At 41.0% G+C, this 231,981-nt stretch overlaps 1 protein-coding gene and 2 non-coding genes across 10 annotated transcripts; 2 read left to right on the top strand and 1 right to left on the bottom strand.

Moving 5' to 3' along the window:
• Window positions 1–22,636: 22,636 nt before the first annotated feature.
• Window positions 22,637–22,774, top strand: LOC114813383. The gene has a single exon (XR_003761104.1). It is a non-coding gene; the product is annotated as a small nucleolar RNA SNORA7 (small nucleolar RNA).
• Window positions 22,775–35,489: 12,715 nt separating this feature from the next.
• On the top strand, window positions 35,490–35,627 carry LOC114813559. The gene has a single exon (XR_003761276.1). It is a non-coding gene; the product is annotated as a small nucleolar RNA SNORA7 (small nucleolar RNA).
• A 29,314-nt stretch (window positions 35,628–64,941) lies between these two features.
• Window positions 64,942–218,374, bottom strand: TP63 (tumor protein p63). Of its 8 annotated transcripts, none has more exons than XM_029069535.2 (14): window positions 218,250–218,374; window positions 212,565–212,697; window positions 210,110–210,181; window positions 138,464–138,718; window positions 97,255–97,441; window positions 92,868–92,983; window positions 91,699–91,808; window positions 90,665–90,801; window positions 88,511–88,593; window positions 88,266–88,402; window positions 75,097–75,251; window positions 73,155–73,299; window positions 71,982–72,075; window positions 64,942–69,132 (listed from the first exon to the last, which is right to left on the bottom strand). In XM_029069535.2, the coding sequence occupies exons 1-14, from the start codon at window positions 218,321–218,323 to the stop codon at window positions 68,836–68,838; spliced, it is 1,995 nt and encodes a 664-aa protein (XP_028925368.1). In that variant the 5' UTR covers window positions 218,324–218,374; the 3' UTR covers window positions 64,942–68,835. The 8 variants fall into 8 exon arrangements, with proteins under 8 accessions (XP_028925368.1, XP_039768589.1, XP_039768590.1 ...); XM_039912655.1 differs by having other exon boundaries at window positions 90,677–90,801; XM_039912656.1 differs by lacking the exon at window positions 210,110–210,181.
• Window positions 218,375–231,981: the final 13,607 nt, after the last annotated feature.

Here is a 231,981-nt window from a genome sequence, read left to right as displayed (position 1 = left end):
TAATAATAATAAATGGTGTCATTTAAGTGCTTACTATGTGCCAAGCATGGTACTAATTGCTAGGGTAGATACAAGATAATCAGGTTGGACACAGCTCCAGTCCTACATGGGGTTCACAATCCAAGTAAAAGGGAGACCAGGTATTGAATCCCTAATTTTCAGATGAGGAAACTGAGGCACAGAGAAGCTAAATGACTTGCCCAAAATCATCCAGCAGGCAAGTAATCGAGCCAGGTCTATCATGTGATCTAGTGAATAAAGCATAGGTCTGGGCTGTAATCCAGACTCTAACATTACCTCCTTTGTGACTTTGGGCAAGACACTTCATTTCTCTGTGCCTCAGTTCCCTCATCTGAAAAATGTGGATTCAATACCTGTTCTCCCTCCTATTTCCAGTGTGAGCCCCACTGGGACAGGGATTGTGTCTGACCTGCTTAACTTGTGATCTACCCTAGCACTTTGAACAGTTCTTGACTTATAGTGCAGGCTTAAAAAATACCATTAAAAAAAGTCCTCTGACTCGTAGGCCTTTGCTTGTTCTACTAGGCCACACTGCTTCTCATTTGTAGGATAAAGGGCTTCCAGGTGCTAGCTCTGAACAGAACACAGAGTTCTCCCACCACGTCCTACTGAGAGGTAGGTTTAATCATCCCACTCTGGATGGGCCTGGCCCGCTGGGTTCTGGAGCTGGGACATGGTTTTCAATCACTCTCCTCTCAGGCGCTTAGGCCTGAGTGGGAGCCTTTTACACAAACCAACAGACAGTCAACATATCCTGTCTTTCGGTTCCTCTTTGTTCTCTGTCTCCCCAGCTTCTGTCTCTCCTCATTCTGTCTCCCATACACTGGAAATCCCATCCTACAGAAGTCCCCCATTCCCTCCAAACTCCACACCAAACATAGTCCCCACGCTCCGAATGGAAAAGTCGACAACCCGTACCAGCCTTATCTCAGTGATGAAATAGTCTGTCTCCTCACAAGAAGCTATTTCTAAAGCACCCTCCCTGTTCAACTGAAATCTGATAAGGGCAATTCTGGGTGGTAGTGCTTATTATGCTTTCAAACGTACACTTTAAATCGTAGTATTTTTTAATTCAAAAATCCCTTTAATGTTTCACCTTCTATGCTGTCTGTTTCACAACTTAATGTTCACTAGCCAGAGAGCCAACTGAACTGGTCAATGTCCCTCTTATTTGTGATCCAATCACCACTTCTGACCCATATTAGTTTCAACCGTACAGAAAATAACCTCGTGTCTTAAAACATGACTTGTGCTGACTTCTCTGCAGCCATATGAACATGTCTGCCTATTTATAAAACACTGAAAAAGAACTCCTGCCTAAATTTAGGGCCAATTTTTTTAAACACCCCTTTGAAGCACAGATAGATTACAATTTGTTTGCTCTTGTACTAGAAAATGTTTACTGATGCATTGATAGCTTGATGGGATCATTTACATCATTTTTGTGGCTTCTGGGGAAATGTCTGTTGTTGTTTTTTCTGTTTTATGACAAGAAGGAATCAGCCAAGAAACCAGACTTGAGCATCTACCCTGAACTTTCCCTATGGCTCAGGGAGGTGGAAGCCCAAGGTAAGTCTGTGACTTTTCACATGATTATTGCTATATTGCATGACAAAATGTGGGTGGAACCTAAGGGCCGTTTTATCAGACTCGTGAAACATCTCATGTCTGTTTACTTACCACATAGACTTGATATTCCTGTTTTCCAGGCAAGCAGCATACTGGAGTTGTTTCCCACTTGTGTCTTGTAGATTGAAGCTTGATTTCTGTTCCACTTCAGCACTGGTTTAATTGCTTTCAAAATTTTAGGAAAATTACCAAATGTATTTTTGTAATCACTCCCAGATACTGCTATTTCATCTGGGAACATCACTTTCTTTTAGGAATCATAAAGCAATTTGGAGAAATTCACTCTTCCCTGCATCCCTGAAAGTCATCTTGAATATATCTTATCCCTAATTTCATAGATGAGGAAACTAAAGCATAGAGATCTGAAGGACATTGCCAATGGCCCTCCAGGGTAGCAAAAAACATCAAAAAGGATCATTTAATTTTTCAAAGGTAGCCCAAATTTTAAAAGTTATTTTTTATCTAGTTGCTAACTCTCAATGGTTATTTTCCCTATGATTGCTTTATGCTCTTCTCCTTGCTGAAAAATGCACCTGAGAGGTAGGATTAGTCAGTCTGTAACCAGTTGTGTTCTTCTCCCCCACCCAGTATTCACAAAATATTAAGGAGAACCTGAAGTTATAAGTATGCAGAAGCCGTCATCAGGTGCCTGAAGGGATGAGTGAAGAGATCCCATTTAGAGGCCACAAGAATTATATTTCTGTGAAGTGGTCGAGAAAAAAAATAATGAGCACAGAGGTAACATTTCCTGAGCCTTTCCTGGCTGAGGAACAGCTATAAAAACGAGTCAAAGCAGCCTAATTCATACTCATGAATTTTAATTACAAATTCCAGATTAGTTCATTCATTCATACAATAGTATTTATTGAGCGCTTACTATGTGCAGAGCACTGTACTAAGCACTTGGAATGTACAAATCGGCAACAGATAGAAACAGTCCCTGCCCATTGACGGGCTTACATTAGTTCACCTGAGGGAGCCGTGGGCAATCAATCAGTAGTATTTATTGAGAACTTTCTATGTGCATAACACTGAACTAAGCATTTGGGAAAGTTCAATGCAACAGGTTAAGTAGGCACTTTTTTTAATGGTATATGCTAAGTGCTTACTATGTGCCAAGCACTATATAAAGTGCTCAGGTAGGTATAAGATAATCAGGTTAGATTCATTCTCTGTCCCACATGAGGCTCACAGTCTAAGTCATCTGGAGGAAGATTTAATCCCATTTTACAGATAACTGAGGCACTGAGAAGCTAAGTTGGTATTTGTATTTGTTTGTTAAGCGCTTACTATGTGCCGAGCACTGTTCTAAGCGCTGGGGTAGACATAGGGGAATCAGGTTGTCCCACGTGGGGCTCACAGTCTTAATCCCCATTTTACAGATGAGGGAACTGAGGCACAGAGAAGTTAAGTGACTTGCCCACAGTCACACAGCCGACAAGTGGCAGAGCTGGGATTCGAACTCATGAGCCCTCACTCCAAAGCCCATGCTCTTTCCACCGAGCCACGCTGCTTCTCCTAAGTGACTTACCCAAGATCACATGGCGGACAAGAGACTGAGTTGGGATTAGAACCCAGGTACTCTGACTCTCAGGCCCGTGCTCTTTCCACTAGGGCACACGGCTTCCCTGCCCACAAGGCACATTCCCTGCCTATAATGACCTTACAGTCCAGATACTGTCACGCCAGTGATTCCTTTACCAAAAGGAGATGGTATTGAAGGCCTCTTCAGGCCAATGCACACTGAATTATGTAGTCAGAGATGATGATGAAGCTGAGAAAGCATTTAACTCTTCAGGGAAATGCTATCTGCTTTGGAAGTCTTTCAGCTTCCATGTTGCATTTTGCCAACTGTTCCAATCTCTTACTTCTTCACCAGCCAGGTTGAGAACTGACCAGCTCCTGTCCCAATGGCCTAGAGTCATTGACTCACTTCAAATTCAAATTCATTTCAAATTTCCTATAAAATGCTTGAAAGAGTTTTGCCTTAGATGGAGCTAATTGCTTTAGAAATAATGATGTAATAACAGTATTCATAACTGTGGTATTTGTTAATAACGATGATTTTTTATTAAGCACTTACTGTGTACTGGGCACTGAACTAAGTGCTGGAGTGGATACAAGCAAATCAGGTTGGACATAGTCCCTTTCTCACGTGGGGCTCACAGTCTCAATCCCAATTTACAAATGAGGTAGCCCCAGAGAAGTGAAGTAACTTACCCAAGGTCACACAGCACACAAGTAACAGAGCCAGAATTAGAACCCATCACCTTCTGACTCTTAGGCCCATGTTCTATCTACTACACCATGCTGCTTAGCATTTACTCTGTGCCAAGTCCTGTACGCAGGGCATGAGTAGGACCTGACTTCTCCAAAGTGAGCACAACTTTCAGACCACAGTGAAAAGTCAGAGCAGTTGTTGTACACTCATTCCATTGTTTGGCAATGAGTCCTGTGTCCTGAGTTCTCTCTACTCCCAAATCTAACTATCCCCATCTCATTGTTTCCCCTAGAGTTAAAAAAGGTATCTAATCTCCACCTCTGCAGAGCTGGCTGGACACAAATTAATAATGAGAAAAGTGGCCTAATGAGTCACCTTTGAATTTAAGTGCCTTGTTAGAACATGAAATGGTCCTGGCCTTTGGTCTTCTGACATGTTGGAAGGAAATTCTGGGAAAAGGCGTTGCAATACCTCAGTTTAGCTCCTGAATAGTTTTACTGCAGCAGAAGCAGGGCCTAAAGTCCCCTGAATTAAATCCTGTGTAGCTATGTCCCTGTCAATGCTGAAACTAAGCCAGAACCTGCCTAGCCTTGGCTCCAGTATAAGAAAAAGGGCTGGAGCAGAGTTCTCAGGCAGCAGAACGGTGACAGAAGATGAGCAAGAATGTAAGCTCCTCTGGACAGGGATCTTGTCTACAAACTCTGTTGTATTGTACTCCCCCAAATGTTTAGTACAATGCTCTGCACACAGTAAGTGAAGAGAACATGTCTACTAAATCCGCTGTACTCTCCTTAGCACCTAGTACAGTGTTATGCACACAGTAAGCGCTTAATAAATGCCACTGATTGAATGGGGGACAGCAGGATGGTGACACGAGGGCAGAATCCTCCTGTCCTGTCCCTCCTCCCTGCTGTCTCTTTCGTCTCCAACAGCTGCAGAGCCACCTCTCCCATTTTACACCACCCCGAGTCAGTCATATTTATTGAGCACTTACTGCATGCAGAGCACCAAACTAAACACTTTGGAGAGTACAGTAAAACAGTCACCTTCCCTGATCACAGCTAGCTTACAGTCTAGAGGGGGAGACAGACATTAATATAAATAAAACTACAGCAATATAAATAAGTGCTGTGGGGCTGGAAGGAGGGATGAATAAAGGCTGTGGGCTGCATGTCTGAGGTCATCTTCAGTGGCTGGCAGCCCACAAATGACCCTGGAAAAATCACTTGCTCATGACCACAGCTACCATCCTGCTCCCCTACCGAAAGCCAGCTCACCACCAAGATGTCAGGAGTCCCAACTGTTTTGGTGAGAAATTATTTTTACTTTCAGCATTGCACAGCAACTGTGACACATTCCAGTTGTGAACCCTTTAAGGGCCAAACCTCCTGAGAAGAGACTACCCTCCTATTGTCTGGACTGGATGTGGGGAGTTGAAAATTTTCCAGTTCCCATGAGCCTCCTTGCAGCTCTTTCTCTTCCTCTCTTGTCTCCTCTGGTTACTGGTATTTCAGTATCTCAATGTTCCAGGCACAATTCCAGGACTTCGCTCCATGACCTCTGTCGGTTGTTTGATGAAATACCACTGAAAGGATATGCTTCAATCCAGGCTGTTTTAGCTCTGTGGATTCTTTGTCAAGAAGGTAAGTGAAGACAGGTTCTTAGAGTAATGGTGAAGGATTCTTGTGTGCTTACGAACCACCAGAGACTCCTGACTCATTTTATGATTTTCCATGGTTGACATAAGTTTTGTTTTCATGAAAAGAATGAATGAGAACAAGATACCCCATTAATTTTCATATGTTGAGCTGGAATTGGGAAATCGAAAGCAAGGAAACATACTGAGGCCATAGTAAAACAAAGATTTGGACAATGCTGCATTCCAGCTAAAAGCTTGGAGTCAGTTACTGAGGATAGACAGCAGGTTGTATGGCTATCAAGAAAGCAGAAGCTCTTTTTGAGCAAATAATCTGTAAAAAATGAGACAAAAAGGCAATCACTGCAAACATCAGAGAAGGCATCATAACAACCTTTGTGTTTGCATTATGTGGCCAGGGCTGCAGATCCCACGTTTGCTTTTTCAATCACGCAAGAACTTATGAGTGATTTTCACCCTTAGTGAGGTCTTCTTCAATTATGAGCAATACCTATGGGTGTATAATGAAGTTCTAGTCCATTAGATTGTAAACTCCTCAAGGGCAGGGACAGGGCATTTACTTTCATTAGTCTCTCCCAGGTGTCCAGTAAGAGCTTGCAGAGTATGCACTCCATAAATGCTAGTGAAGGAATGAGCAAACTGGGCTGAATTGGAGGTCCAAATCTCTAAATCTACACCTCTATCTCCTCACTGCTTCACCTGCAAAGCATCTTTTTCTTGCTGAATTCACATCTCTTTCCATTTTTAAATAACACCCCCATTGTTTCAAAACACCATAATAATGCACAGTATTTAAGGAGCACTTTATATTTTCAAAACCCTTCACAATCATCATGTGATACCCAACCAATACCCAAGAGAAACAGGTCAATATGATAATTTTACAAATAGTCAATAATATTTATTGAATGCTTACTGTGTGCATGAGCACTGTACTAAATGCTTGGGAGAGTACAATACACCACAGAACAGACACATTCCCTGCTCACAGTGAGCTTACAGTATAGATGAAGCCTCATTATCCTGGGCAAGAATTGTGAAATTTGATGATTTAAGAAAGATGATTTAGGTTTTGACTCTTTACTTCTCTTTTGTACCCAGGACATAATTTCATCATCATTATCACCACTGCCATTTATGAAATACTTATATGATGCCAAGGACTTTCCAAGTCCTGGTGAGATAAAAAGGAAAGTAATTAAGACAAAGCCCATAACCCTCAAGGGGTGGGCAACCTAAGTTAGAGGTGGACAAGAATAACCAAACAATTTCATCCAGACTAAGGTCCTATGCTTAGATTGGATCCTAGCTGTTCCCTTCTGCCCATGGTCACTTGTACCGATTTCTGTCCCCACAAATTCCCGGACTCAGTCAATTGTATTTATTGAGCGCTTACAGTGTGCAGAACACTCTACTAAGCACCTGGGAAAGTACCTTACAACAATAATGGAGACACATTCCCCTCCCCACAATGAGCTTACAGTCTAGACTCTGCAACCCTGAGTGCAGCAGCCCATGATCACGTATTTGGAGGCAGTTTGAATTTGTAAAGGAATTGCATTGGTCAGAAATAACTGCTTTTCTGGGATTTTGAAGCCCATTGACCTTAATTATTGGCCACTCATGATTACTTATGAAGCAGGGTAGATGGTCCACAGGCTAAAATAAGGGCCCACCCCTGATTTAGGCATTGAAGACTGCACAGATACTTTTTTTTTAACTGCAAATGCAAAAGTTCCAAATTCAAACTTTAAAAAGCAACCCTTTCAAATTTAACAGAAACTCCCTGTGGGCAGAGAACATGTCTACCAACTTTGTTACACTGTACTCTCCCAAGCACTTAGTACACAGTGCTCATTAAATACGATTGATTGAACCTCTCCAAAACTGTAAAAGTTGGAAAATGTACTGTTCATTGTTACCCTGATAATGGTGGATAAGGCAGTACCATGCACAATCTAAACAGGCAAATCTCTTACTAATTATGGCATTGAGTCCTTTACTAATGTGTTAAACATTGGAGTAGGTTAAATATGATCAAATCAGGAACTGAAAGTCACAAAATTATACAGTCATGCTGAACTCAGGGATTCAGACTCATGCTATTATAAAAATAATGGTAATTGTGGTATCCATTAAGTGATTATTATGTGCCAAGCACTGTACTAAATGTTGGAGTAGACACAGGTTAATCAGGTTAGACACATTCTAAGCGCAGAGAGAATGGTATGAATCTCCATTTTATAGAGGGGGGAATTGAGGCACAGAGAAGTTAAGTGAGTTGCCCAAGATCATACAGTAGGAAAGTGGTGGAGCCAGGTTTAGAACCCAGGTCTTCTGACTCCTGGGCCCATGGTCTTTCCTCTAGGCCATCCTCCTCTGTTCATATCTTTTCCTTGCCCAACTTGCCTAGCGTGACCTCTTTATTTGCTGTTTTAATTACCTTGTCTGGTAACAGGGGTAATCATGTTGGTATGACCCATAACAGTGTTGAGGAATAACTAGTAAAAGACACAGTAAAGTATATAATAAGAGATAAATACGTGTTCACCGATCTCTGCTCATCCAATACCCTTGCCTACTCATCGTAATAAGTGATAACTCAAAAATGATTAGAAGACTTCTCTCTTAATTCTTTGACTAATTGGCAAAGACTAAAGGAAAACTGAGAGTCACTGAGGGGAAAAAAATTAAACAAACTCACCTAAACAAACAGTCAGATAAGCCCTATCTCAGCAAAGGCAGAGAACCTCTGATGAATAGACATTTTTTTGAGTAGTAAACTAGGTTGAACTTGGTTGAGAACCTTCATATGTGAATTGGTCTCTTCTGAAGATAACTGTTAATTGTAGATGGAAGAGTCAGTGGTATTCTGGAAGGAACTGGAACAGATTTGGCTGGGAGACGGCTCTGCTAGGGGAAACTTTCAGACTTTTGAGAAGCATCATGGCCTAGTGGAAAGAGCACAGGCCTGGGAGTCAGAGGGCCTGGGTTCTAATCCTGAGTCTGTCAATTGCTTGTGGGACAGGGACTGTGTCCAGCCTAACTTGTATCTACCCTGGTGCTTAGAACAGTTTTTTGACTCATTGTGAGCACTTAACAAATATCATTTTAAAAAACAAAACTGAGGAAAGATGAGCAGATGGCTCATAAGAGCCCAGTGAGCAGTAGATTGCCCTGTTTCGTATTAGTTCCTTATTTGCTGAGCCTAATACTATTTTCAGGGCTTTCTCTTGGATACAGGTTCTATCCAGTCTCTAATGTGCTCTGCACATAGTAAGCGCTTAACAAATACCATCATTATTATTCCCCTGTGTCTACCCCAGTGCTTAGAACAGTGCTTGGCACATAGTAAGCGCTTAACAAATACCAACATTATTATTATTATTATTATTATTAATGGAAATGGGACACATAACTCATGTTTGTTAGTGACCCTTGTTTCCTAGATGGGAAATGAACAATGTGTAAAATCAATTCTGAAAAGAACCCCCTCATTTTCAGTATCCTGACATCAGATCAAAGAATAGTGAACCAGATTCTCCCCTACTGTAAAAGGCAGAAAGGATCCAGTCTCAGGCTCTGGGCAAAGGTGACATAAAACAGAAGAAAGAGGGTGAGTTACAATCCCTTTGCTCCGGGTAAGATGGCACAGGAAAGTAGTGTGGCTTAGTGGAGAGCACATGGGCCTGGGAGTCAGAAGGACCTGGGTTCTAATGCCACCATTGCCAGTTGCTTACTGTGTGACCTTAGGCAAGTCACTTAACTTCTCTGTGCCTCAGCTTCCTCAACTGTACAACGGGGATACCTGTTCTCTCTCCTACTTGTCCGACCTAATTGACAGGTACCTACCCCAGCACCTAAGTATATAGTGCTTAACAAATACCATAAAAACAAAAAAACTTGGCCCAGCTTTCAAATTGGGATGAATCAAATTCAACACATCTCAATACTTTTGCTCCTTGTAGGAGAATCTGCTGAAACTAGGTATCTCAGGAGGAAAAAAGTGATTCATTCCCCTGCTGAGATCACCTGCTGAAAGGCATCCAGATGCCATCCTGAAAAATAACCTCAGTCTTCATCAGATAGTTTTTCTCTAGTTTGTTCTTCTCTGTTTCTTCAATTTAAAGCAAAGCTGTCACTACTCTTGAAGTTGTGATCCAGCTGGGTGGCTCTGGTGCATTATAAATCATAAAGTCCTGAAATCTTTCAGCTGGAAGAGACTTCAAGAACGTTTCCAGGACTCCCACCTCCAGGCAGTGCTTCAAGTATCATTTGAAACAGATTGGAATTGATTTGCATTTCTAGAGAGATTCCACAGTCTCCTCTGCTAGCCTGTTCAAGCATTTTAACAATCCTTCCTGAAGAGAAGCTAGTTTGGGATTCAATTTGAAGTTTGTGCTCTCAGGGCTTGTCTTTTTCACAAGACAAACAGCATAGCCTAGTGGATAGAGCACAAGCCTGAGAGTCAGAAGGACCTGGGTTCTAGTCCTGGTTCTTCCACTTGTCTGCTATGTGACCTTGGGCAAATCACTTAACTTCTCTGTGCCTCAGTTACCTAATTTATATAACGGGGATTAAGACTGTAAACTCCATGTAGGACAGGGACTGTGCCTAACCTGATTACCTTGTTTCTACCCCAGTGGTTAAAACAGTACCTGGCACATAGTAAGCACTTAACAAATGGCATAAAAAAGACAGTGTGATCTGAAGTTAGTGCTTTAAAGTAAATTTCAATAACTAAAGAAACGGTACACTTTTTTGTTCAGTCTTCAACTCACAATGTAGGTGTGAAGAATCCCTTTGCCTGAAAAGACAGAGAACCATGTCATGAAGACATCTGATTTGTGGTGTGATTTTCCTGAGGAGTGAGTCATAAGGGCTAGGTTTAGACGGTAAGCAAGGTAAGAGATCACCTCAAGATGCCACACAGCAGGGGCAGCAGCACATTTTCTGACTCATTCTAGATGACTTCCTCTTGGGATATATAAAATGGCTCCCAATCTAGAGCCCTCTTCAAGATGGCATCCACCTATGTGCGGATTCCTCCCAGCCAATGCTTGTGTGTGGAAAGGAGCCATCTTTATTTCATTATTAAGCGATCTTCCTGCCTCACCCCTCCTGCTATCTCTTGGAATAAGTTTCGCTTTCTGTGTGTTAAATATACAGTATTTGATATTACATATTATTTGTTATATATATTGTTTTATATACATTTTAAATTTAGGTGCCTCAAGATCTGCAGTTGGGTCGGGGCAGAGGGAGTCATTAAATGGTGCTGGGATGGAAAGGTGGGCAGAGGCAGGTGGCAAAGGGGAGGGGCTCTGGGAGATGGACAGACAGGTGAGAGGTAGAGATAGAGGTGGGAAGGTGCAGCGTGGGAAGCTGGAGTCTGGCCCAGAGAGCCAGGCTTAAGGGATGTGCAGCCCTGTGGAGGCTCAGCTCCAGATCTAGCCATATGATGCATCCTGGGGACTGCTACTTGAGTTTGTGGAAAGTGACAGTTGGTCTCTTGCTTCCCCCAGCCCTGAAGTTGGGTCCTAGAGGAAGCACAGGGGAGCAACTACTGGCTGAGGGGACTCAGAGCTGCCATTCTCCTCAGCCTGGTATGTCCCTTCTCCCTGAGAGCTCTGTCCTGGTTCAATCCAGAAGAACACATGGTAAGTGGAGAAAAAGCTGCCTTTTGCTATTTAAAACAACCACTTCATTTAGTTCTGAACCATTCTGCCCTACCCCATTGAGCTAAAACATCGTTATTTCGTCAGGTGAAAAATGGGACATAAAGTCAAATGACTTGTTCAAGGTCACAAGGTGCATCCCCCAGAGAGCAGAACCTCGAACTCCAGGGCTCTGAGCTGAGAACTCATTTCCATTCTGTAACAAAAGGTTGAAATGAAAGCACTGCTTTTAGTCAGGTGGTTTCCTCCTAGCCTCAGTTCCCAAATGTCAATTGTGGTTAGGGCTCTAAATTCAGACACATTCTAGTTTTCCTCAAGATGACAAGGGCTCTTAAACGCTTTCTGAACCATCAGCCTGCAGGGCTGATCACAGAGGGTACAGATTTTTTTACTTCTTAGTGCATTTTGTCTTTGAGGGTAATAAAAAGTACATCAGATGCTGCTCCATGTACCATGAACATTTCTTTGAAGCATCAGTGAGCCGCTTCAAAGGTACCCCATTATGCTAACCTATGGCACATGGACTCAGAATATATCGAGATGCACCTATCCCCAGTTGAAGCTGTTGCCATCTAAACACCCGGTAGTAAAACGTATTAAATTCCTACGGATTGTTATTCTGGAACCTCAAAAGACTCGTGCTACTGTGATAAAACATAATACGCAATAGCACTTTGAACTCTATAGAAGAAATGTCATTTAAATGCAAACGGGTTTATAAATTAGGTTGGAGACATTTAAATGTCTAACTACAAGCTAAGTGCTTACTTGTTCTGGTAAACATTTAATTGACAAGAGCCAAAGGGCTGAGAGTCTGGGAGGAGAGAGACTTGTAAACAAAACCATGGTGTGGACTTCATCTGAGTCCCTCGACAAGTCAGTGGTATGTGTAAACTCGTTATGGGCAGGGAATGTGTCATGTGTCTGCTAATTGTGTTGTACTCTCCCAAACACCTTGTTACAGTGCTCTGTGAAATATGACTAAGTGCTGTGTACAGAGTACTATACTATGTGTCCGTGATACTGCAATCTCCCAAATGCATAGAACAGTGCTACACACACTATGTGCTCAGTAAATACATTTGATGGTCTGACTGACTGTACTAATTTCTTGGGAAAATACAATGCAATAGAACCAGTAGGCACAATCCCGGCCCTCAAGGAGCTTAATAATTTAGTGGAATGCCACTACATGAGACGTTTACTCATCTAAGTACAATTCCCCAGTGGGGGAATTGATGACGAATAAAGTAACCTTGTTATTATGAGACTAACCTTTGGCCTTTCCATGACCTCCCCCGTCTCCTTATTGCATGTCACTCTTTATGTCCAACGGGCCCCTTCACCGCTAAGCTTCAGCGGTGAAGATACAGGCTTCGTTTCTGGGTAATAATCTAAGTGTGCATAGAATAATTCTTACATATTCTTCTTACAATGTAAACTCAGTAACCCTTGCAACGTCACACTGAGTACTGGGTAAAGAAGAGGTTGAGAGCCAGGAGGAAGGTGGAAGATCGGATACTAGGCAGTAGAGGGCAGTGCTATTATATACACTTAACGATATGAAGCATCAGGGGACTTTTTTTTAATGGTATTGATTAACTGTATACTCTGTGTTAAGCACTGTACCACACTCTGAAGGAGAGACAAGGCAATCAGGTTGGACACAGTCCCTGTCCCACATGGGGGTTCACAGTCTAAGTAGAACTGCTGTATAGTCTGTTGTATATTGCTAGTAACTTTTCTAGCTTAATGAGCATATTGATTTTCTCCTGATTTGTTCTCACCCAACTTGAGATGAGAGAGCATATCTACTATACAGTTAGAGAAACTGAGATAGGTACTCTTAAAGTATCCTCTGCCATGAGTTGGAGAAACACTGTGGCCTAATGGATAGAGTACGGGCCCGGGAGTCAGAAGGCCTTAGGTTCTAATCCCGGCTCTCTCACTTGTCTACTGTGTGACCTTCGGCAAGTCACTTAATTTCTCTGTGCTTCAGTTATTTCATCTGGAAAATGGGGATTAAGACTGTAAGCCCCATATAGGACAGGAACTGTGCCCAACCTGATTAGCCGTATCTACCCCAGTGCTTACAACAGTGCCTGGCATATAGTAAGCGCTTAACAAATCCCACAATTACTACGAGTTAACCAGTAGGAAAGCTAAATTTAGAAAGTCCATCACCCTTAGACATAATTTCTAACCAGGTGAGCTCATTGTCAAACCCCCATTCTTTGCTGGGTCCCAGTTAGAAAGGGAAATCATAAACTGATTACAAAGGGAGTAGTATAGGTGGGGAGAAGAGGTTAGAAAAAATAGAGGATTATCTCATGTAATCGCTAGTGGAATCAAACAGGTTGGGCATACAAGGAGGAGTCGGGACTCCTGTAAGTAATGAGATGGAGTCCTAGAGAAGGTACATGGCTTGCCCGAGGTCATACAACAAATCTTTTTTGAGAGTTGGGATTCATTCTCAAAGTGTTGATAATTACAGGAGGAGCCTTAGTGCTAAAGAAATTGGTTGTGGGAAAAACAATTAGAAAATGATTATGAATTCTCTGGAGATATCATGTGTGATAAGTGCCTGGAAATCCTTCTATATAAGTACCGAAGTAGTTGGACCCAGGGTGCTGGCTGAAGGAAGATAAAGACAGAGGTGGAAAGAGATGTGTCACTCGGACTGGTTGATATTAACAATCATAATTGTCATTTGTTAAGTGCCTTTTACGTGCTAAGCACTGTATTAAGCCCTGAGGTAGATAAGACATAGACCTATGCATTAATAATAATGTTGGTATTTGTTAAGTGCTTACTATGTGCAGAGCACTGTTCTAAGCGCTGGGGTAGACACAGGGGAATCAGGTTGTCCCACGTGGGGCTCACAGTCTTAATCCCCATTTTACAGATGAGGTAACTGAGGCTCAGAGAAGTTAAGTGACTTGCCCACAGTCACACAGCTGACAAGTGGCAGAGCTGGGATTCGAACCCATGACCTCTGACTCCAAAGCCAGTGCTCTTTCCACTGTGCCACGGAACTTACCATTCCTCCAGAAAATGAAATTCCCTTATTGCTCACCTTTATGGAGAAAGGAATCAAAGCCACAAGTTATCTTGAAGAGGGAACAGGGAGAGGAGGGTGTGAATTGAACAGCTTGGGAGAGTGGAAAAGAAGACTGCCTCAGCCAAATTGCTCCAACTGCCACTCCCTGAATGGGAGGGACCGAGACCGGTTGGTTGGCTTTTAAATTATAGCTACTGTGGGGCTGTAATCTCCTCCTGCACAGTAAGGTCAGCCAGTTACTCTTGCAGTAACCAAATCCTTGGTGTTGCAGGCATTATCTGTGCAATCTCCTGAGCCGCTGTGGTTCAGTGGGCTTTGCTGTCGTCGCCTTGTTTGGTGACACTGTGAGCCAGTGTAATTGGACTGTTGTAGTGGGCTCTTGGCAACTGTCACCCTATATGTTTCTTACATCTGTACCATGTACCAAGCCAGATCAATCTTGAGAAACCATCTGGGATCCCAGAAGCGACAGAGGAGAGGGAGGCCTGTTTATTTGTATGCTTGCTGTTCCCAGGCCCCTCAGTTTATCGTTGCTAATAGACTGCAAAATCTGAGTCCCATCTGAACTCAGTTTGGTGTACGTCGTCAGGAATTCACATTCCCTTATGGCTCCTCTTCCAAGGTCCCCGGTGGCAGGAAGTGAGTCACTTTGTGCTTGTGCTTTTCCAAATGGTTAGCAGAATGTATTGCACCAATAGATTCATCAATCACCAATGGTATTTATTGAGCGCTTCCTATGTAGAGTGCACTATACTAAGTGCTCGGGAGAGTACAACAGAATTAGTGGATAGACTCCCTGCTCAAACCCTTGAGCAAAACAAAGGGGAAGATTTTTCTTCACATCATAGATATCTTTTTAAAGCACCTCTGCTCACAAAGACTCGCCTCAAAAAAATCCTGATCCCAGTCTGGGCTGGCCTGGATCCTCCCAGGGTGTTTGTGTTGCCATTAGGGTGACTAGGATGACACTAGCTGGAAGGAGTTGGGAATCCACCATCAGCTGGGATTTGGTGGTTCAAACTCCTGTCCGTTCTAATTTATCTACTGATCGTGCAACAAAACAAGGGAGAGTGGATGGGTCAGACAGCTTCTCCACTCCAAGGATTTATGCTGAGAACATCGTATGTGCTTTGATAATCTATCAACCCTATTGTAGTCTCCCAAGTCTTTCATTCATTCATTTAATCATATTTATTGAGCTCTTACTGTGTGCAAAGTGCTTGGAGAGTGCCTAGTACAAGCACTTAATAAATACTATTGATTGATTGTTATTGCCCAGAAATGTAGAGAAGGGTCTGAGTAAAGAGGTGGTATATCAGTCAATCAGTGGTATTTATTCTCATTGTGTGCTCAGATCCACAATACTTACGTACATAACTATAACATATAAATATCTGTCTCCCCCATTAGACTGTAAACTCATTCTGGGCAGGGAATGTTTCTACTACCCTTATATTGTAATAATAGTAGTAATAATAATAATAATGGTATTTGTTATGCGCTCACTATGTGCCGGGCACTGGGGTGGATACAAGCAATTTGGGTTGGACACAGTCCATGTCCCACGTGGGGCTCACAGTTTCAATTCTTATTTTACAGATGAGGTAACTGAGGCACAGAGAAGTTAAGTGACTTGCTGAAGATCACAAAACAGAGAAGTGGTGGAGTCAGGATTAGAACCTATGCCCTTCTAATTCCCAGGCCTGTGCTCTAACCATTATACCATGCTGCTTCTCATCTCCCAAGTGCTTGGTACAGTGCACTGCACACAGTAAGTGCTCAATAAATACAACTGATTGGTTGCAGAGTGCTGGACACTGTGCCTATGTTAAGAATGGGTAAAAATGGCACCCTTATTTGTATGCTTCATTTTCAGCCTCCCCACTGATAGGGCTCCTCCATTTGAACTGGAGGTGTAGGGAAGGAAGCTATTCCCCACTTCCGGCAGCATTCTGTGGCACTAACACTAACGTGATAATGCTCTGGTTCTGACTGCTCATGAGCTTCCTTTGAGTTCTGTAGAGTGAAATAGCTGAAAATCTTTATCTGCAGGCTGCTTGAAAATCTCACTGCCAATTCTCTTGCTTATCTTGGAGAAAAGAGGATTCTGGGAAGAGGAGAAGGAGGTCACCAACGAGACATGAAACCTTCCATTAATCCACCAGCTTTGCCCCAAGACCAGGGGGCATTTTCCAGACATGGGTGAAGCTGCAGCTGAGCCTTGCACAAACACTCCAGGTGGGCCATCTGATAATTGGGTTGATGTAATTAACCGTCTCTCTTAGATTGGGAAGCCATCCATGATTTCAGCATTATCAGCCCTGGATGGTGCCCTTCTGAAAGAGCAAAACCAATCTCAGTGAAGCTTGGAGTCCAAACAGGTTTGGAGACCACTTCAAAGAATACAAAGCTGGGGCTGGGAGACTGCCATGTTCCCGGGAAGGGCTGGCTTTGGAGGATATGGAAATGGTTTAGAACAAGTCTACTTTAATCAGGGTGACAGCACGTTGGTGCCACTTTTGTCTCTAAAGTTAATCTCTTTTACAAATAAAGGAGCGCTAGGAACTAAAGGGAGACCAGGGAACTCTGCCCTACCCTGCCCTTAAAAACCCAGGAAATAAACCACGAATGCATGTTTTTGAACCCTGCAACTGGATTCCCAGTTCTGGCTCGGTTGCTGTGACACTACCCTTCTCTAACTTCCCTTCAATGACATCTCATTAACAAATTTGTAGCTTCAGTATCTTAAGCAATTTAAGATGGCTAATCCTTCCCTCCAGGCCCCCAAGACTCTTCTCTGTCCGCCACTCTCTATTCCCTCCACATTTTCTAAGCTTATTTTCTGGCTGCCTCCCTGACATTCGGAGGTCAACTAGTCTTGTCTCAGCGCCTCTCTCTGAAACCATATGGGTAGAGCTGTGATGTGAAAACCACATTAGACCAGGGTAATGTTAAGATTCCGCCCTGTGAAGTTCAAAGTTCAGCTAGAAGCTTTAAAAAAAGAGAGAGCAGTTTTGCATTCCATTTGTCTTCAGGAAGGTCACCACCTAAAGGCATTTAAGCTAAGGCTAGCATGCCTGAATGCTTCATTTTTTATTGAGAGTAACGTGTCCCAAAATGCATTGCAAAAGCAACATTTTACATTCTAGAGATTTCTCTCAGCTTCCCAATTACCTGGAGTGTTGTGGGAGCTTTGAAAACTCATTGTGGGCAGGGAATGTGTCCGTTTATTGTTATAGTGTACTCTCCTAAGTCCTTAATACAGTGCTCCGCACACAGTAAGTGCTCAGTAAAAATGATTGAATGAATGAGTAGGTTACAGTGTACTCTAGATTAGGATAGAATGAGTTCCAGATAGAAAGTACTTTCATTCCAATCCTGGATACTGTTGTGTTAGAGGGCAGGGGCCAATTTTATTTGGTAAAGTAAATCACATAAGTGTTTTTTGTAATATTTTATGGAGCACCTTGCATATATTATTCACCTTTCTTCTTGGGAGCTTCAAACTTGTCATTCACACTGGGCTGTGAATTCTCACACTATCAACAGGAGGAAAAACAGAGGCTCAAAGGCCTTTAAAGTTAACCAAAGATCACACAGAAAATAGTGGCTGTCTAGTCCAGGTTTTTTGACTCAGTCAATTCATTCAGTTATTCAGTTGTATTTATTGAGTGCTTCACTGTGTGCAGAGCACTGTACTAAATACTTTAGAGAGTACAATACAACAATAAACAGTCATATTCCTCCCCATAAAGAGCTTATAGTCTGAGGGGGTTGGGGGAGACAGACATCAGTACAATTGAATAAAATAAAATTACAATTATGTACATAATTGCTGTGGGACTGGGAGAGGCGGGGAGCAAGTCAGGGCAATGCTGAAGGGAGTGGGAGGTGAGGAAAGTGGGACTTAGGCCCTTGAGTCTTCTACAATCCAAATCTACACATCTCCTCCAAGAGACCATCCCAGACTAACTCCTGCTGGCCACCTCTCAGCATTGATCGAGAGCCGACCCGATCAGCTTCTGTTTGGAGTTTAACTCCTAAGTCAAAGGGGGAATGGTGGCCGTAAGTTCCTGCTGGCAGAAGAGAGAAATGAGGCATAGATGAGAAAACGCATGTCCCAGGTTCCATGGGAGGGAAGGGACAGAGGTGGGATCAGAATCTGTGTCCTTTGACTTGACTGGTTATCCCCTTTCCATTAGGCCACATCCATCGACTGTCTATCTGGTAACTGAGGTGGGGTCTGATAATAATGATTATGGAACTTGCTAAACGCTTACTGCGAACCAAACTCTGGGGTAGATATGAGTTAATCAGGTTGGTAACAGTCCCCATCCAGCAAGAGGCTCATGGTCTTAATCCCCCTTTCGCAGATGAGGTCAGTGAGGCACTTAGGACAGTAGATAAATGGCAGAGCCGGGATTAGAACCTACATCCTTCCTGCTCCTGGCCCCGTGCTTTAACCACTAAGCCACGCTGCTTCTCCATCTGGTGCAAGGTAAGGACTTCAAGTAGGGAATTTCAGTAGATATGGCCGATAACCAAATAGAACATTATTTGGTGACTGGAGTCCGTTGAGAGTCTATGGAAGAATAACAGATGTTGTCCCAATCCCTTGAAGCAGTAGAGTAACGACTGGCATAATGTCAGAAAGGCATCCAGTGTTACATTAGGAGTTCTGTGGAAAAAAACAGTTTGTCATCAAGATCACTTGAATGTTATTTAGAAGATGGTGTGCACCTTTGAATTGTTTTGTTTTTTTTTCAGTTGCATTCAATTAGAGAGGTTTACGGGTGGTAGTGACTTTCAGTGATGAAGTGGAGTGGAGGTAAGTGCTCTCTCTCTCTATCCTGAGGTTGCTGGTTCAATGTTCGGGGGTGGAATGTAGTTGCAAATGTCTGTGGTGTGAGTGGAGTATGGAAAGAAAAATGCATGTGTCAAAAATGACACACATACCACATCTGACTGTAGCCGAAACTTGAACCTAAACCTCCAGCCTGTCAGGACTGTTACATTTCCTTGAGGCTACGTTAGGCCTCATGAGGGAACGTGCTTGTTCATCCTATTTCAAGTAGAGGAGAAAGCCAAGAAAAAAAAAAACTTCATCATACATGATTTCTCTTAGAAGGAGAGGGAAATGACCTTGGGCAAGTCACTTAATTTTTCTGTGTCTCATTCTCCTTGTGTCTAAAATTGGGATAAATCCTGTGAGTCCTATATGAGACATGGATGGAGTCCAAACTGATTTTCTGGTATCTATCCCAGTGCTTAGCAAATATTCCTATAAAAAAAGACATAATTCACACCCCTACTTTATTCTTTGAAAACACAAGTAATCTTACTTTTCCCCTCCCATACAGAGAATTTTAGTTAGTACTATTCCAACACAGATATACACTAATGTAACACATCACTTATGTCTATGCAGTTATACCTGTACACTTAGACAATATCTTATTTTACTTGATGCAGACACTCATAAACACAATCTTATTTCACTCTACATAGGCACAGTGACATTTACTCACCACATTACTTATTTCCATACAAAAGCACATACACATCGCATTTACAGATGGACAATCTCCAAAATCAGGGATGGAAGAATTAACTTTCCTCCAAGTGCTGCTTCACAGCTTCTGGCTGTGTCACTTCCCTCTTTAAGCTCTCCCTCTAAGAGAAAACATGTGGATGAAGGGTTTTTTAGTTCTTCTTTGACTTTCTCCTCTAATTGAAATAGGATGAATGAGCACCTTGCCTCATGAAGCCAGTGGTAGCCTGGAGGAAAGTTAACAGTTCTGAAAGTCTAGCAGGTCTGGGTTCTAGTACATGCTCTGGGATTAGGATTTTAAGAAGGTACTAATGTAAGGAGGCGGATGAGAACCCACAGTGTTGTGATGCTGAGGCGAAATCCTCTAATTGTGTAGAGTTTTATTTTTACTTTACTATATGAGGTAAAAAGGTTAAGTGAGAAAAGCTGAACTCAAGACTAATAGGACAGTAGGAGTAATTAAAGGAGTAATTAATGAGAAATTGTGTGGCTCTGGAAAGAGCACGGGCTTTGGGGTCAGCGGTTGTGGGTTCTAACTCTGACTCTGCCACTTGTCAGCAGTGTGACCTAGGGCAACTTACTTGACTTCTCTGTGCCTCAGTTACTTCATCTGTAAAATGGGGATTAAACCTGATTATCTTCCTCCCTTCCTTCCCTCCCTTCCTCCTTCCCATCATGTCCACCACAAATGATGGGGAATGGAAAACATATCAAAAAGGACATGTATCAGCTAGGTCATCTCTCACATGCGTGCCATTTGACACATGCACTGCACAATTTACAACATGCATGCAATATCTAATACTCATACAGTTTCTGACGGGTATGTCATTTCTGACACGTGTGTCACTTCTGAAACGTGCCATTTCAGACACAGGTGCCAAAAGAGCATCCAAGCCCGAGTGATGCCATTTCTAACACACATGTTTCTGGCACGTGCAATTTCTGACATGCATGCCATTTTGGACATGTGTGTCATTTCTGGCACAAGTGGCATGCAAGACCAAGTTATGTCATCTCTGGCATGTGTCAATTCGGACACACATATCATTTAAGACACAAATGACAAAATGGCATCCAAGCCAAGCTGCACCATTTGGGTCACACATGGTGTTTCTGGCACACATCATTTTCTGACATGCATTTCATTTCAGACATACATGCCATTTCTGACACACCAGAACTCGCACACATGCCCAAGCCATGTCATTTTTGGTACGAGTGCCATTTATGGCTTGCATGCCATCTCCGACTCGCCCACAGCCTCTAACAAGGATGACCACTCCATGCCATCTATGCCACACATGCTGCTTCTGGCACGTGTCATTTCCAACATGCATACCAGTCGTGATGTGTACCACTCCTGGTGTGTGTGACATTTGTGACACTTGCCATTTCTGGCATGCATGCCATCTCTGACAGTGCGTCATTTCTGGCCTGCCCAACATTTCCGGCATATGCGACACTTCTGACACACGTGCTATTTCTGACGTACATGCAATTTCTTACACGTGTGTCTTTTCTGACAGGTGTGCCATTTACATCACTCATGCCCAGGACATGTACTTCCCCCTCGCATGCTGTCTTTGGCACTTATGCCATTTCCGACACAGGTGCCATCCTCACACCCATGTCATTTCTGACATGTGTTGTTCCCTGCATATGCGCCATTCATAACTTGCATGTCATCTTGGCCATGTGTACCATTTTCAGCATGTGTACCATGCCATTTATGGCATGCTTGTCATTTCTGACACACATACCATTTCTGACTCACATGCCCGCACCATGCCACTTTCTAGAGCATGTGTGCCATTTCTGGCACACCTGTCACTTCTGACACGTGTGTCAGAAATGACACATTTCTTCTGGAAATCATGCCATAAAAGGCACACATGTTATTTCTGACATATGTGGCACTTTGACACATGCATGTAAGCCACTCTGTTTCCATCACACATGTGGTTTCTGGCATGTTTGTAATTTCTGGCTTGAATGCCCAAGCTAAACCTTTTCTGACAAGCAAGTTGTTGGCACGTGTCAGAAACAACATAAAGTTGCCATGTATTTGGCATATGTCATTTTTGACATGCATTTCAATTCTGCATATTTGTGGCACACATGACACCATGTCAAAGATGGCATGGGTGTCTGAAATGACGTGCACGTCATCTGGCATATGTGCATTTTGTGACATGTATGTCATTCCCAAACTATGTGTCATTTCTGACATATACGTACCTCCAATCTGGGGAAGGAAGGGAAGGAGGAAGGGAGCGAGGGAGGAAGGAAGGGGAAAAAAAGGAAAAGCTTCCTATCATTCTTAATTAGTCCTACTGTCCTATTAGTCTTCATTGATTTCAGCTTTTCTCACTTAACCTCTTTATCTCAAACGGTAGCATAAAAATAATACTTTACACAATTAGAGGATTTCACCACAGCATCAGAAGGTTGTGGGTTCTTATCCCCCTCAGGACTGTCAACCTTCCTCTGGGCTACCACAGGCTTCATGAGGCAAGGTGCTCATTCATCCTATTTCAATTAGAGGAGAAAGTTAAAGAAAAAAAAATGTTCTATACCATTTCCATATTCTTCCAAGCCAACCCCTCTCGGGAACATGGCAGTCTCCCAGCCAGAACTCTGCATTCTTTGAAGTGGTCTCCAAACCTGCTTGGCTCCCAAGCTTCTATGAGATCGGTTTTGCTCTTTCAGAAGGGCACCATCATGGTTGATAGTGCTGAAATCATGGATGGCTTTCCAATCTAAGAGAAACAGTTAATTACGTAAACCCAATTATTATTCAAGTACTCTCAATAGTACCCTCTCAGAGTTGCACCTGGAGAGTTTCTAGTACTCTACCAGTCTCGACTATGGGAGGGAGAGTCAAGCAGAGGCATACCCATTCCATTCTTAGCTTGGGCAGTGGCCACTGAGTGGAAGGCAATCTGCTACAAGTCAAAACTCACCCTTGTTGGGCAGCAGCGGCATGGGAGGGAGTCGTGGACAGATGCAAGTTTACTGCACGGGAGGAGTCAGTGGTAAATCACTTCCATATTTTTACTAAGAAAACTCTCTGGATACACTACCGGAACAATTGCAAATGGAGGTGGGGCATTCTGGGAGAGATGTGTCTGTGGTGTCGCTATGGGTCAGAGACAACTCAGTGGCTTAAGACAAGACTCTTAGTAGGGTTTAGATCCGAACCCTGCTCTTGAGATCTTACCTTCTCTCATGCTTTGACCATTCTACCGAGCAACGAGGAGAATACGCTACAATAGAGTGGGTAGATACTGCCTGATAGATAAGGTCCTGAGTTCCCTGTCTCTGAGGAGCTTATATTCTCTCATAATAATGTTGGTATTTGTTAAGTGCTTACTATGTGCAGAGCACTGTTCTAAGCACTGGGTTGATATAGGGTAATCAGGTTGTCCCACGTGAGGCTCACAGTTAATCCCCATTTTACAGATGAGGTAACTGAGGCACAGAGAAGTTAAGTGACTTGTCCACAGTCACACAGCTGACAAGTTACAGAGCCAGGATTCAAACCCATGACCTCTGACTTGCACTGGGCCACACTGCCTCTCATCTGCCGACCACTGTACTGAGCGATCAGGATGCATTCCTTGGCTCTTCCCATGCCTCGCTTTCCTTCTCAATGAAAGCTACTCTCGAACTCCACACTCCGAACTTCCGTGTCATTTCCACCAAATCTGATGCGGTTTCCCCAAATAGAGGTCCTGCCCCCTCTTTCCTTGTGCTCTCTACTCCTGGTGGGGATCTCACTTGAGAAGGGCACAATGATTAGCATAACCCTGGGTTTGTTAATCAGCATGCATACTCTGAGACCTTCTTTGTTGTGATCAAGCTCTCCTAGGCGGACCAGGAGCACGGCGGGTGTGAATCACCAATCATTCTGAAAGAACTCGGTGGTAAAACACACGTGCTTTCCTGCAACACAGAGTAATTATCTCTCTTTCCCATTGTCTTACTCGATGAAAAATCCGTTTTTACCTGATGGGAGAGCAGAGAACTGTAAATTAGCAGTTAAAAGGCAAAAAACAAAGAACGAAAACCCAAACATGAAATTTGAATGGCCTAGTCTCTCTCAATCAGTCATATTTATCGAGGTTTTAACGTGTGTAGGGCACTGAAGTAAGTGCTTGGAACAGTACAATATAACAGACTTGATAGGCACATTCCTTGCCCATATGAGCTTATGATCTAGAGGGGGTTTATAGTCTAGACAGACTATAAGTTCAGAGAAAGTAGCAGCATATCCTAGTGGCTAGAGCACTGGCCTGGGAATCAGAGGACCTGGGTTCTAATTCCCGGTTTGCAGGGAGTCCTGGAGTCTCAGAACCGGCATGACAAATGCGCCCATGGATGCACCCCCCAGAACTTGCCACCACAGCTGACTCCCTGGGGTCACAGAGCCTCCCACTTCACTGGGTAAAGAAGGAGAAGACGGAGCAGTTCTATGTGCCAACTGAGCTGAATAGGGTCGCTTCTCCCAAGTGCTGTGTACAGTACCCTGCACATAGTAAGCACTCAATAAACACCATTGGCTGATTGATCGACTCTAAAGATCTGGTGGACGTGATGGAAAGGATTTGGACCATCAGTACAATACCAAGCACTTAGTGCAGTACACTGTGCAAAGTAGGTGCTTAAAAAATTTAAATGAAATATTATTGAATGAAGAGTAAGCACTCAATAATTATGAATGAATGAATACTACAACTTATCGAGCCCTTGAGCACACAGAAAGTGCTCAAAAATATGATTGATTAATGACACAAATGAAATTCACTTTAAACTTATATTTTTCATGTCCTTAGGTCATTTGATTATTTGCAAGAAATGCCTGTCCCACCATCGACTCCTGGTCCACCTCCTACTACTGACCTGGAATGCCCTCCCTCCTCACATCTGCCAAACTAACTCTCTTCCCCACTTCAAAACCCTACTGAGAGCTCACCTCCTCCAGGAGGCCTTCCCAAACTGAGCCCTCCCTTTCCTTCTGCCCTCCTCCCTTCCCCATTGCCCCTACTGCCTCCCTCTGCTCTACCCACTTCCCTTCCCCACAGCACTTGTGTATATTTGTATATATTATTTATTACGCTATTAATGATATGTATATATCTATGATTCTATTCATCTTGATGGTATTGATGCCTGACTACTTGTTTCGTTTTATTGTCTGTCTCCCCCTTTTAGACTGTGAACCCATTGCTGGGCAGGGATTGTCTCTATCTGTTGCCGAATTGTACATTCCAAGAGCTTAGTAGAATGCTCTGCACACAGTAAGCACTCAATAAATATGATTGAATGAATGAATGAAATGGAAAAACAAGAACCATTACTATGTTGCAATACTGGGATTCAATTAATTTATCATTTCTGGATTTTCCATTAAAAAAATCGTATTGAGGGATTTCCCTTGCCCACTCACTACACAGAATTATCTTTCTCCAACTCCTTCACCTCTAGCCCATCGCCAGAACTCACCCTATGGTCAAAATTGAAACTATTTTTTTCCACATTTGTGTGGGGTTGGGGAGAAGTGATTCCATTTTCCAGCAAACAGTCAGGTTACATGTCAGCAATTCTGAGAGTTTAAATTGCCTCTGTCAGGGAAATTTGAATCCATTAGTGAAATTTCTGTGTCAGGGCTTTCTGAGGTGAAGTAATTATCCGTCACTGATGGGACAATGGAGGAGTGTGGCATGCTGTTGGGGGTGAGTTGGATGGGGAAGGAAGGGAAATAAAGGCAGTCAGTCAATAGTCTGCATCTAGACCAAGTTTTGGTCCACTTCTGCAGTCTGTTGAGCCAATCAACCCACTGATCAATTGATGATATTTATTGAGTGCTTTCTGTGTGCACAGCTCTGTAACAAACATTTTGGAGACTACATTGTAGATACAACTAGTACTCCCAGCCCACTGTCCTGCAGTTTCAGTGAGAGCCAAATCAGATCTTCTGCTTGGCTTCCCAATCAATCACTGGTATTTATTGAGCACTTACTGTGGGAAGAGGACTGTACTGAGAAGTTGGACGATCCCCACTCTCAAGGATGTGACAGTTGTCCATGCAGTCAGCATTGTATTGAAAGCTTGGTGGAGTACGGCAGGGTAAATACACCTAATCCCTGCTTTCAAGGTGTCCACAATCTAGTAGAATAATAATAATAATGTTATTTGTTAAGTGCTTATTATGTGCCAAGCACTGTTCTAAACACTAGGGTAGATACAAGGTATTCATTCATTCAATAGTATTTATTGAGCGCTTACTATGTGCAGAGCACTGTACTAAGCGCTTGGAATGTACAATTCAGCAACAGATAGAGACAATCCCTGCCCAGTGACAGGGTAATCAGGTTATCCCTTGTGGAGCTCACAGTCTTAATCCCCATTTTACAGATGAGGTAACTGAGGCACAGAGAAGTTAAGTGACTTGCCTAAGGTCTCATAACAGACAGATGCTGGAATCAGAATCAGAACGTGTGTCCTCTAACTCCCAAGACTGTGCTCTTTCTACTAAGCCAAGCTGCTTCTTACATTCCAAAAGAAAAAACTGTTTGACCCCCAAACCGTGCCTTGCCCACTAAGGGGAGCCCCCTTGACAATATATATTCACTCAGCTCACCCCATCTGCATTAGCTACTCAAACGCCGCCACCTCCAGAAGGCCTTCCCTGATTAATCCCAACACCAGCCGGTACAGTGCATGTTCGTATCAGTGCTCATGAGGCAGTTAGAAATTCATCTGCCCACGCCATTGCTGTTATTGCCTAATGTAGGTTTACTCTGCCTCCTGCTCCCACTGCATGTAATGATCATAAGAATAATAATTATAGTACTCGATAAGTGCTTAGTATGTGTCAAGCACTATTCTAAGCGTTGGGGTAGATCCAAGCTGATCAGACACAGTCCCTGTGCTATGTGAGGTTTACGGTCTAAGAGGGATGGAGAACAGGGATTGAATCCCCATTTTACAGTTGAAGAAACCGAGTCCCAGAGAAGTGAAGTGACTAGTCCAAGTTCTCAAAGCTGGCAGGTGGTGGGTGCTGTGTTCTTTCTACTGAGCCATGCTGCTTTACAATACTTCAAGGTGATGAGTTCAGACACTCCAGTACAGGGACTGCAGTCCAAGGGGGAGAGAGAATAGGGCTCAGATCCCCATTTTACAGAGGAGGAAACTGAGGCCCAAGGAATCTGAATGAAAGCCAAGGGGCAGAGCTGGAATTAGAACTCAGGTCCTCTGATTTCCCAGGCCTGTGCTCTTTCCGCTGGGCTTGACTGATCGATTAACCATTGTTAAGGAAGGAGAAATGTCAGAACATTGATTTAGTGAATCAGGGCATTGCATCTCCCAACTTGTGGAAGTGTTCGAGCCTATGGGACATAACTAACTAGAGGGAGCATGGCCCAGCAGAAAGACCCTGGGCCTGGGAATCAGAGGACCTGGGTTCTCACACTAGCTCTGCCAACTGCCTATTTTCCCTCCTCCTTAGACTGGGAGTTCCATGAGGAACAGGGACTGTGTCCAACCTAATTAACTTGTGCCTTGTACATTTGTTACATTTCCTCCAGGAGGCCATCCCCGACTAAGCATTCTTTTCCTTGTCTTCCACTACCTTCTCAGTCACCCTGACTTTTTCCCTTTATACAACCCCCCTCCCAGCCCTATATCACTTGGGGACATACTTCCTGCTTCAAAGCCTTAATGAAGACACATCTCCTCCAAGAGGCCTTTCCTCCTCTCACTCCCTTTTGCATCACCCTAACTTGCTCCATTTGTTCATCTCTCCTCCCAGTACCCCAGTACTTATGTCCATATCTATAATTATTCCTTTATATTAATGTTCATCTCCCCCTCTAGACTGTAAGCTCTTTGTGGGGAGGGAATGTGCCTTAGTGTTTTATTATTGTACTCTCCCAAGCACTTAGTATAGTTTTCTGCACACAGTAAGCACTCAATAAATGCCATTGACTAGCTGACCACCTACCTCAGCATTCAAACTTGATTGATACATAGTAAGCTCTTAACAAATACCATAAAAAACAAAACATCAACAACGAAAAAAACTAATCATCATGTTGGACGGATGGAAAGATCCTGGGATTTGACCGTGCAACACCCCACCCTCTAGGAATTTCTGGAACGCTAGCACCGGAATGCCAGTCTTCAGGCCGGGGAACACCAGTATATTGTTAGGGCTACAGAGGGGCTGTGCTCCAGGATGAGGGAGACCCGTCCTGGCAACTCACCAGTCGCAAAAGTGGGAATCCAACTCACCCGCTATAAAATTTTGACAGAAAGGATTACTCCCCTGGGAGACAAGCCAGAGCCATTTCTCAGGAAGGCCCTCTCCACCCAAACGCGATTGAGAATTTCATCTTCTAAATCGTCGCTATGGTGCAGTCCTGCCAAGGACAGCTCCCACTTGGCATAGAGAGAAAGTTTGGTCTGGAACATGAAATTAAAGGAAGTTAGAAAAGTGAGCAAGTCAGAGAGGGTTTTCCAAATGAATCACGCTTGACTATCTGGGCAAGAAGCGCCTCTCAGATCCAAATCTGTCTGATAAATGTATCATTTGCCCATTGCCCAAAATCTTGACTTTGCACCCACCAAAACCTTTCCAGGATGCATTTACGGCTGTGATTAACCTGTAGTTAAATTGTTCTTCATGTCTGTTTCCCTGTACAAGGCCACTGAAGGTAGGGATCTTGTCATGCTTTGACCAATGCTCTTCGCATGGTAGCACGCAAACCTCTTGAGGACAGGGATCATATCTACTAACTCTAGTGTGCTCTCCCAAGTGTTCAGTATGATCCTCTGCACCCAGTAAATTGTAAGTTCCCCTAGGGCAGGGATAAGTACTGTACTCTCTTAAGCACTCAATACAGTTTTCTGCACTCAGTAGACTGTAAGTCCCTTGAAGCCAGAGATCCTGTCTATTCATTTGACTATATTTATTGAGCACTTACTGTGTGCACAGCACTGTACTAAGTTCTTGGGCGAGTACAGTACAACAATAAGCACAGTACTGTACTAAGTGCTTGGGAGAGTAGAGTACAACAATAAGCACACATTCCCTGCCCACAACGAGTTTACAGTTTATTTATTGTACTCCCCCACATGCTCAGTACAGTGCTCTGCACACAGTAAACTGCAAGGCCGTCCAAGCTAGGGATCCTGTCTACTTATTCTATTTCTATTGTACTCCCCCAAGCGCTCAGTACAGCACTCTACTGACAGCAAGCATTCAATAAATGTCATTGTTTAACTGAGTTCATCACCACCTAAACAATCTCTTTCTGATATCCAATTGGCTCTGTCCATAGAATTCACCCAAAGTGCTCTTTTCATTTTTCATCCCCAATTTGTTTTTGAGAATTATTAACCTCCTTGAGGGCAGGGAAACATCTACCACCTCTCTCCCAAGGATTTAGTTCAGTGCTCTGATAGCAATAAATGCTCAGTTAATACCATGGATTGATTTATTGCTTGATTAGCGAGTGAAAGACTCAAAACCATGGACTGCCTCCCTTCAGTGTGCATGAACCTTCTGGTATCTCCCAGTGTGGGCTTAGCTGATTAGTTTCAGTTTTAACTTACTTTTTTAGTACTGCATGGTTTTTTAATAGTGCTTTTCTTCCCAAATCGCTCTCATATTACTTAGCTCACCCATGCCCTTGCAACAACCTCAGAATAAGGCAGGTAGAATTTGCCCCATCTAGCTGATGCGGAAACCGAGGCACAGAGAATGACTTGCCCAAGGTCACACAGCAGGCCGCTGGCTGAGCTCAGACCCAAAGCTGAGTCGTCAGATTAACCCGATGAATTGCATGGCCTGTGGCTTCTACCAGAGGTCTCGACACCCAGATAAATTTGTGCACCTATTTCTCACAAGCCAGTAACCAATAGGGCCTCTGTTTCCACATTCCCACCAGCACGGGTTGGATCTTACCAACACACACTTCATTTCATGCTCCTTTAAAACTGCTGACTTCTTTAATCTATCAACAAATCCTTCCGACTTTACTTGGTAACTGTTAAATTGCAAGATGCTTTCCAAAGAGAGAGAGAGGGAGTAAGGAGGTATTACTGGAAAATGGGTAAAGAGGGGATACGTTGATAGCCTGTATATAATTCCTGTTGTATTTCATTTATTTCTAACACTATGCTAAAGTGAAATACCAAATTTAATAACACAAGGATACACAACATTATCCAATATTAGGTTTCATTTTTTTTCCCCCGTGATCTAATTTCACTGAGTTTTGGATGACGAATTTTAAATGGATCAAAATAATGTTTCTGTGATATTTTTGGTCACTGATAGCTATATCATTTCAGGTTGATGATGCTTTTTCAACTTCACTGTATCACTCTATTAAGAACTATACTGATAGTCAATTGTTCTACATTTTCTTTGTCGTGATCTATTTTTAATATTTAAATACTGGTAATTACCTTGGAATCCACTGACAGCACCTTCCGTGTTGAAGAACATTTTCCACTTGCTCAATCACAACAAAAAACTACATACTCCTGAGGGGCTGATATTAAGCTTGGGAATGTTAAGGACAAAATAAGACTGTCATTTTTTTGTGGTATTTGTTAAGTACTTACTGTGTGCTAAGCACTGTTCTAAGTACCAGGTAGATACAATATAATAAATTTGGACACAATCCCTGTCCCACATGGGGCTCGCAGTTTTAATCCCCATTTTGTAAATGAGGTCACCAAGGCAGACCAGTGAAGTGACTTGCCCAAGGCCACACAGCAGACAAGTGGAAGAGGCAGGGATAGAATCCAAGCCCTTCTGAATCCCAGGCCTGTGCTCTATCCACTAGGCCATGCTGCTTCTCATTCCACTGACTATAGCTTGGTCCCATTGAAAATTCCAATATTCCATTCTCTGCTGGTCCCAGCCTCCCACTGAGAGGATTGAGGATAGATATTACACTGAGTGGTTAGGAGTGAAATAATGATCAATAATGATAGGAACAATAAGCACGATAGCCATTGTGATAGTTCTTAGGTGCTTAGTATATGCCAAGCACTGAAGTAAGCGCTGGGGTAGACACCAGGTAATCGGCTCGGTCGTCTGGTTGCTCAAAACGTCTATAAATGTTGAACACTGATTTTATCCCCGCGGGTCCCGGGTTTTGACCCTGGGAGGAGAGTGAGTGTGACCCTTACCTCACCTGCTACTCTCCTATTTCAACCGAGACCACACACTTCTCTCCTCTGCCAACCTTCTCGCTGAACCTCGATCTCATCGAACACAACACCGACCCCTCGCCCATTTGCTGCTTCTGTCCTGGAACACACTACCTCCTCACATTCCACAGATAATGACTCTCCCCCCTTTTCTAAGCCTTATTGAAAGCACATCTCCACCAAGAGGCCTTCCCTGACTAAGCCCTCAATTCCTCATTCCCCACTTCCATCTGCAATGCCCTGACTTGCTCCCTGTATTCATCCCCTCACTCCCAGCCCAATTATTCTCAGTGAATAGGAGGGCTCAATCAATCAATCAATCATATTTACTGAGCACCTACTGTGTGCAGAGCCCTGTACTAAGCACTGGGAGAATACAACATAACAGAGTTGGAAAACATGTTCCCTGCCCAAAACGACCTACTGAACCCCTCAATAGGCTGGCCCTCCTACTTTACCTTGCTAATCATCACCAATGGTATTTACTGAACACTGACTATGTCCTGAGCACTGTACTAAGCTCTTGGGAGAGTATAATACAATAGAGTTAGCAGACACAGTTCCTGACCATGCCAGGTCCCAAAGCCCCCCCTGCAATCAGCTCCTTGCCTCCCACCTTATTTCATTATTCATCATCAATGGTATTTTCTGAGAGTTTACTATGTGTGGAATGCTGTACTAAGCACTTGGAAGAGTACAATACAACAGAGTTAGCAGACACATTCCCTGCCCACTATGACAGTAATCGCCTTCAACAACCCAGTCTTCACACTTCAGCTCATCTAAGGCCAAACAACTCTTCATACTCCAAAAATAATGATGGTATTTGTTAAGCACTTACTATGTCCCAGACTCTATACTAAATGCTGGGTTGGATACAAGTAAAATCTCATCGCCCCCTCACCCATGCCCTCCCTCTGGTCTGGAAGCCCTTCATGTCTGACAGACCATTGCTTTCTCCTCCTTCAAAACCTCAGTGAAATCACAACTCCTCCAGGAACCCTTCCCTGACTAAACTCTCTTCTCTAGACTACAGCATCCTCTAGACTGAAAGCATTTTAGTCACTCATTCAGTCAATCATATTTATTGAGTGCTTACTGTGTGCAGAGCACTCTACTAAGTACTTAACTGGAAAAGCAGCATGGCTCAGTGGAAAAAGCCCAGGCTTGGGAGTCAGTTGTCATGGGTTCTAATCCCAACTCTGCCACTTGTCAGCTGTGTGACTTTGGGCAAGTCACTTCACTTCTCTGGGGCTCAGTTACCTCATATGTAAAATGGGGATTAAGACTGTGAGCCCCACGAGGGACAGCCTGATCACCTTGTATCCCCCCAGCACTTAGAACAGTGTTGCGCACATAGTAAGCGCTTAGCAAATACCATTATTATTATTATTATTACTTGGGAGAGTACAGTACAACAATGTAACAGATACTTTGTCCTCAACGAGCTAGGAGTCAAGAGGGAATGTGGACAGGGAGTGGGTCTTTCAACTCTATGCACTCTCCCAAGCGCTTACTGGTAAGTGCTCAAGAAATGCAACTGATTGATGGATTGATCTTTCCACCCTATAAGTTGTGTGCTTGGATCTGTACCTCCTAAGAATTTTAACACTCACTTCATCTCCACTCACACGGTTCTTGTGTACATAACCTTATACTCTGATGCTTCCCTTATAGGACATTCACTTTTTAAATGGTAATAATAATAATTATGGTGTTTGTTAAATACTATGTGCCAGGCCCTGTTCTAAGCACTGGGATAGATAAAAAGTCATCAGGCTGGACACAGTCCAAGTACCATATGGGGCTCACCTTCTTAATCCTATTTTAAAGATGAGGTAACTGAAGCCCAGAGAAGTGAAGTAACTTGCCCAAGTTCACCCAGAAGACAAGTGGCAGAGTTGGGATAAGAACCCAGGTCCTGGCTACCTGGCCCAGGTCTATCCCTTAGATCATGCTCTTTCTTTAAATGTCTGCCTCCCCGTTATCAATCAATGAGTCCTATTTATTGAGCACTTACTGTGTGCAGAGCAAAGTACTAAGCACTTGGGAGAGTCCAATACAACAGAGTTGGTAGACAAGTATTTGTTAAGCGCTTTCTGTATATTAGGCACTGCACTAACTGCTGGATTGGATGCAAGCAAATAGAGTTGGATATAGTTATGCTCGTGCTCTTAATCCCCATTTTACAGACTAGGTAATTGAGGCACGGAGATGTGAAGTGACTTGCCCAAAGTCACACTGTGGACAAGTGGCGGAGCTGAGATTAGAATAATATTAATAGTATTAATAATAATAGTATTAGTTAAATACTTACTATTTGTCAAGCACTGTTCTAAGCGCTAGAGTAGATACAAGGTATTCAGGTTGTCCCACTTGGGGCTCACAGTCCTAATCCCCCATTTACAGATGAGGTAAATGAGGCACAGAGAAGTTAAGTGACTTGCCCAAGGTCCCACAGCAGAGAAGTAGCAGAGCTGGGATTAGGACCTACGTCCTCTGACTCCTAAATCAATGCTCCTTCCACTAAGCCACGCTGCTTCAACCTAGGTCCTTCTTACTCCTAGGCCCATGCTCTATCCACTAGCCCACACTCCTTCTCAGCAAGCATAAACTCAGTGTGCGCAAGAATTGTGTCTAGCAGCTATTGAACTGTTCTCTCCCGAGTGCTTGTCACAGTGCTATGCACACAGTAAATGCTTAATATATGCCACTGATGCAGAATAATGGGCGGGAGCTACACAGTTGTGACACCTGGGAATAGAACCAGAAGGATGAGAGAGGACGTGAGTGGGTCTCTCTCACCAGCTCCTCAGAGACTCCTTCACTGCAGACCCTCAGCCAATCAATCAATGTTATTTACTGAGCACTTACTGTGTGCAGAACACTGTACTGAGTTCTTGGGGGCATCCCAAAGTCTACATGATGTGACTCGTCGTGACAGGACCGTCAATCACTCAATGCTAGTTCCTGAGTGCCTATACAGTGCAGAGCACTGTACTGAGTGACCTGCCCTCCGATCAAGCCAGTGGGCTGCTTGGGCAGTGTTTCCCAGATGTGGCTTTAACAGTGCTCCAAGGTTTGTTTATGCTTCTCTTAGACGAGACTCGAAACTTACATTTGGGCACTGTGAGAACCGGAGCTACTTTAGGTTGATAAATGCTTACTTAATAATTTCTCTTTTTTCGTTTCCACCCACAGCCCCCAACTCACTTAACTACTAAGGCCAAAGACAGGATGCTTCAACTTGGCTCCTTTGTTTCTGACCATTCTTGCTGATTAATTTGGAGCACTTGGCTGCCCCACAAAGTGATCAGGAAGAAATGATATAAACTGATATGATGAGTGGAACAGTTAACTTTGGGAGCAAATTGGCAGCTCTGTTTTAGACACTACCATGTTGATAAAATGTGCTATGTTCTCTCAGAAGATGTAGAATATTCTAGACCTCAGGCCCACATCCTGCCTCTGGCCTGGAATTCCCCCCACCCCCCCCTTTCATATCCAACAATTACTCTCTCCACCTTCAAAGACTTATTGAAGGCACATCTCCTTCAATAGGTTTTCCCCAAGTCCTCATTTCCTCTTTTCCACTCCTTTCTGCATGGCCCTAACTTAGTCCCTTTATTCATCACCAACCCCCAGCTCCATAGCAATTATCTACATATCTGTTATTTATTTATGTTCATGTTTGTCACCCCCTCTAGACTGTAAGCTCCTTGTGGGCAGGGAATGTGTCTAAGTGCTTAATACCCTGCCCTGCACACAGTAAGCACTCGATAAATATGATTGATTGATTGGTGATGCTGGTTACAGAGGAGATCTAGAATGATCTTCTCTTGCTCCATAGATCTAGAACAGGATTTAGGAACCCATGACTTCTGAGCCACACATGTTTCTTTTTGAACTCAAAATGGACTCTCAAGCACTAGACAACAGGAGAGAGGGGAGGTTTTCTTTGAAGAGGGATTTACCAGACAGGTACCCTCCATGTTAGAGGAAAACTGAATGTGGAAGCAGTGACTGGAAAACTAAATAAGAGAGAAAAAAATCTAGCCTGCCAATAGAACATTCCACTTTGAAAACTGTATACTTGTTTAATGCAGGTTACTGTATTGGTCAGGCTGTACAAAAATATGCTAATGAAAGCAGGGGCCAGTCTGTTTAACTTGCTTGGAGCACAGTCACAAATAAACACTTAATTGAGGATTTCAATGATGGTGCAGTGGTTTGTGGTTGGAAAACTTGTCCACAACTATGAGGACATTCTGGTTCTCCCATATACTTACAATTTATGAATGTTGTTCATTTTACAATTGAGAAACAAAGGGAATAGAAAACATGTAGTAATATGTTTACACATGCAATGTGAAGGTAAGTGAAAGCTCAAAATATTCAGATCATATGAGGGAAGTTTTTCAGACGGTTATACCCAGTTGACCCTCTCAGGGTCACACCTGAGGAGTTTCCAGTACTCTGGCAGGCTTGACTTTGAGAGGGAGAGTCAAGCAGAGGCCTATCCATTCCATTCCCAGCTTGGGCAGTGACTAGAAAGTGGAAGACAATCTGCTACAAGTCAAAACTGACCCATGCTGGGCAGTAGAGGCTTGGGAGAGAGTCGAGGGCAGAGACTCGAGTTTATTGCACTGAAGGCAGCAATGGTAAACTACTTCTGTATTTTTCCCAAGAAAACTCCATGGATACACTACCAAAATGATTGCAGATGGAGAGCGGGACGTTCTGGGAGAGATGTGTCAGTGGTGTCGCTGAGGGACAGAAACAACTCGACAGCATAAGACAGATAATACCCAGTTGAAAATAAATGCCTGAAATGAATGTCTTTTTAAATATGAAAAGGTTGTTGCCATTGAATAATAATGATAGTAATAATAATGATATGCACAAAGCTAAGTAGTAAAGTAGATGTAAGATAATCAGGTGAGAGTCTCTGTCCCACATGGAGTTTAGTCAAAGTAGGAAGGAGAACAAGCATCGAATCCTCATTTTATAGATGAAAAACCTGAGGCATTAAGAAGTTAAGTGACTTGCTCAAGGTCATGCAACTGGCAGGAGGCATTGCCATAATTAGAACCTGGTCCTCTGACTCCCTGATCCATACTCTTTCTTAGGCCACACTCCTTTATGCTTTAAAATGCTCATTGTTATTGTGGTGGTTTGACAGTGTGACTGTGACACCTCTGCCTAAAGCATGAAGGCTAACTCACATCTTCCTGTCACTTTTCCTGAATAGAATGATTGTCCTGGCTAGACAATTGTGCTAGACATGTGGATGTCATCATGGACTCATACAACTCTTAATCCTGATGAAATAATATTATGTCATAGAAAATACATCTATGGCATCCATATCCAATGTTGGTAGCTAAAGACAATGAGAAGCATTGACATTGGTTGAAAAATGTTCAGGGTTTGCTGGATATACTATGCCATGAATGTTGTGGATAATTGGAACTGTATTTGGCCCTTATAATGGCTCAGTGGGTGTGACTGCATGGAGTCAGATATACATTTTGAAAGAAATATTAAGTTAAAGTTCTCAAGAACTACCTTATGTAGACAATTCTGGTATTAATGGACTCACTTTGTTATTACCTCTCTATTCTTTTTGGTTGTTCGTTTATGCACTTGCCTATGTAGACAGGGCCTGAAAAAATATATTGTTTCCCATTAATCAAAGATAGATTCATTGGCCAACTGAATTTCCACAAAAATGATTCTTCCCTGAAGCTAAAAAATCATCTCTCATCTGTTTTGAAGTGAAAGGGTTCCCTGTGAAACTCATTATTCAGTAGGCTAAATAGTCCACAGAAATCCTGCTGTCCAAAATATTTCAAGCCAGAACTCTCTGTGTGCTCTACTACAATTGCCTGTGGTCCAGAAATGTTCCTTAGTTCGGTCTGACTGGTTTATCCTTCTGACTACCTTATAAGTATTTCTCTCTAGGAGACTTTGGGTGTGTTCAAGTACCTATGTCTCTCACAATGTTCTGAAGACAAGGTGACCCTGACTGAGTCAACCACAACTTTTGAATGCTTTAGTTTATAAAATGGCACTCCGTGAAAAGTGATGGATGACTTGAGTCACATTTTAAATCTTTGATACATTTTAAACCAGCCAGTCTCCCTGAAAAAAAAAAAGAAACACCAAGAAAGCCCCCCAACAGATTTGGTCTCTCTTCAAAATGACCTGCTCATCCTCAAAAGAGGAAACTGATCAAGAAAATAAACTTGTATCTACTCCAACTTAGAACAGTGCTTGGCACATAGTAAGCGCTTAATAAATACCATTTTTTAAAAAAGGAGTGAAATCAATACTCTTTACTGATTGGCCCATTATAAATTATTAGTCAGCAAGAGGTAGGGTAAATTAGCGATTTTAGAATGTGAGCCCCATGTAGGACAGGGACCATGTCGAACCTGATTATTTTATTTCCACCCAGCTCTTAGTACAGTGCTTGTCACATAGGAAGTACTTAACAAATACCATCATTAATTTGGGGCTTGAAGTGATCTCTGCCTGTGTATGGCTTTAGGCACATAACTGGGTTCTATTTGAATTATCTAAGGGAAAAGAAGGGAGCAAACGGTATCCGTAACTATGAGAAGGGTTTTGATAAAAATTTGCAGGCCATAGTTTTTTTAACCCATCTGTGGGGCAGAATTCTGGTAGAATGGTTTGCGACTTTACAGCCACCATGATGGGCCTGTGCCTATGCCAGGTACTTTCTGGTTCTACGCGTCTAGGTGGCCCCATACTGGCTCTTCTTTCCAGATAGAGTTGAAGATTATGGGTGTTATCTTCAGCACAACTCAACCATTGCCTCCTTCAAACTGAAATGAATCTTTTATGAGGCAAGGTCCTTATCTTGACTAGTGCCTGAATAATTAAATGGTTTGGATCTAATTGTACCCAGGGGCAAGTACAATGAACAAATTAAATGAGATAAGCTCTCCTTATCCCTATGCTAGTAAGCATATATTCTCCTCCGACGGTATTTTAGGGCTGTCATCTTCCTGGAAAAGTGATTCAGTCTCACCTAAAGGGAAATGAAGTCTAGTTTATGGTGAAGGCTGTCTTTGTGTCATAATAATGGTATGTGACTAAGCATTCCCAGAACTGGAATATTCATCTGTCCCCTTGGGCTAGGTGCAATAAGGTAGCTGTATTCCTGAGCTACCAATTCTATAATTCCAGACTACCACAGATCACAGAAAGGAAGACCATGTGGAGAGAAGGATAAAATGACTTCTTCAGTCAGTCTTATTTAGACTCACCATAAAGGATCTTGCCAGCTTAGGGGAGAGTCTAGTTTTGAAGGATGTATGAGCAACTCTCAAAATCAGCAATATGCTATGGATGGAATTGGCCCAAAACAGATTGAGATTATGAATAAGCTCACATCTGATGAATCCTATGTACATCCAAGCATCTCCACCGAAAACACAGAGGGCTGTGTTTTCCCATTCTGCTATTCAGGGAATACCCTGGATGATGATGTAAGAATAAACAAGGAGGAGGAAAAACAAATCAGAAGACAAGTAGTAATTTGGGGAGATTGACTGAAGGAGGGGGTCCTGACAGGATATTAAGCTGCAGACCACACTAAAGGTATTTGGAGCAGTTATAATGTCAACTTTCTTTACAACTGACAGATCTAACCCTAGCAGATCCACTACATTTGACTTGTAGAGGAGTTCCACCACTACCAACCATGGGTGACATTTCACATCAAGTGGCAAGGTAGGATTAGTGGAAAGAGCACAAGCTTGGGAATCAGAGGACATGGGTTCTAATCCCACCTCAGCCACTTGTCTGCCATGTGACCTTGGGCAAGCCACTTAATCTCTTCGTGCCTCAATTACCTCATCTGGAAAATGGTGACACGTGGGACAACTTTTTACCTTGTATCTACCCCAGTGCTTAGAACAGTGCTTGGCACTTTGTAAGCACTTTATAAATGTCATTATTATTATTAATAGGATCATAAACAATGAGATCCTGGAACACAGTTACACCACCAGCATTGAAATGATGTTCATCACATCACCCTATCACTAAACAGGAGAAGGGAAAGAAGCAGGACACCCAAACAACTGGTCTGTGTTGAGCTGATAGGTTTACTGTAAATGGGATGGGAAGAGATATACTCTAAAGTCACAACAAAGCAAAACCCATACCATGGGGCATGCAGTGGAAGTTGGAAGACAAAAGAAGACAGATCATCTTAAAGTGAAAATGATGAGGTCCCCCTTCAACAGGAATGAAAGGGTCTTGGTCTGGGACTTGAGTTCTGCCAAACTGCTTTCATAGTTTGTGCAGTACTATCTTCTCTCATCCCTGCCACTTGTTTCGCTGGGGCATGGAGTGGAAAAAGCAATAGAAGCCCAGATGCATGGCACGCTGAGAAGTGCTTGCAGTGTCTTTTTATATGTAGAACCCATTTGTGAGAGACGTGACTGCAGTAGAGTGCCACTGCTATGCCATGATGCCATAACCCAGAAGGGGGCTACCTCTGTAGCCACTAAAATCTTCCTTGCCCACATTAGCCAGCTATTTTTAAAGGGAAAGTGCATGGCTCTGGGAATCAAGAGACTTGGAATCAAGTCCCAAGTTTGCCAGTGAGAAGTGGTGTGGCCTAATAGATAGAGCACGGAGTTGGGAGTCAGGAGGACCTAGGTTCTAATCCTGCTTCCACTAAATGTCTGCTGTGTGTCCTTGGGAAAGTCACTTCTCTGTGCTTCTGTTACCTCATCTGTAAAATGGGGATTAAGACTGTAAGCCATGTGAGTAGGACATGGACTGTGTCCAACCTGATTAGTTTGTATCTACCCCAGGGATTAGTACATTGTCTGGCAACACAGTAAGCACTTCACAAATGTGGAAAAAAAATAGGAAAGTACTGCTCATATTTCTGACCAAAGAACGACCCAGGGCATTCCATGAGATGGGCAGGTCCAGCAGGAACCCTGAAGCCCGGCTCACAGGCAATCAGATGTGGAGTGACAGTTTTGGATCAGAAGCCATAGAAAAATCATGGCTCCAAGAGGGAGAAATGAAAAGAGCACAGGTTCCATGGGTAACAAATGCATAGTGTGGCATGAGGCAATCTGTTATGTGTGATTTGAATGAAATAGCAACATGGTACTGTTCAAGGGGGGGGCGGTTTATGAATTCATCTAGAGTTGAATATTTCAAATTTGGATGAACTTGTATTCAGTTCCTTTGGGCTTCAGTTAGAAGCACTGAGTAAACTGGAAACCAAAAACCCCCAAAATTGCCACTCCAGACCCCAAAACTCTTTTTTTCTCTGCCTCTTTCTCACTCTATTTTTATCTATTTCTCTCTTCCTCTCTTTCTCTCTCATAATCTTTCACTACAAGGAAGCAGCTGACCCCACAGTGCAGCTTTACCATAACCTCTCTTTCTTGTTCTAAGACACAAACCTCTGGCTTATAAGAACTGCCCAGTGGAAAAGAAGCTGTCTTGACACTGATTATCACCATAAAATTCTTATTGCATAGGCTCAGCTTTCAAAGGGAAGGGAAGACAAACTGACGGAAACGCAATATTGTGTAGCAGGAGGAAATCTAATTTGATTTAAGGGCAGAAGTGAGGAACAAAAATGACTATGAAACTATCATATACCAGCTCTCTCTGCCTAGATTTGAAGCATGTGGCTCCAGCCACAAGCACCATCCTAAAAGAAGAAAGCAAATTGCAAATGTTAATATAACAATGGTTATTTATCTAGCACTGGGTGAAGAGCACTGTACTAACTGCTTGGGAAAATACAATAAATAGACATGATTCTTCCAGAATGCCAGCATGACATTTGCCCCTCTTGTTCTTTTGGTGATGGATGTACCTTCCAAAATCCCTAATTTTCCCTCTACTTATCTAATTAATTTACCCACAAGTGATCTATAGTAGATTTCTCTTTTTTGAGATTTTAAACTCCATGAAGGCAGAGTTTATATCTACTAACTTTATTGAACTCTCCCAAGTACTTAGTCCACTGCTCTCTGCACACAGTAATACTTGATATACACCATCAGTTATTTGGCTTAATTGAAAGACTTCTCAAACCTACTGATGGTTTGGCTCGCATAACTTTCTATAGTAAGGAATTGAGTATGTTGGCCAGCTGTTGTCTGAAAAAGTGTTTCTGTTTATTTCACACCTAATTAAGTGGATGGTTTAATGGCTGTCTCTTCGGTCTGCTGTTATAGGATTTGGTAAACAACAACTCCATGCCACTCTGTCCACACTACTCATGATTTTGTAAATGTTGGTTTTGCATCCTCAAAACATTCATCTTTCCAGCTGAAGAGTTCTAATTCTTTTCCATTTATTTTCAAATGGGATTATCTCCATTCCCCAATCATCTTGGTTGATTCATTTATTCAATTGTATTTACTGAGCGCTACTGTGTGCAGAGTACTGTACTAAGCGCTTGAGAGAGTACAATATAGCAATAAACACACGTTCCCTGGTTATTCATCTCTGTTCCCTTTCCAGCTCTAGGTCTTTCTTAAATTGCAGTGACCAAATTTCACTCATTATTCCAAGGGAGAATGTTCTCCTGATTTCATATAATTGTTCAACTCCACTTTTAGTACTGGGATTTGAACAAAAGTTCGATAAAATAAATAGGGGCTTCCCACTAGTAGTTCGTAATCAAGAGACCTACCAATGTATGTGAGCCACTTGGAGTAATTGAACCATTTCTACAAGTACTGGTTACTTTATTAATAGAAAATTCATCTATCAGTGGTATTTGAGTGCTTACTATGTGCAGAGCATGGTACTGAGAACTTGAGCGAGTACAATAGGGCAAATTAACATGATCCTTGCACCCAGGGATCTTACACCCTAGCAATAGAAGGAGGCTATCCAAGTGCATAAATATTAGATAATCATCGTTAATATTCATGGTGTTCCACTGTATAGTCTATAAGCAAGCTAACAGCAAAGACAGATATCTAACACACATAAAGGCAAATGTCAATATGGCAAAGCATAATGTGTTGGCTTTATTTTCTTTAAAATAACTTAAGAAGTCATTGTTGCCAACAGAAATCAAACCCAATGGCCCTTTAAATCCTTAGTAATTTATTCCAAGGGGTTGTTGTGAACAAGCATCTAGTAGCTCCTCAAATTGGTCTGTGGAATTTCTAAAGAGTGACTTTGGCCCAGGAAAGAAATGGGACAAAATTTTTTTATCTCTTGAAATCCTGTGATTTCTGGCAAGGTCTTTAATTGCATCCCCCAAGCTGTGTCTGTGGGGAGCAGCTGCTGCCTTTGGGGTGGAAAACAACTCTGAAAAATTGCAACACACCTGCCTTTCAGGTCATCAAGCCTAATATTTTACTTTTCAGTCTCTTGCAGGGAGAAGCTGCTGGATGGAAGAGAATGCCATTGCCTCTTTTGGTGGGGAGAGGAGGGGGTGGGGGCTGTGATTCAGCCTGGTTATTAGTTTTGCAAAACTGACTGTGGGAGGTTTTGTTGTGTAATCAACTGCCTTAATCTTTCTTTCTTTAATGAAGTGCTTAGAATGTCTCCTTATTTGTGCTTGTTAGAAGTATCTTTTTAAGAGGACACAATTGTTTAAAGCACAGATTAAGGAATTCCAACCTAGGGCACAAATGGTTCCCTATGTTTTAGAAGTCAAAGTAATCCTTAAACTCAAATGCAGTTAGTTATCTGTACTGTTTGTCCCGTCCCTAAATCACATTTAGTCCCATATAGTGAAATGACATTGATGCTGTTTAAAATGTTTCATTTTTTTTTTTGATCAGTTATATGCTTTTGTGTGGTGTGGTTGGTATACGTACCTATATGTAGAAAATTTTTACATTAAAAAATTAAAATGTTTTACATTATAACAAGTTCATAGAAAGAAATGTTCCTTTTCATTTAATTATCTATTACATTTTTAGAAATGAGTTCCTCAGGATCTGAAAAGATCTCTCAATCTGAAGTTATATTTAAGGGATGATCTGGCTATATATAAAACCATGTTTATTCTCCCCTTTCATGTTTGCTAAATAATCACACTCAAAGTGAAAGTATCATGATTTCATTCCTATTATTCATCTTACATGAGAAAAATACTTTTGTAGGTCTGCGTAAAATAAATATTAAATGTTCTTTATAAATAGTTTCTAATTTATTTTAGCATTCAGTTCAAGTCCAAGTTTAAAGTGTTTGATGTGGTAGAGGTTTGTGCTAAGAACTGACATGAAAGGCTTTTAAATTTAGTTTCATTAAGTGTTAAATGAGTAAAGTGGAGAGAGGTAGGCTGAGCATTGCCCCTCCATTTCAAAGATGAATTATGGATATAGCTAACCTTCAGTTTTGAAGGTGGTATTACTCACAGAGAGAACATATTTGTGTGTGGGAGATTATGAACTCCTCGAGGGCAGGGAATTTGCATTTTTCTTCCATCCTACTCTAAGTGCTTAGTACAGTGCTGTGCAATCATTAAGTGCTCACTCAATATCATTGAATGATTGCAACTGACATGCCATTTCGCCTTGTGGGAATGCCCACACAGTCTTCGACCAAGGGAATGTGTGCATAATCCAGAGGGTCTTTAATTGCTTAGAGTCCGCCTCTGGGAGTCTGCCTGGTTTGGAGCTTCTCTGACCATCTGGAGCTGCCTGCTCCATTCCCACCCCAGAACCAAAAGCCTTTCAAAATCTGAGTTCTGATTCATTCATTCATTCAAATTTTTTTATTGAGAGCTTCCTGTTTGCAGATCACTGTACTAAGCTCTTAGGGGAGTACAAAATAACAATGAACAGACACATTCCCTGCCCAATGGTAGGGGTCCAGGTCAGGGTCTACCATCTCCCCTCTAAACAAATCTGAACCCATAGAGGGAACCAGGTTCAAATAAAGTCTCTAGAAGGCCTTCAGGGTTGGAGTCATTTTTGGAACAGAACTCGGTTTTCTTGAATGGTTCTATAGTTGAACAGACCTCTCATTTCTGTCTTAGGCACTATCACATCATCACCATCAATATTGATTGAGCACATACCATTTTCCGAACACTGTATTAGACACTTTGGGCTATATATAAACCTGGCACAGATTTGTTCCGTGGATAAGCTCTGGTATAGGATTCCAGCTATTTCAAACATATAGGGCACTGACCAGCTCCATTCCAGCTAGGTGCATTCCAGGCTGGAGTCTGACTTGCATATCTGTAATTTATTTATTATACCTGTAAGGATATCTGTAATTTATTTGTATTGATGTCTGTCTTCTCTCACTAGGCTATAAGCTCACTGTGGTCAGAGAATGTGTGTGTTTATTGTTCATTTATTCATTCAATTGTATTTATTGAGCGCTTACTGTATACAAAGCACTTTAACGAAGCACTTGGGAGAGTATAACAACAGACACATTCCTGCCCACATGAGCTCCCAGTCTGGGGGGGAGACATATTTAACATAAATAAATAGAAAAATAGATAAGTAACAGATATATAGAGAGATATATAGATATAGATATGTACTTTCCCAAGCTCTTGGTACAGTGCTCACCACACATTAAATACTCAATAAATATGATTGAATAAATGAAGGCCAGAGATTCTGGTGGTTTCTGTATGTCACAGAAGTCACCAAAATGAAATAATCAGTCCTTCTAGCATTCATTCTTGTAGAATGCTTCATTGCTTGTGTTGCAGGACTCACCTTATGGCCGTTGGCATCCAGTTGTGCGCAAGCATCATCCTGAATCCAGAGAGACATGTCTTGCCAGAATAACTTTCTCCATTTCCACCATCATCTTCTATCCAAAAGACGTAGTGAAATCACACTTTCTGGCAGAACTGAATGTACTTCTAAAGTTGAGGTCTATAATAAAAAAATATTAGTAATAATAACTGTGGTATTTGTTTAAGTGCTTACTATGTACCAGGCATTGTTCTGAATGCTGAGGTAGATACAAGGTAATCAGGTAGGACAAAGTCCCGGTCCCACATGGGGCTCACAGTCTTAATCCCCATTTTACAGATAACTGAAGCACAGTAAAGTTAAGTGACTTGACCAAGTGGCACGTGGCAGAGCAAGGACTAGAACCCAGGACCTTCTGACTCCCAGCCCTGTGCTATATCTGCTAGGGCATGCTGCTTCTCTAGGCTGCACTCTTCAAAGAAAGGGAAATTGAGGTTCTATACAGACACCTCACCAAGCAAAGAAATACCACATCCATTATATTCATTCTAGATTCCATGCTTCTAAAGGTTAGAAGAGCAAAGAGTCTACTTGTAAAGTGACAGCATGGGCTCAAAGTCTGCTATTTCCTCTTCCATTTTTCATGATGTAAATGATTTTAGCATTGGAGACCACTACCTTGCAGAAAACATAGCTGCAGATCTAGGATCCCAGTTAATTTAGCAATGATTTTACCCAAGACTTCTCAGTATAACTTTGTTAGCTGGAGAAGCCCATTCTAGTGTCTGGCTGCAGCAACTGACTTGTAGGTTTCAACCTGGCTTATAACATAAAGGTGAGAACAATTGACTGATGAGGCTGTTAATTCCTGAAGCCATTCTGGTTGGGTCAAACACAGTAGCCAATCCCAGTTCAATAGAATTACAGTTTGTATACTTCCTAAATCATCATGAATTTTAGAACAACTTTTCCCAAATTACCTTGGGTTGACGTCATAAAAATCATTTATTTGATGTAATTTGAAAACTGCAAACTCTGTATTGTGGAAAAAACTTTGGCCCTGATGCTGTAAATTTCAGGTGACACAGGCCCCTTTCCCTTCCCCCACCCCCCATTGCTACACTGGGGATTTGGTTTTGGAAGAAGACACAGAAGAAGCTATGCAAATAGTGACAAAATGCTTTGTGGAGTCAGCAAAATAAGGAAGCCTGAGGTTATGTATAGCTTACACCTGGTGATCCTGGTATGGTACCAAAGATTTTCATCAGTGATTCAGAGTTAAATGCTATAATTTAATTCTGCTAGGGAGGCAGTAAAATATACAGTAATGCATGGACAAAACAGGAGAACATTAAATAAAGAAAACTAGCCTATCCTTTGCAAGACTGACCAAGTGAGACACCATCTAGGTATCACTTTTCCAACATAATAATAATACAATTTTAATGATGATGATGATGATAACAATATTTTAAAGCATTTACCATGTCCAAAGTACCCAAAAGGAGTCCTAAAAGCTGACAGAACCACCACCCTTCTGTCTGGCTGTTGAGATCTGGCTTCATTAGTTGTTTCATCAGTGTCACTTAAGGGTCACTCTTAACAACACACAGTAATCAGGTTTATATACCATGAGGTTGGGGAATGTAGTCAGTCTACCAGCAGTAAAGAAATGCACAACATAACTCCAATGCCTACTACAATACCCTGCACACAGGTGATAATAAATACTGTTAATCTGGATTTGATGAGAACAATGACAGCACAATACCAAGAAGCTGTTGTGGAAGCGATGGATCCATAAGCAAAGGAAACAGAAGAATGATTTGAAAATTCAAGTTTAACTTCAGGCAATGCAGCATAGCTGAGGTCTGCAAGGAGAAAAGGGCAATATCCAGAACAGCCTGGCATGCCGTAATAATATTAATAATAATGGTACTTGTTAAGCGCTTACTATGTGTAAAGCACTGTTCAAAGTGCTGGGGTAGATACAAGCTAGGCAGGTTGGGCACAGTCCCTGTCCCATGTGGAGCTCACAGTCTTAATCCCTATTTTAGTGATGAGGCAACTGAAGCAAAGGGAAGTTAATTGACTTACCCAAGGTCATACAGCAGACAAGTGGCAGAACTGGAAGTAGAACCCAGGTTCTTCTGACTCACAGGCCCATGCTCTATTCATTAGACCACCCTGCTTCTCTAATCGGAGGACAATAATCAGAAATGGGATAGATCTCTTAGTGCAAAGCATGTTGGCCTGGGAGTTAGAGGACCTGGGTTCTAATGCTGGGTGTGACACTTGCCTGCTGTGTAACCTTGGACAAGTCACTTAACTTCTCTATGCTTCAATTTCCCCATCTCTAAAATGGAGATTAAATCCTACTCTCTCCTACTTAGACTGATCCTCATGTGGGACTGGGTCCGACCTGATAAACCTCTGTCCACCCCAGTGCTTAGAACAGTACATAACACATGGTAACTGCTTAAAAAATACCACTTGAAAGAAAAAACAAGTTGTAATGACAAGAGGCAACATTTAAAGCAACACCTGACACTGCTACTCTACAGTGTAGCCGCTTCCACAAGCCACAGTGGCTTGTGAAAGGTTTTCTTCTAGACGGTTAGACTGGGGTCCCAGTCTAAGGGGAAACCCCAAACACTCCACAGTACAATCCCTGTGCATACCAGCTGCTGCCAATCATGCTTTCCCCCAATAACCCCCTCCCTCCAATTTACTGAATGATCTCTCAGCAAGCTAGTAATCATGACAATAATAACAATGATAATAATGATGTTTGTTAAACATTTAGCATGTGACAAGCACTGTATTAAGCCCTGGAGTAGATACAAGTTAATCAGCTCAGAAACAGTCCCTGTCCCATGTGGAATTCACAGTCTAAGTAAGAGTGAAAACAAGTGTTGATTCCCCATTTTACAGATGAGGAAAGTGAGGCACTGAGATGTTTAGTGATTTGCCAAAGTTACGCAGCAAAGTGACCTTAAAGAGGGTAAGAGCTGGCTTACTGTTCCTTCACCTCCACTACAGCAGGTAGAAGAAACTCCAGCCTAGATCAGGGATGGTTAGTGAGGTAAGCAAGGCTTCCAAACACCTAGGGCAACATTGCTTCCCATTAGAAGATTTGGGAAGAGACTATCCCCAGTGATCTAGCCCTGTGCCGGGGCTGTGAGAGACTCCACCTGCTTTTCTACCCCTGTCTTCTCCCAGGCTGGAATTTCCACTTCACCTGCCTGGATTTTGGCCTCAGAAACAGCATCACCTTCCTGAAGAGTCTCCAAGCCGCACCACATGCGATGGCATGGCAACCAGTTCCATAAATAAGATGTCACATTCAGTAGTTCATCCCCAAACAGGAAGGTCATTTTCTGCATGTGTACATGAATACACACATCGGGATAAATTTGAACATCTATATATACGATTTTTTTTTCAGGGGTTAACGAACCAGATCAAAACAGGATCTATCAATGTTATATGCAAGTTTCACCTACAATAATTATACTCATCAAATAGTTGACAGGTGGCATGGCTTATTTGTGGGAAAAGCATGTGTCTGGGAGTCAGGAGACCTTGGTTCTATTCCCAGCACTATCACTTGCCAGACTTGTGATCTCCGGCAGTGAACTAGCTTCTCTGCCTCTGTTATGTCATCTGTACAATGGAGATAAAATACCCATTCTCCCTTCCTTTACTGAATGCGAACCCCGTTTGGGACAGGGACTAAATCCAATGTAATGATCTTGTATCCACTCCAAAATTTGTCACAGTGCTTAGCACATAGTCTTATTTACTGAGTATGTATTGTATGCAGAGCACTGTACTAAGCATTTGGGAGAGCACAATATAACAAAATACCAGGCACATTCCCTGCCTGCAACGATCTTACAGTCTAGAAGGGAAAAAGGAAGTCAAGTCAGCCAGGAGTCAAACCTGGAATCTTCTGAACCCAAGTCAGATGCTTTATCCACTGTGCCCTTATAAATGTCATTATAATGAGAAATTACAATTAGAATTTTGAGCACCATCAGTACTCAGTCATCCCAGTCTTTCTTAGTGTAGACAGGGAAGAGAGACTGCATAACTACATGAGAAGCACTGTGGCTTAGTGGATAGACCACGGGCCTGAGAGCCAGAAGGACCTGGGTTCTGATACCAGCTCTGCCACTTGTCTGCTGTGTGAACTAAGGCAAGTTACTTAACTTCTCTGTGCCTCAGTTATTTCATCTGAAAAATGGGGATTAAGACTGTGAGCCCCAAGTGGGACGGGGACTGCGTCCAACCTGAAAAGCTTGTATCTACCTCAGTGCTTAGAACAGTGTTTGGCAAGTAGTAAGCACCTAACAAATACTATTATTATTATTATTGTTAGGAGAGCAAAAAAGTTACTTCTTGGGGGTTGTGAGTTTCAGGGGCACCAGCTCCTGGGATGAAAAGGAGCATTAACCTCACAAGATTAAGACACCTGCCCTCCAGGAAGTAGAGGTCCAACCAGAAGCAAGGCTGGTCTTTGGGCTATAGCTCTTTCATATCCCCAGCCTCTGCAGGGCATGAAGGCTCCGGGTCCCAACTCAACAGAGAAAGGATCCCCAGCGCAAGGGCTATCCCCACTTTCAGGGCTGGAGGGGCTGCCTTCCAAGTCCTGACCACGTTCTCTCCTGTGTGCTTCAGTAGCTGTGTGTGTGTGTATGAGTGTATGTCTTTCCTCTTCCTTCCTGGCGTAGGTGTGCTTCTGTGTGCTCACCCTCATGCTCTAGGCCTGTGGGTCTGGGTGCCTGCCTTTCCTCCTCCACCCTGCCCTGTGTGTGTTTCCACCCCCACAGCCAAGGCCACGGTCTGTGTGTGTGTCGGCATTCCCACCTTGAGAGCTCAGTGCATTATGCCTCATTATTTTCTCAGCCACACCCCCTGGGAGCCTCATCCGGAGTTCACTCCCATGATGAAAAGGGAAAGTTGTCAGCCCAAGGGCTGTTTCAAGGCTGCATGAGCATAAAGCACTAGTCCATCAGCATCGACAGACAGGAGCTGTGGGCCACGGACAGGCTGCATTGGCATGGCATCATCAAAGCCGGGGTGGGTCAAAATACACAAAATAAGCGGCACTGACCTAGAGACCGAGAGGCAGGATTGCAGAGAGCAACGATACCTCGGGCTCTAACTGTTCTAGTTCTCGAAAAGACAGATTAGACATATGCTAGGTGTGGCAGGCACTCTGCCGGTCACACAGAGGTCTATTCAACCACTCTCATGTGCATGGGAAAAAATGTCATCAATAGTGTCGTCTCTGGATATGTAGGACAATTATACAACAAATCAATCATATTTTGACAATCACACATTATATATATACACACATATATATAAAACAACCCACAATATTTTTACTGACTTGGTTTTGGCTTCGTGAATAGAGTTCCTGAGGAATTTTGGCCTCCACTTGTTAGGCCCCTTGAAGCCCCCTTATTGTTTTTCTGCCAGAACATCCTAAAACTGAGCTGTGGCACCCCCCTTTCATCTGTTCCTGGATTTTCTCGATACCCAGATTGCTAAATAAGGGTAGCTTCCTGAAGTACACAGATGGGGCTAGAGAACATTATAGCCGTGGATCTTCCTTTCCATATGGGTTGTTGCTCAACCAACTTTCAATACAAACCTTTCCTACAGACTTACATTTTTCCTCCTCAAGATTGTCTTTACAAGCCTTAATAAAAGGTTGATTTTTGACTCTCCTGTAGCTGAAACACTAGATAGCTTTTCCTAAAAATAATAAAAATCAAAACAAATTTAATTCTTTCTAAGGTAGTTCAGTGGGCTTTGCTGTCTGATAATACTCCCACAACTCTCTGGTGATGTAGGCAGAACCAGGTAGAGAGTTTGGGGTGGGTGGGAGAGAGGGCAGATTTTCTATGACTGAACTCATTCATCAGCTTCTTGGCACAGGCTGTCTTGTTTAACAGATGGAATGTCAAATGGGATTAACTGCAAATGTAGCTGTAAAATAGTACTCTATCTCCCTTTGTAAAGCAGGCCATCCTTGGACTGCTTTTTGGGTAAGAGATCACTTGCTTTTGTGATGTTTTGTGAATGTAGGGCCTCGCAGGGGTTAATCACAGCTCTAACTGCAACAATGGAATCTGTCACATCCTTCAATGCAGAGGAAGGTGGGACACAAGGCCTTCCCCGAGGTGTGGGTGGTGCTCTGAAGCGCTGGGGCGGATCAGGGAAAAATACACTAGCCCTGTTACCGCAGAATTCTCGGGAGGGCAGCCAAGTTAGAGCACAAATGAAGTTAGGATGCTGGCCTCACCCAAATTCCCAGGGTGCAGTTGGCACAGCTAGGACTTCACTGTCCTGTCATGGTTCTTTTCAGATCCAGTGGAAAGAGCCCGGGCTTGGAAGTCAGAGGTCATGGGTTCGAATCCCGCCTCTGCCACTTGTCAGCTGGGTGACTGTGAGCAAATTGCTTAACTTCTCTGTGCCTCAGTTACCTCATCTGTAAAATGGTGATTAAGACTGTGAGCCTCATGTGGGACAACCTGACTACCTTGTATCTACCCCAGTGCTTAGAACAGTGCTCTACACATAGTAAACACTTAACAAATACCAACGTTATTATTATCCAACATGGCAAAGGACCTGCTAGAGGAATTTGGGACAATAGTTGGGCACTTAGAGCACAGTTTAAAAAAAACTGAATTCACTTGGAAATGCACAGTAAATGTGCTTTTCTTCAGCTCTGGTAAGGAATCCAGCCAGAGTGGTGTGTGGGGTGGTTTTTCCCAAGCTCCTTGTGGTCAGTTCAAAGTTCTGATTCTTCCTAAGAAAGATCCTAGGTGCTTGGTAAAATGTGTATGTACCACACTCTTTACACAGTGTGTGTGTCTGTGGGGTGTGTCCCTGATGGCAAGATGCAAAACATCAAATGGATCCCACAAGTTTCTCACAGTCCTAACATAACCAGTCTCATTTTGAAACTAACAAATGTGGTCAGGCAACTAGTTTTTTTTGTTGTTGCAATTAAACTCCATAGGGAAGCAGTGTGGCCTAGTGGAAAGAACACAGGCCAGGGAGCGAGAGGACCTGGGTTCTAATAATGGCTCTACCACTTGTCTGCCATGTGACCTTGAACACGTTACTGAACTTCTCTGTGCCTCAGTTTCTTCATCTGCAACATGGAGAATCCTGTCAACCCTGTGCTCTCTCCTACTTAGACTATGAGCTCCATATGGGACCTCGTATCTACCCCAGCACTTAGTACATTGCTTGGAATATAGTACAGTCCTCTAGACTGTAAACTCATTGTGGGCAGGGAATGTATCTGTTTATTGTTGTATTGTGCTCTTCCCAGTTCTTAGTACAGTGCTGTGCACACAGTAAGTGCTCAATAATTATGATTGACAGACTAGTAGGCACAACAAATATTATTATTATATTATTATTATCTTTGCTACTGGAAAATATGTGGTTAGACTGGTGCAGACAAAGGCGCCAGGTTTGCAATCTTGAACACTGACAGTTGCGGCCTGAGGGAAATGGCAGTTCTGTGCTTCCTCACCTCCCATTGTCAGACTAGGTGGACTCTGAGGACAGCCCTGGGTGGACTCAGAGGACAGCCGTGGGGTCAACCAGATTGGTGATTGTGAGCCACCAAAGGTGATGAGAAGGCTTAAATTGGTCTCTACCAATCGGGCAAATCAGATGATGTCAGACTTCCGGGTTCAGGATTAGAGGTGGGGTCCATGGACAAGGGAAGCACACATCTTCCCACTGTTTGTTTGGGGTTTACCTTTAATTTCTCACCTCAGGTAGGTAGGCTGGCCCTCTGCAGGACGGGGTAAAACAGTCATATCACCTTTGGAGTACATCTGCTGTGAAATGTTAAAAGAATATTGGAAACCAAGGGGTGCTAGGTCCACTAACACCTGAATCATACTTTCTGCAATACAGCTGAGCCACACTCATGCGGGTGATAGGAATACGCCTGAGGAAATGTGGAAGGACAAGTTGGAGTGGGGAAAATCCTAGCGTGATGGACAGAAAGACACAAAGAAGCATAAAAAATTCCTTGAGGGAAACAGTTTATGGTAGCCTTACCTTGAGCCATGGGGGAAGAGAAAGAGAGGGAAAAGGAAAGTGAGCTGGAGGAGAGAGACAAAATGAAGGAGAACAAAATGAAAGAAAACAAGCTGAGACTCCAAATTTAAAGCTGGTACTATTGATATTGAGATCACAACTATGTGTTGAGAAGCAGAGTGGCCTGACGTAAAGAGCACAGTACAGCAGTCAGGATACTTAAATTTTAATCTCAGCTCTGCTACTTGACTGCTTACACAAGTCCTTTAACTTCTCTGTGCCTCAGTTTCCTCACCTATAAAATGGGGATAAAATGTTTGCTTACCCTTCCCCTTAGACTGTGAGTCCCATGTGGGACAGAGACCATTATTATCTTGTATTTACTCCAGGGTTTAGTACAGTGTTTGGTAGATTAATGCTTAAAAGAGACCACATTATTATTATAATGATTATGTGGAGTTGTGTGAATGAAGGGCTCATCTAGGGAGAGCTGGGACACATCTAGAGTGTTCATTAATTCAATCATATTTATTGAGTGCTTAATATGTGCAGAGCACTGTACTAAGCACTTGGAAAATACATTCAACATTAAAGAGAGATAATCCCTACCTAAAATGGGTTTACAGTCTAGAGGATGGGCTTACAGTCCAGAGGAATAATAATAACTATGGTATTTGTTAAGCACTTACTATGTGCCAAGCACTGAGGTGGATACAAGCAAATCAGGTTAGACACAGTCTCTGTCCCATGTGTCCCATGTCCCACATTTTACAGATGATGTAACTGAGGCCCAAAGCCATAAAGTGGCTTGCCCAAGGTCACAGAGCAGACAAAATGTTTAAGCCTTGCATGCTCCACCTACTTAGATCCTGGGGAGAGAAAGAGTGCAAAGATAGCAAAATGGAGTCACAGAAAACTGGAATCTCAGCCAGTTAGGTGTTAGCTTGTCATTTCTCAAGATCAGGCCTGGGCTTGAACGGGGGAGAATCCTGGGCCTTCTTGAGAGTCCGAATGGCTGAGCATCCCTGAATTTGTGGAATGGTGACTGGAATTCACCCTCTTGCAACTGCTTCCTCTTCTCCAGATCCAAGGATGCCCTCCATGGCATCCACCCCTTCCCCATCCCTCATGGTTGCTATTGGAGACACAGACCAATTGCCTCTGCGAAAACACCATTGGCAAAGTCAAGAGTGGGAGTGGAGCACAATCTCAGTCCTGAATTCTCTGTGATTGGAATGGAACTCAACTGTCCTTTTTGGGCAGAGAGAATGTGTCTATCAACTCTGTTGTATTTTGTACTCTCCCAAGCCCTTAGTACAGTGGTCTGCACCCAGCAAGCCCTCAATAAATACAATTGATTGATTGACTGACAGGAGGCTATCTTCTTGCAAACTTTACATTTTCCATCTCAGTTTTCAACAGAAATATCTAATTCATTCAATCATATTTATTGAGCACTTACTATGTGCTGCGCACTGAACTAAGTGCTTGGGAGAGTATAATATAACAATAAACAGACACATTCCCTACCCACAATGAGTTTAGAGTCTATCCTTTAGTTTCTTCTCAAATCTATTCTCATAGATTGAAATGTTACAATTTCACTGATCATTTCAATTGCTTTCTTCAACCCTGCTCCAGCTCTGTGATATCCTCCTTAGGTATACTGCACTTGACTTTGTCTTCTATAAATGCCATTAACTATGACTAAGGGGCAACTGGAACTGCAAATGGTGCTTCGAGTACAACTGCACCATGGTTTTATAAACTTTTGTTTTGTTTTTTATAATTTTCATGTTATTACTCTGGATTTTGTGGACCCTTTTGGCTGTGCTTGCCCACTGAGTCAGTGGTTTCACAGGATTTACAATAGTGACTCCAAAGACCTCTTTCCTGAGCTTTATCACCAAAATGTTATAGTTTGGATCATTTTTCCTTCCATGTATTGTGTGGTACTTGCTGATCTGCCCACTTAGCTGTCAGATATTTTCCTGCCACAAATCTCCAACATCATCCCCGCATCCACCAGTTGGAAACTCTCAGTGTCCTCTGTAAAATGTTGTTGTGTTGTACTCTCCCAAATGCTTAGTACAGGGCTTTGCATACAGTAAATGCTCAATAAATTCAACTGAATGAATGAATAAAAACGGTGATTCCTTACACTTCCTCTTCCTGCTTTTCTCACCACTCAGACCTGATATCACAGCTCGGTCCATTGTTATTGGGTAACCACCGACAAATCAGTTAACTCTTTTGTGCCTCAGTTTCCTTATCTGTAAAATGGGCATTCAGTGCCTATTTTCCCTCCAACTTAGACTGTGAGCCACATGAAGGACAAGGACTGTATCCGAATTGATTAACTTGGATCTATCCCAGTGCTCGACACATAATAACCACTTAACGAGAACCATACTAGTACTAAATACCAACATTATTATTATTGATAATGATGATAACAATATTTCCTTTTAGAAAAGCAGACATTTATTTCTTCTGATTGTTTCCTTTTTGCCAGTTTTTGATCCATGAGGAAAGTTTCCATCCATTCTCAGAATTCAGGTATTTTTCCCCAAGCCTTTAGTGTTGAACCTTGTCAGAGACCTTTCAAAAATAGTAGCATGTCCATTTGATTCCCCTTTCATCACGTACTTGTTGACCTCCTCAAAGACCCCAGCAGATTAGTGAGGCCCAATTTCCCATGAAAGAAAACAACAAGCATTTCCACCAACAAACTGTTTTGTCTAAATGCTCACTGACTCTAAAGTTCATCATAGATCCTACCAATTTTCCAGGGAGAGGAGTGAGACTCACCAGCTCTTAATTCCAGGATTCCCTCTGGATCCTCTCTTAGAGATGGGAATTCCATTGGCGTTCCTCCAGACCTCTAGTACTGAGGTTCTCGGTAACTCTGTCTCGTCTGCAGTTCTGCAACTTCCCCTCCAAGTACCTTCAGACCTCTCAGGTGGATGCCATCCAGTCTTGATGATGTATTTCCATCTAGTTTATAAATTTGACCTCAGCATTTTAAAGGTTTACCACAATTTAATCCAGTACTATGACTTACCAGCTATGAAAAACCATTTTAGGCGTGGGAACCTACTTAGCTTCTTTCTCAGTACAGACCAAAATACAGAATTCTTTGAGCCCATCAGCTATCTTCCTTCTAATCCCCGAATGCACCTTCTATACCACAATCATCAACCAGTCTCACTGCTTCCTAAGATGATTTTTTCTTTTTACTTTTGTTATATTTGAAAAATCTTTGATTATTAGCTTTGGCATCCCCTGCAAGGAATTCTTTAACTAATCCTCCTTGACCTTTTTGGTTTCCTGTCTGGCGGTTAGGGACTGTGTAATGAGCCAGAGGGACAGGCTGGGTCACCCCAAATGAGCCCAAGTCATTCATGTTTCAATAAGTCTTTAGGCAAATTGAGGTTCAGGTGCTTTGGACCATTATATTTTCCTAAAACATTAGAACTGAGGCTGGGCTGGGGCTCTTTCCTGTAGAGCTGTAGGTCATACTGTGTTCTACCTTTTGACCCATCCAAAGCTGCTACATCAAGATGGACTCTGTACAGTGCTCTAACCATAGTATGCACTCAATAAATACCACTGATTGATTGATTCATTTATGTACCTCACTCTGACCTGCATAAAACCCAGGGTTATTCCTTAGGCCTTGAGTGGGGAAATCTTCCTGAGCTAGCAGGTGGCAGGGAGTGTGACACTCTTGTAACCCTGAAGCTTACCGCTGAGCTTTTATCTTTGGATGTATGTACATCCGACCTTGAAATAATGATGGTATTTGTTAAGGGTTCACCATGTCAGGCACTGTACTAAGCACTGGAGTGGATGCAAGCAAATTGAGCTGGACACAGTCCCTGTCCCATGAGGGGCTCACAGTCTCAATCCCCATTTTACAAATGAGGTAACTGAGGCACAGACAAGTGAAGCGACTTGCCCAAGGTCACACAGCAGACAAGTGGTAGAGCCAGGATTAGAACCCATGACCTTCTGACCCCCAAGCCTATGCTCTATCCACTATGCCCTGCTGTTCCTAGTTAAAAGGATCCCATTTGTTATATGAATTTCTGATGGTGTTATCCAGCCACCATTCCCCGAACAAAGTTCTTGGTCCAAAGTCTCTTTCTATGCCATGAGAGAAAGAGCAGCTCATTTTTTAAATGTCCTAAACAGGGACGAGAAGAAATATGCATCTCTGACCCCTTGGTGTTGGGGAGGGCAATAAGGTCTTCTCTGTTTCATTTGCTTCAGAAAAATAACGTACCCAAGTATAGGAGGGGATTCGAACCTCAACTCAAAGGTGAACTCTCAACCCTCAGACCCCAGTTCCTTAGTTAAGAAAGACTACCCTAAGGAATTTGTACTTTGAGGCCTTTTCTTAAGGGTGTCTTCATTTACATTTTTCATCAGAAATTGATTAGGCTCCATCAAGACCCTGCCTCGGGGGTTTGAGAAAAGGAGGGTGTGGAGAGGTGGAGAATGGGGAAGACCCCACACTTTCGGGAGTTCTAATCTAATAGGGAGTGAGATGAGCTTTGTCGTGTGACTGCTACAAAATGTCTGCTGTGTGATTTCTGCTGGCTTTTGTGCAAGAGCCCAAGGAAGAGTCCTGCTATTCTGTCAGTTTCATGACTAATAACATGAGAAAGTATCAAGGAAAAGAATACAGTAGTAAAAATCATCTGCAATCAGTGGTATTTATTGAATGATTACCATCTGCAGAATACTGTATGAAGTGCTGGAGAGAGTTTGATACAGTAATAGAGTTGGTAGACACCTGCCCTCAAGGAGCTTACTATCCCCTTTTTTAACAGTAATTGTTAAGCTCTTACTATGTGTCAAACACTGTTTTAAGCTCTGGGGTAGATACAACTTAATTAGGTTGGATGGACTCCTTCTTCCACATGGGGCTCACAGTCTAAGTAGGAGGGACAACAGGAGAATTGAGGCCCAGAGTAGTTAAGTGACTTTCCCAAGGTCACACAGCCAGCAATTGGCAGAGTTGGCAGAGGCAGATTAGAACCCAGGTCCTCTGACTCCCAAATCTGTGCTTTTTCTACTAGGTAATGCTACTTCTGGAGGATCCTGCATTCCCTTTCCCTTCTGCCCAAATTTCAGTGATTTGGGCACAGAGCAAAACCCATTTGGGGCTAGGATTCATTTGCCATAAAGTCATTTTTCGATCTGAATCCAAAAGAAACAAGAATGAGTTTAAACACCAAGCTAACATCAGCAGGAACCCCACCTAACCTCCCGCCTTCCCAGCCCACCCCCATGAATCAAAGTAGACTAATGTATCACTAATCCTGCCTCGAAGATTAGTGCCTCAAGGTAACAGCCACCAGTGGGGGTCCGTGCTCCCAGTAGGCTCTGTGCCTACTGGGCTGGGGATAAAAGTGCTCCTGCCGCACCCACAGCATGGGACCTCCACAAAACCCTGGGAAAACCAGTGGCTGTAGGTTTGCCTTGAACTCTGAGCCCCAAGGAGCCTGAAATTCTGCTCCTCTAGATGCAGCACTCTGCTGATTTTGTTTTTATTTTGTGTAGTGTTTCAGTGTGTCATCATTCCTGATGTGTCTGTCTCCGTCCCTTATCCCCACTTATATGCTTAGATCATTACCTCCTAACCCCACCGGCGAGCGACAGAGACCACGTCTAATTCCCATGTATTCTCTCCCAGGGCTTAATAAAGTACTCTGCACATAGTAAGCACTTAATTAATACTCTCTTGCCAATCCTGCCATTGAGTTAATTGATGTCCACTTCAGTAACACCATTTGGTAATTTCTTCTGCTGCTTTCGTTTTGGGGGGACTCTATTCCAGTCCCCAGAGTCCAAGCAGCTTGACAGCAGGGTGAGGAAGGGGAAAGGGCATCAACAGCGTGGCAGCAGCTAGACTAATCAGGAGAAGAGAACAGTACTCACTCTCAAGGTTGAAATCGCAGGTCTCCCAGACTTACACAGAAGTAGCGTGGCTTAGTGGATCAGGCACGGGCCTGGGAGTCAAAAGGTCATGGGTTCCTGGTTCCACGTCTGCTGTGTTACCTCGGACAAGTCACTTCACTTCTCTGGGCCTCAGTTCCCTCATCTGTAAAATGGGGATTAAGAGTGTAAGGCCTATATGGGACAGGGACTATGTCCTAACTGACTACCTTGCATTTACCCCAGCATTTAGAACACTGGTTGGCACATAGTATGTGCTTAAAAGAAATCATTATTGTTATTATTATTAACATATGAAATCCTTCAACCAATCCTGGAATATTGGGACAAAAAATGTTTGACACTTCCTTTTCAGTGGTTCTGTACATGTTAAGAAAGCTGGAGATTAATTTTGGAAACTAGCATTGCTTTTGATACTTGCTGATGGTCTGTGATTCCCATTGGCATCAATTAATCAGTTAATTGTTCTTATTGAGTGTCGACTGGGTGCAGAACACTGTACTAAGCTCTTGGGAGAGTACAATATAACAGCAAACAGATATGTTCCCCACGTCTGCCTTCTTGCAAGCCTACTTACCTTAATGGTTTCTTTTTCCTTCCAAATTATTGCCACTGTTGCTTCATTCATTCATTCTTTCACTCTTACTTATTAAGCACTTACTATGTACAGAACACTATACTAAGCACTTGGGAAAGTACAATACAACAATAAGGAGTAAACGATAAACAATCAATATTCCCTACCCATAATGCTTCTTTCCCCATTCAAAATTTCCCTCCTTTTCCATCATCCCTGTGTATTTTCTTACCCTCAGTGTCCCTGACCTGTTTCTATGAATTCAGTATGATACTTGGGAGGCAGCAGACTATTTATGTGGATAGATGCTAAGGTGGTCAGTGCCATATATCTTTGCTGTCCAAGAAGGCACTATGGCACACTCAGTTCTCCCAGAATGAGTGTTTTCATTAAGTAATTTGAATAAAATGCTGGAATTCTGACAACATGTGTCTATAAGACATGATGCAATGTGAAAGAAAAAACGTGCTCAAGGCACTGATCAAAGCTCACGAACTAAAGGTTGAGTTTTCCTAAATATGGGGGGAAGCAGCACGGCTTAGTGGAAAGAGCACGGGCTTGGGAGTCAGAGGTCATGGGTTCTAATTCCCCTCCACCACTTGTCTGCTATGTGACCTTGGGCAAGTCGCTTCACTTCTCTGTGCCTCAGTTACGTCACCTGTAAAAATGGAGATTTAAAAATGTGAGCCCCACGTGGGACACTCTGATTACCCTGTGTCTACCCCAGCGCTTAGAACAGTGCTCAGCACATAGTAAGTGCTTAACAAATACCATAATTTATTACTATTATTATAACTGCCTTGTTCTGTGAGAGTTGAGTATATCTGAAAGGAAACAAGAGGTTCCACTAACCTTTGGGCTTCTCTGGGTCTAGGATATTCAGCTGAAGAAACTGTGTCCAAAGGGCATTCAGTACGGGGCATAATGAAGACCATGGCTGTTAGGGTAAGGCAGAGGGTGACAGGAGGGTTACTCCTTCCTTTGAAGAACCTGACATCGGCCACTGTTGGCTACTGACTGATCCAGTCTGGCAGCTTTCGTGAAGCTGCTAAGCCTGTTCCATTTTAATACCATTTTAATGCGGTCAAACAGCCCATTTCAAATTCTCCAGTATTTGCAAAGAGGTTTTTACAAAGCTCTTTGCCCCAGACGTTTGCAGCCCAGGTGAATTTTACAACTAAGGACACTCACTTCGGCTGATCCAAGCTCCTAAAATCCCACTAGAGGGCACTAGGTCTTCAGACAGTAAAACGACCGGGCCAACACAGGTTTCGAGAATCAATAGTGTTCAGCAGAAACACATTTCGACAGTTTGAGACCAAGATGGGAAAAAGGAGGGGGATTTTCATTTTGGGGGTCGCTCTGTGTTTGGCCAGAAACATTTCAATTATATATGCCTTTCAGTATTAAAAAAAAGTGGGGAAGATATTACAGGTGGCAGAAGCACTATGAATTTAATGGCCTAGCACTCGGAAGATAGGATCTATAATCGGTTCTTACCACTTCTCTTCGTGACAATTCCAGTGGGAGGTTTGGCCATGGTTCCATGGCAAGACACCAGTTTTGAGGGTGGGTTAAAACAGTAAAACAAACAGATAAGGAGTTGCCTTATCCGACCAATAGCGTGTAATCTCTCTTAGCCAGATATTCAGCTCCTTTCAGGTGGGTACAATAGAGTAATCACAGGGCTTAGCATTGTTGGCATTCAATAAAACATAATAAAAATGATCACATTATGGCATGCAATATAGGACTCTTACAAGAAGGATATGCACTGATATGCATCGTGTATGTTAAAAGAAAACTGTGGAAAACTGACTAATGTACACATTTGGTAAGTCAGTTCACATGGCAGACTTAGCTGGTTTAAATAGGCTCCTGCCACAACAAGCCAAAAAAGCCAGCTCATGTCCAGAACAGCCTTCCAATGGTGTGGAAGGGAAACCACCATATTAGACCCATCTCCCTTTGTATAAAACGATCAGTTCAATTTGGTTACATTTGTCCACTTCTCACACATTAGCAAAGGTTAACTTCTCTTTCTTCACCGTGCACACACAGCCTGTCCAAGTTGTGGATGAGAAATAGGGTTTGCCTCAGGGTGCCATGGAAATAATTAGAGAGGAGTTCATAAGGAAAATAAAGTCATTTGGCCAAGAGACAGAAGAGCTACTTTCCCTGGGGGAGAAAACTTGCATTCTAATCATGGGAGAGAGGCGGGACACTCAATTCCTTAGTCCAACTCCCTAGCTAAAGAAGGTCAAAGTGTTTCAGCAGCCGTGATGATGAGCAAAGCATGATGGTATTGTAACCTTGAATAAAAAGGTAATGAGGCCAAGTTGATGAAAGATGGAGAGAGGAAAGAAAGTAATCAGGCTAGGTTCTCAGAGACTCTGTATTGTACAGAGGAAGAAAAGGGGTAGTATCCATTGAGCAGACGAGGCGTCTCCGATCACCTGCCAGCCACCAGCTGAATTCTTGCCAGGGTGGATAAGGTGTTGGTGTTATTGTACTCATTGCTTTCTCCTAATGAAGCACCACTGTTATTTTGACCTCTCACCTTTGTGTGGGAATATAGGAAAGTTTAGGATGACACCAGAGAACTTGAACACTGAGGATTCTGGCATGAAGTGAAGGTGATTTCCTAGAACTGACTGAGGTCTCAAGTGTTTAACAAGCCAGTGGTGTAAGAATTCATCTGATCCCATGGCAGCGGTAGAATATTGCTACAGAATGGCGACCAGATCCAGTTCCCTGATCAAAACGGTCTAGTTCCATCTGGAAGTTGGGACACCTCACAGGGAATGTATTTCCCAAAGCTCTCTTTTAAAATGTCCTCACTTCTGGGCCTTGATGTTGTGACTGGGTCTTGACCTAAATCAGGGAATGAATCTATATCTAGAAGTCATTCTGATTCAAGGAATAGAACCATTTAAGAAGGTCTTTAAATTTGAAATGCTGAACATTTCCAAAAGCTGTTGGCAGAAGGCCCTAGTGGATGAAATGGCAAAAATTTCTCCACTCATTCTACAACTCTTTGATCCTTCACTTTTCCCCTAGCTTTGTTGCATCCGGTAGGTGGTTTCATGGCAGAGGACTGAATTTTTCTAGGTCCTGATTTATAAACCAGAACCACAGTCTCTGCTTCAGCAATCTCTTCTTACTTTACAAGTTAAGGAATTAGAGTCATGAAGGGGACAAGTTCAAGAAAATTATAAAGTACACTGATGAGTTTGACAATGGGATTAGAGGAATCGGAACAAAAACTGTCAGGTGGTAGGGTGATTTGGTGGGAGCAGGAACATTGGTCTAGAAAGCAGGAATCCTGTGGCTCTCTTCATCCTGATGAATGCAAAGGCACAGATCATAACAACCCTGTGAGGTCAGTCAGCATTATTACCTTAATTTTCCAGATAAGGAACTTAAGGCACAGAAGGATTAGTTTTGTAACCTTTCTGATGTTAACTTAGCAGGTCAGGGGCTGAGCTCAAGAATTCCTGAGTTCTCAAGCTTATTGCTTTGGACACTAACTACCTCAGGCTACCTCAGCTTTAGATGTAGCCATCTCTTACAAGGACCACAGAGACTCTGCTGATCAGTTTCCCAGTAAAGGAAGTGTTGGGGAAATGTATCCTGCTGGGACTCGCATTCTGTTGGCAAATGGACAGATTCAGGATTAGTTTCTGTAGTTACTAATCTTTAAATTTAATAAAGACACACCCAAACACTGAAAGAATTGGAAAACATGAAGGATATGAACTGTAAAACTCGCCTTTGGAGAACAGATGGGGGTCCCAAAATATCAAGTGTTTTTAACAGGCATCCATATAACTAGGGTTATACAAGGCAGAATGATCCACCAAAATCACGAACCGCGTAAATGTTAGCCAGAGGGGTACCTTCATTTAGCCAACTGCCCTCTCCCAAGCTAATATTTATATACTTAAAATCCAACTGAATTGCCTGCTTTATTTTTTTTTTTAATGACATTTGTCAAGCTCTTACTATGTGCCAGGTACTGTATTAAGTTCTGGGGTAGAACCAAGCTAATCAGGTTGGACACAGTCTATATCCCAAGTGGGACTCACAATATTAATCCCCATTATACAGATTAGGTAACTGAGGCACAGATAAATTAAGTGGCTTACCCAAGGTCACATAGCTGACAAGTGGCAGAGCTCGGATTGGAACCCAGATCCTTCTGACTCCCAGGCTCATGCTCTATCCACTAGGCCATGCTGCACTGGAATTAATACTGAGGTTCCAACCTTGATTCTTCCAGAATAATACTGTCCCTCTGTCAGTGTTAAGGGAAAGTCTAGTAGAGTAGTGCTTCTCAGTGTTCAGGGGCCTGATAAATCTGTGGGTGAATCACCGTGCCAGGTGGACAGACCTCTGGAGCTTTACCCTAAGAATCAGTGTAATGGAGGACCTGGGAGGTATATCATCAGAGAGGTTGAATTGTAGCCACTCTCAGAACAGACTGACTGATATCCCACGAATGACGCAGACCACAGCCAATTTTCACTGAGGTGGAAAATAATCCCCTGGGAGTCCAGAGCCGGTGTCAGGGTGGAAAAACTAGAATGGGCCAATAACAGTCGTAATAGTAGTAGCTGTTAAGCACTTACTATGTGCCAAACACTGTACCGAGCACTGGGTTAAATATAAGATAATCAGTTAGGACAGTATCCCTGTCCCACCTTGGACTACCAATCTAAGAGGGAGGGGGACTAGATATTGAATCCCCATTTTAGAGATGAGGACCCTGAAGCACAAAGAAGTGATGTGCAAAACCATACAACAGGTAAGTGGAAGAGTGGGGATTAAGACTAAGGCCCTCTGACTCCCAGGCCCGTGTTCTTTCCAGTAGGCCACACTGCTATCTCAAAAGAGAAGACCTGTTATATAAAGCTCATTGTACTGTTTAAGACTGAACCCTTAAGCAGTGGGGCTTAGGTTAAATGTCCTGTTTAAGTGAGTTATTCCAGGTCTCACAAAATAAACTGCTCTCACTGTAGTAAGAATGGCTCCCACAAGAGAAAGCTAAAACGCTGGTGAAAGCTACGCGGAAGAACTTACCAGGCTGTTCCCCTGAAATCAGCGTGGCTTAGTGGAAAGAGCCCGGGCTTTGGAGTCAGAGGTCATGGGTTCGAATCCTGGCTCTTCCACTTGTCAGCTGTGTGACTGTGGGCAAGTCACTTAACTTCTCTGGTCCTCAGTTACCTCATCTGTAAAATGGGGATTAAGACTGTGAGCCCCACAAGGGACAACCTGATTCCCCTGTGTCTACCCCAGTGCTTAGAACAGTGCTCTGCACATAGTAAGCGCTTAACAAATACCAACATTATTATTATTAAATCGTGTGCCCATCAGAGGAGTGGCTGAAAGCTACAAGGGGGAACTTACCAGGCTGCTGCCCTGAATTCGTGTGACCATCAGCCTAGTTGCTGATAGGACTCAGGGAACTGAATTTTCTTCACAAGTCTTAAAGCCACCCACCCATCTTCAGCCTCATCCACAAGAAAGAAGTAATGGAGAAAACACAACTAGAAATCAATGATTCTCAATGCATTTTTTTTATTGCATGTCCTGATGAGCAGTGATAGCTTCTCAGACTAGCCTCTGCTCATGCTGAGAGTAAATAACGTACCAGAAGACCAGCATTTGTAGTAAAAAAAAAAGAGGCATTTATCTATGTATAGAAAGATTTTTTTTCAAAAAACATATTAAAAAGGCATATAAAAAGTTTTAGACATTCACTTGAAAAACATTTTTTTACAACAATGCTATCATAAAAATGCAAAAACAAAAAGTTCAGTAGTATCATTCCTGTTGATACAGTACAGTATTCTCTCTAGCATTCATTTACAGAATAGGTGCCCCACGCAGACATAAGCTGGATTTCAGAAGGTGAAAAAGAGAAACTGAAAGAAAAGTGAATATAACAAGTTTAGGTCAACACATGCCAACTCCCTCCAAAGAAAATCTTTGAAGCTTCCCCAAACCATGGCCAAAGCCATTTCAGATTCGGGGAGCATTGAACTTAATCAACAAGCACCCCACTGAAATCCTCTCTGTTGGAGGGTGCTGCCCACTCTCCTCCCAACCTTGTGGGGTTGAAAGAGGGAAGAAGAAGGACTCTCTAACTCCGACTCCGGAAATATTCTCCATTAAGTTTCATCAATCTGCATGGTATGTCCCTAATTAACAGAAAAGAGCCCTCCCTTTGCAAAGAATCAAAGACAGATTTGGAAGAAGGCCAGGGACTCAGAACAGACTTGCTCCTCTTCTCTTCCTCCCTTTCTTTACCAATCTCAGAATTGCCTTTTTTGGCAGCTAGAAGTCTATCATCCCCAGTTCTCGTATTCATAGATAGTAAGGGTTCTTGGATTTCTTGCTTCTTGAAGTAGCTGAAAATGCTAGATGTTCCTGATACCTAACAAACATGGCTTCAACTCTCAAGTAGAACCAGAGTGAAGCCAAAAGAAATACAAAATATCAGTGGCTTGAAAGTTTAATCAGCTTTATCCAACTTCAAAATAAAATCTCAAAATGGATTTAGGTGGGAAATTCAGTTGAGGAAGAAATAGTCTTATTTTCTCGAAATCAGCTGCCTCAAGCCTCTCTGATTTTGTAGCAATGAGAACAAGGAGAAAAGCTTTGGGATTTTTTCATTCTTTTCAGGATTCCCTTTCAATTAATTTTCCTTTCAAACCAATTATGTATGCTGAATCACCAGCTTTTCTTTTTGAACATCTAGAAGGATGCTTTTGTAACGTGAAGTTGAAGAGGAAAATAGACTAGAAACCACCAAGCTTTGGGGGAATTTGGATTAATCTTAGAATCATTCTGTATTCCAGTGGATACTAGGCTCTACTGAAACATAGGGTGTTATGAAAGAACAACAGGAAAACAAAAATGCCTAAATGTTATTGCAGGTAGAATGAGCACTGCTATAGAAATTGGTGGACTAGTCCTTGATTCAATGCCTATTCTTACCTTTGGATTACAAAGATGAAACACAAACCCTGTAGCCATATGAGTTGGCATACGAAGGTTTTGACCTTTCAGTATCCAAGCAAGGGTTGGACTATCATATGAGCAACATACATGCTTCCCCCAAAATACATAAGAAGGTTTTTCACAGCATATAACAGACTTGGAATGAGAAATGAAGTCCCACCACCATGGTGACAAGCCAATTGACTGATCCCAGTTTAGGATCCAGCCAACCTAGGCTTATAGAGACAGAGAATCTGGCTAGACTATATGAGTTGAAGACTTTTCAACCCCCACTTGCCCAGTTGACCAAGTTCAGTTGGGGGAGAGTGGCTGCAGCTTAGAAAAAAAAAGTATATCATGGATGCAAATAACTTAGATCAACTGAGGGTTCCAGCTAACTTCCCCAACTTCTCCAATCAAACACTTTCATTCTTTTCTCACCATGTTTCACGCTGCCTGCGTACAACAAAAATGAACATTGCTTATGAGTGGAACAATTGAAATTTTGAAATCTAGGACTCACTCTCCTCTTTGAAGTGTAAAGACAAACAAACAAACAACAACAACAAAAATGGTAGTCTGTTCCCCTGGCTCACCGACTGCATTAGGCGACACAGCAACATTAATAAGAAATCTGTATAACTCATTGTTTTTCAGCGCTAAGTAATTTTTTCCCATACAAAGAGTAATCATTAAACAAAATGTTTTAAAAATGATTTGAACTGTGGTTCTGGAAGACCCACTATCCCAAGAGGAAAAAATGATCAAAACACAAGGAACACAATTCTGCACATAAAAAATGTCTATACACTTTATACACAACAGACCTCTTCCATAGCATTTCAGAACCATGGCAGACCATTTGCACGTGCTTTTCAAATGGCAGCTTCATACTGTAAGCCCAGCATAGTGCACAACAGAAAGCAAATCAGAGCCCGAGATAAATATATAAAGATATTTTTCCTGTCTCTAAAGCGTGCTCTTTCGAAACTTCAATGCATTTGGCAGCAAGAGCCTTGACACCTCCATTCCTAAATGGTTCTTGAGACCACAGACTCTGAAAAAGAACGAACTCCAGGAATGATGACTAGGTGGGATTTTGATCCCCGACTAAGGCACATGAGTGCATTTGCAGTGCCCGACTTCTGCAGGAGAGGGCTGGTCATTTTTGCCATCGCTTTCCAAAGAGGAAAAACAAAAATATTGCTGTCAGAGGCCAAGTGAAAAAATACAAAAATACCACCAACAATAAGAGAAGCTAAATATAACTGAATGGCAAATCAACCAGGCCATCGAATGCATTTTTCTTAGCACAAAAAGGACCTGAGTGAATTTACACATTTAAATGTTTATTCCAAACAATCTGGGCAAATATTTGTCTCTATTATTGCTGAAAACCATCTGATTGTGTCCCTTAGTGGTTAAAGATATTGCTGTTTGACTCACTTTTGGGTTATCTTCTGCACTGCTTTCAAAAGGCATCCACCAATTCTTCATCATAAAGACTGTAATGAGTAAGTCACTGACATCAAGTGGTGGATCAAATGACTTAAGTCTGAATGGAATAACACATGAATGTGCTTTAACTACCAGACAACTAAGTGGCCTACTTTATTGTTAAACCTATGCAATATTGCCACATGCTTTCTCAATAAAAAAAGAAAACATGACACTCTTGTAAGTTTGCAATGTGGCCTTTTGGTTCTTGCAAACCAGTACAAAGGCTAGGTATTCAAACAAATTAGAGCTGGCTAAAACTTTGAAGTAGCATAATCTTATCATTAAAGAAAAATAAAAAAAAAGGTTACATATATCACAGTTGTCCACCTGCATCAATTCAGTTTAATCAACTACAGATGGCCCCATTTTGCTGGAGGAAGGGGACTAGGGAGCCAATAAAGTAAAAAAAAAAAGCAAAATGTCAATAAGTGCAACTCATTTTCTTTACCTTTAAATTATATTAAAAAAAATACACCTGAAGCTTCCTCTGCTGCCTCTGCTTCCTCCATTTCTCTTCCCTGCCCCCTCCACCCCACAAAAAAATTAAAAAATAAGCATATATGTATGTGTATAGTCTTGGATCAAAGACTCAATACCAACTATTCAAAGCTCCTAAAGCAAATATGGTTTCTGAAGAGAGTCAGTGGGGAATCTACTGAAGAGTGACAGTATTCTTCATCCCTTTATCCCCTCCCTCCCAGCCTTGCCAACATCTGTCATGGGCAAGGAGTAAAACAGGAAGTTTGAACCCGGAAACAGCCCGAAGCAGGGCAGAGATTACAAATTGCATTATAGATAGGAAAAGATGGCCCTCCCAACACTCCTCTCTTAATGGTACTGATTGAGAAAGGGAGGAGGGCAGGAGCTCATAGAAACGGTCTGGTGTATCAAATAGTGCACTGCAGAGGGATAGGCAGGAGGAAACAGGGGAGTGGGCAGTGAAACTCACTCCCCCTCTTCCTTAATGCGCTGCTGCTTATTGCGCCGGGCATCCATGTCAAAATTGAAATCATTCCACTCATCACGGGGTGGGAATGAGATGGTCTGGCGGAGGGTGAAGCGGACAGCATCTATGACCCGCTCTCCCCGTGTCTCGCTGGAACCCACGCTGACTGTAGAGGCTCCACTTGGGGTTCGCAGGAGGTGGGGTGGGGAAGAGAAGTCATGGAGTTGCCGGTGGTCGAGAATCCCTTTCCAGATGGCATGGCGGAACTGCTCGGGAATCTTCAGGCTTGCTAGATCCTGGGGGATGAGGAGAGGAAGGCATTAGGAGAAAGGGAAGATATGCAACCATTGCATTTCATCAGTCAATCGAATTTACTGAGTGCTTACTGTGGCAGAGCACTGTACTAAGCACTTGGGAGAGTACAATATAACATTAAACAGATATTTCCTTCCCACAATGAGTTTTTGGTCCAAAGGAAGAGACAGACATTAATATGAATAAATTACATATATGTACATAAGTGCTGTGGGGCTGGAATAGAGTCATCTATCATTCAGAGTGGTGTAGAGAGAGGGTGCGAGTGGTGAAGGCTAAGCATGATAGACCCAACCAGTCCCTGCTCTTTGTGCATCAGGAGTTACTGTTCCAATCAGCCATTTACTGTTCCCTGCTGGACACCGCAGCAGAATCTCTAGGCAAGGCTAGGATAAGGCATAGGCGAATCCATAGCCAAGAATGATGATGCCTCCCAGAAGCAGGTTACACCTGAAAAAGTGATGATTATTCCTTTCATGACAATCCAACATATCTCTGTACTTGGTTGAATTACCATATCTGGTGCACTAAGATGCTAGCTTGAGTTCATGATCATTGGAGGGCAAGAAAAATGAATTGATATCTCCCGTCCTTACGTGTCATCAGTGCCAAGCTAACTAGCCAGTCCCATGGGGAGATCCTTAAAACCAAAGCAATGAATAATACTCTTTGACCTAGTACTGTTTTTACAGAACTATACTAAGTGCTTGGGTGAGTACAAATGGATTAGTAGACATAAGCCTTGCTCTCAAGGAACTTTTACTCTAATAGGGGAGATGGCCACTAAATTAAAGATATGAGGTAGTAATAGAGTATAAAGATACGAATATAAAGTCCTTTATAGGGGTGAGAGTATCCAAGTACTTCAATGGTAAGTAAATGCTGATGTGGGAGTTAGAGGAATCAAGATGGGCAGATAAGAGATTAAGCAGGAAAGACTTCCTGGAAGGCAGAGAAGACTTCCTGGAAGCTATGTAATTTCTGAAGAGCTTTGAAGATGGGCAGACCAGTGGTCTTTTGGTTGTGAAGATGGGGAGAATTCCAGGCAGGAGGAAAAACAAGAATTTAGCAGTGGGAAAAACAGGAATAGTTATTAGGTTTGCTTGAGTTGAGTGAAGAGTGTGAGTTGGTGTGTAATGGGAGAAAATAATGAATATGTAGGAGGATAAAAGCTGAGTTGAGTACCTTAAAGCCAATGGTTGGGAGTTTTTGTTTGGTGCATTGAGGAATGGACAACCATTGGACGTTTTTGAGGAAAGGGCAGATGAGTGCAAACTGACATTTTATAAAAAATGATCTGGACAGCAGAGTGAAGTATGTACTGTTCTGGAGAACTGGAGGAAGACAGAGCACCAAGAAGAGTGATATGGTAGTAAAGCTAGAATATTGAAAGCACCTGGCCCAGTCTGTTATTCATTGGGATAGAGAGGAAAAGGCATATTCTGAGAATGTTAGGGATTGAGAACCAACAGAGAACCAACAGACTGGATATAAGAGTTGGGAAGAAGAAGTTGCAAAAACAATATCTGCAGGCAGGAAATTTATTTGGCTTAATGATGGAGAATGTAGAGGGAGTTTAAGAAGACATCTGATACAGGAACCCAAAAGAGAAAAAAAGTAGATTGGCTCAGAGGATTCAAAGATGCATGCACTGTAAACTAATCCCAGGGGGTCAGGAAGGTACAAGAACTCTGCAGCAATGATAAAAGACCAAGAATTAGTGAGTAACAAATCATGTGGAAGTGCCTGCTACACATAGCAGGAAAGCTGACTGAGGATGAGTAGAGAGGGAAGGACATAACGAAGGATCACATTTAACAATAGTCCATCAGAGAGGGTGTTTGCATGCCTGGACATTTGAGGGCTTCACAAGGCTTAGTATTAACCAAGAGGGAATTAGTTTGCTCCCCAAATTGGAGAAATGGTTCAAATGGTTAAAATTACATCTAATTTTAACTTCAGCAACCTCCCCTAAATTCTAATAAGCAGTCATAAAGGTCAATTTTGGGTCGGTGACAGTAATAATGCTGTATGAGCTGCTAACTCAGGGGCTTGATGATTCTCAGGTTAATGGGGTTATAACATCAATATTAAAGGGAGAAAAGCAGAAAAGCCTCCACTTCAAAAACATGAAGTGGAGAATATCCTGCCACAAGTCCTTTTTGACTCAAACAAGAGGGTAACTGGCTCTGCTGAGGATTTCTAAAGAGTAGAGGTATAGAAAAAAGCTACAAAGATGCAGTCCCAGGCAGAAGACCAGTAACCCAGTGAGCATAGCTTAGAGAAAGGATCAGAGAAAGAATGAAAACTCCCATTCTACCAACCCTTTTTTTAAAGTTGGTTTCTCCTGATTTATTTTAATTTTTTTTAGAGTGGAAGGAGAGTCATAGAGAATGGCATAAAGAGTTAACTAAGATCCCCCATATGAGGAACTAAAAATGAAAGTGGGAAAAGACAACACCTGATTTGGAGGAACACCTGTTGGAATTTAGATGGTGAGAGCATACTTAAAGTTGGGTGAGTAGGGTGAATGAATGAAGCAATGGTTGAATGTCAGAATGACAGCACCTATTGATTGGCTTCTGAGTATTCACTAGTGCTTCTGTACTTTTTGTAGAAACACTGGCCCAGACAGCTACATGGCTGATGCTGCCCCAGCAGGAAGGATACATGACTTTGGGGATGGGCTCAATGAGAACTGAGTTACAGTTGTCATTAAAGAAAAAAAAATGGGGTTTCCGACTAAGCAGCACTGAACCACAAAATAGATGTGCCAGAACAGAAATACATGAAAAAAAAAAGACAAGAGACAATTCTAATGGTTACTTACATCCATGGAGTAATGCTCAATCTGATAGATGGTGGTCAGCCCCTGGGTCGTGAAATAGTCCAGACATGATGAGCAGCCCAACCTCGCTAAAAAACTGCAGGGGAAGGAGGGGAAGGAAGAAACAGAAAAGAAAGTTCACCCTGACTGCGCTGGACAGTTGCAGAAAAAGCTAACACATTACCTTCACCTCTTAGAGACCAAAAAAAAAAAAAAAGACCTCATTCTGAAGTCAGAGTTGTCAGTGCCTCATCTGAATCCAGTTCAGGATGGAGGACAACTTTGTATAAATAAATCCCCTTATTTTTTATGGGGACCAGAGCAAAAGTTCTGGACACTGAAAACTACTTTTTCTCCTTTTAAGAAGTTGGTCTTTTAGTTTGGTGAATGGGACAAGGCCACTCGTTCTGGCAGTAAGAACCTGGGCAGGAAAGAAGAATCTTAAATTGCCACTATATATGCTTGACAGAGAAAAAGCAGTTTCTAGTCTCCAGAAGTTGTGGACTTAACAACTTAGTTATGACTAATGTGTAATAACTGACTTGTTTGTAAGGGAGAGGGTGGGAAGAAGCCTGCAAAGAACATTCATTCAGTGGAATCTACACTCACCGCCTTTCTGTTTCCTTCTGGTTGAGAGCTGTGAGCAGTGAGGCTTGGCAAGATAGAAAGGGAGCAAACTAGAGGGATTTAGCTGCCCTTACAGGAAACTCAGGTCAAAATAGTCTTTTATGTACTGGAGGGATGATGGGGGAATGGGAAGATAGCATAAACAGCATTCTGTCTACATATGTATATTCACCTCTCTTGGAATGTAATAATGATTTTTACTTTTTACTTTTGAGCTATCTTTTTCCAGATTTTGATCATCCTTAGTGACATTCACTTTAGAAGATTTAGAAAAATAGCTTGCAACACTAAATCGTAAAAGCAGAAGTAGCCCGGTGAAGTCACTTGATATTTCACCTTGCTTCCAAGCAGGACTACATAAACGAACATGATAACAGGTAAGGCAATGAAGAGCTATCACCAAATGAAGGCGGTATATTCTGCTGCCTTCTTTAAATATTTCAATCCTGACTTTGCCAGTATTTTCCCGAGTCTTTCCCCGACAACCATCACCAACACCCATGGAATACTTTGGAAGGAAAACTCAGAGCACTGGTTGTGCACACTCACCTGACAATGCTACAGTCGGTAGGGTATGGCGGTGGAGGAGTACAATGAGACGTGGATGGCATGGAGAGTGGAGGAGGAAGAGCCTGAGTTGGGCTAAGTCCATTCATATCTCCGGCCATTGGCATGTGTGTGCCCATCATTGGAACTAAGTAAAAATAGGAGAGAGTAGAGGGGTTACTGCTGTTTCCGACTAACAGAATTGTAATTGGCAAGACAGAGAAGTAGCGTGACTTAGTGGAAAGAACAAAGGCTTGGGAGTCAGAGGTCATGGGTTCTAATCCCGGCTCCACCTCCTGTCTGCTGTATGACCTTGGGTAAGTCACTTCACTTCTCTGTGCCTCAGTTTCCTCACCTGTAAAATGGATATTGAGACTGTGAGCCCCAGGTAGGCTAGGGACTGTGTTCAACCCAAGTTGCTTGTAACCACCCCAGTGCTTAGTATAGTGACTGGCATATAGTAGGGACTTCATAAATACCAAATTATTATTGTTGTTGTTAATAATAATTATTACTAATACTAGAGAGGCTTTGATTAATTAATTGAGAGACTGAATGCGGCACCAGAGGACTTTTCTGAATTATTCTGGACCCAGTGAGTAAACCACAGTTTAGCAAGAAGTGAGGTGAGAATGTTTTAAGTGGTGAAAGGCCCTTGGCATTTGTGCTACATTCTCATGGGAAAAATGTCTACGACTAACAAGTGAAAGAACAGGCTTACAATTTCAATCACTTATGGAAAAGCATGTTGATTCAGTTAAGATTAAGAACAGATTCACTCATCGGAAAGTAGCCTAAATAAAGAACTTCAGTTTTTGTGAACCCAAAGAACAGATCAAGGAGGACTTTGATGAAACAATGGAAGATAAATCACCTGTGCAGGAAGATGCTACTGTTTCTTTTAGGGAAGATAACTTAAGTCCAAAAAGACTTCGTGAGTTACTATTTGGCCAGACTTTTAGTCTAATAGTGAAACTACCATTAGTCAAACAGGCCAGTTGGGCAACATTCAGAACTCCATTTGTTCCCACATCAGAGGGATACATTAGCCCCACAAGCTCATCCCTTCTTCCTTCTGCCACAACATGCCAAAATATGCCACAATCTGGATTGGGATTTGTCTGTGCCCTTGTCCAAAAATCCCTTTAATCTTGTTGACTTTTGGAAGAGCTGAGTCTAGAATAGGACTTTTTTCCAAGGTCACCAATTCCTTTCTTGACAACATCCTGCCATTCTGAGGAAACAATGTTCAAACTCTTCCAATTAGGATTGGGGTGGGGTGGGGGTGTGGTCAACAGGCATAACTACTTATTAGAATAAGAAGCAGTAGTTTCTCACCTTAAATCACCCCTCTTGTCCCCCAACTTGGATGGATTTGGGGAAGCTTTGTTTCTGCAGCCCTTGTTCCTGCCAATTGGCCCTGGACCTCACAGTTGTTTTTTTAATGGTATTTATTAAGCATTTACTATCTGCCAGGCACTGTAAGTGCTGTGGTAGATACAAGGTAGTCAAAATGGACACAGTCCATGTCCCACATGAGGTTCACAGTCCCTTAACCACCATTTTACAGATGAGTAACCGAGGCCCAGAGAAGTTAAATGACTTGCCCCAAATCACACAGCAGACAGGGGGTGGAGCTGGGATTAGAACTCACCTCCTCTGATTCCGAGGCCTGTGCTCTTTCCACTAGGCCATACTGCTTCTCCCGCTCATTCCAGAAGGGACAGGGCCCTTACAGTGAGAGCTTCAATTGAGGGTTTCAATTTGCCCTACTCTAGGGATGGCCTTGCCCACATTCCAGGGATGTGTCACACTCCCAAACCATTAAACGCCTCTCTATTCTGATCCCACAATCTAACTTTTCACCCAACACTCCCGATCACTCTTTTGCTTCTGCTTCCCAGTGATTTATGCTCTGACCAGATTCAAGAGGGAAGATTCTTACTGTTTGCTCCCATGCCATCAGAAATGGCTGTCGGAGTGAGGGCATTTCGCTGCTGAGGGTTGATGAGCTGGCTGACAGAGGGCAGCTTATTCATGCTGTTCATTTTGTTCAGAGGTGGAGAGTTGCCCCCATAGGACTGGGACTGCATGGAAGACCTGAGAATACAAACACACACACACGCACACACACATAAGAACAGACATGTAACCTTTTGGGGTCATGTACGTCCAAAGTTAGATACTGACTGGGGCAATATTTTGGTCACAATATATGGGATGAAGAAAGGGGACATTTTTCCCCCTTTAGGCCTCCCAGCCCAATTAACTTACCAACATTGGATAATGTTCACCTGAACTGGAGTTTTTGACAGCTGTATGGAAGTGAGGGTTTCATCAAGACCCTGTTTTTGTCCTTCTCTCTCAGTGTTCCTTAAAGTTTCAGGATAAAGGGTCAAGGGAGCAGTTGCTAGTCATGTGAGGAGAAGGAAACATTACTCTAATTCCTTCTCCCTTCCTTCCCACTCCAATCCCTGATTGCAAACAAGACTGAAACCCAACAGGGGAGGAGACGAGTATACAGACCCAGTGGCTTATGAATGACCCTAAAATGCCAAGCTTGAGTTACAGCAATGGCATTCAATCTGGAGCTTCCTGTATCATTTGGAATATGCAGAAAATGATCATTAATGCCAAATCTAATAGGGCAGTTGGCAGCATGTTGCTCTGTCATGCAAAAGGCCCAACTTGGAAACACACTTCTCAGCTGATGTGCTCAGATCTCAGGAGAACACTCTGAAATTCCAAGACCTTCTCTCTGCAGGGCAGACTTAGAGCCTCAGCAAAATTGAGGATTGAGCTATTTCTCTTCTGACTGGCCATCAGGAAGCTCATGTTAGGTTTTTTTTTTGTGAACTTTTTTATCCTCTGAATTATGGCATAAAGAATTAAAATTTCTCTCTACCTTCCTAGAATCCCAGACTCTTCCTTCACCACATTTGGGCTTTATTTTGAACACATCCTAATCTGTGAAACTCCTTTTATGCAATTCAACTTGTTATGGGGAGGTAGTCAAAATCTTTCAGATTTCCACTTACTTCAAAACCTAAAAGTTAAATTTTCCCTCTTATCAATGAAGATTTACCTAAAATATGCCATGATCCAAATTAGTTATTCAATGAGTAACGTCTTAGGAAAAACAAGGAATAAGAAATTAGGTCTGACCCAATATACTCCAGCCAGAGGCAAATATTTTTTTTCTTTGAATTCTTTGAGCGATATTGTTATGCTTTGAGTTGCTGGTCTTTACTGACATCAAGAGAGACTGGTGAACATTTAGTGTGGCAATAAAATACATTTTCTGAATCTTTGCATAAAGCTAAGCAGAATCCACAAAATAATGACCTACAATACTAACTTCCCAAAGGCTGTATTCAAGTGTATGAAATACTTATACAGACCATACATTTGTTCACATAAAAATGGGTAATAAAACTTTTTTTGACTATGGGTTGGGTAGTCCATTCTTAGAAAATCATTAAATTGAAAATTTTTACTATCTTCAGATGACAACCTTAATTTTTCCCTGCACATCTTTTTAACCACTCTCTATCTGACCCAATCACCCACCAAAGAAGTCAGGGAGGAGGAAAGGGATGAACTAATAATAAAAATACTTAAACATTTACTAAGTGTCAAACACTGTTCTAAGCACTGGGGACAAGATAATTAGGTTGGACACAGTCCCTGTCTCACATGGGGCTCCCAGTCTAAGTAGAAGGGAGTAGGATATAATGAAGATGAAAAGACTAAAAAAAATGAAGATAAAAAATAAAGATGAAAAGAGCCAGAGCAAGGATAGCAGATAAGAGATACAAGACTGGGAGATAGAATCAACATCAAAGTAAGTATAAGGAGGGATGGAGAAAGGCAAAGCCAGATTGAGAGGTGCCAAAACAGAGACAGAGTGCAAAGAGGCAAAAAGAGAGTCCACATCATGCCTCACTTACAGGTCCAAAGGAGAGAACCTGGCCCAGACTTGTTGTGTGAAAAGGTTTATTCAGTTTCCTCAGGGTACACTTAGTAGAAGACTAAGGTGTCAAAAAATAAGGTGACTTGCTACCTTCTTCCTCTACAAGGAGCTATGGGAAATACCCACAGGACCCTATTACAGGAAACTCTAACAATTGCCTCATGAATATGCTAATACACTGTCCAGTCTTCTCAGATTTTTTTTTATTTCTTCTTTTGTTTGGTGGAGGCGGGGGCAACAAGAACCAACAACATTTACTAGGCTACAAATGGCTCACAGATTATGATCAAGGGTGCACGTGCCATCTCACCACAAAGAGTGGAGAAGTATAGGTCTGGAAGTGGGGAATGAATAGTGATAGACTTTAAATTTGGACACGGACTTTATTTTCTCAAGCATTTCCTTGTCAGTTATCTCACATTTAATCTTCACAACATCCCACCGAAGTGGACATGATTAGTCTGATTTTACAAATGAAGAACCTGAGGCACAGAGAAGTTAGGAGACCTGCCTGAGGATACGACTAGGTAGGGGAAAATCTGGAGATAAAATTCAGAGCTCCCTATCCCAGCTCTGTGATCTCTCCATTGGTTCATCCTGTGTCTCCTTTGGCTTCAGCTTCTTGTTATTGCATAAGCAACTAGGACCCCTTCAGAGTACTCAGTTAAGAGGGGCCACTAATCACAGATGCATAAATGAAAGGTCAAGGCTGGAGTTGCTTTGGCCCCTTGACATGCAATGCCTTCTCTGTCAGCAGGACCATGTTTAGGGGCCAAGAGAGAGTCCTGAAGAGAGAATGAATGGAGAAGAGAGAGAATGCTTGGAAGCTGACATATAATAAGGAGCAGCAAAAGTATTTAAAAGAGGCAGAGCGCAGCAGGAATTCTGAATGTGTCACCCTTAATATAGAAGAGAGAAGTTTAAGGCTGGAGGGAGGAAGGTTAGAGAGGTTCATTTATTATTGGCTTGTCCGTGCTAGAAATAGAAAGAGTATTTTCATTACTCTGCACATTTCAGGAAAATGAATTTGAGTGAATGAATATGTGATGTTATTGAAGCTGACCAAGCTAAAGTGCTGAGAATTCAGTCATATTTTTACTCCGCAGGGCTCAATGATTCAGCTTTTGGGATGGAGTCTCCCCTAAATTTGGGACGAAAGGGACACAGAAATGGGAATAGCAGAAGTAAGCTTCGGGGAGGAGGGATACACAATGAGCCTTCCTCCAAATATGTATGAAAGGAATGGGGAAAAAAAGAGTGAGATTTCAGCTTTTTTCAGTAAAGAATAGAGAAAGATACAATGTGGGACATTTTTTCAGCAATTCCCTCCATAACATGCCACTTTATAACCATGTTAAAATTACCAATTCAGAAGAGGAGCATAGGTGCATGAATTGGGCATTTTCAGTCTGGGTGTCAGCTGCCAACTGAAGACTAACTGTTGGGCTGACATACATGATTCCAAAAATCATTTAGTTGTTTAGTTCTAAGAATTGTTCTGCTACTGACTTTAGGCCCTTAATTTCTCTTCTGTTTATTGACAAAAGCCCAAATATTCTGATGAACTGTTGTTGCTGCTTTGGCCTTTATGGTTGAAATATTTTAAATTGTCTCAGTCATTTTAAAAGCTTTAAAAACTTCCAAAATCTTGGAGCAAAAAACACATTAAAAAAATAACACCTTGAATACATTCAATTCTTCCAGAATGCAGGATTTCTTACGGAACCTCACCTGTAGGAATCCTGCCCTGTGGTACTCACCATATCCGATGCTGTGCACATCCATTCTTTCCGACATCGCATCATGCTGTATTAAATAGAGTCATGCTGTCGGGAAGAACACTCCCTAATTTTGCTGCCATGCTCTCACCACAATGGGTAGTGAAAACCAGCGTTGTAGCTGAGCCAAGCTCCGGTAACAGTCAATGAAAAATTGGCAAAAATACTGACAAACTTCCCAGGAATGTTGTTCAGTCTTAGTTCTTAGGAACTCTACTTACTGCACTGCTTGTCACAATAATAATAATAGCACCTTCTTTTTTGAGTGCCCTTTTATCTGAACTATACTCCTGAACTATCCAGGAATTTGCTTTTGGTGCTATTAATCATCATCATCACGAATATTTACTGAACACTTGTTATACACAGAAGACTGTCCTAAGCATTTGGGGGAATACAAAAGAGTTAAAAGACACTATCTCAGCCTTGAGGGATCTTACAGTGTAAATATTGCAAGTCACTGTCAGAGGCTGGTGCTTTGAGGCTACAGCAAGAGTTTCACTTATGATCAAATGATTTAACATAGCTCCTATAAAAATGAACCTTTAAATAAGTGAGGCAGTAAGGCCTAGAGAAGAAACTCACTGAGGTGAGAGGTAGAATGTGGGGATTTCAGCCCTGGCTCTGGTTCTGAATAACTGGGGAGGTCCAGAGTGATCACTTACTTGTTGCTTCAGGCTCCCCCACTGTAAATTGGGAATTGTTAGAAAAAGATAGATGATAGCTGTGAAAAGGCTTAGAGTGCTCAGGAAAAAAATACTCCATAGAAACCCAGGGCTCTGTACATTTATTCGACAATGTTGAAAACTGTAAGTTCGTCCTCTCGACTGTAAGCTTGTTGTGGGCAGGGAACATGTTTACCAACTATTTTTTATCACTATATTGTACTCTCCCAAGCACTTAGTTTGATGCTCTGCACACACCAAGGGCTCAATAAATACAACTGATTAGGGTTAAAAATGTGAAATTATCAAACGTATTTTGAAGCCAATTTTTCTATATGTAGGGATGTATTGAGTAATGAAATGAGAAATATTTTATGTGAAAGGGACAATATGGGAAATTAAGAAAGAGAGACAGTCAAGAAAAATACCCCAAGAAAAACCAAGGTGCAAAAGTTTATTGAAAATTAACAGTCACACATCCATAAAGCAACAGCCTGATGAAAACAAGAAAATATTGCTCTGTACGTAACACACAGTAACTAGGTGGTTTTTTTATATAAATAGGATTGATATTTTTAAATCTTTAGGAATTATTACATTTTTAAAAAAATCCTCATGAGTGGGATCCCTGAAAATCTCATTTAGCTACGTTTAGAAGGGAAATTAACTTTTCTGGCTCCATAGCAAGGTTAATTTTAACAAGGAAAACCTTACTGCAATTACCCAACAGATTAAGCTTCCTGGGGATATCGATTGCAACCACACCAATAAACTGGAATTCTGGTATTTTTGCGGCAATGAGGATACACAATGCACATGCTAATAGGGGTGTTTAATGAGGTTATACCTGGCAAGAGTCAGAAAGGGGATCCTAACTCTTTCCCGACTTGAGACACTGTATAAGAGACCAGGTGCACTACTCTTGAGTGGATGGAGTCTTGTGGTAGGTATCAATTTAAAACCACTCACCAGTCCTGGACACTTAACAACAACAGTTCTTGGGGCAGTTGGGTGGAGATTTAAAGCACAGTTGCATTAGGCATTAGCCTCTATTGTAGTGTGCTGGAGGGAAGACCCTGCTGAGGCAGCACAGTAAATCCTGTACCTTCATTACAAGAGAAGTAATGATATAAAACAAATCCAAAGTGTGTGTGTGTGTAGGGAAGGGGTGAAGGGAATAGTTAAACTGAACTATATAACGTAGTTATCACCTTTACCTGCCCAGCAGCAGTGCATTAGACACATCAGTATCGACTTGCATTATTATTGCATGACCAGCATTAAAAGCCTTGACTGAACTGCTCAGCCACTGGTTATGTATTTACACACAGAACAGTGAGGACATCTTGAAAACATGGATTTATTTTCTTAAAAAGGCATTTTAAGATTGAGACCGGCTCAAACACATTCTTGTGGATTTCACAAACGGAAAGATAACGGAAAGAACATATGCAAAAGATCCCAGTCATGTACACTGTGGTTCCTGACCGCCCGATGCTCAAACTACTGCTACAAGATCTGCAGAAAATGTCCTTTCTTGCAAAGATTTGAGTCCCTTCATGAAATTGCTTTTGCTAGTGGCTTTAGGGTTCTGGGTTGTTTGAATAGGCCACAGCATTTTCAAGTCCTGTTTATGTGGGCCGGCCACACACACACACACACACACACACACACACTCTCTCTCACACACACACACACGCGTACACACACACACACACATACACATGCACACATGCACACAGAGCACAGAACAAGGGTTCTATGGGTAGACTGATCGGTTTGGGGGGTTGGAATGTTTAAAGAAGACGTCAGATTGTTTTGGAGCTTCTCTCCGTGGCTCAAGCTCATTCCTGAAGCAGGCTGAAAGGAGACTGCAAGAAGGAACCAGAGAAAAGAAAAGAATGAAGAAAAGGACTTTAAAAACCAGGTTGAAATAACAACAAAAGAGACACAATACTTCCAGCTTCATTATCGGTAATACAAAGAAAAAAATCCCAGAGACCCTTAGAGAAGGTGTAGGCATAAGCATTGAAAAAGCCCAAGTATTGCAGCTCAAGTGTGAAAGGCAATTGAGAAAGACTGGACAAGAGGTCTCAATCTAAATCTATGGAGAAATCCAGATCTTATCAGTTTGAAGGTTATGTCATCTTCCCGCTTATTATTAATGCGCATTTTGTGTGCCCAGGACATGGTGGAGAAACCTCTCAAAAACTATTAATCCTTCTAAAGTCACCAAGTGGGCTATGACAGACTGGATCACTCCCATAAAAACAAGAGAAGCAGCGTGGCTTAGTGGAAAGGGCACGGGCTTGGTAGTCATAGGTCATGAGTTTGAATCCCGACTCCACCACTTAGCTGTGTGACTGTGGGCAAGTCACCTAACTTCTCTGGGCCTCAGTTCCCTTATCTGTAAAATGGGGATGAAGACCATGAGCCCTGATAACCTGATCACCTTGTATCTACCCTAGCGCTTAGAACAGTGCTCGGGACATAGTAAGTGTTTAACAAATTTTAAAAAGTGTTGCATTATGAAGAAATCAAAAGAGCTTCAGAAATGTGCAAAGAACACCAAACTATGGTGTGCTAAAAAGTTGTGAAAGCCTAGGAGCTGTTCCAAAGTCCTATCTGGCAAGTCTGGCTTTTTCAATCACATCTGCTACTTTCCTGAAGAAACCCTAAATATTGTAAGATTGACTTTAGAACCAAGCCTACTCAATGAATAGAAGCCTGGCAGTTTGCATTATAACACCTAAAGCTGTATATCAGAATGCAAACATGGAAGTCATCAAGCAAATATGAAATCTAATGCCTCACCCTCAATAAACAGATCATTTAGGGCTTGGTTACTTCCCTAATGAGAAACTGAAATAGCTGGAACTTAAAACTCCATCACACAAGAACTTCATGAGGCTGTGTGTGATTCATTTGCTATTAGCATTTTCTCAAACTAAGAAATAGAAACATCATTGGCACATCGGTTTCTATTTCCATGATTTTGGGGTTTTGGTGCTGACTCTGGCACTGGATTCTCTCCAAGTACACTATGTGTTTCACGCAAGTCCGATACACTGCCTTGCTGACCATTCTTAAAGAGTGAATTCCAATAGGTCTGAATATGAAATATGGCTTCATAGGCTGAAAAGGGAGAGAAAGCACAAAAGCCAAAGAGCATAGCTTACTCTCACCATACTCACTGAGCTGGGAGAGTGATAAGTGCTAGCATTAGTCTTATTTAAGTAACTTCACTAAGGTTTAGGGAAAAGAGCAGACACCTCCCCATTACTAATTACTGCTCATGTTATCTTGAATTAAGATAGAAACATCAATTAGCTCAGTGGAGAGGAAAACAAATTTGAAGGGACTAACTCATGGTCAGAAATTAAAATGAAATTCCACCTACAAATTATGCAGAATTCAAAAATGCTCTCTACTAACACCTTTCTAGCCCTCAGTACAATGCTTTCCACATTGTAGACACTGTAAAAATTTAGCCAAAAATGATAAAAATGGAGGGAAAGTTAAAAATGATAAAGGAACAAAAGGAAAGAAATAACTATTTTAATTTTAGGCTAAAACCCCATAAGTTTTGTCAGTAACCGGTTAGTCAATCATATTTATTGAGCACTTACTGTGCAGAGTGCCTTGTACTAAGCAGTTGGGAGAGTAAAATATAACAATATAACAGAAAAATTTCCTGCCCACAGTGAGCTTGCAGTCTAGAATCAGTATTAAAAGAAGTGATATTAATTAAGCACTCAATTGGTGCCAGGCACTGCATTAAATGCTGGAGATAGTACCACACAAGTTCAAAGTTAAACAATAAATCCTGCTTTCATACTGATTTGGAGGGACCAAACTTTTGAATATCTGCAATTCTGACAGGGAAGAGCTTTAAAAATGGCCACAACGTTTAAAGAATGGACTGAAAAGAGTATGGGAACTAACTATGGAGAAGCAACATGGTCTAATGGATAGAGCATTGGCCTGGGAATCCGAAGGATCTGGGTTCTAATCTTAGATCTACCCCTGGTCTGTGTGACCTTGGACAAGTAGCTTAACTTGTTATACCTCAATTACCCCATCTGAAAAATGGGGATTAAGACTGTGAGCCCCATGTGGAACAAGAACTGTGTTCAACCTGATTAGCTTGTATCTATCTACCCCAGTCCAGTGCCTGGCACATGGTAAGTGCTTAACAAATACCATAAGGGAGGAAAAAAAAGTAAAAAAAAATAAATTGAAAAAACAGTGTGAAGTAAGCCTTAAATGCCAGTCAAAAGAAAGACGTTTTCCATGGCTCAAGAGTAGCTAAAGGGAACACTGATTAAGCACAGAGATGATCTAAGGCAGTGCTTGTGTATAATTAAGAACTGTAATAGGAAAATGTACAAATTAAAATTAACTAAAAACCAAGGAGTAAGGAATAATCTTTCGAGAAGAGAATTAACATCCATCTAAAATTTGATCAGCCAAACCTGTGAGGATGGACTGATCAGCTAGGTGCTATGTGATGAAGAACGATTTTTGGAAAGAATATGGTTGAGGTGACAGTTCTATCATTTTGCACACAAAATACGATGTGAACTAAACTGATTTAAAAAACAGCCTTTCAGATAAATGCAAACTGTTCACCGATCCTTGAAAGATTTGAGAATTTTGTAGCAGAGTTAGTTCCACTTAACAGCTCCCTTCTACCTTACCAGTACCACGCAGAGAGTTAAAAAAGTCAAAGGAATATTCTTCATACTGGCCGTGACAAACAGAAGCTGACTCCAATCACGCAAACAGCTAAGTGAAAGGTTGTTCCACTAGTCTAAATTAATACTCTATGAACAATGCATTGACTGAATTTGGCCCAGTTTGTCTTCTAATTTACTTGGTTTTCTAAAGTAGTAGAAATGGTACTTTTAGGTGATTACTTTGTATTTACCACAACATTCAGCCTGATGCTTTGCACAAAATAGCCAGATCAGAAGCAAACCTGGCAAAACCCTTTCCTTTATATTGATTCACCCAATTAGCCTAAAAATTCAAATTTCTTAGGGAGAGAGATATTCAGTGAACTTGCAACCCAGAGATTTAACTAAATGGTACAAAGGATAAAGTATATCATACTGGGGAAAAAAAGCAATGATCATGAAGGAATTACAGGGAAAATATAAAAGGAAATCATCTAAGAAACAGATAGAAAATAGTAGAGAGAAGCCTGGAGATGTAATGACATTGAAAATAATTTATTTCTACCTAGTAGGAAATACATGTCTTTCCCTGCTTCCTTAATTGAGACTGCTAAATTCTTCTTAACTACAGAGACCACAGAAAATTGTTTTCTTACCAGGCAAAAGGAATATTATTTTGTAGGGAAATCACAAACTATTTTAGTAAGTTTTACAAGCCAATGTATTATTTTCAAGCAATTGCCAAAAAATTCCATTTCCCCATTTTCTTTACCAGTTATTCCCAATACTCTCTATTTTGGATTTACATAAAAATTAAACATACACAAATACACACACACAAATTGCTTTACATAGGGCAATCAGAGGGTTTATACAGATTTATATTGGGCATCAGTGTCACATATTCCCATACATCATATAAAACTGTGTGTACACATCATAAACATATTATCGCTAAAATGGCAAAGATTTCATTCTGCATCCAAACTTTCATGCTCAAATGTGAGGACCTAAGACTGAGTGGTTAAACATGAATAAACAAATCTATAAAGAACTTGCTCAAAATATGTCAAATAACTGCATCTGAAGCCTACAGTTTTATATTAGTTGACTGGAGACCTTACCTGAAATATAATTCAGCCTATTCACCTGCCACTGGTACAATACAACCTCAGGTCACTGATTTTAAAATGAAATGTGGTTCTCCAGAGATATGCTATTCTCTCCCTGAAGTTGACCTTGGTCAGATTCAGATTCATGGGACTGACCTTGATATTTTGATCATTTTGTGTCAGGAAACTGATGAGCAGGCCTTGCTAGAGGCTGATTATTTTGACCTTTTTCCCCTGAAGACCTACCCTTTTCTTACTTACAAGTATTCCTGTAGGCTGTAAGATCATTGTGGGTTGGGAAAATGTCTATCAACTCGGCTGTACTGTACTCACCCAAGGGTTAATACAGTGCCCTGCACACAGTAAGTGCTCAATTAACTGCACTGAGGGTGATAAAGTTTTTCCCTTAATTGCTTTTTATGAGAAACCCTGGAAACTTAGTTATAATAGGAATGCTCCAAGGAACTCTTGAACCTTCAAGGCCTTTGAACTCATTTACAGGTTTTGGTGTGTATCCTTCTGGTTTAGACCAAGATGGTGACCACAAAGGTGGACTTAAAGAGGCTAAAACCTCTCAAACTCTTCTGTTTATATTTCTGGAAAGCATCCCTAATTCTCTAGGCAAAAATGGATCTCTATTTCAACCTGACTAGTTTGAATCTACCCCACCATTTAGTCCAGTGCCTGGCACATAGTAAGCACTTAAGCACCATAAGGGGGAAAAGAGAAAAAAGGAAAAAACAACAACTACTGAATGTGAAGTAACTCAAATGCTTTTAAGTACTTTTAAAGTACTACAGTACTTTTTGTATGTGCTGAACTATAACTCTGAAATCATTTAATTATTCTTAAAACCTCCAGTCCCAGTGAACACACCTTTTAATAGGAACTAATCAAGGCAAGACATGTAGAGAAGTTACAAGATAATTCCTTCATTTTTTCCCAAATTTCTGGACTCGATTTAAGTGTTCAATACAATGAAAGCAACCCAAGTATCAACTCAAACTGCCAGGAACCTTCTGCTAGTTAATAAGACTAAAAACAGTAATTCTTGGAAAGTGACTTGTCAGCGGGGTGGCTTTTGAGGCCATTTTGCTTATTCATATCAAAATGTTGGCACTTAGGGAATTCACCTTAGTACCACAATGAGGCACTTGTACTGCAACTCTATTTTATATGTGTGTTTCTCGCTCTCATCTTGACTGCTGGAGAGTAATAAAGAGTCAGCTTGGTTCAATAAACTGTGGGCAGGGCTTTGAGTTTGGACATTAGAATCTGTTATGGTGCTGTGCAATTTAATCGTTACTTAACCTCTTTGTGCCTCCTCTGCCTCACAGACAATATAAAATAACTTCAATTTATCTCAGAGAGATGTTTTAAGAATCGACAAATTAGGGAACACAGTTTTCTTTAATAATATATTAGTACCGAAAACAGTGAGCTTTTTGTAGGGTGAAAGACAGAAAAGAGAAACATTTATATCTGAATCTTGTCAGATAATAATAATAATAATGATGATGGTATTTGTTAAGCACTTACTATGTGCCAAGCACTGTTCTAAGTGCTTGGGGGGGATATAAGGTAATCAGGTTTTCCCACATGGGGCTCACAGTCTTAATCTCCATTTTACAGATGAGGTAACTGAGGCACAGAGAAGTTAAGTGATTTGCCCAAAGTCACATAGCTGGCAAATGGTGGATCTGGGCTCTGAGCCCATGACCTCTGACTTCCAAGCCACTGAGCCATGCTGCTTCTCTATATATTGTTTCTATATATTGTCAGGTATACAATATAAATTAATAAATTATAGTTATTCATAATTATAATTTATTTATAATAAATAAATTAATTACACTTCCAATGTACAGATATACCAATAGCCAAGCCTAGAGCCCCATGTGGGATGGGGACTGTATCCAGCCTGATTTGCTTGTATCCACCTCTGAGCTTAGTACAATGCCTTGCACGTAGTAAGCTCTTAGCAAGTACCACAGTTACTTTTGTGATATCACAAAAGTCCTGTGTGGGACCAGTGACAAAATATGCCATGGGATATGTAAAAGCTTGATGATATGTTAATGCATTATATGTATCTTTGTGGGGGTTTTATTCTAGTGGATTCAGACCTGTTTTAATGCTAACAAAGCCACTAAATAACTTTGTGATCCTCAGCATATCTCTCAACTCCTCTTTGCTTTAGCTTCTCCATAAACTCATAATCACAGCTACTCTACTTATATGGGAGTTCAACTCTCTAAAGAATGAAGTCTTTAGTGACTGCAAAATTGTATTATTAAAAATAGCATCAGTAGAACCAAGCAGTCAAAAGACCAGCCAGCTTTAATTACGGTATGTCAAAACTGACACAATTTGTGAAATGTTTCGTTAATTTTCTTGCACTTTTTTTAGCTTATTTTCTTTTAGCACCTATATTCCATTGGTATTAGTGTTTTGATTCCTTCTCTCCAGTCATTCTCTTAGGTCCACATTCCTTAACTCTCACTGCTCATATATGAATATATGGGACATGAATTTATCTTCTCTACACTCACCCTCTGCTTCTTGGCTGTTACATTGTTTGTAGAATACTTCAGTTTCTTGTGAAGTCCAAATGAATCTGTTTCCATTAAATTCAGAACTTCCAATGATAACTAACACCCTTTAAGAGTCTTGAAAACAGGGGGGGATCTCATTACGAAGTTTGTTAAAACTCCTAAAGTGGGGATAAGATAAAAAGCAATACATGGGCCCTGAATGAAATGCTAACTCAAAGCGATATGACTCCAGATTGGGTTCAGAGGTGATGCCATACACCGTGAAACTCATCACTGAGTTTATAGATTAAATGATTGGAAGCTCTCTCTTCCACGCTTTCTCTCCTAAAACATGCAGTCTTAATACACTCACTGTTTCTGGAGCAAGTGCTGGTGCTGTTGTTGTTGCTGTTGCCTGTAAGTCTCAATTGTATGCTGTGGAAGATACTGCATGAGTTCCAGGGACTCTTTGATCTTGAGCAACATCTCATAAGTCTCTCGCCCCCGTACCTGAGCAAAGTGGACAGAAGAAAGAAAAAAAATCACAATTATAAATCAACCATCCAAAATGACACAACCATTTGGCCAGAGGGAAGCACCAAACACAGGGGCTCTTACCGGTAAGTATAGCAACTCGTCATCTGGGGATCGCCGTTTCTTGATTGATGTCATCTGAATGCCATGTGTGCTCTGGCGAAAAGCTGTGGGAAACAAAAGTCTCTCACTGCAACATTTCCAAAACAGAAACTATAGCATCAGAGATGCCTGTCAATTTTGGGCTTTCTGTTTGAGTATCCATTTGGGTAACGAATTCTCAATTTAAAAAATCAAGCTACCAAAAAAGTTTTTGCTTAAGTGACATTTCTGGGAATTGATGTAATTTTTTTTTTTTTTTGGTGGGTAGAGAAGGAAGGAGGAGGGATCGCCGATCAATTGTTACCAGGAAAAGGAAGGCAAAGATCTTTTCATTCTGGTAATAATAACTTTAATTCATACAGAGTCTATTCTCCAAGGCTCACAAGCATTTCAAAGATAATAACCTTCAATCTCCCTGTAACGTGGGAAAGTGGGAATGCAGAAAATATGGGTGGTAACCCGGCTCAAGACAAAAGTCATGTCTGTGTTGAACCAAGAGGTAGTGTCAACCTCACAGGGGAACGTGACAATTCGGTTAGGAGGACAACGGGGAAACAGTGCAGAAACAAAACAGAAACATGCCTATACTCAAAGATAAATGACCCTGAACAGGCCCCACCCAGAATTGGAGAAAGAGTTGGTAAGCTTGGTGGCTCCATTGGAGGATTCACAGTCAGAATCTCTCTCATTTGACAAAGGGGCCCCATGTTGGTTAGTCACCCTTAACTGACAGGTGGAGGGAACACTGAACAATGCCAGCAGCTTTTATTTATTTGGAGCTTTGTCAAATCTAATCCTTATAATATCATGAGAGGGACAGTGGGCAAGTGGCATTCTTCCTGTTTCACAGATACAGAAGCTGAAGCACAGAAAGAGAAAAAGGGGTAGTTTAAACGAATAAGTCACTGCAGAGAAGGGAACAAGACTCAAGGAACTACCTCCTGGTCCAGTGATGGGAAACATGAGGAAAGACCATAAAATCCTAGTCACCCTGCTTTGCCATCTCTTCACAGATATAAAACCAGGAAAGTCAAGGAAAAAACATTATTTTTTAACCCAAGTAAAACATCACATATATTACTGTCAGTGGGTTTTAACTCTGCCCTGAGTTTAAAATGCTAGGTGGCTCATCTAAAAAGTACTTAAATGCAACCTTTCAAAGGTTTCAGGCCATAATTCCTCATCAGAGAAGCAGTGTGGCTTAGTGGCAAGAGCCTGGGTTTGGGAGTCAGAGGTAATGGGTTTGAATCCTGGCTATGCCGCCTGTCAGCTCTGTGACTTTGGGCAAGTCACTTAACTTCTCTGTGCCTCAGTTAGCTCATCTGTAAAATGGGGATGAAGACTGTGAGCCCTGCATGGGACAACCTGATTACCTTGTATCTCCCTCAGCGCTTAGGACAGTGCTGGGCACGTAGTAAGCGCTTAACAAATACCAACATTATTATTATTATCATCAGAGCTATTCCTTCCAGATTTCTCATCCTCCCTACAAAGTTTGGGTCATGCTCTGCCATTTCCCTCCCCATTCCACTCTGCTGCTGCCAGTCACAGGCTCAATGACGGCTGCCCAGAACAGAGCGCCCTGCATTTTGGCATACCTGGTTGTGCTGTCCTGGACAGGAGACACAAAGTGAAACTAAGCTTCAAATTCAATTACCAGAAACAATATGAACATCTGCAGCTTAGTTTTTCATACTGCCTTTGTCAGTGTAATTTGAAGTTAGACTGTAGAAGTTAGACCGATTAGACTGTAAGCCCGCTGACTAGACTGTAAGCCCGTCAAACGACAGGGACTGTCTCTATCTGTTGCCGACTTGTTCTTTCCAAGCACTTATTACAGTGCTCTGCACATAGTAAGCGCTCAATAAATACTATTGAAGTTACCTCCTCATGTCTTCCCTGTGGCACTGCTGTCCTGAGAAAAATCCAGAGACAATCCCCAGGAAGAAACCAACTTCACATAAGAGCCAGCAGGAAATCTCAGCGACATCCCTGACAGAGAGGTCACCAGTAACCTGGCTGACACCGGATCCACTGTCCCGTCCCAGGGAGCGAATCATTCCGGTCCCTCCCAACCCCAGCCCGGTTTACGGGAGTGCTCCATCCATGCCCTGTGCAACTGCTACAACTACTTACGGCGCTTCGTACCGTCACCGTTCTTTGTGCTGTCCGAAACTTGCTGCTTTCGGATGCTATCCTCATCGGCTTTCCTGTCTCTGCCTGGGCAAGCACAGATACGGGCCTCAAAACACCGACGGCCCAGGACTTGCCCGCTGGGAGTCAAGGAGGGGAAAGAGTTAAATTCCAAACTCAAAGGTTCCAGAGGAATTCTATGCCCCAGCCCCACCAATAAAACACATGTTGGCCCCAAGCAACAGGCTTTTAAAACCTTGCTAGCAGATGAGAAATCCAGGAGCTTTGAATGCTTATCCCAACTCTAGACTCTTAGTGTGACTCTGGACACAGTTTCCCTGACTCTGTTTGCAGGATTAGAGTACAACTTCACTGGCTGTTGTCAGGAAGAACCGAAATGGCGATAATCATTCAAATCAATCAACAATATTATTGAGCCTTTACTATGTGCAGGGCACTGTGCAAAGTGCTTGGGAGAGTGCAAAGAAGTTAGGACATGATCCCTGGCCTCAAGAAGCTTATAAGGCCCATAATGCAACAATGACAAACATTAAATGCAATACTAGCAAATCACACCCAGTATGCCCAGAGAACCATGGACCCATTAACTAAGCAGCTGTATTTAGCAACTATACAGTACACTCGCAAAGAAACTGAAGTTAAGGTAGTGGATGTTCCTGGATGAGATTCCCCTTAGGCAATACAAATTTGCTCAAACAAAGGTTAAATCCCTTGGGGCCAATATAGTTAATTGAGAAACCATTCTAGTCAAATGCAAAGAATTTTAAAATGAAGTGATTTTCCCCCTCCTCTTCTACCCCACCCTTACACAGTTTCTTAGGTCTTTGACAAAACTGTTTGCAACAGGGATTTACAACACAAAGGATTGAATCTAGGAAGAAGTCTTTCCAGTTAATGATAAAACACAGTTCTCCACCTTACCACCAGACTATGCTTTTTTGATAAATCTCTAATTACCTAAACTCCCCCACATTTTGACAGTTCCCTAACATGCTTTTTGACAATTCACTACTTACTCTCTGGTTTCCAGTGTTACAATGATCAAAATTGGACGGCGGTTCATCCCTCCAACACAACTGCTATTGCACATGAAATTATACAAGACTGTTGTGAATTCAGTGCCAACCTAGATACAAGGAGACAAGAATAAAATCAAGCTATTTATATTAACAGCTATTTGATGGTTAGTTTTCCTTTATTTCAGTTCCTTCACTCAATTTGATTGACAAGTAAGTTGTAAGACACAGAGTTCCTAATAAGAGAATAATTTTGTTCTTAGGTTTATATAAGAAAGTTTGAGTGATTTTGCAGTTAAGAATACTCAAATTTGAAACCAGATAGATGAGCTTATTCTTCTGCTGGTCCTCTCTTTTTGCTGTATATTCTGGAGTCAGCAATACACATGAGGAAGGAAACAGCCAGTTATAGCCTCATGTATCCTATATGCAAAGTGTGGATAATATCACCTGTCTTCCATACCGCCCAAGAATGCGAAGACTAATGAAATACTAAGTGTGTATTGTCTTATGAATGCTTAGGAATAACCAAGCTGCAAAACTAGTCATTTATCAGATGCAGTATCAAAAAGTACTTTTTTTAATCACACATTCCCCCCAAATCAAATCTCTATAATAGTGAGATTTTATATCTTAATGAGCAAATCATATTTACAAATAATGGTGCTATCTGCCACCTGTTACATCTGGCTTATGCCTGTCTGGCTACCTCATCATCCATCTGCAATTTCACAGCGATAATTCATATTAGACAACGGCATGAGTAAAGCTCTGATTTCTCCAGATGGAAGGTGTTATACAAAACCAAGATAGGCAGTCACTACCAACTATCAACAATGGTGATAACTTTCCTTCTAGCATGACATGTTTCATTTGGAAATGTCAAGGTCTATGACAATCACTTGAAAAATACTGTTGAAAGAGCCTAGTATTCCTAATTTTTTATTGATATTAGTTTTTAGTTTATTAGCACTAGTCATTCCTCTGGAAAAAATGAGTGCAGAAAGGTTAACAAGATTAACACTACCTGAACAAGGTGGGGAAAGAAGAGAGACAAGTATAACTAAAATTCACTTTAAAAGATTGCCAAAAATAGTTCCTCCCACTCAGATGTGCTAAAAGTACTCTCTCCAAAGGTCTACCCAGCACTCATTTCATTTATATTTTACCTGGGGTGGTTCATAAGGTACCAGTACACTCTGCCTTCCTGTGATGGGGTCTTCTACATATTGGGCGTGGCTGTTTCCTTCCACTCTGATCAAATGACTGGGAGGGGCAATCTGCCCTACAAAGCATGAAAATGACAAAAGGTAAATTACCATCAAATGCCCCCCAAACCAAAAAAACAAACAGTCACAGAGCTAATGGTGGTGGTTGCAAGGAACGTCACCTAAGGTGGAAATGCACACCGGAGCTCAAGACAATTGAGAGGAAAATGCATTTTTGAAAGCTTCTTGGTCAAGACGGGTAGGGCATATGAGAGAGGAGGAAGGAGGATCAAGGAGGAGGTGGAGGGGGGAAGAAAATAGATCAAGAAGAGGGAAAGAGAGTGTGGTGTCCCCAAGCCGTAATGGAGTCATGCCCTCCTGTGGTTAGGGAAACAGATCTATCTTTCACAGCCCAAGGATTAAGGACTTGAGATGTTACTGAATTCCATTCCTGGATCTCTGGCCCACAAGGCAGAAGGAAGGACAACAGCTGTTTCTTGGGTTAGTGAGAAGGAAAGGGACCCGGGAAGGAAAAAAAAAATCTGGTTTGAGCTAGTAGGATGCTGCTCAAGTCAGAAGCTGGCCCAAAGTCAATAAGTGGCAATAGTCTGCAAGGCTACGGATGTCCATAAGTCCTTGGAGTCAAAGGGTGGCCAAAGGGCTCCAATCAATGACCAGAGGGGTGATGAGGGAGAGAAACCATTTTGATGAGGGTAGAGACCACACTGAGGGCAAGTGAAGAGTATGGCACAGAGAAGCAGGTCGGGGGGACGGGACTAGAGGCGGAACGACCAAGTATGGATTAGATTGAGAAGATCTTCCATTCATTCATTCATTCATTCATTCAGTCATCCAATCATATTTATTGAATGCTTACTGTGTGCAGAGCACTGTACTAAGTGTTTGGAAAGTACAATTCAGCAACAGATAGAGTCAATCCCTACCCAACACCAGGCTCAAAGTCTAAAAGGGGAGACAGATAACAAAACAAAACAAGTAGACAGGCATCAATAACATCAAAATAGATAAAAAGAATTATAGATATATACACATCATTAAAATAAATAGAATAATGACTATGTACAAATATACACAAGTGCTGTGGGTCGGGGAAGGGGGTAGAGCAGATGGAGGGAGTAGGGGTGATGGGGGGGGGAGGAGGAGCAGAGGAAAAGGGGGGCTCTGTCTGGGAAGGCCTCCTGAAGAAAGTGAGCTCTCAGTAGGGCTTTGAAGGGGGGAAGAGAACTAGTTTTGCAGATGTGGGGGGGAGGGCATTACAGGCCAGAGGTAGGAGGTGGGTCAGGGGTCGACAGCGGGACAGGCGAGAACGAGGTACAGTGATGAGGTTAGCGACAGAGAAGCAGAGTGTGTAGGGTGGGCTGTGAAAGGAGAGAAGGGAGGTGAGGTAAGAGGGGTTAAGGTGATGGAGAGCTTTGAAGCCAATAGTGAGGAGTTTTTGCTTCATGCGAAGGTTGATAGACAACCACTGGAGATTTTTGAGGAGGGATGTGACATATCCAGAGCATTTCTGCAGAAAGATAATCCAGACAGCAGAGTGAAGTATAGACTGAAGCTGGGAGAGACAGGAGGATGGGAGATCAGAAAGGAGGCTGATATGGTAATACAGCTGGGATATGATGAGAGATTGTACCAACAAGGTAGCGGTTTGGATGGAGAGGAAAGGGCGGATTTGGCAATGTTGTGAAGGTGAGACTGGCAGGTTTTGGTGACGGATTGGATGTGTGGGGTGAATGAGAAAGTGGAGTCAAGAATAAAGTCCTCTTTTCTCCTACTCCCTGTCCCTTCTGCATCCGTACCCTTGATCTATACCCTTTAAGCCTTTTATGTTCATTGCACCCTTATCCACACAGCACTTAAATGCGTATCCATATTTTGTTTTTATGTCTATTTCCCCCTCTAGATTGTAAGCTCCTAAAGGGCAGGGAATGGGCAGAGTACTTAATATAGTGCTCTGCACATAGTAAGCATTCAGTGAATACCATTGATAGACTGAGACCCCGGCTCTTCATGGGCTTGATCTCTTCCAGGCACTCTTCCTCATGAGAAGCAGCATGCTCTCATGGAAAAAATTTGGGACTGGGGATCTCCTGACCCAGATCTCTGTTCCATTTCTGCCACTGGACTGTTTTGTGACCTTGGACAAGTCACTTGTCACTGGTTCCTCATCTGTAAAATGGGGATAGACTGTGAACCCAGTGTGGGACAGATACTACGACTGATGTGATTACGTTCTAACTACCCTAGCACTACATTTAACACATCGTTTGGCACACAGTCAGTGTAACAAATATGATAATGTTTACCAACTCTATTGTAATGTTCTTTAGCAAAGCTTTTTTTTTTTAAAAATGGTATTTGATAAGCATTTATTATATGCCAGGCACTGTACTAAGCACTGGGATAGATAGAAGTTAATCAGTTTGGACATAGTCCATGTCCCACATGGGCCCCACAGTCTTGATCCTCACTTTACAGATGAGGTATCTGGGGCACAGAGTAGTTTAGTGACATGTCCAAAGTCACACAGCAGACAATTGGTGAAGCCAGAATTAGAACCCAGGCGCTTCTGATGTCCAAGCCCATGCTCTATCCACTATACCACACAACTTCAACTGCTAAGGTCAGTACTCTGCACATGTTACATATTCAATAAATACCATTTTTTAATGGTACTTGTTAAGCACTTGCTATGTGCCAGGCATTGTACTACTAAGCGCTGGGGTGGATTCAATTTAATCAGGTTGGACACAGTCCCTGTCCTACATAGGGCTCATAGTCTTAATTCCCATTTTACAGATGAGGTAAATGAGGTACTGACAAGTTAAGTGACTGCCAAGGTGATTATTACTTCAGGGCCTTTCTTCACCACCCTTCATCCACTGGATGTTGATTGGCTAAAAACACCTGACACCTGTTAGGAATTTCTGATACAAATGCAACATTCTGGCTGTTCATATATTAGATACAGTCTTGTCTCCAGTGAAAGGAAGAGAATGAGAATCTTCCCAGACACTTTGACATTATTTGAATAGGGCTTGATTTTAGTACCAATGCGCCATGGAATTTAGAATGCTTACATGGCAATCATCTGAAACTCAACAGATCAAATCAAATAATCTGAAACATAAAATTGTCTAATTATCCAATGTTGCTGAAAAAGAAACTTAATAAAAATAAGCTTTTTCCATATTCTTCCATGACATTTTGAAAATGATAGGCTTTTTGTCATGCTCATCTGTATTTCTGTAACCCTCAAAATTTTAGTTCTTTGATCAATCAGTGGCATTTTTTGAGTGCTTACTCAGTTTAGAGCACTGTACTAAACACTTAGGAGAGTACAATCTAACTGAATCGATAGACATGTTTTCTGACAACAGTGAGCTTACAGTCTAGAGGATTATTGACTATTGTTTTTCTTGAAGACAGAGTAAAAAGGGCAACCTCACAAAAAGAGTTAAAGAAGGAGAGAGGGAGAGAGACAGGGAGGGAGGGAAGAAAGGAGAAGGGAATGAGGAAGTTAACAGAGTAGCTAGCACTTGGACTTTCTTAGCTGCTTGAGGGGACTTGCTAAAAATCAGAAGCAGTCACTGGTTTCAGAACTCAGTGACCTGAATGAGGCCAACTCAGTTTATTGTTGAAGCTCCTCTTACTAGACTGTAAGCTCCTTGAGACAGGGCATGTGTCAAACAACTCTACTGTTTTATACTCTCCCAAGCATTTAATAAGCTAAGGAATCCTAGGCTTGAATGAGTTTCAACCAGGGAATGTTTGGCTGGAAGCATGGGTGACTGTAAGCTCGTTGTGGGCAGGGAATGTGTCTGTTTATTGTTGTACTGTGCTCTCCCAAGCTCTTAGTACAGTGCTCCACACAGAGTGCTTAAAAAATACTATTGAATGAATGAAGTATGGCCTATAAATCATTTCCAGATAGATCATTTCTATCCTTTGAAACAAATGAGATTCAAACAGGAGAGAGGTAGAATAATAATGACAACGTTGGCATTTGTTAAGTGCTTACTATGTGCTGAGCACTGCTCTAAGTGTTGGGGTAGATACAGGATAATCAGGTTGTCCCACATGAGGCTCACAGTCTTAATCTCCATTTTACAGATAAGGTAACTGAGGCACCGGGAAATTAAGTGACTTGCCCAAAGTTACACAGCTGACAGGTGCCAGAGATGAGATTAGAACCCATGACCTTTGACTCTTAAGCCTGTGATCTTTCCACTGAGTCATGCTGCTTCTCTAAAATGGTATTTGTTAAGTGTTTACTATGTACCAAGCACTATTGTAAGTGCTGGTGGGGGCTGAGCATCGTCTACCTTACCCTCGTTGAACTCCCGGCTCAGTTCATGGTTGGGACAGCGTTTCACCACCTCGGTGACATGCTCTGCTTTCTTGTAGACTGGCATGGCCCGGATGACCGCGCCCTGTGGGGGTGGGGTCATCACTTTGATCTGGATAGGACAGGTCTTCGCAATCTGGCAGTAGAGTTTCTTCAGTTCGGTAGAATACTAAGAAAAGAGAGAAACAAGAATGACAGGAGTTAGTATTCTCCAAGTCAAAGAAAGGGAGACTACGTCATATGGGATACTGCATCCACTATGGCTTTTATAAGTACATGTTCACTGCAACAATGCCAAGGGATCCTTTAAGTCAAATGATTTAATTGTGAATTTCATGAACAGTAATTCATTATCAAAAGCAGAATATTAAAATGCTCTCATGTGCTTTGCTTTGCCTAAAATGGGAAAGGCCTGGATCTTGGCGCAAATGACTTTTATATAAAATCTATCTTCACAACATCCCAGAGATATTCTTTGGAAATTCATGTTCATACCCCCATTCCAAACCTGGGATCTGTGGTCCAGGGAGATGAAGGGGACTTGCCCAAGGTAACACAGGTTGTCTGTGGTATAGCAGGGTTGACCTGATGACCTTGCTGATCTTCTGGACTGTGAGCCCATTGTGGGGTAGGGACTGTCTCTATCTGTTGCCGAACTGTACTTTCCAAGCGCTGAGTACAGTGTTCTGCACACAGTAAGTGCTCAATAAATACGATTGAATAAATGAAGGACCCATAAGGCTTCTCAAACACTTATTTAAATGTGAGTTGTATGGTAGAAACCCCAAACCTTTAGGTTTGAAACCTTTAGGTTCCCTTTCATTGCCTTGCAGTTTAAAACCCTCAATCACTGCATCCTTCCTGGTTTCTAATACTGGCCAGTTACCAAACAGCCATTGATATTTACTGGACTGGTGCACCTAATAACATTTACTCAAACCAAGAGTAAACATGCACACACAAGTTGCAATCATAAATTGGCAGACACATCTGAAAAGGTGAAAAGACTGGCAAGCAAGCTATAAATGGAGAGGGGAAATGGATTAGTTATTGATATTTGCAAATCCAACGCCTAGCAAATAAATGGAGAGAGCTCCCCAAAAGTATATATTACTAAAGTGACCACTTCCCACTTCCTTTTGAACTGTAAGGATGGCTGTTTTTCAGAAGTGTTGTTGCTCCGGTGAAAATTGAAGTTTCAAAATTACTTAATGCTAGAAGTGCATTAGGCAATCAGTTTTACATGCCCACAGGCTAGGGATTAAGCACACAAAAAAGGTTTTCCACAGCCTGCGGAAAAAGAAGCCTTGCCAAAAAAAAAAAAAAATCAACAAAAAACCTGGTTGTGAAACCTTTAAATAATTCTAGAGAGTGATTTACCAAGAATGACTACTTTGATTACAACCAACTTTTTAAAAATCATCTGGAAATTAACATAAAATTAATATATATGATTCATTAATCTTTTACTCTCAAAATAGCCCTTCCCTTCTCCCCCATTTTCATTCCATCAGTTATCACCTTGTTTGAAAGAGCACCCTGTGCATGAAGTCATAGTCTGAATCCCTCCTTCTCAGTCACCCGCTTTCTGCCTGTTATTCATCAGGGAGTTGATAGCATAGTGGGGAAGGGGAAGAACAGTGCTCTGCACATAGTAAGCGCTTAACAAATACCAACATTATTATTATTATTATTAAGATGGGAGGAGGGGCAGGAAGAAGGGTTCCTTTGGGAGAACAAGCTTATTTTCCTGACTTCTTGATGATGATGATGATAGCATCACTCATAAGTACAGAGTGCCTACTTACTGTGTGACAAGTACTGTTCTGGACGCTTGGGACAGTTATCATAAAAGTAGAACACCCGACCCTGCTCTCAAGGAGTTTATTTAAATTAGGGAGGACATAAAAAGTCTTGCTAATTTGAGGCAGATGACACCTCCTCCCCTCAAACTAGCAGGCCTGTCCCTATCATAATAGAGATTAGCTTTATCCTTTACACTTTCTCTGTGAAGTTATGCTTTTTACCCAAGATTTTGTTCTCTTTACTGTGATTTCACAATGGTTTTGTGATTTCCCATACATACTTTCTTACTATTCCCATTAATGCAGGGGTTGTGCTCTTTGGGAATCCCACATGAAGGAAAACTCACATTGTGTACTCACTTTGTGTTCCGTCCTATGCCATACACGAACTATTTTTTTCCAACATTGTGATGTGCGGTGTGCTTAAAGACTCATGCTTTTGGAAAATGTTCTTTAAGCCTGCCATCAGACTTCACTAGGCCATGTTGGGGAAGCAGCAAAGCTTTAGTGGATAGAGCACGGGCCTGGGAGTCAGAAGGACCCCGGTTTTAATCCTGACTCTGGCACTTGTCTGCTGTGTGACCTTGGGCAACTCATTTAACTTCTCTGTGCCTCATGTGTAAAATGGGAATGAAGACTGTGAGCCCATGTGGAAAAAGGACTGTGTCCAACCTTATTACCTTGTATCTACCCAGTGCTTAAAACAGTGCTTGACACATACTAGGTGCTTAAAAATACCATCATCACAGTCTATCCAGAAACAAGCCATGAAAATACTACCCTCCAACAGAACTGAGTACATACAAATTTATTTTATAGATTAGGAGTTAGGATGTCTCTGAAGTGATTCTGGCCAACACTTTTAGTAACCTGAGATGGATGTCACCAGGGTTTGTTTTTAGATTAGATTTAGCCTAAAGTATTGCCCCTTTACTTTTGATTACGGCACACCCAACACATGAAGAGTTATCTATGGATATGTACGTGCATACAAACACAGACACACACCCAGATATACACACACGTTTATAAATACCTTCTTCACTCCTTGCCTTACTAGAAGTTCCTGATTAAGGACAATTTGACTGGCCATATGCAAGGATACTCTCAAGCAAACACACATTCATACTGTACTCAAAGATGTTAGCAACCCAAAATTATAAGGGAACACCATAGAGACTCCCAAATCATCACAGTGCTATGCCATACTGCTTTGGTTTCAGTGGCCTCATGAAATCTGGTCTCCTTTAATAATGTTGGCATTTGTTAAGCACTTACTATGTGCAGAGACTCTTCTAAGTGCTGGGGTAGATACAGGGTAATCAGGTTGTCCCACGTAAGGCTCACAGTCTTCATCCCCATTTTACAGATGAGGTAACTGAGGCACAGAGAAGTTAACTGACTTTCCCACAGTCACATAGCTGACTAGTGGCACAGCCAGGATTTGAACCCATTACCTCAGACTCCCAAGCCCGGGATCTTTCCACTGAGCCACTTTTGCAGGACAGTCTCTCATCTCTGACCAATCTCTCATCTCCCCATCCAATATCTGCCCTCAACTGCTACTTGAGTACTTCCACATCACTTAAGCACTTGGGTCTTTTCTGCCACTCCTAGGAATTGTCACACAGCACTTTTGTATTGATCTGTTCTTCCAAAAGCTTTCTATAATACTCTGCAGACTTAATAGATAGTACTGATCGACTGACTGAACACCGATCTAGACTATTTAGACAATTTCTCATGCAATTTTCCATAGCCCTAGAACTTTCCTAAGCAGCACGGCCCAGTGGAAAGAACACGGGCCTGGGAGTCAGAGGACTTGGGTTCTAATCCCAGCTCTGCCCCATGTCTGCTGTGTGACCTTGGGCAAGTGACTTAACTTCTCTGGGCCTCAGTTACTTCATCTGTAAATGGGTATTAAGACTGTGAGCTCCATGTGGGACAGGGACTGTGTCTAACCTGATTAGCTTGTAATAATAATAATAATAATGTTGGTATTTGTTAAGCGCTTACTATGTGCAGAGCACTGTTCTAAGCGCTGGGGTAGACACAGGGGAATCAGGTTGTCCCACGTGGGGCTCACAGTCTTCATGCTCATTTTACAGATGAGGTAACTGAGGCACAGAGAAGTTGAGTGACTTGCCCACAGTCACACAGTGCTACCTCAGTGCTTAGAAGAGTGATTGGCACACAGTAAGCACTTAAAATACCACAGTTATTAATTGCTATATCATTTTCCCCTCTCAATCTGTGTAATCCCTGCCCCCTTCTCACGTTTTCTAAAATTAAAAAAAAATATACTGATTCTCTATCATCTATTATCAATCTCTTCCTTGAATAGTGCTTGGCACATTGTAAGCGTTTAACAATACCATAATTATTATTGAATGAATTCAAAATATAATTCTCCTTCAACCTTCTTTTGTTAATGATATCCTTAATACTATTAGTATATTAGTATTTCTGTTATTTCCCTTCATGCTTATTGCAAATTGCATTTTATTTGGCTCTTGTCCCTTATCCCTTCCAAATGGTGCTATTTTCTTTTTTCTGCTTCTTAGTATTTATGGCTTGTTTTCTCTTTGTATGGGAAACAAAATAGTTTTCTATTCCTTCTATGATTCTTGGGTTATTCAAGTAGATTTCCTCCTTCCTTCCTACTTAATATATTAATGGAATGGTATTTTCTGATGATTTCTAAAGAACATCCACTTCTCTAAGATCCTTCTGTCCCTCAGGTCTCCTTAAATGTAGCCTTTACAACTGCTTCTAATCGACTGAAATTTTCTCTTCTCAATTTTCCCTTCTTGGTTTTTTTTTTCTGAAATCCTCCCTCCCACTCTATTTATGGCCATTTCTCCAGTACTGCCTTCTTCCTTTATGTTTATTACAAAATTATCAACATTTCAAGTCAATCAGTTTCCTCCATCTTCAGGACTAAAACATAGTTCCTAATGCATTCAACAACTCGTTTGACAGTTCTTGACTTGCTGTATTAGTTTTCTAGCAGATGTCTGGATAGTTATCAAGTACTTCAATTTCCCAGATGAAGGGCATACTATCAGGTAACATTATCTTTAAGTCTTCAATCATGTGTTATAATATGAAGCATGCCTCCCCTCAAAAATCATGAACAATCTATTAGAGCATGGTTTCCTCTTTCTTACTGCACTATCATTTATACATTATGAAGTATCACAGTGAATGCCGACACACTTGTAAAAACAGACTGAAAATCAATTTACCCATCTGAATAATTAAAAAAAATATATTGGGAAAACTGAGTCCAGTTATCGGAGCAGAATCTCAGTGAGGAAGAACAAAAACAGTTAGCTCTTGTCGCTGTTCCAATATTCTTTCTATTTATCCTTCATTTAATCAAAGGAATCATTTATGCATTATCAGAAAGAAAAGGATAATTAGTTATGCTCATGGCCAAAAGGGGACCAATCATTAAAATAAGATGACACTGGTGCTAATTGGCTTATTGTATTCTAATAGAAGCAAAGGTTCAAATCCCAGATATAAAAGCAATATGAAGCAGATCACCTCTTCTGAGACTTTTAACAAGAACACATACTCCCAATATACCTCAAACAGATGGGTCTGTATTGTTGCAATCATTGAAAAGCTTTACTCAAAAGTGCCCATGAAATACTAGTTGACAACTAATAAATAGAAGGCTTTTAGCTTTTTTTCCCGTCAAATCTTCAAGTTGAATTTTAATGGTCCATTTCTAACATACACCCTAAAATAATATTTGCCTAAGTGTCCCAACTCTGTTTGCCTGAGCCACAATGCTCTAGTAGATTAAGCGTGAAAAAGAGTGAATTTAGTCCTGATGAAAGTTGGCAATGTATAAGCTGTTGTAGAGAAAGAGGAGAAGGTACAGGGCCGGAGGGGAGGAGGGTGCAAGCAGGTTAATTTCAGTTTCTACATTTGAACCTGAGCTTCTCTCTAGTCTGTAAACATCTCTCATTTGGAAGCTCCTGTGGGCCGGGATCGTGTCTTCCTATCTCAATAATAATAATTATGGTATTTGTCAAGTGCTTACTATGTGCCAAGTGCTGTTCTAAGTGCTGGGGTGTATACAAGGTAATCAGGATGGACACAATTAATCCCCATTTTACAGATGATGTAAGTGAGACACAGAGATGTGAAATGACTTGCCTAAGGTCACACAGCAGACATGTGTGGAGCTGGGATTAGAACCCACGTCCTCTGACTCCCAGGCCTGAGCTCTTTCCACTAGGCCACACTACTTCATGCTGTTCTATTGTCTTATTCTCTTCCTAGCAGTTAATTAATGTACTCTGCACACAATAAGTGCTCAATAAGTACTACTGATAGATTGACTGGTCATTCGTGTGGGAACGTGTCAGTCCATATGTTTTTATGCCAAGGAATCAACTGCAGCCCCATTCTTCAAATGTGCATTTCAGCAGCTGTATCCAAAGCGTTCCTTTACTGTATTACTTAAAAAAAAACCCCAGAAACAGGCAAATTATTCACATAACTTTAACTTCAAGATTATATGGTCTCTAATAAGCGTGTACAGCTGTCACAGTGGACAAAAGGGGAAAGCAACCTTATCATAAGCATAGGAAATTTAATCTTGAAGATGGAGATAATGTAATTTCCCCCTAATTTTGGTTTACTAAATTGGACACGAAACTAGCCAGCTAAAGCATCTAATTTCTGAGATTCACAGTGATGGTGAACATACAAGAGCATGCAAATGATAATCACACTGAAATATAAATCTTCAGAGGAGCACTTGCCAAAGACCAATGTCAGCCCTAGCTAGCAAGAGAACACTTTTAGTGGATGATTTTTAGGTAGGCCTTAATCAGGTTTCCCTTAGTGCATGTGCATTTGTGGATATTCAGGCACCTATAGTCTTTTGATGAATGGAAAGGAACAGGGATGACCTAAATATGAATAAATGCACTGGGCTCTTTACAGCTACACATTCTCACCTCTGAAAAAGAAAAAAAAATACTATCCTTAGTCTTCTTTGTTGTCTTGGAAGGAAAGGAAGAATGCTGGGGAGAGTGGGGAAAGGGAGTGTTCACAGCTAGAGGTCAGGTTCAAATAAGCCAACTCCAGGGTATTTGAGAAAACAAGAGTAAATTCAGATCCTTTACTAATAATATGTTTTAAGGAAAAAGGAAGGAGGGGGAGGGAAAAAGCATTCCAATGACTCGAGCCCTACCCTCACCACCTGCCTGAATAGACATACTATATTACACACTTTTGGCATCCAGACTGGTAATTCGGTATCACAATGCTCACACATGCCAGCTAACATCAGCGGACACCTGCCTAATTTCTCAACAGCCCCCTCTCCTGAAGGAGTGTCAACAAAGTGTGTGGAGGCTTTTTTCTTTCTTAATATACCTTTCAGCTCTTAAAGGAAGACTTTACCCCCTTCAAAATCTCTAGGAGGAAAAGAGCACAGTTGCACAACTCTCAAGTCGCGTGGGTTCTTTGCTGTAAGATGTCCACCTGATCTTGCTGGAGAATCATGCAATCCAATATTCCCCTCAACTGTCCTCCCTATTATCTCTGTCCTTTTATACCCTTATCAAGCTAGGATGAATATCTTAGTACAGTGCCTGGCACATAGTAAGTTCTTAACAAATAACATATTCTTATTATATCTAATTCATCCTGACCCTGGCCACAACTGATATCTCCAACTACTCCCGAATAGTTGAAACTGTAGATACTTGTTATTATTCCAGCAGCAACTAGTTACATGACTATGTGTAAAAATTTTTCAAACTCTGATAATATGCTGTATAAATTACTGCCTCTTTACCCTCTTATCACTTAGAAGTCAAGCACAGGCTTCTCAACAGCACATTTAAATGTGCTGAGTGTCTTGGCTTGGCTTATGCTGCCGAGTTGTTTCCGACCCACAGCGACTCCATGGACACATCTCCTCCAGAACTCCTCACTCTCCATCTGCCATCGTTCTGCTAGTATATCCATAGAATTCTCTTGGTAAAAATACGCAAGTGGTTTACCACTGCCTTTTTCCGTGCAGTAACCTTGAGTCTCCGCCCTTGACTCTCTCTCATGCCGCTGCTGCCTAACACAGGTGAGTTTTGACTTGTGGCAGATTGCCTTCCACTCGCTAGCCACTGCTCAAGCTAGGAATGGAATGACTATGCCTCTGCTTGACTCTCCCTCCCTTAGTCAAGACTGTCCAAACTCTGCAGGTGCGATCCTGAAAGGGGGGCTGAGTGACTATCCAAACCTTATTCGTCGACTCCCAGTAAGTGAAACTTACGAAATACTATGGACCGACAAAGTCTTAGGAAACGATTCTGAATCCAAATTCCCAGAAGCCACAGGCACAAATTGTGATTGCTTAAATTTCCTTCGAGTCTCGGTATCCTGTCACGCTAAGGCTAACAAAATTACTAAGAGCACTCTTAAGAATATAATGCATTATCAATTTTCCAGAAATTGGATATTGGTATTCTCCACAGTTACGGCACACATTTGTATGCACATAAAAAATCCCTCTAGTACAGGTAAAGAGACTAAAGAATGCCTAGGGGCACACACAGTTTGTCCATTCCACTAATTCACAGAAGTATAATTGCCACGAAATGCAGAAACATTTTCACATAACTAAGGCCTTCATGAAAAAAATACACAAATCCAGGCTCTTAATCATTAAAGAATAATAAACTGCAGATCTTAGTTTTTTTTACATTTAGGTTTTAAAGTAATTTATATTTAAAGAAATTTAAAGTCCTTTGAGGCCATGCAAGTTTGAATTTTCACACAAATTCAAATTCAGAATTTTTAAACATTCTGGCACAAATTTTGCAGTAGCAAATCTGAAGGGAAGCTACTTTAGATACTGCATTTTTTAAGATCACCAATGGGATATGCTAACAATATGTCTACATAGCTAGTGTTCTACAAATGATATACAACATGATCACAATACATTTCAAATGAGGATGATGAACTTTAAAATGTGTTTGATAAAATTTCAACTCCTGAAAGTTGAAACAGTAAAATGAAGTGATGATTTATTAAACTCAGTCTGCAAAATTGGATGGTAAACTCGTTGAACCTGTGTGTTCCATACGGAGCTCTTGGGTTCCTGGGGAAAAGATGTGGCTGAGGATACAGATTGGGGTTTGGAAAACTGGATTTATTGGAAAACTAATAAAGTAGAGAGTAAAGGGAACATTTTGATAGCAAGAGAAGAAAGGACTAGTAATTACTAGTTACTGGAGAGGAAGGTAAGAATTTAAAATAATGCACAGGAAAAACAAAATGCCAGTGATGGGGGCCTCTAAAGGGGAAAACATGTTGAGCCCCTCAGAGGAGGTCCCACAAAATATTTACAGGTGCCTCTGTAAATGGAAGCCTAGGGGGGGAAAAAAATAAAAGCCCTTTGGAGGATCATTGCTTTAACGATACAATCATCTTATGCCAATGAACTGAATATGAGGTGAAATTTGGAAATGCCGCTCTGCCAAGAGACGAAATGAAAATTAAAAAAAACTTTACCGAACTAAACTTCAAATGATGTCTAGAAATAACTGTGAAAATGATTATTCAAAAGGACTTCGAGAGACAGACCTTAGGTCTAGATTCACTTACATGTGGCCTTTCTAAATGAATGCGAGAATGCTACAGTCTCACGGAGAGTCTAAAAATGACTGAACTGAAAGCCAGGTTTTCCGCAGTTAAAAATTGTACTCCCTGCTTGGCAGGCGGGGTCCTTCCGTCGGCGAGTCTGAGGTTGGTGACTCAGTTTCCCCAACGGTATGAATGGGGAACGCGGTTCACCTACGAGGCAGGGCCTGGTAGTTTTGACCAATTAACCCTCCCCCCTCAAAATAATAAGAAGTCTGAGCGTTTGGTTTGAGTGCAGGTACGCACCTTCAACCCCTTGCATTTCCCAGTTAGTGAATATACACCATCCCTTCGAGGCGAGGCTCTTTTCTGATTCTGTTCAATTTTTAACTCTATAGACGCTACCTTTCTCTCTCTCCTCTCCCCCCAGCCCTTGCTGCAGACGTCTAGCTGCCAGACATGGAAGAATAGTGCTGATGAGGTTAAAAGAGAAAAAGAAAAACCCTTCCTCCCAGCGCTTTTCCTGACAGGCCTAGCCAAAGGGCCGCCTGTTGCCACCTGTCAGTTGCGGGGATTAATGAGCTGAAGCGGGTGTGGGCGCGGCACATTCTTGCCTGGGCCTCGCCCACAGATGTTGCCATGGGGCAGGTGGGCTCCCTGTCTGCTCCACGCTTACACACCGTGAACGGCCAGGGCTCCACACGACGGGCAAGGGGGGGACGTTTACACTACAAACCGCACAAAGGGGACGGACCAGGAATGTGTCACACTCCTTCTGTGTTCCCTTAGGGCACAGCCACTGCTGGCTGGCTCAGCAGGCCGGACTCCACCGGGCAGCCCCTTCTACCCACTCCCCCTGACTGCTGTGTGATCCTAGGCGAGTCACTTCACTTCTCTGTACCTCAGTTATCTCTTCTGTACAGACAGGGGACTGGGCAGGAATGTGTCACACTCCTTCTGTGTTCCCTTAGGGCACAGCCACTGCTGGCTGGCTCAGCAAGCCCTACTCCACCGGGCAGCCCCTGCTACCCACTCCCCCTGCCTGCTGGGTGACCTTAGGCGAGTCACTTCACTTCTCTGTGCCTCAGTTATCTCTTCTATAAAGACAGGGGAAAGGGCAGGAATGGGTCACACTCCTGTGTTCCCTGTGGGCACAGCCACTGCTGGCTGGCTCAGCACGCCGGACTCCACCGGGCAGCCCCTGGGACCCACTCCCCCTGCCTGCCATGTGACCTTAGATGAGTCACTTCACTTCTCTGTGCCTTAGTTATAATAATGTTGGTATTTGTTAAGCACTTACTATGTGCAGAGCACTGTTCTAAGCGCTGGGGTAGACACAGGGGAATTAGGTTGTCCCACGTGGGCTCACAGTCTTAATCCCCATTTTACAGATGAGCTAACTGAGGCACAGAGAAGTTAAGTGACTTGCCCACAGTCACACAGCTGACAAGTGGAGGAGCTGGGATTTGAACCCATGATCTCTGACTCCAAAACCCGTGCTCTTTCCACTGAGCCATGGTGCTTCTCAATCTGTTCTGTAAAGACAGGGGACGAACCAGGATTGTGTCACAGTCCTTCTCTGTTCCCTGCGGGCACAGACACTGCTGGATGGTTTAGCATGCCGGATTCCTCCAGGCAGACGCTGACACCGTCCCCCAACACACACATCTGCTGTGTGACCTTAGGCGAGTCACTTCACTTCTCTGTGCCTCAGTAACCTCATCTGTAAACTGGAGATTAAGGCTGTGAGCCCCACGTGGGACAACCTAATTACCTTGCATCTACTCCAGCGTTTAGAAGAGTGTGTGGCACATAGTAAGGGCTTAACAAATACTATACATATAAATACATTAGAGAAGCAGCGTGGCTCAGTGGAAAAAGCACGGGCTTGGCACTCGTCGGTGATGGGTTCAAATCCCGGCTCTCCCACTTACCAGCTGTGTGACTTTGGCCAAGTCACTTAATTTCTCTGTGCCTCATTTCCCTCATTTGGAAAATGGGGATTACGATTGTGAGCCCCACGTGGGACAACCTGGTTACCTTGTACCTACCCAGCGCTTAGAACAGTGTTTGGCACATGGTAAGCGCTTAACAAATACCAAAATTATTATCATTATTATTATTCTTTGTGCCTCAGTTCCCTTATCTGTAAAATGGGCATTACGACTGTGAGCCCCACGTGGGACAACCTGATCACCTTGTATCCTCCCCAGCGCTTAGAACAGTGCTTTGCACATAGTAAGCGTTTAACAAATGCCATCATTATATATATATATATAAACAAACTGGTCCTGGTGAGGTCCGTGAGCGGGGCTGTGGTGGGAAGGAGGAGGAGGAGGAGGAGGAGGAGATGATGATGATGGAGGCAGGCCCCTGGGGCAGGAGTTTGGAAAGCAAGATCAAACTGACAGGTCCCAATCTGGGTTGCGGATCTGGATCTCCCCGCCCCCGGCCCGGGGCGAAGGCCGAGCCCTTCCTCGCCTATTTCCCCTGCCTGTCGACAGGACGGACGGCCCGACCGCAACGCTTCGCAGCCCCTTCCGAAGGCATCTCCAAAAGAGCACTCTCTGCGGGGTAGACAAGCCCCCCCCCCCCAAAAAAAAAACAAACAAAAACCAAAAAGAAAAAAACCCAAGCCCGAGTGTCATCTAGACGTCTTGGCTTTGGAGGAAAGTGCGGGGCTCCCGTACCTACCTTTAAATTATATTATAAATGACTTTATTCCCATTTAACGTCTGCCTCTCCCTCTAGACTGCAAACTCGTGATGGGCAGGGAACCTGTCTCCTAATTCTTGTGCTCTCCACATAAAAATAGTAATAATTCTGGTATTTGTTAAGCGCTTACTATGTGCCAAGCACTGTTCTAAGAACTGAGTTAGATAGAAGAGTCAGGTTGTCCCACACTGTGCTCACAGTCTTAATCCCCACTGTACAGATGAAGTACCTGAGGCCCAGAGAAGAGAAGTGACTTGCCCAAAGTCACACAGCAGACACGTGTCATTGACTGATTGATTCTGGGACGTGACCCGGGTGGCAGGAAACAGAGGAGAGCACGGCTGTCTCTGCTGGTCGTACCCACCCGAGGGGGGCTTACTGTGTGCAGGGCACTGTGCTAAACACTTGGGAAAGTACAATACAACAATAAACAATGTCAATCCCTGCCCACAATGAGCTCATAGTCTACAGGGAGCATACGTGTCTGCTGTGTGACCTTGGGCAAATCACTTCACTTCTCTGTGGCTCAGTTAACTCATCTGTAAAATGGTGAATGAGACTGTGAACCCCATGTAGGACAGGGACTGTGCCCAACCCGATTTGCTTGTAATAATAATAATAATGATAGTATTTGTTAAGGGCTTACTATGGGCCAACCACGGTTCTAAGCGCTGGGGTAGATACAGGGTAATCAGGGTGTCCTACATGGGGCTCACACGTTTAATCCCCATTTTATAGATGAGGTAACTGAGGCACAGAGAAGTTCAGTGACTTGCCCAAGGTCACACAGCAGACAAGTGGTGGAGCCGGGATTAGAACTCACATCCTCTGACTCCAAAGCCTGTGCTCTTTCCACTAAGCATGCTGCTTCTCTACCTACCCCAGGGCTTAGTACAGTGCCTGGCACATAGTAAGTGCATAACAAACATCATATATTATTATTATTACAGTACAGTGTTAAGCATTTAGTACAGAAAAGTAAGAAAAGCAGCAAGGCCTAGTGGCAAGAGCATGGGCTTGGGAGTCAGAGGACGTGCGTTCTAAAACCGGCTCCACCACTTGTCTGCTGTGTGACCTTGGGGAAGTCACTTCACTTCTCTGTGTCTCAATTACCTCATCTGTAAAATGGGGATTAAGACTGTGAGCCCCATGTGGGACAACCTGATTGCCTTGTATCTACTTCAGTGCTTAGAACAGTGCTTGGCACATAGTAAGCGCTTAACAAATACCATCATCATCATGAGAAGCAGCACGGCTCAGTGGAAAGAGCACGGCCTTGAGAGTCAGAGGTCATGGGTTCGAATCCCGGCTCCACCACTTGTCAGCTGTGAGACTGTGAGCAAATCACAACTTCTCTGTGCCTCAGTTACCTTATCTGTAAAATGGGGATTAAAACTGTGAGCCCCACATGGGACAACCTGATCACCCTGTATCTACCCTGGTGCTTAGTACTCTGCACAAGTAAGCGCTTAACAAATACCAACTTTATTATTATTTTTATTATTACAGTGCTTTGCGCACAGGAAGTGCTCAATTAATACGAATGAATGAACAATACACAGGCACATTCAGGGGGGAAGAGACAAACCCCGTCCAGCAACTGGGCAGGGGGCTGGTGGGGGGGGGGGGAACTGGAGAGCAGGGTGCAGGTGTAGCTCTTGAGGATGGTGAATGTGTGCCTTGCCTACCTCTCGGCCTCGGGCGCTGCTGTCTGGGCCTTCAGCCTCCAGGTTTCAGGCCACGTTCCAGACATTACTTTGGCCTTGGGTTGCTCAGCTCCCCTTACAGGGGAGAGATCCCCCTCCCTGCCACCTGCAATCTTCACCCCAAACCCTGCCGCTTCCCACCCGACCCTGCCTTCACCTGCCTACCCAGCCCGGGGGCACTTAGGAAGGTGCAATCTCAGCCAATCAATCAATGCATTCACTGAACCTAGCGATCGGGAGAGTGCAATAGACTAGAATTCGCAGACTCCTTCCCTGCCCAGATGAGTTTAAAGTCTAGAGGGGAAGACAGACATCAAACACTTACTGTCTGCCAGGCACTGAACTAAGCACTGGACTAAATACAAGATTACCAGGTTAGACACAGTCCCCATCCCACATGGGCCTTGCAGTCTAAGTGGGACGAAGAACAGGTACTGAACCTCTGTTTTACAGATGAGGTAACTGTGGCATCTAAAAGTGAAATGTCTTGCCCAAAGTCATAAAGCAGACAAGGGGCAGAGAAGTATTAGCAGCCAGGTCCTCTAATTCCCAAATCCATGCTATTTCCAGTGGGCCACGGCGATTTCCGTGCCCTCCTCCCTCCAGCCCACAGGGGCTCGTCCTCTTTGCCCACTTCCCTGCCCTCCAAATCACCCCTTTCTCTCTCCTACACCTGCTCCTTTCCTGTCAACATCTCTGCCCTTGTCCACTCCCCCTGGGTGCCAAGATGTCGACCCAAGACCCAGCCGTTGTGGCACAGGGAGGATACCCCTAAGTGAGGCACACGGCCAGCAGCTTTCCTGTGCAGTCCATTACACAGAAGGAATGTGTACTGTCTGCATCCCAAGCTAAATACAATCTCCTTCACCCCCTCCCCTCTCTAAGACCTCAGGCCATTGCTAAGCTTTCTGGAAGTCTTCCTCCTTTCACCCAAGCATAGCATAGTGGGCAAAGTCGAAAAGCAGTTTGTTGCAGTTATTTGTACACGTACCCACACTTCCTGAGCTTGGTTAATGTGGCATGGCATTTAGATTGTTTTCATCTCTGGCCACCGGACAGAATGGTCAAGTTAATGGTGCTCTGTGGAAAACACTTGGGGATGTTTTTATGTATTTATTCATTGAGTCTTTTTGCCATTGACACGATGGCATTCCCTCAAACCAGTTCCTTCTTAGATGAGCTTCAGTTTTATTTAACTTAGATTTTTGTTTTTTGGTCTCTTGAAAACAAATCTAATGTTGCTCAGTCATGACAATTTACTGGTTTCCCAGGAGATTTTCCCTCTGAGGTGAACATAAGGAAAAAAAGCAAAAGCCAATATGCCCTGAAAGTTCCCTCATTAGATGCACATTTTAAGCACCGCTTACCACCTTACCAACTCAGGGTGCAGAGATTGATGGGGGGAGCGACTTGGGGTACAAACAATTTAGGGCCAACTAGTTAATATGCTGAAAAACACAGCAACAGAGAGGTGACCCAACTATAGTCTAATTCTCTAATTCTTGTCTGTAAACTCTCTCCCAGTACTTTGTATAGTGCTCTGCACAGAGTAAGCACTTAATAAATACTATTACTCAGTATTTGCAACTACTAACCATATCATTTACTGAATATGTGCAAAGTCCTGTACTGAAATGCCAAGAAAAGTCACAAGAGAAACAACCAGATTTTACTTTCAAGAAGTTTTCAATATTCTTTCTCGGTTATCATTCCTTGTCCCTTCTCCTCTAGACTGTAAACTAATTGCGGGCAGGGAGTGCATCTAACAACTCTGTTATATTGTACTCTCCCAAGGGTTTGGTACAGTGCTCTGAACACAGAAAGTGCCCAATAAATACGATTGATGTATTTGAAAGTCTATCATACCCTTGTGAATGCCTACAAAATAAACTACCTTAGATTAAAGGGGAGAAAGGAGCAAGAAAACATATGTGTAGTTGGGACTAGGGGAAGGTTCTGCCTTTGTTTATCTCAGGCAGTTTGATCCAAAGATGCTGAAAAATTTGCTAGGGCTGTATTTCCATGAGGCAAGGCCCTCTTTTGAAGACAAAATTTTGGAAGAAAACTCTGGCTACAGTATGAATCTGTACAGAGAAGCACATCTATTAAGGGCCAAACTAATTTGAAGAGTGATCACACTATACACAATTAAGGTTTCCAAGGAACCGTTTACAGCTTGGTCTAGTGGAAAGAGAAGAGCACTGGAGTCAGAGGACCTGGGTTCTAATTCTGATTCTGCCACTTGTCTGCTATGTGACCTGCAAGTCACTTACTATCTCTGTACCTTCTTTTCCTCATCTGTAAAAAGGGGACTCAATACCTGTTCTCTCTTAGTCTGTGAGCCCCATGTAGGACAGGGATTGTGTCTGAGCTGATTATCTTGTATCTACACCAGCACTTAGTACGGGGCTTAAAAAAATTCTATTTAAAAAAAAATCACTACCATCTGGTCTCTGAGACTATACTTGATGCCAACACAGCCATCTGAGTGAAGGAGAACATATGAGACTTTTGGTTTTCCTTTCTTGACTCACCCCTGCCCACATCTCACCCCACTGCCTACCTGGGTGGCATCAAGGCAATCCCCAAAGTCCTGGAAGGCAGATAGCAGAGTGAGAGGAAAGTTCAGGGCCACCAGGACCACAGTAAAAGAGTTATCTGGTGAACGAAGCTCTTGGGCAATTTAGGAAGTCTAGTCAAGGTCAAAATTTCACAGCAAAAACACCCTGCTTACATCAAACTAATGATGTTCAGCTCCAAATCGTAATAAAAGTTTCTAGCAAAAAATCTGCCATGGTAAACTAACCAACAAATTGGGCACTGTAAAAACAGAAGGAATTCATGCCATTTTTTCAACCTTTTATTTGATTTATTTAGGCAGAATCTATCTGCCCTTGGAGATGAGACAGGTAATCATGTTATATTTTCAGTTCCCCAACTTCTGAAACCGAAAAACTATCGTCTATGCTAAGAACATTAAAGTCACTCAATGTTGACCTAAAAACATTACCGAAGTATTGTTTTTGTTGCCTTTGAAATACTATATGTTTCAGGGTCAAATGTAGCAGAATTTTAAAATGAAAAACGATCCTATAACTGCAAAATATAGCATGATCATTTCTGATCAAGTCCTATTTAAGAGTTTTTAAAAATTAATATATTTTGACCTATTTTAATGGCCACATAGGTACATTTGCAAGCACAGCAGAATGCAAAATACAGGGAATTCTCATCCAAGGGCAAGGATGTTACACCATCTACAGGCAAGCTGTAGCGTTTCTTTGTTTTACTGACCCAGAAATCTAGTGCCCTGAGTGATAGAGACCTTTAAAAAACCCCAGAAAGAAAACTGTCATTTATGGAAAATTAGAGTACATTTGTTTTTCAGTGCCTTTATTTCAGCCTTGATTATTTAACCCAGATTTGTATTATAAATCAAGTAATCCAAAAAAGTTCAATTGCATGATTGGCCCATAAAATCCTGGATTCAGTCTTAAGAAGAAAGAAAGGAGACAATTCTGCTTACCACTCTCAAAGACTAAATCTGGAGGAGGAAGTGTTGCTTCCTATTATTTTCAATTTATCTGTCTAAGGGACAGTGTCACAGCATGCTCCATCAAGCTACACTTTTTTGGAGTCCATATTCTAACCAGAACTGGGAAACAAACCTAGTCTTGATAATATGAAATGGAAGTGTAGGATAATAATTATGGTATTTGTTAAGCACTTCACTGTGCGCCAGGCACCAAAATAAGCAGATCGGGTTGGACACAGTTCCTGTCTCACATGGGACTCACAGTCTCAAATCCCCATTTTACAGATGAGGTAACTGAGGCCCAGAGAAGTGAAGTGACTTGCCTAAGGTCACACAGTAGACAAGTGGTGGAGCCGGGATTAGAATTCATGACCTTCTGACTCCCAGGCCCATGCTCTTGCATTAAAAGGTTTAAAAAATTAAAAATCAGTGGCTGTTAACAACAGCTGCCCACGCTGACAAATTCAAACAGCAATTTAAAGCAAATGTAAGAAAAAAATGGGAAGGGAAAAGTTAAGAATAGGAAAAGTTGGGTGGGGTGGGGTTCATATGATCAGTAGACAGACCAGCAAGGATTCAAACTCATCTTTAAATTCTTTTTGACACTTCTTGCTAACATGAACAATAGGGCCACAAGTATCCCGCTGTACCCTAAAAGACTCTCAATTTGCTAATTACAGTTCTTTTTAATTGAATGAATGCTATCATAACACATTCTTAATATGATCATCACGTTTCTAACTCACAGAAAGCTTTATTTGTGGACATCTAGTCCTACTTTAACCACCTAGAGTCAACTGAAAACAGAAATCTACTCTTTTAATTTGTGACTGCTTAATAATTCACACTGACACGAGTGATGCATCCTAACCAGGGAGCTAAGCAAAATGAATTTTTAAAATTGACACTTTCCTGACTTTATGAGGGGAAGCAGAAAACTGCAAAAATGTATAAAATGCATTTAGCAGCCAACAAATTTGTCCCTGATTAATCAAGCATGTCCCCCCTTGACCTAGAGGCTGGGTCACCTGACAAAACCTAACTTCTCTGTGCCTCAGTTACTTCATCTGTAAAATGGGGCTTACTCTGAGCCCCATGGGGGACACAGACTGTGTCCTACCAGATTAAGATGAACCTACCCCATTGTTTAGTACAGTGCCTGGCACATAGTAAGGGCATAACAAATAACGTTAAAAAAAACTGCTGGATTTCACTTTTTAATAAAACCTATCACACGGCAAAGTGACTCCCTGGTTGCCTGACTTGCAATAGACAATCTTCGCCCAAAATGAGAGTCCTTCCTGCCACAGAACCAGTAATCTCAAGGCATTTATTTTAAGGATGACCCAGCTGACAGTTATTTTTGACCTTCCGATGAACCTTTTCCCCAAACCCACCGCTGCTCTATTCGTATCAATCAGAACTTTGGAACTAGACTGTGCGTTAGCTCTAGGTAACACCTGGGGAAAGAACACTGACTTGTCACACAATAAAATCATATTTTAATTAATATTTGCAATGTTTTATTTGGGAAACCAGACTTTTAGAAAAGAAGAACCCAGAATCCATAAACGGCCACCAATTCCGTTCATTTTATGGGGGGAAAAAAGAAAACGATTATGAGATTCAATTTCATTAATATGCTCTAAAAAAGAACTAACAACTGGTAGAACCAACATCTTACAGTGCATGGTGGTGACCTTGTATTTTAATCACCATCAGGGTCCTTTGTTGATTAATTTTATTTTCCCACTTCTTTCCCACTCCTGTTTAAAGAAAAAATAATCAAACTACCCCACTGATTGCACCTTAAACTTCTGCAGTCAGTTAGACAGTGGTATTTACTGAGTGCTTACTATGTGCAGAGCACTATGCTAAGCACTTGGGAGAGTACAATACAATAACACAACAACAATATTCTCCAAAACAATATTGTTCTTATTTTACTGAGGACTCTATAAGCTTTTGGACGACTAGTCCTCCACATACACTAAACATTTGAAAAGGTTGATAATTAAGGTTTCTCCACACTGGGAACAGCTGTTCTGTTAATTTTAACAAAAAAGCCAAAAATGTGAATTAACATCTGATCGTCACATTCAAGAAGCATGCCAACAACTCTTTTTTGCTTTACCAAATTAGTTCTCTTTTTACCCTTCCCTTCTATACGTTAACAGACCCCAGACAACATACCGAGTTAGTGTTTTGGTCAGCCAAAATCAAAATTCTTAAATTACTTGTAGGCTTAAAGTTTTTATAGCTGCCCAGGAAGCAAAATAGAAGTGTGTACAATAACACAATCTTCACCTGATAACTTGAACTCAAAGTACAGCAGCAACACAACCGAGGTTATGGTAAACATCCTCGATAGAGAGCACTAGTAGTGAAGACAAAAAAGACTCTTCTTTTATTTTGTCAATATGAAGGATAAAATCCCTGATTGAAAATTCTTGCTTCTGAGTACGTTTGTGATTTTTAATAACCAATGTTTAAGCTCCACAAATCTCCCATCTTTTTTCCTGTCTGCGACTGGGTGAAGGAATCTTCCCAGTTCCATATCTATTCGCTCCAGTTCTCAAGCCCCCGCCAACCCCCTCAGAAAAAAAAAAAAAAAAGAATCTGTCAGGCTATCAAAGCATTGTCAGTGCCAGTAAAACACATCATTAAGGTGAGTAATTTTCCTGTTTACTTCAAACACTTTTTTTCCCAAACTCAGACCTGGGCAGGTCTGATCAGGTAAGGCTTTGGAACGAGTAGCAGCGTCCTCAATTTCTACATAAACGCTGCAGGCCCTGAGGCACAAGCAAGTCTCAACTGAGCACTCTACAGTAGTCAAGCTTCCCGGCGCCTCTGGTCTTGTCTTGCTCATACCTTACAAGTATCGTCATGTCTCCCGACTTCCAAAATCTGTTTCATCTGCAACACACACACACACACACACACACACTCACGTTCTTTTGCACTTAAAATGAAATCTGCTAAAAAGGAGAATATGTTTCCTTTCCCTCTTTCAAATGAATTGGGTCCAATTTGGATTTGTGAGATTTTTAAATTTTCAGAAAAGACAAATCTTGAATTTTGTTTAAAACATTTCTTCCAGTCTATAGAAAATTTAAGAACGCTCAGACTACTAGAATGAGCTGGCTTTCGAAATCAGAATAGCAAGAAGAGCATGATTTCTTTTCTACCTCATGAGAATGGAGGGTACCCAGCCCTTTTTCCTCATTGCTGTAATCATAGTTTGCCAAATTTCCAGGACTCTTATGCAAATATGTTCCCTGTATATGCTTGCATTATTCTTTCTGATGGAAATATTAAGGAGGAAAAAATCACTTTTCTATCCAGGGATTAAGATAATTTTCTCTCCGTGTGGTCTAATAGTTCTCAGCAGTCTTGGATTCAGAACTACTGGATTCTAGCCCTAGCTTTGGCTTGTTTTTGTGAACAAGGTCTGGTCATTTAACTTTTGCATCTACTTCACAGTGTATAAAATAGGATTTAGAAAAATACTTATATAATAGGCAAATTCTGAGACCTACCATTTGCAAAACAGGTTGGATAAGGAACAGTTACGTTTGTTATTAATGCTCTGCACTTATGTAACACCAATCATCTTAATAGTTCAGGCAGTTATGTGGCTAAAGACTCTTTCTTTTTAACACCAAAAATCAACCAATTGTTTCCTGGGGTATCAGTTCTTGTTGGATTACTTGTCTTTCTTTTATTCTTCTAAGGGAGAAGATGATCAGAAAGGGAATTTAGAGATCTATGTCAATCAATGGCATTTACTGAGCTCTTAATCTGTGTGCAGACCATTGCACTAGGCGCTTAAGAAAATACAGTATAATACAGTTGGTAAATATGTTCCCTGCCCTTTGGAAAATGAAGCCACAACTTCCCAGTTACTTGCCAATGGCTTCTTCACATAGGTGTCCATTCCACTGGGACACTGGGGATGATCTTCCCCACAGATTTCTGAACTAGACTCCCAGAAATGTTCACCCCACATCTCTAATAAGCATTCCCCATCAGGGCTGCAAGACCCAAACTGTTTGACTTTCATTCGAAGGTATTTATTGAGTGCCTGTGTGCAGAGCACTGTACTAAGCACTTGAGCCAGTACAGTACCAAAGAATTGGTGGGCGAGACCTCCACTACACAGACAATCAATTAATCACATTTACCGAGGGCTTACTGTTTGCAGAACACTTGGGAGAGTACAACACAACGATATAACAGACACATTCCCGACCCCCAGCTTACAGTCTTTAGGACCTTTGAAGTCATTCCCATTCTAAGATCTCTGCCACCTTCTCACCCCTGTGCTCAGATTTAAAACTTGGTGTTCTGGGTTCTTCATTCCCAAAGTATAAAAAGGTAGGATTTTAATTTGCAGAGCAATCAAACCATACTATCTATGTGCACAAGTTTCCTCTGAATCTTATCGCTACTTGTTATTTCTGGAAAAATGAAGTAGTCTTGTCCTCAGAAAAGGGATTCTTAACCCCTTAAGTAAATTATTTCATTTCATTGCAAGTTGGCAATATTGGCAAAGAGGGGGAAGACAACTATAACAACATGAATTAAGAGTTGCTCCACTGGATTGAAAAATCTGGTCCATCTAATCAGATGAACTGCCTCTAGCAAAAGCTGATATTTGAGCCTTAAGGGGTTTTTCCATTTCCCTAATAATACACTGGGGCAATTGTGCAATGTTTTTAGGTCTTATGCTGCTCAACATGATCATTTTAAGCTTGAATTACTCCAGATGTTATAAACAACTTTATCCAGATTTTAAAAATCTAGTCGTCATTCTGTCTTGATGGTTTTTAAGTTAAAAAATTTTAGTGCACAGCAAACATTGTTCCTAACCACACTTTGATAAAGGGCTAAAAGTCAGACCTACTGATAGAAAGAAAATTGAGGTAATGAGGTTAGATTTAACTTTGTACTCCTAAAGAGATCTGGAATAGAACAGCAATAGATTCAGGAATAGAACCAAAAGCCCAATTTGGTTACTGGCTTTATAAATTGGAACATACTCTCCAATTTGAAACACATTCTACAAAGACTGTTCTAATTGGCATCCAATGTAGCTCAATTAGGAGTTCCAGGTTTTCATTCCGTGGGAGAAATACATGCAAGCTAAGAAAGATAGAAAGAAAAAAGATATGCAAGTCACTTTTCAGGCTCCCTTCCCCTTTTCCATATTTGAGTTTGCCTCATCATGAGACGGAAGCATTTGGTTTGAAAAAGGAAAATAATGAGAGAAGGACATAAATGTGATTTTCAAGCTACAACTAGACTGTAATTGAAAAGCTTCTTTGAAAATGAGGTTCATTTCATCTCTAGCTAGATTCAACCGTCAAAGGTCTCTGTGGCTCTCTGACAGTTTTCTCCAAACCTCTGCTCATTTAATCCTTTAATTAACAAACAAAAATGCAACTTCAACTCTTCAAACATGGTAAGCTAATTTTTTGAACTAAATTTGCACTCATCCCAAAGGTACATCTCATTTGATATGCAGTAATCACTCCCCATGCATCCTTGAGAAATATTAATGCACAATTAAATATTAGCTTCACTATCAACATTCATTCACTCTGACTCTTCCATCATACCAGAAGTCTCTTCAAAAAGGCAAGTGGCTATTTAACATTATTAGGATAGGTTGCAAGGGCCCTTACTTGGAGTTAAATTAATTCCAGAATGATCTGAGATTAGTAATCCAGATTCAGACTAGTTGAACATGTACCTAAGTCATGGATGAAAGTATCCAATCAACTTCTAAGCAAAAACTTCCCTCACACACAGCAACTTTTCAAACCATTTAAAGCATTAGGTTAAACCTGGAAAAAGGAGAGCAGAGTGGATTAATGAATACAATAGAAAGTAAACTGGTCTTTATCAATAGATGTTTGCGTTGCTCTGTGCTAAGGGACTGTTTCATTCATTAGACACTACTGATTTACTGCAGTAGATAAAGAAACTGTTCTCTAGCAGTAGTTACTTCAAACTACTAAAGGATAAACTAACTTGAAGAGAGGAATATTTCCTGCACTTTCAATCGATCTTACATCCTGTGTCTAGGCGCATACATTCTCTTCGCTCGAAAAAGGATCCATATCAAAAATTCCTGGTTTCTCATCCTACAGTCTGTGCCCACTGTGACCAAGTGACAATTCCTCCCTGTCACTGGTACCAGCTGACAACTGGAAGCTGAGGCAGAGTACCTTCAGGAGTTACTTTTTGATTGTCTTTAGTATTCATGCTTCCCTTCAGGCCTAAGGAATCAGTAGGACAATTAGACAAGGTCTGGAAGGGGAAGTGGGAGGGTGGGAGGGCAAGGGCAATTAAGAGCAAGGACCAGAATGCACCATACTTTTAGAAAAAGGTGGAGCTGCCAGAATGTCTTGCTTAAGCAGTCCTGTAATGAAGTACCTCCAAACCAAACAACACAAGAAAACCCACGTTTTTGGAACTCTTCATGTACCCACCCAGGCGAGACAGGACTGTTGCTCAATGACCCATCACAGCAACCCAGTCCTACTGTACCCAAGTAATATTGCAACACAGAATGTGTGTGTGTGTGTTCATGTGCATATGAATGTGTATAAATACACGGGCAGAAATATACAAGGACAAATCATTCATTCAATAGCATTTATTAAGCGCTTACTATGTGCAGAGCACTGTACTAAGTGCTTGGAATGTACCTTTTGGCAACAAATAGAGACAATCCCTGCCCATTGACGGGCTTACAATGCAGAGTGACAGCCTACTTATGACACAAGTCTTACTGAAACATTGTACAATTGCTCTATACTTTGCCTCTAAGCAAAACCAAGTGAAGAAGAAATTCAAGAATAGTCTTTTTCTTGACTATATATTTATAGGGCGATTGATTCCGTCAGCTCTTTCATTACAACACGTCTGTATTTCAGGTTAACTACAAAGATGCCCTGTTATTACTCCATGCTGTCAGATTTCTAATTCTTCTAGCTCCTCGCTTTAATATTTTACCTTAACAGTGTGCAAATAACATTTCTGGGCTTACCTGAAAAGATATGCATTAAAATAAGAGAAAAATGTAGTTAAATGATGACATGTTTTTTCATTTTAGAAAGGCTGAGGATAGCACTTGTCTGCTTTGAAGAGCCTAGAGACACAGACTCTGGGGGCTATCAACGGTACAAAAAGAGGATGAAACTTGTTACCTGCATTAGTTTGTTTTATTTTTATTCGGTGACTCTCAAAAGCCTCAAGACCCATGTAATCGGAACATTGCTTCAAATGTTGGAAACACTTTCCTGTTCCCACTGTTTCCATTTCCTTTCTCCCTGAAGCTTAAACCCGGCTTGGCCAGGTAAAAAAAAAAGTTGTGGGAGTGTGCCAGGAGGAGGAGGAAAAAAAGACAACTTTTCATTTTAACTATGAACATTTGGTGCAGCTATAGCAGCATAGTCTAACCCTCTTCCTAAATGGTGTGATTGCTGGTGTGAAACAGATCACTGCCTAGAAACATGATGAAAGAAAATAAAATGACACACAATTAGCGTGGCAAAAACAAATTAGTGTCAATAACAACAAAGATAGATAGTCTTTTCTGAGGTGCTACTCAAATCAAGCGCACATATTGAAATTCAGAAGGAAGGAGAAAAATCTTCCTCTTTTATTGAGATGGAGCTTAATTTCTAACTGATTGCCTGAGATTTTCTAATTGGTTAGCTTTATGCCTGACCTCCTGTTTGGGCAGCAATGCTAATTTCTCTGTTTAGAAAGTCTTTTCCATGAGCAATTTAAATAATGGAATTCACCAACCCTTCCGCAGCTGGATTCACCAGTGGATTCCTTAACCACCTGCATGTTTGTGAGAGTCATTTCTCTACCTTCTTACTTGCTGGATGTGTGTCATACTCTTTTTAAGCAGATATTGATTAAAGAAAGATTCCTAGATTATGAATGTGCAAACATGGTTTAGGCAGAAATCATAGTTTTAAGGGGTGTCTCCCCCCAACAGCCTTTAGAAACTTGTTCTGGGCTTGACGTGTTTGAACAAGCAACAGGAGACAAACAAGTCTTGGCCCCATCTCCTGCAGAATGGGTTGGCTGCAGATGTTCTCCTACATGCTACATCTTGCCTCTTGCAAGAACATTCATCTCCAGAACACATCATTTTACTTACTTTGCCCGCAGCTAAAAAAAAAAATAAAATAAAATAAAAATCTCCCCCTCCCAAATCACAGATTGGATTTCTATTAACTCTTCAAAAACACCTACTCAAGACAGGTGAGAAATATGCAGCTATTTTAGACCTGAGTTCATGTGATTAACTGAGTTTAAAGAAGCCACTAGCTGGTGAAAGTCTGGATTTCTCAGGGTTAAAAACACCAATGCTTATAATTTAATCTGGGAGTGTAGTCTGCCTCTTGAGATTTTCCATCCATTTCACAAAATATATTCCATTCCTTCTCTGGGTCAGCAGTGACTCATACAATCAGAGACATTAGCTCACAGCAATGACTCAACAATGAAAGATTCCTGACAAGAGCCTCTCCCCTTATGTGCTTTGAGGGGAAGGCAAGCCTTACAAGATGCAGCTAATGATCATTGAGGAAAATGAACTGAACTAGTCCACTATGTAATAATCCTGTGTATTTGTTAAGCATTTACCAGGTGCCAGGCACTGTACTAAGTGCTGGAATAGATATAAAGTTATCAGGTTGAACCCAGTCCCTGGCCTACAAAGGGCTCACAGTCTTAATCCCCATTTTACAGATGAGGAAACAGAGAAGTTATGTGAGTTGTCCAAGGTCACACAGTAGACAAGTGGCAGAACTGGGATTAGAACCCAGGTCCTTCTGACTCCCAGGCCCATGTTCTATCACTAGACACACTGCTTTTCCTTTATAATCATACCTTCTATAGTCCATCTATCAGTGATACTATGTGGAGCACCTAAAAAGTATAAGGTATTATACTAAGCACTAGGGAGGCAAAGACAGAATTAATCAATCAATGGTATCTGAGTGCCTACTTCATGAGGCTCACCATAATGTGCACTTGGGAGAGTACACTACAAAAGAATTGATAGAAGCAAAAAAAAAAAATATTTGTTCCTCAGGGAGAAGAAATGAAATTAATCTATGGTAGGCATAGGGCAAACAGGGTGGTCTTGCAAATAGTCCTTAATCTAAAGCTGTCTGAGATGGGAGGAGTTAAAAAGGACTGCTGACTGTGTTTTACTTTTACCTCAGGGGAAACTCTAGGAAGGTTGCTGGGGTGATATACAATTTAAACAGACTAGTCAGTTTTTATATTAATTTTGCAAGCAAAGCAAGGCAGTTGTGAATGACTGTTCATAGGAAACACCACAAATTAAGGCTTCAGGAGAATAAAATGGTATGTTAATTTAACTTGTGCTCTTATTGTGTCTTCACAAAAAAACCAAAAGACATATTGCTTAAAAAAATGAGGACCGTTAATAATATTGCTCCTCTTCAACATAACCAGAGAGGTGAATGGCCAGTAATGCTTTCAAAGAACTTTCAAATTGACCCCCTAAAGGAAGGGTATTCATCCAGAAGGCGTCATGTTCACTTCAGAAATCTATCAAACATTTGCTGTTCAGTCATTCTGCGAAGGCACCCTTCAAGAATTCACTGACTTCACTTCAGACCCATGACTCAAACTTAGCAACTGGGATGTAACTTGTGGCAAAGAAGATGGAAACAAAGAGCAAACTCATCATAAAACAAAATCAACACCAGATGATTCATAATTTCATTATATGGCAGAAGCATCGGCCCTTAATGGTGAGAATTTCTATGACTATTGCCCTCCCTCTCCCCTCCATTTCCTGAAGAAGATGATGTTCTTCCCTGTCTTTATTTGAACAACACTCCCATGCAAGATAGGACGCAATGCACAAATGGTGAAGGAAAGCTTCACCCTAGAAGTCATTCCTAAACACCAAGAGGCAAGTGTGTTTTGGAGAAATACATTCTCTTTTGGAAATATCATTTTTACAATGGGAAAGCCCATGGTAAGCACTGACGACTAATAATAGTTTTAGAACTGTGTAGACAAAACAAACATTAGGGATACCCTAGACCACCCAAGGTGGTTGCAGGGTGTGGAGGGAGGCCAATGCTGAGAGTGTGGGAATGAAAAAAAAAAATACATTTTTTTTTTTGACAATTAGGTGGATAAACTAATCGAGGTTTCCAAGGAGGGCCTGGAGACAGATTAATGCTGCGTGCTTATAACTGGGTAAACTGACAGGGGAATTGAAGAAGAGGAGGGTAGAGCTGTCACAATCTCCCTGAGGGCAAGGATTGTGTCCACTGACTTTACTGTTCTCTCCCAAATGCTTAGTACAGTGTGCTCTTCACACAGTAAGTGCTCAACACACACCGTTGATGGACTGACTTGGGATGACTCCCACATCAAAAAAAAAAAAATAAGGTATGATACACTTTTTTCACAGGTTTGACCTGCCACTTTCCAGCACTATCATACTGAATTGTGATTAAAAAGTACTGGTTTACTAGTCTCTATGCTCCCCTCTAATTAGGTTGGGGGAGAGGGGGAATTGCTAACATTAATTTCATTAAACTGTCTTCTTTCAATCTACCATTCGATTTGCCCTAGCAGGGCATATTCACTGTTTGCACGGGGATTCTTGGCTGCTTTTTGAGATTGGGCAAATGTTCTTCTCACCTATTTTGCCACAAGCCTTGGAGAGTACAGTCCTGCAATGTACGGTCCACTGATCTTTCTCTCTCCAGTACCAGGCCAACTTTTAATATGGGACAAACACTAACGAGAACACTTACTAAGATTTGAAAGTGCAAGGTCTGGACTCGGGCAGCATGGCAGTAGGGCACAGTGGGATGGTTGCAAAAGTGATTGGCTTTAGGCTACACACAAGTTCATCATCACAGCAACGGACAATACGCAAGATGGGAGATGAGGAGACCTGACATAATTCAGTGATTTGTTATATAACCTTAGAGAACTTCATTTTTTTTTGTCCGTACCTCAATTTCTCTCCAATATTCATGTTCCTTCCCCAGAAGTGATAGGCTGAGGGTAGAGTAATAATGTGAATGCTTTTAAAAAAGTACAAATGTGAAATAATAATGATAATAATGATGATGGTAATTAAAAAAAATTGTCAAGCTCTTACTATCAGCCAAGTATTATACCAAGCACTGAGATGGATTTAGGCTCACCATCAATAATATTGATGACTTGGGATCATAAGGGCAGCACTCATCCAAGTTTTATATTTTTTTTACTTAGACAGTTTTTAAAAATACTACTCCAGTTTAATTGGAGGAAAACATTTTAAACCATATTACATATAGACCAGGACTTCTATCTGAAAACATTTTTAGCTCTCAAAATCAAAAAACCCAATTGAAGAGCAGTTTTTTTTTTAAGGTATTTGATAATTTTTACTATGTACACTTATATTGTACTAAGTGCTGGGGTAGATATAGGCTAATCGAGTTAGACACAATCCATTTACCAAGTGGCACTCACAGTCTTTCTCTCCATTTTACAGCTGAGATAACCGAGGCAAAAAAAAGCTAAGTGACTTGCCCAAAGTCACACAGCAGACATACAGAAGATTCAAAACTACATTCTCTGATTTCCAGGCCCATGTTTTTTTCTACTAGGCAGCATTGCATTGCATTTGTAAACTAAGGTCTATTAAATGAAATTGATTACATTTTGAAACTAAAGTCATAGCTATTTTTGATTACAGCTTTTACATATTTTTTTTTTTGTGCAGGTAAAGAAATCTGGCAGTTTTCAGTCTTGAGAAATATTGAAGACTTTTTGACTTTTCTGTTAATTCTAGGCCAGTGGCTACAGAAGGTTTTCTACAGCTGTCTATCTCAGTTCAACAACAACAAAAATCATCTGACTTTCTATTATACTGGTATCAAACCTACAATTCTTATTTCCTTAAACAGTGGCTCGCTGAGTAGAGGCTGAATGGAGGCCATCAGGCAGAAGCAGTACTGTATTAGTCTTTTGTGCTACCACCACAGTCTTTTTTTTTAAAAAAAGTTTTATAGCACTGTAAACCAAAGCTTACATGGAGAGAAAGGCATTTTACCTTCAAATATTCCTTGAACAAATAAGAGCATATTATAAATTTTCAGTTGGATCAGAATTGCAATCAATTCCCAAATTCCAAAATGTATTGTCCTATTTAGTCAGTGCTTACTGTAAAAGAATGGAGTTTTAGAGCAAAAACCCATTCCTTGGATCTTAAACTTTCAAAGGAAAATTTAACAAATTAAATTTCATTTTTAAAAATTTAAACACAAACTTGAATGAAGTTTCAAAGCCACCAAAGAAAATTAGCATTAACACAGAAATAATAATTTCTGCAGTATATTTCTTAATGGCAGGTAAAAATGCACAGTCCAACCATATGGACAAAGTTACTCTACGATGAGAAATGCCCTGACACCTTCCCTTCGTCTTAGAAAAGAAGTGGGACCTGGTGGAAAGTACATGGGACTGAGAGTAACAGGAACTGGGTTCTAATCTGCTTCTGCCAATTGTTTGCTGTGTGACCTTCGGCAAGTCTCAGTTTCTCTGTGCCTCATTTTCCTCAACCTGAAATAGGGATTAAATACCTGTTCTCCCTCCTACTTAGATGGTGAAGCCCATGAGAAACAGGGACTCTGACCTAATTAACTTATATCTACCCCAGTGCTTAGAACAGTGTTTTGACACACAGTGAGGGCTTAAAGACTATTAATGATGAAACACCAAAACAAAACAAAAAACAGAGGAGCACCACCCCAAGGAAGAGAGACCACAGTAGGATTTTTATGTGTCAGATATTTAGTCTCCTGAGGTAAATGGAGCTAGTAGAATATTGGCAGAAGTAAAATTAGAGGCTTGGACTAAGTACAATTATTCCACCTTTGATTGGCCTCGGCCAATTTTTCCCCCCGCCTCCCCATTCTAGTCTTGTAATTTTCTCCCTAGCTCTATTATTTTTATTGATATGGTTATTGATATGGTTCTTGCATGTTTTACATTTACATTTTTTAAATGCTTAAAACCTTAAGCTCAAGGAAAGGTACAACTAAGCATATTAAAGAAAACTTGGGACAGAACAATTTTTTAAAATGTACCAAATATACATTGTAAATTTTTTTTACAAAGTTATCAGGTGACTCAGACTCATGCATTAGCATACAAGACCGATCACAACTGCAACCTCTTGACTAAGGACTGGATTTAGCCTGGGAGCCAGAAATCTTGACCTCCCTTCACTTTTCCACCTCTAGGTCTCATTTTGTTTCAGTTCTTTTATTAGCCAATCGTCAACCTTAAAGCGATATTGCTGTAATGAGTTTGTAAATTATTCCAAGCTCTCCAGATAAGTGTGGCTAAATTTTTATGAAGTATTATGCATTCACCTGTCCACCAGTCACCAGAAATATGACTGATAGCCTTTTGGGGTGGCTGCTTGGAGACCAAATACTGTTGCTCAGGAACTACATTAAAACTGATAATAAAAGCTAATAAGACAGCATCACTGGCATTTTTCAAGTTGAATGTTTTCATTATTTTCAAGAAAGATAGACCATGACTATCTTATTGTCAATCAACTATATTTCTAAACTCAAAACTCTGTATTGGAGGTTCACAAAGGGATCATAATTATATTTATGCTTGTACTATTTGATTGCACTGAACAAAGAATTAATGAATACCAAGGATGAAACATTCTCCCTTGTGATGGGTGAAGCAGATCATGCAGCAGCAGCAGAATAGCAATGTACTCCTCTATGTCTTTCTCTATTATTGTAATATGAAAACTGTTTTCAGTTTGCCGTTTGATTTTTGGGAAGAAAAACTAAATTATGGGTTTTTTCTCAACTCTTCCCATTTGAAAAAAAAAAATTCATAGCCGTAGTCATCATTGTAGTAATAGTATTATTAATATTCCTTACTACTAATCATATTTATTGAGGTCTGAATGCAAAGCATGCCCCCCAAAATAAAAGCCCAAGGAAAGATTTTAAAATCTGAAAATGTCTCTCAAATAGATTGCAATTGCTATAAATTCATTCCTTGGAAATAAATCTAGAGGCACTGATGCATATTTGTGATTCTAATGTTAATTTACAATTTAAAGAAAAGATTTCTAATCCAGGCTTATAGTTACTTTATGTCTCTCATGAAATAGGATAGGGCTTTTGTTTGTTTTCTTTTGAACCAGTAGCAATTATATTTAATTATTACTTGTTCCTTATACTTTATATGAAGAGAATTCCCAATATAAGCCTCAAGGCACATCAGAAAATCAGAGCTGATAAGAATTTTCAGAATCCAATTAAAAAAAAGATTTTAAGATGGAGTCTTTCAAAAGACATTAGGTATGTGAATATAGCATTTCTTATTATAGTAGGTGGCATCTACGCTTGAAAATTAGATGATGTGGGACTCGTGCTTTAAAAATGTGAAAACACAAATCTAGGTTGGGATAATAATATATTTCACTTCTCTAGAACTTAATATCCCAGGCTCTCTGCACACTTCATAAACTTTAATTAAGCCTTGCAGGATCCCTGCAAGCTACTATAATACCCATTTAAGAGATGGGTAAAGTACGACACTTGCCCCAGGTCATGTAGCTAGAATCCAGGAGGTTCTAGGTCCCAGTCCTATGCTCTGATTAATGACATTCTTTTTCCTGAAGCTGTCAGATGTCTCTCTCAGTAGAAATGAGGACCCCCCAAGGTGCAAATAATCATTACGTTTCATAATTAATGCATCGTAGAAACCACCACTCTTACAAAAATAAATAGGCAAAACCCAAACCACAGTACTTAAGTCCTTTGAAATGGAACCTTGATTTATTGATTCAATTTTCCTAATTACTCTGAGCTGGTGATTGCGAGAAGTCAAAAGACAACTCTAAATCTCATTCTATTGCAATATCAAAAGGAAAACCAAACCAGAAAAATGGTATTCCATTATGTAGTTCTTTCTCAAATTACAAGCTGAGTCATTACTCATCCTTCTAGAAAATCCTAAAGTTTGCTTCCACTTCTAGGCTGTGAGCTCCTTTTGGGCAGGCAACATGTCTACCATCTCATGTTTTGGTTCTCTCCCATGCACCTATAAACTTTCTGGTCACACAGTAAGAGCTCAGTAAATTTCATGTTTGGGTGAATGAAGTCATAATAGCTCTTTTCTAAAGATGCATTCAATCTTTATGGTGAGTTTCAAATTTAAGTCTTCCTCTTCAGAAAACATTTTCAAAAAGGAAAAATCATACAATTTAAAGGCTGACAAACTGTTGGGTTTCACATCATACTCCTTCCATTATTAAATGCTCTGTTAAAGCAGGAGGTAGGCAATGTAAAATACATTTCATTCATTCATTTAATCGTACTTATCTAGCGCTTACTGTGTACAGAGCAGTGTACTAAGTGCTTGGAAAGTACAATATAGCAATAAAGAGAATTGGTTTCCTGAAAGGTGAGAGAGCTTATTGTTAGCTAAGAGCATGTACCATAAAGTATTTGAAAGTTTAATTAAAGGTGATGTTTTAACCACTTTGTGACTGCTTGTGTTGAGACCATTGTAGTTATATACATCTTTTGCATTTCAAAACAGTCTTACCACCAGTTCTGCATTCCACCACCAAATCCTTCCCCAATCTCCAGGTTGTATTTATCTTAGTTTTAATTTCAGTCACCCCGATATATCTCAGTTTTAATTTATCATCTTGACCTCAAGATTTTTTTTAATTCTAACTAATTGCTGTACTGTAATAGTGGAGCTTTATTTTACATACAACTGGTTAAACTCGTGACAGCTGATTGCTAAATACCTTTCATGAGAAAAATATGTCTACCCTTCTCTTTTGGTGTGGGTGGGAACAATTGCATATGCGTTGTTCCTTGTGCAGAAAACAATCCCAGGTGTAGCACTTTTGAAATGTCTTGTTTTCTTCAGCCCAAATGGGAGGAGATGGTGTGAACATGGTATATGGGAATTCACCAAGAGCAACTATCCCACAATAAATGACACATCATTCAGTGCTGATTACAAGTTCACCTTAATTTTAAGGGATCTCTGTTGGGTTTAATGATACACTCTATTTTCTTTGGCTCATTAAAAAAAAAATTCTTATGACATTATTCTCTATTTATACCTTACCTTTCAGCTGATTTTTCCTTTTAATTTGACCTCTATGTGCCAATTAAAAATAATCCATCACCTCATGATCTGAGAAAACTGATGTGAAACAGTTAGAATCTTGCAGCTGTTTTCTGATTATTGTTTTGGCCCATTTTAAGGTAGGTGATTCTTCTGCAAATTCTTGAATAATTAAATGCTAAAGTCATATACCATAAGCTGATTCTGAAGTACTATATTATAGCTATTATAAAGTCTTATTTACATTTCAGTTATGTGTGCTGCAGTAAGAGATAGCTCTTTGGGGGAAGGGATCATACCAACCAATTCTATTGTACTTTCCCAAATATTTAGTACAGTGTCCTGCATATAGTAAGCACTCCCATTGGTTGATTGATCTACATGATTCTGAAGGACCAAGAAAAGCTATTACTTTTGATTGAGATTCAGTCCATGGTAATGACTCTGCTCATGTTTCTGATTTAAACAACCTGAAGGACAAACGAGATTCTAGTCTTCTGAAATTTTAGGGTCCTTTTTATTTTTGGTAACTTTTCAAAATTTTTCTCCACTTGCTTACCAGCCCAGGCCTGATAATGAAGTAAAGAGTTATAATGGCCAAATAGCAAATCATCGAAAACCAAGCCCGAGAAGATCAATTGTCAGCACATCAAGGTTTCCTCATCTATAAATTGGGGGTGGGCACATTCTCTCTCTCTACTCTGAGCCCCAACTTGATTTTGTTGTATCTACCACAGCTCTTAGCACAAAACTTCTCACCAAGCAAGGGAATAAGGGTTTAATACATACTGTAGTGAACACTGAATAATAAATATATATTATTATTTATATTAATGCCTGTCTCCCCCTCTGGACTGTAATCTCATTGTGGGCAGGGAACATATCTACAAACTCTGTTGTATTGTACTCTCCCAAGTGCTTGGTACAATCAATCAATCATATTTATTGAGTTCTTACTATGTGCTAAAAGCTGTACTTTGAGTTTGGGAGAGTACAATACAACAGAATTAGCAGACACATTCCCTGCCCATAACGAGTTTACAGTTAGTGCTCTGTATACCATAAGCACTCAATAATCATTGACAAACTATATTATAAATATCAAAAAGTCATCAACCTCTTTTCTTAACCCAAACCTTAATCTTAGTCCTACAAATGTTTTTCAATGATCGAAGCGGCAGTGGCTGGTTTTGATTTTGGGAACTAATGAAAACTAAAGTAAGCAACTGGACTTTTGGGTAAATTGTTGCTTCCCCTAGATGAAAAGCAGATCTTGGCTGCTACTAAATTGGGTCTCCTGCAAAACTGGTTCATGCTGTCTATGGCATTTTTTGTGACCAGTGCTCACATTATGTTTGACACTAATTAGTAGTACTTGGAGTAGTCTACTAAGAGCAGCAGACAGGTGCAAAAGATGGAACTCCCTTGTGCCCTCTTGTGGGAGGAACTCAAGAGGTCTACTGGGGGGCAAGGAAGAGCAACTCAATTGTTTCAGCACTGAAAAAGGTGTTAGAAGACAAGGTTCTAATTCCTCACAATTGACAGATTTTAGGCAACCCCACTTAAATTCTTCATGACCAACTCACCATCATCTGTAAAATGGGCTAGGAACACTACTTTGAGAAATCGTGCAGCGGGAAAGAGCCGCGAACTTTCGTCAAAATATCATTATTATTTCTTCAGAAGCATTGAATCAGCCACTAATTGTTTTTAGATGAAATTAAGCATTTTTCTCACTCATTCACTGATAAAATAACGTTGGCAGATATCTGTAATGGACAGAGATTAGATTTTGTAAGGATGGCTCATTATATATTTTAAGAAACCAAGTGGGGCAAAACCACTGAAGACGAACCATTCAGCACTACAGGGTTCTGAGTGGACCCTGGAATTCTCATTCTCATGAGAGCTGGCATTCTCATTTTATTTTAATTTCAAAAAACAGAGGCCAGTTGAGTATGGCAATAAATAATATTCCTTGAGGGCAGGGATCGTGCATATCATTATACTGTGCTCTCCCTAGTGCTTAGTACAGTGCTCTGCACACAGTAAGTACTCAATAAATACGATTGACTGATATATTCATTTTATTGTACTATCCTAAGCACTCAGTATAGTGCTCTGCACTATACATAGTAGGTGCTCAATATTGGTTCAACCTAATTAAACAGCCTGCTTCACTGTGGATTTCCAAGCACACTGCAGATATTGTCACGGTCATCCTTGATATCCCTGGAAAGCAAACAATACCACCGCATGTGCCTTCTGTTTACTCTCAGAAGAGCAAAGGTAAATAGAGGTGACATGATTTATCTGAAGTCCGAAATGAGTCAATGGAAGTTGCCAGACTTGCTGATTTCTACTTCCATTCCAAGGCTGTTGATGGAGCACGGAGTCCTTTAATTTCTCATTTTCCTTTTTCTAATGTTTGTGCGTGAATCAAAGCACTTAGTATCTTGCTTTGCTTAGAGTAAGTGTTCAATAAATACCATTGATTGATTGGTTGAATGGGTTCAGGTTTAAGACTACACTGTCCACCGAGAATAAAACTTGGCTTTAAGAGTAAGTGTGGTAAAATGCTTGGAGTTAAAATCTTGTGTGAATGCCATTTCACAGCTTCCCTCTCATGAAAGGAAGTTGATAAATCACTTAGTCATTGATAATGTCCGTCGAACATCATGTCCTTTTGATGGGGCTAGTCCTGAGAGCCCCATGATTTTTCTAGTGCCCTGAAATGGGTGTGACTGCATTAGGTTTCAGAGGACTTGGCAACCATGCCTCAGCAGGTTTACATTACAGGTAATCCGATGAGAGAGGAGTGTACGCAAGCGCACATCTTATCCCTCTCTAAGGGTCAAAGGAGAACATGGGCTGACACACTCAGGGAATCAATGAAGCTCTCTTTAGAACAGTCTGTTCCCCTCTCAGAAACCATTCCCCAAATCATTCCACTGTGCTCACGCCTGACGCTTCGATGGTCTGAGCCCAGTGTGAATCTGGCACCAAAAGGAAAAGGCTTCAAAGAAAAAGAATGCTGTCCATGCATCAGGACAAGGAGCCTCACTGACAGTAAACAACTCAGGATAGCAGTGATGTGGCTTAGTTCAGGTCTGTCATTCCACCCACTTCAGTGATCTAACAGTCCCAAAGCAAATTCATTATAGCAGAAGACTGGGCTTTGAAGATCAGTCAAAATACAAAAACAACTTTTTGGGAATTGAGACTCTCCAACAACATGGGGTGAACACACACATGGGGTGAACACACAAACATACACATACACACACACACACAGCATGAACATTTCAATAGGTTGTGGCAGCATAAGAAGCTCTTCCAGTTAGGTAAGTTCCTAAAATATCAAAACCAGGAAAGGGCATGAGGATGACAGGTGATAATCAAAGTCTATGAAATAAGACCAGGCATAGGTCTGCTTAACATTAGAGTTAAGCACTAATGTTAAGCAGAGTTAAGCATCAGCTTAATGCTGCTTGAGAAGCACTGTGGCTTAGTGGAAAGAGCATGGGCTTGGGAGTCAGAGGTCATGGGTTCTAATCCTACCTCCACCACTTGTCAGCTGTGTGATTTTGGGCAAGTCACTTAACTTCTCTGTGCCTCAGTTACCTCATCTGTAAAATGGGGATTAAGACCTTGAGCCCCACATGGGACAATCTGATTATCTTGTATCTACCCTAGCATTTAGAACAGTCCTTGGCACATAGCAATCAGCATTCTTTTTCCTGTTTCTTAAATGATTTCCACACAAAGCATCCCTTTTTTCTCACTACCACAGATTCAGGGATCCATTAGTATCTGAAAATTGACTGGTCTCAGTTTGATCTTAGAGGCCGATATCCGCAGTGATACCAAAGTTATCATCCCAGGTGAAACCCACATCATCACTCTATGGTATGGTAATTAGACCCCTTCCAGCAGAGGGTCTGTTAATTAGGACAATCAATCAATGGTATTTGAGTCCTTACTGTGTGCAGAACACTGAGCTAAAGGCTTGGGAGAGTACAATATTACAGAGTTGGTAGACACGTTCCCTGCCCACAGTGAGCTTACAGTCTAGAGGAGGAAGGGAATGGATGTACAACCACTGCTTAAGCTGGGTTTTTAAGTCAGCTCCATCTTGCAAGGTTCTCCTCCTGAAAAGGAGACCTTTGCAGACCTTTTCATTTATTTGACCATTTTAAATCACCTTCATCATTAGAGTACCTACTTGCTCCATTAGTAATAGAAAGTATTACCCCAAAACCATAGAAGGAAGCAAATGAAATCCTCTTAACCCATTTTATGATTCTGTAAATGACCTTCTGAACAGGTGAATGTCTAGTATCAGTAAATGAAATGTTAATCACCAGGATATGAAATTATTTATTTGTTTATAGCACAGTGATTTATAGTTATTGTGTCAAACGAAGAAACCTCAGAGAGTGGTAAAGAGCAAGTCAAGAGTCTAGACCTCAAATATAAATCTCTTGATGTAATAAAGTTTTCTATGAAAATGTTTACAGGATTGCATTTCCTTAGAGCCACTTAAATGCTCACCAATAATGGCCAAAGATAGCAAATAGTCTGAGGCAGTGTTAAAAACTCAATCAAAATAGGAAGACAAAGGAAAGATTTCTTCTTTTGTGATTTACATACTGACAGTATCATTTAAAATAAGAGAAGCAATTTATAAAGGCAATCTATGCATAAAAAGACAAGGGAAAAAATGTCAAATTACTGGAGTGAATTTTAGTGAAGAATTTTAAAGATGCACTGCAAGAGAGTGGGGAACCCAACAGTATAATAAAGGAAACTCTTTAATTCCCTTTCTTCCTCGAGGAGATGTTTATATTTTGGGACTTTGTAAGAAGGCTGGGTGCCATGAAAATGGGCATCAAGAAAACATTTAAATAAATCCTGAATAGATTAAACTGACTTCTACAAAAATTAGTATTTAAATGTCCATCCATAGACTTTTCTAATTACTCTTGAAGCACAGTATACATGATTCACGTATGTCTTCCCAGGAGAACTGATTCACAATGCATCAAGCATTTCCCAAAATTACATTAACTTACTACATGAGGTTTCCTTGAGGAGTAATGCCAATTAGGACAGGCCCCAGAAATTAAGTTGAGCCTAAAGGACAACAGGCAGTGAAAGGAAGAACTTAATTTGAAATGGTTCCCTGCAACACCTAGCATGGGAATTGGACTTCTCCAGAATACTGACATATGAGTCCATCAGTGTGGGAGGAGTAATCCATTTGCAGTTTGATTGGTTAAAATGTAATTATTCCAATATGCATTTGGGAATCTTTTAGAAAATTAGAACTACCATGCACCTCTAAAAATGACATGCTTCTAAGGGCTAGATTTCTCACTGATTGGATATAGCCAGGTATGATTATTCAAACACAAAGAAAAAGAGCAACACAACGCTCACAAGGCTCACATCTCCTCTCATCAGTTCTGCTAAGCAATTTTTCTGGGTTAATTTTGACTTACATTTTCATTCTTTCTGACATCTCTTCCGATTCTGAATTTTTCCGAGCTGCTTCTGATTCTCCTCTTAATCCTCTAGTAATTCTTCTCTGAACTTTTTCTGAATCTCTTCTGATTCTCTTCTTAATTCTTTCTCATTCTCTTTCTCCAGTTTTCCTTTGCCTCCCATATCCAAACTGCAGTTGGCCCTCAAAGCTATTTTGTAGGTTCCCTTCCCTTCTCATTTAATCTCTCCACTGGGGAATTCATCTACTCCCTGTGACTCCAACTATGACGTTAATACTACAGACTCCTAAATCTATCCTTCTGGCTCCAACCTCTCTTCTTCTATGCTACCTTTCTTTTCCTCCTCCAAGGATGTCCTGCCAACGCCTCATAGGACTCTTCATTTTCCCTCCCCAATCATATACTTCTCCTAACTTTTCCATCATAGTTCACGACAGCAACAACCTTGGAATTTTCCTTTACACCTTACATCTTCTCAATATCTATATTCAGTCTATTGCTAAATCCCATGGTGTTCCTCAACAATATTTCAATGATTCTCCTCTTCATCTCCATCCAAAAGGCCACCATACTGGTTCAGTTACTTGTTCTATCTTAGCTTGACTACTGCATCAGTCACCTCATTTCTTCCTGCAATATCTCCACTCTCCAGTCCATAGTTCAACTGCCAGGATCATCTTTTTTAAAACAGCATTCTGAACATATCTCCCTTTTCCTCAGAAAAACTCAGATGCTTACTCATTCTGCCCCACCTCAACCAGAAACCCCTGAGCACCAGTTTAAGGAACTCAATCATGTCTCTTCCTTCTACCTACCACCCATCCCTCTCCTCCCACTACATCCCTGCTTGCTTTCTTCATTCCTCTCAAGCTAACCACTTATTCTGCCTCATTCTCATCTTTCTTGCCTAAGACCTATTGCTCATCCCTCCCCTAATTTCCTTCCCTCCAAATGCAACAGACCACAGCTTCCTTCTGAAATCACTCTGGTAGGAGACGTTTCTTGATTATCTCTCTCTCTTCTTCTTCTATTACCCCCAACTAGTACTTCTCAGCACTCATGTGCCCCTCTAGACTGGAAGCTCGTTGTGGGCAGGGTATGTGTCTGTTCATTGTTATACTTTATTCTCCCAAGCACTTAGTACAGTGAACTGCACACAGTAAGCACTCAATAAATACTGTTGAGTGAGCATTTATGTCCTCACAACCTTGCAGAGCATTTTTGCACATATCTTACATACTCAGTTACTTAAGCACTATCTCAAGTCCTTATCCTCTTCTCCTTCTTCCTCTTACTTATAACTGATTTTAGAGTTTGTCTCCTCCAAGAGACTTTAAGTTCTTGAGAGGAGGAATCATTCTTCTAAGTTTTATTGCACTGTTCCACACATTTTGTGTAATATATGGCAAACAGTAGGAGCCCCATAAATACTACTGATTGATTATATACATATTTTGACATCAATGTGTGTTTTATGTAAGGGGAGGAGAGAGGGAAACTTGAATAACGTACAGTTTTCCTTGCAAAAAGGAAAAGTCAGGCAGAAGAGATTTGTAAAGCAAAATGAGGGGATGTTGCCAATCAGGAAGAATTCATGAGGTCACGGGCCAAAATTTTAAATGGAATCATCCTACAAATTTTAATGTTCATTTGTTTAGTCTCAGTTGGCATTTGTCCTTATTCTTCACGATAATAATAATAATAATAATAATAATGTTGGTATTTGTTAAGCGCTTACTATGTGCCGAGCACTGTTCTAAGCACTGGGGTAGACACAGGGGAATCAGGTTGCTCCATGTGGGGCTCACAGTCTTAGTCCCCATTTTACAGATGAGGTAACTGAGGCACCGAGAAGTTAAGTGACTTGCCCAAAGTCACATAGCTGACCAGTGGCTGAGCCGGGATTTGAACCCATGACCTCTGACTCCAAAGCCCATGCTCTTTCCATTGAGCCACGTTAGGTCTTTTGACAGGTCTGTCATTTGACATTTTTTGTTATTATTTAAAAGTCCATTCTCTGAAAATATATGTCAGTGTAATCTCAAAGCAGTCCCTAGCTACTTCGGAGAAGAAGGATCCCCCCTTCAATAGTCTTACCGTCCATGTTGCTGACTTGGCAGTGCTAGACTGCTGAAATGATACATCAAAGCTGTGAGGTCCTGGGTAGTCTGTGTTGGAAGGGATGGCAGGAGAGGGCGAGAGGGCATCAAACGTAGAACTTGGCTGTGCATAGGGCGATGGTGCCGTGACACTGTTCTGAGCATGATCAGTGTTGTAAGGGCTGGTGGACGAGGAGCCATTTTGAATCTGCTGGTCCATACTGTTGAGGAGCCCCAGGTTTGTATACTGCGGCTAAAAGAAACAAATAAATCCAAATATGAATAGTAGTCCTGGAGGATTTGAAAATTTTATAATTACTTGTTAAGCATCAGAAGAATACTTGATGTTGCATAACATGAGCAGAGACATGATCTCTGTCCTCAGGGCTTCAAACCTGAATAACAAAATCACAATCTTTAGAAACACAGATGTCACCCAAAAGGGTTGGGATTTACTGTATATGTTTGTGTTGGAAGTTCATGCAGATCTGCCACACATCCCTCAGCTTTTATCCCCAGTGGTATTCCATTTCCTGCTGACAAAGCAGGCACAGTCTATGAGAAAACCACTCCCTCCAAATTCTCCACTTCACAGCATGATTTTCCAAGCATTTGCACCAGTAAGTTGCCACTTCCATTTCAGCATATTGTGGTTGAATGTGTTATTACTGATTGATTGGCATTATCTTCTCTGATCCTCAAAAATAAAGTTTATTCTCTTAGCAAGTTGGGTGGGATAATTGGACAACTCTAATCCAACTATTGGAAGGCAAAACTAGAATGAAACATTTCTTTTTCTTTAGAAGTGACCTCCTCTGAATGGTCTCTTTGGGTGTGTGTAACAATTTGGGGAATGGGAGTGGGAGACAGGAGTTCCTGTTTAGGCCTTTGGGAAAATCATTAACACAATCTGGCCTAATAAAAACAACAGTATTCTGTTAGACCCTCCCAATTGCTTAGATCACTGCTCTCCAGACAGTAAGTGCTCAATGAATACAATTGATTGATTAATGAAGGGCTTAATATGTGCCAAACACTGTATTAAACACTGGGATAGATATGGGATAATTAGGTTGGACCCAATACCTGTACCACATGGATCCACAGTCTAAGTAGGAGGGAGAACAGATACTGAATCCTCAATCCCTCATATGAGTAACCTGAATAATAGCATTGGTATTTATCAAGCCCTTACTATGTACCAAGCACTGTTCTAATCGCTGGGGTAGAAACAGGGTAATCAGGTTGTCCCACATGAGGCTCACAATCTTAATCCCCATTTTACAGATGAGGTAACTGTGGTACTGAGAAGTCAAGTGATTTGCCCAAAGTCACAAAGCTGACAGGTGGCAGAGCTGGGATAAGAAGCATACGGAAGTTAAGTGACTTGCCTATGGTTACACAGTGGACAAGTGGCAAAGCCAGGATGAGAACTCAGGTCCTCTAACTCCCAGCCCCGGGTTCTTTCCAGTAGGCTTCTTGCTTAATTTCCAGGTCCAAAGTCATTTTCCAAATGAAAACATTTGGTAATTGAGACAAAGGAACATGTCTCTCTGGCTTGTTCCCCTACCCAGCCGATGTAAAAAAAAAACAAGTAGACTCTCCCTGTCACTGAACACTTCAATTTTATGGTCACTACACCCTATTAGGGGAGACTGTGTCTATGGAGTGAATCCAGTGCCACCCCCCTGGAGCTATGAGAGTGTTGTGTAAGAGGTCTGGGAGAAATCTTGCACTCTTTGGCCTCCATGGAAAATCCTGGCTCCTACTTTTCACCACGTGGTACAACTCCCTAGGAGATATAAATGAATATTCATATCTTTATATTAATGTCCGTTTCCCTCTCTATACTGTAAACTCATTGTGGGCAGGGAATGTGTCTGTTTTTTGTTATAGTGTACTCTCCCAAGCACTTACTACAGTGCTTTGCACACAGTAAGTGCTCAATAAACATGAATGAATGAATGAATGAATGAATGAATGAATGAGAGAGAGAGAGAGAGAGAAAACTGAGCAGGGGGTTCCCAGTCATTTCAGAAAGGCTGCAGGCAGTAAAACATCCTTTGCGGGGAATCCCCATTTCATCCCAGGGAGCCTTCTGACACTATCCAGAATGGCAAACAATAGGGTTCATAATTTCTGATGCTCCTCTGTGGCTTGAAGGAGAAGGAGAATACCCATGGCAACCTGCTCAGGTGAATATTTATAAAACAACAAATTAAAGTGCTCGATGCTGCACACAGAAGAGCAGCCCATCAAATCTTGACCACCTTTTGTAGCATCACATACTTTTAGGGAAAGGAAAATTGTCAGAGCAACCACCCAAGAAAACATCATGGAGTTTGTGCCAACTATTCAGCTTTGAATGTAGTTTTGTGATTGGTTAGAAGACATACACCCATGTAGATGTTCATCATCAAAGTCTGGTTATTCAAATCCATCAAGAGTGCTTAGGTGTGCAGGACAATGAACTAATAGCTGGAGTGAGTGATGGGAGGGAGTTTCCTGTTTTGAGCAATGGATGATCCTGCGATTTCAGAATCACCAATTTCTGAAAAGGAATGAAGTGTTATCTCTAACAATCAGAATGTTTGAAGAGATGGATATGCAGATACTTAACTTTAAGCACCATGACAGCAGTGTGCCTAGTGGAAAGAGCATGGGCCTTTGAGTCAGAGGACCTGGGTTCTACTCTTGACTCTGCCACTTGTCTGCTGTATGACTTTGGATAAGTCACTTCACTTCTCTGTGCCTAAATTACCTCATCTGCAAAATGGGGGTTCAATACCTATTCTCCCTCCTACTTACTTTATGAGTTTCCCCATGTAGGACCTGATTATCTTGTATCTTTCCTAGCACATAGCACTTACTGTTATACTAACACTTCTTAAACACGTATTGTGTGAAAAGCACTGAACTAATGGCCAGGATAGCTAAACAAAATAAGTGCAAATGCAACCTCTGGCCCTCAAGAGGCTCACAGTGGGAGAGGGCAGACACATGGAGCAAGAAGAATATAATCCAGCCAAGAATAAAAGCATTTTGAAATTTAATAATGCAAAATTATCAATATGAAATAATACAGTGATGCAGTTCCCTTAATTTTTATATAGAAATGATTGAATGAATCAGCAAAAACAAGACCAAAGTCTTAATCAAAAATTAAATATACATTGATTTAATCTCATCAATTGCATTTATTGAGTACTTATTATGTGCAGAGCACTGTACTAAATACTTGGGAGAATACAAAACAATAGAATTAGCAGAAACAATCCCTGTCCATAACAAGTTTATAGTCCAGAGATAATCTCCTGTATGAATCTGAAAATGTCTTCAATTATTAACAGACCTTATTATTATTATTATTATTACTATTACAAATAATAATAATTGTATTTATTTAGTGATTACTTTTTGCCAAGTACTGTACTAAGCACTGGGGTACAATCACTATATAAACTAATCTGGTCAGATACAGTTTCTGTCCCATACAGAGCTAACAGTCTTTTTAGGAGGGAAAACAGGTATTGAGTCTCCTTTTACAGATGACATTTGAAGCACAGAGAAGTTAAATGACTTACACAAGGGCAAATTCCAGGGTTAAAATACAGGGCCCCTGACTCCCCAGGTACATGCTCTTTCCACTAGACCATGTTGTTTAATGCATCTCAGGATATCAAACAAAACCTACTCACAATCGGATTTAAAGCACTCCACCATCTTTCCCCCTCCTACCTCACCTCACTTCTCTCCTTCTACCACCCAGCCCTCACACCTTGCTCCTCTAGTGCTAACCTTCTCACTGTGCCTCGATCTCATCTGTGTCACTGCCAACTCCTAGCACATGTCCTGCCCCTGTCCTGGAATGCCCTCCCTCCTCAAATCCGCCAGACAACTACTCTCTCCCTCTTCAGAGCTTTATTGAAGGTACAGATGTACAGATCTCCTCCAAGAGGCCTTCCCAGACTAAATCCCATTTTTCCTCATCTCCCACTCCCTTCTGCATCACCCTGACTTGCTCCCTTTGCTCTTCACCTCCCCATCTCAGCCCCACAGCACTTATGTACATATCTGTTATTTTATTTATTTGTATTGAAGTCTGCTTCCCCCACTCTAGACTGTAAGCCCACTGTGGGCAGGGCATGTCACTGTTTATTATTGTACTGTACTTTCCCAAGCACTTAGTATAGTGCTGGGCACACTAAGTGCTTAATAAATATGATTAAATGCATGAATCTTAGATTTTTGTAGAAAGCAGGTTTTTTTGCTATTTTTGGTGGGGGGTTTTTGTGGTAAAATTTTTTCTAGTATGTGATCTCTTATTTTGGGGCTGCTTTTAGAAATCTTCAAACCTACTTTTAGAAATCACTGGGACACAGCTAGACCATTATCATTATTCTTGGTGTGAGACCTGTTCAGGAAAAAAAAACAAACCTCACCATTTCCTATTACCTTGCCTTTAGAATTTGCATGATTGTTTTCGAAGTCTGAAGGTATTGTGTTTTTGCTGACATCTTCCTCAGACCTCTCTCCCAGATCCTTTTCACTGGTAATTTCAAAAACAATCTAACAATGCTGTTGTTTCTCAGTTGAATCCTGTTCTCTCCTTCAAAGACCTCTTTTTATTTTTCAATAGCAGTGCATTTACCAGATTATCCATATTTCTATGATAAAGCTCTGGGCCTGTCCACTCTGACCAAGTCTCCTGCTGGGTTTTGGGCCAGAATTCTTCACTTCAGTCATTCATTCAATCATATTTATAGAGCACTTCCGGTGTGCAGAGCACTGTACTAAATGCTTGGGAGAGGACAATATAACAATAAACAGGTCCACTCCCTGTCCCACAATGAGCTTGCAGTCTAGACAGGAAGACAGTTCATCCCTGATGGCATAAACTACAGCAGGTAGAACTGGGAGTGGAATCGGGGTCTCCTGATTCCCAGAGCAGCATTCTTTCCACTGGCCCAAAAGCAGAGCTATTTGGTAGAATACAACTGAAGCTGAAGATGCAGGGTTGTGGCTATTATGTCAAATTTAATAATTTTCATGACAGGAAAAAGGAGGACTTGAGGCATTTCACAGTACACTCCATGACAACACCTAGCCTCCTTACAAGGATTGGTTTTGACAGAGACCCACCTATTTCCTAGAGTCAGAAAAGGAAATTAAAATAAAAGGGTAAAGAAACAACACTCACTAAGCAATTGGAAAATGAAAACAAAAACCTGAATGTGCTAGAAAATATTACCCCTTGAGCATTCCATGTGGCTGGTGAGCATTCTGGGAGTGAAGAAAAATCTGTTTCAAGGGCTCGTAAGGGTTTATGGATCCAGTTTGACAAAGTTTCTATTAGGATTTTACTAAACATTAAGGACCTTAATGGATATTTGGGGGTTGGGGAGTGAGAGGGGGAAGGAGGAATACAGGGGAGGGGTAGGGAGGGAAGATGGATCTTTGCCATTCCATTCAGTCCAAAGGACATCTGTCTAAATGTTAACAGTGGCATGCTCATTCCACTACATTTATACATTCACATTCCAAAGCCGAATGCCATGTCCCCATTTGCTCTTTAAATAACTATTAATCTCCTTACACTTATCCCCGTGTTGACAAGAGCAGCTGTTAGTCTCGCCTTCCCTCTTCTCTAACTTCTACCATCCTATCCCTCCTTACTCTTCCCCTCCTTACCTTTCTCTCCCAACAGATGTTGCAAAGCCCAGGTGATACAGAATTGAGGAGCATGCGAACGTGTACATACACACCCCCACACACAGACACACAGACATACACACGCTGAACTAAAGGTCTTAGGTATCCAGGCCTGAGGCAATGGCACAAGTAAGGAGTTTAAAAGATGCTATTTCTGTTCAAGTTAAGGGTCAGTATACAAGCCACTCATAAAACAGTTCTGCAGGAATCAGATAATGCTTCCAGAGGCACGCGCTTCCCCAGAGCAGAACAATTAGAGGGGCAATCAGCCCTGCCAGAAAGGACAAAAGAACTTTGCTGAGCGCCTTCTGAGCCGGTAATAAAATGCCTATCCCTCTTTCTTTCCCCTCCAGCTACACAGGATGGAACTTTAGCTAGACATAGATTTAGGAGAGAACAAAGGAACACAGGTTTTTTGAATTTTTTTTTTTTATACGCAGAGGGTGAGGTAACGTATGGGACGTCTTTAAAAATGAATGACTACACATAAAATCCCCCTCCCTGAAATGTATGAGAAATGGAGGACTCTAGTCTGCCTTTGATCTCAGCAAGGAAATCCCGTGAATGTCAGCCGTATTGGAACATGAGAATAGAAAGCAGGGTCACTTAAATTCAGAAAAAAAAAAAAGGTTGAGGGTATTGGTGGTGGGGGGGGGGGGGGGAGTGTATATTTTAAACAGAAAACAGTTTAGATCATCAAAACCAATAATCTGAAAAACAGAATTTACTTATCCAATATTTAGTGTTATATCAATATTTGTATTTCACACAACTGGAAGCACCATAAACCACTAAACATTTCAATTTTGATTTTTGTTTTTCTAGCTAATGGAAAAATGCTGCTGCTCAAGGCTTAGATCAGAGGAAAATTAAAAACTTGCCCAAGGTCACACAGCAGACAAGTGGTGGAACCGGGATAAGAACCCAGGTCCTTCTGACTCCCAGGCCCATGCTCTATCCACTAGACCATGCTAATTTTTAAGTTCCTTATCTGTATTAAAAAATCCAATGTCAGATTCAATAATATAAATTCATTTTAAAATTGCAATCTCTTCTCTCCTTGATTGCACAATGGCTCTGCAGATAATTTAACACTATACAGTCTTTAATAACCTATTCTTTAGACCCCATTACCTATTTGAAGCTAATTTTGTTGGATTTGTGACAACTGTTTAGGTCACAGTTTGTTTTATCTTTCAGTCCTATAAAAGTTCCAGGGAAGGGGACCCAGGTCTCCTATAATGCAGTGCTTGCATTCTTGCAAAATCCAACACTAAAAACAACTTGCTTACAGGACAGTCATCCATTATGATATTGTCAGCATGCACAAAATCCTGTCTTCTAACACTGCACTACTTATATCCAATGGTCATGCTGTTTGAATAACATTCGCTAATTGCCTAGCAGAGTTTTAGCCAAAATAATGGTGAAAAGACATATTTTGGCAGAACTGAGTTTAGGTAGATCACATATGCTCTTAATGTTATTATTCTAAAAGTTTACCTGTTTGAAGACAAGAAAATATAAATACTTCCACCATCTTTCCCTTTATCCACTAAATCATAATAATGACATTTTAAAAATTTCAATTCTCCTTACTGCTTATAGTAGTCGGTGGGTTGTTAATGAAATGTTAGTAATAGCTGCTCAAATTCATGGGCTGGATCAAAAAGGGATTAGTATTTTCCCTATTTTTTTATGGTATTTGTTAAGCACTTACTATATGACAAACACTGTTCTAAGTGCTGGGGTATGTACAAGTTAATTAGGTTGGATACAGTCCCAATCCCTTACAGCGTTCACAGTCTAAGTAGGAGAGAGAACCGGATTTTGATCCCCATTTTACAGTTGAGGAAACTGAGGCATAGAGAAGTTAAGTGACTTGCCCAAGGTCATGCTGCATGCAATCGTCAGAGCCAGCATTAGAACCCAAATCCTCCGCCTCCCAGGCCCATGCTCCTTAAAAGACATAAATATTTTCAATTTCATTTTAAGGAATACTCCAGAACCTGGGTGCAAGAGAGAAGGAGATAAAGAGGGAGGGGAGAGGAGGTGAAACTGTATTTAAAGGAAGGTCCAGGAAATAGGTGACCTACATTCTGGCCAGCTTCCGGTAACCACAGAACTGTCTTTGGAGTACATTCTTTGGCCTTTTGGGTGTGGAAATTCTTATTTGTCCAACTGTTAATTAAAACTACAGCATGAAAACTACTTCAAAATTCTGATATAACATCCAATTTTTTTGGTGGATTTATGAGGACAATTTTCCAAATTTGTGATTTTTTCAAAAGCAAGAAGTGTTATTCCCCCATCTTACACAAGTCCTCACCTCAATATTTCCTCAGGAATTTTAAATCCCCTACAAGAGAAAGAAAACAGTTTCTCTTTCATGGCTTTAGCTCAAGTTTGCAACACAGTTCATGCTTATTCAGTTTGGCTCCAAGCAGACAGCACCTCTCTCCCTCTCCCCTACCTGCCCCCAACCCAGCAGATGAAAAGTGTCTTCTCAATAAGTACACCCTAAGGGAGAAATACTTGTCATTTTTTGAACTTCCACCACCTGCCTCATGTTAAAAAAGGTGATGTGCTTTCTGCCAGAATTACTCACAAATAATATAAAATATGTTCCATGCCAGGGATGAAAACTTTTTGTGTTCCATATTAAACGTGATTATTTTCCATGAAAGCACTTATTGAGAACATAACATTGACAAGGAGATCAGTCAGCACTGTTTGGTTGCCATGATTTTTGACAATCACTCCTTTTAAAAACCCCATCTTATTTTTATTTCGTTCTACTAAAATGGAAAAAAAAATCAAAATTTGGAAAAAAAAACCCAATGTTCTTTCTTCACAAACCAAGCATGAAGCAAATCAAACGAGCAGTCCATCTAAGTGCAGATAAACTAAGGAGGGTAGGGAGTGGAAAAAACGTTTCAGTTCTGACACAAAGTGCTTAAAAATCTCCTGAGGTATCAAATTCCATAACTTTGGAAAAGGTTAACTAAAAGCCTCAATCCATTAGACTTCAGAAGAGACAATAAATATAAAGCTGGCTGGCATTCAGTGATCTCAGATTACCAGGTGGACAACAGTGTCAACAAATAACAAGGAAATAGAGAATTTGAGGGGCCAGAAAGCATGACATGCTTTAAGGTTAAAAATCATTGTAAATATAATTTTAAAAGATTAAAAATGCCACCCCAAAATAAAGCCATCAAAAAAAAAAACCCTGTAAAATCTGTAACTAAGATTTTTGGCTAGGCTTTTCCAGCCAGAAGACAATTACAAAGTTGGGCTTTTTATCTACAAACCAGAAATAAGTTGGTTACTTTTAACATATATTCAGTCCCGCCCTGGGATAAGGACAGTGTAGAATTCAAATGGGACTTAGCATTTGAAAGTAAAACATTTTAACAAAACTTAATTTAAGTGAATTAAATGTTAATGTGGGGGAACATATTCAGATCATATCCCATTCAAGTAGATGAAATGATTGAGCTTTGAGAAAAATGAAAGGAGAACATTTAAACTTTTCTAATTAAAAAAAAGGGGGCTACTTCATTTTCCTCCATTTTGACAATAGAATACTGAGTAATTAGAGGTTTTAAAAAAGAAGGATATTATTCAGTCATGACTAGGTGTTTGGAAATGTGACCCATATATGGAGGTAGCATGTGTTGCAATTTTCTCTTATATAAAATGACCAAATGCACACTTGCAAAGAAAACTGGGGATCAGTCATAAGAATACTTGGCATTGAAGGAAGTTCATTTCTACAACAGTTGGATTGGTCTGGCCTAGATTCAAAACCTTCATTTTTGAAATTAGAAGGAATTCAGTAAACATTTATTTAATGTTTAGGATAACAGTGATCACATCTAGACTGAGCAAAAAATGCACTGGTCTTACAAAGAAAATAAGGGCTGCTAGTAAATGAGCCAGAAAAGGTGTTAGTTGTTTGGGAGCATGATGCTCATCTTAGATGCATATACTTATTTAGGTGCTGGACAAGCAATTCCCACTCTTTTTAGTACATTAAACTCTGCTCATCTGAAAAGTTCACTAAAGGAAAATACACTTTGGCATCAGAGAAATGACTTTTCTGACAAGTAGATACTGAAAGTGCAATTTCTAATCTCACCATGCAGCCCTAGCGAGTGTTTTAATTCAAATTCACGGGAAAGAGCTAAACATACCTATCCCCTTACAATCAGTTGTGCAAATTTATAACTGAGAAATAAATATTAGCTTTGACTCCTCCCCAAAAATTAAATACACAAACTAGCCAACCAGCAAGAATCCGCCTCCTAAATTAGGTCAGCTTTCAAACAAATTACTCCTCTGACTGCAACAAAGTTCATTTAAGTGACCTTTATTTCTATTTTTTTGTTTTGCTTGCTATGTGGGAACTATGGCTTCAGCATTACTGTTTAAGGGAATGGATAGAAGAAGATTAGTCTGTCCTGTCATTCTCATGGAAGTGAGTAATGCCTTATAGATCACACCTAGCTCATACATTTATTAACGAATGTCTATTTCCTTGAAATAAAGTCTCTCCCTCAAACACACACACACGCGCGCGCGCATGCTTAATGATAGTCTATTGCTAAAATTCTGATTTTCACCTAAACTACTAGATTTTAAGGCCATGGACTATAATAAAAATCAAATGCCTTCCAAGTCTTTGTGGTCATATAATTGTGCACTACTTCCTATTGGCGGTTCTTCCTGTGACAGTTACAAAAAGGAATGGCTTTAGAAGAAACCACCAGGAAATACATTTATCAACAGATTTATTCCAAGACACTTTGTTTCATGGGTGATAGACAACATAATAGGCCTCTCTCTCTCCCTTTAATTTCCAGGATTTGCTGCCAAGTTAATAGTTTAGTTTTCCTCACTAAAATAATGCCAGGGAGCATTGCAGCAACCAATGGTGTATGAACTTGCTTATGTCTTTTAAGAAAGGGAAATTGGCTCTGGAGTTCTTTGGACTCAGGAATGCAATTTGAAGAACCATTTTAGGCAGGTGATGAGATCCAAATCCCAATTTTCACAGTTATCACTAATTAGGTAATCTTCCCAATTTAACCCTGGAGATAGGCTGGACACTCCCATCGACAAAATGGGAAATTTAGGTCCAAAGATAGGAAGTGATTTTTATTCATGGTTCTGAGAATCTGTGAGTTTCTCATACATTCACATGGGCATAGTGTTTACTGGTTCTAATTTGCATCTATCAGCCAGTTTCATCTTTGACTGCTAGAGTCTTCATTAATGGCAATTATTTTTTTCATCAGAATTTTTCATCAAAAAAAATCAGTTTAGTAACTGCACCATATTCTTACTGTATTATAAAAAACTAAAGTACAGCTAGGAAATTATGCTACAGAAATGAATGGCTTAAAGATGTGTCAGAAATCACTTAATACTAATAAATTAAGAAGTAATTAAAATGGAAAGTGTTTGCAAAACATCAGGTTTGTTCACCCAGAATGAGCACCCATATCTCTAATCACAACCAAGCTCATGTCACAAGAATCAAACTAAACTACATGAATCACCATGAAAAAGTATTTACAACATGAAATAAAGGAAATAATTGAAATAATTTTGAAGCCCATTAAATGAAAAATCTAAAATTGACCCAATTTTTTTAAATAAGCACAAATGCTACCCCACTGAATACATTTCTGTGAAGGGGGCATATTTTGGTAAATTCAACTTTTTAAGACGGTAGCCCTTAAGTTTATAAAAGCAATGGGTCATTGATTTTGTCGTATATCCTTGGAATGCAAATACACTGATGGACAAATTTATTTTAATATTTTATTGTCTGGGGGAGTAGTATATGGGATGCAATTTATGTCCTGTGCACTAGTATGCTAATTATGTGTATAAACATACATTTTTATGTTGGGCAGAGATGACCCAATTCGCAACCAAAAATCCCTGCATCAATCAATCAGTTGTATTTACTGAGCACTTTGTGCAGAGCACTGAACCGAGGTCTTGAGAGTCCAATGCATCTCTCCTTCCATTTATTTACACATGATATAATCCCTTAAAAAAGCATACCAGACAGCCCAATTTTCTTAGAAATCATTTACAACTTCCTTCACTGTGCTTCTAAGCACCTCCATGGACAAGGACATCTTATTACCATTTCCCCAAAGAAGGGCCACTATTGAACATATCTACCAAACCACAATTGTATCTCCATATGAATATACAAAACTTTTATTCTTCAGTCCTAGCGTGGAGAGATCACAAATGTTACCTTTTATTCTAATCAACCCACTATATAAACACCTAAGGTCACCCCTACTGAGAATAAGTTTTAATTTCATTTGTTTCAATGGTTTGACATTAATCCAGACTGATCTGAGTAAAGAAGGCATACTCTTTGTTTTTCTGCTCTGAGAGAATAATCTTGAAAAGGAACACAGTCTGGATTTGAATCACCTAGGTAGATTTGCACAAATTTAAATTGTGGAAGAAAGGGCCAACTCAGAGTTTGTCCAAGACAAATGGGTCTTGGGGTCCAGTAATGGTCATTCACAGATGAGGTATGTTTTGTTGCATCCGTTAGCAGAAAATTGGCCTTTGCAGTGCTTGTGCCCAAAATATCAAAAATGCTTCATAAATTTCCCACTCTGGCAACAAATCACTGCTTGAATCAAAATGATCTCATTTGGCATTTTATAATGGAATCTCTATTATTGTTTAAGCGATGTAGGCATAAGACTTTCAGATTACAATTTTTGCATAAACTATCCAGTTACACTCCCCAAAAAATCACAAGCATTCCATAAATACTTTATTCCTGTTTACTGTTTTCCCCATCTACACATGTGCAGTCTTAAAAATGGGCTTTTAAATGGATAAATGCACATAATTTAATTTACAACAGGAAAAAGTTCTAGAAAAAAAATGAATACAGATCTTGTCAACATAGAGAAGGTAAAGTGGAGAATTCAGCAACCTTCCTGGGAACTTAATCAAAATAGACCCACCAATCTGGGTCTCTCCCATTTATCCCCAAACTTCTTCCTCAGTGTTTCCTTTACTAGCAATGCATTTTAGCCTGAACCATTCACACATAATGGCCTTTTCTTTTTCTTGTAAGCCACTGACACACTCATTTTTCTTTGGACAACTAAATTAAATACTTAGTTCAGGGACCTTTAGTTTTCACTTTCCCTCTAGACTATTGCTCATTGTGTGTAGGGAATGTATCTACCAACTCGGTTGCATGCACTCTCCCAAGTGCTTAGCACAGTGCTCTACAGATAGTAAGCACCCAAGAAATACCATTGATTGAAATGGTATTTATTGGTTGATTGATTTCAGGAGAGACTGCAAAATACAAAAAAAACCCAGCAAGATATCACTAGGAATCATTGCACTATTTCATCTAATTTTGTCCAAGGAGATTGAAATCAAAGTCTATAGGTATTTTGGCTAGGAAACAGAACTGAACTAGCCAGGGGCTGGAAAAGACTCCAGTTCTAAAATGGCTTTGTAGACACACTTTATCTCCAATGATTGTATCAACATATGTTTCTTGACATAGGGTTGTACTGAATTGTGACATTTTGTACAGTAATTAACACTGTGAGAAAATCTCTAGTAGATTAAAAACAGGAAAGTTATGTTTCTTCTTTTGATAAAAAACTGTGTACTTCACTTTCTAACTCCATCTGCTGATGCTTTTGAGAGCAAAGAAAAAGGAAAAATGCATGTTTGTATATTGCTCCAGCATTAAAAAAAAATTAATTCAGGGGATTTATCATCCATCTTTCTAATCCAACTCTCTACTCCACTACCTTTTACATTGAGCCAGAGACTCACAATCAATCAATTACATTTATTGAGCACTTACTATGTGCAGAGAATCATACTAAGCACTTGGAAGAGTAGAGTATAAACAGTTGGTAGACATGTACCTTGCCCACTGTGGTATTTATTGAGTACTTTCTGTGTGCAGAATACTGTACTAAACACTTGGAAAAGTAAAATAACATAGAGTTGGTAGGCATGATCACTATCCACAAGGAATATAGCCTAGAGGAGTAGATGACATTGAAATAAATTACAGATAGGAGAAAAAGTAGAGTATAAGGATATTTAAGAGCATTAGTGCTGGGATATCAAAATACTTAAGGGGTACACAGCCAACTGCATATTAGACACAGAGGGAAGGATGGGTAGAAAAAATGAGGGTGCTTGGAAGAGATGTGATTTTAGGAGGGCTTTGAAATTATCAACTCAGACAACTTTGATATGAATTATCAGGGAGTCAGTAATGGGATTAGAATTTTCTGAATATAGTAACAGAAAGAGGTGAAAGACAGACTAGCAGCAGAGGAAAAAAAAGTCAATTGATCAATGGTGTAACATTTCCCAAGTGTGCCACTTTTAGTTTTCCTGGATTTACAGCAGCCACAATATTACTTTTAGAAGTAAAGTAGGAAATTATATGACAGAAAGTAATGCCTAAACCAAACTCAAAGATTCCATTCTACTCTCTGTGGAGCTCTAGTCCCAGAAACTCTGCAAATAGATTTGAACTGTCTTCTACAAGGATACCTGAGCTCTTGGGAGGGGAAAGACAGTCATAATTCCTTTAAATCTCTCATCGTCACATTTGGTTTTTGTGTTTGAATAATAATGACAAAGTTTTCACTTTCCTTTTTAGTGACCCTACAGAGTTTGGGATAAGGGCAAATGTGCAATTTCAAAGTTGATGGTTAGGAAGAAAGCTAACTCTTATTTCAGCATAATGTACCAATTGGTCAACAGTTTTTCCCTGGGTATGGGAAGAAAGTTATTTCCTGTCTCCTGCAGATAAGTCAACAAACATTTTTGAGAATGGCTTTCACAACACTGCAACCTGCTGAATGGGGAATTTAAGAACATAATAACAATAATGATAATAACAGTGGTATTTGTTATGTGCTTACTATGTTCCAGGCACTGTACTAAACGCTGGAGAGAATACAAGCTATTAGGGTGGGACACAGTCCCTGTCTCATATCGGGCTCACAGTCTCAATCCCCATTTTATAGATGAGGTAACTGAGGCACAGAGAAGTGAAATGACTTGCCCACAGTCACACAGCTGAAAAGTAGTGGAGCTGGGATTAGGACATGACATGTGACTTTCTGTTTTCCAGGCCCCTGCTTGATCCACTAGGCCATGCTGCTTGAAATTCCATTCCTAAGGCAGACCAATGGGGTATCTGGTCAAGTCTTCTGTCTGTGACCATATACCCTTCCGAACCTTTCCTCTAGTATCCCACTGTGTACTCTTCTTCCTCTTAAACATCCTCTACAACTTCCTGAGGTGACACATTCCTCATGGCTACCACCTAATGTGTGTCTCCTTTGATTTGAGTTTTCAGAACTAAGACAAAGACCTACCATGGCTGAGTTAAAACAACAGATCTTCACCACCCTTTTGTCAAGTGCTCTCTGTTTTGATTTATTGCTCCAAAGGTGTAAAATAATGATAATGATAATAATAATAATAATTGTGGTATTTGTTAAGTACTTAGTATGTGTCAAACACTGTACTATGTACTTGGGTAGATAAAGATAAACAGATCCCACATGGAGCTCACATTCTAAGTAGGAGGGAGGACAGGTTTTGAATCCCCATTTTGCAGATGAGGCACCTGAGGCATAGAGAAGTTAAGTGATTTGCTCAAGGTCATATAGAAGGTAAGTGGTGGAGCTGGGATTAAAACACAGGTCCTCTCACTCCCAGGCCTGTACTCGTTCCATGAGGCCATGTTGCTTCAAGATGTAGAAGTACACAACCATTGTGCTAAAGTAAAATGCTTGAATTTGGGGAAAAAAAACACCACACTCTGTCCACTTCCTTTCTCCTCTCACACAGGCAGGCACCAGGCTTGATGTGAAGCATGAGGCACTTATTCTCTGCATTGTAACAGGCAGAGAAAGGCAAGAGGAAATGAGTGAATAGCTCCCTTCCTTTGAAAACTGAGCACTTACCTTCTTGTCAGGGAGATGAGCCTCTGTTGGCTTGGGGCCAGGAAGCCAGAACCATGCTTTTCAGGTTGCAGACAAAGGAGTAGCTGAATGATTTTCCCTCTTTCCTCATTGAGGGATAAGAGACAGGAAAACAGAAGGGAATGCCATTTCCCTACTGGACAACCTGACTTTGGCCAAAGCCACTAATCCTTGCTTGACTCAGTTATCCTCATCAGTGATATGGGGACTTTTCAGGGGAATTATGAGGTTCAACTGGAACAGAATGTAGAACTTAAGACAAAAGGAGATACTGGGTATTGATGAACCAATTTGATGTTGAGGCCTCTCTTTATTTTGTTCTTATGTTCATTATGTATTTTTCAGAATTTTGGTAGGGTCATGAAGGATAATACAAAACCTCACTCTTGGATCTGCAGTTCGATTATAACCTTGGTTCAATGTCTAAAGTCAGAAACCTACAATCATGTTAATTACACTTTTGCTCCAAAAAGCAGTCCCTCCAGGACACTGGAGAAGAGCTGGCACCATCAGAACCAATGATAAAGCAGATGGCCTAAAACTTTATGCTTTCTGCAAAATTAACATCAAAAAATACTTAATAGAAAATTCCAAGTGAGAAGAGATGCTTCATTAATTAAAGTTTAAACAAAACACTGTCCTATCAATTTTTAATAGGAATTATAAAGAACAGAACTTCAGATATCTGGGCCAGTATTTTCTTCAATCCTACCAACTGATTTCCTGAAAATGATAGTAAGGTAAAATGGGGCAGGAGGATTCCAAGATATGTCAAACACTGTTCTTGGAATATCTTCATTCTCTCCATCTCCCTTTTCAATCTCTCTTTTATGGTAGAAACAAAATTTAAGGTTAGAACATGTTAACTGTCTTGGCCATTTCAGATCATAGCTGAATACGCTTATGTTCTCTCTCTGACTGGTGAGGGAAATCTGGAGACAAAGAAAAATGGGGTTTAAATAAGAAGAGAAACCAGGTGGTGGGTCCAGGTTCAAATCAACTAATCCAAAGGTCAACTTGTTAACTCTCAGAGATTCTCCATGTAAAAGAGAAAACATTTCGGTCTTAAGGAAAAGGCTTGACTTGGTAAGCCCAATGGTCAGGTCATTCAACTTGGCCTTTGGTGCACTGAGATCATTCCTCAGTTACTCTGGTCCTTTCAGAATGAAAGATACTCTGGAAATACATATATATACTGCAGCAAAGTTTTTTCAGAGCTATGGTGTAAGTGTATTTTTTTTGTATACACAGGCATCCTTAGAGCTCATTTCAATATTATTATTAGTAGTACTACTAGTAATAATGATAATGGTATTTAAGTGCTTTCTATGTGCCAAGCACTGTTCTAAGCATTGGGGTAGATACAAGGTAATCAGGTTGGACACAGTCGCTATCCCACATGGGGCTCAGTCTTAATCCTCATTTTACAGATGAGGTAATTGAGGCACAGAAAAGTGAAGTGACTTGCCCAAGGTCACACAGCAGACAAGTGGCAGAGCCTGGATCATTAGTACTTATATCACACATTATTCATTTGCATGAAAATATCCCAGTTTCACAAATTGTCCCCCTACATGAAGCAGATGCACTGACACAGCACCAGCAAAGAGGAAGGCATTTCCTCTGACCAAGAAAGACTAGGAATTTGATACAGGGTCTGGTTCAGGCCTCAGGGGAGGAGGGAAGCCTGTGCCATTGAACCAACCTAAGTGCGAGCTGACCCATAAAAAGTCAGCGTATCATCCTTCTCTGCCTGAATTATCTGAATCACATCAAATCTAACCTCTTACCACACTAAAAACATTAGTTCAATTCTGTTATTATTCAGCTCTACAAGGCTCTGCCTGAACATTAAAAGATCAGTCTTCTACAATAACAAGAAAAAAGCCCCAGCCTTTATACCAGACCAACATGAGAATTCTAAAAGGGAAAATGTATCTTTCCTGGCTCAGTCTCTAACAGATTTTTAAAATATTAACACAGACCACGTTCTGTTTACAACACCTCGCCTCTGCTTACTCTTATTCAAAGTTGCATGCATCCTTTCTTGCTGATTAATGAAGTTTTAGAAATTTTTCTGGTGGGGATTTTTAAGAGGTGGAGAAGGTAGGGCGAAGGGAGAGGAAAGAGAAGGAAGTCATCAGGAGCAAAAAAGTAAGGCTCAACAACTGTTAAACTTAAAAAAAAAAAAAATCTAAAATCTTTCTCTGCTGAATCATCATTCTTCACCTTTCCATACCATCCCTCTCAACTGATTCCAAAAGGTATTTTGAAACTAGTAACTGTGTCTCTGAATGCAGTAAGTTTCTGGAGGAAATTTTATGACCAAATGTCATTTCCAAGCCATTTCAAGTACCCAAATGAGGACTTTAGTTTTAGATTTTAGACATCGGATACATTTCGATACAGAGATCTCCATATTTCCACTTATGAAGAAACCTTCTACTGAACTCCAGGGTCTTGCATTTCAGCACGCTAGCAGCACTATGTGCAGTTTTTGAAGATGTCTTATGACAAGAAGACAGAAAACAAACACAGCCATTTTTTTTTTTTTACGGGCATGCTATGTACAATCCATTGACATACCCGTGAAAAGCACAATTTGAAATCCATTCTATGAACTCATCGCCATATAATGTTCCTTAAATGGGTGAATACTCAAAACAAAAATCAAAGATTTTCAAGAACAATGTTACACTCTCATTCCAATTTTAACTATGTTTTGTAACCATAAAAGGTAACATTCACTTTAGTTCTAAAGGACAAAGCACTGATGCATTCACAGTTTTCCCTTGTGAAATTAAGATATAACATAAAATGAGTCACTCAACTTTAAAGATACATATAACCTCAATCCCAAGTGATGCTTCCCACCCTCTCTCCCGCTTGCCCCACCACCATTTAGCGATAAGAAACATCTTTGAAAGTTGACAAATGCACCACTTTATAGTCAAACAAACACTCCTGGATCCAACACTTTAAAGTACAATCTGTTGATCCTCTCTATAAATAGTGAACGTTAAACAGTGCGTGAACAATAACACTACTATGTCCTTCTCTGGTCAGACAGTCTCAGCAAAGATAAGATAGACTTCTGTCTTCTACTGTTCAGTGAGAGCTCATCTCCATTACTAATATGCATTGGAGCTAAATTGGGCTCCAAAGCATTGCAACCCAAATGTCTCAAAAACCCTTTGCTCATTCAATAACATTTTCAACTAAGGCAAAATAAGCATCTCAAGAGATTTTTTAAAAAGAAAATTGACACTTCCCATTCATTCTCTAGAAAACTCAACATTTCCTCTTCTGTATTTACATAATTCAGATGCCTGAACATCAGCCTATACAATAGTCCTGGGCAGTAACTTGCTGTTGTTCTTTGTACTACTTTTGTTTTCTGCATTCTGATCCCTGCTCTGGGAATATTTTTGTTTGTTGTTTTGTTTTGTTTAAAAGGCTCAGCTTCTCTGCTACAATCTAGTATCCTAAGCATTAGCTGTGTGCATTTTCATCTGAAACACTGAACTTTCCCCCGTCTCCCCCTCCCTCCAATCTGATTAGTGTCAACACAGCTGCTCTATTCTGTGGAATGTAAACTAATATTGTTAGACCTCCCTCAACCCCAGGAAACTTCCTCAAAGCCTGGCAATAGATGGGCTTTTTCTTCCACTGATTTCAATCAATCAAATATTTAGTGGATGTTAAATATGTTTGAGAAGATTATATACACAAATCATTCATTCTTTAACTAATAAATCTTCTTGATCTTTGGAGTGATAAAATGACTTACAATGAAAGTATTACTGTATAAACATGCAAATACATAAAGTAACTTTACTTCTGTCAAGTGGAAAAAAATAGACAGCCTCCAAATAATGTGGACACTGAAGTCTTTTCTGAAGGAATCTGGGTTCACTTAGATTCATTTCATTTCATAAGCGCTCAATAAATACTAATGAATGAATGAATGAATGAAAGGGACACAGAATGAGTAGTTCATTTTAGGTTTGCCTTCCAAATTTGTATACTTTAGAATGAAGGAATTCTGGGGATAAAAGTACTTAAAGGTTATGATGCAGCTGGCAAAACAATCTTACTAGTTCAAGAACACCCAGTCTGTGGGGATTTGTGTGCCTATACAACACAATTTGGTTTGTCAGATGATTCCCATGAAAAATGATTTTTTCTGCTTCCCCTTTATTATGTTTCTTCAACAATACAAAAATCATCTACAAATTGCCTGCACCCCTTTTCTCCATTTCCTCACATACTGGAAGTTTCGCATTTATTGCGGAAAGAAAAATGAAAATAAAAAATTCCACAAAGCTAGCCTTGATGCATCACTGGTGATGAAAAATTATAAATGGCTAGTTTAAAATAAAAACTTAGAAAACAACTCTAAATTAAGTGCTAAAATCTAGAATCCTTACCTCGCTATATTGAGTCTGGGCATTGTTTTCCAGGTACAACATGTTAGCAGTGAGATTGATCAGTGCCGCTGTCCTCTCTTCTGGCTCCAGGATTTTGGCAACCCCCCCCACCCCCTCTAAGACCCTTAAAATATGAATCTACTAGGAAGATAACAGAACTCAAGTCTCTCTCTCTCTCTCTGCATAATTTAAGGTTCCCTCATATATACCTGACTATAGGCATGAAGGGGGCGGGGCTCTTCACTTTACCTGTCCAATCCATCAAACTTCCACCTGGACTCCTCCACTCCAATGGAGTGAAGCCTCTCCCATCTCATTAAGTAGTTAGAATTCCTTATCACCAATCTTTAAAGAAAAAAAAAGAGAAGGAGAAAGAGACAGAGAAAAGTACAACTTTCCCCTGCCCTTTCATAAGAAAGTGTAATCTCTACTAAGGAAAACAACGATGCCTCCAAGAGAATCATGGAAGCATTTCAGAAAGTTTCTTACAAACGAAATACAAACCCAGGAGAAGCTTTAGTGTGTGTGTGTGTGGGGGGGGGGATCAGCTAAAAGCAGGGTTAAAAATAAATACATAAATACAAGCACATGCAATGATGGACAACAAGCCCTCAAGAGAGACAGTTCACATTTCCCGAACCTATGGCTGCATCCTAACCCATGAGAGGCAACAAGTACTGAGCACCAGATTAAGCATTTTGCCCTTTGCCATCTCCAGCCTCATGCAAGAGAGATACCTGCATGGTATGCATTGTGCCAACACAGACTGTTCATTTTGAAAGCATGGTTTAATTGCAATCTTTGTCGGTGTAAAAATGAAACACACACTAAAATGAATAGGACAAAAGTCCTCAGAAAACATGAGTTTTTGCTTGCTAAAATCAGGTACTTAGTTGTGAATATCAGAAACACTTTTTTAGAAGTTTGAAACATGAAATCAACCTTGAAAGCTTTACTTGACAGTCTCTATTAATGAATGCCATTCTTGAAAATGCTTCATTCTGTTAAACTGCCTTAATAGTTTCTAGAATACATTTTTATTCATGGAGTGAAAAATGTGTTCAGGTTGGGCAAAAACAACGACAGCTATACCTCTGTCTGAAGTGTTGTTAATCTAATTAAGGAAAATAAACCAATGAGTCGCATAGGTCATTGACTTTTACCTTCTAAGCATACATGCATATATATATGTATAAGTATGTTAAGACCAAAGTTGGTCCTAGGGTCACGCATGAGTAATTGAAGCTTGGTGTTTGTTGTAAGTATATTACCCCACATTCAAAGTATTTTAGGCAATTCATTTAGACTCATATCTCAATATCTACTTCCCCTTTATCTTTATGCAATTTACAGAGATGGAAAAGCAAGAATAAAAACCCATGCATACATTTTATTAAAAAACAACAACAACATACTGAGGCCATTGAAAAGTGAAATCAAAGTCCTGGGTCTTCAAATATGTTGGCAACATATACAACAGAGCCCTAAAACATGGAAAAGGAATGGCAGTCAGTGGACCTAAATTTTCAGTCTTGCTTTGCTACTTTATGTCTGAACTCAGACTTGACCTCTCTGGACCACCATTTCCTTATCTCTAAAAGTTTTTTTTTTTCATTTGTTTTGATATTGGTTAAGTGTTTGCTATGCGTCAGGCACTGTTCCAGGCACTGTGGTAGGTACAAGATAATCAGTTTGGACACAGTCCATGTCCCACATGGGGCTCCAGTATTAATCCCTATTTCACAGAGGAGGTAAACTGAGGCACAGAGAAGTTAAGTGACTTGCCCAAAGTCACAGAGCAGACAAGTGACGGAGCTGGAATTAGAACACTGGAGCTCAGAAGGGTCCTCTGCAAAAACTCCAGTCCACGCCACTGACCAAAAAAAAATCTTCCCCAAAAGCAGTTATGCTATGAATTAATGAATTAGCACATTACTTCTACTTGAATGTTCAAAGTGCTCCTCTAAGGTGCAACAGAAGAGTTTTGAAATAACCAGAGCCCTAAGACCCATTATTCTCAAAGCTACTAGAAGCTGTTTTTCATCTTTCCCAAATCAAAATCTATCCTTCCCATGGGGAAAGATGCCCTTAATCTGATTTACAATAACAAAACTCTATCTCCAGAAGGCCCAACTATACAATTAAATGCCTGCATAGGCCTTTACATGGGTTTTTCAGTCACTAGAGGAGGAAAGATTGGACTGCAAAGGAAATTAAACAGAACACAGCCATTCACTCATATAGACATTCTAGAGTGAAAATCATCATCCTCAGTGGAATTTACTGAGCGCTTATTTTGTACAGAACACTGTACTAAGCACTGGGGAGAGTACAATTCCATAGAGTCAGCAGACATATTCCCTGCCAACAATGAGCAGAATACCATCCTCTAACTGCTCCCCAAATTCACAGATTGCTTTAACATCATTGCTATTTAACCCCAGTCCCATTTTTTTTTTCCTCCTTCCCAGAGTACCCTGAAAGTGTATATGGCCCTGACTTGGTTAGATGGGGAGGGGAAAGATGGCCAAAGGGAGCTAGAAAGGAAAAAATAACACACATTACCTATCAAGATTCCACTGTAAAGTTAAACAGAAATCACACTTCATCATGGGACCAATTATCTAAACTAACCAGGCCAAAACGATATTCCTTATTCTCTCTTAGTAAAGCAACACCATCAGATTATTACCTAAGAGGTTTAGATAAAGCATCATTTAGTGAAGGCTTATACAAATCATAAACTCAGTACTCTCAGCTTAAGTTCTAAAGTTGGATCAATTCTACCAAGTCAATGGTTGGAGGTGGGGACTATGGGAGTAGTGTAGCTTTGCATTCATGTAAGAGTACTGTGTTTTCAAAATGAAATGGACCTTTATTACTAAGTCACATTGTATATAAGTGTTCACCAGTAGTTAGATTTTATTTCTACTTACCATATGCATTGCCACAAATGATCTAATTAAATCCATCTGATAATTCTTCTTTTCAAAATTAAGTAGGAATCTAATGTAAATATGCATTTATGCAAACCTGATGGAATCTTAGCAAAACAACTATAAAAATGGTCTGTCCTTACCCATTGCAGAGTTTATCTACAGATCTCAAAGAGCTTTAACCAACATTCATTAATTGTCACAACTGACTAGTAAGGTAGGTAATTGTCATTATCTCCATTTTTTTCAGATAAAGAAACTCTGACTCAGTCAGAAAATGCTTAGGGTCACAGCAGGAGTCGTCGGTAGAACTGGGATGATAATTCACAAGTTCTCATTCCCCAGACTTTCATTAAAATATCATAAAAGCCTATAGCACTCTGCCCCCCATTACATCAAGTTAAGGTTTAAAAGTCATCACCACCATTAATAGTTTAGTGACAAAAATGTCATTTTGGAGATTTCCACAAGGGAGTGGAAAAGAAAATGAGAGTGTCTCTGAATAACTAGTACTGACAGCAGAAGGGGAAGAGAGATATGAAACCAATACTGACAGTTTCCCTGTTTAGGGGTCATAAAGTACTCTTACTAGAATCAGGCCTCTCTCATGTTCCACACTTCTGAGACATATGTGCTGTCCACAGAACAAAACAGAGCTTGGCCCAGGGATACCATAATGGCAAAATCCACCCCGTAACACAACTTCCTCCACATTTGCCTAGGTGTATGCTTTCCCTTCAAGGGATCTGAACGAGAGCATGGACCTGCCAGCTGTCTTCTTCAAACCAATTCACTCTCCTCTTTTATTAAACTCCAGCTCTTGTCAAGCTTCCAACTATACCTTGCTCAGAACTACCATCTCCTAATCAGTGCTCATTCTATTTCCCTTATATAGAACTCTCTTGCCAATCAAATTCTCAAAGAGGAAAAAAAAAGACAGCATAACCTAGTGGCAAGAGCCCAGCCTTGGGAGTCAGAGGATGTGGGTTCTAATCCCGGCTCTGCCACTTGTCTACTGTGTGACTTTGGGCAAGTCACTTCACATCTCTGTGCCTCAGTTACCTCATCTGTAAAATGGGAATTAAATCTGTGATCCCTATGTGGGACAACCTCATTACCCTGTATCCGGCCCAGTGCTTAGAACACTGCTTGGCACATAGTAAATGGCTAGCAAATACCATAATTATTATTATAAGCATTTAGTACAGTGCTCTACACACAGTAAGTACTCAATAAATAAGATTGATTGAATACAAATGGCAGGGACTGTCTCTGTCTGTTGCCGACTTGTTCATTCCAAGCGCTTAGTACAGTGCTCTGCACATAGTAAGCACTCAATAAATACTATTGAATGAACTGCCCCTCCAAAGCCTTCCTAAAAAGTCACCTCTCCCAAAAAGCATTCCCTGAATACCTTCCTTCCCCCTCTAGACTGTAATCTCATTATGAGCAGGGAACATGCCTGTTAATTCTGTTGTATTGTGCTCTCCCAAGTGCTTAATAGAGTGCTCTGCACATAGTAAGCTCTCAATAAATACCATTGATTGATCATGTCATTATATAAATCACCTTAGCAATCGTGTGTGTGTCCATGTAGGTAGGTGTATGTATATTTATCTACCTAATAGCTCACTTTTGTGGTCTATCACTTGTATCTGTGCTCTTTTTTTTTTTTTACCTATTATTATATGTTCTGTAATTTATGTCTGCTTAATCATTCATTCAATCATATTTATTGAACACCTACTGTGTGCAGAGCACTGTACTAAGCACTTGGTATCTTCCCCCATTATCTTCCTTATCTTCCCCAGTTAGATGGTAGGGACTGTATCTCTGTTCTATGTCCTAGCCCTCTAATTCAATGCCCAGCACCCAGTAAGTACTCATTAAATATTGTTGAAGATCAGGGTGTACAACCTGATTATCTTCAATTTACTCCAATGCTCAGTACATAGTAGTGCTTATAACATACATAATTATTATCCAGATGCGTGAGAGCCTAGTTCTATTCAAGGGCTTGTTATTTAGACTGCCTCAAAGGTTACATTTGAAAAGGCTTGGAAGCAAAGTTGACAGGAGTTGAGGATTTTGAAGAGGTCTGTTGTTGACTAATAGAGTTTTGGAGAGATGATTCCAGGAAAAACTTTCCACCCACAAGACTGTAAGTTTCTTGAGGGCACAGATTTGTCTACCTACTTTATACTTTCTGAAGCATTTAGTACATTACCCCACATGTAGAAAATGCTCAATAACTACCATTAGTTGAATTATCACTGATTCTATCACATGAAAATATATCTAAACTATCTCCCAAAACTAAGAGGACCTAGCTTCTACTCCCAGCTCCTCCATGTGTATACTTTGTGACCTTGGGCAAGTTCCTTTACCTCTCTGGGTCTCAGTTCCCTATCTGCAAAATGGGGATTAAGATTGTGAGTCTCATGTGAGACAGAGACTGTGTTCAACCTGATTAGTTTGTAACTGCCCTAGTGCTTAGTACAGTGCCTGGCACAGAGTAAGCTCTTGAGAAATACCATTCAAAAAAAAAAAAAAAGAGCTAAGAAGATCTGAAAAAGTTCCCTGAAATGGAGTGAATGTTAGAGACAACTGAAAAGTACAGTGAGGGCCTCAGATTAATTTTAAACTATGATTTCAGACAATCAATCCGATGATATTTATTGAGCACTTACTATATTGAGAGCACTGCACTAAGCACTTGATACACCAGAATCAATGTACATGCTCCCTGCCCATTATGAGTTTACAGTCTAGAAGGGAAGGCAGACATTAATAGAAATAATTTAAAATACATAATTTAAAGGTTTAAAGGTATGTACATATGAACCAGATATTTACATTAATCTAACACATTTTCTATAAAAATTTAGTGCAACATTTAACTAGAAGAGAAAAAGTTAATATTGATCATTCATTCCCCCACAGCTCAGTTTCTCATATCTATATCAGTTATATAGGAAACCGTCTACCATGTTAGTCCTAAGGAGGATTTGGGGAATCGAGAGCCCATGAGAAAGGCTAAGAAAGATGGGGACTTTCCAAAGTGTCTTTGAGAAGGTATCTGGGGGCATTTTCAAGCCAGCTATTATTAGTGGAGGTATTGAATGATAAATAGATCACATACCGAGATTTTTACACCCTAAGCTTCTTCCGGATGAGGAAACTTTTCTTCAAATGGAAATGATACATACAGAAGCCTTTTAAACACCCACGGATTAAACTTCACCTGTGTGGAGCACTGTCAGTCAATCAACGGTATTTATTGAGCACTTATGTGCAGAGCACAGTACTAGCATTTGGGAGAGTACAGTTCAATAAAGCTGGTAGACACATGGAGCATACAGTCAGTCTAGAGGGGGAGACAGACATTAAAATAAATTACAGATAGAGGAAATGGGAAAGGATAAGGATATGTTTCACATAAGTGTTGTGGGTCTGGTGAAAAGAGGCAAGAACAGGAGCATTCATTATCAGGTGAAAGAAACTGAGATAGATTGGATAGTGAAGCAGGAGGATGCACAGGAGAGAAAAGTCAGTAAAACCAAGATTAGTGCTTCCTAAAGAAAGAGTATCAAGAGATTGAGGAGGATTAGAACAGTGTTGTTGAGTCTGTTAGATTTGGCAAAGAGGTGGTCACTGGTGACCTTGGAGACAGCAATCAGTGGAATGAAGGGAGCAAATTGTATTATAGAAGGTCAAAAAAGTGGTTGAAGGAGAAGAAGCAGGGGCAGTGGGTGTGTATAACCAGTCTGATCAAACTGGACCTGAATGTTAGAAGGGAGATAAGTGATGGCTGGATGATGCAGTTGGATTTAGAGTTTATCTTTTTTTTTTTTTAGGATAGGGGAGGCATGGACATGTTTTTAAGGTAGAGAGGAATGGAATAGAGTGGGAGTAGTTGGTAATGGCAGCCTGGGAGGGAAGACTGGACACAAGAGTTTTCAATAGGTGAGAAGGGATAGGGTTAGATGCAGAGGGAGAAGGACTGGATTCTGAAAGCAGTCAGGAGACCTCCTTTTGAGGGCTACCTGGGAAGGATGAGTGAGTAGATATGGAGATGGGTGGGAGCTGTGGACGTTTGAAGGGACTTTGGTAATTCATTTGTGATTTTGTCAACAAAGTAGCTGACAAATTTATCAGGTATGAGAGAGTGCTCTGGGAGGGAGTTAAAGCTTTGAAATAATTGGTGGGACAACAGGGCATGGAAGTTTTCAGAGGGATGGAGCTAAACCTAATCAACCTGTCCCAATCAGTGTCTAACATAATACTGATATTCAATAAGTTATGAGATGTCAGTTTTTAAAAAAGACACATTCCAACCTTCCAAGTTATCTAGGAAACATTGTTTTCGGGCCTGTCATTTTAATGTAAGGCTTAAAGAGTCCATGAATATTTTGATTTCATACAGCACACATTCCCAAAATGCTTTTTTTACATTGTCTTATTTTTGTCCTCACCCCTGAAAGATTGTGAAAGTATCATCCCCATTTTGCAGATAAAGAAACTGAGGTATAGAGTGGGTAGCGACTTGTCCAAGGTTACACGGTAGGCAAGTGGTAGAGCGGTAACCTGATTCTTCGATATATGCTTTCTCCTACACTGTGCTGCCACTTTTAATCCTGTTCCCAAATCTCCAAGCAAAATGAGGCCCCTCAGGTAGGTTTTGACAGGATCAGGTATAGGCAGTTGTATGGGAAACACGCTGAAGGAGATGTCAGGAGAAGTCCTTCTTCCTAGTCATACTTTCTTCCATATTCATGTCTACTCTCAGAATCCAAAAAAAAGTTGGCCACCCTAGGACTAGTTCACTAAGCATCCAAAGGGCTTTTGTGTGTTCATAACACTATTGTTCTCAGAGTCCTCATGAGTGGGTTATAGGGGGCAGCTGGGAGGCAGCACATACTCTTACTGTCATCATGTATGGGCAGAGCAGTTCTTCATGAATATGGAGACTCAAAATCCCAGTCTCTGAAAATCTCTGGTAACTGAAGGTAAAACCATTTCACTTGCAAGAACAGCTAGACTGTACGAGGCCAGTTCAAGGATTCTGATGAGGCTTCCAAAGCAAGTAACATATATGTTCCTCACACTACTGACATGCCAAACCATATTTACAAGCTGAGGCACCATATGTGCTTAAGGTCTCACCATAGACTTGCCCTTGCCAGGGACAAGAGTAAGCCGCTCTCACTGCCAAGGGAATTTAGATTCCTTTCATCACTCCCACACACTGCTCGCCCACTCCCTGTGGTTCTCCCAGGCCCCTAGAGGTCCCACCCAACCATTTGACTTCTGGAAGGTTGGCTGGTGATGCCACAGTGCCGCAGGCCAGCTGGGAGAATAAAGAGGAAGGAGGAAAGAGGAGAGAACCAGAGCACTTGGGGGAAATCACCAGCCAGCTTGGAGCAAAAGTTCAAATGAGGCTTGGATTCAGGGGAAAGGAGTGAAAGAAACAAGGGGCAAAAATAATAGTAAATTGAATTAGAAGCCTCCTGGCCCCTGGTGAAAGTTTTAAATGGTGAATTTAAAAACATCCTGGTCCCCTCTAGTCTGTGAGTTCAAAATGAGCAGGGAACTACCAACTCTGTAGTATTGTATTTTATATTTACAATGGCATTTATTGTGTTTAATAATATGTGTGAGGCACTGTACTATGCGCTGGGGATAATACAAGCAAATTGGGTTGGACACAGTCCCTGTCCAACATGGAGCTCACAATTTCAATCTCCACTGTACAGACAATATAACTGAGGAACAGAGAAGTGAAGTGATTTGTCCAAGTTCACTCAGCAGATAAGTGGCAGAGCTGGGATTAGAATCCATTCTAGATCATGAGCCCACTGTGGGCAGGGATTGTCTCTCTTTGTTGCTGAATTGTACCTCCCAAGTGCTTAATACAATGCTCTGCACACAGTAAGTGACCAATAAATATGATTGAATGAATGAACGAGCAGGGGCTTGGGAGTCAGAGGTCATGGGTTCTAATCCCGGTTTCACCACTTGTCAGCTGTGTGACTTTGGGCAAGTCACTTAACTTCTCTGTGCCTCAGTTACCTCATCTGTAAAATGAGGATCAAGATTGTAAGCCCCACATGGGACAACCTGATCACCTTGCATCCCCCAGTGCTTAGAACAGTGCTTTGCACATAGTAAGTGCTTAACAAATGCCATTATTATTATTACGACCTTCTGACTACCAGGCCTGTGCTCTATCCACTAAGCCATGCTGCTTCTCCTAAGTGCCTAGTACAGTACTCTGCATACAGTACTCAATAAATGCTATTTATTGATTGTTCAGAAAGCTGAAAATTCTATTTTGAAAAGGGTTATGTTGTTCTGATTATCAGTTTCTCACTGAAAAATATAATTAATTTACAGATAATCTTACTTCATGAAAAGGACTAGCAATTACATCAATACATGAAAAACTCATTCCTGACATTGGAGTGCTCATATCATCTCTTCTTTGTTCCTATTCACCTTGTAACATTAGGAAAGTGAAGATAATTTTATCCCATCTAGTTTTATATCAGAATAGTGAAAACCCAGTCTTTAATTAGAGTAGACATGGGAAAATGGACCACCACCAGTGAATATCAACTTTATTTTTTTCTTGTTATTCTGTAAGATAACACAAAGCTAAGGAGGTTTCGAGGAAAATTGTTTCTTGGAGGTAAGATGTGCCTTACACTCTTTTTAAAATTTATTGCTTACTGCAATTCCTTTGCAAAACTAGGACAGGTGTGAATTGTTTCACTGTGTTTGTAGGCTAGATTTTTGATGCAACACAGCTTTCTTATATCAGTTCTCTCCACTCTTTCCTAAAAAAAACAAACCCTCAGGCAAAAGGGAATGTAGGGCCATGCATGTTGGGAATCATGGATAAATTTCAATGAAAAAATTGCACTGTGCTTCCTTTTAATATTATTATTATGGTATTTGTTAAGCGTTATGTGCCAAGCACTGTTCTAAGTGCTGGGTTAGATACAGGGTAATCAAGTTGTCCCACATTGGGTTCACACTTTTAATCCCCATTTCACAGGTGAGATACCTGAAACACAGAGAAGTTAAGTGACTTACCCAAGGTCACACAGCAGACAAGAGGCGGAGGCAGGATTAGAACCCACTTCCTTTGACTCCCAAGCCTCTGCTCTTTCCACTAAGCCACACTGCTTCTCATGCACCTTCACTCAGGTACAACATCCTTCTTCATTTTCTGGCCCTCAAAGGAGCGTCATACCCCATGTACCCAACAAACTGTGGCCTTTTACCCCTCCAGGCAGCTATGGTTCAGCTGCTGGTGACAAGGTGGACAGAAGGCAAAACCAGTTCACCTGTAGAATTGCTAGGCTGTAAGTTGTCTGTTCAAAGAATCTGATGAGGCTCCCAAAACAGTCATATAGAGTTGTTACTGAAACTTAGAGGGCCTGAATTCTAATCCTGCCTTCATCATTTGCCTGCTGTCCGACCTTGGGCAAATCACTTAACATCTCTTAACTTTCTTCATTTACCTTATCTGAAAAATTCAGTGGCATTTTTCGAACGCTTACTATATGCAGAGCATGCAACTAAGAACTTGGGAGAGTATAACAGAATTAGCAGACATGTTTCCTGCCCATAATGCACTTACAGTCTAGAGGATAAAATACCTAGAGTCCCTTCCTGTTAGTTATGAGCCACGTGTAGGACAGGCACTGTGACCTAAGATGCTTATGCTCATATAGCATATTGGTAAGATGCTTAAATTTTAATCCACCACAATGCTTACTACAATGCTTGATACAGTGTAACAAATACAACTATTTTTATAAACCTCATCCTCATCACCAGGACTTTTAGGAGAAGATACCTTAAGCAAGTTAGCCCCATCATTAATATTCTAACAACATAAATCTGTTTCGTTTGTAGGTGGAGCCAGACAAAAGGAGAGTGCAGGTAAGCAAGATGTGGCTCAATCAATGATACTTATTGAGCACTTAATGGGTGTAGAGCACTGTTCTAAGCACTTGGGAGAGTATAATTCAACAGAGCAAGCAGACATGTTCTCTACCCTTAAGGACATTAAAATAAATACATTACAGATATGAATATAAGTGCTGTGGGGCTGAGGTAGGGTGGGATGAACATTAAGTGCCTAAAATGTATAAGGGTATAATGATATAAAAAAGGAGAGGAAGTAGGAGAAAAAATTGGTTAATCAGGGAAGGCCTCTTGGAGGAGATATGATTTTAATAAACCTTTGAATATGGGGAGGGTGGTGGTTTGTCATATATGAAGGGGAAATAAGTTCCAGGCCAGAAAAAGGACATGGGCAAGGGATCAGCAGTGAGAGAGAATGGTTGATAAAAGCAAAAGCAGCACATTATCTTTTAACATTCCTGCTGTGACCTGGCCCACGATGCACACCACTAGGGCAATCTTTCCTGCACTGCCTTCGGCCAAAGCTCGGTAAACAGCCCACCTCGGTTGTTTTATGTTCAACTCTGCATTTTTTTTTAACTCCGCATTCATATAGGGACTACTGTCTAACTTCCTAGGGCATAGAGACCAGAATCAAACTTCTAATTCAGATTCTTGATTTGGCTTCCCTCCCAAACATCTGAGTTTCCCCACCTCTTGGGGCATGATGGTCCTCCAAGACTGGTTAAAGTTAGCTAGCTGATCCCTACATCAAGGCTTTGGTTGAAGGTGAGTCACATGGGTACACAGACCTACCCTTGTTCTACCCTAGATGATCCAATGTCAGTTGCAGAACTAAACTCAAACCTTCACCTGCTCAGATATTGAAAATGCCCCTGGATCAACCCCATGGAGATTCCCTGAATACTCTAGGGTTTGGAACTAGGGACTCTGAGAGCCTGAGGTCAGAGGGAGGCCCGATCTTGGATGAACGGATGGGTCGTTATCTATACAGCCCTGGGGATCTGAATGCCCTTGGGAGGTGTGGGCAAATCTCAGCATCCCGATGACAAGATATTACCATACAGCTTTGCCAATGTCCTCAATAATCACAAAAACAATCCGAAGCAAAAGAAAACTACGCTTATTGGCTGCAAATACTTGGCTGTTCTGGGAGTAAGTGTATCCGACGGCTCTGACTATTCCAAAGGAAGAGAGGTAGAGTCCTTCAGGGCAGAACAGAAATACTGACTGAGAACTACTTGACCACAGTAAAATGGAAGAGTTGGGAGTGCAGGTCTGCCTAATCAAGTCACTTTACATTTTGCAGCAAAACAGATGTAACCGTTCCATCAAGCATTGATATCTCTGTAGGGATGGCTGAGAGTCTTCAGGTCAGGAAAAAATGATCTGTCTGAGAACTACTTCTACTGATCTTTGAGTTCGGGTCTGGGAAGAACATGCTATAGAAATTTGGCTTTCAATGAATGTTATTCACATTTCAGGGAACCCCAGAAGCCAATGGGAAAATAGGAGTCAGAGTTTAGTTAGGAATCAGCATAACGGTGCAACTGTGGATGTGTGTGATTTTGTTTTTTTAATTTCTCCTTCTTGAAAGGGAAAGGCTGGCCCCTAGGATTGTTCCTAAGACTGTGGAAAACTGGCGTGCAGACAGTGGCAGAGAAGCAGTTCAGATTAGTAATGGAGAGAACTCCTAAACTCATCCATTTGCACAGTACTTCCAGAGAGGTCCTAGAGACTCTTGTTGGTTTGGGTGTTAATGTCTTTCAAAGGAAGGAGTGACGTGGGAGAGGGCAGAAGATTTGGGGACTGGAACATCTGCATCAAAAGAAATACTCTTCCTTTCAGTAATTGAGAAAAATACCATACTGTACCCTGCCTGCTACTGTTACTGACAATAAACTGACAACTCCACCTTCCCAAACCTGATTCACAACACGATTAAAATGATGGTGCAACCAAGTAGGTGTGCCTCTGTGAATTAGGTAGTTAAGCCAGATCTTCTAGCCTTCTGAGGTTTCTGATTTGATTTTGAAGAAAAAAAAATCTGCAGTGATCATTCACTGGACAGCCCAGGGTATTTAGTACAGTGCTATGCACACAGTAAATGCTCAATCAATATCATTGATTGGTTGATCATTGATATGATTGAGAAGGAGCTAGAGAAAAAGAGTTCCAGAAGTTTAGCACTGTTTCAAGAATTCCTGAGTGCCAGAATTTTCAAACTGGCATTTTTGAGTTGGTGGATGGCAAATTGACAAAACCAAGTAAGTTGTCATAGTTGAACAAAAAATTTGGTTCTTTGATATAAACAGTCCTCTCAACTTTTTTAAACTCCAAAATGCAGCCCTAGACAATTAACACTGACCTGAGTAAAATATCCAAGAAAGATAAACACAAGCTACTATAAAAAAGAAAAAATCACCATCTGGAAATAAAAACAAAATCAGATCAATAAAAACCTTGAAATACTCTCACAGGCTAAGTTGATTATTATTGGGTATTTGCTAATAGCTCCTTCTCAAAGTTCCTTTCCACCATTCTTCTTTAATGCCCTGAAGTTTAATTCATAACCCCAAATCACTTTTGTCAATCAATCAATGATGTTTATTAAGCGCTTACATGTATAAACTACTGTACTGAGCACTTGGGAAACTACAGAGCTAGTTAGACACATTCTCTGTTGTGAGATTCTTTAAGTCACCCGTTAGGGATCCCAGAGGAACAGTGACAAAAGGGCAAAGCACAAGGTTTTCTTTAAAAGGTGGGGATATTAGCCTACTCACACAAAAGCAAACAAAAAACTAACACACCCTCCACTTGTCTAACACCTTTGTGGTCTATGGCCACAAAGTCGAGGATAACATGAATGATTGTAATTCACAGTAATCCCCCCAATTTTTTTATTTAGTTTCCTTCAGCTCTCCCCAACATGACCTTTCCTGGATCTGTAAGCAAACCAATTGATTTTTCATTTCCTCTCACTTCCCAACTCCCCATCCTCTCCTGGCAGAAGTGCCACAACTGAAGTGAGACAAAAATAAAAATCAGAAGGAGACTAATTGAGAAGTGACTGGAAATTATTTGGCTCGGTTCTGTCTTTAGATTTATTTTTGTCAGAGTAAAATTGAGTCCAAACACCATTAGGGCTCTGAGAAGACTGGAATCCTGCTGAGGCTAAGACTAGGGGGGCTGTTTGGAGTTCCTAAACTTGTCAAAGACCACTTGCCCAACAAATTCCAGCATGAGTTGACCAAATCATCAGAAAAACAAGGCATACTGAGGTCAGCCTTCTGACTCACTTCCACCCCCTAAGCTATATCAGCTTTCCCTCCTGACATCCTCCCCTCTCCATAGAAGTGTGCCAGTACCACCTGGCTGTCACAACAGGGCTGCCCTTTGACCTTCTGTAAACATCTGCACACGATTCCTCTTTAAACTGTGACTACAAACTCTTGTTTCTTTAGAGAATACCTGCAGGGCTAATTAGAGAGTTAATGCTATGCATGTTGGAAGATAACACTACCCCAAAGAACTGAGGGGATGAGGGGATCTGTGAAGCAAAACCAGTTCCTTCTCTTAACAGATCTTCGATATTGTTTTAGGAAAGGAACACACAGTACAGTGCCCTGAAGGACTCTTACCCAGCAGCTGCTGATCCCTGCTTTAAGGATAAGTGCACCGCTCATGTAGAAAGACTTGATTCTTCATTCCTTTGCCATTGCTAGTCTAGACAATTGTGTCTCTCTCCAGACAGCTGGCTATCTCAGTTTTAAGAATAAGTATGGCATGCACAGTAAAGACTCACTTTGTCATTCCTTTCCACCCCTCTACACATATACAAAATTAACTCATTTTCTATAATTATACAACTAAGTTGCTCCCCACTACAGCAAGAACAAGAGTTGAGTTGGACAGGATTGTACAGCCAGGGAATTACCACGTTCCATAGCCAGAAACTGAAACTTATGGAAAAAGAGAAGCTTTTTGTAATGATCTTGTAGATGATGGTATTGTTCATTCAGTAGTATTTACTGAGTGCTTACTATGTGCAGAGCACTGTACTAAGCACTTGGAATGTACAAATCGGCAACAGATAGAGACAGTTCCTGCCCGTTGACGGGCTTACAGTCTAATCCGTGGAGACAGACAGACAAAAACAATAGCAATAAACAGAATCAAGGAGATGTACATCTCATTAAAACGACAGCAATAAATAGAATCAAGGGGATCTACATCTCATTAACAAAATAAATAGGGTAATAAAAATATATACAAATGAGTGGACGAGCACAGTGCGGAGGGGAGGGGAAGGGAGGGGGGAGGAGCAGAGGGAAAGTGGGGGGAAAGGGGGCTTAGCTGAGGGGAGGTGAAGGGGGGTGTAGAGAGGCAGCAGTGGGAGCAGAGGGAAAAGGGGACGCTCAGTCTGGGAAGGCCTCTTGGAGGAGGTGAGCTCTCAGTAGGGTTTTGAAGAGGGGAAGATAATTAGTTTGGTGGAGGTGAGGAGGGAGGGCATTCCAGGACAGGGGTAGGACGTGGCCCAGGGGTTGACGGCAGGATAGGCGAGAACGGAGGAGGTGGGCGGCAGAGGAGCGGAGCCTATGGGCAGCAGAAAGAGAGAAGGGAGGAGAGGTAGGATGGGGCAAGGTGATGGAGAGCCTTGTAGCCAAGAGTGAGAAGTTTTTGTAAAATGTAATTTTTACATCTCCTCAGCATTTTTTTTATTATTATTTGCTTTGATTTTACAGGAGTAAATACATCAATTTATATACTCTCCCTTGCATTTATATTAAAAAAGATCCTTCTTCCACCTAGATAAAATAGAGGAATATATCTCTGTTCATCCTTCTCTTTCTCCCTGACTCATTAAAAACAGCAAAATTAGCCAGAAAGTAGAACCAGAGGGTGGAAAAGCAAGACCAGGGGGTGTCAGAAAGCGGGACTGAGAGCTAGATTGGCAATCTGAGTACATTTGGCAAAATAAATTTGGGGTCAGACCTAACAACCTTTAACTAAAAAGTAAGAAGCTTGTTCTCTGAAGAGCTGATATACTGCAAGAACTATGGCATAGTGGGGCCTGGCTGGGGTTTAAACCTGAAGCGACTATCTATAGGAAGATTCAGTGCTCTCCAGAAAAGATAAATGAACATTTAAATGAACATTTAAATGTTGTCTTTGTTACAGGCTTTAAAAAAAATTGAAAAGGAAACACATAAGTGTTCATTTAGCCGGTGTTCCCTTCCCCCAGAATGGGTTGGTCTAGTGAAAGGAGCACAGGCCTAGGAGTCATAGGACCTGGGTTCTAATCCTGAATCTGCCACTTGCCTGCTGGGTGACCTTGCTCAAGATGTCACTTAACTGCTTTGTGCCTTGCTTTCCTCACCTGTAAAATGGGGACTCAATACCTGTTCTCCCCCTTTTACGTTTCTCCAACTTAGACTATGAGCCCCAAGTGAGACAGGGACTGTGCCCAAACTGATTAACTTGTATCTCTCCCAGTGCTTGGAACATAGTAAGCTCTGAACAAGTACAATAATTATTACCATCATCATCACACCAACTCTTTGAAATATGATTAGCAAGAGAATGGGTAAGTTCAGGAAGTCGACATCTGAGTCAAACCTGCCAGGAGGTTATGGCCTGAATGGAGAGAGTAGAGCCAAGTGTTTCTTAAAAAGGCTAGATGCGGGCCAGGTTCCTTTCCCTTGGAGATTTTCCTTACATTTATTCACTTAGGTGGCTCTCATGGTTACTTTAAGTTTCTTAACTTAAAAATGTACGAAGACTGCAAGCTCACTATGGGCAGGGAACTTGTCTTCCAACTCTGTTCTATTGTACTCTCCCAAGCGCTTAGTACAATGTTCTAAGCACACTAAGTGCTGATTGATACAAGGCAAACAAAAAAAAAAACAAAGCTTAGCATTGCAGAGCAAAATGATTGAGGATGTGCTATTGCATACCAGTTTGTCTTCTCTTGCCAAATATTGGAATTCATGTTTTAAAGAAATGCCATTTTGTAAGAAGAAAGAAAATTTTCCCACAGATGACCACACACTCTCATTCATGCAACTACAAGTTAATTAACATTTGTTGACTGAGTTCAGTTTATGACTTCTCAACCTGCAGTTGACACCAATACCCAATATCTCCCTAAGATGACTGTACTGAAGTTTAAAATATGCTTACTCTGGAAAAAAAACTGTAACCAGATAGCATGTCAAAAAGAGAGCAACTAGATTAGAAAAGTCCCTTACTCCTGAGTTACACCAGAAGCTAACAAACCAAAAATGAATGACCAGGAAAAGTACTAGTTCCTATAGGATTTAATGATTTTAAGCCTAGGGCAAATGGGTGGAAAATTGCTCAAAAAACTCTGACAACCCTTTGCTGTTCTCTGACTCTACCTAGTAATTAGTTTCTGAATTTTGGGTCAGACTTCCCTTATAGGATGTCGTCTTCATTGCCAACTTAAAACTCTTCATCTATATTAATGAGATGCTTTAAAAATGACGACAAACAGCAGTAAAAAAGTCTCCAACTAGCAACAGTCTGCTCTTCTCTGTGACTCTTTGCTTCACCTTCATGAGTTGAGCCATAATGGCCTGGGGCTGTCTGAAGAACTTAGTGCTAAAGGGCTTTGATCCATTTAAAAGTTTGAGAGAAATAAAAATAATAATAAAAAATCAAAGAATGATGCTTATCTAAAGGGACTAAGTCCGACACAATCGGACAGGCTTTTTAAAAAAAAAAACTTCAGTAAATATCTGCTTAAGTGCAAGTAGAATTCTGTCATACTTCACGTCCAAACATTGAAGGGGAAAGTGCACACGGAACATTGCATTAAGATCAAGATCACCTGTAGGGAGATTACTTCATATCCTGATGACTTACCCTTATTCAAGGTAGAGTACAACCTCAAGGAGGAAAACACACACACATACACTCTGAAATCCTTGCCTTTTTTTTCCTTACCAAAAGATCATCTGTGAGAGGAGGAGGAGGAAGAATTTATTCCAGAATAGAAGAAGGAACTTGATTCGAGGAATACAGCTGCTTTCAGAACTTCATATGAAAGGTAAAGTGCAAAGTAGTAAATTATCTGCTTATTCCCTACTTATCTGCTTACAACCGTCTTGAAGTCATACTTCTGTCTGTGATATTAATCGCTTCCACAGCAGGTTGTCACACTACAAAAAGAGAGGATCCCTCCCCGGGTTCCAAAAGCTTCAGAATCACGTACAACCAGCCCCCTGCATCTGTATACCAAGACAACTTAAGTGACATCTGAGGGCACATCCTATTCTTGCATCGATAAGCCAAGGTCATCCACTACTCCAAACTTTTGGCTTGGAATAGTCCCATAGGACAAAGGTATGGATTGGAGTGGAACAGAACAAACCTGTCAAAAGAGTAAATCAGCTGTAGGTCACCTGAGGGTTCAGGTTCACTCATTTTTTTTTTATTGGTATCTGTTAATAATTAATAAAAATTATGGTACTTGTTAAGTGCTTACTAAGTGCCAGGCACTGCACTAAGTTTAAGTGTTGGAGTAGTTAATCAGGTTGGACACAGTCCATGTCCCACATGGGGCTCACAGTTGTAATGCCCATTTTACAGATGAGGTAAATGAGACACAGAAAAGTGAAGTGACTTGCCCAAGGTCACACAGCAGCCTACAACCCAGGTCCTTCTGACTCCCAGGCCTGTGCTCTATCCATTAGGCCACACTGCTCCTCCTGCTTAGGGCTGGAGCCTCCAACTAGATCTCCAAGGAAATTACTAGATCTCCAGGGACAGCATGGAATAGCTTCCCTCATTTCCTCAACCTAATCACCCTCCTTTATGTGACACCTAATAAGTATTTGGGGCTGAACCCCTTAAGCACTTTGATACTCACCCTACCCCCAGCACTTAAGTATACTTATATTCTGCTGATTCCCTTATCTGTAATTTATTTCAATGATTGTCTCCTCCTCTAGACTGTAAACTCTTTGAGGGCAGGGATGATGTCTATCAACTCTATTGTTTTATACTCTCCCAAGTGCTTGGTACAGGGCTCTGCACAGAGTAAATGCTCAATAAATTCCAGTGATCGGTTGATATAGATCAGCCCTCATATAGGCCATCCAAAGAGTGGCTGAATCATGATCAGATAGTATTTGTATAGAAACCTGCCCCAGAAATTGCCCCAGCATTTGTCTGAATGGCCTTTGTCTGGTAGCTACTCATTTCACTCTCTCCATCATCTCCATTTGCCCCTCCCTGAGAAAATCACCAGCAGAGTTGAGATAGAATGTCTGATTTTCTGCCCTCCCAGTTCAGCTTCCTCATACAATGAAGTTTCTGGCATCATATGTCAGAATGTGACTTTGGTTCAATTTGCAAGTGTTGGAGATCTAGAAACAAGAAGCCAACCATAATTTAGTTACCTGCAGCCCTGAGGAATGGGGTAGGACTTCATTCTGTCCAAGACTCAACTGGTGAAGTCTGTACTTATTGGTAACATGAGGTTTGGCTTAACTTTGGGCTATCTCCAGCCTCAAAGATTCTAGGGAGTAAATCAATTCTCAGATCACCGAGGACTTTTGTCATGTTCCAGGGTCCTGGTAAGAGCAAACCAGATTCAGTTACTATTACTAGTACTAAAAATAGTATTTAACATTAACTCACTGAGGAAGTGACAAGATCATCAGATTGGACACAGGCTCTATCCCACATGGGGCTTACAATCTAAAAGGGAGGGCGAAGAGATATTGAGTCCTCACTATATAGATGAGGAAACTGGGGCATAGAAAAGTTGAGTGGCTTGCCTGAAATCACATTGTGAACAAGTTGCAGAACCAGGACTGAAACAAATTCCCTAACTCCTAGTACCATGCTCTTATCCTGCAGAAACGATCTGGGCCTATCACTCCCCTTCTTAAACAACTCCAGTGGTTGCCTATCGACCTCCGCTCCAAACAAAAACTCCTCACTCTAGGCTTCAAGGCTCTCCATCACCTTGCCCCTTCCTACCTCTCCTCCCTTCTCTCTTTCTACCGCCCACCCCGCACGCTCCGCTCCTCTGCCACCCACCTCCTCACCGTCCCTCAGTCTCGCCTATCCCGCCGTCGACCCCTGGGTCACGTCCTCCCGCGGTCCTGGAACGCCCTCCCTCCTCACCTCCGCCAAACTGATTCTCTTTCTCTCTTCAAAACCTTACTTAAAAATCACCTCCTCCAAGAGGCGTTCCCAGACTGAGGTCCTCTTCCCCCTCTACTCCCTCTGCCATCCCCCCTTTACCTCTCCGCAGCTAAAGCCTCATTTTCCCCTTTTCCCTCTGCTCCTCCACTTCTCCCTTCCCATCCCCACAGCACTGTACTTGTCCTCTCGACTGTATATATTTTCTTTACCCTATTTATTTTGTTAATGAATTGTACATCGCCTTGATTCTATTTAGTTGCCATTGTTTTTACGAGATGTTCTTCCCCTTGACGCTGTTTAGTGCCATTGTTCTTGTCTGTCCGTCTCCCCCGATTAGACTGTAAGCCCGTCAAACGGCAGGGACTGTCTCTATCTGTTGCCGACTTGTTCATCCCAAGCACTTAGTACAGTGCTCTGCACATAGTAAGCGCTCAATAAATACTATTGAATGAATGAATGAATTATCATGGCACTGTTGACTCCAAGTAAGCTGACTGGAGTTCAATCAGCTCTTCTAGACTGTAACCACCTTGTGGACAGGGATCATGTCTACCAAATCTGTTTTCTCCCAAGGGCTTAGAACAGTTCTATGCACAGAGTAAGTATTCAATAAATATGATTGGAAAAAAGAGTTTACAAACACTGAGGCAAAGCTAGTCACAACTTGGATTCAGTGACGGAAGGCTACCCAACCAAGCAGCTATTGAATGGTCAACTGAAAGGAGGCACCTGCAAGGATAGAGGGAGGAACAGATGCTTTGAAGACCTAGGGAAGGACAGTTCCAAACACTGTGATAGTGAGGTGGATTGTCAGGATACCACTGCAGGAAACAATTTGGAAAAGATTACTGGCCAGTGCTCTCCTTTAGATGATGCTTCACAAAGAGATACCAAGAGGCAATCTTGAAAACAGAGATCAGCCCTGTAAGGGGCAAATGTGTCAGGCCACGAAGGCATGACCTTTATATCCCCCCAGATGTAGACCGGACTGAAAATCATGCATTGGTTTTAGCAACATTCACCCACATGAATGGACTGACACAGTTAGTAACACAAAGGACATCTTCGTGTGTGTGTGTGTAAATATAGAACATTTTGAAGTAATTATTAAATTCTCAGAGCAGCAACAGGATGAAGTAGGAATAGGTGGGTATCAGTGAAAAATTATGACTATAGTAACTCTCTGAAACCCCTTATCTTAAAGCACACTGACCACCAGGACAATAGAGTACCAAGTCTGCAGAGGTCTCACCTAATGGCAGGCTGTGAAAAGGTCATGTACTTCACTAAATGTTTTCGCCTCTTCAGCCTATTAGCTGAAAGGGAGATTTGCTAACACTATCTTTCGTTGCTACTAGTTATTTTTCCCATTACGGAAATTGGTTTCGGAAAGCTGTCTTATGCGTAAATGTTGCAGATTGGAACATACTTTCTCATAGGAACAAGATTGTAAATTGGGAATTGGTTCCTGAACCAGGTTTGGATACTCTATTTTTATAAAAAAATTAAAAGAATTGTACACTCAATTATATATGAATAATATAGCTACATAAATATATTTCAATTGAGTCAGAGAAGTTCATTAATAGGATAGCCAACTTTTACTTCATAGAAGTAAAATGGATGTCTTTATCCTCCCTGATGATCCCACCCTGGCTTCTCCTGCTCCACTGCCATCTTAAAACCTTCTTCCATATTCCTCCCACCACATCACAGTTTTTAAAATTGTTTCCCCATTTACCTGCAATTCCCATGCATCTCACACACTTCTGCCCACGTACCTGGAGATGGTGCCACGAAGGAGACTAGTGTTGTAAAGTTGAAGCAGGGCGTAAATTAAGAAGTGTTGTAAGTGTCATTTAGTGAACTCAGACAACTCATTTTAGGAATTGCCTGTAACACAATAGGGCAGTTTGAAAAGTGACAGGTTGTGGTCTTTCTCCAAGTGTTATTTGAGTGATGGATTGCATCCTTGTACAGGACTACTCCACTTGTCTGCTGTGTGACCTTGGACAAATCACTTCACCTCTCTGAGCTTCAGTTAATCTCACCTGTAAAAGGGGGGTAATGAGTGTGAGCCCTGTGTGGGACAGGGACTATGTCCAACACGATTAGCTTGAATCTACCCCAGGGCTTAGTACAGTGGTTAGCACATAGTGCATGCCTTAACAAATACCACAATTATTATTAATTAGCCAAGGATCTATCAGAATTTTCGCCTCTGGATACCAGGCATCTTTCCTCCACCAATTTGTTTGGATCATCATCATCATCAGTGGTATTTATTAGCACTTACTTTGTGCAGAGCACTGTGTTAAATGCTTGGGATAGTACAATCCAACAAGGTGGGTAGGCCTCTTCCTTGCCCTTGATGCGCTTACAGTCTAGAGGGATCTTGGAAACCACATTGAAGACACTGGTTACCATGGACTGCGGAAAAGAGATAAAGGTTGAAAAAGTCTGAAACGCTGCTTAGAAGGCACACATGTGAAAGCCAGGGATTCCTGGGGCAGGCTTGCAGGCAGGCAGGACTAGTAGCATATTGCTCCTAATATAACGTTTTTCCTGAATGGATTACTCCCTGAAAATACTAGATTGGTACTTAAGTTTGTCCCATGCAAAATTTAGGCCCCTTTCCAAATCCACAAATAAACGTATTTGCTGGAAGCCATGGCATAGGCTTGTTTTGACCAAGCCCACACTTCCTACCCAGTGATGGTAATTAAGAATGGAAAATTTAGATCCACAGAACAGCCAATTTGAGTCACTCACAAGCCATATCATAGGAATAATGAAGTCACAAAAGTGAAACAGCCCTATATTTTGTTACAACTGCATCTTTCTCTTCCTTCTCCTCTTCTGTAGCAGTCACTGCACCACTGGCTAAACTGGCTGCTTCCCACATAGGCAGTCAACAGTGGAATAACTTCAACACATAGTAAAATGTTTGTGCCATCCCCACTTATATTCCTGGCTGGAGGTCATGTAAATCCGCCTTCATCCGGCCTCTTGTCCTCCAGCTTTGACCCACTCCTGCCATGCTATAGTCTGTCAGCCGTACCTTGAGGGTTCATGATGGGGTCACTCGAATAATTTCTGGTTGTGCTGGGAGCTGCTTGGATACTCAACACCACAGTAGTTTCAGGGATCTTCTCTCCCTTTTATGTCAGCACCTGGACCAGCCTCTGCTGTAGCTCTGGGGTAGGGCCTTTTCACACCCACACCTAGTTCCAGGGCTATTGTGGGGGCCTCTCCCATTCACTAGTGCCCAGGCTGAGTCTTTTCCCAACACCTTCTGGCTTCAGGATCAGAGGGATCACTGGATGTTTGCCATGGGGCCAGAATTCCCATCAAAAGCAGTTGTTAAAGTAAAGGCCAACTACATGCTGGAAACCTGTCCATTATGGTAGGTCTGTCCCCAGCTTGGGAAGCAATGTGGACTGGTGCAAAGAGCCAGGGTCTAGGAGTCAAAGGACCTGGGTTCTAATGCCGGCTCCACCAATTACATGTTGTGTGACTTTGGGCATGTCATTTTTTTAAAAACTGTGCCTCAGTTCCATCATCTGCAAAATGGGCATTCAATACTTATTCTCCCTCTTACTTTGACTGTGAGCCCTATGTGGGACCAGATGATCTTGAACCTAACCCATCGCTTAGTACAGTGCTTGGCAAATAGTAAGCGCTTAATACCACAATTATTATTATTTGAAGCCCCACAAAAACACTCACATTAGTCACATAACAAGCTCTTCCCACATTTACCAACATAACTGAGTTTAGGGTAGAGAGCTTACTTAAAATAAAACTATTTTCTAGTGGCCCCATCTTATGGGTTGAGCAATTCTGACTGAAACTTTGGGGTTGTCAGGTCCCTGACATTAAAGGACACATCATCTCTACTGCAGATAATCTAAACTACAAGATTCAACTGTAGTATTTGGTAATTGAGGCGTCACTCACTGTCATTATCTAGAATGCTATATGTGGTGCATCATTAACATGCTAATACAAAAAAAATCACCACATTAGAACACCGTCCACATAAGCACATGGAGCTAATCGACATATCTGGCCTGCTAAAAAGTCTTCTGTCTTCTTCACCTTATTCAGCCATCAAACAGAGGCAATAAGAAAATCAACTGAGGTTCCTTCCAAAGTCATAGGACAACTACTTCTCATTGAGGATAGAAAAAGCATACGAGCAAGGAAAATTAAGCAACAACTATTTTAAAATGCTTTTCTCAAACTTTTCCAGAATCACTCTCCTTTTCATAAAGGGTTGACCAAAATTTTACAGAATATTCCAAGATCAAACTACAAGTTCTTTAGTAATAAAATTAAGAAAAATTCACATTCACTGTTTATCAGTCTTGAATTAATTTTATCAACTCTATTCTAACAAAGCCTGTAAAATTATGGTATTGCTCAACAGATAAACTCCCTTATATAGTTTGAACTTTTGTCTCTAGTATGTAAGCTCCTTATAGGCAGGAAATGTGCATAACAGCTCTATTTTATTGTACTCTCCCATCTGCCTAGTACAGTGCACTTAGATTTCTAACCTTTATTCTCCCCACCCTCAGGCCCACAACATTTACATATACATATTCAGAATTTATTTTAATATCTGTCCCCTCCACCCCATCACCATACGCTGTTAGCTCCTTGAAGGCAGGGAATAAGTCTGCCACTTCTGTATTATTGGACTCTCCCAAACACTTAACACAGTGCTCGGCACACAGTAATCAATCAAATATATTGAATGCTTACTGTGTGCACAGCAGTGTATTAAGTGCTTGGATGAGTTCAATATAACAATAACATGGAGCTCGTAGACACATTCCCTACCAATAATAAGATTACAGTCTACAGGGAAAGACAGATATTAATATAATGAGCTCATTATGGGCAGAGAACAAGCCTGTTAATTCTATTGTACTGTACTCTCCCAATCCCGTGAAAGAGATAGACAATAAGTGCTCAATTAATACCATTGATTGATTTTTGTCTCCAAAACCAATTTACACTTATATGTAATACATAAAATCACCTGTACTATGGGCTGTCTAAACATATGCTGGTAAACACACCCATGAACATACACACACACAAACACACACATACACACGTGTGAACACACACACACAAACACACACACGTGGGAGCATCCTCAGGTAGCCTCTTGATACTGAACAAATTTTTTACATTAAATGCAGAAAGTGTATACTTCTGAGAATAATTACAGTACTGGGCCTCCATTCCTCTCCAAAGGTAGCATGAATACAAGGAAATCCTCATATTATCAAGGCCACAGCAATAGACCCAATTCTATCCTGTATTTGAGTGCAGGTAGATTCTCTGCTTTCTTGTCCAACTCATACATACAGTGACTTCTAATGACTAATCTTAGATTACATTCTGCCCTGTGCAATGCCCCTGTTGGACTACTGGCTTGCTGCATTCTGTGCCCCAGTGTCATAACTATCAGGGAAGGCAGAGTGCCAGAAAACCTGTGCAAACCCCATCACTATAATTAATTTCTTCAAGTAGGTTCTCGGACCTAAAGTCTTAGGATTGAGGCTCATCTGTCATTATTGATGGAAGATTCCATCGATGACTAAAGCAAAATTAAAGAATAATAAGAATAATTTTTAAGGGTTTAATAATGTGTCCAGCACTGCAGTATGTGTTGTGGTACATGCAAGAGAATCAGGCTGGACACAGTCCCTGTCCTACATGGGGTTCACAGTCTAAATAGGGAGAGAGAACAGTTATTGGTGCCCCATTTTACAGATGAAGAAACTGAGGTACAGAGAAGTACAGCCTACAGTCAAATAGCAGACAACTGACAGAGTAGGCATTAGAACCAAGATCCTTTGAATCTCAGGCCTGTGTTTGTTTTTTCTACTAGGCCAGACTGTTCCCACCCTAAAGAGTCATCTTTTTTTTTCCTCCAGGACACTAAATAACACGGTAGCAGGAAATAAACTTTAACCTATATAGCAGAAGGAAGCATACATGAAAATTAAGCAAAGACTTCCATTAGTGCACATATGTGTGTTATGAGAATATTTTATACCCCTGTTCCTTTTCCTTACAAAGATTCTCAAGAGGTGGCTTTTTTGTTTTATTTTGTTTTTTTAATCTGGGAGATAAAAAGAAGAGGAAGAGAGATCAAATAGGCTCTATTCTGAAACTAGGACTCAGTGTTCCACTTGGTTGAACTAAAACGTGAAGCCATTCTAAAGTAAAATCTCCCTAAAGTTTGGGTAAGGTTGTAGGTGGAGGGGAGTCCCTTTGGTTTCTCCATGAATACTTTCTTCCAGACACCAAAGTTGAATGCATGGTAGACATGCAGCAGAGTGTGGGTGCATCTGCCCCGCAGTGGTCCACTCTCATGACTCAAGCCCTGACTAATGATTTCTCTAACCACACAATTCTACTCACACAGTCCCGTCTGGCCAACACCCACCAGTGAATGTTTTCCATGGGCCAACCGCTATCGCAAATCTTCATTCATTCATTCAATCGTATTTATCGAGCACTTACTGTGCGCAGAGCACTGTACTAAGAACTTGGAAAGTACAATTCAGCAATAGAGCCAATCCCTGCCCACACTGGGCTTACAGTCTAAAAGGGGGGAGACAGACATTAAAACAAGTAAACAGGCATCAATATAAGTAAATAGAATTAAAAATGGTGGTATTTGTTAAGCGCTTACTGTGTGCAAAGCACTGTTCTAAGTGCTGGGGGATACAAGGTAATCATGTTGTCCCACGTGGGGCTCACAGTTTTAATCCCCATTTTACAGATGAGGTAACTGTGGCACAGAGAAGTTAAGTGACTTGCCCAAAGTCACACAGCTGGCAAGTGGCAGAGCCGGGATTCGAACCCATGAACTCTGACTCCCAAGCCCGCGCTCTTTCCACTGTACCACGCTGCTTACATATATGCGCATAAATACACAAGTGCTTTGGGATGGAGAGATGGGGGTAGAGCAAAGGGAGTGAGTCAGGGCAACAGGGAGGGGAGGGGAAGCTGAGGAAAAGGGGGTCTTAGTCTGGGAAGGCTTCTTGGACGAGGTGAGCCTTCAGTGGAGCTTTGCAGGGGGGAAGTGTGATTGGCAGATTTGAAGAGGGAGGGCATTAGAGGCCAGAGGTAGGACACGGGCCTGGGGTCGATGGCGGGACAGACAAGAATGAGGTACAGTGAGGTTAGCACCAGAGGAGTAGAGTGTGTGGGCTGGGATGTAGAAGGAGAGAATGAAGGTGAGGTAAGAAGGGGCAAGGTGATGGAGAGCTTTGAAACTAATAGTGAGGAGTTTTTGTGTGGAATCTTGTGTACCTCCCACTAAGGAGGTGATCACCAATGTTGCAGAGCAATAAGTTAAGGACATGTATTTAATTACCATACTGTGTCCCTTGCACAATTCGGAAATTTGAGGCATTTGGTGTAAGGTGATTTACACAATGTGATCCAAGTCAGAATTCACTATTTTCATCAGAGCTTTTCCCTATCCACCTACTACCCTACTTAATTAAAAATAATAATAATATTTATGGTATTTGTTAAGTGCTTACTATATGCCAAGCACTGTTCTAAACACTGGGGTAGTTACAAGGTAATTGGGTAGTCCCACGTGGGGCTCACAGTCTTTATCCCCATTTTACAGATAAGGTCACTAAAGCACAGAGAAGTGAAGTGGCTTATCTAAGGTCACCCAGCAGACTAGTGATGGAGCCGGGATCAGAACTCACTTCCTCTGACTCCCAAGCCCATGCTCTTGCCACAGAGCCAAGTTGCTTCTCATTACCATATAATTACCACATAACAGTCACTTGTGCAAATATATGGTGTCTTCAATGGAACAATTGAAGAATCTCGGCACTGAGACTTTAGGACTGAGATCCTGGGCAAAGGAACTGATTAGAGAGATACTGGTCCCAAGTGATTTCAAATGTTGCAACTGGATTTTTCTGGGCCTGCAGAAATCCTGAGGGAGGGCAAAAATCCCTGCCTCTCAGAGCCTTCTACTGATGTGGCCCAAGTTCTTGGACCAGGCCAGGGAAAATCTTAGTCCCATTAGGGACAATCTCTTGCCTGCTTTCCCCCATCTTATTATTACCACTTTCCAGATCTCACTTATCCAGATGAGCTGGACTTGTCCCTAAGGGAGGCAACGGGATGCTCAGAGAAACTGTGTGTAGTGGCTGCCATGATTGATAGCCTGACATTTAACAAACCTAATTTTTCCATCTACATCCTTAACAAATACCAAAGTTACTATTATTACTACTACTACTACTAATAGTGGTATTAAGTGCTTAGTATGTTCCAGCACTGTTCTATGCACTGGGTAGATGCAAGGTAATCAGGTTGTCCCATGTAGGACTCACAGTTTAAATCCACATTTTACAAATGAGGTAACTGAGGCACAGAGAAATGAAGTGGCTTGCCCAAGGTCACACAGCAGACAAGTGGTAGAGACAGGATTAGAACCCACGTGAGCTCACGTCTTGTCACGTCAGGGATTAGAAGTCATGATGAAGAGAAGCTGGCCACCACACATTAAAAATTTTGATATTTAAAAGTCTCCAGTTGGAAGTGGACAGGGAAGCTGAAAAATCAGATAACTGGTCACCTGAGACTCACATCCCTGGGGATGGTTCCATCTCTACCGGCATATCTTCTCTCCAAACTTTGCTGGTACCTCAAAGGAATTTGAGAGACTTTAAAAACTGAATACCTCCCCACAACTCTAAGGTAGACACGGAGCAGGTTAACCTCATTTCAGCAATAAAATAAAGTAACCTGCCTTCAGTCACAGAGTAAATGTGCAGCAGAGCTGGATCTTCAGAATCCAAAGCAACCACACATGCATATTCACACATATACACCCTTAAGATTGTTTTTTCCCTTTTTTTGGCTAAAGGGGAAATCACTGAATAACATATGAATACATAAATATATATTCTACAGAAATGAATATATAGATTTTAAACTAGTAGCCTCTCTTCTAGCAAGAAAATGACATAGATCCCTAGACCAACTAGTCCAGAAGGGAGCTAGACTAACAGAAAGAGATAGCAGATGTGGCCTATGCAATTTCAGAGGCTTCTAGGGCCAGAGGAGGCACCTGAGGTGTAATGAGATAGTAGTCTCCCCATTACCCCCTGAAATTAATTATTGAACATTTACTGTCCGCCGATCACCGAACTAAGAGCTTGGGGGAGTACAGTACAATAGAGTTGGTGGACATGTTCCCTGCTCAAAATGAGCTTAAAGTTTACAGGGGGTGACAGACATTAATATAATAAATTAGGGATATGTACATAAGTGAAATGAGCCTGAGAGAAGGGTGAATAAAGGGTGCAAATCTAGTTCAAGCACAATGCAGAAGGGAGTGGGAGAAGAGGAAATCAGGGCTTAGTTGGGGAAGGCCTCTTGGTGGAAATGTATTTTTAATAAGGCATTGAAGGTGGGGAGACGGAACGTCTGTCGGATACGAAGAGGGAGGGAGTTCCAAGCCAGAAGCAGGACATGGAGGTGGGGAGCAAGATAGATGAGATCAAGGTACAGTGAGTAGGTTAACATTATAAAAGTTAAAAGTGTGCAGGGTCAGTTGTAGTGAGAAATCAGGGAGGGGGGAGGGGGCAAGATGACTGAATGCTTTAAAGCCGATGGTAAGGAGTGTGGATTTGATGCAGAATTGGATTGGGCAACCACTGAAGGTTCTTGAGGAGGGGGGAACATTGGTTTGAATGGTTTTGTGGAAAAAAAAAATCTGGTCAGCAGATTAAAGTATGGACTGAAGTGGGAGAGTCAGGAGACAGCGAGGTCAAGGAAGCTGATGCAGTAAGCAAGGCAGGATAGGATATATGCTTGGATTAACATGTAGCAGTTCCCATGGAGAGGAAAGGGAGGATTTTAGTGATGTTATGAAGGTTGAACTGACACAATCTGGTGACAGGTTGAATATGTGGGTTGAATGAGAGAGATGAGTCTAGAATAAGGCCAGAGTTATGAGTTTGTGAGATGGGGAGGATGGTGGTTCTCTCTACAGTGATGGGGAAGTCAGGGGATGGAGCGGGTGGCTATGAATACTATTTTTGTTTTAAGAAATACCAGTCTGGATTCTCCCAGCCCGATTTTGGTTTAAAGCGAAGAACCATGTGAAGGCAAAAAAACATCAGCCAGTCTAAGTTGCCAGAAAAATGTGTACTTGCAAATGAATAGGATTCCAGGGATACTCAAAGCAATATTGGGTGGTAGTTTCAAAATGCCATTCTAGTGGAAGCACCTGAAATCAAAATGAAATTCAGCTCAATTGCTGGAATCCCCTACAAAGATCAATCACAGGAACCAGTCAGGAAAGACAATAACAACAACAACAACAAAAAACTCATTAAGAAATGGTCCATTTCATCACTGAAAATGAATCTGTTTTTTGTCTAGGAGCTCTCATCCTACAATGGTTAAACAGAAGGATTATCCACTACCCCCACTATCACTGAGACGCACCGTAAAAGTGAATAAAATCTCATCTTGAGTTTGTTGCTGGGCTCAAACCCAAATCCAGACCCATTTTGGGTGTCTTTGAAACTAAACCCTTTTAGAACAATAAAATGTTACATTAGTCATTAGCCCTCATGCTTAAGGGCAGGACTGGATGAACAACTGAAACACACACACACACACACTCAAAACCCTGACACCATCACCTGCCGAAAAAAATTGCTTAGACTATCTCCTAAGCCCGAAGTAGAACACAACTTTAAAAAATCTAGGCACCAGAGGAAAACGGACTTGATGGGCTCTAAGACACATTGCTCTGATTTGAATGGCTTTATAATTCAAGCCTTACTAAGACACAATACTCCAAAATTACTTAAATTATTTGATTGTCTGCACTGAACATTCATAAAAATCACCCCATATGGAGGAAGAGAGAACAAATTGCACAGACCATACATTCTTGGGCACACCTAATCATTTGTAAACGATAGAATTCAAAAAGAAAAAAATGTCTTGACGTCAAAACAAAAAGTGGAATAAAAAATATTATTGTTTGGAAGGACTTTTTGTCTGAATAAGGAGATTGTCTGAAATGACACTCCTAAACTGATTTTTTAAAATGTGATTTATGCTTTTTAAAGAAAGGGTGATTTAAAAAAAAAACTGAATGAGGAGACTGTCTGTAGAAAGACATTCCAATGAACTGGTTAGGCAAGAAGTTGTTTGGAAGGAACACTGCCTCGAGGGCACACGAGGAATATGTATATACAGTATATTAGAGGAGAGAAGGGAGGGAGTGGGAGAGTCACAGAACAAGTTAGCTACCTCTCCTTTCACTCCAGACAGTTTCATACTCTTGATGACTAATTTATCAAAGCCCCCAGCAGCCCCTTAAACCAATCCCCACTAAAAGTGCTGATTAGGAAGTCTTGGTTTTTGCAGATTTTAACACTTGCTCTTTTTTTTCTCCAGGTAAGAGTGGAGGGAATGGATTAGATCTAAATTTGCAGGTTAGATCATTGCACTCACAAGATTTAGTTAACCACAGAACAGAACTGTAACCAGTTCTTGTCTGCAGGGGAAGAGCACTGTCACTGGTTCCCCAATCAAGTGACAGCCTTTTCACTGCCAAAGTTATCCAGATCTCACCCACATGGACGTTAATGCATTGGTGCAACTGTATGGGGGTAGGATCTGCACATCTGCATCTTTCAAGCCTGGATCAGATAAATCATGGCCCCCTGAAAAAAACATGGATTTAAGAACAAAAGGCAGAAGAGGCCAGTTTTCCTTCAAAATTGAAAAGATGATTTATTTTTAGCTAGTTAAAAGACCTCTAGGGGCACCTAGTTCAGTGCTCTGCACATTGTAAGCACTCGATAAATACCACTGATTGACTATTAGAGAGAGAGAGAGAGAGAGAAATTGCTTCTGGACAAAGGAAGGAGAGTATCAATTTAATCCGGTATTTTTTTGAGATTAAACCCAAGCCATTACGTATTAGCAACGAGTGGTGAAACAGACCCCTCCCTCTGCCATCTTTAATTCCTTTCTATTAGGTCAATGTCATGTTCATGCACTTCTCCCATTTCCAGGACAGGATACCAGGAGCAGGGCCTTATGCTTGCAAAACAAAAGAATTCTGAAAAAAGGAGTCCTCAGTTTCCAGTAAATTGGGGCCTGGGAGGGAAGAAGGGAAGATTTCTCCTTTACAAACTGGAATGAGAGGTGGGCAAGAAGGCATATCCAGGCCCTTCTCTTAGTAACATGCAATTTCACAGAATTAACCATTCAAAAAATCTGAAATTGTGGAAAAATCTCATATCACATCTATACCTGTCCCCTAGTTCCCCCCAGGTATGCCTTTTTGGAGTCCATGTTTTATTAGGCTATCTGATTCTAATAAAAAAAAAAGCAGGCCACTTGATCTAAGTGTCGAGAAAATGCACGCACAACTGTTGGTCTGAGGTTCTGGGATTTTTTCCAGCTCTTCTCCCACTTTACTCGATGGCCTTTCATACAAATGACTAAACTGCAAGATGCTTCAGTTTCTTTAGTCATCAAAGCGAAAGACCTTCCCTCTCTCTTTCTCACAAGGGGATGGTGGAAATGAATGAAATGGTGTTTCTTGAAGAAAGCCTATTTAGAAATACTAAGGATTTAGCAGAAGGAGCAATATCTGGTAATGACTTATAGCTCCTTACCTAATACTCAAGGGGGCTTTACCAAATGACTAGTAGGTGAGAGAATAGAGGCAAGTAGGAGTGGTAGAAGCAGACAGAGAGGCTCATTAGGAGCAGGGGTTGGAGTCAGAAGGAACAAAGGGGGGAAGGCATTCGAGACAGGGAGACTGGGAAACTTCCACTGTGGTTGGGATAGTTGTTGGAAGAAGGTAAAGGGGAGACAAGATGGATAAGGCAGGTGCTTCAGCGGGAAAAGTGTCCAGAGGGGGCAGCTGGAGTAAAGAGAAGGAAAGGGAAGCTGGAGAAAAATAGCCTGTGAAATGACGGGGAAGAGGGGTGTGGGGAAAGAAACGGGGGGTCCAGGAAACCCAGGCCATGCAGGCTCTCCCTCAACTTCCCCACCCATTGCTCCTTCCAAAGCTCTCTGGGGCTGGCTCTCTCCCAATCCTGAGCTGCCAGATGATGACTGGGCAGAGATTTCTGCAGCCCCATCTGTGCTGTATGAATACAGAAGAAGAAACCCACGGGTGCTTTGCCCATTCAATCAAGCAAGCAGCGTGCTTCTGCTCTCCACCTACCACACTCAAAGCCCAGGCAGAGAAGAGGGGCCAGCATTCCAGAAATTATAGGAACCATCTAAATGAGGCTGTTCGGTACTTAAAGAAAACTCTGGCTGAAGATCAAGAACGGGAGTCAACGGACAGTGGGTGGGTGCTTGCGGAAGGAGGAGATGCCATCATAAAGCCTTATTCATATGTTAGGCACACCCATGTCTATTAGCAATAACCAAATTACCCTTACACAGGTCCCTGATATTTCACACTGAAGCCCATTTTGATGAGTTGCAGGTTCAAGCTTGTCCAGAGAGCCCCTCTCTTTGCCCTTCCTATGTTGCCATGTAGAACCGCAACCCTAGAAATGTGCCATATAGTATCAGCTCAGGGCCTAAGAGATGGCAGGTAGGGTAAGGAGAGCACAGCTTAAGTCAGGAGTCCCTGCGCATAAAAATGAAAATCCCTGAACACTTCAAAGTTACATCCCTGATGGTAAAACCCAGCAGGCTTTACTGTAATTTTGAAGAATCTCTATGGGAAGCAAGCACATGTTAAAAAAGAGAAACAAAGTATGGGAATTTTAATTAGTTGATATGGAGAAAATGGCATAAATTCCATAGGAAACCAATAAATCGATAGATTTTGTTTGTAAGCTTCTTCAACAGTGTTGGTCCCATAGATCAAAACTGGGAAGATTTGAAAACCTGTTGAAAGTGGCAGGAAGAAGATAGTGCTTTAAAAGGCATCGTTGAACCACTCTACAAAATCATTGCATATCTACACCCAGAATACTGCATGCAGGTCAGGATTCAATGCCTTAGGAAGGACATACTATGGCTATCAATCAATCAATTGGATTTATTGAGTGCTTACTGTGTACTAAGCCTTGTACTAAGCACTTGGGAGAGGACAATAGATTAAAGATACAACAGACACATTCTCTTCTCAAAGGAAGCTTACAGTCTAGAGGGAGAGACAGACATTAATATAAATAAATGAATTAAGGGTACGAACATAAGTGCTATAGGGCTGATGGAAGGGGGTAAATAAAGGAATCAAATCAGGGTGATGCAGAGGGAGTAGAAGAAAAGGAAATGAGGGTTTAGTCACAGAAGGCCTCTTGGAGAAGATGGAACTTTAATAAGGCTTTGAAGGTGGGGAGAGTAGTTGTCTATCGGATAAGAAGAAGGAGGGCATTTCAGGACAGAGGCAGGATGTGGGCGAGAAGTTGGCGGCAAGATAGAAAAGACTGAGGTACGGTGAGTAGGTTGGCATTAGAGGAGCGAAGTGTGCAGGCTGAGTTGTAGTAGGAGCACAGTGAGGTGAGGTAGGAGGGGGCAAGGTCACTGAGTGCTTTAAAGCTTGTGATAAGGGGTTTCTGTTGGATATGGAGGTGGACGGGCAGCCCCTGAAGTTTCTTGAGGAGAGGGGAAACATGGCCAGAATATTTTTGTAGAAATATGAACTGAGGTGCAGAGTGAAGTATGGACTGGAATGGGGAGAGACTGGAGGCAAGGAGGTCAGCAAGGAGGCTGAAACAGTAATCAAGGTAAAATAGGATAAATGCTTGTAGCTTGTAGGATAAATGTGGTAGCAGTTTGGATGGAGAGGAAAGGCCAGATTTCAACAATGTTGTGAAGGTTGAACCAACAGGGTTTAGGGTAAATTGAATCTGTGGGTTGAGTGAGAGAGAGGAATCAAAACTAATGGCAGGACTATGGGCTTGTGAGATAAGAAGGATGGCAACACTGTCTACAGGGAACGGAAAGTCAGGAGGAGGTCAGGGTTGGGGTGGGAAGATAAGGAGTTCTGTTTTGGTCATGTTATACTTGAGGTAATGGCAGGACATCCAAGTAGAGATGTCTTGAAGGCAGGAGGAAATGTGAGATTGCAGAGAGGGAGAGAGATCAGGGCTGGAGATGTAGATTTGGGAATCATCTACATAGAGGTGGTAGTTGAAGCCATGGGAGCCAGTGAGTTTTCCAAAGGCATAGGTGTTGATGGAGAATAGAAGGGGACAAAGAACTGAACCTTGAGGGACACCCACAGTTAGGTGGTGGATGACAGAGGAAGAACTTGCAAAGACAAGCAAGTAGCAGCATGGCCTAGTGGATAGAGCACGGGTCTGGGTGTCAGAAGGACCTGGGTTCTAATTCCAGCACCACCATTTATCTGTTGTGTGACCTTGGGTAAATCATTTCACTTCCTCTGTTCTTCACTTACATCATCTGCAAAACAGGGATTAAGACTGTGAGCCTCATTTGGAACATGGATTGAACCCAAACTGATTATTTTGTATTTACACGAGCATTTAGATCAGTGCCTGACACATAGTAAGCACTTAATAAATACTATGAAAAAAAGAGTGGCTAGTTGGCAATTACTCGATCAATCAATAGCATTTATTGAGGGCTTACAGTGTGTAGACTACTGTACTAAGTGCTTAATTTTATTTATTTATATTGATGTTTGTGTACTTATATTGATGTCTCTTTCTCTCCTCTCTAGTCTGTGAGCTCACTGTGGGCAGGGATTTTCTCTCTCTATTGCTGGATTTTCTTTCCCAAAGTGCTTAGGACAGTGCTCTGCACACAGTAAGTGCTCAATAAATATGATTGAATGAATGAATAGGAGAGTACAGTATAAGAGAGTTGGTAGAATTGTTCCCTGCCCACAAGGAGTTTACAATCTAGAGCACGATAAAGCCATTAAAATAAATTATAGATACATACCTAAGTGCTGTGGGGCTGAGTGAACACTGCTGATTAAGGAAGGTATAGGGAAGGGAGTTGGAGAAACTTCCCAATGATTGTAGGTGGAAATTATTAGGACTCTGCCATCTGTAGAGATGAAACCTGAGAGAGTTCATTCTTGAAGTTTTCGAAGACTTGAAAGACTTAGAAATTATCGAGAATCAGTGCGCCTTAGTGAATTGAAAATGGGAGGTGGAATGAGGAGACCCAGGTCCTAAACTCAGCTCTGCCCTAGTCTGATTGTGTGATCTGGGTCAAGTCGCTTAAACTTTCTGGACCCCCCTTTCCTCATCTGCAAAATGGGGATAAAATACCTACTCTCCTGACCTCTTGTGCCAAATAGGATTTTCTTGTATCAATCCCAGTGCTTCACACAGAATAAACTCTTAATAAATGCCATAATTTAAAAGCTATTGTAGACAGAGTAAAAAAAAGATAATTGCTCCCCAAATTCCATAATACCAGAACAAGGGGAAACCAATTAATGCTTGGAAGTGGTAGGTTCAAAACAAGCATTGTGGCCTACTAGAAAAAGCACTGGCCTAGGAGTCAGGACTCCTGTATCCTAATCCCAGTTCCGCTACTTGCTGGATGCGAGATCTTGGGCAAATCCCTTAATTTCTCAATTCCTCAGTTTCCTAATCTGTAAAATGGGGATGAAATGCTTGTTCTTCCTCAGACTGTGAATCCCTTGTAAAAGAGGGCCTGTGCCTGCCCTGATTATCTTGTATCTACTCCAGCCCCTTGGCACATAATGTGTGTTTGGCACAGAGTAAGCACTTAACAAACCACAGTTATTATTATTTTTATTAAGTAAAAGGAAATGCAGAGGGAGAAGAGCCTACAGAATGTGTTACCACAGGGCATTGTGCTAAAAATATCAATTGGTTCAAGGGGAGACTGGTGAATTTAGGAAGGAAAGGTACTAATTGGATTCAGAGGATTGTAAAATGCACATTTATTGCCATTATAATGTATGCTAAAAAAGGGGACCATTACAGTACCCCTCTGAGTAACGTTAGCTACTACTAATCTCTATAAGAATATTGGGCTGGATGGACAACTGTCAGACCAGGAAATGCCATTTCTTAGATTTTGATCTTTTTTCAATTTCAGTTGTGCTTTCCTGAGTTTGAGGAACTATTTTCTTTCAAGAAAAATAGCTATTTGTATACTATTTCTATTGTTGTGGGTGTTTCTAGTTCTGTGTTGGACTGTGACCAACCAGATTACCTTGTATCTACTCCAGTACTTAGTGCAGGGCCCGGCATATAATAAGTTCTTAATATAAATATATATATATACACACATATATATGACATACAAACCACTGCATTCATTCATTCAATAGTATTTATTGAGCGCTTACTATGTACTAAGCACTTGGAATGTACAATTCGGCAACAGATAGAGACAATCTCTGCCCAGTGACAGGCTCACAGCCTAATCGGGCGAGACAGATGGCAGAGCAAAACAGAACAAAACAAAAACAAGACAACACTATCACGATAAGTAGAATCAAGGGGATGTATATCTCATTAGCAAAATTAATAGGGTAATAAATAATATATACAAATGAGCACTGTGCGGGTGGGGGGGAGCAAAGGGAAAGGGGACTCAGCTGAGGGAAGGGCAAGGTGGAAGGGGGAGGAGCAGAGCGTAGGGGGGAGCAGCGGGAAAAGGTGAGGGTTTGCTATGATTGCAACGACATCAGAGCAGGGCTGTGGGGCAGTGGAGAGAGACAGGAGAGCAGAAAAGGGAACTCCATTTCACCTCGTTAAAATAAAGTGAAATTGGACAAGGAAGGAGATTATTTTTACTCTCTAACACCTGGAAAGAACACTAGAAACACAAAGTGAATGGATGTAGCATTACTCCCTCACCAGTGCACAAGAAATGACCTCCAGTGTAAGAGGAATTTAAGAAATGAAATGCCAACTTTAGAAAAAAAAGAGCTATTTCTTCCTCAAAACCATATTTTTGGCAAGCCAAATGAAGTATCCCTTGGCTATTCTCCAACTTAAAGCCATAAAATAGCAGCTACATTTTAGCAGGACGCTAGAATGCCAGCAGAATTATTCTGCTTTTCCGGTTTTGACAAAATAAATCCGTTCTTAAGCAAGGTTTTAGCCCCATTACATCAAAGAGGTTTTTCTGCAAAGAACTAATGATGCAGTATTTCTAAAGTATGGACAAGCCAGCCTAAAACATAATTTTATAAATGAAAATGGTACTGGAAAAATAGGTCACAGAAGGAAGAAAAGAGGGCTAAAAGTATTAGTGTTGCTTCACATCCCACTCTTACTATGCAATGCTTTGGCAATCCAACTTGATCTGTTTTGCAAGAGAAATGAAGTCAAGGTAAGCTTGGTCTCTCAGACAGCTTCATGGTTCTCCTGAAATCCCTTTCTGTTTATCTGCCCTCTTCAACTTTTCCATTCCGAGCACGCACACACAGAGCATACTGTCTTAACTGACATTACTGAGGTTACACTAAAGACAGGTGGCTGAGAGAACTCCTGCCCTGAAGCTATTAGAACTCCTCCCTCCCCCCCTACAAAAGGAGGGGAGATGGAGGAAAAGAAGGGCTTCTTTTCAGATTAAATACAGAGACAGCAAACACCTTCCCTAAGGCAACAAATTCTCTGCCAGTGGCAAGCTGCAGTTTACTGAACACCAAAGCAAACACTCGAGCCTTTCTCAAGGAGGAACTGTCACCTGTCAAGTCATTTGGGGGAATGTCTAAAGATGAAGAAAGAAAAAAGAAATCTTTCCCTCTTTTATAAAGTGCACTGTTTGTTCAAAGTCTGAAATGCATATTTGTGTTGTTGGTAAAGTTGTTTACTGCAAATACTTGACCACAGCCGTATTGTCTGTTTGCTGGACACTATGCAAGGCACCTAGGTAGCCAAACAGTGCAGTGAGACAAACTGAATACACAACTGGGCAACTGGCCAGTTTGCTTCACGGGTATTTATTTAGCACCCACGGGTAGCAAAGCACCATACTTTGTACTTGGGAGTTTACAATAATAAGTATGCATGGTCCCAGACACCAAGGAGCTTATCGTCTAATAGGGCAGTAAAGACTGACAACCATAAAAATCAGTACAACTATCTACAGTTAACTGCAATAATTGCTAGAGGGCACTGGGAGAAAAGGAGGGGTAAGGGATCAGGGGGGAAAAAAAAACCCCAAACCTTGATAAAGGGGGAAAACTACAATTTTAAAGAAATGGGGTGAGCTTGAGCAGACAGATGGAGGAAAATAATTTCACATAATCAAGCTGCAACAATTGCTAGAGGGCTTTGGGAGAAAAGGAGGGGTAAGAGATCAAGGAAATAAATAAATTAAAAAAATTGATGAAGGAGGAGAACTACAATTTTAAAGAAATGGGTGAGCTTGAGCAGACAAATGGAGGAAAATAATTTCACATATTTAAGGTGACTCAGGCAAATACCTAGAGAGAAAGGTTTTGTTCAATCATATTTATTAAGTGCTTACTGTGTGCAGAGAACTGTACTAAACCCTTGGGAAAGTTCAATATAGAAGGAATGAATCAGTGGTATTTATCAAGCATTTGTGTGGGGAAGACTCTACCAAGTGATTGGAAGAGTATATCAGAAGCAAAATGCATGTCTCCTGCCTTCTTAGAAGCTTATACCCTAAGGGGAAGCAACAAGTAGCCAAGCTTATCTGTAATGGATGGGCCAAACTGCGAGACAGTGGGAGAGAAGAGCAGAGAAATGATGATAGATGCTGGGTAAGGAGTGGTAAAATCTATAGTAGAAGTTTGAATTTGAAATAGATGGCAAAGTAGAACCACTGAAACACACAGAGTAACAGAGCGGTGGGACATTCTGAGCCGCTTACATGAGACACCCAGAAATTGATTTAAATATAAAGAGCTAACTCTCTTTCTTATCCCATGACCTTCTCAGAATACCAGCCAGGTCCAGAATAAACCTTCCAAGAATAAACAGAAGTAAAATGAAAGCAAAAAGCCAAAAAAAATACAAACCACTAACAAGGGGGTTTCTATAGGGAGGTTTCCGTGGTGACCTGAAAGGTCTCGGTAATTGCTGAGGTCTATGAATCAGAAGAGTAGGAGAGAGCATGAAGAACTGTGTATAGCCAAACGGAAAGGAAAAAAAAACCTACCATTTTGCATTAATCAGGGTATATTTATATTATTGTCAATAAGGTGAATATCTTACAGTGCTCTTAGTAAGCACTCAATAAATACCAATGAATGATTGATTATAATTTGGGCAAATGACCATTATTCACTGTACCCTATAGGGAGAGATCTACTTCCAGCCTGACAACGCCTAATCTGACACTGTATTACAGCATACAACGGAAATGAAAAACGGAGCAACTGAAGATAGTCTAACTATTCCCACTGACATTGTGGTATGGAATTTCCTTGAAAACCTTCACAATTAGCTACTATTGCCCAGGAGTCAATATCCAACGCTAAAAAGTTTATCATTTCCAAGCTAAACAAATTTAAAATTGACCAAATTCACACAGGCCCAGAGGACATGAATTGAAGGACATCACGATGCAGGCATGTAAGAACTGTCAAATGGAAAATATGAACAAAGCCTTATTACTACATTTAAACAAATGCCACTCATATCAAAATCCTCCATGTCTGAGTCATGGACAAATTAAGAAAGGAGTGGCCAGTTCAAACTGTTCTGGACCTAAAGAATTTATTTTTTAAACCAATCTGGCAAATAGCATTGAAATCCCATTAAGAGTAGGGCTGCCAAAAATTGTTTCATTTTTTTTTTTAAGTAAAAGCAGAATTGCATTTAAATAAGGTGGTCTCCATATTTGAGTAGCAGTTCATCTAAACCTCATCACAGCAATAATATAAATTACGTCCTAGGTCAGTTTCAGAACATTACTTAAGTATATTATATCTTCCTTATAAAGGACTAGAGTTTAATACCAAGTTTAACCAAAAGAAACAAAAATCCACCTTAAACAGCTGTACATAACATGTAACATTATCAAGATCTCAAAATTGGATATTATATTCCAAAGTAGGGAAAAAAAAAATCTAGTCACTGCTTGAGGAGGTATTCTTAGAAATCAGAATTCAGCTCAATATTTTTATAATGATTCAATTCTAGTATTTGATATGTTGTTTTTAGCTGATGATTAAAGCATACCACAAATCTAGGGATGAGACAGTAATTATTATATCTCTTGAAAGACAGAAATAAAAGAGGCCTAATTCAAATGTAGAATTCTGGGCAATACAGTGGCTATTGAGGGCCCTCACAAATATTAAACAAGGAGTAACAGGGAGGTCAAATGGCAGCCTGACTCAATAGAAAGAGCAGGAGATGAGCCAGGAGGGTTGAACTATAGTCCCAGCTCTGTCACTTGCCTGCTGTGTGACCTTGGGAAAGTCCATTCACCTCTGGGCCTCAATTTCTTCTACTGTAAAATAATGATAAAATACTCATCTCTCTCACTCTTTAACTGTGAGTCCTGCACTGGATAGGGTTTGTGTCTGATCTGATTAATTTGTATCTATTCTATTGTTTGGCACATAGTAAATGACTGTTAAACACCATCTTTATTATTATGCCAGGCAGGCAGCTAAATGTGATGACATAGTTGTCATTTTGTGTAAGACTGACAGTTTACATAATCCTAAGCATTTATCCTGGGGGAACCCCTAAACCCCTATGTGACCTTGGGCAAGTCATTTAACTTCTCTGTGCCTCAGTTTCTGCATCTGTAAAATGGGAATTAAATACCTGCTCTCCCTCCCCCTAAACAGTGAGTTCCATGTGGGACAGGGATTCTGATGTGATCATCGTATATCTACTCCTCAGCTTAGTAGAGTACGTTGAACAAAATGTTTAATGCTTTGCACACAGTAAGCGCTCAATAAATATGATTGAATGAATGAACAAATTTTTGTTAACCTCCCATTTGCTCTAGAATTTTGGTGTTCACCCCACCAGGTCCAAAGGAACTGTGCTGCTAGGTGTTACCCACTGAGCAGCACTTAGGTATACATGTATATATCTATAATTCTATTTATTTATTTGATGCCCGTTAACTTGTTTTGATGTCTGTCTCCCCGTTTGTAGACTGTAAACCCAGTGTGGGCAGGGACTGTCTCTATTGCTGAATTGTACTTTCCAAGAGCTTAGTACAGTGCTCTGCACACAGTAAGTGCTCAATAAATACAATTGAATGAATGAATATAGCAATAGGAGTCCCACAGGGGCAGGTTGGTGGTTGAAATTTAAAAAATGGATATTTTTCCACTCCATATCATATCAGAAATGGACATTGGTCAGCCCAGTTGAAAACTAGACATCTGGTCCATTTAGAGACAGTCCTAGGAAAAGGAATTACTGCACCCTTACTTGATATTTAACAATACCTGGCTTGAACAGCAAGGATGGTGAACAAGGTAGTTTTAGGGATTGGATATCTGTTTTTACAATAAAATGTTGGTAGAAATGTTTTGAATTCACGGCAAAGGAGAACTGTGAAATATATGAATTATCTATGACCATGGTTTTAGTTTGGAAGCATTTCCCCAACTTCATAATACCAACAGGTAAATTTGAAAATGGCACTAGGCACTGCAGGCAGTAATTGCAACTAAGAGCAAAAGGCGATTTTTACAGGTGCACAGTGTGAAAGAAACAGTTAATTTGGTATTGGCCTTTTCAGCCACTCCAACACACACAATAGCTTAAATCAGCATTAGTGACATCAACTTCAAAACTTAAGGAACAAGCAAGCACACATTCTTGCTCCTTTTTTTTCTTCTTCTATATGGTAATTCTTAAGCACTTACCATGTTGCAGGCACTGTATGGGAAATGGGGTAAATGCAGAATAATCATGTTGGACACAGTCCCTTTTCCCCATGAGGCTCACAGTCTAAATCGGAGGGAAGAGGATTTAATCCCCATTTTACAGATGAGGTAAATGAGGCACAGAAAAGTTAAGTGACTTATCCAACATCACACAGAAGACAAGTGGTGGAGCCGGAATTAGAAGTCAGGTCCTCTGACTCCCAGCCCCATACTCTTTCCACTAGGCCATGCTACTATGATATTTATATGTATAGGTTGTGAACATACTTCAAACTAATTTGTAAAGGGGTGATAAATATTAGAAATTTTCCTAAATTTCAGGACACTGATATCAAGAAAGTATAAACCTGTTTAGCACATTCAAGAAAGAGCAAAGGCTAGGATGAGGAGTTGGAAGAAGAAGAGGAAGCTATATTTTACACTGTGCACTCATAACCTTTTCTGGGTTAATTCTTAATGTCCATGACTAGAGAGAACCAAATGTTATTTAATTTGCCATCAACTACCTACAAAGGTGAGAGCAACACATAGACTCAAGGAAGGTAGAGATGGAAGGATCCATGTTAGCATAATTAAATAGACTGACAACTGGGTTAGATAGTGGATGAAACTACAGAATTGTCTGAGCATCTTGAGATTAAGGAAAAGCACAGATACTCATCAAATCAGCATCCTTCATGTGGGAGCTCGTTATAGGCAGGGAACATGTCTGCTAATTCTGTTGTATTGTACTCTCCCAAGAGCTTAGTACAGAGCTCTCCCATTGTTGGGTAGGGATTGTCTCTATCTGTTGCCAAATTGTACTTTCCAAGCACTTAGTACAGCGCTCTGCACACAGTAAGCACTCAGTAAATACGTTTGAATGAACTGAATGAATTGAATGCACACAGTAATCACTTAATACCATCGATTGATTGATTGGAAAGATGAAGGAGCGGCATTAGGAACAAATAAGAGGAGAAACTGCTGCTGCTGCCTTCAATATGACCATATATGATACCAGGGCCAAGAGCTGAAGGCAAGGGTAGGTAGCCATGATACATGTGGCAGTGAAAGTAGAATTTTGTAATCTTATCTGCTTCTGGGGCAACATTCCCTTTTTTACTCTGGACTCCTCACCTGTGCTGGGAGGCTTTCAAGATCAGGGACAAATCTACCATGGTCAAGTCCTGTGCCATATGATTTCTCCCCAAACCATATGGATCCAGGAGGGTGGTAAGCTTCATTGATATTCTCATTGATAAGACTGACATTTACCAGTTTCCAACAACGTATGACAAGCATTTGGTGCCTGCAAATTCATATTTCTTACAAATTGGGTAAATACTTGGCTACATTCCTGGATTTTCATAGTACATGAAAGGAACCCAAGAGTAATTTATTCATGGAATTTTAGCAAAGGTTCCATTTAGTTGGCTCCCTAAATGATAATAATGTACATAAAAAGACCTGAGAAATAGGCACTGAATGTGAAATTCAAGAAACGTAACACACTGGAAGGACGCAAAGTCACTACAAAGGCAAAGATTTCCAGGCATTGCACCACAATTCCGGGAAGAACAGTTTTCCCATCCATTGCAGTCTAACTCACATGTCAGTCTGATAATAACAGTGACGATAATAACAGTGCTAAATACTGTGCTGAGAGTTTGGATATATAGCATAGGGGATAGGGCACGGCCCTGGGAGTCAGAAGGTCATGCATTCTAATCCTGACCTTGCCACTTGGGCAAGTCACTTCATTTCTCTGTGCCTCAGTTACTTTATCTGTAAAATGGGGATTAAGACTCTGAGCCCCAGAAGGGACAGGGGCTGTGTCCAACTTGATTTACTTGAATCTTCCCCAGCACTTAGTACTGGAAGATAGTAAGCACTTAACAAATATCATTATTATTATTTTTTGGGCCTCAGTTATCTCAACTGTAAAATGGGGAGAGAGATTGTGAGCCACACATGGGACAGATAATATGTCTAATTCAATTTGCTTCTATCCATCCCAATACTTAGTACAGTGCCTGACACATAGTAAGTGCTGAATAGCACAATTATTAGTAGTATTATTAATCAGGACTGACAGTCTCTGTCAGAGTCTAAGTGCAGGGATCGGGGGGGGGGTGGGAGAGGGGCAGTTACTTAACCCCCACTTTATAGATAAGAAAACTGAGGCACATGGAAGCTAAGTAACGTACTCAAGACCACACAGCAGGCAAGTGGCAGAGCTAGGATTAAGACCCTAGTCTCCTGACTCTCACCCCTGCTGTCTTTCAAACAGGTCACACTGGTTCTCCACCAAATTATCCCACACCTGCCTGGTTCCCAGTTTCCTCCCTTCTCTGTGTTAATACACTGAGGTGATGAGAAAACTTCAAGAACTCTAAATCCCTGCAGGAATTTCACATGATTTCAGTTACAAAATCAAAGATTTCTAAAGAGGAAAAAAAAAGAGCCAAAGTTTTCACAATTTGCATTGCTATTAAACAAAATTACCCGCATTTTACAGGAGTGGTTAAGTTTGCTTTTTCCATTTCTTTTCCTCCTTTCTCCCCAAAGTCTCAATAAAGATAACTATATTTTCAGCAGCTCATAAATCGGGTAACATCTGAAATTTACATGCTAACCTTAACAATCTAGTTAACAACTTCTAACTTCGCCAACTAAGTAGTTGGCAAGACCCTTCTAGTGTCTTGGTGCAAATGGTAGTACACTAAACCATGGTGTGTGCAATGGATGAGTGCACAGAAGTGTCTCTTATTGAGATGGCCATACACAGCTATCCTGTTCCATAGACATGGACTGCACACCTAACCCTATTCAGCCATTTCACAATGAATGTTTCTGGCTAATAGAGAACCAAACAAAAGATTTTAGTGGGATCAGGATAAACAAGCCTCAGTACTACAGAAACTAAATTGATTGCATGATTAACTGATAGTGAGAATATCCCAACTATAACCTTAAACAAAAGTCCCACGTAAACTAACGGTCTATGATTTTGGTGGCTTTACGCCTGAAGAGTCAGCACTGACTTTCAGCTGAGTCAATCAATGGTTTTGAGTGCTTACTGTGCTCATACCTCTGTACTAAATGCTTGGGAGAGTATAATATAACAGAGTTGGTAGACACATTCCCTGTCCATAATGACTGGACAGTCCAGATGTACTTCTCAGCCCGACAGCTTAAGGAACCTAAATTATACCTTAAAAATTGTCTAAATCACTCAAAACAATTTCAGAGGACCATGTCTAGTCAGCTCTAAACTTGGGGTGCAATGGACAGCAGAAAATTACCATTGCATCATGGACCATAAGGACGCTATGTGATCCCGACTCTGCCACCTGTCAGCTGTGTGACTTTGGGCAAGTCACTTGACTTCTCGATGTCTCAGTTACCTCATCTGTAAAATGGGGATTAAGAATGTGAGCCTCATGTGGGACAACCTGATTACCCTGTATTTAGCCCAACGCTTAGAACAGTGCTAGGCACATACTAAGCGCTTAACAAATACCAACATTGTTATTATTATTATTATGCTGGTAGCAGAAGCCATCTAGAAAGAATGATGAAATTTGTGCCATTTACCTAGCTAGATTTGGAGTCACTATTGTGGCACCATCTGAAATTACCATCTGGGAAAAATGGCTCATGGAGACAGGTGTTTAGATGCTACAACTTCCAGAAAGAGCTATTCTTTTCGAGGACCCTTTTCTAGGCTTTACATTTGCAAGCCAACAGTGCATATTCTTGGGGCCTCCCAATTCTATCTACAGAAACAAGAATCTAATTGAGAGCTTCTAAAGAAAAATGAATACAGTACTACATCACCAGCAGAGCTGCCAACACTGAAAAATACCAATGAAAATCAAAATACCTGGAGAAACTCAATTCAGCCAGACCCAAATCAGCCAAACTGATGGTCATGTGCAATTTTAGTGTGAAAGTAAGTAGCAATACTGGAACATACAAAAGAGTCATGGATTGCTTGGAATGGGAAAGCTAAGTAGCAAGAATCTACTTTCCGCTCAATGAATGTACCAAACATCAAGCTGCAATAAAACACATCATTATCTGCTTCCAAAATAAGATGAAGGCATCTTGGAGATGCATAAGATCTAGCAAAGGTGACTCACTGATTCTACTTTGTCTACTGCCCTATGTTTCAATTCATGAAAGTGTGATGTGATCTGAATACAAGAAAGACCTCATTGCCTGTGATCCTTCTGACATACATTTAAATATCGCATATAGACGGGGTTGGTGGAACTGCTCTAAAAGTTGAACACATTGAATCCAGCTCTCACAGCCACAGAGAAGATTGAGCATTAAACATTGATCCAACCTCTAAGTTTAGTCTGAATTGTGATGCCATGACAGCAACACACTGACAGACATCAAAAGACACACCTTGATTCAGTTTTCTACCTTTTTGTATAGCTTGGCTTCACCGCATAACATAACAGAATCCAGTGCTGGGATCTCCTACACAATGTTTTCTCTCCACCCAAACTGCTACATCCTAGTACAACTCTGATTTTGTCCCATTCTAGGCTCCTCGCTGGTCTCCCACTCTCAAGCCTCTCCCCCATCAAATCACTATTACACGCTGCTGCAAAGATCATCTTTCGAAGCATTGCTCGGCTGCTTCTCAAAATCTTCTATCGGCTTCCCATGTCTCTCCACATCACACAACTCCTCCTCTGAATTGACTTCTAGGCTCTCCACCATATGGCCCAATGACTCTCTTCACTAGCTATTCTCCAACTCCCTGCCATCAGTTCTTCCAAGCCAACCTTCTAGCTGTTCCTCACTCGACTCCCTCACCTCCTTCCCCTCACTCACACTGTTCCCGCAACTTGGAATACCCTCCCAACAACAGGCAAACCACAACTCTCTCCACATTCAGCTCCCTTATAATCTCACTTCCTCCAACCGGCTTTCCTTGATTTATTTCCCTGCACCTTGAGCCACATCATCCTCTCAGCCAGCACTATTAATTATTATTATTTTTTTACCTTCTTTAGCATTCATGCTTAGTTTATTTTGACCACTCTAGGGGTAAATATGTTTACATTTGTCTTCCTCATTAGTGTTTATTCTTCGTGGACAGGGGATTTTGTTATTCTGAACGTCCCAACTGCCTAGTATAGTATGTCGAATTACATTGATGCTCAGTAAAAAGCAACTACTACTATGACAGTGAGGGCATTCAGCTCTGTGGAAATGAAGGAGGTTCTTGGTTGGGCGTTGAATTGCTCTGGTGTGGACCAATATGCTTCAGACTAAACATCAGTACACAGTGCTTTACTGAATCTAAGAAGAGGCTCATAATTATCTGCTGATAAATGTGTACACATCTCACTAAATCGCTTTTTAACTATGAACTAAGATTACTGGTTCGTATTCTCCCTGACCTGTTTTGGTGGTGATATTAAAGAGAAGCAACATGACCAAAAAAAAAAAAAAGTTGGTCACCATGCAGCATGCAATTTAGGGCCTAGATTATTTTAGCCCAGTCTTGATTATTCAGGATTTATTTCTCCAGTATATAGAAACTGCTCCTAAATAATTAAGATCAGACTCTCTCAAATAATCTGCCTTCCTATAAATTCATCTTCTAGTTCATTTAAAAAATCACTGGGGTGGAAGACATCTGGTAAACTACTTCCGTACATGCCCTGGACTTCCCCGTTTTAAGCCTCCAATTGATGTGTTTTGATTCTTACGTTGCCTGCCTCATCTGCACTGTGCTCAATGGAAATAGATGTTTCTTCACAGAACATTTTCTAGAACAGTAAGACCAGACCGTACTCAGAAAGGCCAGCATGTGTGGGCAAATCAAAAAATCCTGTTGCCAAGTTCCTTTAAGTTGTCTATTAAGGCTTCTGAAGCACAGCATCCACCCCTTGGCCCCTCATCCTCTACAACCTAGTAGATGTTATGCTGAAACAAAGTATGCCAGGGACTGTGAGAAATAATAACATACTGCACAAGAAAAGAGTCTTTCATCCAAACACCTCAAAGTGCTTTACAATCATTAGCTCATTAAACATCACAACACACCTGGGAGGTAGGAGGAGAGTGCTATTACTGCTGTTTGGCGGGGAGAGAAACTGAGGCCTAAGGTCAGGCAGCAATTCAGTGATATAGCCAAATATGATGATCTAAGCATCATTTTATCTACTACATCAACATGGCACAAAGGGGCTTTAGATATCTAGTTCCAAAGACTGACTTCCTCCTCATAACTCCTTTTGAAAGAGGAATATTTCCAAAAGGGGACAAAACCATAATAAGCAGAAATGAAATGGGTTATAATAAGGGGAAATTCAATGAGGGGATATGCTTGACTTCCTCAAAATGCTGGAGAAGCAGCATGGCCTAGCTGTAGGACAGTACAGAGGCCCACGGGTTTGAGGATATGGGTTCCAATCCAGTCTCTGGTATTTATTGAGTGCTTACTGTGGGCAGAGCACTGACAAAGCGCTTGGAAGTATACGATAATAGAATTTAGTAAAATTGTAAAAATGTGAATGCAATACTTGTTCTCTTTTCTCCATAAATGGTGAGCCCCTTCTGGGATAGGGACTGTGTCTACCTGCTTATCTTGCATCTATCCCAGTGCTTGGCTCATAGTAAACACTTCCTGTGGTGAGCCCCAAACAAGCTACCTTGTTAGTGACTGTGATCTCACGAACTACAAGAAGAGATTGGAGAAGGCACTGATGGGTTCTGCCAAAGACAGATGATTGTTGGCCTGTAGGGGTGTAGCATGGAGGGAGTGTGGCTTTCTCTCCCTGTAACAGGCCTGGACCAATCAATGACTGCTATGTAGAGCCCCATCTGTGAAGCCTAAGGCAGGTAAAAGGCGGTGGTTTTGAATTGCGAGGAGGCACTCGGGGCATGGGCATGCAGGGGCACATGCAGAAAGCACTGAGGCACACCTAAGACAGCTCTGAAGCAAGAAGAGGAGAAATAAGAAGGAAGCACACTGAGAGCAGCACTTGGAAGCAGCAGAAATTTAGCAGCACTTGGAAGCAGAAAGAAGCAGCATTGGCAGAACAGGCTCCTTTGACCAGTAGACTGGTATCGGACCCTTGGTGGAGTGGAGTGAGTGAGAGTGTGTATGTCACTCCCTTGCACGTCGGTAAAACTAAATAAAACACTTTCCACAGTAACCTTGGTGATCAGAGCTGTAGTTTGACTTTACTACGTGTCACCGAGGTTTCCTCGGTCCAGGAACGTCCTGGTTGGTATAATCTGGGGCTCATGACACAAATACCACAATTACTTTTAGGGTGAACCTAGAATTCTGGCTTACCAATCTCACAGAAGCAAGGATAGGAGAAGTCAGGAAAACAAAGGGTCACGATGGACCACAGATGATAAATTACCAGAATACATGAGGAAGGCAATCAAATGATCAGAAAAATGTGGACACATAATAATAATGATGTATTTATTAAGCACTTATGTGCCAGGCACTGTACTAAGCGCTGGAGTGAATACAAGCAAATTGGGTTGGACACAATTCATGTCCCAAATGGGGTTCAGTCTCAATCCTCATTTTACAGATGAGGTAACTGAGGCCCAGAGAAGTGAAGTGATTTGCCTAATTTCACACAGCAGACAAATGGCAGATGTGGCTTTAGAACCCATGAACTTCTGACTCCTAGGCCTATGCCCCATGAACTTCTGACTCCTAGGCCTATGCTCTATCCACTGTACCATGCTGGTCACTTAGATTAGTACAAAATTGATTAATGGAGGGAATAAATAGGAGAAATAAATAGGCGCATGGCTGATAGGCCTTAAATGATTAGAAAGAGAGAAATTAGGTGTATTAGAAGTCCATTTCTATCAGAGCAATTTTATAGGAGGGCAACCATTACATTTAGCATTCATTTATTGTCATACCTATTGAGTGTTTACTGGGTGCAGGGCACTGAACTAAGTGCTGGGAGAGTACAACAATAAAGGGACACATTCCCTGCTCACAAAGAGCTTACAGTCTAGAGAGGGAGACAGACAGACCTTGGGCAAGTCTCTTAACTTCTCTGTGCCACAGTTACTCGTCTATGAAGTGGGGCTTAAGACTGTGAGCTCCATGTGGGACACGGAATGTATCCAACCTGATTTGCTCTCACCTACCCCAATGTTTTGTACAGTGCCTGGCACATAGTGCTTAACAAATACCATAATAATGATAATTATTATTATTATTATTAAGTGCTGTGGGGCTGGGGCAGGGGGGACAGAAGGAGCAAGTCAGGGTGACACCAAAGGGAGTGGGAGAAGAAGCAAGAGGAGGTTTAGTCAGGGAAGGCCTCCTGGAGGAGATGCTTCTTCAAGAAGGTTTTGAAGTTGGGGAGGGTGTTTGTCGATCTCCATCAGTGCAATTTTATAGGAGGGCAACCATTGCAATTATTATCCTTTGTTGCCATTGTCAGAGGCAGAATATTTGGCTGGATGGACCATTCTTTGGAGATAGCAATTCTTAGAATAATATGAGTCTGTAGTAAAAATAAGATCAGGACTAACCTCACCCTCCCTTGAGATTGGGGCCTGAGTTCCAGTCTCCAACGTCAAATGGTTCAAGAAAGTTCTTTGGTACTTGGCATACAATGGAATGGATAAAAAAAGAAGGAAGAAAATTAAAATTCAATTAAATCTAAACTGAGCATTTAATAATGCTGATTCATACACTCAGGAGCCCATGTATCAGAAATAATCTTTCTAGCTACAACAGACCTAGCCCTAACTGCAAAAATGTAACCATCTCCAAATTCCCTCAACTTTACATTTCTGAATACAGAATCCCTAGGAACAATTAATGTTTCAGCTGCACTTAACCTTCAGAACCTGTCTGAAACAAACCCTCTAGAGATGATTGATACTTAAATGTCTACACCCAATTAAAATATTCTGCATTGCTAGGGAATGGAAGAATCATTTTCTCAAACTCTTTGATTTATGAGGTAAAGTGCATGAATACTGCCAACAGAGATGCCAAGCAAATATATCACGTTTCCCCAAGAAATTGAAGGGGGAAATAAGAAGAGAAATCCCTAACTGGGAAGGCTTTGACTTCCCACTAAATGCAGATCAAAGAAAAAGCTTGGGACAGACTTTGACTATTGGGAGGGAATCCTAGATTAAAAATACTTGGATTAAAAGCAAAATATTCTAGTTGAAAGAGCAGAGGTCTGAGAGTCAGGAGACCTGGGTTCTAATCCTCACCTCCTTACTTGTCTGCTGGGTGATCTTAGGCAAGTCACAACTTATCTGTGCCTCAGTTTCATCATCTGTAAAATGGGACCTAAATAAATACTTCCCGAACTGTGAGCTTCATGTGGGACAGAAACTTGTCTGACTTGATCACCTTGTATCTACCCCAGTGTTTGGAACAGAGTTTGGCCCATAGTTAGTACTTATCACCACTTATTACTTTCTTTCTCTGTGTTGTCTTAACACAGGAACAGCTTCACAAGTTCAGACCATTCTAAATCGTGTTTTCAATTGGGGTGATCTTGTAGATGTTTTGTACCTTGTGTCAGTGTGGAAAAACAACTTGTAGTGATTCTTAATGAAAAAAAAAATGGTGGTGATGTTTATTGTACTGTCTGGTAGTGCAGGCTTTGAAGCCTAATAGGCCTGGGGAAAAGTGGGGAGAATGCTTGTTGCCTGGCATTTTGTCAATTGGCCACAACATGTATATGCAAGTTCTTGTACACTGTCCCCTTGGTTTTCATTTTACGTCATTTTCTTGGACATCAAATGAGATATGGTGGTATTGATCTGGTCTCTTCTCACTGGGAAAGACATGCTATGAGTTAGACACAGATTGACTTGGGAGGTATGAAAGGAAAAGCTGTTTAAGACCTAGGGATGAATTGGAGGCAGGAATGGGAGAAGATGTGCCAGAAAGGAATTCCTTTGGCTGGAACTAAAATGACAACAAGGAAAATAGGAGAAAGGGGGAAGGAGACAGGAGATGCAGTGTTGCCTAGTATGATAGAGCACAGGCCTGGGAGTCTATAGGACTTGGACTCTAATCCTGGATCCACCACTCATCTGCTCTGTGATCTGGGGAAAGTCATTTCATTTCTCTGTGCCTCAGTTACCTCATCTATAAAATGGGGATTAAGATTCTGAGGGGATTAAGATGTGGGACAGGGACTGTGTCCAACCTGATTAACTTGTATCTACCCCAGCACTTAGAACAGTGCTTGGAACATATAACAAATACTATAGCAAAAAAAAAAAAAGGAAAGGAGGAAAGTCTGGTGAAGACTTTGAAACCAGATTAAACAATGAAAAATTGATGCAAAAAACTCAAGAAGTTTTTGAGGAGATGAATGACAGTTGGAACTGATGGGGAAGATAGTTGCATGGTTAGACTTGATTACTGAATTCTGCAGGAATGAGATTGTTATCATGTGTATATGCAGCAGCAGTAAGATTTCTATAAGGTTAAAAAGTTCTTTAAAAAATTAATCCATCATCGGAAAAAAAATCAGTAGAGTTTTCTGAAATTCATATTTATTGCTCATGGCAGAAATACTGATCAGAAATTAGAAGAAGGGCACAGGAAGTCACTGAAAATGCAGCCATAAATTAACCTCCCCTTTTCTGATTATTCCCACTACTAGAACTCTCCCTATATTTAGACTACAAGCTCCTTATGGGCAGGGATCATGACTACCCATTCTGTGTATCATATTTTCCCAAGTACTAGTAAAGCACTCTGTACCTAGTAAATTCTCAGGAAAAGACTAATTTACTCATTAACTTGACAGTTAAACACTCTATTGTTCAATCTTCCTCTCAATAGCAGCCAGCTCTCCCTAGCTTTCAGTCTTTTTTGTCTAATGAGACCATGCCATCTAATTGGTTCTACTATTTTCCTCAAAGAATTAAAAATTCATCATGCTCTTTAATACATGGGTGGGCCCACATCTTAGGAGCCTTAGGCAAATCCCACCACACCACTCACCCACATTGGGTCGCTCACGTCCGCATCCTGCATCCGGATGCAATCCATGCTAATCTCAATCTTGTTTGTGGTGCCATTTTCCGAAGGTTCATCCAGGAAGTTCAAGTCAATGGGTTGAACTGAGCATATAGGCCTGAGCACAAACACACAAATGGAGAAGTATTGGCAAATAAAACAAAAGAAGAGTAGATAATTATGCTCCCACTGGTGCAATGAGATGCAGGAAATATATAAAGTGGGTTTGTTCATTCTGATTTACATAATACAGCTACAGAATTGAACAGTAATACTAAACAAAGGCAGTTAATATGATTAGATTCTAGATAAATAGCATGTTTGAAAATATTTATGCAATTACCTAATCAAACTACTTGATAAAGTTTTAGAAAAGGTTGGAAAAACTTGAGGCGATAGCACTAGAAGTATGAAGAAGCAAATTATGCATAAAAACACTTCCTCAAACAAGTTTTAAATATGATCTCTTGCCAAATACATGTACAGTTCCAATTTTGCTTCACCTTTCTCTACATATTCACATGAGGGTTCTAAAATCTACATTTTTTAGCAAATGGACCCAAATATTAAATTTAAACACAATGTAAAAGAATCTACTATGCTTTCAAAAAAATGCACGATTGGGGAAAACTATGATATGTCTAGAGGCAAGAGACATGAAAGGATATATCAGAGTTATAGATAGAGGAGAGGAGAAAAGACAGTAGGCTTCTCCTGGGAGAGGGAGATGGGTAGAGTGGAATAGATAAGAATTTCAGAAAACCTATAGAATTTCATAGCTAAAAGAGGAAGATAAAAGCTAGGCAGAACACTGAGATGAAAAAGTTTTGAGCAGATGTGAGGGACAATAATCCCAGCTCTACTTCCTACCTGCTGTATGACCTTGAGTAATAATAATAATATTTAAGTATTCAATACATGCCAAGCACTGGACTAAATGTTGAGGTAGATACAAGATAATCAAGTCCTACGTAGAACTCACAGTCTAAGTAGGAGGGAGAACAGGTGTTGAATCTCCATTTTGCAGATGAGGGAATGGAGGCACAGAGAAGTTAAGGGACATGCCCAAGGTCACACAACAGGCAAATGGCATAACCAGAATCAGAACCCAGTTATCTGACTCCCCAGATTGTGCTCTTTATACTAGGCCATGCTGCTTCCCAAGACAGTTAACTTTTCTGTCTTTCTGTTTCCTCATCAATAAAATGGGGAACACCTCTTCTCTCTCCTCCTTAGGCTGTGAGTCCTATGTGAGACAGAGGCTATTTCTGATCTGATTATCTTGCATCTATCTACTCCACATTTAGTGCAAAGCTTGGCCCATAGTGAATGCTTAACAAATACCATGAAAATACATAAAGATTTCCTCATTATGATTTTTATAAAACAAGTCATATTAATAGTATTTATTGCGCTCCCACTGGGTTCAATTCATTGACCTATAAACTTGGGATCTAAAAACCAAGTGAAACATTCTCTTCCCACTCTATTACAGTGTAAGCTCCTTGTGGACAGGGTAGTGCAACTTAGTTTTGAACTTCCCAAGAGCTTAGAAAGTGCACTCAAATATTACTTTACAAGGAAATGTAGTTGAGAAGCAGTGTGGCTTAATGGAAAGAGCACGGGCTTGGGAGTCAGAAGTCATGGGTTCAAATCCCGGCTCCACCACTCGTCAGTTGTGTGACTTTACTTCTCTGTGTTTCAGTTATCTCATCTGAAAAATGGGGATTAAGACTGTGAGCCCTATGTGGGACAACCTGCTAACCTTGTATCTACCCCAGTGCTTAGAACAGTGCTTGGCACATAGTAAGTGCTTAACAAATACCATTATCATTATTATTAAATAAGTGCTTAGTACAGTGTTCTGTTCACAGTAAGCACTCAATAAATACTACTGAATGAATGAATGAATTAGCATCTAATGGGGGAGGAAAACAGTAAAGTTTTCCCTGCAGAGTAATGAAAATAAGCATTTGAGCATACATTCTTTAGCGCTGAACTTGGGTAAAAATAGATAAGTGCTAATTCATTAGTTACTAAATTCAGAGTTGCCCACAGAGCTTAGCCCATTTAAGATGTCAAATTTCATTCTGCTAGAAAAGCAATCATCTTGGAGGATGTTTAAATAACCATTTTCACCAGGGTGACAAAGGTATTGGAAAGTGATAATGGGGAGAAAGAAGGGTGGTGAAAATGAGCCGTATTAATAAGAAATAAATGAAATTTAGGGGAATTATTCTTGCTCACTTTGATTGTATTCTGACCGAGAAGCAGACTCAGCAGCAAAAAGTTGGATTGTATTTAGATTCAAATGGCAGATTTAATCATCTTATTTCATTCTGGTGAACTTAACATGATTCAGTCTGATTTGAGAGTGATAGGTCCTAGTGCATTCCTTCTTCTTGCTAGGGTGTTAGCCAGGGTAAAGGGTAAAATTCCCTCTGGCTACTGAAGAAGTGGGCCCTTTCTCTATCTACATCACCAATGGCCCTAGGCTGGGAAGGATGAATGCTTAATTAGAAGACCTTAGGTCTAGAGAGGTTCTTCCAGTTTTTCTCTTCCCTTCTTTACATTTCTGGATAACACCGTATAGTTCCATAGATTTGACATTTCACATTTTTTCAAATAGGATCCACAAAATATTTGACTAGAAACAGTTTCAGATAAAATTATGGGTAGAAATTTTAGAGTGAAACGATTTCCTGGAGGAAAGAGAAGTTTCCATTTCATTGAGCAAATATATGTATGAAAGTCAACTGTGCTTCACGTGGTCTACTAGCTAATGAACATTTCTGATTCCATAGGAAGCAGTCAGGCACATGTAACTTTAAGGTTCAGGTCAGAGATCATTAGACTCATCCTAGAGGTTATTCCCTAAAACCCAGAAATCCAAATAATATGAAAAAATTAGGATTCCACTCTTGGTTTGAGGAGAGCAGTCCCAATATACCTTCCTCATTGCTATTGATCTGGGGAAAGAGCAGACCCTTTTCATTTACAATTGAAGATGGAAAGAAAGTTAATCAAATAAATGACCCCCCTTCAGCATTACTCTTCTCCCTCACCTGCTAAACACAGCCCTAATTTCACTCCCTTCAGAGACATTAGCAGATTTTGACTTTGTTTTCTGGCTGGGAGAAGGGAGAAAAGCTGTTTGGCCTAGTGGATATAGCACTGGCCTGGGAGTCAGAAGGACCTAGGTTCTAATCCCAGTTCCACCATTTATCAGCCATGTGACCATAGGCAAGTCACTTCACTTCTTTGTGCCTCAGTTTCATCTGTAAAATGGTGATTAAGACTGTGAGTCCCATGTGAAACAGGAATTCTGTCCAATCTGATTAGCTTTTATCTATCCGAACACTTAGTACAGTACATTGCCTGGCACATAGTAAGAGCTTAACAAATACCATTAAAAAAAAAAAGTACCAAACTTCCATCAACTTCTTTCACCATATTTCATCCCGAAGATCTAAGATCATTCATTCATTCTATTTATTGAGCGCTTACTGTGTGGAGACCACTGTACTAAGCACTTGGGAGAGTACAATACAAAAATAAACAGATAAATTCCCTGCCCACAACGATCTTAATCAATCAGGTATTTATTAGGCACATTGTGTGCAGAGAATGCTCAAGAGAGAACAACTGAATTGGTAGACCGGATCCCTGCCCACAATAAACTTACAGTCTGGAAGGCTCCATCCTTTTGAGTGAATTGAAAATATGAAAAATGCCTTGGAGGGGCAGACCAGAGTGTTCCAATATCAATTAAGGATTCCTAGAAGCTAATCCTTTTTTTCATCCATCCTCATAAATTTGGCTAATAATAATGATTTAGTGGCTTTATTAAGTGCTCACTAAGTGTTGGGGTAGATTTAAGATAATCCAGAGACAGTGCCTATTCCATATAGTGCTCACAGACATTTTATCCTCATTTTACAGATGAGGAAACTGAGGCATGGAGAAGCCAAGCAACTTTCCCAAGGTCATACAGCAGGCAGGATCTTCCAGTGAAAGATCCCAAGATTAGGACCCAGATTTCCTAACTTCTAGGTCCATACTCTTTCCACTGGGCCATGCTGATTCCTAACATTACTAACTTTTCTAATTAATAGCTTTTCATGAATTTATTGTTCAAGACACACATTAGCATATTTTGGGCCTTCTAAAATCCTTAACTCTTTCCACCAGCATCCCTTGGACCGAAGGATCATAAATACTGTTCTTGGAAGAGGAGAAGGAAAAATGACCTCTTGATTGGAGGGTCATTTTTTCCTTCTCCCGGAAGAGAAAGAAAATGATCTCTTGATGGGAGGGTTGTTTTTCCTCTTTCCACTTTATAAACAGCTGCCTGAAGGCAAGGGAGAAACAGAGGTGTGCCCAAGGCTCAGAGTGATCAGAGGAGAAAATATCCTCCCAACATGTTTCTCATCCTGAGAATGAAGCCCCATTCCACCTACAACCAATAATAATAATGCTTGTTAAATGCTTACTATTTTTCAAACACTGTACTAAGTGCTAGGGTAGATACTAGATAATTAGGTTGGACACAGCCCCTAACCCACTTGGAGCTCAGAGTCTAAGTAGGAGGAAGAACAGATATTGAAACTGAGGTACAGGGAAGTTAAGTGACTTGCCCAAAGTCACACAGTAGCCAAGATCTCAAGATGCGAAAACATAAGATGCTTTCTCTTGCCTTTTTTCCTTGCTGTCCGATACTTTAAAGCTTTTTTGACATAAGTGAGGGAATGGTTTCTACTGTGAGGCTTTAAATTTTTTAGAGGAGAGGTAATAGAGAAAAATAATGGTCTCTGACCCTTTCAGTCCTTAAACTGGGAATAAAGGTTTGCAGCATGTTAACAAACTCAATAGGTACTGATGATGTAAAGCAACAATTTACCCCACCTAACAATGATAAAAGGCTGTAGAGGCCAATTACTTCTTAATCATCAGGCACTTTGCTCTACCATTTGGGGATGCAGAGGAAAGTTGTTGACAGGGAAGGAGAAAATAATAGCAGATGGTTTGAGCAATACTGTTGCAGGGAAGGATGAAATAATACCCAAGCACACACTATATACCTTGGTAGAAATACACTTAGGGAAGAACACAGACTCTTTCGTACACTGAGTCGCATTTACACTTTTTGGCAGAGTATGCATGCAACGCATTAAAAGGTTCCCTAGAAATTAAAAAGCATGAATAGTCTTCCCACAGTGCTTACCAGAAAAGAAGTCCAGGTGCTGGGAGAATTAGGCTAACAATACTAAGACTTTTCTTTTTGTTTTTTTAGTATTTAATGATAATTTGTTAGCCTGCATTTTTTGCTGGTGACTAGAAGATATTTGGCACTACACATGTGGTTTCAAAGTTTGAAACTTTTATTGTTTCAAAGAAAATGCCAAAAAATTGGGAAATGAAGAGGAATTTGTTAACATTGCATATACAATTTCAGTGTTAAAACTGGAATAATGACAATCCTACAAAAGTAATTCCCTGGGGTAGACTCAGGATGCTAAAGTGCTGTCAACATAAACATCAAACAGAATGGGTTTTGGTTACTGCTGGCATGTTAAGACCAAACTGTTCATCTCTAAGGCTGTTCACAGTATCTCAAAGATCCCTTTCCAGAGTCTAATATATGATCTTTCTTCTTGGTTCAATACTTACTGTTCTAGGAAATCCCAGATGTGTTGGAAAACCTCTGGACTGAGGAATTCGCTTGTCTGCGAACTCTGGGACATGGTAGAGTGATAGTAACTTTCTTTCCAGGAGAAGTGGGCTGGGGTCTCCACAAACCTGCAGTGGATAAGAGGGAATCTAAGGTGACCATCGCTGTTCTCATGAATCTAAACAGCCAACTGAACTGCATTTAAAAGGAAGCACAAACAGTTAATTGAAAAGCTTGCAATCCCCACCAGCACCTCTCCATTACTTTTTAGAAGCTACAAAATTAGGGTTCCCTTCCCACTATGTGTCATGATTCCCACATTGCCATAAATTAGAACTCAGCAGCACAACATCAGAGTTTATATCAAAGCTTTCCTTTTCTAACCAATTATAATCGTTTTATGGCACTTCACACTTCAGCATCCAACATCTTTGTTCTGAGTATTTCAAAAAGAAAATAAATATTCATTAATTAAACATAACAAGACTTCTGACATATTATTAAAACCCATTATACGGATGTTTAAAGTAACCTCTCGCTTACCGGCTCAGCCACCAGCAAGTCAATGGGAAACAAAGTTTCAGAAGCCCTAGTTTTAACTCTCAGTCATGCATCTCTTGCAGTCCAGGTCCACAACTCAGTTGCCTGCAGATTCGAACTCAAGCAACTTTATTTAAATCATCTGAATGTGGATTGTCAGTGAAAATCACCTGATGACTAGTGGGTCCTTAAGTGAGTTTTGAAATTATATTTAATTGAGTGTTTTAACTCTAGTGGTTTTTGAGCTATTCGTGGCCTAGTGGCAAGAGCCCAGTCTTGGGAGTTAGAGACCAGGGGTTTTAATCCCAATTCTGCCACTTGTCTACTGTGTGGCCTTGGACAAGTCACTTAACTTCTCTGTGCCTCAGTTACTTCATCTGTAAAATGGGGATTAAGACTGAGCTTCACGTGGGACAATCTGATTACCTTGTATCTACTCCAGGTCTTAGATCAGTTCTTGGCACATAGTAAGCACCTAACACATACCCAAATTTTTATTATTATGATGATTCTATATCCTCAACTCCAATTCATTCATTCAGTAGTATTTCATTCAATAGTATTTATTATGCACTTACTGGATGCAGTGCACTGTACTAACACTTAATGATCTCACTCCATCAGAGAATCGAAACGCAGTGTCCCATCAGGACACTGTGGCATTTGAGTTTATATAACCCTCCTGTACTCTGAGTTAACATATTAGGTTCAGACCCAAACTTAAGCACTAATCCAAGAATAAGTAGTTAACACTCTTGCTCACTGTTCAAACAACTTTCCTATAAAGAGAATATCTGAAATGACTCTTTTACATTGGCAAAGCCTTAGCCATACTATTTAATTCAGCCAGGGCCATGATAATGACCGCAGTGACTTCCAAACTTGCTTGATGACTTCATCTATTCACCGCCAGAAGCATTCGGTATACAATACTGCACAAACCATCAATCAATTCCTGAACGTTTACTGCAAGCTAAGGAGAGAGTACAATATAAATGTAAGTAGACATGTTCTCTGCTAACAAGGAGCTTACAGTCTAGAGAGCAGGAAGTTGTTGTTGATTTCGACACGGAGAGGATCAGGTCCCCCTATTCAGGGGAGGGTGTAGGGGGCATGAAGGAGAAGGGAGTAGCAGGGATTTGAAATTTACAATTCGTGGTTGGGTAGTTTCCATGCCAGCCTCCCCCCAACTCTGTCCACTTATTTTTCCTCCTCCAACCCCCATCTTCCTACACATCTCTTACTCTCTGTCTCCCTCCCATTCCAGTTTGATAGTGTTCTCCCCAGTTCTCTAAAATGTGAACTCACTCAACCAAGACCTGGTAGGAGCTTTGTCAATAAGAAAGGCTTTAGTTCCGTACAGCCAAATAGGGTTGTGGTTGCAAAGATGTTCCAAGGATAGGAAAACACCTTCTTGCTTAGAAAACTCTTCATAGTATCAGGTTGAGTTTTTCACTCCAGTACAGGATATAGGGGAAAGCAGAGACCCCAAACTGTAGCCCAGGGGGGTGACAGGAAAACAGAGAAAAGAGGAGGTGATAGGTGTGTTCCTGAGCACAGCTGTTCCCTGTTACGGGTCTCCAGCTGCACATCTAATTGCTTCTGATAACATTTTCATGCCTCACAATGGCTGTGCATCAGCTTGGTGAGTGGGAACACTCATTTAAGTCCCTGCTTAAACTAGACCCAAATGGATAGTTCATTCATTCAATCATATTTATTGAGCACTTACTGGGTACAGAGTACTGTACTAAGACCTTGGGAGAGTACAATACAACCATAAAAGGATACATTCCCTGCCCAAAATGAGCTTACAGACTAAAGGAGTAGACAGAAAATAATATAATAATAATAATATTAATAATGTTGGCATTTGTTAAGCACTCACTATGTGCAGAGCACTGTTCTAAGCGCTGGGGTAGACACAGGGGAATCAGGTTGTCCCACGTGGGGCTCACAGTCTTAATCCCCATTTTACAGATGAGGTAACTGAGGCACAGAGAAGTTAAGTGACTTGCCCACAGTCACACAGCTGACAAGTGGCAGAGCTGGGATTCGAACCCATGACCTCTGACTCCAAAGCCTGTGCTCTTTCCACTGAGCCACGATATAAATAAAATTACAGATATGTACATAAGTGCCGTGGGGCTGGGGGGAGGTGATTAATGGGAACAAGACAGGGTGATGTGGAAGGGAATGGGAGCAGATGAAAGGAAGGCTTAAGTCAGGGAAGACCTCTTGGATGAGATGTGCCTTCAATAAGGCTTTGAAGTGGGGGAGAGGAATTGTCTGTTGAATTTGATGAGGGAGGGCATTCCAGACCAGAGGCAGGATATGGGCAAGGGGTCACTAGTGAGATAGACAAGATAGAGGTACTGTGAGAAGGTTAGCATTAGAAGAGTGAAGTTTGTAGGCTGAGTTATGGTAGGAGAGTTCTGGGTTGTAGTAACAGGAGTTTTGGGTTGGAATGGTGCAGTTTTTCAAGAGCGCTTACTATGTGCAGAGCACTGTACTAAGCGCTTGGGATGAAAAAGTCGGCAACAGATAGAGACAGTCCCTGCCGTTTGACGGGCTTACAGTCTAATCGGGGGAGATGGACAGACATACCTTAGTCCCCTCACACACACTATAAAGCAAATAGTACAGTGATATGGGATATGCAGTTGCTACAGCCCTTAGATAGGCCGCAGACAGCATGCAGCTTTAAAAATATCAAATCAACATTTTCCCTCAATGAGCTGCATAATAGATGCCCAGCAGAAAAGTTCCTATAACCTACAGGAGACAACACACATATATACACAGGAATTTTTGCCAAATATTTGGAGGAATAAATTATTTCCAGTGTTATTAGCCTACCTTTTCTTTACCTTTTCCCACTGGGATAAGTAATGCATTCCTAAATAGGGCTACTCGACCTGTCATGGTACTTCCAACTTGCCCTTTCCCTCAAGAGTAATCACACTGAGTGGCCTACTTGTGTAAGACTTTAGTATGGGTTATGCTGCCAACCATGGGTGTTGAAGGTTTCAGTACAGAAAGTGCCTTTTCTGACATGTTCTCCATCACCATACAGGGTTGTTTTAATAGGTCCAGTCTTGTTCATTTTATTTTACATGGCCATAATTTAGGATACAACAAGGCATCTGCATGTGGGTGTGGGGAATACACTTCAAATTCTCCAAGAAGTTTCCTTTAGGTAACACGTACTTGAGAGTCATCAAGGAGTTGCTTTTCATAAATGACTGAGCCCTGGAGGCATATTCATAAAAAGACACACAGAGGATTCTGAACTGCTTTGCAGAGGCAGCCCAATGCTTTGAACAACAATAATCATGAAGTAAACTAAGGTAAACAAATACCTTCTAAATATGTCCAAAATTGTGCATCAGTAACACAATCCCAGAATTCTGCTAAGCAGCCCATTGTCCAATGATGAATAATAAAGAAATGGAAATACAAATCAAGACCACCATGTCTTTTAGAAGACTGACAACACCGATGCCTTGTCTACCTACTTGACCAAATGCATCAACGTTACCTGCCTCAGAAAAAACACAGTGAGATTCTGGAACTCAGTCGAGAATTTGTGAAGCAAACATCGCAGCTTTGTTGGACAGGATAATATGGGTAAGTTGGATGGCAGCAGGATTCCCAAGCAGCTGTTATATGGCAAGCTGAAGGGGTGAGCAAAGAAAGACAGGCACAGAAAAAAAATATAAGGACATCATGAAATATCGAAGAATCACTGGGTGCAACATACCTCAAGACTGTAGGTTCTTTGTGGGCAGGGAATGTGTCTACCAAGTCCATTATTTTCTACTCTCCCAAATATTTAGTACAGTGCTCTGGACACAAGAAGTGCTCCATAAATACAATTGATTGATAAATTCAGTAAACAGGAAAGAGATTACTCTTTTTGATCTGCCTGTGGGAACTTCAGAGGATCACTGCAGGGTCTGGGAGTCAGGGGACCTGGGTTCTAATTCCAGCTCTTTCATTTGCCTGCTAGATGATCTTGACAAGTCACAACTTCTTTGTGACTCAGTTTCTTCATCTGTAAAATGGGGATTCAATACCTGTTCTCCTCCTAGACTGTGAGCTCAAAATGGGACAGGGACTAATATCCAGCCTGCTTATCCTCTACCTAACCCTAGTGCTTAATGTAGTGCTTGGTACATAATAAACACTTAGAAAATACTATTATTAATGTTAGTAATAATAAGAATCCTCCCAAACTGACTCATTCTATTTCCAAAGGAACTCCTCTTGGAATCCATGCAGGTTTAGAGCACCTGACAAAGTCTTCAGGGTTCCTAAGGTTCAGAAAACCTGTTAAGAACAGACACCTCTTCATATAGCCTTCCTTTATGTCAGAAAGAACTTGGATAATCAATGGGGAATATTAAGATTGTCAAAAGTAGAGCCTATGTCCTTCTGTGTGTTTTTAAGTGCCTAATATAGTGCTTTGCTCACGGTAGTTGCTCAATAGTTGTGGTAGGTGATGATGATTGTGAAGGTTTCTTTGGCTGTCCACCTGCTCTCCAAACTCAACAAGGAATCAAATTCTGAACTTTCCAAGGTTGAGACTGAAGTTCTGCAATGCTCTTTTCAACTTTCCTTTCATGTTACTAGACCACTACACCAGACTAGAACTACACCAGAACTAAACTACACTGGAAATTCTACTAGATTAGAATTTCATCCATTTAATCTCAAACTACAACTTTTTCCACCTCTGTCATTTAAATATTTTGATGACATTTACTCTGAAGCACATCTCCAAGCTATTAGATGATGTCTTTGCTGAGTCACATGGGAATAAAATGATATTGATGCTTAATTTCCAAAAGACGAGGAACTCCAGAAGCTCTTAAGGAGACAGGAGTCCCCTCCTGATTAATTTCTCTTTTTCCCAGACTGTAGTCCCCCTCCTACCTCTTCAGCATTCCTGCACTAGCTATTCATTTTTGGTACTCAAAACCAACTATACCAGTTCTGAATGTATGATTTGCATGTTCTACTATTTAAGCACTAACTTATATACATACCCACTTTTCCTTATGCCTCCTTATCTGTAAATTATTTCACTCTCTGACTCTCCTTGCTAGATTGTAAGATCCTCAAGGCTAGGGAGGGACTCTGCTAATTCTGTGTTCTCCAAAGTGCTTAGGTACAGTACACTGCACATAGTAGGTGCACAATAAATACCATTGATTAATTGACTGATTTCAGATTCATGATGAAATGATAGAAAATATGAAAACCATATCTCTCCCCAAGTGCTGACATTAAAAAATTCAGCATCCTATCAAAAGTACACTTGTAGTCTTGGAGGCCTGAAGAATGAAATGTCTACCATAGCACTTAACTCTCCTAAAACTGGTTTAGGATATGTAAGATGTAAAAGACAAAGACATTTCAAGGAGTTGGTAAAACAGTGTCAGTGCTGCCTTCAGAAGATACACTGTTAGAAAGTTCAACATACTGATCATGGCACCATCTTCCCCACTAGAAGTGCAAATATTGACTTTAATTAGTAACTCTGCTGGACAAGTCACATCAGTCAATCATTTGTGTTTATTGAGTGCTTCCTTTGAGAAAAGCACTATACTAAGCACTTGGGAGAGTACAGTATAATAGTTCATAGACACAGTCCCTGCCCACAATGAGCTTACACATGACCACAGTATTTGATTTCAAAGTCCCAGGCCAATTATTCTCTTTCCAATTAAGCCAAAAGAGAAACATAAAAGAACAAAAACAAAACAAAAAGCACCACTACATTACCGTGGGATAATTCATGGAATAGAAAACACAAGGCATCCAGTTTATTAAAATCACTGTCAGAGGAGACAGAGCAAAAAAGTAGTAAATGGGGAAACCTGGACAACTCTTCTCATTTGGAAATATCCATCAGCAAACTCTGCCAATTTCAGATTGGCTTTATTAACAGTATAAGTCATATGGAAAGAAATCATCCTTGTCTGATGGTGGCTGGTAAAGTTGATTAGAACCTCAATAATAATTTCTCTAGTTTAGCAGTAATCTACTGCCAAACCAAAAATTATAAAATGCATACCTCTAAATTCAGATACAACTCATTTAAGTAGTGTAAAACAAACTTGTTTCTATTTACCAACAAACGGCAAATACTAGTGAGGAAGGGAAAAGGGGGTGCTCTCCTTTGAACGGCAGTTTTGTAGGTGAGGTTCGGCAACATATGACGGTAGATTGCATGTGCCAGAGCCGGTCTCTGACTCACTTGAGCTACATTTGGTTCCACTCCCAGGTTCAACGGTTACATACTGTAGAGGTACCTGTTGGAACATGCTTTCTATGGTTAGAAGAGGGGCAGGGCAGGCAGGCCTATCAAGGAAGTTGTCTTTGGGCTCATATCTCGAACCCTCTTGAGAAGCCGCTTGGTAGTGGTTAGATCATGAGCCTGGTAGTTAGGAGGACCTGGATTCCAATCCTGGCTCTGCCGTTTGTCATTTGTGTGGCCAAGGGCAAGTCACTTCTCTGTGCCTCAGTTACCTCATCTGTCAAATGGGGGATAAGAGTGTGAGCCCCATGTGGGACAAGGACTGTGTCCAACCTGATTATCTTGTAACTACCCCAGCACTCACTGTAGTGCCTGGCATGTAGTAATGCTTAAAAAAATATGATAACTATTATTATCTGCACACTTCCATAGGCTGGAGGTTCAGTCTTTGGGCTAAGAACCTCCCTTGCTGAAGTTTACATTTATATTATTTTCAAATCAAAGCTTCCCTAATCAGGCACTTGCTTTTCTGACTAGGCTGAGAGAACAGGTGACTGAGTTGACTCTCTTAGGCTGTAGCTCTGGTCAGCTGTTTTGTCCTACTGTGTTCAATGCAAAGATATCTATACTGTATTAGCAGGCTGTGCAAAAGCAATTTGGCACCATCAGTAGACTTGGGTTCTAACACCTACTAAGCAAACCTGGTAATAATGATGATAATGATTATTATTGGTAGAGTCCTTTATTATGTGCTAGGCACTCTACTGAGTGCTAAAATAGTTAAATTGGAGACAGTTCCTGATTGGTCTCACAGTCTGAGTAGGGGGGAAAACGGGTATTTAATCCCCATTTTACAGATGAGGAAAATGAGGCACTGAGAAGTTGTTACTTGTCCAAGCAGTCAGGTGACAGAACCAGGAATAGGATCCAGATCCCCTGACTTCCCAGTCTGTGCTCTTTCCCATAGGCCATGCTGCTTCCACAAAAATGCTGTCTTCTCCCTTGAGAAGTTAACACAGGCTCAAAAGCCTTGTTGATCCTCTCAGAGTTGTAGGCACCTTGACAGACCCTTCTCTTTTCTCTAGCACCAGCAGGTAAATTAGGGCTGAAAAGTAGGTCTAGCCCTGTTCACCATAGGGAATTCTGCCTTTTCTGGAAGAGACCAGGGATTTGGAAGTTGGTACTGCTTTTCCAAAGCAACAGGTTAAAAGTATCATTAAAACTCTTCTGTTAGCTGCTATATGAGGATTTCTCGCTGTGGGGCAGATTGAATGTTTTGAATATATAAGGAAGGAAATCTCAAAAATTGCAGCCAGTCTGCAAGCTTCTGAGCGATAACTGAAACTGGCAGAGGCAATCAAAAGAGGGGTTATAATTCATAAATAGGAGTTTTGGAGAAATCAGTGTAAAAGTAGATTTTAAAACAACCACAGATGCTGCAAGTAACAAATATATTAGTCAAAGGACAATATTTTCATTCATTCAGTGTGGTTTGGACTTTCAGTACCTCAGAGATCTTTTCACCATACCCAGTGTATGGATACACACAAACCCACACCTCTCTCCTTAACATGAAGCTACTAGTGGGTGCCTCTCTCCCTCTCGCATCCTCTCATCATCAGGTCAGATTGCCTCTTTTTTTTTTTAATAAAATAGAGATATTTAGATTGGTTTACATTCCAAGGCTATTATGAAACTCACTGAAAAATTCAGAAGTGGGAACTAAATGCTCAACAGAGTTTGATATAGACCCACATTTCTTCCAAATATAGGCTTTATACAATTCCAATTCTCTTACAAGCATATAGAGCCATCCCTCAGTGAATTTAGGAATGAAAATAACAGTCAAGAAGAGAGGCATTAGCCAGTTCATGTTAACAGTGAAACCTGAAAGCCTACTTACACAACTAGTTACTTTGATGCTTTTAGTTGTTGAGTCATCCAGGCAATTGGGCAAAGTTTTGGTTTGGATCTTTTAGTGAAGACTTTATTTTATTTAATTTTTACCAAAAATTAACGTGCTCAATAAACATTTTAAATCTACTATTTTGTTCCACTATTTGGCAACATTAAATGATTTGTTTCCTCAAAGGATGAATGATATTTTATTCAAAGAGAAAAAAATTGCAATCAATTATGCCCCCTTCATACACATATGCACAAACTGACATACATATGCATATATGCATAACTCAGTAAAAAAATCTAAGCAACTGCTTAGAAAAAATGCCTGCATAATAAAGTGATGCATAAATATCAGAGGGCATTTTCACTTCTGAAAGTACTTTTTCCTATTTTTAAGGCCACTTACTGTCACCAAGGGAAGCTCTCCCACCAATTAAACATAATAGGAAACACCTAAGGTTGCAATTATTCCCTAAGGAGTCATGAAACACTTCTGACAACCACAGAAGTACTCTTAACTACAGAAAAATATGATTAAAAAGTTTGAATACTTTTAACTGCTTCCAAATGCTCAAACCATTTATCCCTCTGGTTATTTCTCAACCTTTTATCACTCCACTTTCAAGAGCCTCACCCAGAACTGGTTGATGCTGGTAAAATTCCAAATTAAGATCATTACTTTCTGCTATCCCAAGCCTTCCCTGTGATTTCAGTGTACAACCTAGTATTAGTTTATCATTACCACTATTATCATTTGGCCTATGTATCAATGCCAAGGTGAAAAAAAAATGCTCTCTGGGAGTAATCTATTTAGATTATATGAGACAAATTAATTTTTCCAGAGTATTTTAAAAGCATTAAATCAATTTCTTCTTATAGGAGAGCTTTGTAGTGTCCTATGCTGTCCTATGAATCAAGATGAGGATAGGGAGCCAGGTGGGAGTGGGAGACCAAAAAGTGAGCTGAGTTCAGACTAAGATGGTCATCCTTCCAGGGCCAGGACTACTCAGCCACACAAGGTGACAGATTTCCCGGCATCCTCAGTATCAGCTCCATGTGCACAATACTTTTTGTACATGCCAAAAATCTGGTGGCTCCCTCTAAGACAAAAGATTCTACTTCAGCCTACTTTTTGGTCTCCCCATGGATCTCATGTTTGGGTCATATGTTTACCAGTTTAGGTTTGACCCTCTATATGTTTAATCTGTACAGGCCTCCATTTTTCCTAGGGGGCAATATATATGCAGCAAATGATAATAATAGTAATAGCAAGGAGGGTACTTATCAAGCCTGTGTTAAGTGCTGGGGAGTAGATACAGGACAGACAGATTGATCACAATCCCTGTCTGATACTAGACTCAATCTAAGAGGGAGGGAGAACAGGTATCTTATCCCCATTTCACAGCTGAGGAAACTGAGGCACAAAGAGGTTAAATGACAGCTGGCAAACAGTGGAGCCAAGACTAGAACCTAGACCTTTTGACTTTCAGTACTATGCTCTTACCAACGAGTCACACTGCCTCCCAAGTAGTTTAATTCATTGTGTTCAGGCTTACTACAATAAAACTGTCACCTAGTTCATTTAACAGGGTTTTTTTTTTGCCTGGCTGTTAAATGGGGTCATCTATTTCTTCTCTATATTCCTTTAGCCTCAAGGTAAAATCAATCCTGGAATCAAACAAGAGTTTATGCTAACCAATTTCTCTGTCTCCAATTCCAGCTGCCAATAAGAGTAGAAATTTACAAAAGCACATGTTTCTCTTTAACAGGACATTTCTTTTTTTATACATTTATAAAGCACTCACTATATGTCAAGGATTGTTCTAGGTTCTGGGGTAGATACGAGTTAATCAGATTTGATCCAATCCTTGTCCCATAAGGGGCTCACAGTCTTAGTAGGAGGGACAATAGGTATTTAATTCCCACTTTACAGGTGAGAAAACTGAGGTACAGAGCAGTTGTGACTTGCCCAAGTTTACACAGCAGGAAATTGTGAAGTTGGGATTAGAACGCAGGTGCCCTGATCTCAAGCTTGTGCCATTCCTGCAGGCCATGCTGATTTTCACATCATTTTTCTGTAAAGAAAAATATTTCAAGAAAATCTCATCCCAATAAGCATCCATCCCAGTTTTGGAGACAGAAAAAAATCCAGGTATTTAAGGTACAACATGAACTGAACTCAAATTATTTTTATGATGCAACTAAAATTCAACTCCTCTACAACCTTTCAGCAAATATTTTCAGTCTTTCATTGGATTGAAGTTTAAACTTTTTTATTTTGCATTTTGCACAATCCCCCAGGTAGCCCATTGTTTTACATACTTTCTGAGCACTCAGTAAACAGCTCTGTACTAAGTACAGGGGTGGATACAAACAAGTTGAGTTTGACACAGTCCCTGCCCCTCATGAGACTCAGTCTCAATCCCCATTTTATAGATGACGTAACTGAGGCCCAGAAAAGTGAAGTGACTTGCCCAAGGTCACGCAGCAGGCAAGTGGAGGAGCCCTGGATTAGAACCCATGACCTCTGACTCCCAGGCCTGTGCTCGATCCACTACACAATGTTGCTTCCCACATGTATAATAATGTGAGCCCCGTTTGGGGATGTGGACTCTGTCCAACTTGATTAACTTGTTTCTACCCCAGAGCTTAGTACAGTGCCTGTCACAAAGTAAGTGCTTAAAAAACACCATAAAAACTTTAACACATTGAAAGGCAAGATAAATATCTCTATTCTCTGCTATTTTTCTTTTTTCTTTCTCATAGTGAGAATTTCCCTCGTTCTTTCCTAAATGATTTTGATTCAACAATACTCTTTCGTGAATGTGTTTTGGGACTTTTACACTTCTAAAACAGATCTGCTCGTGTCTGTAATTTTGTAAGAATCACCTGTTCTTTCTCTCCTATTCTTTCTTTTTCAATAAAGCAGGCATCATCTTGAGAAACATTTTTCCCTTCTAGTTCCCACAAGGCACTTCCTCCTGTGAATACAACTAGCAATATTTTCCCATCTCTAATTCCACGCTGCTTGTCCATTTTCCTTTGACATGAAATTATCCGAGAAACATCTCCCCCATTATTTATAAAATTTATTTTTATTCTTGCCTTGATTTGTTTACTTTTAGCTTCTACCTGAGAATTTGTCCTTTTCACTATCTTCTAAAGCACACAAATTGTTCTCTTTTCTCCAGCCAGTATCCAGCTTTCGAGTCCAAAGATTCTGCTTCCTTTCTTTTTTCCATCAGTTTTGGTATTCATATCATCTTGTTGCTTCACCTCTCATGCTCTCCTCTTTTCTTTAGGTGTGAATTAAGGAGAAACTGCTTACCAGTTTCTCCCCACCTACCCCCAGTTTCTAGTACCAGATGCCTCATGCCCCTAACAATTTACAACCAGGGTAGGGTCTATTTAAGGGTTTAGTACACACTGAGATTGCTCCAGGGGTTTGCTGCAAATACCCACAGGATACTCACATTCAGATTCCCTGAAAAGAAAAAGGGTTTGGCAGCAGTGCGCACCCCAAGTGGGGATCTGCCTGCAGAATTCTGGAAGAATAACAAATGCCTTCACCCCACCTGATAGCAACATTCTGATATTGCAAGCTCCACATACACATTACTCAGCCACTCTGGGTATAAACAGATAACTCTGTTGAAGTTTTCAACAGTTGCAGAACAGAATCTTAAACTATATCCAGGAATAAATGACTACATCTAATCTGGGACATTATTTCTAACTTAATACGGGGCTGACTGAGCTCCCAAACCCACTTCTATCTTTGTTTTAGCAGCTCTAATGTGGACAATGTCCACCACCAGCCTCACCTAGAAGTTTGCTCTGCTGAAGCTCAGCCCTGCTGATGAACACCAGCTCCTTACTCCTATTATCATTTGATGCCTAACATGAACAGAGAAAAGTGCAGCTGAAGTTAGGGACCTGGAATTCAGAGACTTCGGGGTCTAATTCTGGCTCTGCCTCTTGCTGGCTGGGTGATCTTGGACCAGTCATTTAACTTCAATGGGCCTCAATTTCCTCATCTGTGAAATAAGGATAGTACCTATCCTTCCTCCTATTTAGCCTATGAGCCCAAAGGGAACAAGGACTGTGTCTGACCTAATTATCTTAGTAAGCTCTTAGTAAGCACTTAGAAACCACTATTATTACTATGATCATGAACTCCCTTTTCACCTTATAGTTCTGGGTTTTCTTTCATGCTTTCATAACCCTCCTCCTTGCCCAAATTTTGGATCTTTTCCCCTTGTTCATGTGTGGGGCTAGGTGAGCTTGAACCATCAAACCTCATCTCCAGAGACATTTGTTTTGGGGAAGCAGCATGATCTAATGAAAAGAGCATGGGCCTGGTAGTCAGAGGACCTATGTTCTAATCTTAGTTCTGACACTTGCCTGCTGTGTGAACTTGGGCAAGACACAACTTCTCTGTGATTCAGTTTCCTTAGTGTAAAATGGGGATTAAGTATCTATTCTCCCTCCCACTTAGACTGTGAGCTCCACAAAGGATAGAGATTGGGTCTGACCTGATTTACCTGTATCTCTTCTGGCATTTAGAACAATACTTAGAGAATATTCTCTAAATTAATATTTAGAGAAGCAGCGTGGCTCAGTGGAAAGAGCCTGGGCTTTGGAGTCAGAGCTCATGAGTTCGAATCCCAGCTCTGCCACCTGTCAGCTGTGTGACTGTGGGCAAGTCACTTAACTTCTCTGTGCCTCAGTTACCTCATCTGTAAAATGAGAATGAAGACTGTGAGCCCCACGTGGGACAGCCTGATTCCCCTGTGTCTACCCCAGCGCTTAGAACAGTGCTCTGCACATAGTAAGTGCTTAATACCAATATTATTACTTGGCACATTAGTAAGGGCTTAACAAATGCAACAATCATTTTCTTGAGACTTTTCCTCTCCCTCAGTCCTTTAACAAATAATTTTAGAGTCTTTCACTGGATCTAGGTTTAAACTCTTTTCTGCTCTTTTGCAGCCCCAACAGACCCCCAGGCTCAGAACCTT

The sequence above is a fragment of the Ornithorhynchus anatinus genome, chromosome 7 (assembly GCF_004115215.2).
Source record: "Ornithorhynchus anatinus isolate Pmale09 chromosome 7, mOrnAna1.pri.v4, whole genome shotgun sequence".
Lineage (NCBI taxonomy): Eukaryota > Metazoa > Chordata > Mammalia > Monotremata > Ornithorhynchidae > Ornithorhynchus > Ornithorhynchus anatinus.
This window is presented reverse-complemented; position numbering and strand designations above follow the sequence as displayed.

Excerpts from the sequence above, each read along its gene's own strand:
- TP63 (XM_029069535.2), bottom strand. The coding sequence starts at position 218,323 with ATGTCCCAGAGTTCGCAGACAAGCGAATTCCTCAGTCCAGAGGTTTTC. Across the intron at positions 88,594-90,664 it reads CGGTGACGGTACGAAGCGCC|CTTTTCGCCAGAGCACACAT; the intron begins GTAAGTAGTTGT and ends TGTTTCCCACAG. Across the intron at positions 69,133-71,981 it reads TTGAGCATTACTCCATGGAT|GATCTAGCAAGCCTGAAGAT; the intron begins GTAAGTAACCAT and ends CTCATCCCCCAG.